The 258,153-nt window shown below is 43.1% G+C and overlaps 2 protein-coding genes across 3 annotated transcripts; one reads left to right on the plus strand and one right to left on the minus strand.

The window, feature by feature from the left end:
- Positions 1–18,039: 18,039 nt before the first annotated feature.
- LOC127047342 (collagen alpha-1(I) chain-like) lies at positions 18,040–19,041 on the minus strand. Its single transcript, XM_050945462.1, has one exon. It carries the CDS (start codon positions 19,039–19,041, stop codon positions 18,040–18,042), a length of 1,002 nt encoding a protein of 333 aa, XP_050801419.1.
- Positions 19,042–19,077: 36 nt separating this feature from the next.
- RNF38 (ring finger protein 38) lies at positions 19,078–238,302 on the plus strand. 2 transcript variants are annotated; one of them, XM_050943104.1, is made up of 12 exons: positions 19,078–19,172; positions 121,491–121,561; positions 178,596–178,789; positions 186,969–187,182; positions 191,921–192,088; positions 203,502–203,672; positions 207,231–207,392; positions 210,865–210,971; positions 212,926–213,010; positions 215,915–216,036; positions 217,231–217,330; positions 234,742–238,302. In XM_050943104.1, the coding sequence occupies exons 3-12, from the start codon at positions 178,683–178,685 to the stop codon at positions 234,802–234,804; spliced, it is 1,299 nt and encodes a 432-aa protein (XP_050799061.1). In that variant the 5' UTR covers positions 19,078–19,172; positions 121,491–121,561; positions 178,596–178,682; the 3' UTR covers positions 234,805–238,302. The 2 variants fall into 2 exon arrangements, with proteins under 2 accessions (XP_050799061.1, XP_050799062.1); XM_050943105.1 differs by lacking the exons at positions 19,078–19,172; positions 121,491–121,561 and adding an exon at positions 139,103–139,174.
- The last annotated feature ends 19,851 nt before the right edge of the window (positions 238,303–258,153 follow it).

Here is a 258,153-nt window from a genome sequence, read left to right on the forward strand (position 1 = left end):
AAAAAACAGTGATTTTTTTTTTTCCCCACAGCTTGCAGACGATCAGCTGATAAAGGACGGGCACAAACCTCCAAGAAATCTCTGGATGCTCCGGATCCTTTCCTCAGAACAGAGCTTGAGGTGAGCATAACATTGGGGATGTGGATTGGGGGGAAAACAGTTTACATCCAGGTTTGTCTATCTTCATGAGGAAAAACACTAGGGGTCTGACCCAACTCCTATTAAGGGTAGTGGACAGACTCCTATTGACTGCTGGAGGCATTGGATCAGGACGTAGAGAGAAGTGCTACAGAAATATGCTCCCTCTTTGTCTCCCAGCTCCTTTTTCCACCCACAGCAACTATTGTGAAAACACAGTTTGGAAGGGATGCAAAACAAGTAGAAAAGACTGAATTTGCCTTATTCAAAAGCAGTGAAGACTGGACATTTCCCTCTCACATATGTGGTTACTCCGTGAATGTATTTAGAAAATGTGTTTGCATGCATAGACACCAACTCTACAGGTGCTCCAGGGCTGGGGGTTGACAGCCCCACACATTAATGACTTTAATATAGTTGCAGCAAAATGTCTGGTTATCAAAAAAATTAGCAGGCATAACCTAGTAGTTGAGTGTTTATATTGTTCCAGCAATTTTTTCTTAAACAAGCAGGTCTTCTCTGGCTTTTCCAAGTTACCGCAATTAATAAAGGTCCATTATTACTTTTCTGCCATTTTCATGTCTTGTCCACAACGCAGCCACAATTATTTGATAATCATCCTGAGATTCAAGTAGAGCTTTATTCATGATATTCTTCACTTAACAAATGAGAGGAAGGCCAACTGGTAATACACCTACCCAGTTGTGTAATGCTATGATGTCACGAGGGAGGTATACTATGGTCTCTGAAATGATCTCTGATCAAATAACTTAGATTCTTACGTTCACGTGATCTTTGACATTTCCAGTACTTAAATGTCCTGTGACCCTGTTCTGTGTTTGATAACCAAAATTAAGCACCTTGAAAGAACCAAAATCCTTGGATTTGAACTCAGGCAGATAGCTGGCTACTGGTTAAAAACTAACCATGGGTCTGTGGTGGGGTGTCTACATGCATCTGACGAAGTGGGTATTCACCCACGAAAGCTCATGCTCCAATATGTCTGTTAGTCTATAAGGTGCCACAGGACTCTTTGCTGCTTTTACAGATCCAGGCCCACACTGCTTCCCACAGCTCCCGTTGGCCAGGAACGGCAAACCGCAGCCACTGGGAGCTGCAACTGGCTCAGGTAAACAAAGCGTCTCGTGACCCACCAAGGGCTTACCCTGAACAAGCCACGAACCAAGTTTGGGATCCCCTGAGCTAGAGTGAGACATGCACTTTGACTTAACCCAGCAAGGGGCTCGTTAACAAGGAAGGCCTCAGTTGGAGCCTTAATTGCCCTGAGTTTCACAGCATTTTCATGACTATCTGTCAAAGGGGCACAGAGCACGACTGTCTGGGCATAGATCCCAGTTCTGCTTCTGTTGAAGTCAATGGCAAAGAACCCCTAGACTCCAGTGGGAGCAGGATCAGACCCCTAGGGACCGCTGCATGTCACCCCAAATACACACACTGCTAGCTGCAGATGAGCAGGCTTCAACACAATTCCGGTGAATGGTAGTAGGTTGTTGTGAAGGATGTTTCAGTGAATAAGATCTTGGGAGACCCAGGTTTAATTCCCTGCTTTGTAACAGGTTTCCTATATGAGGATCTGGGTTTTAGGGCTTGTCTAAGCTTGAAATTCTGTGGCATTGTAGTGCTTCAATGTAGACCCTACCTATGCTGACAGGAGGAGTTCTCCAGCCAGTGTAGGGAATCCAATTCCCCGAGAGGTGGTAGCTAGGTCAGTGGAAGTCGTCTTCTATCGAACTAGCACTGTCTACCCTAGGGGTTAGGTTGGCTTCACTATGCTGCTATGGGGCATAGGTTTTTCACACCTCTATGCAACATACATAAGCCAACTTAATTTTCTAGTGTAGACCAGGTCTCTCAGTCAGAGGTGGATTAAGATATACCGGGGCCATGGGCACAAAGAACATTTAGGCTGCCCACATCCCCTCCCTGCCATGGGTCCCTGGTCTACCTCTTCCCCCCAAGGCCCCACTCCCCAGGCCTGGACAGAAGCCAGGCCATAAGAGCTTCCCAGGGAGCCTGGGCCACTGTGGGGAGCTCTGGACCCTCCATCTGCCTTGGGGGGGCAGGGATACGGACTGGGGGCTGCTCTCAGGTCCCCTGCCCAAGACAGATGCAGGGCTCCCCACAGCTGCCCAGGCTCCCTGTGTAGCTCTTACCACAGGCTAGGGCAGTAGTCCCCAAACTGTGGATGCCCCCCTAGGGGGCACAGACAAACATTTGGGGGGCACAGCAGAGCACAGCCTTCCCTCCAGCTCCGCTCTGGTCCTACCCCAGCCCTGCCCCTAGCCTCAGTTGGGGCTCTGTTCCTGGGCACACCCCCTCTCACAGCCCCCCGACTGTGGGCCCCAACCCCGCTCCTGCCCTGGCTCTTGGGGGGTGTGTGTGCAGACTAGGCAAAGCAGGGTGTGACTGAAAAAGTTTGGGGATCCCTGGCCTAGGGTGACCATGTGTCCCTGTTTGGCCCCAGACGTCCCCACTCTTTTGGCAAAACTGGGCCTTTGTCCCATTTTCTCTTGCTAACTGATCAGCAGTTGACAAGAGCAAATGGGACAAAGGCCTAGTTTTCCCAAAAAGGAGTTTAGGGTGAGGTGAGCAGTGGGGCTTGGGCCAGCCCTGCATGGGGGAGGGGAGAGGGCTTGGGGGAACCTCAGCACCACACAGGGGAGGAGGAAAGGGAGTGGGGCTCAGTGAGCTCTGTGCTGCATGGGTGGGGGACGGAGAGGGGCTCACTCCAGCACCAGGTGGCCTGAGGGGGGGGCCCTTGGTCAAAGGCTGCACTGTGCCGGGTGAGGGAGGGGCCATTATCCGGCATGGGAGGGGAGGGGGGCATCAGGCCAGCTGAGCATGAGGCTTGGGGCGAGCAGCGCTCAGCGTAGCCAGCTCTGTGAGGTGCTTGGATTCTATAGGCAAGGGGCCAGATAGAGAAGTTGTTTCCTATGCAGGGGCACGTTTTTGCTCATTGAACGCACTTTTGCATCATCGGGGATATTTTTGTGCCAGTTACTAGAGTCCTGAGTTACAAATACAGCTTTAGAATAGCCTTTTACTTCAGTTTGTAACCACGATACAAGCCATGACGACCCAAGAATACGCGCTGCTACGCGTACTAGCAACACGGCTTCTTATACAGCAGCTTCTCGTCTGCCCCAACCCAGAATATACCCAACTTAGAGCCATGATCTGCCCAGCAGGTACATGTGTGAGTAGCTCTTTTGGGGCATCTAATGACATGTAGAGTCAACTGAGTGTAAGTCTTTGCAGGAGCAGGCAAGCCCCAAAAGTACCCCATCCCACCCTCCTGTACCTATCCCCATTCGCCCCAAAAGGCTAGGAAAAGGGCGTTTCAGGAACTGATTTGAGCTGTTTCAGACCAAGAGTGTGGGGGAGGCAGTGAATTTCATAGAGGGGGAGCCCTTTGCAGAGAATTCCCTGTTTTCCCTCTTTTTTTTTTTTTCTTCAATCCAAGGGGCTGCAGCTCCAGCATCTTTCCTGATCTCAGATAGGCACCTCTCAGACCACTGAGTGCTTTACAGGTCAAAACCAACACCTTATAAGCCCCCAGAAGCCCCTGCAGATCCTGGAGCACTGGTTGCATATAGTCCGAATGAGCAACTGCACTTTGCTGTATTTTCCATGCACTTCTGTTTGAGTGGATTCAAGGGGTAGTGCAATGCAGAGTGCCCGGCACTAATCTGGGCTGTCTCACCATGATAAAGGCATGGATCACAGTAGCTATGTTTACATCCAAGAGAAAAGGTCACAGCCTTCTGGCTAGAGGCACATGGTAACCATTGTATAGGATCACTTCACAGGAACTGAGGATTCAATGGTGACCCCTGCCTGCTAACACAAGTCTTTGGGATGTGGGGTACTATCTATGCCTGAGGGAATTCTGTGACAAAAAATTAAAAATTCTGTGCACAATATTTTAAAAATCTGCAAATGTTATTTGTCAGATAAATGTGGAAGCTCCAGCATGGCAGTGGGGAGCACAGGCCACTGGCTGCACAGAGGTGGGAGATCAATGTGCAGGTTCCCCTGGGACATGGACTCAGCGATGAGGCTGCACCGAACCCTGACAGAGCGCAAGGACCAGGCCTAACTCAGAAACACCCCAGGGCCCTGCCCCTCCGTGCCAGGTGCACCAGGCATGGGCAGGCAGGTTCAGCAAGGCAGGATCCAAGTGTGGGGGAATCCAGGTGTGGGTTGAGAGGGTTCTGTGTGGGGCAATCTAGGGCAGGCAGCTCAGTGGGGGATCCAGGTGTCGGGGGATCTGGATGCACAGAGACTTGTTGGGGGAGGTGGTTTCTGAGTGCAATGGTAATGGGACTCTGCAGGTGAAGGTGGTTGGGGCTCAACAGGTGGGGTCTGGGTATGGGGGGGATAGAATTAGGCTGGGGATTCTGGGTGTGGGGGACTCCTGGGGGGTCCAGATGCTGTGGATGTGGGGCTTAGTAGAGTGGGGATCCAGTTGCAGCTGGTTGGGACTTGGTGGGGTGAAGTGGGGATCTGGGTACTGGTGGCTTGTCAGGGTGGTCCAGGTGCAGGGGGTGTGGGGTTTATCAGGAGAGGGGGTTCTGAGTGCAGGGGCCTGAGGCTTGGTGGGAGGGTCTGGGTATGAGGGGGTCTAGATGCATGGGAGTTGGGCAGATGGAGGAGCAACTCCCTATACAGGGATCCCTTCCCCTGCAGCTGAGGAGAAATGGGTGCAGGAAGGGGGGGAGGGGAGAATTTGCAGTGCTTCCTGCAGTTGGGGGAGAAATCTGGGGGTGGATATGACCTGGCCCTGGATGCCGTGCAGGGGAAGAGTAAGTCCTGTCCTGCCTTGCCCAGTGAAGCTGAGCCTGGCGCAGGGTAGGAGCCACCAGCTGGGTCTTCCCCAGTCCTGCTCCCTACCCAACAGTGATTTACTTCTCTGCTGGCTGCCCTGTGCACCTAAAACATACTGCTGAGAAGGGTCACATGACTGCTCTTGTGGCATCCCTTTGCTTACCCTTTAGAAATTCATTTTTCTGCAGGGAAACACAGAAATCTGCAGGGGACGTAAATTCTGAGCATGCGCAATGGCACAGAATTCCCTCAGAAGTAACTATCTCCAAAAGTCACATGCCAACAAAGAGCAGAGACACCGACGCTCAATGCTGCAAATGCTTTTACTTTATGTGAGTTGTTCCCCTGACATCACTGGGACTATTTGTGTGTATAGATGTACTCATGCATAAATGTTCGCAGGTTGAGGCTCAAATGTTAAAGGTTTCTTCCATTAGTGAGTAGTCATCACTTCCTCTCCTCCTCAATGTATTTCTGTTTGTTTGACCGTCTCTGTCCTTCAGACAGCATAGCAAATCTGTGTACATTCAAGGGCATTTTGCTGATGTAGAGCAAATAAAAAAATCCCTTTAAAAAAAGAGATTGGCACAAAATGTGGTATCACGCCTTGTTGAGCAATATGTTGTGTTACAGGATGTAATGTTTGCACCTTAAAAGGGACCTGCAAAGGAGAGAATTTAGTCTTGTGCCTTTTTTGATATATAAAGACCTGCAAGGCTTCTTTTTTCCTTCAGAAAGATCTTTCTGCTCATTTTATACGCTAGAGATTCAGGACTGTAGTAACCTGCAAGACTCTATGGTCTTATCCACACTTGTAAATTCTGTAATTGTATTTAGCCATATGTAGCCCAGGTGCAGCTGTCACAGTATTACTGATATTTTAAGCTGTAATGTAGGCTGGCTGCTAGGGATTTTAATACTGTGTCAGCTAGCCTAGGTCCTGATTAGAACTGACTAACACAGTATTAGTGACTTGCATATCCCACCTACACTGCAGCTTACAATGGTACTGGTGCCCCTGTACTTAATACACTAGTAAAATGTATTCCTGTCGGTGGAGCCCATGACAGTGAGTGAGATCGTGGAATCATGAGAGCCAAAAGAGTTAAAGTGAAGCAAGGGAGGGTCTGTCTCCACTGCAGAGTTAACTCAGGTATTGCCCAAGCCCCCTTCCGTCCAGACACACACCCCTCTCACCTGAGTGTGGTGGTGCTTTACACCCAGGCTAGCTGGCGCAGCAGGGGCGACAGACTAAAACCCGGGAGCTGCTTCCACTTGAGCTGGTAACCCACACTGCAGTGAGGACGCAGGCTAACCCACTCCAGTGCCAATAGTTCTCCAATGCTTTCCCACAATTCCCCTGTGCCCAGGACAGACAAGTTCTCCTGTACCACAATTCATTAGGAAAGCGACATAGCGTGGCTGGGGTTACTGTGGCACAAAGAACCATGGGCTGCGACCCCAGAAGTGCTAGCGAGGCACACAGGTTTGTGCAGCACCAGTGAGGACACAGTAACTTGGGTAGGGCTTTGTAGGGTGGCTACCCACACCAGGGCCAGGCCAATCATCTGAGTTAAATCTGCAGTACAGATGACCCCTCAGAGGGGAAGGAGGTTTTAGTTCAAATTTTTTCAATTCTTCATTTTGTTTTTCCTTTCTTTTTGTTAACAATTGGAGGAAGGAAGTCTTTTTTGGAAGGCTTAGCACCTGCACACCTATTACTGAGGTCTGAGCGCTAACAATATACATCCCCTGAGACTCCCAACAAGCATTCCCGTAAAATCTGGGAGGAGGAGTTGGCGCCAGTTTAACTTAACTTTCTCCCTCTGCATGTTGCATAGGTCACGTATGATAGACACGTTTTCCCTTTCACTGTCCCATTTTGCTACCTCTCTGCAAGCACTGTGGCCCTGCTCCAAAGCCTATTAAATTTTGACTCCAATGGAGTCTTTCCATTCACTTCAGTGGGCTTTGGCATAGACTCAGTCCTTTCTTCCCTCTACACCCTGGGGATGAAACTTAAACCAGGGGCCTATCCTCACTTCAGTCCTGAATGTGGTGTTTCAGAGCTCCATACGCTCTTCTCATTGCAATTTTTAAAATGTTTACAGTGTCCCACAGTGTGCTGGCTTCTCTATGGGACAAGACAAAGAGCTTCCGATCTAACTAAACATGACACAACAAGTTGTGATACCAAACAGCAGGTAGTGTATGGAGGAAGAAGGATGGGGCTTGCAGCAATAATTTCATGTGGTTCAGAGCTTGAATTGGGCTGGACTGTGCTGAGTTGGCAACCTGACGCTGGTGGCTAGTTCTGCAGAGGCTACATTTTCATTGAAAGGGGGGAGAGAAAGGAGTCTGTCTAGCCTGCCTGCATCTGCAGAAAGCCTGAAACAATAGCCCTGAGAGCTGTGAACTGCCCTGTTAATCAAAATGGGGTTAACTCAGATGCCCACTGATGAGGAATTTAATGACCTTAACTATTTCACTGCTGATCAGTGTGTAAGAGAGGAGAGGAAGTGTCAAAAATGTGCATAATCTACTGTGTGGGGCATCTGTTTGGTGCCCCAAGATTGGGCTGGGACTTCCCCCCTTTTCTTTCCAATCTGCATGTGACCCTAGGAGGGAGGAACAGAGCCTGGGGGTGACTGTGAGCACTACTAACGGAAGGCTAATCCCACAGTGCATAGGAGGACTCCCAACCAAGCCTGCCGGGAGCAGCAGGAGTCAGGTCTGCTCTGAACATGGGGATGGGATCAAATATCTCTTGTCCTGGTTCTAGTGACTGCTGTTCCTCCCTCTGCTGGCAGACATTGCTGCTTTGGTTATACTCAGTTCATGTTTTCAAGCTTTTCTTCTCAACCATGAGGACCAGAAACAGGTGGGCTTGGAGAGGGGGAGTTGAAATGATAGCTGTCATTCTGATGTGCTCACGTGACTCTGGGATCCAGGACCCTAGCCATGTGCATAGTGTGCCAGTGCCTTAGTCAGCCCTGCCCCCCTTCCCCCCCAGGGGTGTAGCCAAACCTCAGAGAGGACACATGATCAGATTTTGAATGTCTGCACGCCCTGGGTTTGAGTGACATTTTATTTTGGTGTCTCTGCTGGTGGAGATTGGGAGAGCAGCAGCATTGTTATCCCTGCCTCTCAATTTAAGCCATAATATAGTCATGCTGTTTAGGCAGGTGCACTTCTAGAGTGTTTGATTTTAAAAAAATAGTAAATACTGATATTAACAATCTGTTGTGGACTGTCTTTTCATAGGCATTGTGGAAGAAGAGCAGGGCCTCATGCTCATTCTCTGAATGGAGGTGAATTTCATCCTTGGGGAGGCAGCGTGGTGCAGCTGGATCTGGGCTCCACGCCTGGGTCTGCCACATGACCTGAGGCTAGTCACTTTACCTTCCTATGCCTCTGTTTCCCCTTCCACCGTACCTCTCGTCTATTTAGATCAGTGGTTCCTAACATGGTGCCCGCGGGTGCCATGGTGCCCGCGGGTGCCATGGCGCCCGCCGGGGCATTTATGTGTGCCTGCTTAGTGCCCAGCAGGGGAGAGAAGCCACAGCCCCACATGTGCTGGGGACAGAGAACTCCAGGGCTGCGGACTGTGGGCGCCGATGTTCTCTGTCCCTGGCAGGTGCAGGGCCGCAGCTTAAGTCGGAGAAAAGTTGCAGCCCCACGCTTGCCGGGGTCAGAGAACTCCTGGGCTTCAGACTGTGGGCGCCGATGTTCTCGGTCCCTGGTAGGCACGAGGATGCGGCTTCTCTCTGGTTTCTCCGGGGCTGCAGACTGCGGGCACTGGTGTTCTCAGTCCTCTTGGCTTCTCTCCAGCTTCTCTCTGCACTGCCCAGAACTGGCACCAAAAAAACAAAAACAAAAACAAAAGCTCCGACTCTGCAGAATGGACGAAATGCCGCCCCGTAGCATGTGCTGCTCCAGGCACATGCTTGCTCCACTGGTGCCTGGAGCCGGCCCTGTATGTGAGTAATTGTTGGCGCCTGCCACACTCTTCTGAAAACATGAATGTGCTACTGGCCACAAAAAGGTTGGGGACCACTGATTTAGATTGTAGGTACTTTCTTTGTACAGTACCTAGCACAATGGGGCCCTGATGTCAGTTGGGTCCTCTAGACCACTGGTTCTAGACCATGAGGGTACACAGAGGTCTTCCAGGGGTATGTCAACTCATCTAGATATTTGCCTAGTTTTACAACAGGCCACATAAAAAGCACTAGTGAAGTCAGAATAAACTAAAATTTCATACAGACAATGACTTGTTTATACTGCTCTGTATACACTGAAATGTAAGTACAATATTTATATTCAAATTGATTTATAATTACGGTAAACATGAAACAGTAAGCAGTTTTTCAGTAACAGTGTGCTGTGACACTTGTATTTTTGTCTGATTTTGTAAGCAAGCAGTTTTTACATGAGGTGAAACTTGGGATATGCAAGACAAATCGGACTCCCGACAGGGGTACAGTACATAAGCATCACGTCACACTATCACTAGAAAACTGCTTCATTTCTACCATAAAATTCTAAAATAAATCAATTGGAATATACTGTCATTACATTTCAGTGTATACAGAGCAGTATAAACAAGTTGTATGAAATTTTTGTTTGTACTGACTTAGCTAGTGCTTTTTATGTGGCCTGTTGTAAAACTAGGCAAATATCTAAATTAGTTGATGTACCCCTGGAAGACCTCTGTGTATTCTGATGGGTACACGTACTCCTGGCTGAGAACCACTGATCTCTGCTTCCTTGTAACTGAATAAAATTGCATCAAAGAAATAACTGACTCTCACCAATTGCTCCTCCTAACTGGAGCAGCTTATAAGGCTCTGAATTTTTGGCTAACCACTTGGATCAGAAGGGATAACCATATTAATTCTACACCCAAATGAATGATATTCTTCAATTGCATAATGAGAGGAGGTTCTTAGGACCCTGCAGGTGACAACAGATGGACTCTAAAGAGTAAATTATGTCACGTGCTGCCACCCATAAACTAGTTTTTTCCACATCCACAGGCAAAACATTTCTCATCACCTATGTTCCTTGCTTCTGTTTGTTTACTAATAAGCAAGTAATTGTACATGCTCTTCCACTGCGATGTTTGCTCAGCTTCGCTTTTCTTTTTCGTCTCCTTACTGAGCTTTGCATAGCATGAGATGTTGCCACTCAGTGAAAACTATTTCAGAGCTTTACATTTTTGTTGTTAAAGATGAGTGTAGCTATGTTAGATTGAAAATAATTAAGCTCAGCACCAGTACGTAAGCCTAGAGAAGGGAACTGTAGGGTAGGCTACATGTGACTGTTCTAAGACTTCGGTGATGCTGTTCAAAGTTAATTTGTATTAGGAAAATGTCGTCTCATTGGAGAGATAAGGACTCAAAAACTGTTACATGCAGTACAGCTGCCAATATTTGTTTCCTGGGAAATCTGTGTTTCCTTGAGTGACTCCTGAGGATCCCCCATTTTCTGGTCTCCACATTTCTAATTCTGCCCTGTGAGTAGCATTCTTCCAGCTAAGGCCTATATGGGATTTCCCCATTTGGAACTTGTGGGCCCAATCCTGATGTCTGCTGAGTGCTTCCATTTCCTTTCAACCTGGAGTTGAGAATCTTACACACTTGGCAAGACTGGGCCCTCATTAAATAATGACTAATCGCCGTCCCTCTACAGAAAGCATAAGGGGTCTCTGGGAATGGAATTGATATAACATAACCCTTTGTAGTAAGTTACATTAGACTAGTGCATTTAGCTCCACTGCCCATACTGGAAAGGACAATTCTATGTCTTGCACATGATGACAAATCAGAGGGCACCATTGCCAGACTTGTCAGTTGTTTAATTTCTCAGGTCTTCAACTATTTTAATGGTAAATTGGTGGTGGAGGGATTACAACACTGGTTGTGCATTTCCCCTGGGGAAATGGCCAGCCTTCTTTATTTGCCTATGGAGTTGAAAAATCTCTGTAGCGATGGGGTAGCTAATGAACACATTCACCATATCTTCTGGTTGCTTTCCCCAGCCTACCAGTGTCAGGGCAGGGTTGGAGTGAAACATTAACCAGGTAGCCTTCATCCATGCCCCCCTCTAGCTAAGCCCTTGGGAAGGCATTGAACAGCACTAGCTGGGTCAGAAGATACAGATAATTAAGGCATTCAGGATTAAAATCACTCAGTGCAGAGGTATCACTTAAGCAGCACTTGAGCCTTTATTATGGGGCTTAAGTGATACCTAGGATAGGTTCTTCTATGGGGTGAGTTTAATTCTCGGTGAAACAATATCTAATCTAATCATTTCCAATAGTGGATTATATTGAGAGCAGTGAAAAGCACATTACAGGTAAGGTTCTGATAGAAGACTGGGGATTTTTATTGATTTATAGGACATACTTCACTTTTCTTTTAAAAACAAAAACATAATTGAGCAATTTGTTAAAAATAGTTGCTGTGAAAAAAAATAACACACCAAATAATTACTCCAAATCTGTAGCAAAATTTTTTAAGATCACATTTTCATTCTTTATCAAACTAGTGAGCTTTGACTGGCTTGAAACTAAAGGAAATGTTTAATATTTAGCTTGCCATGGATTTCTGATTACTGCAGTATTGAAAATGAAAAGGCTGATTACATAGAAAAAGACAGACATGCTATCACATTCTGGGGTGCAATCCAGAACAATGAGGGATCGTCACTACCTGCCATAGGGTACCTCACAATGCTTTGTTGTTATAGATCCTCACCTGGGGTGCTCACAAATAGCCTAACAGCATGCATGTTGCGTCCTGAGTCTTTGTATAGCTACAGACCTGGTCCAGCAACTCTGACACTTGCAGCCTGTCAGCAACACACCAGCCATGCTCTGGCTTCCAGCAGCCTTGGTTACTACTGCAGTGTGACCCCAACATACTCCAAGTCCCAGATTTTCCCCACAAACACATTTTGCACTGTCCAGCTCCCTCCTGGATAGTTCAGATATAAAAGGTCCATTGTGCCCTGTAAGGGATCAATATCCAACAGTTTGCTATTTCAATTGGAGTTACCAAACAATTAAAGTTAAACACTATGTTGGATTAGTTTTGATTAAAAAAAAATAAAACAAACATTCAACCACAAACATAGATTTTAAGTGAGTACAAGTAATAGGCATTAAAGTCAGAAATGGTTACAAGAGGAAAAAGAGAATGCTTTCCAGTAACTAAAATTTAACAAACTAGACTTGGTTCTAGGTAAAATCCTTACCATGTGTTTGTGATGTTACACCCCAGTCTTTATGGAAATATGCTTATGATATGGCATAACTGATATTTTATGCAAGGTGGGTCTTGTAAGCTATCATTGGAAAGGTTACGATTTACTGAATGTGATTATCCATTTGTGTGCATGTATCATTTCTGTATCTGAAGCTGGGAATATTGACTTTGTTACAGTTACAACTGGGTGTATATTTGGAGGAACACCCTCCAGACAGTAAGCAATCAGCCTGGATGAACCATTTAAGAAGGATAGTAGAACTTTGGAGAGACTAATCTCCCACCATCCTGAGGAGTTTCCTGGGATGTTGCTTTGACACTGCAGGGTCATCTGATGATGTCACTTGGTACAGAGTCCCACCTTGGTCACTGCTGGTACTTTTCCACTGGAAACAAAGGCTTCCTGCCTTATGTAAATTATATTTAAGGCTGGGAAGGAAGGCTTGCCTGACTGCTCAAGAAGAGGGACTGCTAAAAACACCTGAAGGGAAGGCAAAGGGGGAGTCCAGACTCAGATAGGGGTCCAGTCTGTAAAGTGAAATAACTGGAACTCTTAGCTACAGAAACTCTGCAACCTGCCTAAAATAACCTTTAGTGTAAGAAATTACACTCAAGAAACAGGTTATAAAATGTATTAAGCTTAGCGCATGTATTTTGTTTTATTTGCTCAGTAATCTGCTTTGTTCTGTTTGCTATCCCTTATAATCACTTCAAATCTGCTTGTTATAGTTAATAAACATGTTTTTGTTTATTATTAAACCCCATTTATGCAATTTCTAACTGGGGGCGAGCAAGAAGCTGTGCAGATCTCTCTTCACATTGAGGGAGAGGGTGAATTCTTATGAGCTTGCACTGTATAAATCCCTGTACAACACAAGTCAATATACCTTTGGGTCTGCACTACAAGGGAGGTGGGCACCTGAGTGCTGGGGCAAGTCCCTTAAGTTGAGTCTTCCCAGAGCTGATCTCAGTGTCTGTGTCTTTCTGCAGCTGGGTGTGGCCCTGCCTGGGTGCGTGCTAGAGGAGGCTTAAGAGCCTGGCTCAGCAAGACAGGGTAAAAGGGGGCCCAGTCTGGCGGAACAGGCGGGCTCAGTGGTATCCCAGTACATCAGGTGGCACCTTTAAAGGGGAGCAACTCATCATAGTGTTCCCAACAACACTGCTAACCAAATTTTCATGTCAGGATCCTTCCTAAAGTCAAAGGACGGGATCCTTTGTCATCTTAAATGAAAGGGAGAGAAATAAAGAGAGAATATGTGGGGTGTTTTTTGTTCCTCAATTTTATAGTCCAGTCACCCTTTGAAATGCATTTCCTAAGGGTTACTCTTGCATAAAGTTCCTTCCCACTGTGAGGACGGATGCAGACTCTTGTAGTGAAAGAGGTTCCATGTTGTTAAAATACAGATCAATTTGTTCCTGCCACCCTCCTTCCCCTTTGCCAAAGAATGGTGACTTCACTGGTGAGTGCTCATCAACTTTGATGACAGCTGCCTTGAAGCATCAGCTCGTCCTTTGTCTCTGAGAAACAGGTTTACCCCTCCCTAGACTTGTCTGGTCAAATATTTCAGTCATGATTTCAGCTCATATTCATAACTTTGCACACAATGTCATTACACACATCTCACTATGTTACTGACCAGAGAGTCATTAATTTGCAAAGGATACCTCAAGGCACATTTTGTACAAAGATTATTACAATAGTGTATAGGGTGTGACTGTAGGGTGCATTTGGTCACATATTGCTTAGGTCAGGTTGCTGGAAACTATTGATAAATGACCCTGTTAGTAGCATTTTGTTAAATGGTGCATAGTACCAGTTGTCTTCATCTCAGAAGTGGGAAAACGATGTCTTTATGCAGCCATGCACTGAAAAAAGCCAGATCTAACCCAACAGTTACATTACCTTAAAAAGTCTTGGTTTAAATTTAAAACTAACTTTGTAAGGAAATACAACATAACTCCAGTAGTAAATAAACGCCAGAAACGTTGTGGTTTTACAGTTCCATAACCTAGACATGCATATTAAAAGTAGAGCTTGCCCTGAACTTCCAGATAGTCTGCAGCCTTCTCATTTCTACTGGAAAGACAAATCTTTGAGTGCACATTAGATAAATGGCCAAAGCAGCTTGATAAGGCAGGACTATCCTTTTATTACCTATTTGAGGAGGCAAATTAACGGAGTGAGCCCCTTTGGAAACTGTTCTGTAGGAAAGCAAATCCCCTAAGCTTTGACCCTACCAATTTTTGGAGGGCTTGTGAAAGGGTGAATCTGTGCTATGACTCAGTAATATGTGATATTGAAAGTGCAGGAACAATTTAAAGCAACTTCCCCAGAGGAATGGACTGGAGATGTGATCAACAGCTGCCCTCCAAAGCCGCCTCCTTCCTTCTATTGCCCTTCCTCCATAGTTTTCATGTGGTGGTGTGGACTGTGAAAGGGCCTGCTGTACACTGGTTCTCAGCATTAGGCTGCAGAAAGCAGTCATCCTGTCTGGCAGGTGTTGGCAAGGTGATGTCTCTTCAGATAGAGTAACAAAAAATAAATAAATAAAAGAAATTGGTGTGGGTGGCACAGGGCGTATATGTTGCCAGGTGGCCTCCATATTCAGGGAAATATAGTGGAAAGATGGCTCTTGGTGGGGCCTGGTGATGGGTTTTAACTGTTGCCATACTTTAAAAAGAAAAAATAGCAGAAGCCTCTTCCTACTCAATATTTTGTACCATGTGTCATGTAAAGATGGCATTGTTACAATGCAGTATGCAATGAATAAGATTTTAGTAAGTTTAGATAAAGAGCCAAAGTAAATGTCCTCATTAAAATACAACACAATGCATGTCTCCTTCCAGGTAGTAAATCTTATTGTTGGCTACCAAGACTTCCTTTTTTTTCAGTAAAATGTCACTTTTTCACATTATTTTCTTTACTATCCCTGAAAACTTTATCAATATGTTTTTGAACTGCATAACATTGCAGATGTGTGCATTTGCTTTAACATACACAACTACTGTAAGGATTTTCATTGTAAGGAAAAAAGTCATCTCTAACCGCTTGGTATCTTTTCATGTATAAGGATTAAGGTAAAGATGTTTGTCATTGATATGTTACCAACATCATATGCTGTATATTGCAGAATACAGTCACATATTATAACTAATTAAAGTTTACTGATTTATCAAACTCTCTATATAAAATGGGAATGTCAACTTAATCCCTAGCACCAAGAGATAGTAAAGTGCAGGTTTGGAGAATTTTACTCCTTCTACAACTAGAACAGTGTTTTTGGAAGCAAATCAATGTAATTTAAAAGTCTTGTTTTAGCCTGGCCAAACATTTCAGTTTTGTTCTTAAACAAAATTAACTGTTTGTCTTTCCAGACACTTTTCCTGATTGATTTTGACAGCAGAATTGGGCATCACTATGCTAATTAAACATCTGGGATTATTAAGTGAAAATTAATCTTCATGGCAGGAGCCTGCAATGGTTGAATGTAACCCCCATGAGAATTTGAAGTCCCTACTGCACTCTCTGCAGATGAGAGCCCTTTCTCTGAAGGTAACTAATTGACCTGACAGTTAGGCAAGAGGGGCTGAAACTACTAACCGATTAAGCACCCACTTCTTCACCCTTAGAGGGAAGGAAAATTAGAAGGGTGAGTTTTCAAGATTACTCTAGTACTGAAAACACATGCAGCCCTGCCTTGCACTATGAAATCACAGCAAGGTGCACATTTTTCTATAGGCACCACCACCCACACCCTCATTAAATCAACCTTATAGTTAATTTTCTGTAACAACCATGTGGGGGTAAATACACTTTTTCCTAAGGTTTACTCCCTGCGCCAGGTGCACTAGCAGCACTAGGGCCCCTGGGGGCAGGATCTCAGAGCAATGCACACCCCCCCGATGTAGGACTCTCGGTTTCTAGGCGCACCCACCAATGGAGCAGGTGCTGTTAATAAGTTGGTGGCAGCGCAGCAGAAGCCAAGCCAGCCCCTGCCCTGACCACAGGCAGCTCTCTCCCCTGCAACAGCTGCTGGGTATTTGTAAATCACTGCTTCCGTCCCCTCCCCCACCGCCTCCGGCCCCTGCTCGCTCAGCCCTGCCCGGCTGGCTGCCCCCCACTAGCGCTCGCGCGTGATGGATGGAGAGCCAGCCCCGGAGCGGAGCAACCAGCCCTGTGCAATCGCCCAGCCGCCCAATCGATCGCAGCAGCAGCCGCCCGCCTCTCCTGCAAAGCATGCCAGCTGCATGGGGGTGAAGCAAACCCGCGGAAAGCATGCAGCTTTCATGCACTCCACGCATCTCAGTGCAGGGATTGCAAACGCGATTCCCTTCAGCTGTGCTTCTAAGCCAGCCTGCTAACTCACTCCCCCAGAGCCGCTGGCGGGGGGGAGGGACTCCTTTATTTGCTGCGTGTGAGAAAGGGGAGAAGCGAGAGCGGGCTGAGCACACAAAGCTGCAGGCGGAATCACCAGTAGCTAGGGCACCCTGGGTGGCGTTTCCCTCCCCTGCACGGCTGGGAACAAAGAGGGGAAGGGAAGGAGGGGTGAGGATGATTCCGGGCTCTGTGTGTTTGGTCTGCTCAGGGCTTTCCAATGCTATTGATCTCTGCACATTTCTCCTCTCTCCCCGGGCAGTGTGGGCGCGCGAGTGCAACTTCTCCCAGGGGCCCGCGTGCCAGCGCGCACCTGGGCGTGCAAAAGGCACATGCATGGAAAGTCTATGAATACAGGTAGCCCTCTGCTGTCCCCACCCCCTTCACACCACTAGAGCAGATCGGATCATTGCGTGGCGGGGCTGGGTTTATTGCATGCACACACGTGCATGCCTGTACGACAGTAGCCGATATGTGTACACGCATTTAGAGCCACGCGTGTATAAACACGCAGCGGCCAGCACACTTCATTTCGTTTTGCCCTGGAGCTTTTTAAAAGGGCGAGGGGGAAGAAACATGACAAGCAGCTTCCCCCCGCCATCCTCCCCCGGCCGGGGCAGCGCTGTGTTAGTACTAGTGCCCCCCCCGGCCCGGGCAGCGCTGTTAGTACCAGTGGCCCCCCCCGGCCCAGGCAGCGCTGTGTTAGTACCAGTGCCCGCCCCACCCCGGCCCGGGCAGCGCTGTTAGTACCAGTGGCCCCCCGTCCGAGGCAGCGCTGTGTTAGTACCAGTGCCCCCCCGGCCCGTTTTGGGTTAGTACCAGTGCCCCGCGCTACCTCCCCCCGGCCCGGGCAGCGCTGTGTTAGTACTAGTGCCCCCCCCCCCGGCCCGGGCAGCGCTGTTAGTACCAGTGCCCCTCACCCAGCCAGTTCTGTGTTAGTACCAGTGCCCCCCCTCCCCCGCCCGGGCAGCGCTGTGTTAGTACCAGTGCCCCCCCCCGCCAGTTCTGTGTTAGTACCAGTGTCCCCCCACCCCCGGTCCAGGCAGCGCTGTTAGTACCAGTGGCCCCCACACCCAGCAGTGCTGGGTTAGTACCAGTGTCCCCTCCCGGCCCGTTCTGGGTTAGTACCAGTGCCCGCCCCCCCGGGTCCGGCCAGTGCTGTGTTAGTACGAGTGCCCCCTGCCCGTTCTGTATTAGTACCAGTGCCCCCCCCCGGCCCGTTCTGTATTAGTACCAGTGCCCCCTGCCCGTTCTGGGTTAGTACCAGTGCCCCCCACCGCCTCCCCCCGGCCTGGGGAGCTCTCTGCGAAGCAGGCGCTGGGAAGCCCCAGCCAGGCGATTGAAAAGGCGGCCGCCGCTCCCCACAGCAGCAATGGGGAGGGCCGGACGGGGCTGGATCCCGAGCTGCTAGCGCGGGGCGGGGGGGAGAAAAGTTTGTGGGTTTGCCGGGGCCGGCCGGAGGGGAGCCCCGGGGTGTTCCGGGGAAGCTCTGCCCCCTCGCTGGCTGGCTCCGAGCGGACGGGCTGGGCACGGAAGTGGGAAGGCGCAGGGCTGGCGGCGAGCGAGCGAGCTCCGCGCTGTAATTGATGCGGGGCGGCGAGGCCGCACAGCGCAGCGCCGGGGGACGGAGCCAGCCGAGAGTTCCTTGCCCAGGGCGGCTGAGGCGGCCGCCAGTTCTCCCCGCGCCCGGGCGCGGCGGCCCCCAGCAGGCCGAGGGGCGCGCACACAAAGGCGGCGGGGAGCCGGGTGAGGCGCTGCGGCCCCCGCTCCTCGGCTGCCCTTCGCTTTCCTTTCCCCGGCGCGGCGCGGCGGCTCGCAGGGAGGGGGCCCCGCGGGCTGGCAGCCGCCTTTGTTTTCTCTCTTCCGCGGCTGAGCCCCCGGCTCCAGGCGGCCCCCCTGCCCCGGGCCCCTCCCCGCCGCGCGGCTCCGCTCCAGCCCTTTCCCCGCCCCCCAGCAAAGTAAGTTTCCCCGGCGGGCTCCCCCTCGCGCCCCGGCCTCGCCGCCCGCCCTCCCGCTGGGGAGACCCCGGCCCCGCCGGCCGGGCGAGCCGATGCCGATCGCCGCCAGCTCGCAGCCCCGCGGCGCGCAGCCCGACGCCCGCCTCTTCCCCCCGGCCCGGCTGCGGGAGCGGGACCCCGCCAAGCAGGGGGCCGGCGCCGAGGAGCCGCGGGCCGCCGGGCGCCTGGATCCCCCCGGCCAGGCCGGCGAGGCGGCCCCGGCAGCCGGGCTGAGCGGCAGAGCGGTGGCTCCTCCCGCCGCCGCCTTCCTCCCCTCCCCGCCGCCGCCGCCGCCCGTCTTCCTCTCGCCGCCGCCGGCCCCCGCCGCCGCCTCCCCGCCGGCCCCCTTCCTGCTGCTGGAGCCGCCCCGCACCCGCTCCCGGTCCCGCTCCGGCTTCCTCAGCCTCGCCATGAGCGGGGCCGCCGCGCACTTCCAGCCGCCGCCGCCCCTCCACGGGCCGAGCCTCCCGGAGCAGGGAGCCCGCAGCCAGGGCAGAGGCAGCCCCGCCGGCCACGGGCACCCCCGGGCCGCCCCCGCGCCAGGTACCGGGGACGGGTAGTGTTAGGGGGCGCTGAGGGGAGTGGGGATGTGGGGTGGGGTGGAGAGGGGGGTGATTGGGATGCAGGAGGAGCGGGGTATGGGGGGGGAACGGGGGGCAGTGGAGTATGTGAGGGGATTGATGAGTGGGTGCTGGGTGGGGTGCAGGGGAACTAAAGAAAGGTCGGGGAGACATTGCTTGGGACATGCGGTGCTGGGGGCCTGGCTATGGGGGTACTAGGAGTGCTCCAGGGACAGGCTGCTGGGACTTGAGGTGACGGGGAGGGTTGTTAGGGGGACTGAAGAGTTGGGTGGTGCGGGGGCTGCCATAAGAGATCATAGGAGTAGCAGCCCACTTTGTTTTCCCGAAGTTGACACAATCTGTAACAGTTCTGCAGAGTTGTTCAGCCTTAGCTTTTCCAAGCAATCTCTCTGTATCAGTCCCCACACGGAAGATGACATGTGTCTGTCTGTACAGCCTGGTGGTGGGTGGGTATATATAATATCAGACATTAAACATGCTCTCTGCTTACTTGTGGGAAGTTTGGTGCAGAGAAATGGAGAGACTTCTGTGTGTGGAGGCATTTTTCTACCCCGCACTCATCATAAATTGGGTTTTTTTTTCTGTTTTTATCTGTCCCATTTCTGCTGGGGAAACTTTGATCTGATGAGGACTTCAGCTCTGAGCTCACAGTCATTTTCATGGACACTCACAGTGTTGTCACACAGACTGAAGCTGTGAGGTGATAATTCCCCGGGATGACATGGGAGGAGCACATACAGGGAGAAGAGAAGCTCAGGTCCCTAGGAAAATGACTTTAAAGGAAGTATCTTGAGAAAATACAACAAAGTAAATAAACTGGTTGTGATTTTATTCAAGTTTTGCCTCATGGTAACTTTCAGTACAACTGAAACTTTTATGCTAATCAAAGTGAGAAATAGATTGGCCTAGATCATTGTGGATCTATCGAATCTACAAGACCACATGGAGGAGATATTTCCTTTCCTTCTTTACATATTTACTCCCAATTTTTGGGCAGACAATTCAATCATTCGAGCATCACAAAGGATGGTGTTTAATTCTCTTGCTGCATATTGTCCATTGGGGTAATCTCTGCCACGTAGATTATATTCTAAAAGTTAGTATATAAGCATTTAAAATTATTCCATCATTTGAGATGTTTCAGGTTTTTTTTTCTTAATGTCAGATGCAGAATTATAAATTATAGTATTGTGGTAGAGAGACTGTAGTTGAAATTGAAATAGCACATCTGTTGTTAATATAATAATATATTATCTTCTTCATTTTTCCTAGCCTATAGCTATAGTAGGTCTGAATTTACTTGACATTACTTTCCCTTTACATTGGCTTCAGCTGTGGCTATGCCCTCATACAATATTTTGTTAAATATAGACTTTGAATCCTTGAACAGAACAACAGAACTTTGATAATACTCATAGGGTATCCACTGCATATGGTAGCCATGTGAGATGTGTGATTGTTCGTGGCTAGCACGGACTACTGTGGGCAAGAAACAACTAGTTAATAAAAGTTACTCTTAGTATTAATAACATATAGTTTTTAGCAACCATACATGTGAACTACTCCTATTTCATCTTAATGAGCATGTGTGATTGTTGGACAGCAAAAATTAAAGCAGCTTTTTGTCTTGGCATGAGAAATCAGTTTTCATAGGAATAGCATTCTAATTTTTATTCAATATTTAATTTGGGAAGAAAATGACAATCAGTTAGCAGTGATGCTTAGTTTTGAAAATATATGGGAGAGGAACTACTGTGTCTATGTGTAAATCCAAAACGGAGGCTAACTCTTTAAGCTATCTTTCCTTCTTTCCTTAATTTCTAATAAATATGCCAATTAAAAATAGGTGAGTTCTTAAATTCTTGTATATCTTGGTAATGTGGGGATTATTGGAAAACATCCTTATTCTTTTGGAAACACCATCTGCCTTCTTAATTACCACTTTGTATTGGGCATTTGACACCTGACCTTTTTTTTTTTTTAAACTATTATTGTTTAAAGAGTCGTGTCTGTTTCCTCTTTAAAGTGGCTACACAGTATTACCCCAGTGAGGAACATTTTTTGGCTGCTCACTGCAACTTTATTTTGGTGCTAAAATATTAAGGCCTTAAATCTGCAAACACTTAAATGCTTGTACTTAACATTAAAGCATGTGAGTGGTCTCATTGACTTCAGTGGGACCCCTCCATGTTTAAAGTTAAGCATGTGTAAGTGTTTACAGGATTGGGGCCTATGATGATGTCTCTTCTCAGAGTTGTGTATGGCAATAGGAATTTTACTGTATGTTTGTGAAGTTACTAGCTGTAAAGTAGTGCAGGAAAACAGCAAAGAATGACAGCATTTTGGGAGATTGGTGGGTGGGGTAAATGCTGTTTGTCCTCTCTTGGAACATATAATTTTTATTTATGCTGATATTTTGGGATTGGGTGTTTTTTTTTTTTTTGTTTTTTTTTTTTTTTTTTTGGAGGGGGGAATGAGTTACAGAACTGGTAGAAGTTTTACTTTAAAATGAGAGCTATATAAGTATTTTATAAATAGCTGGATTTATTTATGTTTACTGGAATTTGTACTAAAGAGACATCAACTTAAAATCATACTTCTGTTTGATTGTTTTACCTATTATTTCTAAAGGTAACTCTGAAGATTACGTAAAAATACTTGTTTGTGTTTTACTTTGTATATAGTCAGTTTTCCCCGTTGCTCTATGAAAGGCCCATACAAGCAGAGAGATGATATTTAATAGGAAAAACATATTTGTAAAAGTGCAAAAATTGGCAAGTCTTGGGAGCAGCTGTTTTACTTGAAACTATTTGTTTATTTTTTTAATTGATTATACTTTAAGTGGATTTGTTGACTTAAACCTGAAATTTTCTTTTCTTAGAGCTGCTCCTAACTTCCTGATACTTTCAACAACTTGTACAGTAATGCCGGCCATGAAAAACTTGAAATTGTAGATGTATATTTCCTGTGATTTGAAACCTGTTACAATTACAGAGAAGAAACTCGGTCCTTATAGTTGAAGTGTTTAATTCATCGTAGTCCTTGTAACATGTAACTACATAGCACTGTGCCAGCACTGAATTAGACTGAATGTATTTTCTTTACCTTTCTCTGAGAAGGGGAGGAGCTGGCTTTATTTATTAGCCCAAACCTTTTGCTTAGAAACTCACTTAAACTACAGTTGCAGAGTTGTTACAGTGAGGAACGCTTGTAGGGCCTGTGTATAAAAATAGTACTTAGAACTGTGTTAAGGCCAGATTCTTCAAAAGAGATTAGTTCCTATTTAGGGAGCTGCCTAATTGAAACTGGTTTTTTTGGGTTTTTTTGGTTTTTTGTTTTTTTTTTAAATCGGGCTATTTATGTTTACTGATCTAGACTTTGGTGGAAAACAGATTAGTCTTACAAAAAATACACTTTAAGCCCCCAATTCTGCAGACATTTATGCACCTGCTTAACTTAGCTACCATATGCTGAAGCATTTGCAGAATCAGTGCCAAAATATTTTGTTTTACAGTTGCTAAAGATTTTCTGTTAGTCACACTACTGAAAGTAAAGAGCAGACTAATTGAAAACTATTAATTGAGTCTCTGTTGTCAAAACATTGAAATAACAATATTATGAACTTTATTTATCTTTCAGTATTAAGGAAACTTAAGTACGTTTTACAGACAGTCAGAATCTGTCGCATCCCCATCCCCCGCCAGTGCTTAGTGAAGTATGGTTTTTTGTTTCTCATTTGTTTTCCCATTAAATATACATGTCAACAGATGCAAAGGGCTTTATTCAAGATTGTCAAATTAATAAACAGGTAGTGGAATGGAAAATATAGAGCTGAACTGCTGACTCTTCTTTTCATCCAGGAAATTGATCCTGATCTTAAGAGGCACTTTCAGGCAGAACTAGAGGAAAGTGCGTTACCTCTGTCACTGTAGGCATATCTTGTAAGTGAAAAAGATGAGAACAGTTAGAGACATGCTTGTCGGTTGGTAAGAGAGGTGTGGTTTTAATGGAAAATTTCAGTCCTTTTCACCTTCAGTTTTTTGTAAGCTCTGGATCTGTACAATTATTTTTGTTGTTGTGGTATTTGGGGAGGAAGGAACCTTAAAAATAATAACATATTAGAATAACGTACTTTCAGTGAGTGGTAGACTAGGCATTTTAAAGGTGGCTTTTCTCTAAACTGTTTCTACTTAAGAAAGCTACCTTTTGGCTGACTCCTGGTAGCTGCACTAAAATCAGTTAACGCTGCTTGCAATTTTCAGCCTTGTTATATTTCAATTTTAGATGGAATAGTTCTAACAACTACAAATTAATGATGTCAAAGCCTCACATCAGTCAAAGCCTTACCATAGAATGTTATTATGAGGGGTGGTGGGAGATACTTATTTAGGCAGATAAGTAAGCAGCTGCTAAGAGTTTTAATCTGGAGGAATTGAAACTGCTGATCAAAAGGATCAGTGCCTGTTTTCAAACATATGCAAAACTGCAGGGTGTGAGGGTGATGGACTTACTTGTAAGGGTGCTGCCGCTATTTGTATTGAAAGTGAGGTGGAAATCTCTTGCAATTCATAGCGATTTTACCTGATGCAGTATATGCTAAACGGTAGTTAAATTACTACTGAAAACTCCCAATAAATTTCAGATTGTCACATGTGATTTTTTTTATGCCCTTAGCAGTTATTGGTGTGTGGTACGTATGGTTCTATTTTTGAATTGAATAGCAGTTACAGTGGTTTTATGGGAAGTGTCATGCTTAAATCTTGCATGCTCAGAAATGTGGGCCTTCTTACTTAGGTTACACTGGTCCCTTCACAGCTTTATGACCCTCTTAAGCAGAGCAAGATGCAAGGGTATCTCCATAGTAATAATAAATGAAGCACATTCAATACTTGGATTTGGTGGATAAAAATCTGTTCTTGCACCTTTTTATATTCAAGGCTAGTGTATTTTAGGTGAAATGATTGTAGTTTGATAGCAATCCTTAGTGAGAACTTGCTCAGAATTGTGAACCCAGAGCATGTAATGCAGCCTAGTCTTTTGGTGGAAATTAACTAGCTTGGATAATAAATTACTATTTACCTTTTGGTTCTCTGAATTATTTAGTGAAAACCTTGGAAAGTAGGTTTTAAAAAACAAAACAAACTTTAATTTCTGGTTCTTATAAACGGCTTTTAAATAGAAATAAATTAACCACAGTATATGGAATGACCCATTTCAAGGGTTTAAGCATTTAGTATGTTTTTAAGAAAGTAAATGCCCTTAGCCAAAGGGAGAGAGATTTCGGGGTTGTTTTGGGAAAAGTACACATTCATTTGTATGCTTGTTTTTTATGATGATGATCGTTTTCAGATAATATGCATCTTCCTGTAGGATTCTCCTTTGGATCATCTTGATAAGTTTTTTACTTAGCTCCTAGTTTCTTGAGCAAATTAAATATTTATTAATATATGGTGAATATAAATATGTTCACTCAATCAGGAAAAGATTCTGTGAAGACATGGTATACTAGGCCAGAGATATGCTATGTTGCTTTGTTGGAACATGGTAAATTGATTAAAAGGTACAGTATGGAGGGGAGGGGATGGCAGTTGCTTGGGCTTGTTACTGCTGCTTTCCTATAGCAAACAGCAACTGCTGACAAATGTATGTTGTTCAGATTTATTGCTCATTATGTATTAGTCTGATAACATGATGGCTCTATTTTAGGGCACATTCTTTTCAAAACTGCAAGACAAATAACTGTAGAGAACCCTTCAGGTTTCAGACAAACATAATGACATAAACCACACTATTGCTACAGTTGCTGGAATATGATGAATACTCTGAAAATAATGCTTGCTGGGGTAGAGTAGGGAAATCTTTCATAATTAAGAAAAATCTGTCTTTTCTATCCCATAGGACATACTCCTATTTAATATTGGGAAGGGGAAGAGAGAAAGTATTTAATTTTAAAATTTATCTTTTGCTGTGCAGCATCAATTTAGATTGTGTAACTAGGGCCTTGCTGAATTAGGCCTTCACTGAGTGACCTCAGTTCTCATTGATTTAAGTAGGAGTTGAATGACATTGCAGAATCAGCCACTAAAACAGTAGAGGGGCAGGCTCCTTGGGTGCAATGCCACACTTGCCAAGGTACAGGACAGGGCAGTGGTGTGCTGATAGCCCATTTTGGATGGTACAAAAAAGCCTCTTCTGAATATTACTAGCTATTTTAGCTAAAACATGAAAACTGGTTAGCTGTAGAATACGCAAATACGTTTGGATTGCTGTACTTACCTCTGGTGTACAGCCCCATCCCCAGATCTTGGGTACACTTGCTAAAAGACTGGGTCAGGTGCTTCTGTCAGCAAGGGAACTATTGCAAAGCTACATGTGAAGGTAGTGGGCATGACTCTTCCCTTACTCTTGTTTTACACTAGTGTAACTAGATAGATGTCAATGGAGTTGTCTGCTTTGCCGCTGTGTAAGTGAAAGGAGAATCAGGCCTAGTGTCTTATAGTTAGCGTTTATTAAACGACTCTATCCTTTTTGATTTAAAAACTAGTACTTCCAATTAAGTTGAAAAATACAAAATTATCAGTTACAAGTCATTTAATGAAATACAGCACAGCCTCAATGAAACAAAAGTATCTGAAAGAGGCTCGGGCCCACCCAGTGTCTAATAGCAACACTGAAAAACTCCTTGATTATTGAATGACTAAATTCAGCTGTCCACACTTATTCAGTACCCCCTTGACGATTGGATAGTCATGGTTACAGTCTTTAGTTTAGTTTATATTATGAAACTTCCTTTTTTCCCTGTATGCAATTTAATACGTTTGAAATTCTGGTGCTCCCGTGTGTGTGTGTGGTTGCTGAGACATCATTTTATCTGAAGAGTGCAGGTGCTGCTTGAACTTCTAGCTAATTCTTTCCAGTTTAATGTTATTTTTAGAAAATAAACAAGCAGAAGGTTTTGTACTCCTTCTGTTTTATCTGTATGTTGTGCTTTGGGGCAGGCGTAGAGGCAGAAATATTTTGGATGATGCTCTGCTTGCACATAAGGTGAAAAATAGTCTTGTCACCAAGAGGAGCAGGAAGAAACACTTTAACAAGAGTACTAATAAGCCTATCTAAACATTATATAAATCCGGTGGGCGGAGGGGGAGACAGATGCAATTTTTAGAAAGATTTTTCTTACCTTTTTTTATTTTTAGCCTTGTTACTTCTCACCCACAAGATTATCTTGGCAGAATGAGGCCCTCATGCATACGAAATCTTTTTAATTCATGATTTGATATGAAAGATGGTGTTTTAAATCTTGTTCTACTAATACCATTCCAACCTCAGCTTCTTTCGTAAAATATCTGAAGCGTGAGAATTACAGGCGGTTTCTTGTTTGGTTTCTAATATGAATCAGAAGTTTAGGTGGAGAGAATTTTGACTAAAATGTCAGTTAAATATGAATGTGCCCAACCTGAAAGGTGTAGTACAGAAGGAGGAGGGGACTATATGGAACAGGTGAGAATACAAGATATTAAAGAGCTAGTCTTAAAAAGTTTGTGGTCTTTAACTTGTACAACTGATTAATTTGTAACTAAATTATACTTTCCTCCCTTCATGCTTGTGGCTTAATGTTGTGATATGTTGTTGATGCAGTTAGAGGTGATATGGAACGTCCATTCGGTGCATATTTTTCAGTTGCTTTTTATTTTCTCTATAGATGCCTTTTGGTTGAAATCTCTCATGCTTTTTCTGAAGTACTGTTTCTGTCTTGTGTGCACAAAGCATAATACATATCCATTTGGTTGTTTGAGCTATCTGAACATGGAAAAACATTTTTTTTTCATCTGGTGAGAAGTATTGGTTGGTCTTTTTGTGCTCTGATAGCTTAACAATACAGCTTTCTTTTAGCACTTATTTGACATGTAATGTGGAGTGAAAAATGCATGCTCTCTGTTCTGTTTGGAGGAAGGAGAGGGAAGTGGTTTTGAAATAGCAAAGTTATGGGTATTTTAAGAAGTATTTTGAGCATGCTGAATGTTTTGTTTTCTGAACTTCTGACACACACACATGCTCTGGTTGTTCACTTTCTTAAAATATACTCTGTCCCCACCTCCCCCATTGAAGGAATTGAGCTGCTACCAATATGCCACCTTCTTATTTGGGTTGATCTTGAGCCTGCTCACGCTCATCCTACATTCACTCATGGCTTCAGTTTTGGCCCAATGAAAAGGGATATGGTGTCATCAGCATACTTGTGGCATAACACTTCAAAACATCTTGCTAACTTCTCCTTCTGCATCCAAGCAAAGATAACCCATGTTCACCAAATTGTCGAGCACCTGCAACAATCTTGTTGGGAAATCTTTCTTTCATAGATGGACCAATAATGGAGGCTTTTATGTTTCAGATCTTGCTTAATAATAATGTTTGATTTGATTCTTGCTTAATAATCAACTTGCCGTTATTCTACTGAGGGTTGTAATCTTTCAGCTGTCGTAAATTAAGCCATTGGGCTGGCTCAGTACTGCATAATAATAATAAATAAAAATGCATAGGAGACTTCCAAGGGAAAAACAAACTAAAAGGAGCTTTTAATGCAACATTGCTTGATTCTAATTGCACATAAGTCAGGTACACTTATTTTAAGGTTTACGCTTAATCTTCATTCCTCCTCCTTGTATCTATGCATTACAATAGGGCAGGGGGAATGAATGGGTGGACTTTTTATTTTAAATCTTTTTATTTACTTACTATTATTGTTGGGATTTTTATTACTTCCTCTGGAGTTTGGACCTTGACTAAGAAATTTGGATCTTGACAAAAAATAGACTACCCCTGCATTAGGCTCTTCCCTTGCATGATTGCACAATAAGGAACAGAACAGTGTTACTTGTGTGTCAGCAAATAATAAATACCTTACAACCGTTCAAAGAAATTGCACTATAATAGTACATACACATGCACATACATAGTATTTTGTACTATGAGATATATCATATGATCATGTCTTAAAGTACACTATCTTTATGCAGATGTACAAGGGACAGAATTTAACTCTGAATTTCATGACTCTTATTAAATTTCAATTCTATCCCATGGTCTACGTTTTTCCCTGTGTAGGATTCTTTTTACATTTTTTTTTAAAGCAGTAGTTCTCAAACTCTTGTACTGGTGACCCCTTTCACATGGCAAGCCTCTGAGTGCGAACCTCCAGCCCCCCCATATAAATTAAAAACACTTCTAAATATATGTAACTCCATTATAAATGCTGGAGGCAAAGTCATGTTTGAGGTAGAGGCTGACAGCTCGCAACTCCCCATATAATAACCTCGTGACCCCCTGAGGGGTCCTGACCCCCAGTTTGAGAACTCCTGTTTTAAAGGAATCACCTAAGATTGTGTATGTCATGTACCATGCCATCCAGGTGTGGAGGGAGAATGGCTATGTAACCAGTAGGGGTTGTGTCTAGTAACACTCATTGAAAAGACAGAATTGCAGATTCTGGGCTGGGAAAGATATGGAGCACTTCATTACTACGTGTGGCAAAATTTGTAGTAAGTGACCGCGACAGGAAGCAAGGTGCAGCAAACTATTCCAGTGCTCTGGCAGTTCTTGGTGAGGTACCGCTCCCTCACCTCCCTTACAGCTTGCCCTATGTATATGAATGTCAACTGAGGTGTGTCTGTATTTTGCCAGTAGCAGGTTACTGCTGTTCAGAGCATCCATTTACTCAGTTTTCTGTAGCAGCTTAGGCCCTGATCCCATAAAGACATTTATTAATGTACTTTATGCATGGGAGTGGTCCCATTGATTTGGCTAAGAATCTGTGCAAATGTTTGCAAGATTAGAGCTATACTTTCTTTTCCCCTGAGATAGCATGTGTTGTACTTTTAGCTTCTTCCTTACATAATCAGACTATGTCGCCTCTTTGGAGTTTGCAGATATTCTGGTGGATCTCTTACGTGGGACCACTTTTTTTCTCTTATAAGTTGGTATGGCAGAAAGCCAAGCAGAAAGAAATGGCTTGTGCATGGAATTTGGAGGCAGGTTTTGTAGTAAAATGCTGAACTTTTTGGCTCACAAGCCATGGGAGCATACGGATTCTTCATGGTGCAGAAACTGCGTCTGTGTATTTTTAATACATGTATATTTATATTTCAAGCAAGGTTTTGATTTTATATTTAAAGAAGTGTTTACAAAATTGATAGGAAAACAAGTATGGCAGATACTATAATTCTCTTTAAACCGTGCCTATAGATTAGGGTATTTCAGGACTTTCGAAATTCTTAATGCTTTCTTTTTTTAGGGAGAGAAAAAGCTCTTAACCAATTAAGAGAATAGTGTGTCAAAACTATCAAGACTGTGTGACAGTAACGTTTATATTTGTGAAGAAGTTTGCTGAACAGTATGCTGTAAGATGAAGTATCAATTTACAAATAAACAGGAAAATATATATTGGATGTTCTTCATTGATGTCTATTACAGCTAGTAACAAAAATGGGGAAAATTCTTTCCTCTTTTATTGAAACTTCTAAATGTTTGTTGAAATTTCCAACCTGTTCTTGTCCGTTATGTCTTGCACGCTTTCACTACTCACTATGTAGTACAAATATAAGCTTCTAAATTGTATTACTGTACTTGGATATATATTCAGGAGGGTGTCCATTAGTTTGTTCATTTCTAATGGAAGAAAAGTGTTTTTACAAGTTGTTTTTAAGACATTTCATGTTCTGATGTATTTTTTAATATTCTTTATTAATTTGTAATAAAACAAACTGTTCTGGGTTTCCATCATAATACTCTTGTGATCCTTAATTCAAAGTATTGTGAACATATTGGTGTGTAAGCTGATGAAGCAATAAAGCACAAAAGTGCAGGGTCAGCCGGATAGATCCACTTTCCTAGGGAGAATTTTATATCTTGGTCTCAGAAATACAGATGACAAACATAAAAATGAAACACAGAGATGTTTCTTGGCTCACAGTTTTTTTTACTTGGTCCTGGGTTCAAAGAACGGCCTTCTATCAGGCAATCCCTTTGTTCCTGGAGCAGCTGCTTCTATGCAGCACCTGCATGAACCCAAGCTGCTATTAACTCTTCCTTTTCCAGGCACAGGATAGGGTCTCTGAACCTGGTAATACTATGCTTTGAATAGCAACCATATTTAGGAATCTGCTGCCAGCAAAGGAGTATGTTCTTTTTGTCCGTTGAGTAGCAAATCTGAGCTCATGATGTCCTAATCCACTGATGTCCCATCATTTGCAAAAATAAATCCTATGTGAATAAAGTCTGCTTCAGTGAGTGTAGATAATGTCAGTGGAGTAGAACAGTTTGTAAACCGGAAGCTCCTTTTTGTTGAATTTCAGGTGATAGGTTCCCCTCCCCCACTCCTCTGTTTTTCCAGTTGCAGAAATAACGAACTTTGGAAATCTAATCTGATGATACTTGTGGTGGTTTTTCCTATCATATTTTTAGTTTGTATTTGCATAAATGACCATCTGAAATTGTTTTAATACCTTTTGTGTCCCCTTTCCTTAAAGAACTTGTTTTCTGTGGCAGGCTGGGATTGAGGTAGTCCCACTCCTAGAAAGTGTCTGGGAGATGATGATTCTACCTCCAGTTCTTCCTGAGGCTATGGCACTTCTGTAACAGGGTGGTTGGAATAAGACTGAAGCTGGTAATAGTGAGTAGTTCTCTTGTAGCATGAGAGGATAGTGATCTTCATTTAGTAACATAGATTATATATACCATTTTGGCATACCATAGGCCAAACAACAAATAAATACACATCAGTCCCTAAAATAGACAGAAAAAAGTCAGATTGTCATTCTCTTATTCTTAAGGGTGTGGCATAGAGTCTCCAGTAGGGAGTGCTAAGACTCCTTTTTCCTGTGATAACTGTAGTTTAAGATTACTGACCTGCCAACTAAATAAATAAATCCACAGGAATTGCTTAATGATTTGTCTGGGTATTTTTGTAATTGGTTGGCTGGGCCAGGGGGAGGTTTTTAAAAAAAAAAAAAAAAAAGTGGTTAGCCTTTAAATCATAAAAGGGTACAATAATCTTGACTATTTGCTTTCTGTAGGTGGGTTCAACCTTTGAGAGCGAGAGAGATTTGCTAAACTGAGTTGTGTGCAAGTATGTGGAGTCTCTTCTCACATTTATTTTTTTAAAATTCTTGTAAAATGCAGTTTAGCTATTCAGAATAGATATTCCTATATTTGAAAATCATATCACCCATTTCAACTGAAATTCTGCTGATGGTGATTTATTTATTTTTTGCATGTGAGAGTCCATTTATTTTTTTTCTCTCTCTCTCGAGGTGGTCACTGATCTACATAAACTGATTTTGAATCCTCCTAGATGCTATTCCTGGTATTTCAGAAGTACTTGTAACAAGGATATGGTATCTTGGGGAGCATTCAGATAAGTAAGTCAATCTCTTGTCTGTGACTTCCTATCTGAATTCCTGATATTTTGTTTTAAACTGATGGCTATGGCTAGAAATTCAATTACAGTGGAGTGTTTTGAGCAGGAATGTGAGAAAGCACAAAGCATAGAACACAGACTGCTTACAAAAGCAGGTATTAGACAATACTACTTGTGCTGCAATTTTGCAAAAGTACTTCCTGGCTCCAAATGGAATGGTTGCGATATTCCAGCAGGGTCACATAACTGTTCAAAATGACTGATTACAGTCTAAAGAAGTGTGGTGAAAGGCAATCTGTTTGTTTTTTCTAAACTTAGAATGTTTCAGAGGAGAAAAAATTGCCAGTCCACTGAATTTTATTACTTTAATTGGAGATCTTTGTGTACTATTATTGAATTTTTGTAACTTTATCCTATGTTGGCTGTTTATGATTTGACAAAAGTACGACCAGTACTCCTGTTTTCGAAATGCTGTCAATGATTACTGCCACTGCCACTTGTGTTTTGTGATCCAGAACAATAATAGTGAGGGGTTTGTACATGAAGCAAAAGTGACCAAATGGATTGTCCTGTGTTTTGGCTGCTCCTATTGAATGAGGAGATTCAGAACAAATTAATCTACATAAGAGAGCAGCAGTTGCAGATGCTTATATTTCTAACCAGTGATTGGCATAGTGAACTCAAGGGATTAGAGAAGAAATTTAGGTAAATGCTAAAATAGCGGAAGAATAGGGCCTATTACTTTCAGCATCAGGGATCCTCCATCAGCCACACATAAGTGGAGATGAGCCAGTACTATGTAGCTGAAATACTCCAGCAATTGAAAGTAGTGGTGGAAGTTCTGACTTCTTCAGAAACCTGCCAAGTGTGATTCTATTTTAAAGTGGGGTTTCAGTTGGTATCAAAATTAATTATTTTGAAGAGAGGCCAAGAAAGACACATTTGTCTTTTAAACACAGTTTGTATTTAGAGGTGTGCTGAAGGTTGGGTGGGGGAGATAGGATAGACCTTTGTGGAGTTTCCATTAGATTTCCATGGTATTTCTGTGGGAGTAGGCAATTTGTCCCAGCAGGTTTGGGGTGAATCTAAATGATTTTGGATAAACCATCCTCCCCTTTCCTTTTCACTTCTGTTTTATGATGTATAAAGAGATCCTGAAAGGTTCCCTTCTCCCAAGGATGTCTGGATGGGGTAGGGGTGGGGGTGAGTTTTCTGGTTTTTTGTTAAATCTTAGCTGTGTCCGGAATGTCAAGTCTCATCTTCCTGGTTTTGCTGGGGGACTCCCTTGGAGGACTCGGAGGCAAATGCAGGGCACTTTTACCCCTTAACCAAAGTGGCAGGGATGTTGAGCCTAGCTGCCGCATTCCAAATTGCGGTCAGTTGTTCGAGTTAAATCTGTGCAAACAAAAAAAGAAAACTTCGAGAGAGGAAGCAATTTAATCAGTTAATCCTCACTCGAGCGATACCTGTGATACGATAAATCTACTAGTTATCAAGTCATCCATAGAGTATTCTAAGTAAAACAGGGTAGACAAGTCCTGAATTTGTGAAGTAAGAAATGACCAGCACAAAAAAATTAGGCATTCTGTTTGTCATAAACAAAAAATATACCCTTTTTTCCCCTTGCAAAAAAACCTCTCTGTGGTTTGATGACTTTTAAAAGAAAAGGGGTGTGCGTGGTGTGAATTATGCAATATGCCATATATAGCTTGATGTGTGGAAGGTGGCCTTTTTTGTTTCTGTGTGTGGAGGGGTAAGAAGAAGTGAAAACAAAGAAAGTAGCTGAATTTTCTGGAGAGTTTGAATCCCAGATTAATGTGGAGCAAATGTAATCTTAAAACATTTTGATACCAAGACACTTCCCATTGCTTCACTTTATCTTATTCCTCTACATTAAGAGAGATAATTTGAGGCTTTCCTGTCAGTTATGTCTTGGGGTTTTTTTTTTTGATGTAGCACTTCCTGTTTGGCACTAACAAGAGAAGTGTTTATAGGAGCATTTTCCTTCTCTTCATGACTCTACCTCTCCTGCTGTTTTCCTTCTCTTCTGGCTTTATTCAGTCTTCCTGACAATATAAGGAACTTGGGGATTCAAGTTTAATTGTAACATAAAGAGGAGACTACATTGTCCAGTTGCAGCAAAGAAATCTAATAGGATCCTGGGCTGCATCAAAAGGAGTATTATAAACAAGACCTGGGAAATCATTATACCATTGTACAAGGCTGTGGTGTAGCTGCATCTTCAGAGCACTGCATCCAGTTTTGGGGCATTTTACTTCCATAGGGATATACAAATTAAGGAGAATTGTCTGGAAAAGAGATACTAATGGGCAATTCAGAATGTTTTAACTACAATTCTCTGAAGAGCTTAAACCTATTCAGTTGGAGAAGAGGTGGCTAGGTGTGGTTTATTGCTTCTATAAAGAGGGATCAAAATAATTAAGGATTTAGCTATCGATTCAGGAAGCAATAGGAAAAAACACAACTTCTTAAACAATTAAAGTTTAGCAGGTACTGGCAGAACTGGTGTTGTGGAGGTTTTTAAGGCAGTTTGGTATTGTCAGCGTCTTGGGTTATAACTTGTGATTTGGGGTTTGACAGCACTAGAAAGGTTTGCTGTTTTAATTATACTGGGAAATTCTTTAAGTGGAATAAGCTATAGTGGTATAAGACACTTTCTATACCAATATGACTGCATCTATAGTAAGGTTTGTACTGTCATAACTGTCAGCTGGGGGATGATTATTTTTACTGATACCGTTATATCAGTCGAACTTTTCTAGTGCAGACTGTCCCGTCGATGCTTAATGTAGTTGATTCTTGCTCACGTTTGCTTTGTTTTGGATCAAGAAGGAACTTTCCTTCCAAGTATATTAGGGCACTTGAAGCTTTTCTCCCTTTCCCTGGAACATTGAGCATCCTCTCTTAGAATCAGGTGGGTGAATCCCAAAGATATTCTCCCCCACCCATTTTTACTCTTCTCCTGTGCCTCTTCTTCTTTTGTTGTTGACTGGCTTCTGATCTCCTATGCATATATGTTCCTCTCAACTTTTTCCCCTCTCCGCTGCTAGTGCACTCTGCTGGAGTGGTCCAGCTTGATGTGCATCATATGTGTTGAAGGACAAAGTGATATCTTGATTCAGCACAGCACTTTCTCGCTGATTGACAGGGAACCCTGCTGTCAGCCAAGATGTCAGTGCAGAAGTGGGATAGGGAGATGGCTTGGGGTTTCCTAGGCTATTGCCAATAACAAGGTTCTAAAAGGTATTCAAATTTTGCTTTAGTGAGTTGCAGCACAATTTTAACACAGATAATCTCATGCCCAAACGTTTTAGTTGGGATAGTTTAGTGGCTCTGTAGCTCAAACTGTAGCAGCTTTTATTTTTTGATGTTGTGAAGGCCAAGACTATAACAGGGTTGAGGATAGGTCCATCAATGGCTGTTAGCCAGGATGGACAGGGATGGTGTCCCTAACCTCTGTTTGTCAGAAGCTGGGAATGGGCGAGGGGATGGATCACTTGATGATTCCCTGTTCTGTTCATTCCCTCTGGAGCACCTGACATTGGTCACTGTTGGAAGACAGGATACTGGACTAGATGAACCTTTGGTCTGACCTGGTCTGGCCGTTATTATAGCAATATCCCTTGATGTTGTTGGTGCTCTAGATAAATGCTAGCTAGCTAGCTAACTGCAGCAGCACTAGCATGTTTCTTTGTGAAACTCACAAAAATAGTGGCTGTTTTAGTCTAACTTTCAGTGGTGGTAAATCTTTTTTTTGGACGAGGGGGGAAAGAGACAGAGATGACATTTGAGATGGCTTCCCCATCAGCTAATCATTTAAAGTTGCGTCAAGTTTTGAACACTTACATAAGAACATATGTGTGGTCTGTCTAGCCCAGTATCCTGTCTTCTGACAGTAGCCAGTGCCAGATGCTTCAGAGAGATGGATTAGAACAGGACAATTTTGAGTGATCCATCCCTTGTTGTACAGTCCCAGCTTCTGGCAGTTAGAAGTGTAGGGACACCCAGAGCACGGGTTGCGTCCCTGCCCATTTTGGCTAATAGGTCCGTCAATGGTTATCTCCCCTGAATTTATCTAGTTCTTTTTTGAACCCAGTTATACTTTTGGCATTTATAACATCCTCTTGCAGTGAGTTCCACAGGTTGACTGTGTGTTGTGTGAAGTAGTACTTTTTTTGTTTTAAAACTGCTGCCTATTAATTTCATTGAGTGACCCTTGGTTCTTGTGTTATGTGAAGGGGTAAATAACACTTCCTTATTTACTGTTGCCACGCCATTCATGATTTTGTAGACCTCGATCCTACCCTACCATAACCATCTCTTTTCTAAGTTTAGCAGTTCCAGCATTTCTGTCTCCTCATTTGGAAGCTATGCCAAACCCCTTATTATTTTTGTTGCCCTTCTTTGTACCTTTTCCATTTCTAATATGTCTATTTTGAGATGAGGTGGCCAGAACTGCATGCAATATTTAAGCTGTGGGCATACCATGGATTGATACTCTGGCATTTGTGATATTTTCTGTCTATTATCTATCCTTTTCCTAATGGTTCCTAACATTCTGTTATCTTATTTGACCGCCGATGCACATTGAGCAAATTTTTTCAGAGAACTTTTCACAATGACTCGAAGATCTTTAACTCATAACAGCTAACTTAGACCCCATCATTTTGTTTGTATGCAGTAATCCCAAGTATATACTCATTCATAAGCCAAATTTTTTTTAGTAAAAAAGAGAAACACCAGAGAAGGGGGTCGGCTTATGAATGGGTATAGAGAGGGAGAGGTGGAACACAGCCCCTCTCCCCAACAGAGGGAGCAGGCAGAGGCAGCAGGGCCAGACGGGAAGAGGCAGGGCCAGAGTCTCTCCACTTTTGGCCATGCTGCTCTCCCCCTAGCCTCTGAAGCAGCTGCAGCTCGGGGGCTGGCAGGCTGCAGATGTGCTGCCTGGCTCCGCCTCCCAGAGCAGGCTGTGGCCATGCCGCCCAGGCGCCAGAGCACTCTGCAGCTGTGCCGTCCGGCCCAACCTACTGGAACATGCTGTGGCCATGCTGTCCAGCCCAGCCCAGCCTGCCAGAGCAGGCTGTGGCCACAGTGCCCAGCCTGCTGGAGCAGCTCCAGCCAGACCAGAGACATCCTCCCCTGGCCCTCCCCAGATAAGTTGGGAAGGGATGGGATGGGGAGAGTGGGGGGGGGGTGCCAGGCTAAGGGCGGAGTCATGTGGGGGGTGGTCACAGGGGTTACTCCCCTGACCTCCAGTTTCTCCCCTGCAAAAAATTTCCCCACCAGTTGCTGTCACGGCCTGTCAGGGTAAGCAGCTGGCGCACTGGGACACTTTGTTTACTTAGGTTTACCTCCGTGCCTGCAGATGCTCGAGGTAAACAAACTGTCTCGGCCCGCCAGCAGCTTATCCTGATGGCCCGGGAGCCAAAGTTTGCTGACCCCTGAATTATAGGGTGGGCTTATGAATGGGTCATAAAAAATTTTCCATTTTTACTTATCCGTCTTCCAGGGGTCTGCTTATAAACTAACTGGCTTATGATCAAGTATATACGGTAGTATGTTTTTCAATGTGCATTATTTTGCACTTGTCAAGGTTCAGTTTCTTCTGCCTTTTTGTTGCCCAGTCACCCAGTTTAGTAATTAGAGGGGTAGCTGTGTTAGTCTGTATCCACAAAAACAACGAGGGGTCCGATGGCACCTTAAAGACTAAGAGATTTATTTGGGCATAAGCTTTCGTGGGTAAAAAACCCACTTCTTCAGATTGTCCGGTGGAAGATTATCTGAAGTGGGTTTTTTACCCACGAAAGCTTATGCCCAAATAAATCTCTTAGTCTTTAAGGTGCCACCAGACTCCTTGTTGTTTTTCCAGTTTAGTGAGATACCTTTGTAGCTCTTTGCAGTTGGCTTTGGACTTGACTATCTTGAATAATTTTGTATAGTCTGCCAACTTTGGCACCTCACTGTTTGCTCCCTTTTCCAGTTCATTTATGAATGTGTTGACCAGCACTGGTCCCAGTATCGAACCTTGGGGATCCCACTATTTACCTCTCTCCACTGTGGAAACTGACCATTTATTTCTACCCTTTGTTTCCTATCTTTTTAACCAGCTGTTGTTCTACAGAGGACTTTCCCTCTTATCCCATAATTGCTTGCTTTGCTTAAGAGCTTTTGGCATGGGACCTTGTCAAATGCTTTCTGAAAGTTCAGGTACGCTGTATCCCCTGGATCACCCATGTCTACATGCTTGTTGACACGCTCAAAGAACTCTTAATAGATAGATGAGGCTTTATTTCCCTTTACTAAAGCCGTTTTGACTCTTCCCCAACATATTGTGTTCATCTTCGTGTCTGATCATTCTGTCCTTTACTGTAGTTTCGGTCAATTTGCCTGATACTGAAGTTAGGCTTACTGGCCTGTAATTGCCAGGATCATCTCTAGAGCCTTTTTGAAAAATTGGCATGACATTAGCTATCTGCCAGTCATCTGGTACGAGTTTGTTTTAAGCGATAGGTTACATACCTCAGTTAGTAGTTGTGCAATTTAACATTTGAGTTTCTTCGGAACTCTTGAGGTGAATACCATCTGGTCTTGGTGATTTATTACTGTTCGATTTATCAGTTTGTTCCAAAACCACCTCAACCTGGTATAGTTCTTTAGGTTTGTCACATAAAACGAACGACTTAGTTGTGGGAATCTCTCTCTCATACTCTGCAGTGAAGACTGATGCAAAGAATTCATTTAGCTTTTCCACATTGGCCTTGTGCTCTTTTAGCACCTTGATCAGTGGCCCCACTGATTGTTTGGCAGGCTTTCAGATTGTGATGTACTGTTAAGTTTTGTGTCTTTTCCTATTCACTTTTCAAATTCCTTTTTGGCCTGCCTCATCATACTTTTTTCACTTGATTTGCCAGAGTTTATATGGCTTTCTATTTTCCTCAGTAAGATTTGATGTAGTTTTTAAAGGATTCCTTTTTGTCTCTAACTAACTACCTCTTTTATTCTGCCATTTAGCCATGGTAGCATTTTTGGGGTCATCTTACTATGTTTTTTTTTTTTTTGGGGTATACATTTGATTTGAGTCTCTATTACTGTATTTCTAAATCATTTCCATGTAGCTTGCAGGCATTTCACTCTTGTGATTTGTTCCTTTTAATTTCCATTTAACTAGCTTCCTCATTTTTCTGTCTTTCCTCTTTTTTGCAGTTAAATGTTACTGTAGTGGTTTCTTTATTTTCTCCCCTGCAAGTATGTTAACTGTAATTCCATTATGGTCACTATTCCCTAGAGGTTCATGTATGTTTACTACTTGCACTAGAGCCTACACGTCACTTAGGAATAAAGCAGGAATTGCCTCTCCCCTTGTGGGTTCCAAGACAAGCTGCTCCAAGAAGCAGCCATTTATGGTGTCTAGAAATTTTATCTCCACATCCCGTCCTGAGATGCTGTATTCCCAGTCAATATGGGGACAGTTGAAATCCCTCTCTATTGTTGTTTTTGTAGCCTCTCTAATCTCCCTGGGCATTTCACAATCACCACCATCCTGGTCAGGTGGTCACTAGGAGATTCCTACCACTACACTCTGTTCAAGCATGGAATTTCTATCCATAGAGATTCTGTAAATGAATCAAACTGTATTAAGATATTTTACTATATTTGGCTCTGTGCTTTCTTCCACATAGTGTGCCACTCCCCCGAGCATGATGTACTCTGTCAATCCTGTGTGTTTTTTGTAATATCATGTCCCATTGATTCTTATGCTTCCACCAAGTTTCTGTGATGCCTGTTTTATCATTATCTCTGTTAAATGCCAGGCACTCTGATCACCCATCTTAGTATTTAGAGTTCTTGCGTTTCCATACAAGTACTATAAAATTTGTTGATATTCAGTTGTCTGCCTTCCTGTGATGTAATTAAATAGAACTCTTTCTCTTCAGTTCCTTCCTGTACATTACCAGCTTCTGTCCTCTTCTCTTTACTAGGATATAGAGTATTGCCTTTAATAAATCCTCCCCTAAGAGATGTCTGCCTGAACTATGTACTCCTCTGTGCCTGTCGGCTTTCCCCATGCCCTTAATTTAACACTCCTCTCTGGCCTCTCTAATTTTACATTCCAGCTGTCTGGTTCTGTTTTGGTTTAGATGGAGCCCATCCTTCATGTATAGGCTCCTCTTTTCCCAAAAGCTTCCCCAGTTCCTAACCTAAATCCTTCCTCCTGACACCATCTCTCATCCCTGGGTTGAGACCCTGCGGTTCTGCCTTTCTTCCTGGCCCTGTGCGTGGAACTGGAAGAATTTTAGAGAATGCTACCATGGAGGTCCTGGACTTCAGTCTCTTACCTAGCAGCCTAAATTTGGTCTCCAGGACCTCTCTCCTATCTTTCCCTATGTCGTTGGTACCTCCATGTACTAAGATTGTCTGTTCTTCCCAAGCACTGCACATAAGTTGGTCTAGATGTCTTGAAGGCCACGACCTTTGCACCCAGCAGGCAATGCACCATGTGGTTTTCCTGGTCATCACAAGACCAACTATACATGCTTCTAATATTTGAATCCCCCATTACTATTACTCAGGGGTATCCTCGGTGTGAGAGGAAACTATGACCTCATCTGGAAGGAGGGTTCCAACTACAGGATCGTTTTTCTTCCTGTCCTGTGTCCCTGAAAGTCTCCTGGGTGTATCTCTGTCTTCTTTTGCTCCTCTGGTTCAGCCACTCTTGTCTCAAGAGCCCATACTCTGTCTCTGAGGCCATGCATTCCTTGCACTGAATGCACACACAAGTCCACCACCTGCCCACGGGGCAGGTAATCGTACATGCTGCATTCAGTGCAATAAACTGGTTAGCGCCCACTCTGCTACAGCACTTCTGCCAGCAGTATTTTTACTCTTGCACCTTTTTTGTTTCGTTTTGTTCTGTTCTTTGGGTTTTTTTAGGGGGCTGTTGGCCAAAGTTTAGAGTATTTGCCTCACATACTCCCTCGCAAAACTCCCATTTGCTAGCACCTCTGGTGCTAACTTCTAAACCTCTGTTCTCCCGGAGAACACGGTCCCCTCCGTGTTGAAGTGTTCCTACTTTGAAGCATTAGTTCACAGTCTGCCTTAGTTCTTTTAAATTAAAGGGGAAGGGTTTTGGTGGAGTCTGGGTTACCTTTCATGTATAGAGGATTGTTTAGTACAGTAAAATTATCTGCCCCAGACTGCACACAGCATTTTACTTTTTCCAGTACAGAATCTCAGACATTTAATGGATACCAAAGACATTTCTGGGTGTGTTTTTGTTTTTATTTTTATTTGACAAACTGCAATTCAATACAGCACCTGAGAGCATTTATTGAGACCTTTTGAGAAGGGTAACTCAAGTCCATAGATCTTTAAATGGTCATGTGTAACATTGTCATAACATATTCCCAGATTTGGACCTTAGCGTCCAAAATATGGGGGTTAGCATGAAAACCTCCAAGCTTAGTTACCAGCTTGGACCTGGTACGGCTGCCACCACCCAAAAAATTAGAGTGTTTTGGGGCACTCTGGTCCTCACAAAAACCTTCCCTGGGGACCCCAAGACCCAAATCCCTTGAGTCTCACAACAAAGGGAAATAATCCTTTTTCCCTTCCCCCCTCCAGGTGCTCCTGGAGAGATACACAGAAGCAACCTCCGTGAATCCAAGCAGAGGGAGTCCACTCTCTGTAATTCCAGTCCTGGAAACAAAAGCACTTTCCTCTTCACCCAGAGGGAATGCAAAATCAGGCTAGCAAATCCAACACACACAGATCTCCCCCTGATTTCTTCCTCCCACCAATTCCCTGGTGAGTACAGACTCAATTTCCCTGAAGTTCCCCACTAAAGAAAAACTCCAACAGGTCTTAAAAGAAAGCTTTATATAAAAAAGAAAGAAAAATACATAAAAAATGGTCTCTCTGTATTAAAGTGACAAATACAGGGTCAATTGCTTAAAAGAATATTGAATAAACAGCCTTATTCAAAAAGAATACAAATCAAAGCACTCCAGCCACTATAGACATGCAAATACAAAAACAACAAAACCATGTTTGGTACTCACAACTTGGAAACAGAAGATTAGAAAACAGAAATCACTTCTCAAAGCTGAGAGAAAAGCAGGCAGACAGACAAAGACTCAGACACAACCTTCCTTCCACCCAGAGTTGAAAAAAAATCCAGTTTCCTGATTGGTCCTCTGGTCAGGTGCTTCAGGTGAAAGAGACATTAACCCTTAGCTATCTGTTTATGACAAACATTGCCCCAGCTCGGTATAAAAAGTACAGTAGTTGGGTGGGGCTCAGGCACATGTGACTGGGCCCCCTCTTGCTGGCATTTGGAAACATTTTAGTAAAGTTCCGAAAACCAGAACCGGCCCAGGTGCAGGCAAGCATTTCAGACTGGGAACCAGTAGAACTGCATAAACCTATGTTTCCTCTGGGGTTGACAAGTTATGTCTAAGTACATCTGATTCTTGACAAAAGGAAGAAAAATGGGTTGCTTTATTTTTCATGTTTGAAAGAATGTGCAAAAGCAGTAAATTCATCTGTTTTAGTTTTAACACGTCTGAATTCCAGCAGTTTTCTGCCAGATGCTGCATGTATTATGTTGCAAGAGTTTGAGTTTTGAGAAATTAAATCCTTAATTTATTAACTTAAATTTGTGTAGCAGCTAGCCTGCAAATGCTTTTACAGGAAGTATTGTGGAAAAGGAGCAGATGAGGTCAGATTTTGGGGCTGGGAGGAAGAACAAGGCTGGTACCAAAACTTGCAGATGTATTTTTCTGCAAAAACTGTCCCTTCTTCACAATTGTCAGAGATGTTTGCCTTAGTGGTATCCATAGGGTCGGCTGTAGCGCCCTCTTGAGTGCTGCGCCCATGCACTGGTATATTAAGTGCTGCTGACCCTATACCCTCGCAGTTCCTTCTTACTGCCTGTGACGGTTGGTTGGAGGTCCTTGTCTCGCATCGCAAGAATGTTAGTGGTTCTTGCAGTCCATTGTTCTGTGTCCTTTGTTGTTAGTTGATAGGTACTTAGACCTTTAGGTTAATTGTTAGAGTAGTTGTTTAGAGAGTCCTGGCTGGGACTTTGCCATGGAGCGGGGCATGCCCCGTTCCCCAGGCTTTAAGTCGTGTTCATCATGCAGCCAGCCAATGCCCATTAGTGACACCGTATTTAAAGTGCTTGGGGGAGTCCCACGGAAAGGATAAGTGCAGGATCTTCAAAAACTTCCGCCCTCGAACTCAGAAGGAACGGGATATCCGCTTGAGGGCTCTCCTCATGGAGGCGGTGCTTCGTCTTACCTTGGAGCCCTCTTGATCAGATTCCATGCTCGGTGCATCGGCACGCAATGCACCACTGACACCAGAACCCTTCCAGCCCCGTTCCCCCTCCCTGGTGCCTGAGAAGTGGTTGAAGTTGATGGGTCTGCCAGCATCATAGAAAAGGGAGGATTTGGGGAAAGGAGCAATGTCAGGCCATGTGCCTGCCCTGGAGCTGCTTGGGGGTACTGTTGCAGGTTAGGCCCCCATGTCCAGCCAGGGACCTGTTTCCGACTTCTGGGAGAGGCAGGGGGTCCTGGCCCCTAGTAGGGTCATTATTGCTAGAAGCAGGCCCAGCATCCAAAGGGCAAGCAGGCTGACTGACACCGCAGATGCCAAGTCAGGCGATGGACCCGGCCAAGGCCCCGGCATCTACAGGCAAGGCGGTTATGGGACCATCCTGTAAAGCAGTGGAGTGTCCCTGATTCCGCAGACTGTAGGTGTCAGTCCCCATCACCGTGGCCTCATACCCTGGCATCGCAGCCTTGGTCCCCAGTTAGGGGGTCCCTGTTGCCAAGGTCTCCCCCTGCAAGGCACGGGACACCTGAGTCGCGATGCTGATCCCTGTACCCATGGTACCATCGGACCTCCCGCCAGAGTTCACCACGGTGCAGATCACCATCGCCTAGGCGATCTCCCAGGCAATGATTTTTCCCTCCCACTCCACCCGGTGCCATAGACTCAGGCATATATGGCTCCACTCTGGTCCATCTGTCGCGACTGGGACTGTTGATAAATGAGAAGAAGTTGACCTTAATGCTTGTACAATGCTTAGAGCGCATTGGAGCGGGCTTCGACTCTGCTCAAGCGAGAACTTTCCTCCCTGAAGCTCATTTCCAAGCCTTGGCAGACATGATCTTGTGCATGGAAGCCCATCCTCTCACCACCACTCTCACATGCCTGCAATTGTTGAGTCACATGGTAGCCTACACTTATATGGTTTGCACGCACAACTCGACCTCAGGCCCCTACAGGCCTGGCTCGCGCCGCTCTACGTCCCCAACAGACACAGCATGGACCATGTGGTCAGGATCCCAGGCCACGTACTGTCGTCACTCACGTGGTGGTGGAATCCTGCATTGGTGTTGGAGGGCTCCGTCCCTGTCAGTGATCCTTGTCTCTGATGTGTCAGACCTGTGGTGGAGAGCCCACCTGGGCAATCTCAGCATGCAAGGCTGTCGGTCGAGTCACGATCGCTCCCTGCACGTCAACGTCAGGGAGTTCAGAGCAGTTCACTTGGGCTGTCAAGCCTTCCTACCTCACATAGACAGCAGGATGGTCCGGGTCCTGACGGACAATACAGCGACTATGTTCTGTATCAACAAGCAAGGCAGGGCCAGGTCATCTGCCCTTTGCCAGGAAGCCTTCAGGCTCTGGAACTTCTGCGTACACCATGGCATCCATCTCGTAACTGCACACCTCCCTCGGGACAGGAACGCTTTGGCAGATCACCTCAGCAGCACCACCTCATCTTGCCACGCATGGTCCCTCTATCTGGAAGTGGCCAGCTTCATCTTCCAGAGGTGGGGAACTCCCCAAGTGGAACAGGTAATGCCACCTTTTCTCCTCGATTTGGGGGATCGACAGAGGCTCCCTGTCAGATGTTTTCTGTTCTCATGGTCGGGGGCTCTGTTGTACGCCTTCCCTCTGATGCTGCTGATTGACAGTCCTCATGAAAATCAAGCAGGACAGGGCGCAGATGATCCTCATTGTACTGTCTTGGCTGCACCAGCATCCGTTCAGCATTCTGCTGGACCTCGCTGAGGCTGCTCCATTACAACTGCTCCTCAGGCTGGACCTGCTATCCCAGAACCACTGCAGTCTTCTGTATCCGAACCTGGTAGCACTGCACCTGATAGCTTGGCTACCGCATGGTTAAATGCAGAGGAGCAGGCGTCCTCAGCCGCTCTCCAGCAGGTCTCATTGGGCAGCAGAAAACCCTCCCCCAGAGAGACGTACCTGGCCAAATGGAAGTGGTTCGCTGGTTGGACTAAGGATAAAGGTATCGGGCCCAAGCAGGCCGGTTGCAGTTGATCGTGCACTACCTTCTGCATCTAAAGCTCCAAGGCGTGTTCCTTTCATCTGTTATGGTCCACTTGGCTGCTATTTTGGCCTTCTGTCCGACACTCGAGGGTAGCTCTGTTTTCACCCAGCATGTGACTGCCAGGTTCCTCAAGGGCCTCGATCACCTCTACCTGCACGTCAGGGACCTTGTTCCACCATGGAACCTGAATCTTGCGCTTTCACGGCTCATGGGACCCCCCTTCAATCCTCTGGCTTCCTGCTCCCTGCTTCTCTTGTTCTGGAAGGTCACTTTCCTAGTTGCAGTAATATCCGCCCACCGGGTCTCAGAGATTAGAGTGCTTATCTCAGAACTACCCTATATGGTCTTGTACAGAGCCACACCCAGCTTTCCTGCCCAAGGTGGTCTCTCAGTTTCATACAGGCCAGGACATTGACTTCCCTGTCTTTTTTTCCAGAGCCGCATAAGTCAGAGAAGGAGCATACATTGCATTCCCTAGACATCAGGAGGGTGTTAGCCTTCTACATTGAAAGGACCAAGCCATTCTGCAAGTCGACGCAATGGTTTGTCGTGGTGGCCAGCAGGATGAAAAGTCGTCCAGTACTTGCCCAAAGATTTCATGTGCCTGCATTTTCTACTGCTGTGATCATAATTGCCCATTCAACTAGGGCACAAGCTTCCTCGGCAGCTTTTCTAGCCCAGGTGCCTATCCAGGACATCTGTCCACACGTTCACGTCCCATTACTCACTTACCCAGAAGGCCTGGGATGATACTGGCTTTGGCAGAGCAGTGTGACAAGCTGCTAGACTGAACTCCGAGCCCACTTCTGAAGATACTGCTTGTGAGTCACCTAGAATGAAATTGACATGAGCAAGCAATCGAAGGAAAACGTAAAACGTTTCGTAAGTGTTGTTCTTTGAGATGTATTGCTCATGTCCATTCCGTTATCCGCCCTCCTGCCCCTCTGGAGTTGCTGGCAAGAAGGAACTGAGAGGGTGTAGGGCTGGCAATGCCTGATATACATATATGCATATATATGAGCGTGGCACTCAAAGGGGTGCTGCAGCTGACCCTACGGATACCACTAAGGCAAAAATCTCAGATGACTGCGCACGTGGGTGCGCTCACACCTAAAATGGAATGAACTTGAGCAACACATCTCAAAGAACAACAGTTATGAAAAGGTAGGTAACTGTTTTTTCACAATTCTACATTGTGAATCAAATATGAGAACAGAGAGCTGGGGAGCTATTGATCTCAGTTTGCTGATTTCATGTGTTATGCATATGGGTAAAGCAGGCATATCTGTTTGTGACATGTGCGATCTGTATTTGGGGAGAAGGGAAGGAGTCACGGCTCATGTAGACCTCCAAGAGCCCAATTGCAGATCTCACTTACCACGGTTTTCCTTTGGCCTAGGGCTCACTAAGCAGAAGGTACCACAGGGAAAAAAGCGAAGGGTAGTGCGCTGAATGAAAGATTGATATCCACAGGTCACAAAGCCATTGTTCATTCAAAGCCTGCTTTCAATATGCATTTACATTTCTGTTGAATATTCAATGAGTATTTTTCCCTTGCCATTATTTAGTGTGCTGCTAGCATACTGATGCTCTCAAAGAAGGGTTAAGAGTTCAGAACATGCACAATGATGATAAAATACAGCTTCTTAGTGGTCTACATCTCTTTTCTTTGCATCTGTTTTTAGTTGTTCATTTGATGCTAGAAACAAACACCCCATGCATACGGAAACATTTGCAGGCATGCGCACACAGAGTATATATACAGATGCAGCCATCTCTGAATATTTTGGTTGGATCTTATAGTTTGGCAGTGGCAATGTTCCTTGATTTCTAATCACCTCAGTGCATTATTTAAGAGAAGAGCGATGAAAAGAGGTACCAGTGAGGAGGGAATTGGCTCTACAGCATCCTGGATTTATGTATCTGTTAAGTGCATTGTAGGATTCTTTGTGGAAATGTGTAGGTTATATAATGCTGTTTGCTGATGACTATTGCTGTTAGGGCTGACTGCTGAAGCTAGTTGCATTTCAGTTCTAAAGACTCCTTTTGCAAGGTCCTTGAGCTCTTTGCTGCAATTAAAAATTAAATAAAAAGTGCCGTGCAGCCATTTTTAAAGTGTGCGCGCGTAAGGGTTAGAATTACAGAGCTACGTGCCTGTTGTGTATTTTATCTAATCCAGAATACTTCTCGTGTACAACAAAAGCAAGATAACAACCCACTGTAGTCACACAGACACATCTGTGAAAGCAACCACTGATATGGCATGGTAGACCAGATATATTTTGAGATACCTTGTCCTCCTGGTCAGAGCTCCTGTGTGTCCCTAAAGGGTTCAATCTAATATGAATGTTTTTATCACTATTGCATTTTCTATAGTTAAACTACTATTGCATCTAAGTTGGCTTTTCTGGTACCTTCTGTGGAGGGGATATGACACTTACTCTTATGATGATGATGATCCAACTTCTAACTAATGGGGGTTAGAAGGAAACATTCCCTAGGGGCAGGTTATCGCACAGTTGCCTGCTGCCGTGTGTATGGCACCTTCCTCTGGGATGGTTATTGCTGTTGGAGGCAGGGTACTGGAATAGGTGGACCGTTGGTCTGGTCCAATGTGGTGTTTCCTCTGTTTGTGTGATACAATTATTTTAATATTTTAGATAGTAGTAAGACTCCACTCATCTTGTCAGGTCTTTGGGGGAGGGACAGTTTTGTTCTGTTTGTACTGCTCCTAGCACAGCGGGGCCCTGGCCCATGACTGCAGCTGGTAGATGCTACCGAAATGCACTGGGAGTGGTGGTGGGGTAGAGTGTGAGGGACACAGTGAAGCGTGTGGCAAGTGAGGGGGAAAATTTACATATATGTTAATGAAAATAATACAGAAATTTAGGAAAAACTTTCAGTGGGCTAATATTAGCCACTGAATGATGCATTCAGTTTCAACAATGCAGTGGGCACATTTTAACTGACACGAAATTGAAATCTGCTACTGAATTCCAACTGTTAATTTAAATCTTGTGATTTGGATGCACAAGCCCTTGTTAATAAACTTCTAGATAGAGACTACTCTTATGCAAAACTTATTAAAAATACTTAGCCCAGTGGATTTTTAATGGGACACTGTGGAGTGATGTATCTTCCCCACTGCATGCACACTGCGTTCTGAATAGCATTAATGTTTATAAGGCTTGGTCTACACTGGGCGGGGGGTCGATCTAAGATACACAACTTCAGCTACGAGAATAGCATAGCTGAAGTCGAAGTATCTTAGATCGACTTAGAATTACTTTGTCCTCGTGGTGCAGGATTGACGGCTGTGGCTCCCCTGTCGACTTTGCTTCCACCTCTTGCCGAGCTGGAGTTCAGCAGTTGATGGGAGAGCGATCGGGGATTGATTTATTGCGTCTGCATGTGATAAATCGATCCCTGGTAGATCAATCACTACCCGCCGATCTGGCGGGTAATGTAAACGTACCCTAAGGGACGGAGTGGAGCATTGGAAGGTTGGGAATTAGATGTTTAGGGGGAGAGCGTAGTGCGAGCCTGTGGAGGAGGCTAGAACAGGGGAATAGTCAATAAGGAAAGGTTAATATTAAGCAGGGTACAGTGTCAGTGAAGTGGTAGCCGAAGTTAAAAGGAGAAGAGTGAAAGAAGAAAGTAATAGAAGAAGGGAGACAACAAGCACAGAGAAAGAAAAGACTGAGAAATGAATAAGTTTCCTGGCATTACTCTGTAGCTCTTACTTAGTTGGGAGGGTTTATTAAAGGCTTGAACTGTCAGCTGGCATTTCCGTTTCTCCTCCCACAGTGGAACATACCATAGTCTGGGCTTGATCCTGCTCTGGCATAAGCAGGCCTGCACTCGGCGTATGTCCTGGAGCAGGCCATTTGTGCAATGCTGCTAGTGTACAAACTACTAATGTAGATGAGCAGAGTTTGTTCAACCTCCTAGATTGTACTGCATGTGCCTCCTGTGATGTATAGCTGGGCTATAGAGAATAAAACATGGATGTGGTCGGGCTCTGGAGCAGGCTGTCTGGGCGCTAGGTCTTATATCCCACATCCCAAATTGAAAATGAGCTGTGCAGCAGCCATATTGCCGATGAAAAGTAGCTACCAGCTGGAGCTGGAATTACTGTGTACGTGCAGAATTTGCTAACGCCAGGTTTTGGATCCTACAAAAGTTCTTTCAATTCTAGAAACTGTCAGAAGCCTAAGGTAGCCTAAGCCCTGCAGGTTTGGCCTGGAGTCTCCCGGAGTCGGTATTGCTCCCCCAATAACTATCGAAAGCAATCCAGGAGATTTGAATAGGCTATTTTAAGAAAATGACATTGTCGTGTTGGGGGAAAAAAATCTCTCGGAGTAGCTTCAGTCAGAGGTGGCAACCCTAGTCTAAGGGTCAATACTCCATATGACTGAAATATTTTATCATACAAAAAATCCTGTCGAATGAAAAATAGTGATCCATTTCAGAAGGAGTGGAAATATGAAAAACAAAAATGTGAAAAGCTTCATTTTAAAGATCCTCCGAAGACATCGTTTTTGGTTTATATCTATGGGAATTCAGGGTTATAATTTGCCCCCCCTGGGGGGCTCCCATATTCTTTCAGAACAAAAAAACTTTTCTCAACAGACTTACTCTGTTTATAGGCTTTTTAAGCACAGTGATCAGAGCGAGATTGTTCTGGTTTGTCCACTTGCATGCAGATTTTCATGAAAATCACAGCCCATCTACTGCTCTGCTTCTTGAGGGAAATGCTATATTTTACCTATTAAAGTTTTTGTAAGTATAGAATCTCATAAAATTGATGTTTTTTCGTATTTACAGGAGAATCCTCTAATAGGAATTGATTTGGGCAGTTCCTGCATTGATTTTAAATATCAATGATTGTTACATCCAAATCCATAAGAGTGACTTTCCCAAAGCTGTCGCATGCATGTAAGCAAGAGTTCCATCATGCAAGGACAGAAGGAGCTCTGCTGGGTGTGTTAATGCCAGGCCAGGTCAGTCAGGTTATAATTGGCTCTGTCAGTTGAGTAAAAGATAATATCCATCACCTATAGCTTGGTGACACTCAGAAATGTGTGGAATCCTTTTCTACCTCTGGAGTTGTGAAAGAAAATTACTTCCAGTCTCATCCCTCTGCTATAAACAGAGCAAATACATTTGCCCCAGTAGTAATTGATCCATAGAGCTGAATGAACTATGATTCGAAGTGAGGGACTACTGAGGTTTCATCTTCATTGTAAAAATAAAAACAACCATGTGCCATTTTGGGGGCACTGTGTTACAACGTAGTTGTCCCAAAGCATGGTTAAAACACTGTTCTCTCTTGTATTGTAGACGGACCATAACTGTGTTCCTGTGCCATGTTAACTTGAACACAGTTGGACAGATGTTTGAAATATGATTAAAGCCCATCGACATTACTGTGTTTCAATCATATTGTAGATAATTTGTGTTGTGACCAGGTCCGTAGATTTGGTACATGGTTGATTTCATAGCAAAGCTGGGCCCTAAAGACACATTCTGCTGTGATGCTTGAGAGAGGAGGTCTGCTCATGGGAGAAAAAAGGAAAAGACAACATGATTGATTAGTGATCTCTGAGGATATGCCTGATTCTCCCTTCCAGTTCAGTATTAGTTATGGATTTGGAACTTGTTCCAGCACACCAAGGGAAGAAGCTAGAATTTGGGCCTTCAGGATATGATGCAGGACCCCCTGTTTTCCTAAATTTTCCTTGGGGAGATTTTGACTGACATCAGTTTTGGCAATGGCATTGCTTTCGTCAAAGAATATGACAAGCTTTCCCCCTGCTCCTTTCCCCTTAGTTCTGACCATTTCAGAGTCCCCAGATCATTCGGGCTCCCTCGCCTATGTATTTCTGCACCATTTCAGATCCAGTCACTCTGACGCAGGCATCGGTCCTGTTAGTAACAGCACAGGTTTTGCCTATACCAAGTGGTCCAAAGAGAAATACGCATTTGGGGCTCGATCCCAAGGCTAGCACACCTCTCAGGATGAAACAGAAGGGGTTTCAAGCACCTCTGTTTTTCAGTCTGTTCTTTGCAGTCACCAGCATCATTGTAAGTGATATCAGTTTTGTTTTGTTTTTTTTCCCTCTGCTTGGGTAACAGTTGAGTCAGTCCTTCGAGGCATGGGAAATGGTGCTGGAAATTGAGAGATTAAGTATGAATATCTTTTATTGGTAAACTGGAAGTAATTTTACTGTGAGGAAGGAGTCTGTCAGCTTTGGGGAACTGTTGGGAAATGCATGTTTTGGACAGGCCTGAAGCATCAGATTACTGTGACTCTGTTGGGAGCAAATATATTGGTAAGACTGGAGGAGAAAGAGTCTGATTTCCTGTTGGTCTGCACCTCGTTTACACTAGTGCGAAGTAAGCCTAAGACTCTATATAGGTGTGAATTGGGCTGAAGGTATGAGTAGCATTTCCTCAGCCTGTCAGTTAAGAACAACATAAAACTATGGTGGTGTGGTTGGATTGCTGTTGACTTCTGCACATATTTAAGTTCTGCTTTGTGCTGGATGGTTTTATGGAACGCTTGCTCTTCAGGAGCTTGAAGCTATGGAGAACAGTGCCTCTGAGGTAACATTTTGTTACTAGATCACATTTTTTCATCATTGCTACCAAAACCACAGACTTGAGGCTGGTGTCTGCCAGCCCACAATTACTAGCTGTGATTGTTGTAGCGATCTGCTCTGACTTGTCAACACTTTCAATAGGCCCTCATGGGTATACTAGTATTTTTGTTGCTTCTATTCTCATGGGCGGTTATCAAGTAATGGAAATTGCATTTAAAGAAAATGTTATATGAATTTTAGATGGCATTTCCATCTTACCGAATAAAACACAAAAAATTTAATATTGTTGTTTTTGAGCCCCCCAAAGTGTGGTAGGCACTTGACAAATAAACTATCAATACAGGCCCTGTCCTAAGCTAAATATCTGTCTGGGAAATTTTTTTGGCTGAACTGTTAGTTAACATCATTCCACCATCACAGTTGTTTTCAGCTTAACACACGCTCTGACAAGCTCTGGCACAGTTGCCAAAATTGGGAGAACACAGTTTCCTGTTATAATTGGGAGAATTTCCCGTCATGAGAGAGTTGCTTCTGTTATGAAAATAAAATAGGATAAAACATTGGCAAATAGACAAGTCAGGATCTGTGTGTAGAAATCTAGAGTACAACTTAGTCATTTGACTTGAGAGGGACTAGCAGTGAAATGCTGTTTGAGTCAAGCTGCTTGTAGTGCTTGAGTCGTAAAGGCCAAGTCCTGCTTCTCATCCTCAAGAGATGGATTTCAAGAGAGGGAAAAGTGAGACCCAGGACAACTCAGGAAAATTAAGTAGGGCCACCCTTGTTTCTGGTGGCTTCTGAGAGAGTTCCTGCATTGAGTGTACTTATTTCCTTTTCATCTCTGCTCTGAGATAGCAGGACTGGTCCTATTGGAGTGCTCGTGTGTGCTGCTACTGCTAGCTCATTTCATGGTGGTGGCCGGAGGGGGGTGGGAGGGCTTTTAAATTCCTGTGCCTTTTTAAGGCTGAGGCACTTGCTCCAGTTCCTTCCTTCCCACATGCAGTCTTGCCACTGCTCCACAGGTAACTGTTTGTTTATTATCCCACATTACGTTTCCTTGTATTCCACCCCTCCACCCCCAGTCCTTTACCTGCAAGTGTTTCAGCCAGTGGGAACAGCAAAAGAATAAAAGGAAATTTGCAAATGACTTCTGCCCTTTTTTCTTTCCCTCCTCCCTAAAATATGACTGCAATAACCAGAGAGCGAGCCCTGAGCCCAGCAGGCTCTCATTAAGGACCCCCCCATCCTAAAATGGAAAACAAACTGAATCTCTCACCATGTACACCCGGTTTTGTCGTCCTGCCCCCCAGAAAAACCTCCAGCACTACACTACTCAGGCCCCATCTGTGTGTCAGTTGTGCCATTTTACTGGCTTTGGCTTTCCAAGTGTGTGAACTATGAAGCCAGGAAGATGGCACATAGCTGCCATACTCCAGGCATGAGCAATCCAAAGAAATGAAATGTCAAGCTTTCCCACCCCCCACTAGAGATCAAGACCAGCAACTTGGCCCTGTCCCAGGAAAATCATGGACTGTGTGGGCTTCTAAAATGGAAAAATATCTTTCCCCCTGTGACATTGCACTCCGTATGCTTTATGAAAATATACTTATGAATATGATATAACTGGAATACGCTGTATGCTAAATACCCCTTGTATGGTGCCATTGGAACGTTTGTAATCTACTACATTTGTTCATCCTATTTGTTTGCATGTATTTCTAAATCTGGAGTTAGGAGAGTAAGATATAAACTTGTATCACTGATGTAAACATATTAAGTGGAGGCCATTAAGGGTGCTCCAGAAACAATTAGTTGTAAATGGCCTTAGTTACTAGAAAGCCTTCCTGTGTATGTGTGGGCCTGCCCGTGGGGAATGGAGACTATGAGGTCTTACAGTGACATGTGACCATGTCACCTGACAATGAAATTCATCTAAATCTGGTACTTTTCCATTTAGAAGGAGGGGTGGGGACCCAGAGAGACAAAAGATTCCTGCCTTGTGCCATTGTTATAAAAGGGGGTGGAGCAGGACAAAGAGGGGAAGTCATGAGAAAACCCCTGCTTACCACCTGAAGTGTCTGCGGGATCTAACAAGGACTGTACCATGGGAAAGGATTGGGCTCAGACTAGGAAGGAGTCTAGTCTGTGAAAGAAGCTTATTGAAACATCTTTGAGGGCCAGATATTACCCGTAATCAGTTTCTTAATGCATTAGGCTTAGACTTGTGTGTTTTGTTTTATTTTGCTTTGTGACTTACTTTGTTCTGTCTGTTATTACTTGAAACCACTTCAATCCTACTTTTTATACTTATTAATAAACAAAAGTGATTTTATTAAACCCAGAGTGAGTAATTAATACCTGGGGGAGCAAACAGCTGTGCATCTCTCTCTATCAGTGTTATAGAGGGCAGACAATTTATGAGTTTACTCTTTATAAGCTTTATGCAGAGTAAAGCGGATTTATTTGGGGTTTGGATCCCATTGGGAACTGGGTGTCTGGGTGCTGGAGGTAACCTGCTGAGCAGTTTTCAGTTAAGTCTGCATGGACCAGACCCTGGTCTGTGTTGCAGCAAGCTAGCATGTCTGGAAGTCCCAAGCTGGCAGGGAAAACAGGCTCAGAGTTAACTTCAGCACATCAGGGGACAATCCCAAGGGGATTTTTGTGACCAAACCTGTGTCTCTCATGCTCTCTCTCTCACACTCTCGCCTCCCTCCCCCAGATTAGGAGGTGGCTGATGATGATTTGTATGTATCACATAGAGTGCTCTGTTGCACTAGGCACTGTGTGTGTGCACGCATGCACGCACCCCCCCTCCTCTCCAGTGAAGAACTTGCAATCTAAATAGATAAAAGAAAGGGAGCATTACTATTCCCATTTTACAGATGGGGAACTGAAGCACAGAGAGCAAGTGACTTACCCAAACTCTTGCAAGGAGCTGCTAGCAAGGCAGGAATTGAACCTAGGTCACCGGAGTCCCAGTCCGGGGCTTTAACCACAAGACCATCCTTCCTGTCCAGTAAATAGATGAGACTCTGGTCATTTCCTGCAGGAATTGGCATGATTGCCTCCACCAGTCACCTTTGATCCAAAGTGGGCCAGAGAGAGGAATTGGACACTCTGAAAGAAGTGCATACTAACACCAGTGACCAGGACCCACGCTCTTTCTGGAAAGTCAGAGGTGGCAGGGTAAGCCTTGTCCCCAGCTGATAGAAATAGCTGGGCCTCCCTGAAACATTCGATCTGACCCATACTCAGAGTAAAATGGTGTGCTGAGTCATCCTGGGTCAAAGCTTTCTCTCTCATGGCACAGGGCACATTGAACGGATTCCTTCATGAATATCTTAGTCTTCCCACTAGCTTCCGGTCACAGCACGGAAGTCGCGCAGGCTGCATGGTTGGGCAGACCCCTCACAGCAGTGGACAGAGGTGAAACAACATAGATTGAGTAGCAACAGCAATCAGCCACTGCTGGTACCATTAGTCTTGAGAGATGGCTGACCCGCCTATCAACCTCTGACAGACTCGCAATTGCATGAAGCTGTTTGAGTTTGTTCCTTTCCAGCAGGCCCCATGAAATAATGATGGGCAGCTGCTTCTCAAGAGCAATGGCTTGCATGTCCTGCGGGGTGCTTTTCTGTCACCACTTTTAATATCCAGGTGCAACTGCTAAGAGATTTCCTAAAACATCACACACTACAAAGCCAGCAAGATATTGAGGACATGCAGCTCCATGTTCTCCAGTTCCAGCACAGACACCCAGTATTTCAGTGCTTGATAGCTGTTAGAGCATGGCTTATACCGGACTTAGAAGAGACTAGAGCATGGGTGGGCAAACTTTTTGGCCCAAGGGCCACGTCTGGGAATAGAATCATAGAATCATAGACTATTAGGGTTGGAAGGGACCTCAGGAGGTCATCTAGTCCAACCCCCTGCTCCAAGCAGGACCAATCCCCAGATTTTTACCCCAGTTCCCTTAATGGCCCCCTCAGGGATTGAACTCACAACCCTGGGTTTAGTAGGCCAATGCTCAAACCCCTGAGCTATCCCTCCCCCCAATAGAATAGAATAGAAATTGTATGGTGGGCCATGAATGCTCAAAAAATTGGGGTTGGGGTGTGGGTTGAGGGGGAGGGCACAGGGGTGGGGCTGAGGAATTTGGGGTGCAGGAGGATTCTCTGAGCTGGGATCGAGGGGTTTGGAGGGTGGGAGAGCGATCAGGGCAGGGGCGCAGGGAGAGGCTCAGCAGTGCAGGCTCCAGGTGGCAATTACCTCAAGCGGCTTCCGGAAGCAGTAGTACGTCCCCTCTCCGGCTCCTGTGCGGAGGCATGACCAGGCAACTCTGTGCACTGCCCTGTCCGCAAGTACTGGCCCCACAGCTCCCACTGGCCGCGGTTCCCGGCCAATAGGATCTGTGGGGGCAGTGTGCAGAGCGGTGCCCCCTGGCTGCCCCTACACGTAGGAGCTGCTGCTTCTTGGAGGCTCCAAGTGGGGCAAGCCCCAGACCCTGCTCCCCAGTACGAGCTCGAGGGTCGGATTAAAATGGCTGATGGGCCGGGATCCATTTCTGGGCCATTGTTTGCCCACCACTGGACTACAGTAAGGCTGGTTGGAAGTGGGCTACTCTTCTAAGAACCAGTGAGCCATTGTTGTGAGTCGTGACCTTCCCTCTATCCTGTTTCTTGTAAGCTTGCCAGCTTCAGATCTCACTGGAAGAATTGCCTGTTTCCCAAAGCATTTTCTGACGGCCCGCAGCAGACAAGAGCCTGGCACTAATGTAGGAAGCATGGTTTAACTGAAGAGTAGGATGGAGAATTGAGGATCTTGTAACCCGTGGAATGATTCTAGATACTGCTGTGAAAGATGCTTTAGAAATACTTCTGATGAGATTCATTTGCTATGTTCCCATTTCAGCGTTTGTTGTAGTGCCTTGCTCTAGAATTGTTTTTTAAATGTTTTTTTTCTCTTTGCCCAAACCAGAATAACCCACCAGTTCCTCGAAAGAAGCAAACCCAAGAAATAGGACTTGAATCTCAATTCTGTTTTCCTTTAAATATAGACCAAAAGAATCGTCTCTGTACAGTAATGATCATTGGAGCAGTGTTACTGGTTTTTGTGTGTGTGTTTTGTTTTTTTTTTAAACTGGGTGGCTGTGAGATAAGGTTCACAGTGTACTACTGTGAAAACCTGCCGCCTCAGTATATAGGATCTGGCAGTAATCCATTATGGGCAGTTCTCTATGATCTGAAAGCTGTAGCTTTTGGAGGCAGAGTGACCTTTGTGCTGGTGATAGGTTAGCACAGGGGTCGGCAACCTTTCAGGAGTGCTGTGCCGAGTCTTCATTTATTCACTCTGATTTAAGATTTCACCTGCCAGTAACACATTTTAATGTTTTTAGAAGTTCTCATTTCTACAAGTCTATAATATAACTAAACTATTGATGTATGTAAAGCAAATAAGGTTTTTAAAATGCTTAAGAAGCTTCATTTAAAATTAAATTAAAATGCAGAGCACCCTGGACCGGTGGCCAGGGTCCGAGCAGTGTGAGTGCCGTGGAAAATCAGCTCGCGTGCCACAAGTTGCCTACCCCTGGGTTAGTATGTTCACAAACTTTCGAATGTGTTAACAGAAGAACTGACCAGTGATGGGAGCTCTTTTACCTCTGTCCTGCTGTGAAAGGCATAAGGCAGCTTTCGAATCTTAATTTGGAAGAAAAGGGGTAAGAAGGGAAGGCAGAAAGAGTTGCAACCAGTGAATTGCTGGACTTTCATAAACGTCCCTGCCACGGCAGTCTCAGCTGCCAAAGGAGCCTTCTCTGGAGATCAGAGCCTGCTGGCACATGTCAGCTAGAGTGAGCATTGGAAGAAAGGCCCTAAAGAGTATTGCAATTAGAGCAGCTGGCAGTGGGGCCTAATTCCGGATGACCTGAAGAAGAGTTCTGTGTACGCTCAAAAGCGTGTCTCTCTCATCAACAAAAGCTAGTCCAGTAAGAGATACCTCACCCACCTTGTCTTTCTAATATGCTGGGACCAACACGGCTACAACAACAATGCATACTTAGATGGGTTAGTAGCAGATTTGGTTATCAAGGCTGTGAATGCTCAGAGGATTTTGGCTGCCAAAAAAAATCATACAGCTAAAGCAAGATGCTGAGTAATAGACTAGTGCATGCTTCACTTTGGAAAATGCACAAGTTACCATTTAATGCTTTGGGAGTTAGTGCAGACTTTGCTGTAGCAGGTTCAGTATGTTTCAGTTTTATTTCTCTTTGGTTCTTGTTAAACCTGTCTCTGAAGAGTGTCCCTTATTGACTTATCATGAAGTGTCAGGCTGATTGAGTAACGGGAATGCTAGTTAGTGAAAGCTGGCTTACCTGGTGCCAAACTGCCAGTCATTTGGGAAAAGAAGCTATTTATGAAGTACTGCCAGTTTAACTCTTCAGTAGACGGGCTGCTTCCGTAATGGTATGAATTGCTGAAGCATGAAACAACATACTAGTGGAAAGACTAACTTTGATTTCGCTGGCTACTAAAAAGATTTTACAAGTATAAGAATTGTGATGCATAATACAAATCTATTCTTTTTCCCTTCATATGTTCTTGCTGGGTATAATCTTTTCAAAATTTCCCTCCTAAATCATAAAAATCATCCATTGACCTCCCCATCTTTGTACTCTCGTCTTTCTATTTGTCACTCCATTCCCAACACTTTTACAATAAGCTTCCTCTCCCTCCCACAACTATTATTTTCAGCTATTTTCAAATCCCATTTACCTTTTCAGGTATGTGACACTTAGATTTCTTGCTAATTCCCCCAGCAAAAAAAAAAATAAAAAATAGTTTAATGCAAAGGTGAAGTGTGTATGAAACTTTCTTAGTGTCTGAATGATGCCCCTGTACCTCTGCATAATTAAATTCAACACCTTGATCCCCTAAGTTTGCTTAGTTCTCTCTGAAATTTGGCCTTTATTCCTCTTCCCTCCACTCAATCCATGTTTTTACCATATGTCAAGATGCCACTTATGAGATAGTAAACTCAGTTTTTTTGGTATTTAACTGTACAGTAGAACCTCAGAGTTACAAACACCAGAGTTACGAACTGACCAGTCAACCACACACCTTATTTGGAACCGAAAGTGCGCAATTAGGCAGCAGCAGGGACAACAGAGAAAAGCAAATACAGTAGTCCTGTCTTTAAATGTAAACTTTTAAAATGCTGCTTTCTCTTTATTTTTTTTCTCTTCTGCATGGTAAAGTTTCAAAGCTGTATTAAGTCAATGTTCAGTTGTAAACTTTTGGAAAACAACCATAATGTTGTGTTCACCATTATGAACATTTGAGAGTTATGAACAGCCTCCATTCCCGAGGTGTTTGTAACTCTGAGGTTCTACTGTAGATTATAAATCTTTATGTGCTACTGAATTATTTGCACCATTTTTTATACTTTTAACATAAAAACTATTAAAATACTATGGAGCATGGTATAAAAAGTTTTAATTGCAGCTCGTTTTCAGTTTTGATGCAGGCACTTCAGAAAATGGCAACCTTTCCTTGGAAACTATGTGCTCAAAATCCTGATGCAATGTAGTTTAGACTGCCACAAGTTGCTGTGTTCTATTTCAGGGGTAGGCAGCACGCGAGTTGATTTTTCAGTGGCACTCTCACTGCCCAGGTCCTGGCCACCGGTCCAGGGGACTTTGCATTTTAATTTAATTTTCAATTAAGCTTCTTAAACATTTAAAAAACTGTATTTGCTTTACATACATCAATAATTTAGTTATATATTATAAACTTGTAGAAATGAGAACTTCTAAAAATGTTAAAATGTATTACTGGCAGGTGAAACCTTAAATTAGAGTGAATAAATGAAGACTCGGCACACCACTTCTGAAAGGTTGCTGACCCCTGTTAGTGATTTGCTCACAAGGTTACCTTGCACAGAATGCGAACGGCAATGACAACATACAGAGGTCAAGGGGAGAGTAGAGATGCAGTTTCATTAAATTAGCATCATTTTTTTTTAAGAAATAGAGTTAAACTATGATTCATAAAAGAAAAAGAAATCAATACTTTACTGCCTGATATGGGTATGTACATATAAATGTATCCAAACTTGTGACTGCACTGACTGTACCATGTTTTCAGCTTTTCTGAGAGCCTGAATCATGTTGACTGTCAATGCTAGCTTAGTGAAGACCAAAGTTCTGTGCTCTCCGCAGTAAGTAACCTGATACTGCCAACAGAGATGACAATTTGTATTGCAAGAGTGGAAATAGCTCGAGGTATATAAAATATGTCCTGACCATTTGTTTAGATTTAATTAATTTTTTTTTCCCCCAGGTACACTGTCGATCATCTGTAAATGTTAGGACACTTTTTATGTTCTTTTTCTGTATTTTATGGACTTAAAACTTGAATCAGGATGTTCATGAGAATTTGCTTCCTGGGTCAGGGTACAGGGATATGTACAAATGCTTAGAGGGCTTGTGTACTGAGCTCTGTTCTCAAAGTCTGTTTTAATTTCTATTACAGCTACTGCAGGGGTAGGCAACGTATGGCATGCGTGCCAAAGGCAGCATGCGAGCTGATTTTGCAGTGGCACTCTCACTGCCTGGGTCCTGGCCACTGGTCCGGGGGAGGAGGGGGCGCGCCCCTCTGCATTTTAATCTGATTTTAAATGAAGCTTCTTAAACCTTTTAGAAACCTAATTTACTTTACTTACAACAATAGTTTAGTTATCTTATATACTCATTCATAAGCCGAATATTTTTGGTAAAAAAGTGACTTATCAAAGAGCGGAGGTCGGCTTACAAATGGGTCTACACCAAAATTTGATGATTTTAAACTCTATGGAATCATTGAATTGAATTTCTAATACACTGTTGTTTTGTTGGAGCATCTGCAGACACAGAGCCCCTCAGCTCCCTGTGGCCGTGGTTTGCCGTTCCCAGCCAATGGGAGCTGCGGGAAGTGGTGCCACTTCCTGCAGCCCCTATTGACTGGGAGCGGCAAACTGCCACCATTGGTAGCTGAGGGGCTCCGTGCCTGTGAACGTTCCAGGTAAACAAAACGTCCCAACCTGCCAGCAGCTCACCCTGACGGGCCAGGAGCCAAAGTTTTCCAACCTCTGAAATATAGGGTTGGCTTATGAATGGGTCATGCAGTTTTTGCTATTTTTACTCATCCATTTTGGGGGGTTGGCTTCTAAACGAATGGACTAATGAACGAGTATATACAGTATATATTACAGACTTACAGAAAGAGAGTTCTAAAAACATTAAAATGTATTACTTGCACGCAGAACATTAGAGTGAATAAATGAAGACTTGGCACACCACTTCTGAAAGGTTGCCGGCCCCTGAGCTGATGGGTCAGAAGTTGCTGTTGGATGGGACACCAGTTTGCAAAGCATCCTGCAATGATAACGCTATTGTTCTTCAGGGTGACTACCAAGAAAATTCTTGGGAGAGGATTTTAGCCACTTCATGGTTGCTGAGTATAACCACTATTTTCCTGGGTTTTATGGAACCATCGTGTGGACAGAGGTGCCAGAAAAAGACTGTAAAAGCAAAAGTGAGAGTGATTTCAAAAGGGATTGTTAAGGAGAATGCTGTCATCTTGAAATCTAATCAATAAAAAGAATGAATGCATAAAGGAATGTCAACTACTTTCCCTGCCAAAAGATGTAATTTTTGCAGTCCTTCTTTACTACCTTTTAAAAAATAAATGTTTTGGTTCCCCTGTTCCGGTGTGAAAGACTCCAACAATGGAGGAAGCTGACTATCATTTTTTCCCTTTGTAATTGAAGCCCTGTCACAGGCTCACAATAAAATGGAGAAATACTTTCTCTAATTTCTTTCAATTATAGGCCTCTTAAGTGTTACAGGTAACAATTGGAGATTTAAAAAAAAAACAGGCAGAGATGTGATACTTCTTTTTAAGTGGATGATGCCCTTCCCTTCATAACATGTATCATATATACCCTATTATGAGTTCTGCTGGCTGGGAACTCTGCTTGCCTCCACCTTCCCTGCCTCTCCCCATGCGTTCCACTTTGTGTTGTTTTATCTGCCAGGTTGAGATCGCCATTGAAAGAGACTGAAATGAACAACAGCAGAACAGATAGCTACGTTCCCTGGAACAGAATTATGAGTTCTGAAAACCCACATGCAACCTATTGGGAAAAGCAGTTCGTCAGACCAATTTTCTTTTTTCCTGAAACTTGAAAAGTATGTCAATGAAAGCACAGAGTACAGCAGGTGAAAGCTACTTAATTTCATTTTAAATGCTTCAAGACATCCGAACACATATAACATCTGTTATCAAAATGTTCTTGAAATCTGTAACTATTATAGAGACGGGCCTTATAACAGGGCTAAATGCTGCTTCTGTTTTTTTATAATTGATTTAAGACAAACTAAAACTTTTGATGATTGTTTGTTTTTAAAATATTTCACAGTTTTGTTCTTTTTTTGTTCCTCCCAAGATTTATACGAGATGTAGCAGTAACGCCATAATTGAATTTGACATGCTTTAATACTGTAAATCTAACTTTAAAAAAAAACATATTTACAGTATACAGTTTACAGTACGTCATAAATGTGTTTTACCTCGTTCCATCCAGCTTTATCACTGAAGCTGTTCTGTGGCTGAAATGTTGCATGTTTAACCTTAGTTCAGAAGAGTTTATTGTTTAATTTTACGTTTACAATAGAATTCTCCTGTTCAGAGCTCTCTGAATATTTTTGAGGTGTGGCGGGGGAGGGGGAACCCAAAATGAAAATGTTTCAAATATTTTGGCAAAATGAAATGTCAAAATGATTTTTTTTTCATGTCAGCTCCCAAAACACAGTGTGTTTTGAGGTTTTTTTTAAATGTTTTTTCATAAATTTAAGTAGGGCTGTTGATTAATTGCAGTTAACTCATACGGTTAACTCAAAATATTAATTAAAAAAGTTAATCATGATTAATCACAGTCTTAATCGCACTGTTAAGCAATAGAATAATTGAAATTTATTAAATATTTTGGGTATTTTTCTACATTTTCAAATATATTGATTTCAATTACAACACAGAATACGAAGTGTACAGTGCTCGCTTTATATTATTTTTATTACAAATATTTGCAGTCTAAAAATGGTAAGAGATTTTTCAATCCACCTCATACAATGCTGTAGTGCAATCTTATGTGAAAGTGCAACTTACAAATGTAGATTTTTTTTTTCATAACTGCATTCAACAATAAAACAATGTAAAATTTCAGAGCCTACAAGTCCACTCAGTTCTACTTCTTGTTCAGCCAATCACTGACAGACAAGTTTGTTCACATTAACAGGACATAATGCTGCCTGCTTTTTTATTTACAGTGTCACCTGAAATTGAGAACAGCTGTTCACATGGCACTTTTGTAGCTGGCATTGCAAAGTATTTACATGCCAGATATGCTAAACATTCGTATGCCCTTTCATGCTTCGGCCACCATTTCAGAGGACATGCTTCCATGCTGATGACACTTGTTAAAAAAATGTGTTAATTAAATTTATGACTGAACTCTTTTGGGGAGAATTGTATGAGTCCTGCTCTGTTTTACCCACATTCTGCCATATTTTTCATGTTATAGAAATCTAGGATGATCAACCTTCTGCTGTAAAAGCAGCAAAGAATCCTGTGGCACCTTATAGACTAACAGACGTTTGGAGCATGAGCTTTCATGGGTATTTCGTACATCCGACGAAGTGGGTATTCACCCACGAAAGCTCATGTTCCAAAACATCTGTTAGTCTATACGGTGCCACAGGATTCTTTGCTGCTTTTACAGATCCAGACTAACACGGCTACCCCTCTGATACTTGACAACCTTCTGCTGCTGGCATCTGACTCAAATGATGAAAATGAACATGTCTCGATCAGCTCTGCTTTGGATCATTATCAAGCAGAACCCATCATCAGCATGGACGCATGTCCTCTGGAATGGTGGTTGAAACATGAAGGGACGTATGAATCTTTAGGGCATTTGGCACATAAATATCTTGTGACGCTGGCTACAAAAGTGCCATGTGAACGCCTGTTCTCACTTTCAGGTGACATAGTAAATAAAGTGGGCAGCATTATCTCCTGCAAATGTAAACAAACATGTTTGACTGAGCGATTGGCTGAACAAGAAGTAGGACTGTGTGGACTTGTAGGCTCTAAAATTTTTACGTTGTTTTATTTTTGAATACGGGTTTTTTAACAATTCTGCATTTGTAAATTCAACTTTCATGATAGAGATTGCTCTACAGTACTTGTAATGGGGGAATTGCAAAATACAATTTCTTTTGTTTTTTACAGTACAAATATTTGTAATTAAAAAATATATATAAAGTGAGCACTGTACACTTTGTATTCTGTGTAATTGAAATCAATATATTTGAAAATGTAGAAAACATCAAAAAATATTTAAATAAATGGTTTTCTATTATTGTTTAACAGCACGATTAATCTCGATTAACTCTTTTAATTGCTTGGCAGCCCTAAATTTAAGAGGAAATTCCTAAACCAAAAGTCAAAATGTTTCATTTTGGAAGTTCTGAGCAAACCATTTCAACACAAGCATCTTTTAATTCAAACCTTTCCTAATTCTTGAGTGCTTCACTTGGCAATGTTAGCATTGTTTTATAGTTTTTTTTATATAATGGGAAAATACTGCGGAGAAACTGGTGAAGCCATGTAAAGTATAAGGAAACTTATTAGAACTGGTTGAAACTACCAAAAAAACTCCAAAAACCTTTCACGGAAAACTCACTGGTTTTTTTCCAAACACTTCTACTTACTGCCTGTTTTGACACCCCTTGCACATAAACAAGCTGAAATAGGGTGCATGGGGTATGGTTGAAAATATTTAGCTCATATTTAAATATTATCCTTTTTTTCCCTTCTTTTAAGGGATAATGCTGAGGTTGATTAGACTTAAAAATGTCTTTTTTTTTTTTTTAAACACATGCATACATATGCCACCTCTCTGCAGTGTCTGTTTTTGATTTTCTGAAACAAGATTTCTTTTCTTGAAGGCTCTGTGTACTTGAGGCATATGATGTTCAGTGTGTGTCAACTCTGACAGTGTCTTTTTAGATGTAAACTTTTTCTCTCATTTTACTAGATCTATTGTTGTTTAGATTGTATCAGAACATAGGAGCTCAGGTTATGCACCAGGAGCTCCTTGTGCTATACGTTTGCACAAATGAGTAGCAAAGAGACGATCCCTGCCCACAGAGCTTACAATTGAAGTGTAAGGCTTAGTACTAACAGCTTCTTCTCCAGAAGTCGCTTCCTGTTTGTTATTCAAGGAAGTCATACTCTTGACTTTACATTCCCTTGGGAACAGATTTCCATTCTATAAACTGAGAAAATCAGCTTTTGATTCTTGCTAGAAAATCTGCTGGCTGTTGTGGTTTTCTTTTTAAATTCATATATATTATTATTATATATAATATTTTCTCACACATGCCTTTTTTACTGTAGTATGGAAGAGAAGATTGGACTCCAGTCTGTCAATAAGCCTTAACTCGCTTGGAAGGTGATCTGCTGTTAGGTTAGCAGTTGTGAAAACGTTTAGAAAACTGTTAAACAATTTCCCTGTGTCTTAAAGGCTACCCATGGAAATGCGTGACCTGCAGTGGTATGTAGGCTGTGCACCTGCAATCATTTCCTGATAGGTACAGAACAGAATTGTTAGGAAAATACTGCACCTTGCGCTAAGTTCTATTCTGTTAAAAATGTGTGTACATTAATATGGACAGGATCAGCTCAAAATGGAATTCGTTTTTCTCTCTTTACAAAGTTCTATATGTTCATGCTTCCAAAATAAATTAGTTCAATTTTTTTTTAAATTGGCATCAGTGGCTGAACATACATTAGTATCTGTGGTATAATTAACATAAGTGTGATTAAGGAAACGATCCATTAACTGATCTCATTTTCAGGCTTCTTGGTGGCAGAAGTAAATAAAGGAGAAAATCTTTGTTTGAATTATGGGATAGCTTGGAGATCCCTACTAAGATAGGGCTGTTTTTATGCATTTGCACACTGCCTAGCATACTAAGAGACAGCATTTACCTTCAACCAGACAAAAAGTAGGAGAAAAGATGAATTTTTATCCTTATTATAGAATGGGAGTTGAGGCATGCAGAGTGTTGTGACTTGCCCAGTCACTCAGGAAGACTGTCAGGGCCAGGAATGGATCTCAAGGTCTCAGTCCAGTCTTAACTATGACACCTTCTTTCTTTTCACCTCCATGTCTTTTTCTCTCTTTTCTAGAATGAAATATCAGGTTTTTTTTTTATTATTGGTATAAAGAGTTATTTGCAAGTTCCAGCTTCAGACACATTTTCAGCAATTAAAAAAAGAGATGTTCGGATGGCAAGAGACTTTCCTACAGGGTTTTATTTGCTAAAATGCCCTGGATATAGTTTCACTCTCTATCTTTGCTCCAAATTTATAATTGTTCCACCTGCCATGAAACAAGAACTGCAAGTTCTGTTCTTTGATAAATGGGGTGGAAGGCAGTCCAGTTTCTCTGTAGCATGGATATGTACTTCAGGAACCTCTGCTGAAATACTCAGATGTAACTTTTGTGATTCACAGAGTATTGGGCTGAAAACGCCGCCTTCCAGGGAAGGATTGTCCAGTGGCTAGGGCATTAGTCTGGATGGACTGCTAGCAACACTCTTTATGAGGTGGTAGATAATTGTCCTCTCCAGACTCTGCATCTTGATTCATAGGAACAAAATTTAATGCTTTGCAAAGGAGAGTAAATATCCCTATTTTTGGACTGGTAAACTGAGGCACAGGCAGGTTAGGTGATTTGCCCAAGGGGACACAACAGCTTGGTGGCAAAGGTGGGAATAGAACCTAAGACTTACAGGCAATTCCCTCTCTCTTCGGAGTGTGAGCTTAGTCTCCACGTTCCTTTCCTACAAAAGCCATCATGCACAGATTAGATGTGAAGAAGGTGCTGAAAAGTTTTTCCTGAACAGAACTTATAGTTAGTTTTGGTTTCTTCTTAACTTTTAGGACAGATCAAAGGAATGCTCATCTTCAGGCCACATCCTACTAAGTAGTTACATACGTTGTATAATGCAGGGACGATACATTGCCCTTTCTCGGACAGCGTTGGGCTCACTTCACCAGCTGTGTGGCAGCTGGCGAAATATGTTTGCACTGCCTTTCTCTAGCTGATATTTGTAAAGTAGCCAGCTGGGAGGGGTTTTGGTCACCACTACTATTCAGACTCAGAGTCTGGTCACATGCGTAGGTTGGTCAATTTCCCTAACAGGCTGCAGAGCCTTGGATGGCTTTTAGCTAGGTAGGCTCTGTGACTGAGATTCCATGAAGGCATTTGATAGAGAAAACAAGCTTACTCATCTGTAATTGGAGTCTTGCAAATATATGACTTCCACAGCATGACACCCCACCCTTGCTTTATCTTTGGAGTTCTGCTCGTGACTCCTGTTTATAGATGCAGTCTTAATACCTCCTAGTGAATGCAGTAAGGTGTGCAGTCCCTGAGAGGCTTTGTGTTTGTGCAGGTTGATATGCTATTCCAGGAGGCATACACTGTAAACACAATATAGTCAGTGATTTCCTGCTGTTTAGCCTCTACATGCACTGGCAGTACAGATGCTGTATACAAACGAATGTTTGCATGCCTTGATAATTTTGTCTCATTAATTGTACAAAGTTTTTCTGATGTGGGGAGGAATTTTGAAAACATACTGTGAAGAGTGATTCTGGAGAAGTGGCACAATTGGGTTCTGTGTTTGTGTTTCAGTGATTTCCTTATCAAATATACTCAGTTCAGGGATAAAGAGAGATTTTCCTGACTGCCAACCCTGCAAAGTCACCCTGAACTCTGACATCCAAGCTGGGTTCTTTCTGCATTTTAATAACCAATTATAAAGGTCCTGCAGGCCAAATATGACCTTGGTTACACATATGCAGCCTTGTTGCCTTCCCATGGGTTTGCACAGGTGTAACAAACTGGAATTTAGTAAACAATTCTGTTGAGGATGCACAAGAAGTGAGTCAGATCCCTCCCACTTCTCCCTCTCTCTGGGCTGTGTTGGCTGCATATTGCTTACATGAGTAAAAACTTATTTTTGTCACTGAAGTTAACAGTATTGACTCAGCACACAGGAAGCAGCTCTGTTGAGGTGAGAGTGTACCATTTTTATATAGGTACTCTTCAGGTAGAACGGTACTTCAAGAAAATGGTAGACCAATCCTTCAACATTCATTTCCGGTATGTTAGTCTTGAATTCAGAGCACCACATCTAATTACATGGATTCTGTACTTCAAAGTTTTTGGTTTTTGAAGGCAGAATGCCAGATAATTATTGGGCAGTGATCAAATGAATTCCTTAAAACAAGGCATAATTTGTTGATATGACTCTGCAGTAGAAAATGTGTGTGTGTGCTGTTCACATTGACTTGATCTGTGGTTGTATACCTTAATTTGTCTTGCGATCTCTTATAAGCTATTAAACAAGAAGGGCCAAATTAAAATGTGGTGATTTTGTTTCAAAATAAATGTTCCCCCCGCAGAACAAACACAAAAGAGAGCTTTTTGTTGGTGGGTGGGTGGTTGGTTGTTTTTAAAGGCTTTATAAGGTTTCCAAGTTCTTGTGAGTGAAGGCTGCCTTCAGCTCACAGTCCTTTCTAACTTTGTCTGCAGCTCAGCCAAAAATAATCGATTCTGCATACTTAAAATTGTGGGTCTAGAAGTCTTACCACAGCCCAGCAAGGTCAGCAAGTTTCTCACAAATGGTGCTCCCTTGAAGTCAAGACTTGAGAGTTCTGTATGAACTACAGCTATGGCTATCTGCTTGCGTTAGTCTCCACAGGAATATATAAATCCCTCTCTGTTGGTTTATGATGGCGGAATATCTGTAATTGACCTTCCTTCCATATATTCCTGCCCATTTTCTTCCTCCTTTTGAATTATGTTTTTCTGTATGCTCTTCAGTGTATATGGTTATATATTGATAATGTAATACCTTTTTTAACTTTTCTTTTCATGTGCTGTAATATATACACACACTGCTTACTGTAATTTTCACTTCATGCATCTGATGAAGTGGGTTTTAGCCCACGAAAGCTTGTGCCCAAATAAATTTGTTAGTCTCTCAGGTGCCACAAAGACTCCTCATTGTTTTTACCTTTCTCTCTAAAGCTGTGAATTCAAAGTGCGTTAATTGAAGTGTGTTTAAACCCTTGTATGGATGCCCTGATTCAGATATAAAGTTGCCTTGCTTTAGCGAATGTGCTTTATATTCACATCTTTCCCCAGTGACCCTGTATAGCCATGCCTCCAGTGATGTTCTCTCAGCTTTGACCACTTCCAAATCATGTTCATTCTCATCAGTGCCACTGTGTCTTGAAAAGGGATTAGGGTAAGGATTTGGGACTTTGAGTTCTTGGTATTTTCTAAAACTCTGTGCTGTGAGTTAAAGGCGCTATTGGAGGCCTTATAGGTTTTCTGTAGGTTATCATGCAGCTTTTTCCTGTTTCTTGATATCTGTAGCCAGGAATAGATATCATAATTAAGGTTATCACTTCTTGGAATTTTAACGTAGTTTTGAGAAGATTTATTTCTCTTCTCTCCCCTCCACCCCATGGCCCAGTTCCATACTTTTGTTCTTTTTACTCTCAAAGATGCATGGATTTGTGGTAATGGTAGAAGTATACAGATGGATAGCTATCACCATTCACCACCTGACTAGAGCTGTGTGGAGATAAGGTAACTTTATTTTGCAAAGGATTTGATATTTTGAAATTTGGTTTAGTTCCAATTTGGAACAAAACCCCCAAACTTCAGAATTCTACACAAGGAAGTGGTGCCCCAACTCTGGACCCCTCTGCCATATGGGCTTCCCCAGCGCCGTGGTCTCTGACTTTGGGGCAGTTTGGCAGGCAGACTGCTGAGGAATCGGTGGATGAGCTGGGAGGAGACAGAGTGGTTTCTGTCAGAAGCGTCCTTGAGTTCCCTCCAAACTTCATAGAAATCCAGCTGTCTCTGTGAAACACTTTGATTTTTGACAAATCGTCAAATTCCAAAGAGGTTGGGGGAAGGTTTCATGGGATTTCTGACCAGCTCTACTTGTAACTTTAAAAATTAGCCCTTTTGGTCTGTTCCTCAGTGCATCTCCTCCACCTGCCACTATATAGCCCATAATAGAACCTGGGAGCTTCTCCATTAATTTACCTGTGCTTTCCTGAGCCACAGTGTTGTGACTCCAGAAGGAACTTCTTAGTTGGAAGGCTAGTCTCATTGTGACTGTTTTTGAGAAGCTTCAGCTCTTAAAGTGCTTCTACATTTCTATGAATGTTCTCTTTTACATCAAAATTTATATTTCCATTCTTTTAAACTCTGGTTTAAATGATTAATAAGACTGGGACTTTTCAGTTTGGAGAAGAGATGACCAAGAGGGGATATGATAGAGGTCTATAAAATCATGACTGGTGTGGAGAAAGTAAATAAGGAAGTGTTATTTACTCCTTCTCACAACACACAAATTAGGGGTCACCAAATGAAATTATAGGCAGCATGTTTAAAGCAAACAAAAGGAAGTATTTCTTCACACAATGCACAGTCAACCTATGGAACTCTTTGCCGTGGGATGTTGTGAAGGCCAAGACTATAACGTAATTAAAAAAGAACTAGATAAGTTCATGGAGGATAGAGGTCCATCAATGCCTGTTAGCCAGGATGGGCAGAGATGGTGTCCCTAGCTTTTGTTTGCCAGAAGCTGGGAATGGGCGACTGGATGGATCACTTGCTGATTCCCTGTTCTGTTCATTCCCTCTGGGGCACCTGGCATTGACCACTGTTGGAAGACAGGATACTGGGCTAGATGGACCATTCGTCTGGCTCCATATGGCCGTTCTTATTTTCTTATGGTTAATTTCACTGTTTAAATAAAGTTGCTGATATCTTTAGTCACAATTTGAGTCTTCAATTTGTAATTTCTTTTTTTAATCTTCTTATGCTCTCTCCTGGTGTTTGTAACCTTCTTGTGAGTCGATGAGTTATTTTAAGCCCTGAGGTGATCAAGGGTTGTGTATTGCTCTTGCTAATTAGAGAAACACTCTTAAATTTCTATTAACTGAAGTTGTTCTGCAGATGGTAAAAGCTTTTAAAAAACATTTATCTATAGAGACTGAATAAGATGGGTCATGTCAAAATCTTTTTCAGAATTTCCTAAGTTAAATACCCATGAAAGTAATGATTCTTCACTATTGTGTAAAAACGTTGTTTTTCTTTTGAAATTGTGCCACAGAAAGCCATTGGAGATGAAATACAGGCTCATTAAAGCAATTTTTGCTGCACAGGGACCTCTCTCCAGTCAGAGGTGTCATGTTATTGTCCTGCCCACAGGGTTACTGAGTAAGCTGTAAACTGTGATGGTGGTAAGCTCTAATATTTCTGAATGGAAAGTGATAGATCCTCCCAAAGTGCTGGTAAACCAGCTTCTGCTGCTTTATGCATATTCTCCAGGTGCAAACAATGGAAGTGAAGATTGACTGACTCAGATTCTCCTGGGACTAATACACTTGTAAGCAGAGAACTAACCAAATGCAGACAGCAGAGTTTAAAAGGGCGCATTTCAAACTTTCTAAGCAGAGCTAGATCTGGTGCATTGATTAAAAAATAATAAATATTCTGTGGCACCATCAAATATAGGTTCTGAAAAATTGATAAATGTACTAACTTACCGTGTGTGAAGCAGCTGCCAGGGAGAAGTCTCCCCGGAGGAACTGATATTCTTAAGCATGGCTTTGCAAACTAATTTTCTGTATTTTGATTTGTATTTTGCTACCCTCTAAGCCTCTTAGAAATAGAAAGGGTTCAACTTCAGCTGTGATGGAAAAACATATTTTATCGTGAGGGGGAGGGTTCGCTCAGTGGTTTGGCCTGCTAAACCCAGGGTTATGAGTTCAGTCCTTGAGGGGGTCATTTAGGGTCCCAGGGCAAAAATCTGTCAGGGGACTGGTTCTGCTCTGAGGTCCTTCCAACCCTGATGTTCTATGATTCCATGCTCTTCTAAAAACAAACAGACAGACAGACAAAAATCTCTGAAAGGGAAAAGGACAGGACTATGTCACCTGTTCTGAGAAAAGTAGACTATGGTGTGTCAGACTCGATTCCAGATTTAACTAGAATCACACTAGATCTGTCCTGGATGTATGGACTTGGTGTTTGATGATCTATTTAAGTTATTCGATAGTGGCTCTCATGTAATATTTAAGCCCTTTCCATGTGCTGTTTTTCTTCCCAGCCATACTAAGGTTCCCATGAGAGCTGAGGGCTTTCAGCCCCTTGCATGGCTTTGATGTAAGAATGCTGTTTAATAATAAGAAATGTTAGTTTTTGTAGGATCCCCTGCAACTCTTAGCTGCTTCCCCGTACCTTGAAAACAAATGAATGTTGAGTTATGAGGGAGAATGACAGAGAAGTGGATAATTCTGAGCCATGTAGGGAAAAGTTGGAACCTCCTGAACATCCCAGAGTTTGGGTTCATCCCTGTTGTAATGTTAATTCTTCTCTTGCCTCCACACTTGATATCTGTCAGGTTGATTGTGTATGTTGCAATCTGAAGCCTTTTTTTTTTTTTTTTAACTTAAGCTATTAATGACCTACCTTGTTCGAAACAGTACTTCACTTACTGATCACTTAATTCAGTTTATTTTATAGATACGGTGAATTCTGTGTAAGAGAAACCTAAGGAAAAGTTTTCAGAAGCTAGATGGAACTGATATTTGTTCGCTAGATGTCTTGTCCTTTAGCGGTCATTGTCATTTTTTCCTCTCCTTTCTGTAATTCACAGATATTGTATGGATTTATAGAAGTCTGCAAAAGATAATATGGTACATTAGGTGCCGTGCTTAGATTCCCTCAACTTTACGTGAACAGAACTCAGGAAGAAGCATCATATGTATTCAGAATTCAGGTTCTATGTTGCAGCCTCTTAAATTCCACGTGCTAATTTTAAGATAATTGTAGCTAGTTCTTGTTTTGGAGAGAGAGAGAGAGCTGCATGCCCCATGCTGGGAACATATACCTTAGGATACGTCTTCACTACCCGCCATATCGGCGGGTAGCAATCGATTGCTCGGGGATCGATATATCGCATCTCATCTAGACGCGATATATCGATTCCCAAACGCACTTGTATTGATTCCGTAACTCCACCAACCCGAACGGAGTTGGGGAATCGACAGGGGGAGCCGCGGACATCGATCCCACGCTGTGAGGACGGTGAGTAATTCGATCTTAGATACTTCGACTTCAGCTACGTCATTCACGTAGCTGAAGTTGCGTATCTAAGATCGATTTTCCCCCGTAGCATAGACCAGCCCTTAGAAGTAAAGCTGTCTGTCAGTTTTGATATTTTGGGAATGGGGGCTGAGGGACATAACTTGGGGCCTGTTACCCTTGAAGGTGCTCTTCAGAGGATATTTAAAAAAAAAAAAAAAAAAGTCTTGTGTGCTTCTTTTACCAAAACATCCCGTAAACAGGCGTGGGCATCAGGTTTTGGATGGGTGGTGGTTGTTTAAGTATTTTTTTTCATGTTTTGTTTTTTATCTTTGTAAATATCAGGAATGTCAAGTCTGGTCTTCACTGGTTTTCTTGCATGTCTCAGAGCATATATGTTTTGTGCTATCCTACTTTAAGTGAGAGGATGGGGGGTTTGCATCTTTCTCCAACAGTCCAACTCTAAAATTCCCTCCTCTGTCAAATGCTTAGCTTTCATTCTCTTGACTCTTGTGATGTTACCATTTCACTTGTTCTTATATCACCATTTTGTTGATTTTTGTTTAATAGGTCATAAATCTCTAACATTTCAGGCCCTTTTGTATGTCATAAAGAAGCAAAAAAGGGGCACAAGCTAACTTCTTCTCTCTGTTGCTTATGATCTTTAACATGATATTTTAACAGTGCATGTGTAGAGGGAGACCTGTAAGTCTTTCAGTAGCTCTTGGGGTGAAGGCAATTTTTTTCTGTTCCTTGTCCAACTCAGAGTAAGCCAAATTAGTCCAATAATGTGAATTAGATAACTGGTGGTCTCTCAGGGAATACGGCGTTTAACTTGTCAGGCTTTCAGATTTAGGGAATGAAGTCAAAGCTTCCTGCTGTTGTGGCTTTCCAAATAAGAAAATGATCATTCACGCAATGTTTAATTGTTTGATCTCTGGGATTTAATAATAATAATTGCAGATATACCAATCTCCTAGAACTGGAAGGGACCTTGAAAGATCATTGAGTCCAGCCCCCTGCCTTCACTTGCAGGACCAGTTTCTGCCCCAGATCCCTAAGTGGCCCCCTCAAGGATTGAACTCACAACCCTGGGTTTAGCAGGCCAACGCTCAAACCACTGACCTATCTCTCCCTCCTTGCAACTAAATTAATTTTTAGGAGTGTGTCCACTAAATGTCGTAAATTAGCATTTTTATTAGAAAAGTTTAGCGTTAGAAGGATGTTTGTTAGCTTTAAAGAAAAAAATCATACTTCTGTCTGAATTTGTTAACTTACCGGTACAAGTAACACACACAATTTCTAGACCTGGAAAGAAGCTACGAGTGCTGGAAGAAGTCTTTGTCTTTTTCCATTTTGTTTACTTTGTGCATTTGAGGACACTTTGTGTACAGTCTTGTTTGGTTTTCCCCTCTATGGTCTGTCTGTTTCCTGTGATTTTTGTGGGGGTCTTTCACACAGCAACAATAGAGGGTGAGAAACATTTTCCTATTTAAGAAAAAAAAATAAAGATCGCAAAACCGTATTTGGCAGGGATGGGCTCAGGTGCATATGTTGGGAGTGAAAAATAGTTTCAGGTACGCATCTGAACCTGACTAGATTTAAAAATACATTTCCCATGTGACGGAGAGTCCTGTGGCACCGTATAGACTAACAGAAGTATTGGAGCATAAGCTTTCGTGGCCGAACAACCGCTTCCAGCAGCTCCCATTGGCCTGGAGCAGCGAACTGCGGCCACTGGGAGCCGTGATTGGCCGAACCTGCGGAGGTGGCAAATCGGCCCGGCCTGCCAGCGGCTTTCCCTGCACAAGCGGCGGAACAAGTCTGCAAATCACTGGTGTAGAGTATGAAGTAGTTTCCACATGGCTTGATAATGATTTTCCTAATATCATGGACAAGTTCAACCCTTGGCCCACACAGATCTTCCTATTGTCACTATATGCAGCACCTGCTGTGCAACTAAGGGCTAAGAGCCTTCGCCTTTCCTTGTCATACTTGAGAAGATTTGTTCAAGCAGGTACCACGCTGATGTATGGTATGAATGTCTAGATAGATGGCTCTGTGTAGGCTGTGAAACTCTTCTTGAACGTTGATGCAGAGCAAGATCAGTCCTGAAGAAAGAGCCTTGCTTAGAACAGCTTCAGGATAGTTTTAGAGGGAGATTTCCCTTTTCCAGAGGAAGTTTGTATTGAGTGCAGGTTGCAGACAAGTGGTGCCATTGGAGGCATTACTAGGAGATGCACAGTGGGCACATACGCATTATCATCTCGTCATGGGCCATATTGTTTTAATAAATATGCATTTCCAGTAGTACCCATAATACATAGTGGCTTTCCAAAATGAAAGGAGAGGACAGTCTCTGTCCCAAACAGCTCATACAGCTTTTCTCCAAAGCACAATTGTCACAGTTTCCCTGTGACAACTACTCTACATGGTTTAGTTACGTGGCAGGAGTAGTAATAGGGTAGTGTGAAGGAGTCAAGATAACTAAAAGCTAAGGCTGTCAAGTGTTTAATAAAATTTATTGTGATTAATCACATTGTTAATAATAGAATACCATTTATTTAAACACTTTTGGATGTTTTCTACATTTTCAAATACATTGATTTCAATTACAACACAGAACATGAAGTGTACAGTTCTCACTTTATAGTTTTGATTACAAATATTTGTACTGTGAAAAAGAAAAGAAATAGTATTTTTCAGTTCACCTAATACAAGTACTGTAGTGCAGTCTCTTTATCCTGAAAGTTGATTTTACAAATGTAGAATTATGTACCAAAAAAACCTGCATTCAAAAATAAAACAATGTAAAACTTCACAGCCTACAAGTCCACTCAATCCTACTTTAGCCAATCGCTAAGACAAACAAGTTTGGTTACAGTTTGCAGGAGATGCTGCTGCCTGCTTCTTATTTACAATGTCACCTGAAAGTGAGAATAGGTGTTCGCATGGCACTGTTGTAACTGACGTCACAAGGTATTTATGTGGCAGATGAGCTAAAGATTCATATGTCCCTTCATGCTTCAACCACCATTCCAAAGGACATGCATCCATGCTGATGATGGGTTCTGCTTGATAAAGATCCAAAACAGTGCAGACCAACGCATGTTCATTTTCATCATTTGAGTCAGATGCCGCCAGCAGAAGGTTGATTTTCTTTTTTGGTGGTTCAGGTTCTGTAGTTTCTGCATCTGACTATTGCTCTTTTAAGAATTCTGAAAGCATGCTCCACACCACATCCCTCTCAGATTTTGGACGGCTCTTCAGATTCTTAAACCTTGGGTTGAGTGCTCTAGCTATTTTTAGAAATCTCACATTGATACTTTCTTTGCATTTTGTCAAATCTGCTGTGAAAGCATTCTTAAAATTAACACTCTGAGATGATGTAAATAAGAAATAGGCAGCAATGTCTCCTATAAATGTAAACAAACTTGTTTGTCTTAGCGATTGGCTGAACAAGAAGTAGGACTGAATGGACTTGTAGGCTCTAATGCAGTGGTTCTCAAACTTTTTCCCCCCCCACGGACCACCTGAAAATTGCTGAGGGTCTCAGTGGATCACTTAATGATCTTTCCAAATGTCGTTTGTACCATTAGCTGACTATTGTAAAGTGCTTTGGCTAAAAGTACTATTAAAAAAAAAAACCTTAATAAACTTGTTTTGTTCTACAGATAAAAGCACACAACTCATATTTTAATATCAGGAGTCTTACCTTTCTAATAAGATGGATGTGCCGTCTCTCCTCTGCCACGGCAGCCCCCAAGCTGGGGCTGGGAAGGAGGGTCATCACCCCTCGGCAGCCACAGCCCTGGAGCTGTGGAAAGTCGCCTCTCTCTCTGACCACCACAGCCCTGCATGTCCCAAATTCCACCCACCCCCTCTTCTCACCCCACTGCCCCATATTCCCCCCCAAGGCCACCATCTCGCCTTACATGTGCGTCTTCTCCAGGGTCCAGGTACCTAATTAGTGGAGCCACACCTGCACAGCTTCACTAATTAGATAGGTGGCCCTTCATTCTCTTGTGTATGGCCACAAAGGCGTGCATCTTAGAGGGAACTATCTGTGGACCACATGAATGGGCAGACCACAGTTTAAGAACCTCTGCTCTAAAGTTTTACATTGTTTTGTTTTTGAGTGCAGTTATGTAACAAAAAATCTATATTTGTAAATTGCAATTTCATGATAGAGATTGCACTACAGCACTTGTATGAGCTGAATTGAAAAATACTTTATCATTTTTACAGTGCAAATATTTGTAATAAATAATCTAAAGTGAGCATTGTGCACTTTGTATTCTGTGTTGTAATAGAAATCAATATATTTGAAAATGCAGAAAAACATCCAAAAATATTTAATAAATTTCAATTGGTATTCTCTTGTTTAACAGTGCGATTAATTGTGATTAATTTTTTTTAGTTAATTGCGTGAGTTAACTGTGATTAATTAAACGCCATAGTAAAAACCTGTTTTGCTATGGATGTTAATTGCAGGGTGGGCTTCTCTGCTCTGTCCCTGCACTTTGCGCATCAACTGTTGGCTTCCTTTCCTGATGGGTATTGTCTGGCAGCTACCGCTTCTCTAACCCCTCTAGGTCAGTTAGGTTATGTCCTCCTGCATGTGTGCTGGCCTTCCAGGTTTGGTGTCCCTTACACACTGGATCAGGATTTCTTTACCAACAAAGAAACATCCAGCAAAGATGCGAAGCAGCTGTACTGGGCATAAAGAGGTGCCTGGAACTTGGAGTTGGGTGTTTAGATCGTTCCTTTCGCTGCTGTTAGCCGGAAATATTACGGTTTGAAAGCTGACAAAGTGTCTCTGGACTAAGGAGCACTGTAGACTGAAACCTCTGAAACCAAATGATCAAAGCAGTGACGATTCTCTGTTGTCATCCCCTCAAACAATTAGTTATCTCCTTATACTTCCTGACAGAAAATGGTGGTGGGCTTTTTCAGTGGTCACCATATTACCTCATTCTGTGGTAGAGCTAGTTTCTGCTTCTAGGAGACGTTTAATTTCCTCCCCAAATAGTAAAATTGTCTTGAAAACTCTCCTGGGTGCAAACTACACTCAGCTATTCATATTAGCCAGATATTTTTTGTCCTTCCTTCCTTTGTTAAACAGAGAAAAGCTCTGGCATTTTTCAGTTGTGGTCAGGGCACTTACTGTAGCGGAGAGGATTTCAGATTATGCTGCTTTAATGAGAGGAAGGAGTGCGCTAGTAGTTAAATTCAGCCTTTTATTAGGGGGGATTTAATATTGTTTACAACATATACTCTGTTAAAATCCAAAATATATCTTCAGTGACTGTTGCATCGACCTGGTTTAGAGAGGGAATAAGCATTGGTGGGACGACTTCATTACACTTACCAGTGCAAAATCCCTTTATTCTTTTCCCAAAAATTACAAAAGATGCTGTTTTTTTTGTTTTGTTTTTTCAAAGCATCTGAGCGTGTGGGTAGTAGCCTCATTCAGGGTCTGGCTGCCAGCTGATTGTTCCTTTCATGTACAGACTAGGAATTGAGTGTTCGAACGGTTCCCACTATCTAGACTAGTTCAACTGAAGTACCAGCAGGATTAATTTCTTGCCTGGAGATCCGGATTTATTGCTTTTGATCAGCAAACTGAAACATGGGTCTGGTAATGAACATCACAGGGTGGCTACTCCCTGTAAATGAAGCTGATCCAACTCCCCTGTGTCAGAACAGATGCTCGTAAATGGCTAGTTAAGAGGGCAGGACAGCATGTGGGATGGTAAAGAACCGGGGAAAGACCTGATGAGTTAGAGCACGGACTGAGTCAGTCAGGTAGAAGGACAGGTGAGAGTTGCCAGAGACCAGGGGCCTGCAGAAGGACCTGGGAGGAAATCATAGGATGTTCCTTGGGGAAGGCTGGAGAACAGCAAGAGGGGTTTGCTGGCTGACCCCCCTGAGCCAGAAGACTGAAGGGAGGGAGGAGCAGCAGAGGGAGTTGCCTGCTGGTGTCAGAGCTAGAGAGATGGCGCCAAGGGCTGGAGAGGGCAGGGGAGCACCAGAGGGGCTTACCTGCTGACATATCCATGCCAGAGAGCTGGACCTAGGGGCACAGTGAGAGGACGGGGTGGGGCGAGGGATGCTTGCCTGGTGAGAATGACCTCCCAGCGGAGAGGCTGTGGCTGTACTGGCTGAGAAGAGTGGGGTTGCACTGGAAGAGCTGTGTTGACTGGCATGGCAGAAGGACAGAAGAGGACTGACAGAGTCTGGATGTGGCAGAAGGTACTGGCATGTGGGGCATTGAGGGATGAGATGTCTTCAGATTCTAATGACTACTTGTGCTGGGGTGATGAGTGGGCTGTGTGTTGGATGGTGTGGTACAAGTATTAGCCAATCAGTTGATACCAAAGTGGTGTGGGTTCTGTATTTGGAATGGAATGAATGACAGAATTCTGTCTTTGTCTCTGTCTGGAACTCTGATTACAGTAGCAACAAATTGAGGTTATGTTTATTAGAAAAGCAATTCTTAATGTGCCCCCAAAAATCCCACGTAGAGCAATGCAGTGCATGAGACAGATTGCTGCATTTAATTTATATTTCTCCTCCATGTCCCTTCGTGGCCATTTCTTCAAGTACGTATGCTGCATTTTGAACATGTTGGCATGTGGCTGTTGCTGCAGAGTGGGCCTAATTTCTGGGGGAGGGGGCACCTAACATTATCTCTTTCTCTGCCTTGCGTTACTTTCCCACCCAAGAAGTCCAAAGCCAAGGAGGAGGCAATTCAAATTCTCCTGAATTGTTTTACATGAAGTCTTCCGCTTTTATGTTGTACTCTTGAATAGCTAGCTATAAATATTTTGTGCCCCTTTTTTATAGTTAATTGGCAAAGGGTAGCATCAGCCTCACCTCCAATCTTCCACACGACCAGCCCATGTGCCATCCTTTCTCAGATGAGCTCTCTGGCTGCCTTGCCCAAGGCCTCCCCCACTGATAAAAACAGAAATGGTGCTGTAGCAGAAACTGTTGCCTCTGCCAGTTAGTTCAGACACATTGGTACCACTTTGTGATGACACTGCCCTGCACAATCAATATTTATTTCTTGTAACTAGAGATTTGTACCCTTCAAATATGATTTAAATAGCCACTTTGAATGTACTGCCGAAGCTGTTTGCCCCCCTTTGGGTGTTACAGGGTGCAACCATGCCCTCTCAGATGCTTGGTAGTGTGTTGCATGCCCTGAGCTGCAGACGCTCCCAACAGTAGTGCTGAGTGGGGTCTGAAGAGTCTCATGGGTGCATTTAGTACTAAAAGGAGCCTTTGCCGTTACACAGCGAGAAGATAGGATAGCTTCTATCCAAGTCCTTAGCTGTGTATTCAGGTATTGAGCTGCCCCCCTACCATTGTGTCTGAGCACTTTCAGGTGTACTTTCTGGGAAGGAGATGGTGTTGGGCTCTTGGTCTTCCAGGCCTATGCTTGTCTCACCCTTTTGTATGCTAGACATCAGCTGTCGGTAATTTTGGGGTCCTCTGTGCAATCTCCCTGCTCTCCAGCTGCATGAGTGTCATGGAAGTCTGTTTGGTGGCTGCTGCTGTGGGTGACCACCCCTTCTCCTGATACACCATCAGATATCTTACAGCCTGCATGCCTGGGTGACACTCCTCCCAGAACCTTTTCCACCATAACTCTCTCACTGCTCACACTACTCTTCCCTCAGCTGCTGCCTGCATCCTGTGTCACAGTTCAGGGTGTTCACATTGTCCTCTTTTAGCTGTTATAACGAATTCCCCAGTGTGAACTCTGCTCGTTACAGCATTCATTTCACTGGCCCTTTCCATCATCCTCAGGTGGCTATAATTACTCACGTAAGTGAGTGCAGTCTGACAGCAGCATGGAAGAAAGACCCTGTAAAGAATTATACTGATCTGCCTCCTGATTTGTAGTTTTATTTGCTCTCTGTTGCCATTGTTTTGTGGGGTCTTTCCACTTGCTCCCTGCTCCATGTATACCACATGGCCCCCTCTGCCCAACCCGCTGAATGAGAGTCTGCTGCAGCATGAGGTTACACAGCCTGGCACAAGCTGTTGACTCATGGGTGTGGTTCTGAAGGTTCTTGGTTCATTCCCTGGTGAGTTGGCCAAAATGGCATCTGTCATGTGCACAGCACAGACTCGTGCCTGGTTTGGGATTGTGTATGTGTAATTAGAGACTGAGAGGCATGCTTTCATAAATCAGCAAAAGAATGCGATAAAAACAATGTAGTGGGAATCCCAATCTTTGAAGTGTCAGAGTACATCAGAAGTCATGGCTCTAGCAAATTCTGCCTTGCTGCCCTCTAATCAGCTGTCCAGATGTCAAAGACATAAGGAAGAGCAAAACAACCTGTCAATGCACCAAAGAGATGTTGCTACAGTAAATGCCTGTCTAGACCCATGCCCAGGCCATTGGTATGTGCTCTGGTCACACAAGACAGAGCAGAAATTCCTTACTTCTGAGTGTTTTAGACTCATGGTGATATTTTAACATTTAGTCTAAGCATAGTGTTTAGAGAAGAAAATGTTTCAGTCAATTTGTTCATTTTCCTACCAGTTCTGTACTACAGCTTTATCAGGTTAGTCTTATATATGAATATAGTTACAGCTATACTGTAGCTTTAATCTCAGTGGTTTTTTGTAATTTAGAATCATAGAATATCAGGGTTGGAAGGGACCTCAGGAGGTCATCTACTCCAACCCCCTGCTCAAAGCAGGACCAATTCCCAACTAAATGGTCCCAGCCAGGGCTTTGTCAAGCCTGACCTTAAAAACCTCTAAGGAAGGAGATTCCACCACCTCCCTAGGGAACCCATTCCAGTGCTTCACCACTCTCCTAGTGAAAAAGTTTTTTCTAAACCTCCCCCACTGAACTTGAGACCATTATTCCTTGTTCTGTCTTCTGGTACCACCGAGAACAGTCTAGATCCATCCTCTTTGGAACTCCCTTTCTGGTAGTTGAAAGCAGCTATCAAATCCCACCTCATTCTTCTCTTCTGCAGACTAAACAATCCCACTTCCCTCAGCCTCTCTTCATAAGTCATGTGCTCCAGCCCCCTAATCATTTTTGTTGCCCTCCGCTGAACTCTTTTTCCAATTTTCCCACATCCTTCTTGTAGTGTGGGGCCCAAGACTGGACACAGTACTCCAGATGAGGCCTCACTAATCTTGAATAGAGGGAATGATCATGTTCCTTGATCTGCTGGCAATGCCCCTACTTATACAGCCCAAAATGCCGTTAGCCTCCTTGGCAACAGGGCAGACTGTTAACTCATATCCAGCTTCTCGTCCACTGTAACCCCTAGGTCCTTTTTTGCAGAGCTGCTGCCTAGCCACTTGGTCTCTACATGGAGACACTGCCGTTTACATAATTTTGAATTTTGATACTTATATTAGTGTCAACTGAGCCATCTTAATTTCATTGCAGTATAGTATGTAATGGGAATCCTTCAGATTCAGAGTGGTCCAACCTTTTTTAGTGCTGTGGGCCAGATGCTAGTTTGGGTGCACTTCCACAGGTCACATACAGAAATATAACCTCAGATTTCAGAATCAGATCACTTTTTTAGGGTTTACCCTTTAAGGCATTAATGGGATTAAGAAGTAATACAATTAAATTAAGACGATAGCTTGGCTATTAATGAGAACTCTGAGGAAAAAGGCTTTTTTCTACACAAGTGTCCTAGTATTGACATCAATATTCATAGTGGCAAGTCAGCAGCTAAGAAACTCTTTAGTAGGGCCATAGGCTGACCAGCGTTGAGACTCCCTCTGTTCCTTCTGACAGAAACAGAAAATCAGAACGTCCATGACATATCAAGGGAGAGGCGCCCCCACCAATTTTTCATATGCCCCTCCCCCTCCTGGCTCAGGGAGGAGACTGGCAATGGACTCACTGTGATTAGGGTGTGTGCTGAGACCCTTTGGCCTGTGCAGCAGGAAGGAGTGCCATCTGCACTGACCATAGTGGAGTGAGGAACACGGGCCCAGCCACCCCAAACACTCCCTTTGGCCAGCTCGGGGGAAACTCAGCAGCCACTGCCTCCCCTCCTGGTTGTGTCCAAGACAGCAGCGCGGGCAGCCCTGCAGCCATGGATCCACTGCCCCCAAAGGAGGTAACGGCCTGCTGGTTCTGTGGGGAACTGAAGACCCCAGCACTTCCCCTGCCCCCGGTGGAATAGCTGTGGGGAGCTGCAGCCTGGATGCTGGGACACCAAGTTTATTTAAGCTGCGCTCACTGTATCTGCCTTTGGCCTTCTCTGCTTTATTTCTGTGAACTGGGAGGAGATTGAAATTGACAAGAATCCTGCTTCCTTGAGCTGTGTGATAAATATCTCTCCTTTTCCGGAGCTTGGGATTGTTAACCCCTTCTGTGCTATGCCCAGTATAGGTAAAACGTGTGTGTTCATTGGCATAGAAGTTAAGTGGGCTTGCTCTGTGTGTAATGCTGCCATAAATAAACGAGATGTGTTTGAATATCTGATACCAAAAAAATTCCAGCAGTGAAATTATATATTCTAATTTAATTATTCTTACATCACTTTCATGTGAGGATTAGTATTTGGATTTTGTACAGTTTGTGCCAGGTGGTACCTAAATACCTTGCTTCAACTGCAAAGTGCAGGTTACTCCTTTGTTTTTTATTTTAAATAGAATTCTGGTTGGAATGAAAATTCCTCTCTTCTGTAATCCTTGTAGTGCTTCATTATAGGCAGAACTCCAGTGTATACACCTCTGCCTCAATATAACACAACCCAATATAAGACGAATTTGGATATAACGCGGTAAAGCAGTGCCCCGGTGGTGGTGGTGGTGGGGGTGCTGTGCACTCCGGTGGATCAAAGCAAGTTCAATATAACACGGTTTCACCTATAACGCGGTAAGGTTTTTTGGCCCTTGAGGATAGAGGTAGAGGTGTATATAGCAATTGCAATCCTGGAGGCTATGGTGCATCAAAGGTTGCTTGCTAGCAAGTCTGTCACCCACTCTGAGAATCTCAAAATTAAACTGATGGCCCTGACTAGCAGTATGTTCACAGGCTTGCAGAGAAAATTTCTGGCTAGCAATGCTATAATGTGGGGAGCCACTGATAACTTTTCCCCTTCTGTCGGAGAGTTAGTTTATTAGTTCAGTACCCTGGTAACATTGGTTAAGTAACTGTTCTTTTTGACAGGGGCACTGGAGCAGTGTGTAGAGTGGGAGGGCTGAGAGCCTTTGGCCCAAACTGTGAACCCTACATATAATGGAAACCACTTTAAGCCAGAGGTGCGGCAGCCTCCTTTCCCCCTGAACCCCAATCCCAGCACCTATATTTGTTGAGGTCTAGAGGAATGGAAAACATTTGAATGTTTGTAAGGAGACTACTATATGGGTGCCTAAACTTGGCTACACAAAGACATATTAGCCACTTTAAAGAGCATCTGGACTGTACTTGTATGAATCAGAAATGCCAAAGTATTGCTGGCTCTTGTGTCATTCTTGGTTGTGGATATAAATTGCTCGTGTCTGTTTACCAGCAACAGAAAGCAGCAGTTGATCAGCTTTGTCTTCACCCTGCAATTATAGGGAGAGGGCAGCCAAGAACCAGCCATACATCAGGAATCTGTGGGTTGAATTTGGCCCTCAGGCTGCATGTTGTTCATTCTTGGTTTTATTGCTAACAGTCTTTCAGTGAGGTTCCATTTTATTGGGCGTTTTGAAACAGGCAGAATAGAGAGTTTGAGAATTGCTCTGTCTGTACTTCCTTCTGTAGGTTTTAAAATGTGAGAAAGTTGGGGAGGAGGTGAAATCTTAGGATTTAAACAGTATGTGGCAAGTAAAACAAACCTACTTAAGGCATTAGCATAAATGTGCTGATCCAGTTGTAACATGTAAGAGAGGCACACCTGGGGAGTTCTGAAAGGAGACCTTGCAGTGACTTGAAATATGCAGATGCAGGTTGTGTGCGTGTTTGTATAATGGGAGAAATTGTTTCTCCAGAGCATTACAAAATTAATAAACAGATACTTTTAGGTTACCTCTGCTTGCAAGGTGAAAATATACTTGTGGTATGTTGCATGTGTTTGCTTTTTTTTTTTTTTTTTTTTAAATTGGGCGACTGGAAGCTGAGTAAAGATAGGACTACAGGTAAAAGTGATTTTTAGTCTCCTGGGAATTTTCTTTCAAATGGGAGGATCCTCTGCCCTTTTTCACTAGATGCCCGATGTCATGCTCAGCTTCCTTCCAATAGAGGACCACCGGGAGTTCCTTCAGTTGGCTAGAGAAGAGGTGCCTCTGGACAATGTAAGGCCTTGAATTGTCTGCACATGGCAGCCCAGAGCAGGAGAGGCTAATTCTTACCTTTGTAAAGTCATGGTTTCTTTACAACAGTTGAGTAAAGACTTAGATTTAGAGAGATCCTCCTGCCACATTCAGCTTTTTAGTCTGTCACCAGTGGAGCTGATGGCAGGATGAAACTTTGTTAGAACTTTTGTCAAGAATGCATTTTTTTGGCACTTAAGAGCATTTTCTTAATATTTCAGATTGGTCTAAGCTGCCCTTGGAGATTTTTCTAGCCTTCTCGCTTCACAGCTCACAGTGGAACTTGCTGTTTAAAATGGTTTTTCTTCACTTTTGTCTTATTTTAGTGCAATTCAGTTTTGTTGCAAAAATGATGATTCCAATACTTGGCTGCAAGCGTGCTAAGTCTGGCTGTGTTCCTCCTTAGCTGTGACTCGGAAGGTACACAGTGAGAAGATGAGATTGTTTGCACCTATCCCTCCTGAACTCTCACCTATCTGCCATATGACAGTTGCCTAGTGCTTGTGTAGCAGAAAACAACTGGGGATGTCTGGCTAAGGTTGGCCTTCTGGCCTATCATTCTTGCTGCTTTTTGCCCCTCGTCTGGCAATATGCAGAGGACCATTACTGGAAGAAAATGGAGCAAATGCCATGATTGTAACTTGCCCCTGCAGGCCTCTGTTTTAATCGATTTTTCTCTCTTAATCGGTTTTAATGAGACCATTTGAGTCTTGGATTGTATTTGAGGGCGAGTTGAGGGAAAAGCTGGTTTATCATGGAGCACTCAGCTGATGCAAGTCGCTAAGGAAAGTGCCTGTTAGACCCTGGGTGTGGTCAGTAGGAGCTCAGAGGAAGCCAGCTGACCATGGTGAGTGGCAGGATTAGAGGACCTCAGGTTGCCTGCCATCTGAAATCAGATTCCTGGCTCTTCCCTTCAGTGGCGCCATACCCTTTTTAGAATAGTAATAAATTCTGCCCCAATGGAGAATGAACCTTGGAGGCTTGTTTGCAGCCATGTCCCAGAATAAACAAATGTCATCTGGTGAGTTGTTTTCTGGCACATAACTACAGCGCAGAGCAGAACCTACTCAGAATCCTCATCCGGCGTCAGTTGCTGGCACAGTGACTAGGAATAGGTGGGTTAGAATGGGCTAACTTTTGAGCTTTCAAATTTTGGAAGCTCTCAGCTGAGGAGCCAACATGGAGGGAAGAGGAAGTGGGTGTATAAATCTCATCAGATCACTTGCCTTCTGAATGGCAGCTAAGGAAGAACATTCTGAAAACTTAGTTTGTAAAGAGTAAAGTAGCTTGAATGCTTTAAAGGCAATGAGTATTGGGAATGGATCATTCAGAGAGATTATTGCCGTGGAAGCCAAAGAGACTTTTAACTATTTGGCAATATTGAGAGTACTTGATGTTTCAGGTAAATAGATTCCAACACGCTGATATGGAACAGTGACAGCCTGTTGTCCCATTTATTCTCTCATCAGTTTATGGAATGTTGTTGTATGACAAACGTAACTGTTACTGTGGTGTTTCAGTCAGTGGCTATTCATCCACATCTCTCTTCTCTAATATTATTTCCATTAAGAGGTTGTTTATGGGGCCAAATATTCCCTATGTGTCCAATAGTCTGTTTTGAGGGAGAGCATAGATACGGCTGAGTATGCCCAGGTCACAAGAAATCCTTTCAGCTCAGCACACTTGGGACCATGCTTTACTGCTGCTTTCAGAGTATGCCACTCACTGGCTGGTTGTGGTGTTCGCTGCTGATGGTAGCGTACGTGATTCTTGGCTTGGCAGAGAAGCGTGTCTCTGTTCCCCTTACATTCTGGTGTGTGTCCTGATGTATTTCTCAACACCCTTTTGTGTACTATAGGTGCATTCTGTCTAGCTGTATAAAAATGTACACAATCCACTAGTGTGGATTTGTGGGGGTGTGCTTCATTTCCTCCCTTGCACACTACACAACTAAGAGGAAGGATTTAGTCCATAGTTTGAGAAATGAAAAAGTATTTCAAAGTAACAATCAGACTTAAAGGGTCCTTTTGAAAAACGACCTGTATTTTGACATAGACTCAGTACAAGGTGAGTACTATAGTTTCAAATGATGCCATTCAGTGAAACATGGTAGATGGAAATAAATTCTCCTGGGTATCTTCTGTATTTCCTTTCTTGGTTCCTGTGTGAAAACGCAATGTGGAATCTTTAGTCGTCAAAATATTTTTCTAACTCCTCTTGCTGCTTCATTGCTACCTGTGTCATCTTTTTTTTAATTGTACAATGACAATGCATTGATGCTGTGACTTTGCAGGAGTGACATCTGGAAAGAGGCAGTGACTTGTGTGGGAGAAATTCTTCCTTCAAATTTGTATTACACTGGGGGGGGGAACATACTTGGTCATTAATCTCAGATCTCAAGATAGGGTTGTGCTTTATGATCCTTGTTTAAAAGCTGCACCCATGAGGAACACTACAGTTAGAAATTGTCTAGGTGTGTCCATTACAACCTCCTCTATGGCAGAATTAATAACTTTGTGATAAAAATATACTCCAGGCAGTAAGAACTTGGCATTCAAGGTCTGAATCCAAGGAAATGTTATTTTTTTAAATTTGGAAACGTGATCCTAGTTTGATTTATAGGTGTGTTAGGTAATAGCAGTATAATGGTTTTGGCCATTGTTTGTGGTTCCTATAGCAGTGTTTTGTTTGTGTAATAATTGCTGGGTCATTTATTTCCATAATGTGATCTAATTCGTTTTCATTATGTGGACACAGTGTCAAATTTAACTTGAATGTTTGCTATTAGTTATTTTATATCAAGTACAAGTAAAACATTTGGGGGACTCTGTTTTGATATCATATTATATAATTTTAACATTCTCTTGGGCTGGCTGATCTGCAGAGGTTGGAGGATCCTTTGCCTGCATAACTAAAATAGAGTGAGATGTGAAAATTTAGGGCCAAACCTGAAATCAGCAGCACTGTTTGTATGAGTAATGTTTCCAGGCTCAGGCTGCTATTCTGTGAACAGATACCTTGGTCAGGTGGTTTGCTGCTGAGTTCGTTTATGTTAGCCTGCATTATATTTTGCACGTTTTTTTGTTGTTGTTTTTGTTTGTTTTGTTTTGCAAGTTATTTTGCAATTGAAAGTTTTGATATGCTTCTGACTTGGCAGACGTTTAACCTAGATCATGTGAGTAGCCATATTGTTTGTGTCCTATACACTCTAGTACACTCTAGCTTGGTGTTCTGTTGTAAAAATGTCTGGGAATATGTGGCTAAAGGGTGTGGTGTCAGGGAGAGAGTCAAGAAAGAGGTAGTGGATGGAGACTAAGGGTATATCTACATAGCAAAGAAAAACCCACTGCTGGCCCGGGCTCCCGCTCAAGCCTGGAAGTCTACACAGTAATGAAACAGCCCCGCAGCCCAAACCCTGCAATCTCGAGTCAGCTGGCTCGGACCAGCTGCGGGGTTTTCTTTGCTGTATAGACATACCGTTACAATATGACTGTTACTGTAAAAACAAAATTATGCTTTCCCTGGACATAGAGGTTCTAGGAATAATTCTAACTAGCATTTTTTGAAGTGGTGAGAAATCAGCTTTTTTCTTTGCATTCAAATACTGTACTCTTCCTGTATGTGTCGTGCTTAGAAGCTCCCTATCCCACTAGAATCTGAATCATAGCTAGGGTCCTACCAAATTCAAGGCCCATTTTGGTCAATTTCACAACTCAAAAGTGAGTTGTAGGGGCAGGCGTGGCAATGTTATTTTAGTGGAGGGTTGTGGTACTGCTACCCATACTTCTGCGCTGCTGCTGGTGGCGGCCCTGAAGAGCAGTAGCTGTGGGCTGGGAGCCCAGCTCTGAAGGCAGAGCCGCCACAAGCAGCAGCGCAGCAGTAAGGATGGCCTGGTATGGTGTTGCCACCCTTACTTCTGCGCTGCTGCCTGCAGAGCTGGGCCCTCAGTCAGCAGCCACCACTCTCTGGCCCCCCAGGTCTGAAGGCCACAGCGCAGCAGTAAGAGTGGCATGGTATGGGTATGGTGTTGCCACCCTTACTTCTGCTCTGCTGCTGGCGAGGCACTGCCTTCAGAGCAGGGTGCCCGGCTAAGAGCTGCCACTCTCTGGCTGCCCAGCGCTGACGGCAGCACAGAAGTAAGGGTGGCAATACTGTGAGACTCCCTTCTCCCCCAAAATAACCTTGCAACCCCTTCCTCCCCCCCCCGCAACTCCCTTTTGGATCAGGACCCTCAATTTGAGAAATGCTGTTCTCCCCTGTGAAATCTGTATTGTGTAAGGTAAAAGCACACACAAGACCAGATTTCAGGGCGGGAGAAGGGAGGAGACCAGATTTCACGGTTCGTGACACGTTTTTCATGGCCATAAATTTGGTATGGCCCTAATCATACCACAAAGCCTGCTAAGCAGCTTAACAGATATTAAATCAATATGGCTGTATGTCAAGTACATTGGGACAGATTGTGGCCTAGAACCTGCAGTGTTCGTTCATTAGGATACCGGTTCAACTACCCAAGAAGTGAAGGTGTTATGCCTTTGACCTAATGCCTCACAACTTATCTAGTGCGTACCCCAGCTGCTCGCTAATGCAAATCGCTGTAGTGGCACAGCTGCACGCATGTAGCAGCACCACGGCTGCAAGTGCCAACGGGAGAGAATTCGCCTGTCAGCATAATTACTCCAGCTCCCCAATTAGTGCAGAGTTTCTTCCGCCGGCACAGGGCTGTCCACACCAGCGTGTAGGTCGGTGTAACTTGTGCGACTCAGAAGGGGGGCTTTTTCACACCCCTGAGCAACTTAAGTTATACCAAAGTAAGTGCTAGTATGTACAGGCCCTTAGTTCTTAGATGTGGTGCTGAGAAACATATCCTGGCAGAACCCGTGTTGTATGTGTTTTGTGGATAAATAGGATTTTGACCCTGAGCTGCCAAACTGGCACCTTTCTCAAGGGCTAAATCACTGACCATTTTTTAAAGGGATGATTTATCAAGTAATTGTAGGAGATGCTGAAGTAATGGAATTAGGAAAGCTGTATGGGAGATGAATAATGGAGTTGGGAGATAAGTTTATTAACAGGGTGGATTTATCTAAATTATAAATTCATCTAGATGTGTAAACTCTTCAGGCCAAGGTTCATGTTTTTTCCTGTGCCAACTACCCTGTTGGTGCTTAACAAACAATCATGTTGAGATTATTTGTTAAATTACTTTTTATGGTGCCAACAGGCATTTGACAGAGAGGCATGATGAAAAGGTCCCTACCTCACTCCACCCTACCGTAGGGAGTTTAGAGTCTTAACACCTGCTTGATTGAGAGGTTTTGCAAGGGAGCTTCCATTTACTATTGAACTGGATAATCTTAGGTAGGACATGCCCTCCAACCCTCTTCTTTGGAATAAAAGAAGGGTGAGTTTTTTAAGAATCTGGCGTGTTTTGCACAGCGACCCTCTGCCAGCTCTTTGGTGATCCCCTCTGACTCACAAGAGGTGGAGTGGAAGGGAGAAATGTTGAACTACGGGGGTTTATAACTGCTGAGGGGAGAGTTGGTCTGAGGGAGAAGGTGCTTGTGCCGCAGCTGCAGAGGGCAGCAGGGAAGGGAGATGCACCCAGAAGGAGAATACAAGCTGAGGAGTACGAAAATAGGGATGAGGCTCCAGGAGCTTGTGAGCAGGTGACAGCGCAAGACAACCAGGCTCCAGCCTAGGACAGCAGGGCATATGAGTGGAGCGACCCTGGAGTCTGCCAGACAGAGATACAGCCACTTAAATTGGAGTGGATGGGGGACTGGGATGTTGCAGGGCCGGACTACTGGAATTCAGAGCACAGAGTGTGATAACATCCAGTCAGAGGCTACTGATGGAGGAGAGTGTGACTGGGGGGTGGGGGAGTGGGTAGACGGCTACAGATAAACAAGAAGAGCAACAGAGTTCCTTTCTTTCATTAAATCTGGGTAACTTTGAATTAACTCCCCACCAGGAGCAGCACCATTCCTTGTTTCACAGTGGGGGCATGGGGATAGAGACACTGAGCCTGAGGGGTTAGCTGCTGAATCCAAGGGGAGCTGAGTACTTGGCATCTCTTGGGTTCAGACCCATGTAGCAAAAGGGTGCGATCGGTCTGGACTGGGGATAAGGCCATTGTAGCATGGTGCCATCGTGTGGTCTCTGCAGATACTGGACAGGAAGTGAGCTAGAGAGAAATACGCTTCCTTGAGAATTTTAGAGCTACGATTGCCTAGAAACACGTTTTAAGTGCCAAGATGAAAGAAGCTGGAACACCTTTTGTTAAATAAACCAGATACGAAGTAATAACATGAGTTTGGTCTGGTCAGCCTCTCTTCCCTCTTTGCTTGACCCTTCAGTACCTCTGCACTTACCCTCAACAGCGGGTCAAAGCTGATCAGATAGGAACCCTCCAGCAACTTGTGGAGCATCTTCATCTCTTATTGGCTTATATGGTAGTTCAGCCTGCTTACTTCTTCACGGGACTGGTTTTATATCATGGCAGTCCAAGTTGCTGCCAAAACTAAGCAGTTTGTACATGGTGAAATAATAATAATGACTGATACTTAGCATTGTATAGCGTTTTCATACGCACTTAGCACAGGCGGGTAAGCATGATCATCTCTATGCTATAGATGGGTAAATGAAGCACAGGGAAGTGAAGTGTCTTTCTCAAGATCACAACGGATGGAACAAGGAGCAATGGTCTCAAGTTGCAGTGGGGGAGGTCTAGGTTGGATATTAGGAAAAACTATTTCACTAGAAGGGTGGTGTAGCACTGGAATGAGTTACCTAGGGAGGTGGTGGAATCTCCATCCTTTGAGGTTTTTAAGGCCCAGCTTGACAAAGCCCTAGCTGGGATGATTTAGTTGGGAATTGGTCCTGCTTTGAGCAGAGGGTTAGATGACCTCCTGAGGTCCCTTCCAACCCTAATCTTCTATGATTCTATGAACAGACTAGTATCAGAGCTGGAAATAGACCCCAGCTTGCCTTCACCTAGGCCTTGTCTTAAACACTGACATATTTCCTACAGTATCCCCTGGTGGGAGTACTTATATACGGGCTCTTGGTGCCATAAGCATTTTTGCTGCTGTGTTGTCTAAACCCCCTGGGCCCAGTCCATGCTGATTTTCATTGCTAGCACAGGTTTTCACCCACAACACAACAGTGGGCAATTTTATGAAAATGTGTATGTTGGCAGGGCCTGGTCTGTTATCCTCTCAAGACCTTTACTGCCTCCCGTAGCCAATGAGAGAGGACTTTCATTGTGGAAGTGCTGCATAGGCTGTGCTCTTGTTGGTTTGTGGGGCTATCTTGGCTGAACAGCACCAATTTAGTATTTCCTGAGTGGGCTGGAGTGCCCTACTGCCTGCACCCATCTCTATAGTCAGAAAAGCAGCTCGCTGGCCCTGGCAGCTGGGGAAGGTGACATGCATCTGCCTGAGGATGTAGGATGCCATCATGCCTTTTTGGCACATACATAGATTCAGGCTCTGCCTTCTATCTGCCACTTGGCAGTTGCTATTAAGTATTTCTTGTATGAGTTTGAAAGGGGCAGGGAGGTGATTTGAAGGCTTTTGTGGCATAATTAAATGTTTGGATTGTTAAACTATTTAATATTTAAACTATGAGCTGCTAAAGGTAGTGAGTCTCTTAGGGTACGTCCACACTGTAGCGATCGATCTATCAGGGATCAATTTATCGCGTCTCGTCTAGACATGATAAATCAATCCCCGAATGCTCTGCCATTGACTCCGGAACTCCACCAGGGCAAGCGGCAGAAGCAGAGTCGACGGGGGAGCCGTGGCTGTCGATCCCGTGCCGTGAGGACGGGAGATACGTTGATCTAAGATACATCGACTTCAGCTATGCTATTCTCAAAGCTGAAGTTGTATATCTTAGATCGATTCCCCCCCCCCCAGCGTAGACCAGGCCTTAGGTAGGACTAGATTTTATAAATCCATCTATATTACCACTTAAACATAAGTGATTTGTATTTTTGTTTTTAGTTATAATTGCGCTGTTGCACTCTGTTGGGGGGTTGATGTCGTATGTTCTGTGCTATCAGCAATTTTCTTTTCCTCCTAGAGAGAGAATCTAAATTTAGCAATTCACACTTTTAGAATAAATGACATTTGATGTAATGTTGGTTGGTATATTTTCTATTTACTTATATTTGTGTGTCTTATCTCGCATCTTTACTTTTGGCTTTAGTAATATTACTGTAGGTAGGATTATGATGGACTAAACTGCATTGCCAGGTCAAAGGTTCTGAGATCGGGGCTGCTAAAAAGCTAACTGAGAATAAAACTGAACCATATATTGCATGATAGGTTGTAAAAGTTTGCACATAAATTAAATGTTTCTTGATTTTTTTGTTAAGTACTTCTGTGGAACTTCAGTGTGTTTGGTGAATGTGTTTTTGTATGGAATTTCCTGGGTGTGTGTGTCCTTTTGTTTCTTTTTTATAAGAAAAAAGATGGAGGGGAAGAAAAAGCTTAGAAAGGAACTTTCATCCAGGACTGAAAAACTCTTTTAAAGCTTGTAAATATTGCATGTCAGTTACAGAATGTGGAACTCTGTGGCCAGGTACCACTGTACATACCTTTGGATGCCCCGAGGAAGGAATCCCCATCCTGCAGACCTTGAATTAACAGGGGTCCTGCCTCCAGCTCTTCACCCCTTACAAAAGCAACAGTGACCCTTCACTTGGCCTCAGTTCTCCTGATCAAATTTGTAATATATAGTTGACTGTGAACATAACTTAGCTGCGCAGCTCAGCCTGCCTTAGTTATGCACTTCACAAACTTGATACTAAAAAAACCATCAATAAAACAAAAACCTGTCTGCTGTAGATGCTCAATATAGGGGTTTCAAACACTCAGAACTCCGACAACTCCAAAGGACTATCTAACAGATCATGGCTAGGGGGGGGGGGGGAAGGAATTTCATGTTCATCCACTTCTGGGAATGAGACTAGGGAAAAATTCTCTGCACTGAATGAGGTGATGTCCTGTGCAGGGAGATAGTCTCGTAATGCATATGCACTATGGGGATGAACGAAGATGTCACAGGCAACCTTTTTTACCTTCTCTCCCCAATATGTTGGGCGTAATTGTCTCAATTTGATTTTGCTTGTTCAGTGAATTAAAATATTTCTACAGGTTTGATGTTTAGTAGAACTATAGTGTCTAGTTGCTGATGGCCTTCGTTTGTGGGTATAATAAAAGGGAAGGGCAGAAGTAAAATGCTGAGTGTGAACATGCCCTTCTTGGAAACAAGACTGGGACAGATGCTCACTAATTGGAGCGAGACCAAGAAAGATAGGGAGAGAGAAAGTTAATTTATGTTTGACGGGCCATGAAATAACTTTCTCATTTTGTCCTAGCAAGTCAGTCCAACTGATTATTAATGTGAGTTGCAGTAGTAAGTACTTCATCTGCTGTAGGGAGATTGGGGAGGGGGAGAGCTCTCTACATGGTAACAAAATGCTACTTAATTTTGGTCCCTCTGGAGTAGGACCAATTTTGGGACACCAATTTTAATTGTATTTAGGAATGTGGCATTCATTTCCATTTTAGGAGGCTAGCCATATTGAGATAGAGGTTGAGAATTTCCTAAAGATCTGATCATGCAACGTGCATATTAGTAGTCCTGTTGTAACTCTTTGCAGGGCTGGTTCCAAACTAATCACTAGTTTCAAACTAATCACAAAGCAACAAAGATGCATTTAGTCTCAATTTTTGTCTCAAGAGTCTGCTGACATTTTTACTGTACAAATAGAAAACTGGGGTGGAGGAAATGGTCACAAATGCACATACAAACAAAATAGTTGTGTTTTTAACTGGTTTAAAAGCTGGGAGCGTCAGCTGGAGTATGATCTTAGACATTCTCTTTGTGTGGTAGCTTTTTATCGCTTTCATTTTCTAAATAGGTGCGTGCGCAAGTTCTAATAGACAACATGCAAAACACCCTGGACATTGGTGCAATGATAAAGGTAGCACTAAAAAGTTAGGAAGATGGTGAGTTAAGGTTGAAAACTCAAGTGTAACTCTGTCTCCTTGTGCTCTATCAATTAATATATGATCTCTTCGTTATAAATAACTTGTCAATGAATCCATCCTACAGTTTCTTGTACAGCTTTGTGTAAAATAAGTTGCAGTGCCGTACAGTACATCCAAGTCTTTCTTTGATGTTCAGATGTCAGTGAGATCTACAGAACAAGGTGAGGTTGAAGAAAAATTAGTCCAGTAGTTTATGAACATTTTAAAATTAAATGACCTGGCGTTCAAGGCAGCTTTTACATAATTACTCACTTCAGTCAACCCAGCGACTGTGACAGCCCAATATTCAAAGCCATTATATTTAATTTAGGCTAAAAAAAGTTTTAAATCCTATTTATTTAGACCTTTGTAACTTTAAAACTGTTGAACACTGTTTTTGTTTTCAAACTAAGTTTACAGAGACTGAAGTTAAGAGTAAAGAGTCCCGAGTTAAAATCCTCCTGTTGAGAATGACTGACTGTGTGACCATGAACAAGACATGCAAGCCTTTGTGTCTCCATTTTACAAACAGAATGATATTTACCCTCTTCCAGCAGAGATGTTCTGAGGTCTAGCTACTGTTCACAGAGTGCTGTGAACATATCAAAGCATCAGGGCCACTTGTGAGACTAAAGTTCTGTAGTTTCCTTGTTCTCAGTCCTGTAGCAATTCCTCTAGTTTAGATGAGTCATAGAAGTTGTCATTGCTACTGCTCTTCCAAGTTAGTAGTTTCCCTGCCGAATTCTGTAAGTATAAATTTTGGAAGACTTTAAAGTACTTATACACTGAGAGCAAAAGCACTTTGAGTTCAATCTGAAGAATTTCTCAGTGCCTTTGATTTTCTAAAGTTCTTAAGAACATAGCAAAAGATGCACCTGCAAGTATATGAAAAACTTGTAAACACTACTAAATCAATTTACTTCAAAGCTAGTTTGTGCCTTCCAAATTAGCTTTTCTTGATGAGAACTGTAAAATAAGCCAGGTTCGAACTGGATTGGTTTGATATATTAAGTTATGCATATGCAAATCTGTTTGCATCTTCTGAGAAGTCCCTCTTTTTAACTCTACACAGAAATGGTTTAAAAGATTATGCTCATAATTTATACACCATGACACACGCACAATTCACCTTTGGAATTTCTTTCAGAATGTTATGCGTAGTTGAAAAAGTAGGTTTTAATAGAAGCTGGAAATCAACTTTGCTTATATATTTTGATGCTTCAGAAGCTGTAATTAACTATATAGGCATCCAGGTAACAGGAAGATGTGCAAAGTGATAGAGGACAGGAGAATCACAGTGAAAGTTTTCTCATTTGGTTGCACCCAGGTTTTGTGGTGTGTATTCTAACAGTCATCACCCTCATGTTCTCTAAGTTAGCTTGATGATAATAAGAGAGTTCCATGATGAGACCAAAAGTAAAATGTTAGCCTGCCTGGCAATTTTTGTTTTAGTTCCTAGACTAGGATGATTTGGTTTAATTAAAACATAGCACAACCTCTGCTGAATTATCTGGTTTACAGTGTTTATGCATGAATATGAGGGGTTTTTATTTTTTTTTAAATATGTATGTCTGTCATCTAACTCTTTGGTCACAAAGACTTAATGGGTGTTTAGTGAGCTGCTATTTACCTCCTCAGCAGCTATTAAACGTTCCAGCAGAGGGCACTGTACATGCCTGATTTGAAAGCCCACTGCTGTATTTTGGTTGTTTGGTAACCTGTCCCCCCCCAGTGCTGCTTTCTGTTGTGGTCTGCCTGAACCAACTACTGCAAATTATTTATATGAAAATAATTATTGACCTTCACTCTGCTGCTGCACTGCATGTATGCTTGTGTGTGCTGCTTTGTGCTGGATGCATGTTTCACATGCTGCAGAGTGAAACTGCCAGTAAGTTTCACTGTGGTAGTTGGTGCAGAGAACACACAAAGGGCTGTGGTACCTGGGACACATCATGAAATGGGCTGCAGAGAAGGGCAGACAAGGAGGGGACTGACCTTGAGAGACAATAAGCAGCAGCAGAAGAAATCTTAGAGGAGAGGCCAGAAGTAAGCCCTTAGAAAATACGGCATCGAGACAGACGACTCCTCTGGCCCGCCCATCCCGGAGGAGAGTATTGCAGAATGTAGTACTTCTCTAACACAGACTGGTTCTGCAGCAAGTTATTACATTTACTTACTAATCTTCGTTTTCTATCCCTCCCTAGCTGCACGTGGCTGATGAAATCCCAATGTAGGAGCAGTGAACCTTGTGCAGTGGGGAAATGCGGGGGCGCAGAGAGAGAGAAAGGAAAATGTCCTTTAAGTATTAAGGCCCTCAGATCCAGCTCCCGGTGGGTTTGAAGAGGGGTTCATAGTTTGGTAGCTCAGAGGAAACACATGCTCATGCTTTATACTTCAAATGACAGTTGAAGTGGATGTAGGTGTCATAACCTTCATAACCTTGGTCCCAGATTTGGACCTTAGCGTCCAAAATATGGGGGTTAGCATGAAAACCTCCAAGCTTAGTTACCAGCTTGGACCTGGTACTTGCTGCCACCACCCAAAAAATTAGAGTGTTTTGGGGCACTCTGGTCCCCCTGAAAAACCTTCCCTGGGGACCCCAAGACCCAAATCCCTTGAGTCTCACAACAAAGGGAAATAATCCTTTTTCCCTTCCCCCCTCCAGGTGCTCCTGGAGAGATACACAGACACCAAGCTCTGTGAAACTACACAGAGTGACTCCTCCTCTCTGTTTCCAGTCCTGGAAACAAAAAGTACTTTCCTATTCCCCCAGAGGGAATGCAAAATCAGGCTAGCAAATCCAACACACGCAGATCTCCCCCCCTGATTTCTTCCTCCCACCAATTCCCTGGTGAGTACAGACTCAATTTCCCTGAAGTAAAGAAAAACTCCAACAGGTCTTAAAAGAAAGCTTTATATAAAAAGAAAGAAAAATACATACAAATGGTCTCTCTGTATTAAGATGATACAATACAGGGTCAATTGCTTAAAAGAATATTGAATAAACAGCCTTATTCAAAAGAATACAAATCAAAGCACTCCAGCACTTATATTCATGCAAATACCAAAGAAAAGAAACCATAGAACTTACTATCTGATCTCTTTGTCCTTACACTTAGAAACAGAAGACTAGAAAGTAGAAACTGCTTCTCCAAAGCTCAGAGAAAGCAGGCAGACAGACAAAAGCCTCAGACACACAATTCCCTCCACCCAAAGTTGAAAAAATCCGGTTTCCTGATTGGTCCTCTGGTCAGGTGCTTCAGGTGAAAGAGACATTAACCCTTAGCTATCTGTTTATGACAGTAGGTCAGTTGAATACAGTCACAGTGGGCTCCTAGCCATGGAGATGCTCTCAGTAGGTTAGCTCCTCAGGAGGACAGGCTCATTGCTGTGCCAGTGTGAGACAGATTTGGTTTTGGTCCCCAGAGCGCCAGTCAGATTGCAAGACCCTGTGTAGAACCCTCTTACGTGGAGAAAGGAAATCTTTGGTTAAGCACCGAAACATTTTCCTAAAATGTGCAATGTGGCAAGTTCATTATGCTGTAGGAGTCTTAACTCTTCCATTTTGTAAGTATTATATATTTTAATGTGATTAAATGATTCAGCAATGTTCCTTGACTGGGCCAACTTTTAGGTTGTTTTTGTTTTAAATGACAAGGTATATGTTAAGTCATTCAGCATGTGCAATAACTTGGTTTTCATGGGGTTTTTTACTGTGTACGCAGTTAGGTTTTCAAAAATTCAGTATGAACTCTGACTTTAACAGTTCTTTAAATGTAGGGTTTTGTATGTTCATTTTATTTGGAACCTTACGGTAGCTGACACTTTGCTCCAGGCAGGCTGGCTAGTACAGTTTGTACATATAAATCTTAAGTGGAAATAGTTGATAAAAATTTTTGTTGTTGAGTTATTACATGCTCATTGAAAGTCTTTGCTTATCCGGGAATGCTGAAGTCTCAGTTGAGGGGGGGAAAAATTCTTTTAATGTAATACTAGACATTTAACTTTAATAGCATACTAAAGATTTAATTTTGTATAAATCCCCAAACTCTATCTTTTAAAAAAGGGATGGGAGGAGGGTTGGAAGAACTAGAGTCATTTTGGTCTCAAGGCCAGAACCCTGCTAGATGGGTTTAATAAAGGGAAATGAAGTAGAAGTCTGAAGCCCCGCACCGCTAAGGTCTTCGTAAGCATTTCAGAATAATGTATTACATTAGTACATTGGAAAGCAGTCTAACAAAATAAGGCCCAATCATGCACACGCTTATGCATGTGAGAAACATTGACTTCAGTGGGATTGCTCGTATGCTTAAAGTTAAACACAGAGTAAGTGTTTGCAGGCTTGGGGCCAATGTAGTTACGTTCTTAGAGGGTAAAGGCATAAAACAGTAGCTTCTCCACAGAAAATAAAGAGAACTATACAAAGAATGAACCAATGCATCTGAAGTCATGGGTTAAAAATTGAGTTGATAGAACTCGATTTGTACCAACTAGCATACTAAGGAAGATAGAGCTGGTTTCCACTGCAGTTAGCTGGGAGCAGCAGTTGAGACAAAATGCCTCCTGTACATGGAAAACAAGTATGTGCTTGTCTACATGTAAATATAAACTGAAATAACTAAACTGGTTTAAATTCATACCTTTAGCTATTTCAGCGCAAGTCTGCGTGTGGATGCTCTTATTTTGGATTAAGGGTGTCTTGTTTTGAGTGAATTGAAATTGGTAAATAACTAAGTTCAGTTGAGATAAGATGCTCTTAATCGTCAATAAATGTCGGATTTGCACTGAATGACTAAAAGTGTGAAATAAAACCAATTTAGTTATTTGGGTTCTGGTTTGTGGGTGGACAAGCTCTGTGAAGGCTCAGCATTCAGCCTTCTTTCTCAGATAACTGCTCCCTTTTTAAAACTCTATTTTGTATATATTATTTTTATTACATGGTTAGTTTTAAAACCCTAAATATTTCTTTTGGTTTATTTTCTTGAGCTGCTGTGCTGAAGCCACTCAATGAGAAGGGGGTGGAGTTACTCCCCTCCCCCAATGTCTCGGGTTTACCTTACCATTAAATGCGGGGGCTGCTTTCCAACTCCCCAGGTCACTGGTCATCTCATTCCCCCTGCCCATGTCATTCCTCCTCACCCCCCTCACTTGTACTTTTTGGGCAAGCAGCCCAATTACCAAATTAATGGTGAGTCCCCAGTTTGGATGCTGGCATTCACACATCCCTGGTCCTGCTAGGTAAGGCCCAGTACTACTGTTGTGGCTTTGGAATGGCAGCAATAAATATTTGTTACTTTTGAAATACTCTTGTTGTTTAGAATGGTGCTGCCATAAATCGCTAAAAGACACTCGCAGTAAATAACAAATGGTACTTTATGGTGTGAGCAAAGTCGGTGGAGCTGTATCCGAATCCAAGAGTCTGGGACCAGCGATGGCATCACTTGAGAGAGGGCTGGAAAAACCCAGGAGGAGGAGCAGCATGCCCACATGTGCGTGATGAAGGGCAGTGCAGGGAGAAGAAAGGAGGCCTGGACTTCACAAGTGCCCCCCGAACTTAAACTACTTAGCACGGTCCAGCAAAGAACCTCTAGCTGCAGCGGAGAGTCAGCATCAGTTACTTGGTATCTGGGATGGGGAGGAATGCAGGGGGTTAAATGTACAGGTGGTGTTCTCCAGTAACCCCAGGTTGTCCCTGGCAAGGACATGGTGTTTTGATTGTTTGAGCTGAGTTCTGGACTGACGTGCTGGTGCCTGCTCTCTGGCTGTGCGCTGAGAGTGCCTGAAGGGGTGCTGCCGTCAGACCGTTTTTGGAAACGCTAGCTGTGTAACAAGCACATACCACTCTGTTGCCAGGGCTCCATCGGGGACTTCTTTTTTTTCTTTTTGGGCAAAAATTTGAAAACTGCTTTGTATCAGCCTCTGCGTCATCCCCTCGTGGCAATCTCCTCCAGGACGGGGGTGTTGAGGGCATCCTGGAGTGGGCTGCACTCTGTTCCTTGGCTGCGTAATGGCCCCTTGGGGTGCTGTCAGCCTGTGTAACTTAGAACAGCCCAGAGGCTGCTTGCTCAGTTGTGCTAGGGCCTGAGCTGACCCTCAGCTGCATCAGGATTTGCACCACAAAGGTGAGTTTAAATCCGATTTCCCCCTTTCTGGTCAGTCCAGACCTGAGGATCGAGCCCCCAGTTCTCAGTAAGCTTCTATCACCATCCAAAACTATTTAGTGATGTGGGAAGTGCGAAGCTGCTGAGGTCCTTCTTTGGGTTCCTTCCCTGCTGACCTCACTCCTGAGTGAGAGAAACCCCCACCGAGCTAGTTTCAGACTTGCCTCCCCCCCTCCTTTTGAGACATATTCTTGCAAATCAGCAATTGCAGAAAAGTAATAGTCAGAATATGCGTGTGTGTGTGTGTGTGTGTGTGTGTGTGTGTGTGGCTGGAAAAACATCTCTTCAGCCAAAACTAGGTTGGATTGCTTGGAGTCTCAGAGCCCAAGCTTTAGCCAGTGCACCTGTGCATCATGATCCATTATTTCCATCTCCTCTGCTCACCTCATCTAAGAGGTACATTTTCAGTGCATTGTGTTTGCAAACCTGTCCAGTGTCTGCAGTGGTGTGCTGGATGATACAGGCGAGCTTGCAGGGTAGCCAGTCCATCAGTTGGCACAGTGTAGATGGGGTACATGTGGACATCTTTGACCTTGCACTTCAGGATCATATTTTGTTACCTTTTTATTTTTTCTTTCCTTTTGCTATAGAATGTTAACAGGCACAATGGGAAGACAGTACAAGTATCTGGAAAAGGTCTGAGGTTTGCCATAGGCTTTGCTCTTGGTAGTTCCATTAAAGTGTGATCATGTATGTATTTTTATATGGACCAACATTTCTTGGTCTCACTCCAACCCTGGAGATTTCCAAAGAGCTGTACTTTTTTGGCAAACATTTGAAATTGGCTTTGCATCTGATATCTGATTTTCCTCTCTGATTTGTTCTCCTGCTATGGCTACTAGATAGTATTCTTGAAAAAAACACTTGTAGAGGGAGTGGTCTGTGCGCTCTTCCATTACTTTAAGATGGGCAGCACACTTATGAATTAATCATGGGATAGACTGTCAGGAGTGTTGCACAAGGGTTTTAGATGGGCAATGCATGCCCCACATACAAAAAACATGTCCTCCATGACCAGACATCTAAAAACTCAAAGCACCAGTATAAATTTAAAAAATGATTTAACCAATCTTTGTCTCATCATTTTTTGCTCTCTGTAGTTTTTATATAAAGGCCTCTCGGATTAATTCTGTCCCTAGTGTGAAGGCCAAAAAGCCTTAAGCCGTGGGGCAAGGAGTTAAAAAGCTTGGTTACATCTGATGAAATGGGCTGTAGCCCACGAAAGCTTATGCTCAAATAAATTTGTTAGTCTCTAAGATACCACAAGTACTCCTATTCCTTTTCTTGATAACTCTGTTCTTCATGTCAGCACCTTCTCTATAAACCGCACTTTCCCATGATTTTTAGCGTGACTATTAAAAGTGCCATGAAGATTAATTCAAAGTCCAAAGCTAAAAGAAAATTGTGTATCATATATAGTTATCTATATTAGAATTAAAGGTTTTGGAGTCTAAATGAACGAGAACAAGGGATTCAAGATATTTTGGACTTCTTTTAAAGTGAAAATGTTTTCATTCTGAAACTTTGACTATGCAACTTTTCTCTTAAAAAAAAAATAGTTGCAACAATACTAGTGCTTGGACCAACGTGTGCGCACAACAGCTGGATTGATCTGACTCAGGGAATGATGTCCTGACGAGCCAATGAGGATGGCACTTGATTCTTGCAGTGAAATGCTTCCTTTTCAACGGGATGAGTCAGAAAAAAATTCATTTCACACAATACAGTTGGGTTGGGGGAAATACACAACTTTCAGATATAAATATTCTTGTCAAAATAAGCATTTTGTTGACAAATCATAAATCCTTCCTCTACTGAAGTAAGTAAAATAGTTAACTGAGTAGAAAATTATGCTTTTAAGTCTCAATACGTGTTTACATGAGCCTAAACATAAGTTTACCCTGGGGACTGGAAAACCGATAGTTATGTAATTTAAGGAAAAAATTGTTTTTCAGTTGTTACTTGACTATAGCAAACAGGAAATTAGAGATTAGAATTGATGCTTCAATCTAAAGCGAACAATGAAATTATCTCTCCTCTCTCCTCCCCTACTTTCAGCAATAAGTTGAATTAGGAAGTGTGTGTTCCTGTTCACCTTGAGACACTGAATGTCTCGGATCTGGTGGTTTCTATCACAATCATAAAAAACCCTGCAGATAGCCTTTGGTGTGTTCCCCCCAAGGGTATTTTAGCCTTTCATCATCTCCCTCTACACTTCATCCCTGAGAAACTTGATTGGAATATGTAGATTTAAAGATGACTTGCTCAGGCAAAAATTTGTTGCTCCTTTTTGCTGCTTGAAGGCATGGGAGGAAAAAACAAAAGAGAAGCACTTGGTTCTACTAGTTTTTTTCTTTATAGTTATCATTAAGGATACGATTCTGTCACTGCGGTCCTGGATTCTGGGACTTTCCGGGACTACTTCTGGGGCAGGGCTGAGGCAGCAGCTGAGGTTGGGTCAGCACCCTTGGGGCTGGAGCAGCTGCTGGCAGTCAGCCCTGGTGTTGCTGGAGCAGCAGCAGCACCCCCTGGGGCCGCCTGAACAGCTGACCAGTAGCCAGCCCAGGGTCACTGGGGCTGCAGGGCTAGAGCAGCTGCAGGCCCCTGACAGTGCTCTGCTTGTCCCCTCTCCTGGTATTTTTAGTAAAAGTCAGGGACAGGTTGCGGGCTTCCGTGAATTTTTGTTTATTGCCTGCAACCTGTCCCTGATTTTTACTAAAAATACCTGTGACAGAATCTTAAACTTAGTTATGGATGTCAAGTGTGGGTTTTTTTGTTTTACGGGAGGACTTGGTAGAGATCTCCAAGATGTGGAACATGAGCTTTCTCCTCCCTTCATTGAAGGGATGTTTGAATATTTAACAGGCATCTTTTCTCCTAGGTGTTTCTCAAATACCCACTTCCATGTAGCTTATTAACAGTACCTGATATAACTGGAGGATACTCAAGTTGCATATATTTAGTCTTGCAAACAACTACAATGTTTTATTGCCCTTGCCCTATCCCCCTGCCTGCGAGGGGGGGTTGGCTTTGCCTACTCTCCATTTTACTGAAACTGTGAACTCATCTGGGCAGGGACTTGATCTATACTGTCAAGCAACATGCATATTTGTGCAGCTCTGTAAGTTAAAAAAACAGAAGTAAAAAAACCAGAGCTTTGGAAAGAATTCTGCTGGCAAGTCCAATTTTCTGTAGTCCCTTTTTTGTTACTAAGGACACTTGTATGAAAATATCTTGTTTTTCAGTCATTAATCTGCTCCTGCTGGCTGTTCCTTAACTGAATTCATGTTACTTTCCAGCAACTCGTTGTGATGTCATATTTAGAGAGTGGATTATGACTTCAGATGGGGGATAAACTGCAGGAGCAGATGAACTCTCAAGAAGCTAAGATTCTGCTTTCATGTAAATGTCTCCAGAACCATAAAACCATGAGATAATTATCTGTAAATAGATATTGTTTTTCACTTTTGATTTCATTTACAGGTTACATGCTGCAAATATTTCATCTGTGAGAAAATGTTTATTTGTAAATTGAAAGTAACAGCAAAGATTTCTTCACATAGCAAGCAGGAAGAAATGGATACAACTTTCTTCATACTGAATTTTAATCCCTTTCCAATAAGCAGGATTGTCAGTATTAAATGTCACGTTTCCCACTGAGAACATCCAGCAACAGACTCTCACAGCCAGCCTGTCACAAGTATTGATTTTTTTTTCCTTTTCCTCCAGTAACCAGCTTTGAGAGTATCTTTTTGCTGTCACTACATAATGATGTTGGGGAGCCCAGAGGAATGTACTACTGTTGAGGGGTTTCTTTTCCATCGTAGCTAAGAATTAAAGGAGCAGTACCAGCCACCTTTCCCCAGTAATGAAAAATCCAAAGCAGCTTTGCTAAGATTTAAATGTACAGATGTGGCCAAAAAAGCATCTCCTATTGTAACTTGAATTCGCAGCTTTGAACCTACTTGTATATCTGTTAGGCCAAATGTAGCCCTGGTATAAGCAGACACAACTTTGTTGACTTGAACAAATTTGTGTCTGTGAACACTAAGGGTATGTCCACACTACCCGCCAAATCGGCGTTTAGCGATCTATCGGGGATCGATTTATTGCGTCTCATCTAGACACAATAAATCAATCCCCGCCGCGCTCCCGTCAACTCCGGAACTCCTCCAGGGCGAGAGGCGGAAGCGGAGTCGACAGGGGAGCCACGCCCATTGATCCCGCGCCATGAGGACGGGAGGTAAGTCGAAATAAGATATGTCAACTTCAGCTACGTGAATAGCATAGCTGAAGTTACGTATCTTACATCGGCCCCTCCCCTCCCCTAGTGTAGACCAGCCTTAAGGCTAAGCTTTATCCGTATTTATAAGGTAATATTGGGAGCCATGTTATTTTTGCATTGCCCTAAGGGGATGTTAGTGTTTTTGCCATTAATTTAATATTATTTGTACCCAAGTTGAAATAGCCGCAAAACTGAGCCTGATGACAGAAGAGGTAAATAAAGGAATTCATTATACTATGGTAGTTTTAATTGCATGAATTTGTGATGGCCCTATAAGGCACTTGTGGTTTTGCTGAAAGTGAGTAATGCAGGTTATCTCAAATGGGTGCCAAGAAAATCTTTTATACCCACACTATACCCATGTGTTCTTTGTTTGCCACATACTTTACCAAACACATTTTAGAAATGTTAAAAGTGTAGAAACATTTTTGTTGCTATTTTTCATTTTCCATTTCCTATAAAGATTAGGGAGCCTTCACTATTATGAGTCTGATTATATTGGAGAACAGTTATAACTAATAAAATGTAGAAACCCCCTAAAATGACCTAAAGTAACTTTTTATATAATTACATTGTGATTTTCAGTACTGCCAGCCTAGAGTGCTGAAAAATGGAGTCAGCCCCCGCCCCCCAATCATGAAAATGGCTTAAAATAGTGAGATGTTTAAACAGTAATAAATGTTGGTTCCTTTCCTTTGCCTTCTTGTTTTGGAACCTTTTAGTATACGCTCACATCAGGTTTTCAAGCTTTTCTTTGCAAGCATAAGGGCCAGAAACTTATTTTATTTTTTTAATGACAGCTGTGATTCTGAGGTAATAAAATCACTTGCTAGGTCTTTAAGAAAAACACCAGATTTTGCAGGGTGAGACAGTAAAATTGTTAAAGTTGGCATCTCTGGACTCCTTGGGTGTGTTGACATAGCAGGTGAGCCTCCCAGCTTGGGTAGATGAACTCCCACTAGCTCCACTGAAGCTAGCGTGCTAAAAATAGCAGCGTGGGCGTTGTGGCTTGTGTGGCAACTTAGGTTCTCAGGCCCCCTCAACCTCCTGAGTCTGAGCTCGGATGGCTGTCCTGAGTCTGCCAGAGCCGCCATGTCCACACTGGTAATTGTTGTGTGCTATCTCGAGCCCTGCTAGCATGAGTCTTTCTGTCCAGGTTGGGAGGGTTGCTCCCAGCTGCAGTGTAGACATACCGCTGTGGGTATTTACTTGGGTAATCTAGCCTGTGCTGCTGCTCACTGCTGTCCGTATCACATTGTTGTTTTTTGACATGTTAGCTCAACAAGAGCTAGTGTGAATATGTCTATTCGAGGTGGGTATGTCTACTCCCAGAGCCGATGTAGCCAGAGGTTTGGAATGTGAGGAGTCGTCGCCCTGGGAAGATGAGTTGGTCAGAAGTAAATGGTAAATTGATGATGCAGTTTACCACATAACTTTGCAAATTATTACATGGATATGACTTTCACCTAAGTGAAACACCAACATACTGTAGCTTTTTATTCTTAATTCTGTGTGCAGACAATAAATATCAGACTGTGCTCTCCATCCTGTCAAGAATTACTGTTTTGTTAGTAAATTACATATGCATGAAACTGCAATTATTAAACTTTTACAACTGAAAGAAATTATCAGGTTGTTGATTTACTAGTGTACCAGTGCTTTCCAGCTGTTTCTCAACTGGTAGCATGTTCTTCTAGTGAAAGATGACATTTTTTCATGGGAGAAACTTTGACTACTTTGACTACTGCATGTGTTAGAAAATTTGCTGCTTGTCCTCTTAGTTTTCTTATTTCCTAGGACTCTGCATTTAATGTGCAATGTTTTCTCACTTGTCTGGGGTGGATATGCTCTGCCATCTAGGAGGGAAGATTAAGATAATTAAGGGCTACTGTGAATTATCACTTAAACTCTCTTCTGCATCCTCCCATGTTTTTATCACCAGTCGTAAAATAAATGGCATAGTAAGTTTAATGTATGATTAGCAGTAACATTCCTATTGTGCGTGTGTGTGTTTCTCATCTCTGCCAGACGAACTGCAACCACTGGACTGGTTTGCAGGAAGCAGAAGTTGCAAATACAATGTTGCTTAGGGGGGACGGAGGGGACCAAAGCAAACTTTCATGTAGCTTGGGAATGGCGTTTGTGGTTTGCCTCTTGGTTAGAAACAGATTTACCAATTTATGATGACTAGCTTGTTCTCTTCCTACTTTTCTCCTTCTCTACTTTTCCCCTACCTCCCCACCCCTTGGTGCTCTGAGCTATAAAAGCTGCTGTTAAATAGTCTTTCTCGCTGATATTAGGGATACTAGAATGTTGTTTTCAGTGCACCAGAGTTGTGTGGTTTATAGGAATTTTCCAATTGCATTTAATCTCATCTGTAACTAATATGAAGTGCTATATATGTTCTGAGAGTTACCAGGGCCAGTTTCTGAGGCACTAGGAAATGGAAAATAGGAAAACCTGTGGGTCTTTTGCAGCAGTGATAATTGCTTGTCTTCAGTAGAATTCTAGGGAGCTTGCTTTGGCTTTCATACATCCATGACTATAGTATTGCTCCCTGGCTTCAGAATTTATTTAACCCTTCAAGTGCATTTGGACGAATCCCTCAATCTCTGGATTCCTGTGATGCATGTGCAGCGAGCAGACAAGGATTTACGATGCCCCTTCTGCCCAGCCCTGGCTAGTGCATTTTTTATGTTGATCTTGCATATGAGATTTCTGAAGTGTTCCAGTAGTGTCACAGTCCTGTGTCTGGGAACTGTACCTGTGACTAACTGCTCTTCAATGAAATACACAGGTAGGCCTGGGTCTTAACTGAATCAGTTCACACTTGGAATTATATCAGCACAACACTGCAGACACTGGACAGGTTTGCAAACACAATGCACTGAAAATGTACCTCTTAGGCCTGGTCCACACTACAGCGTTAAATCGATTTAAACAGCGTTAAATCGATTTAACGCTGTACCCGTCCACACTACAAGGCACTGAAAATTGATTTTAAGGGGTCTTAAAATCGATTTCTGTACTGCAGCTGAACGAAAGGAGTAACCCTAAAATCGATATTACTAAATCGATTTAGGGTTAGTGTGGACGGAAATTGAAGTTAATGGCCTCTGGGAGGTATCCCACAGTGCACCAGTGGCCGCTCTGGACAGGTAAATGAACTCTACTGCACTGGCCAGGTATACAGGAAAAGCCCCGGGAACTTTTGAATTGCATTTCCTGTTTGGCCAGCGTGGAGCTCTCAGCAGCACAGGTAACAATGCAGTCTCCTGAGAATAGGAAAAGAGCTCCAGCGTGGAACGCACAGGAGTTATTGGATCTGATCGCTGTATGGGGAGAAGATTCTGTGCTATCAGAACTGCGTTCCAGTAGACGAAAAAACTTTTGAAAAGATTTCTAATGCCATGAGGCAGAGAGGCCATAGCAGGGACTCGGTGCAGTGCAGAGTTAAAGTGAAGGAGCTCAGACAAGCGTACCAGAAAACCAAAGCAGCAAATGGCAGATCTGGATCTGGGCCAAAAACATGCCGATTCTACGCGGAGCTGCATGCAATTTTAGGTGGCTGCGCCACGACAAGCCCCCCCTTGTCTGTGGATTCAGAGGTGGGGGTAATAATCTCACCCATGGCTGAGGATTCAGCGGAGGGGGACGATTACGAGGAGGAAGAGGAAGACGACCTTGCTGAAAGCACTCAGCATTCCATTCTCCCCAACAGCCAGGAGCTTTTCGTGACCCAGACAGAATTAAACTCCCAGCCCTCCCAAGCCACTAGCCCAGACAATGAAGCCATGGAAGCGACCTCTGGTGAGTGTACCTTCGTAAATATAAAACATAGTTTAAAAGCAAGCGTTTTTTAATGATTGATTTGCCATGAGGACTTGCATGCATTAGCTGGCATTAAAGTTACTGGAAAAGTCTGTTAACATGTCTGGGGATGGAGCGGAAATCCTCCAGGGACATCTCTATGAATCACTCCTGGAGGTACCCCAAAAGCCTTTTCAGAAGGTTTCTGGGCAGGGCAGCCTTATTCCGTCCACCATGGTACGAAACTTTACCACGCCATGCCTGGAGCACGTAATCGGGTATCATTGCATGACAAAGCCTAGCTGCGTATGGTCCCAGGGATTGCTGGCATTCAAGAAGCATAATTTCTTTTTCTCTGTCTGTAATCCTCAGGAGAGTGATATCGTTCATGGTCACCTGGTAAAAAGTAATGTATTTATTAAGGGGACGGAGATGACCATTCCTACGGTGATGCTTTCCTGCGGCTTAAAAGAAATCCTTCCCTTGCAGTTAGCCATGCTGGGGGAAGGGAAAAAGCTGCCCATTCCTATGGGGAGGTGTCTCTAATGGCGCTGAGCTTTTTAGCATTTGGGCAGCAGGAATTTTCGCTGCTAATTGCCAAGGGGGGGGGAAGGGGGAGGGGGTAAGGTTTCAGTGACCTGCCATTACAGCAGACATGCAGAGTGGGGGGGGAAACAATTCACAATTTCCTCTAGTGCTTAACCTTTCTGATGGCATAAGAAAAAAGCAAAAGATGTGCTTTTTAGCAGTTTGGCTGCCCAGCATGAATTTTACCTGCTAATAGCCAGGGGTGGGGGGAAAGAGGGAGGTTGTAGGGTGATCTGCCATTAGATGTATGCCTTACCATGTCCGCCTGCAAGCTGATTTGTAATCCCCGGACCTGCATCTGTGTTGATCTGTTACACCACAGCCGCAGGCACTAAATACTAAAAGAATCCAAAGGCGACCTTGTAGTGAAGTGACATGTGCTACGTACGGTGAATAGTGTAGTTCACTGTGAAAGAGTATAACCATTGTTCTGTGAAATGTATCTCTTATGATCCTTCTATCACTCTTTTCCCCCACTTATGCAGCTGCACATTTTTCAAGCTTCCCTACTCCAGTCCGAAGGATAGCTCAGATAAGGAGGAGGAAGAAGAGGACACGGGATGAGATGTTCACAGAAATCATGGCAGTAACCTCCAATGAAAGAGCTCATCTGGGGGAGTGGAAAGACATGGTAGCAAAGTACAGGAAAGATGCCAGTGAACGTGAGGACAGGAGGGACCAACGTGAGGACAGGAGGGACGCTCGAGATGAGATGTGGCGGCAGGAAGATCAGAGGTGTAGGCAGGAAGATCAGCGGTGGCAGGATGCAACGCTGGAGCTGCTGCGCGATCAAACTGACATCCTCCGAAGTCTGGTGGAAGAGCTGCGGGGTCACAGAGTGCCACTCCAGCCCATGTTTAACCTCCCTCAGTACTCACCATGTTCCATATCTTCCACACCCAGACGTGTAAGAATGCGTGGGGGAAGGCTTTCTGCACCTGCCCACTCCACGCCCGTGGACAGTCCAACCAAAAGGCTGTCATTACATTGAAATGTCCTTAATGGCCTTTTTCTTCCCTCCTATACTTCTCCCAAACCACTCCCAGGGTACCTTTTTATTTCTCTTATTCTTCTTATAATTATATGCTATTCAAAGCAAGTGGGAGGGTGGGTTGGTTACAGGGAATGACTTTTAATAAAGAATACAAGGTTTTTAAAAGATAGTAACTTTTTATTTCCATAAGCAAGCTGTTATGGAAGGGTGGAGGGTAGGTTGCTTGCAGCAGGAGTCAATACAGGGGAGGAGGTTCATGAAGGGGAAAGAAACACAGCAGTCACACCGTACCCTGGCCCATGATGAAACTCGTTTTCAAGGCTTCTCTGATGCGCACCGCTTCCTGGTGTGATCTTCTAATCGCCCTGGTGTCTGGCTGCGCGTAATCAGTGGCCAGGTGATTTGCCTCAGCCTCCCACCCCGCCATAAAGGTCTCCCCCTTACTCTCACAGAGATTGTCGAGCACACAGCAAGCAGCAATAACAAAGGGGACATTGGTTTGGCTGAGGTCTGAGCGAGTGAGTAAACTTCTCCAGCGACCTTTTAGACGGCCAAATGCACATTCTACCACCATTCTGCACTTGCTCAGCCTGTAGTTAAACAACTCCTGACCACTGTCCAGGCTGCCTGTGTATGGCTTCATGAGCCATGGCATCAAGGGGTAGGCTGGGTCCCCCAGGATAACTACAGGCATTTCAACATCCCCAACTGTTGTTTTCTGGTCTGGGAAGTAAGTCCCTTGCTGCAGCCGTTTAAACAGAGTAGTGCTTCTGAAGACACGAGCGTCATGAACCCTTCCTGACCATCCCACGTGGATGTTGGTGAAACGTCCCTTGTGATCCACCAGTGCTTGCAGCACCATTGAAAAGTACCCCTTGCGGTTTATGTACTGGGTGCCCTGGTGCTCCGGTGCCAAGATAGGGATATGGGTTCCATCTATGGCCCCCCCACAGTTAGGGAATCCCATTGCAGCAAAGCCATCCACTATGACCTGCACGTTTCCCAGAGTCACAACCTTTCGTAGCAGCAGCTTAATGATTGCTTTGGCTACTTGGAACACAGCAGCCCCCACAGTAGATTTTCCCACTCCAAATTGATTCCCGACTGACCGGTAGCTGTCTGGCGTTGCAAGCTTCCAGAGGGCTATTGCCACTCGCTTCTCCACTGTGAGGGCTGCTCTCATCCTGGTATTATGGTGTTTCAGGACAGGGGAAAGCAAGTCACAAAGTTCAAAGAAAGTGCTCTTACGCATGCGAAAGTTCCGCAGCCACTGCGAATCGTCCCACACCTGCAAAACTATGCGGTCCCACCAGTCTGTGCTTGTTTCCCGGGCCCAAAATCAGCGAGCAATGGGTAGAACCTCCCCCATTACCATCAGGAGCTCCAAAGCGCGGGGGCCCGCGGTTTCAGAGAACCCAGTCTCCAGGTCCTCATCACTCTCGTCGCCGCGCTGCCGTTGCTGCAGCCTCCTCTCCTGCATTTGCTGTTCATGGTTCAGCATAGACAGCACGAGAATGCGTGAACTGTTTACAACGTCCACGATCGCGGTACTGATCAGAGCAGGGTCCATGCTTGCTGTGCTGTGGCGTTTGCTCACTTCACCCAGTAAAAAACATGCGAAATGGCTGTCTGCTGCTTTCAGGAAGGGAAGGGGTGAGGCTGTACCCAGAACCACCCACGACAGTGATTTTTGCCCCATCAGGCACTGGGGTAGTAACCCATAATTCCAAGGGTCAGGGAACACTGGAGGAACTATGGGATAGGTACCCACAGTGCAACGCTCCAGAAATTGATGGATGCCTGGGACCATGGACGCACACCACCGACGTAATGTGCCCTAGTGTGGACGCGTAAAATCGATTTTATTAATTTCTATTTTACTCTGTAGTGTGGACGTGGCCATAGAATGAGGTGAGCAGAGGAGATAGAAATAATGGATCATGATGCACAGGTGCACTGGCTAAAGCTTGTGCTCTGAGATTCCAAGCATGAAATTGTTGATTTGCAAGAATATGCCTCAAAAGGAGGAGGAAAGGCAAGTCTCCAGACCACAAATTAAATCAATACATAATACATGGTAGTACAAAAGTGTATGTGTAAATGGAATATCAAGAAAGCCAGGCTACGTAGTGCCAAGTTTTCCACAGCACTCTTAGCTCTGTCCATTTGCACATATCCATTTATCAAAGAAAAAGGAGTAAACAGTGAAGTGGCAAAATTTGCAGGCAACTAGTAAAGTCCAAAGCTGACTGCGAAGAGTTACAAAGCGATCTCACAAAACTGGGTGACAGGGCAACAAAATGGCAGATGAAATTCAGTGTTGCTAAATACAAAGTAATGCACGTTGGAAAACATAATCCCAACTATACATATAAAATGATGAGTGGTAACAGCTAATTTAGATCCCAAGAAAGAGACCTTGCAGTCATTGTGGATAGTTCTCTGAAAGCATCCACTCAATGTGCAGCGGCAGTTAAAGCGAACAATGTTGGGAATCATTTAAGAAAGGGATAGATAATAAGACAGAAAATATTATATTGCCTCTATATAAATCCGTGGTACACCCACATCTTGAATACTGCTTGCAGTTTTGATCGCCCCATCTCACAAAAGATATATTGGAATTGGAAAAGATTCAGAAAGGGGCAAAAAAAATGATTAGGGGTATGGAATGAGGAGAGATTAATAAAACTGGGACTTTTCAGCTCGGAAAAGAGACAACAAAGGGGGGATATGATAGAGGTCTATAAAATCATGACTGGTGTGGAGAAAGTAAATAAGGAAGTGTTGTTATTTACTACTCATAACGTAAGAACTAGGAATCACCAAATGAAATTAATAGACAGCGGGTTTAAAACAAACAAAAGGAAGGACTTCACACAATGCACAGTCAGCCTGTGGAACTCTGCCAGAGGATGTTGTGAAAGCCAAGACTATAACAGAGTTTCAAAAAAGAACTAGATAAGTTCATGGAGGATAGGTCCATAAATGGCTACTAGCCAGGAGATGGGCAGGGATGGTGTCCCTAGTCTCTGTTTGCCAGAAGCTAGCAATGAGCAACGGGATGGATCACTTGATGATTCCCTGTTCTGTTCATTCCCTCTGGCCACTGTCGGAAAATAGGATACTGGGCTAGATGGACCTTTGGTCTGACCCAGTATGGCCATTCTTATGAGGGTCTTTTGTTACATGATGATTCCATACTGGGCAGCATGGCACGTATATATTTGGGCTGACTCTGTGATAGTACTTATATGTCAACTTAGGAAAATATTTGAGAGATTGGCTAGGAAGTTCTCGGGGGAAGGGTGTGGGGGAGAGTAGAGTTCAGCATGCCAAGTGATATTGTGTGTGGTAGTATATATGCATGCATATGAAATAGAAAATTTCTAAATAATTAAACATGTAAGCCTAGAGTAATCATACATACAATAAAAATTTCATTTTAATATTGAAAAATCTAATGGAAAAAGATATTCCATGTCTTAGACCTGGCCAGGTAGGAACTTCTGTCACGCAGCCTCTGAAAATAGTGGTTTGTGTAGTTATTTAAAAGAGTAAACATAAATATGCTCATTAAGCTAGATTCTCAGCTCTGGAAATTGAAGTCTCCTAGCTATGGAATTGGAATAGTACGAACAGCAGGAGTGCCAGCTTCACTGCCATTGCCACGTGATGTGTATTCACCCTGACCTGCTTAGTCCACATCTAACCGACCTCGCCAACAAAGAGGCCAGGTTTTCTCGGTGGGCTTTGCAGTGTGAACACACATCCTCTAAGAACTAGACTGAAACCACTAATTCACTTTACACCAGCTGCCAAATCACCCCCAGAGTGGTTGCCAGCATAGGCTCAACAAGAACTTTGAGTAGGGCCCTACCAAATTCACGGCCATGAAAAACATGTTACAGACCGTGAAATCTGGTCTCCACACCCTAAAATCTGATCTTTTGTGTGCTTTTATCCTATACATATTTCACAAGGGAAACCAGCTTTTCTCAAATTGGGGGTTTTGACCGCAGTAGGAGTTGCAGGGGTGTTGCAAGGTTATTTTTGAGAGGTCACAGTATTGAAACGCTTACTTCTGCGCTGTCTTCAGAGCAGGGCGACTGCAAAGCGGCAGCTGTTGGCGGGGTGCCCAGCTCTGAATGCACAGCAGTGCTGTCGTAAGGGTGGCAATACCATACCAGGCCATCCTTACTTCTGCATTGCTGCTGGCGACAGCTTTGCCTTCAGAGATGGGATCCCAGCCAGCTTCCATCTCTCTCCAGCAGCAGCATAGAAGTAAGTATAGCAGTACTGCAACCCCCTCTACAATAACCTTGTAACTCCCTCCCAACTTCTTTTTGGGGTCAGGACCCCTTTGATTACAACATACTGAAATTTTAGATTTAAATATCTGAAATCATTAAATTTATTATTTTTAAATCCTGCGACTGTGAAATGGACTGTGAATTTGGTAGGGCCCTAACTATGAGCCTAAAGCTGGAAGGCTCTTTATGCCATTGTCCGTTCCCTGAGCGACCGGTTCCCCTGTAAATAAGCACTAAAAACAATAAATATTACTTGATTTTGTGTGTCACGTTCAGCATATGTATGACACTTGAATATATGGAGGTGAATTTCTTGCCTTCTTAAATAAGGCTGTGCTCTTATTTCATCCATGTCATCTAGACAGGCCACAGTATTATCAACAAGGAGTGTGAATTTAGGGTCACGTCAGACCCTGCTTGTGAGCACAGATGCTAATAGTCTTAAATAGATTCTTGCAGCTGAGTCATGCTTTTAATTTGGATTCTGAGAACCAACTGCCCCTCCCCTCCCATCTCCAGAAGGTAACTGGTGCCAACTTTGTAAGCTCAAGCCAAAAAACAGTCCTGCTTTGACCCTTTTATCTGGGTTTAATGGGTATTCATTAAATTTATGTGCTGTTCAGTCTGTATCAAATAAATAATTTAGATATGATAGAACTACAATTTTTTGCAAAATAACAAGGATTCAGCAGATTTTTTTGCCCCTCTTTTTTTTTTCCAGTAAATTTTGGGAGAGAGAATTACAGGATTATTTAAAAACGTGACTACCATTCTACCTGTGAACAGTTCTCCCATCCTGGAACTAGTTTGTGTACACGTGTGTTTCAGTCTTGCAGGAAAATATTCCCTGGACCATGTGCACATTCCAACTTGTTGGAAGAGTGTGAGTGTGTGTGTAAAATGCTCAACAGGCATTGATACATTTTCTTTTAATTTGAAAATTAAGAGATGATGATATTTTCAGGTGAGATCTTTGTAACTCATTCGGATGCTCAAGAAACCTGAATAAAGTAACATTCATTAGCAAAGCAAAATTTCATACCAACAAACTCTCAGCCCTTGATCCTGCAACTGGATTTGCTGAGATATAAGAGGCTATCAGCTTGGATCAAGTAGGCAAATCAGGGTCTTAATTTTCACTTGAGTATAGGGCTGTCAAGCGATTAAAAAATAATAGCAACAAAGTCCTGTGGCACCTTATAGACTAACAGATGTATTGGAGCATAAGCTTTCGTGGGTGAATACCCACTTCGTCAGATGCATCTGACAAAGTGGATATTCACCCACGAAAACTTATGCTCCAATACATCTGTTAGTCTATAAGGTGCCACAGGACTCTTTGTTGCTTTTTACAGATCCAGACTCACATGGCTACCCTTCTGATACTTAAAAAATAATAGAATACCATTAATTTTAAATATTTTTGGATGTTTACTACATTTCGAAATATATTAATTTCAATTACAACACAGAATACAAAGTTTACTTTATATTTTATATATGCTCACTTTATTTTTATTACAAATATATATCCTATAAAAATGATAAACAAAAGGAATTCAATTTCAATTCACCTCAAACAAGTACTCTAGTGCAATGTCTTTGCAATGAAAGTTGATTTTACAAATGTAGAATTATGTACCAAAAAAACCCCAAAAACCTGCATTCAAAAATAAAACCATGTAAAACTTTAGAGCCTACGAGTCCATGCTGTCCTACTCTTTGTTCAGCCAATCACTCAAACAAACAAGGTTGGTTACAATTTTCAGGAGATAATGCTTCCTGCTGCTTGTTTATAATGTCACCTGAAAGTGAGAACAGGCGTTTGCGTGGCACTGTTGTAGCTGGTGTTGCAAGATAGTTAAGTGCCAGATGCGCTAAAGATTTGCATGTCCTTTCATGCTTCAGCCATTATTCCAGAGGACATGCTTCCATGCTGATGATGAGTTCTGCTTGATAACGATTCAAAGCAGTATGGATTGATGCATGTTCATTTTCATCATCTGAGTCAGATTCCACGAGCAGAAGGTTGATTTTCTTTTTTGGTGGTTTGGGTTCTGTAGTTTCCGCATCTGAGTGTTGCTCCTTTAAAACGTCTTAAAACATGCCCCACACCTCATCCCTCTCAAATTTTGGACGGCACTTCAGATTCTTAAACCTTGTGTCCAGTGCTGAGACTATTTTTAGTAATCTCACCTTCTTTGTGTTTTGTCAAATCTGCTGTGAAAGTGTTCTTAAAACGAACATGTGCTGGGTCATCATCCGAGACGGCTATAACATGAAATATATGCATAATGTGGGTAAAACAGTGCAGGAGGCATACAGTTCTCCCCCAAAGAATACAGTCAGAACCTTAATTGACGCATTATTTTTTTTAATGAGCATCATCAGCATGGAAGCATGTCCTCTGGAATGGTGGCCGAAGCATGAAGAGGCATATGAATGTTTAGCATATCTAGCATGTAAATACCTTGCAACGCTGGCTACAATGGTGCCGTGCGAATGCCTGTTCTCACTTTCAGGTGCCACTGTAAATAAGAAGCAGGCAGCAGTATCTCCCATCAATGTAAACAAACTTGTCTTAGCGATTGGCAGAATAAGAAGTAAGACTTAGTGGACTTGTAGGTTCTAAAGTTTTACACTGTTTTGTTTTTGAGTGCAGTTATGTCACCAAAAAAAAAATCTGCATTTGTAAATTACACTTTCATGTTAGTGATTGCGCTTCAGTATTTGTATGAGGTAAATTGAAAAATACTATTTCTTTTGTTTATCATTTTTACGGTACATATATTTTTAATCAAAAAAATATTAAGTGAGAACTGTGCACTTTGTATTCTGTGTTGTAATTGAAATAAATATTGAAAATGTAGAAAAACTTCCAAAAATATTTAATAAATTTCAATTTATTGTTACAAGTGTGATTCATTGCAAATAATTTTTTAATCATGATTATTTTTTTTGAGTTAGTCGTGTGACTTAACTGTGATTAATTGACAGGCCTACTTGAGTGTAAAAATGAAGCTAAGTAAATTGCCTTCTAGACTTAACTGAGTAAAAACCTGGAGCTTGCCTGCTTTACAGCACATTTTAAAAATATATTTGTGTACATAATGCATTAAAAGTAGTTCTGCTGTTCTACTGAGTGTATTTAAAGTGTTAACTTAAGAAATATGTCAATTTTAAAAGAGAACAAACACAAATGTGGAAAAGAGAAATTATAAGCATATGACGTTTTTGGACAAATGTTGAACAGTGCTTTTCAGAACACAGTCAGGCTACTTTATTTCTATAAATAAGGTGAGATTGGCATGTTAGCAGAATTTTCTTGTGGATGTAGTTTGGTTTGTTGCAAGAATGTTAGGTTTTGTTTTGTGTGGTGGTGGTGGTATAAGAACACTTGTTAGAAGAGAAGCGTGTTTTAGGTGGTGAGAAAGCATACTTTGAAGTTTGTCTAGATTAACTGAATTCAGCCAGCATGTGAAACTTTAATCTTCTGGACAGCAAAACTGAAAATTTTATGAAACTTGGAAATCCCCGGGCCAGTATTTATATGCAGCCATGACATGAACTGTTTCCCAGTAGCTGTGGTAAAGTTGGATAGTCTGAAAGTGGTGTGATTCAAGCCTAAAACGATGCGAATTGGCCGTGTTCCATCAATGAATGACATCCAGAGGCCAAGTATTGGGTAGGGCTCAACTGTTTTCACCCACAGTTAGGGTAGTGACTATATAATACCACACTGCTTTTTCCATACTCTTTGCTAGATCATAAGAAAAGGAGAATATGTAAAAACAGTATTTAAAAAAAAAAAAGGGAACCTTCCCCCCCCCCAAGTCATTAAAATTCCTGTGGCATAATAGCAGTAGCAATTGCTGTGGAAATACAGACCATTATATATTCTGGGTGCACAGCAGCATAAGTTACAAGAACATATTCTGCTTTGTTTAAGAGTGTGGGTGAAGGAGTGGGAGAGGGGACTAACTCTTCTTCTGTCTTCTTTTTTGTCTTCATGGAAATTTCTTGTTTTTCTTAATGTAATGTGAAGACTCTTGTGAACGCAATTAAATACTATATATGTTTAAGCAAAAGTAAATAAAATAGTTATGGTAATGAAGAGTGATGCACACAGAAATAAGATGGTTATTCTGAAAAAGTGATAAAAGGAGAGGTGTTTAGAGAGATCTTGCAGTAGCAGTTGCTTCTGGCTACCTTCCTGTATTTGTTAAGCTGGCTTACAAGCTTTCAGAGGGGTCGTCTTATGGCTGGAGCAGAGTGTAGACTTCAAACCTCTATTAAACATGATGGTTATGAAATGGCTTATACTTGGAGTAGTCTTTCAAAGTGGGAATCAGTGCACTGTCCTTCAAAACTACAGTGGAAGAAAAGAGGGGCTGAACGAAGTTCTGGGCAGAGGTTCTGCCCAGGAAGCAAAGACAGCGTAGCTTACAGATGAGATTTTTCTGTAATTTAATAACGTTTCTTGCTTCATGTTGGGGAAAAGCAGTTTTTGTCCATTGTTACATGACGTGCAGGCTCCGTACATGTATTCATTTGCATGATTGTTGATAACTGTTTCAGGCCTCTAATAATTCTGGTTACCAGTTTGGGTTTTTGCCTAATTTGTTTCTAACTTGACTCTGCAGTTCTTCAGACGGCAACTGCTAAAAAGTAAAAACCAATCATCTGTGCCATCCCAGTGTAGCTGAGAGTCCCAGTTTTCCAGTGGTATAAAGCATGTGTCTCTTAACACCAGCAGTGAAAACTGCTGCTAAAATCATTTTGGAATTGAAGATGACAGGAGGAAAAGTCAAGGCAGTAATCCGAATGGGCTGATGTGTCATGACCTATATGAGAAATAAAACACCTGCATCAGAACAAATCATTTTGGAGCTAGTAAACTTTACAAACGTTTCCCTAGGTCAGTGATCAGACAGAGGATATTTTGGCACTGTAATATGGTATGTTCTGATAGCATTAAATCCTTTTACCTTAAATAAATGTCTGGGTGAGGCACACTAGAATGATGTCACTCTAGGGATGGTAGAGAAGAGAATGGAAGGGACAAGATTACCCTTGGTTTGCTAAGAGGGTAATTGACAATCTTCATTTGTATTTGCAAAATGAATATGTGCTTGTGGGCTTGTAAGTTAGAGCAATGTTTAAAGTAAAACTGGGTTTGCGTGTTGTCAGCCACTGTGTTGCATATTTTAATTTGGCTTTGTTAAATTCCAAAAAATAAAAAGGGGAACATTGGCAGAGTCTCTTCTTTCAATGTGCTAGGCCAGACTGCTTTAGTGGGGATGTTAATGCCTCCCTTTCAGGGAGGAGACAAATGTACGATGTAAATAAGACTTTACAAAACGTAGCTTGTACTGTAAAAAGATTTAAGGTTGGTTTTCTAATGCACATAAAGGCGTATTAGGGTGAATCAGTAGCTGCCATCCTTCTCATAAACAAATCTTGTGGTCTTGCACTGTTAAGCCCTTGCCAGGGTTGATCTGCACCATAGCCTGCCACATACAAGAACATGGGTAGGAAAGACTTGCACAAAGCTTTTGGGGAGGAAAATTCCAACCTGAACAAGAATATTATCAACAAAATGAGGATTCTCTCTGTCTCTTGGTCATAGCTGTTCTAGGTTTTGTCTTAACAAAAGGAAGGAGTGTATCTCTTCTCCAAAGGGTTAACTACCCATTGTGTTAATAACTGGATTACCTAGTAGTGGAGGACACTACCTTAACACTATGTGTGTAGCTCTTCTTGACTTATGTTTGGTGTGTGTATTTTGCTGCTTTATGGCATATGTTTGTTTTGGATTAGTGAACAAGTACTAATTTTGTTCTGTTTAAATGTTTAAAAAAGTGTTGGAGAAGATATCTCTGGCACATAGTGAAAAATGTCTCTGCAGCTTATCCCATCATCAAAATTAAATACAAGAGCTGTCTGACATAGATGTTTGGCAGCTAAATCTCTCTGCTGTGTGAAAAAATTTCTGGCTCCTACGCTTGTCTGTATTTATTTTTAGTATTCCTAGGGATTGGGTTTCCAATTCTAATTATTTTTTTTCCTTTGTCCCCCCTCCCCTTTTCTCTTGTAGGTAGTACTGGAGCTTCCTTCCAATGCCAGTCAATCCATCAAGACCACATTTGTAATGATGACAGTGACAAGGTGAGATCTGTGTAAATTTCCCCTTTAGGGAAGGTGCATGTCATTCTTTTGCAGATTGCATTGCTTTTATAGACTAATGGTTGTTTTCCAGAGCCAAAAGCTAACTTTATATGAAATACATGTTACAATATGAAATATCTCTGGTCTTTTAAGAAAAATACATTTTTCACTCAAGATGATCTTTTAGTTGATTAAGGAGACACTAGTCTTGTAATCTTTTTTTTTTTTTTCTGCTTCCATTCCCTCATTGTTCTCAATTTTTCTGGCTTACCACACTGACACCCTCAGGTAATAATGGGTGGTGATTCCCCTATTGGCTTTGTTATATACAGCAGTAATGTCTTATTACTGTCATTTTGTGACTTGTGAAGGTTGAGCTGGCTTAGCATGCTGAGAAGAATATTCCATCTGTGCTGTAGGTTTTCTCAACCTATCTCGTGTGTATTGGAGACAGGAACTTATTTTTTCACATTGCAGCTTCAAAATATCAATCTATACCTGGTAGTGTGGAAGTGTTTTCCTAACCTTTTGGCAAGAGATCGTGTTCATGCACTGGCTTTAAGTTAATAAAGATGTTCACTGGTATTTTTGTTAGAAATGTTTTGTGGGGTGTTAGAAATGATACATGCTCAGAATACAAAAAGAAAAAACTTCAAACTGGATCATTCTCAAGTCAGATTGTTTGGAGGTGTTTTTCCTTAAAAATGTAATGTCCCTTTCAAAGTAAATTAGCTATGAGCCATTACATAGTGGTGCTTTGTCATACTTGTAAATACTGGATATAAGCTCCTGTTTGGATAGGAGTGGGATGGGAGACTATACTAAATTCAGAATTTAATTAGATACAGAACTTGGTAGGAACATCTCAAATCTAGATTGAGGCCTGGTTGCTCAGCTACATAGTTTAAAGGATATCAGCTAAAGTGGTGTTATGATGTACAAGTGTAGACTCATAGCCTTGCTAGCTAGGGCACTTGCATACAAAGTCCTGTCTGTCCTGCTAGTTAAATGGCCCTCAGTATAATCTGAGGGCCTGAGTATTAGGGATGTGATACAGGTGAGCCTCTTCAGATTTATGCAAATATGGGACAAAAATGCTCAGCAGAATATGCCAGATTATCTAAAGATTCCATTTGGTTCTGCAGTCATGCATTGAAGTCAAGTTAGCATGGTTATTTTCCCTGACTTCATTTTCAAAGTTTGTGAGCTCCCCTTAAAATAGTGGCTCTTGAATGTTTTTTACTGGTGACTCCTTTCACATAGCAAGCCTCTATATATTTAACACCATTATAAGTGCTGGAGACAAGCAGGGTTTGTGGTGGAGGTTGACAGCTTGCAACCCCCTGAGGGGTCCCGACCCCAGTTTGAGAACCCCTGCTTTAAAACTGAAAAGAGACATTTTAGTCTAATAGCTTTAAATTCTGTGGATATCTTGTCTCCTTCTCTTTGTTATAGATGGTTCTATCCTTCATGCTGCTGCTGGTCTATCTGTTCTCAATGGGAGTAGGAGAAGGAAGCATAGAGTGTCCCAGCTTAGCCTTCTACTGCTGGTACATTTATTTGTTCTGTATGGAATCTTTAATATCCTCTTTAGACCAAGTTCACCATTTGCACAACCGGAGAGGAAATGACAGGTCTGAAGGGCATTTATAATGATGGAATGACAAAAGAGTGGTACATAGAGGATTCATGTGAGGAGGGGGCAAAGGGAGGCTACTGGAGTTGGAGATGTCTTTCAGTGTCCGATATGCAGCCAGTAGTCACCAATGGGCCTACTGGTGCTGTTTCTGTGGGCAGACAACGTAACAGTGGTTGTTTTAAATCTAATGGATTTATATCTACTTCAGGTGCTCTTGGCACCAAGAGGGTCCGTGGATGGGGAACAGACAGTGGTAATGAAGTTCCCTTCCTGTGCACCAGTGTCTAGTGGCTAAGATACAGAACACTTCCTTTAGATTGCCTCATCCCTTCTGCTGCTGAAAGTAGCCCCCAGGAGTGACCACCTCATGGGAGATAACCTAATCTGTAACAAGGAAATGGAGACCAAACTGAAGGATGAAAACATCCAGAGGTAGTTAAAAATGTTAGACAGTTGTTTTAAGTGCAGTTAGGTGTTTTGCTTTGAAGGTGATTTGCCGCTGTTTAAATTGCAGCCAGGGAGGGTAGCTTGTTACACTCAGAAAGGTTCATAACCATTTCCAAGTCACAGGATGTGAGGCACCTCCACAGCATTCAGGGAAAACACAAAAATTTCCTGGCTCTGTTTGTCTGGGGTGTGGGGGAGAAAGTGGGAGACCATCCCTCCTCTATGTATTGTTCCTATGCAAGATTAGACCTCATACTTGTAAAAGTTGAGTGGAGTAGATCTGTTCCAGCAAGCGTGATGAAGAGTGCCATTTTGGAAGTGCCGTGGAGAAATGTTTTCCTTCAAATGACAGTCTTATGCAGTGCTGTCTTTGACTGTTCCTCCCATTTCTAAGCACTCACATGGAACCGTCTGCCTTGCACTTTGTGTTAGAAAATGGTAATCATGTAGAGAGATGGCTGCTTGTTCAGGAAAATTGTGAACATGCCTGAGAATGCACATCTGTGCTCTCTTTTCTGATGTGCCAATGTGTACTGCATCCTTCTTTTTATTTTTACAGGGAGGATGAAGAGAAAGCACTGGTTCTCAGTTAATGGCATTGAGGAGTATGTGTTAAATTTAGATCTTTCCTTTGTCTTATAATCCGTCATAGAATTTTTGTATGGATATAACCCCTATTTATGGTGCTTTTTTTTTTTTTGAAGTTGGTTACATTATTACTGTATCCTTTTTTCATACATCCTCTAGCACAGATGTATGTAAGTGACAACTCAGGGATTTTTGGTTTGGGGGGATTTTTTTTAATCTGTTAGATTCTGATCCAGATCCGACATGAATCAGTTTGAAAATGAGAGGCCTGATTGCACCATCATTACATGGGGGTAACTCCAGTTAATAGTGATGGGAATAACTCCTGAATAAGGAATGCAGGCCCTAGCCTTAATTTACAAGTAGAAATACTACTCATAGTAGACTGGATACAGAATGGTGATGTTTTTAAATAATATATAAAAAAGAATCCCCCAGGCTAGCCGGCCATGTCTTCAGCTTCTGCTAACTAATGCACAGAAATCTCAGTAAAATCCTACACTGCCCACTCTGTGTGTGATCACATCACCATTCAGTGCACTATATGAGAAACTTACAGTATAGCAACTGATTGCCAGTTTTGTATGTGAATTTTGCAGTAACTTCTCCACAAACCCTGGTATACATTTCCTGGAAAGCAGGTGATATAGGAAATGTTCTGTGCAACACACATTCAATGAATGTTACAAATTTAATGAAAACTATTCCCAGCCTTCCAACCCAATTATCTGATTTTTGTTGACTTGGCTACATAGGAATCTTGAATACATGTTCAGTCAGATCAGCAGGAAACCAAAGACTAGAATTTTTCAAGTGTGGCCTCACTGCATTAAAAATGAATAATTGGCTAGAGCATTATTGGTAATATTAAGAATCTGTTTAACTTTATAGGTTCAAAAAGAAGCATTTTTGCCACTTCTCTTCAAATCTTTACTTGAATCTGTGATATACTATAATTTCCTCTTTATATGCAGTTTTAAAATGACTGTTATGGAGACAAGTCTTAAAATAATTGCTGTTTTGGGGGTGAAGTGTAATGTATAAATCAAAGGCCCATTTTTTCATGTTAGTAATGTCTTTGATTCTTAGAATGACTAGTCATTCATATTTAAACTGTTAATGTGCTATTCATTTAAGAATGATTGGTGTGATTTTGGACTGAGACTGGAAATGTTGTTACTAAAGAAACAGAATTCTGTAGTCTAACCTGTTCTTCAATCAGCGCGTGTGGGGGAAAATATTGCAAAAAGGAACCTCTATTATGAGAAATGTTGCTGTTTTTGTGTTTAAAACCAAACAGTGATGTCCCCTTGAACATATAACAGAAGAACAATGTTCTTCACAGTGCATTTCAACCATATTCAACTTGCTTATGGCTGTGAAAGCTATTTGTTTTTTTCTTCTTGCCCTTTATTCAAAAGGATGCACCTCAAGGTAAGATGAAGTGTGTGGTCTCCCTACTTGGAGACAGCTTATATTAGTGAAAGAACAGGACCAACCTGACTTGAGGTTACCTTTTTTTGTTGTTGTTGTTGTTGTTGTTGTTGTTGTCTTTGCACGGGTTTGTACTTTACAGCATGAAGCATATCATAAAATGCAGCTTGTCATGATCATCCTCTGTTTACTTAAACAATGTAGCATCCAGTCTTCAGAAATACACTGGGGCGTGGCAAGTTGAGAGAGGTTTAATTTGTGTAATGATGTGAGCAATGATTGTTTGTTTGTTGGTTACATATGTGTTTAATTCCTTATTATTCTTATTTGTAAACAAACTGTCCTCAAACCTACAACTTGTAATGTACAAACTCTACTTCTGGGAAATCTCTTAAGAGACTTGACTCCTCTATCAATCCCCTACTCCACACCCAAATAAAAGCAAATACACTAACCAGGAACTGTGGGGGGAAAAAAGTAAAACTGTGAGAGTAATCTGATGCAGGGGTTCTCACAACAATTTTTTTGGTGGCCTGAGAGGGCGGCCACCAACTCTTGTTTTTATTTTTTACTGGACCTAAACAGAATAGAAACACATTTTGCATGTTCTTGTCTTTGTTTCTTATTGTTTCTTTTGCTTTTTTGGTTGCCTTTTTATTTACTTTTTTTTTTTTTTAAAGACTTGCTAGCTACTAAGTCTGCTGTGAAAAGTGATATTAACAAACACACAAATGTCACTTTTCACAGCAGACTTACTCAGCCCTGGCAATTATGGGGACAAATTGAGCCCTGGATGGGGAGGCGGGTACAGAGGCAGCGGGAACCAGGGGCAATGGGGCAGTAGGGAATGAAGTGGGGCCAGAAGATGATGAGAGGGGTGGTGAGCTTGGGGAATGGAGCCCAAAGTCCCATGGCTGGAGCCTGCCACCCCAGGCTGAAGCCTGACCCCACCGCTTCTGGGAAGGTGGGGAACTCATTGGCTGCCTGCTCTTCTAGCTTTTGCATCTCCAGAGAGGGGCCACTGAAGGCTGGAGAAATCTGGAAAGCAGCCTTCAGCGTTTTCCCTATATTATTTGTTGGTGGGAGGAAAAGAGGTGTTAGGATAAGTTTGCTTTCTGATAGAGACACACCCTCTTTCCGCACCTGCCACCCCCTGTAGAATCCAGAAAAGGCAGGGCATGCACACTCCTGGAGAATCCAGAAAAGGTGTAGGGCAGTCTGGGTACTAAGCCTGGCAGCTGCCTTCATACCTATTCTGGGACTTCTGTTATCCCTGAAGCATTAGCAGAAACGTGTTGCCTATGAGGTTTTTTCTCTGTCTAGAGCTGCTCTAGGACCTTCTCCCATCCCTCAACCCTTCCTTTAGGGTGCATCCACAGTACAGAGGAAAAACTGCACAAAAATTACTGCAACCTTGCACTATATTGCCATTTTTGTGGCATGACCCCTCTCATGTCAGTTTGGCAGCAAAGGACCAAGCAGGAGCAAGAGACATGGCACCAAGCCTTTCAGGCTCTGTGTGTCCATGCTCCCCAGAATCTTCCTACCTCTTGGTGAAGAGGACAGTAAGTGTTCCTTGTGGAGGAGTCGAAGGCCATCTCCATTCTCCTCAGTGGCATGCTAACTCTGAAGTCCAGGGAGGGCAATTTAAATGTTAGAAACATCCAACCACTTTGGGATTGTCAATAGTGTAGCTCTGCTCCCTCCTCAAATCTGACCCCTAATTGAGAGGATTTAAATGCTAACATCAGGTAAGAGCTATTCATATTTTTCTTTTTTAAGAAACGAAGATCTGAATAACAATGCTACTGAAAAACATTACTACAATATTGAAGTCCCAGAAAAGTGTGTAGCTGGACAGTATGCAATTTAAGATGTCATAAGTAGTAATTCATCTGTTTTGAGCATATGCAGTAGTTTCAATTCTTTTTTTCCAGTTAAATATTTACGTTAATATATTACTGTCTTGTTGTAAAATACATACCATGAAAAATGAAGAAAGTGCTACACAGTCGAGTTAGCTGTGGAACCTTAACTTTTGCCTTTCCTTACCATATGTGGCTTTGACTGTCCAATTTTAATGCTGTATTAGTGTAGTTTTGTGCATGTTACTATTTCCTAGTGCTTTATCTTATGTAGTTTTTAAGTGTCCTCAGGAGTAGTGCTTCTGACACTTTTTGGAAACCTTTCCTATAGTTATATACATCTTACTATTGGAATTGATTATCCTTCCGTCTGGTTAGTTACACTAATTTTTCCCTTCCTTGAGAACAGAATGAAATCCTGTTTTATACCCTTTCATACCACCCAATGAATTTCTCTCCCTCCTTGGTGCCTACATCCTTCAAATATCTAAGATCTTATGTCTCTCAAATTATACCTAATCTTTCAATCCCTCTTCGAGTGAGTTCTCCAGACCTTAAATACCTATTTTTGCTCTTCCCTGCACTTGCTTCAATTTGTCTGTCTTTTGGTACTGAGATGCCCAGAACAGATAGTTTTCTGGGAGCCATATCTTTGTCATTGTGCATTTTTAAAAAGTGTGGAAATGGAGATTTCACCAGAAAGTTCTAAAGCATCTAATCAAGAATATCCTCCATATTTTACCAGGGTGGAGCAGGCCGGGGTTAAGCTAATAGAGCTGTGCATAGCTCAGGCATTGAAGAGCAGTTCAGGAATCCATTTCAGAATCCTAATTTATTAGTGAACCTACTTATTTATCTGTAAAATAGGAATAATGACACTCACTTCCTGTGAGGTGCACAGTGATCTACTGATGAAAATCAATATATAAATTCTAAGTATTATTTTTATTTTCTGTCTAGTATTACCCTTCCCCCAATTATCATTGTAAAAGCTCTTCCTGTTCGTCTTAACTCAACTCATCCTCCAATTTTTTGCCCTCTTATCTTTTTCCTGCAAGTCTTAATTGACTCTCTGTTCTTGTTGGGTTTCCTCTTCCTTTTTCCATTTCCTGTGCAGGTCTGGCTGATAGTACTCTGCTCTTCATTTATTGATTTGACCCTCTTGCAGGCTGTAGTGAACTATTTACTACTGTTGTCATTTTAATTTTGGATATCCTCCTCAGTTTTTTGTTTTTACTGGTTGGATTTTGGAAATGTTACTAGAATGGAGTTTACACACAGATGTGAAGGCTCAGGAGTTTTAATGTTCACCTCTTATTTGTGACCTGGGTTGGTTGTTGTATCAGTTGCTGGATGCTAGCTTTGAACCCTCAACAGATGGGAACATAATGGCTTCAGTAGGTGCTTGCTGGCTGGCAGTGTATGCCTGAGAATCCTTCTCTGTTACCAGGTGATGATCCTGCTAGAAAACGTTGCATGTTTCATTGACTCTGTTACAAGTGCCCTTCACCCTGTTCGAATATAAGGGAGATGGGAGTCGCACAAGAGAAAGAGAAGACCTAGGTTGTGAGATGAGCAGGGCCGGCGTTCCATTAGGTGACCCTAGGCGGTGGCCTAGGGCGCCAGGATTCGGGGGCGGCATTTTGTGCGCTCCCCACGGGGCACACGGGAGCTTCTGGTTCCGCTTCCATTGCGCTGCCGAAGAAGGACCTTCTGCTGACGTGCCGCGGAAAACAGCGGCAGGCAATTGAGCAGCTCAATGACTGCCGCTGTTGCCTGCGGCATTTTGGCGGAGGGTCCTTCTTCGGTGGCCCGATGGGAGTGGAACCGGAAGCTCCTGCACGCCCCGTGGGGAGTGCACAAAATGCCGCCCCCCGAATTCTGCCTAGGGTGCCAGAAACCCTGGCGCCGCTCCTGGAGCTGAGAGTAGCCAAGAATAGAGAAAAGGTTTGGGTTGTATTTTGAGTTGTTTCATTTTGAGTTCCTTTTTCAATAAAACCAACCCCTAGGATGTTGCTATACACTGTGGGGAAGCATTAAGGTTGGGTGAAACGTTAACAGAATTTTCTGACTTCTGGGTGATTGAAATAGGGGTGCGTGTGTGTGTGTGTGTGTGTGTGTGTGTGTGTGTGTATGGAGATCCGCAGTATTGTATAGCTATAGCTGTTTGAGGGTTATTTTTAGTTTACTAATTAGTTTAGTTCCTAGTAACTACCAGGATATTTTCCCCTCCATCGCATCAATACTGATTTTTCGTGGAACTGCATGGGTAAGAACGTGGCAATCGAAGAGTAACATTTACCGATGTGAAAAGAGACCTTAAGGGAAGAAAAAACATTTGAGTGTCTTGAAAGAAATGATGGAAGACTTGGAAAATAAGATTGTCTATAACAGTAGCTTCTGGCACCTTATGTCTTCACTTGACTTATTAAGTGTTCTGACATTTCAGTACAGTGTAGAGCTGAACTATTTCTGTGCCATAAAATGACTTGGGTCTGTAAATGAAAAGGCTGTTTTGTACATTTTTCTAAATTAAATGACTTACCTGTGTCAAAGAGGCAGGTTTCATTGCCTTGTGCTGTGAAAGGTGAAGACATTTTTTTAAATATTGTTTAGTAATGTTTGCTGGGAGTAGGAGGATTAGGAAATATTGTATATAGCTAGTGAAAATTACTGGGCATTTTTTACATTAGACTGAAGCACATTCAGTGTTTGGAATGTATTCTGTGTGAGAGAGAGGACGTACATGTCTTGGTTTATTGATCAATATAAACATCTTTGTATTGTTGTACAGTGCTTTTCTGAATGGGAACGTAGGAAAAGTGATCTGTTAAATCAATGTTTCCCAAACTTTTGAAAGCTAAGCCACTTTTCAAGAAAACGAAACCATTCTCATCCCTCACATCTTAATTTATACATCATCTGTATCCTCTCAGCTAGTCCTTCAGGCTCCACAGTTTAGGGAGCACTGACTTAAATGCTCCCATCCATCTGAAGAAGGGCGTTTTCTACCCATGAAAGCTTATGCCCAAATAAATCTGTTTGTCAGTCTTTAAGGTGCTGCCGGACTCCTCGTTTTTTTGTGGACACAGACTAATACAGCTTACCCCTCTGATACGTAGATGCTCCCAGTTCTCATAGCTCATTGCTGTGTTCTTCATGCTGTGCATCAATGATGTGATGCCAATGGATTGGAGGGGATGTCCCAACAAACCATCATGTGGAATACTGCATTGTGAGAAAGGGGAACAAGTAAAGAATGTGCTGCTGTGGAAATTTGGAAGTCTAGACTATGGCCTGGACTACACTACGCGTTTATACTGATTTTAGCAGAGTTAAACCGATTTAACGCTGCACCCGTCCACACAACAAGGCCCTTTATATTGATATAAAGAGCTCCTTAAACCGGTTTCTGTACTCCTCCCCGATGAGAGGAGTACAGCTGAAATCGGTATTACCATATCGGATTAGGGTTAGTGTGGCCGCAAATAGATGGTATTGGCCTCCAGGCGGTATCCCACAGTACACCACTGTGACCGCTCTGGAAAGCAATCTGAACTCGGATGCACTGGCCAGGTAGACAGGAAAAGCCCCGCGAACTTTTGAATTGCATTTCCTGTTTGCCCAGCATGGAGCTCTGATCAGCACGAGTGGTGATGCAGTCCCAAATCCAAAAAGAGCTCCAGCATGGACTATACGGGAGATACTGGATGTGATCGCTGTGTGGGGAGTCAAATCTGTTCTATCAGAGCTCTGTTCCAGAAGACGAAATGCCAAAGCATTTGAAAAAAATCTCCAGGCTATGATACAGAGTCCACAGCGCAGTGCTGTGTGACAAGCATAATGGAAAGCCAAAGAATCAAATGGATGCTCATGGAGGAAGGGAGGGGGGACTGAGGACTCCAGCTATCCCACAATCCCCGCAGTCTCCGAAAAGTATTTGCATTCTTGGCTGAGCTCCCAATGTCTGTAGGGTCAAACACATGGTCTGGGGTGGTTCAGGGTATATCTCGTCAATTTACACCCCTCCCCCCCCATGAAAGAAAAGGGAAAAAATAGTTTCTTGACTTTTTTTCTCTGTCACCATATGTCTACTGCATGCTGCTGGTAGACGCGGAGCTGTGGCACTGAACAGCAGCATCCTATCCTCTCCCCTCCCTTCCCCGGCGGCAGACGGTACAGTGCAGTAGGACTGGTAGCCGTCCTTGTCGTCATCCCGTGAGTGCTCCTGGCTGGCCTCAGGTGAGGTTGGCTGGGGGCGCCTGGGTAAAAATAGGAATGACTCCTGGTTATTCCTGGCGGATGGTACAGAACGGCTGGTAACCGTCCTCACATAGCAACTGGGGGCTGAACTCCATCAGCCCCCTTCCCCCCCCCCTTCATGTCTAAAGAAAAGATTCTGTACTGCCTGGACTATCATAGCAGCGGGAGGCTGGGCTTCTCTCCCCCCCCCCCCACCGTTTAATGTCCTGCCTGGACTATCATAGCAGCTGGAGGCTGCCTCCCCCTCATTTTATCTCACTAAAAAGTCAATGTTTCTTATTCCTGCATTCTTTATTACTTCATCACACAAATGGGGGGACCCTGCAACAGCAGCCCAGAAGGGTTGGGGGAGGAGGATAGCAACGGGTGGGATTGTTGCAGGGGCAAGCACCCCCTAGAATGCATGCAGCTCATCATTTCTGTGGGATCTGACACAGAGCGGCTGTGCTCTCTGCTTCTCTGGTACACTGGTTCTCTAGTACACTTGCCCCATATTCTAGGCAGGACTGACTCTATTTTTAGATACAATATAAAGGAGGGAATGACCCAGTGGGGTCATTCCCATTTTTGTCTTTGCGCCCCCGGCCGACCTCAGCGAAGGTCAGCCAGGAGCACCCATGACAGCTGCAGACGGTACAGAACGACTGATAACCATCATCTCATCGCCAATTTACAATGGCACAGCAGACGGTACAGAACGACTGGTAACCATCTCTGCTACCTTGCAAAGGCAAATGAATGCTGCTGTGTAGCACTGCAGTACCGCCTCTGTCAGCGGCATCCAGTACATATACGGTGACAGTGACAAAAGGCAAAATGGGCTCCATGGTTGCCATGCTATGGCGTCTGCCAGGACAATCCAGGGAAAAAGGGCGCGAAATGATTGTCTACCGTTGCTTTCACGGAGGAAGGAATGAGTGATGACATTTACCCAGGATCACCCGCGACACTGTTTTTGCACCACCATGCACTGGGATCTCAACCCAGAATTCCAATGGGCGGGGGAGACTGCGGGAACTATGGGATAGCTACGGGATAGCTACCCACAGTGCAACGCTCCAGAAATCGATGCTAGCCTCAGTACATGGATGCACACCACCGAACTATTGTGCTTTGTGTGGCCGCTTGCACTCGACTTTATACAATCCGTTTTACAAAACCAGAATATTGTAAAATTGGAGTAATCATGTAGTGTAGAAGTACCCTGACTTAGTGAAATGAAACTATCCATACAATCAGAGCACAGTGAGATGTGCTTTTGATACGATCAGGTGCCTATTGATTCAGTTCAAAACCCCACTACTTTAGTCAGTAGAAGTTACCTCTTTTTAAGACAATATCCATTATCTTATGTAGCTCTCCTTCTTTCCTCAGGCAGCATTTTGAGATCTAATTATATCGGGGCTTTAATTTTGTTTTAGGAATGGTCTCTGGTACTTTATTCTCCCCTCCCCAAAAAGTCCCACAGATACAAGGGGAGGCGAAACAAGAATTTTAATGTTTACACGTTAGCTCCCTCTTTCCCTCACTTGTCCCTTTTGTCAGGGACGGTAGGGTAGGAGGTCAATATGCAAGATTGCTGTGGTTTGTAAATGTCAGAGAGCTATAGAAGTTCAAAAAATGAAAAACCCCAATAAACCCAGTAGGTTGGGACGGGTGGGGAGGACCATTAAATTGTCACAACCCTGCTTGGAGATGAATAAGCAGTTTCTCGCAGTTTCTCTGCAATGTCAGGTCAGCTCCTTGCCTTCCTGGTGTTCACTGCATAGTACAGCCCCCTTTCTCCTTGTCTAGCATAGGTACCACTGGTTCCCATTGAGACTGGCAGCAGTACCACATGGTGGCAGATGAGAGCATCTCCTCAAGGAGAAAGGGGGCTGTACTATGCAGTGGACACCAGGAAGGCAAGTGGGACTTTTTGAGGAGGGGAGAATAAAGTACGAGAGACCATTCCTAAAATAAAATTAAAGCCCCGATATTAGCAGTTGCCAGGAGAGTCAGGTCTTGCAGAGAGCTCCCTGCAAGGTTCTCCATCTCCAGTCACCAAAAAGGAGTTGAGGGAGAAGGCTGCCTGGCCAGCTGCCAGGCTGCCTTAGAGTGCTGGAAATGCAGGAGGAGTGAAGCATGAAGTTGAGCAGCATTCAGCTGGGGAGAATGATTGCAAGAACAGGCTTAAAAAGCACAATCACTGTGGCAGTAAGCTGGCTTTAAAGCCCTAGTGTTGATCGTCAGTGGCTGCTATCAGCACTCGTTACTTTTCATTACACCAATACTCAAGAGAGGAGTCCCTAACCAGAGGTCACCATCCGGCATCTTGGCAGTGACTTGGGAAAATGCCACAGAGCAAGCTGTGATGCTCTCTTGATGCACAGTGGTCAGCCTTTATGTGGCTGACCTGAAGAATAGGCTTTAGGAAGGCTTCAAAGAAGCAATGATCTCAAACATTTTGTTGATTTCTTTCCAAAAATAACCCTTCCTTTCTTAGGTCAAGTGAGGGGACGTGTGTCAGCCATTTTTTCACAGCTACCTCTTCTGTCAGTGTAAGAGTAGAGGTAAATAATAGCTCCGCCTAATATGTAAATCAGACAGGAGCAAGAAAATAGCTTTTTGCTGTGAGATTATTTTTGACTGCCCCCAGAAAATGGTCACAGAACAGGAATCCATCCAATGCATTCTCTCTCTCTCCAGAGTTTCTTTCTGTGCTTGTTAATTTTTACAAATGATATAGGTACCAGTTAGAGAAATCTGGAGTCAGACCTTCACTGAGAGTACTTGAAAAGAACCCTTTCCACTGTACCACAGATGTTGGGTATTATAAGGGCTATGACTATCAATGCCTTAACCAAATATTGTACTGCTATAATCCTTCAAATTTAGACAGTAGATTGTCATTACTTCAGAGATTTTTTCCCCATAATAGAATGGAAGTGAATGAACAAGTATTTTGAATATACATATGGACTTCTGCTCTAACTGAAGTTTCTTTTCCACCAAATCATCCCTAGTTCCTAGATTCTCCATCACTGACCATTATTAAATCAAGATTGGATGTCCTTCTAAAAGATCTGCTCTAGAAATTATTTTGGGGAAGTTCTCTGGCCTGTGCTATACAAGCATCAAACCTAATGGTCACAATGGTCCTGTGATGGATTGGATCACAGAAACCCTCTTGGGAGCTGCCACCTGATGTGCCAAGACTACTTGTACCCCTGCTTTCCCTGCCAGCTCAGGACTCCAGCACCCTGTCTTGCTGAGCCAGACACTCCCGTCTGCTCAGTCACAGACCCAGGGTCTGAATTACCTGCCCCAAAGCTGCAGGTTTACCTGAAAGCAGCTGACAGAAGTGTTCCTGTCTTTAACACTCAGATGCCCAACTCCTAATGGGGTCCAAACCCAAATAAATCCGTTTTACTGTGTATAAAGCTTATACAGAGTAAACTCATAAATTGTTCGCCCCGTACAACACTGATAGAGAGATATGCACAGTTGTTTGCTCCCCCAAGTATTAATACATACTCTGAGTTAATTAATAAGTAAAAAGTGATTTTATTAAATACAGAAAGTAAGATTTAAGTGGTTCCAAGTAGTAACAGACAGAACAAAGTAAGTCACCAAGCAAAATGAAATAAAATGTGCAAATCTATGGCTAATCAAACTGAATACAGATAAGATCCTTACCAGTTCCAGAATGTTCCCTTTTACAGACTAATCTCCTTTTAGCCTGGGTCCAGCAATCACTCTCACACCTTGCAGTCACTGCCCTTTGTTCCAGTTTCTTCCAAGTATCCTGAGGGGTGGAGATGCTCTCTCTTTAACCAGCTGAAGACAAAATGGAGGGGTTTCCCAGGGGTTTAAATCGACTTTCTCTTGTGGGTGGAGACCCCCTTCTCACTCCTATGCAAAGTCCAGCTCCAAGATGGAGTGTGAGAGTCGCCTGGGCAAGTCACATGTCCATGAATGACTTACAGTTTTACAAGTAGCATCCATTGTTTACATGCTACCTTGAACATCCTCAAGTAGACTTCCTGTGTGGATTGGAGCATTCCAAGATCCATTGTCCTTTAAGTGTTCCTTGATTAGGTACTTAATTTCAACATTCCTTTCTTCAAGAACTGGCCAAATGCTCTACTAAGGCCATGGCTACACTGGCGCTTTACAGCGCTGCAACTTTCGTGCTCAGGGGTGTGAAAAAACACCTCCCTGAGTGCTGCAAGATACAGCACTGTAAAGCCTCAGTGTAATCAGTGGCGCAGCGCTGGGAGCGCGGCTCCCAGCGCTGCAAGCTACACCCGTAAGGGATGTGGTTTACGTGCAGCGCTGGGAGAGCTCTCTCCCAGCGCTGGCGCTCCGACCACACTCACACTTCAAAGCGCTGCCGCGGCAGCGCTTTGAAATGTCAAGTGTAGCCATACCCTAAGGTTATTTAGAAATCAAGCCAGTACACAGCCAAAATTCATAATGTTGAATACAAAAATGATCCATTTATGCAAATAGGAGTAATACATTTAGTAGATCATAACCATGTTACATGGCATATGTAGCATGAAACACATTTCTAAGCATATTTCCATAGAGTCTTATGGGAAGTACCGTCACAGGTCCCTTTTGGCTTTAGAATCTGTGAATAACTAGACTGGTCCGTTGCTCAAGTCTAGTGAAGTAACTTACTGTACAGACACAAATGAGTTCAGGATTCTTTACTGTGGTGGGTTTGCTGCGGGATGCCAACTTCGTAATAGCAATCCTTCTGTTGACTTCAGTGGATATTAGATCAGGACCTCAATTTTCCAAACGGAGCAGGTCTACTTTTCTGAGGTATAAAACAAATGAGGAGTCCGGTGGCACCTTAAAGACTAACAGATTAATTTGGGCATAAGCTTTCGTGAGTGAAAAACCACTTCAGTCAGTCTCATGCAGAGCAAGAGATCTGGGTAACTAATGGTCTTGTATTATTAATCATTGCTGGAATTAGGTTGCTAGAATAAGGGAGGTCATGCTCATTGGTCCTGATTCAACATAAAAAATATCCATTTTCCACAGCATCCAAGCTAGTTTTTTCATTTTTGGAGGAATAGGGAGGAACTGACCTTCTGTAGCATAGCGTGGATGTTGACATATAGCAGGAATATGTTACTTGCCATAAAACAGAAGATAAAGATATGATACCAAGGAAAAAGCTTTAATTTGCTGAATCTTTTGGCTCCCAAATACCGGTCAAGGATGTGGGATCCACTTCTAGAAAATGTTTGGAAAAAACTAATCTGGATTGATTTAAATGTCAAGTATGCATGAAGGGTATCATGATTTTCTTCCTCTGTTACATTTACACACTTTCTACCTTATGGAAAGCCAGAGTAATCTAGTCTGATATTTCTTGAGCTCAAACAGCTTTTTTGGATATATTATTTCCTTTCTGTGATTGACAATAGGTTTTGGTCAAAGCACCAAAATGTTAAGTGGCTGTCCCACTTTCAAAAAAGACACACCAACCTTCCTCCCCATTCTTTACTTTATTCACCATGAAAGGGGGGAGAGGATGTTAAGTGTTTTGTTGTATTGCTTATGTTGTTGTATTCTGGCTAACCCTGGGTTGTGCTAGGAAGAATGGTTGGTTACCCATGAGTACATTCTGTGCCTCTACTCTGTCCCTATTGTTGTCATCTTCTGTGAATCATGACTGCCCATTCCACAGTTATCTTCTGCACCTGCATATGCTCTTGCACCAGTACAGTGCACTGAAGCAGATTGTAAAAGAGAAAATGCTTGCTGTGTTTGCTCTTCTTGGTGGGTAGGAATTGCATCTGGTACTTTCCTTCATCGTCATGAAGATTTAAGACTTTTTTTTTTCTTTTTTGAAAAAGGTACCAGAAATCAGCTCAAAGCCAAGGTCTCATTCTTTTGTCTCTTGAAAGAGAGTTGCTACTATTATGCCTTGCATGAGTGATTCCTAATAAACTCTGGATATTAATTTTTTGAATCAAGTTGAATATATGAAGTTGACATTCCTTTCTGTAAAAGTACATTTACTGAAGTGTGACATTTTTCAGTGCAGGTTAAAATACTTTTTTTTATTGTTTTTGAGGAAGCCTGGATAAACTTGGAGTTTTTTTATGTATGTACTATTCCTTCCAAAGTGTTACAGAAAAAAACAGCAGAAAAAGCTCTAAAACCTTCTTGTATACACCGTTTTGTACCAGTTATCTACCTGCATTGAATGCCTTAATTTGACAAAACCATAGTCCCTTTGGTAACTTTTTTTTTAAACATTTAAAAGGGTATGTTAAGTTCCATGTTCGTTTTTCAATGATTTCCATGTTGAATGTGTTTTCATTTAAAAGACATTACTAATAGGCAGTGTGGGCCACAGGCAGGGATCTGAGAGTCAAGCAGTGTAATTTCAGGGTGGTGTGTTGTCAGTGTCAGTTAGCAGAAATGTCTTTTTGCTTTTTAGGCAAGTCCTTACAGTCTCAGCGCTGGGGAAGCTGTTGCTGCTGTTGACACAGCACTGGTGTGCAGCTCCCAGGGGCTCAGGCAGTGATACCCAGAGCCAGGGGCAGCGACCCCAGTGTGGGTAGGTGGGTAGGGCTGGGTGAACAGTCCTTACCTATGGGGCCTGTGCTGTTGTTTCAGACAATGGCACAGCTGCTGGGGGACAGGGGTGATGTCTGTGTGCAGAAATGATCTGGGACGGTCCCTGGGAGAGGGGGATGGGGAGAGACCTGGGACTGTGCCCCCTAGGGTGGGCCTGGTCCCTGTAGGGGGATGGGAGGAGCCTAGGAGTGGGGCCTGGGTCAGGACCCCTGGCGCTGGGGGGCCGGACCATGGAGTATGCCCCGCCCCCCCATACTCCAGCTGGCCTAAGGCCCCCGTGGGAGGGCGGGGTCAGGGCGTGTCACTCAGGCTCCGCCCCCGTCTCCCAAGGCGGCAGGGCAGCTGCCTGAGGGACAAGAGCGCGGCCGCGGCCCGCCTTCGTGTGAGCGCGTGCCCGCTGCGCCCCTCAGCGGGCTGCTGCGGAACGCCTTGGCGCCAGCGGTGTTCGCGCGTCGCTGCGGCCCCCACCGCGCACGCCTCGAGCGAAAACAAAGGGCGCTCCGCGGCGCCTTGAGGACGGGGGCGGGGCCCGGACGGCCCCTCCCCGCGCGCTGATTGGCGGGCGGGGCAGCCAGGTGGGTGACGCGCCGCCGTTGCGGGCGGGGCGGGGGGGGAGCGCCCCGCGATGGCAGGAAGGAGACGGGCTGACACTCCCGGAAGCGATCGCGCGGCGGGGGCAGGCGGCGCAGGCCCGGCCCAGGCGGCGGGGGGGATCCGGCCGATACGCGAGGAGGCGGTGGCGCGTTGGCGGTAGCCGTGGGGCGGGCGGCGGCGGAGCGGCCGCAGGTACCGGGCTCCTGGCTGGCGGGGGGAGGGGGCGGCTCTACTGCGAGCCCGCCCGGAGCTCGGCGTGGCCCCTGCGGTGCGTGCTGCTGGCCGGGCCCGGGCCGCGGTCCCGGAGCGCGGGGTGGCTGTGAGGGAGTCAGCGGGGAGATGGAGGCGGCGCTCAGAGGGTCGCGGTCCGGTCCGGTCCGGTCGGTGCTGCTGGGTCTCCCGGGCCCTAGCTTGTAAACAGTATTACAGAGCTGGGGAGCCTAACGCCCTAGTCCCGTGCCCGGCGTGGGGTCCCCGTGCGCTGGGAAGCGGGCGAGGGACGGAGCCGGTCCGGGAAACGCCGCCCCCCGTCCCCGTGAGCTGTCAGCCCTGGGGTGGGGTTGGAGAAGCCTTGTTTTGACTGAACACTCCCCGCCTCTCACAGTGCACCCGCTTTTCGTGCCCTCCCGCCTCATCTCTACAATCCTCACTGAGCCTCCCAGCCTCCGCGCAACTCCGGGGGGTGGGATTTCACAAAGCAATGCGTGTTTAGTGGGGAGAGAGAAACAATGGAAAGGAGAAAGTATCCCGTGAGGAAATAGAGGAGAGGTCAGGGATACAAGTTGTTTGATAGTTTCTGTAAGGAATATGGATCGGCTAAACAATTTTTCTTGATTGCATACTGCTCGGTTTCCCTGAAAATGCTCTGTACTTGTAAAAATAATAATAATAATGTTAAATCTCTAACTTAGGGGATCTTGTTAATTTAGGAGATGGTCCAGGTGATCCCTAAGTGTCATCGAGCTGTAATAGGGTAAACACACACGTGCGGTTTACCTAACATCTCATTCTAACATGACTCAGAGTGGATTTTTAGAGAAGGAAGATCCTCATCTGAGAAATGTAGAGATTTTTTTGAATATTTTAAAAAATTTTCCATACTTGAGACGGGGATGCACGTGTTTTAGCTAATGGGTCTTGATAGCAAGAAAAGATTATCAAAAAAGTTTGCTTGTTAATTTCCTGCCTATGTATATGTTTGAACGTGCAGTTCCAGTATGAAAATTGACTATAAAAATGGCATTATCGGCTTACAGATTGGTTTCAGTGATGGCTAGATCAACTATGTGTAGGCGTGGCAGAAATCAATTTTTTAAAATAATTTTGACAGATATATTTGTGTTTAAGCTTTTTTCAATTTTTATTAATTCAGCTTTTATCACAGTTGCATAAAATTATGGTTGGTCAGATAATAACAGTAGATATTGAAATTGAAAAAGTTAAAGCTTTGTTTCCATTGAAGTAAAAATTGTCAACATATGTTAAAATATACAAAGAAAATGGCCTTAAAAATCAAACTCTTGAGTTCTTAAGTATTTTTTCTTTGTCTGTAAGTTTCAGTTATCATTGGTGGAAATATTTTTGTCAGTTGGTGTATGGTAAAATGAACAGTTATCGACATTTACTGATAAATCTAATCCTTCCAACCCTAAATATGTACTGTTTTACATACACAAATACTTTTGCTGCCTTCCAACCCAGCAAACTCACTCTGAGATCCAAGTCATGCTGTGGATTTTTTTCTGGCTCCTATATCTTCTGTAATAAGGATTCAGTGGGGCAGATTCTCTTCCCAGTTACACCTGTGCAACCTTATTCTCTTCATTAGTTTGCACAGGTGAAACTGAGGCAAGAATATGACCATTTGGTTAGAATTTAATTAACATTTCTGTTCATGTGGAAGACGGAATATAGTCAGTCTTTCTTTTCTCTTCTAATTGCTCTGCAGGGCTAATGAGTACAAATTAGTAAAGCTTTTTCATCATTAAAGGAAGCATTACTGCCACCATTAAGGACCACTGCTCCATAGGAGAGGAAACCACTGCTTTTAGGGCTACACCATGAGAGCTCAGGTTCTCCAGTGGAAGGGAAATATCGAAGAGGATGGGAATCAGGCCACAGGTGCAAGGGACAGAGGAAGAAGGGGAACAGTCTGCTGAACATGTGCAATTGGGGGAGAGAAACCAAATAGATGGAAAGGAAGGTGAGATGAAGAGCGAAAGCAGTGTGATAAATATCTTTTGCTTAGGAGAAAACATCTGTACTGCATTTAATAGTTAAAATGGAATACATAAATATTCCAAGCAGTATCTGGAAAATAGTATGATCAGTAGTAGTTACCACATAGGTGTAGCCTGATCATGAATGGGGATTGTGATTGGGCAAGGAGGTGGCCTGTGATAGATTATCTATCACTTGATGTCAAATCAAAACTGTATCTTTAAAAAAGATAATTTCTGCTTGAGCCAGAGTATATGGGGCAAGGTTATCTGGCCTATGTTATGCAGGAGATCAAACTAGGGGATCTAGATGGTCTGGCCTTAAAAATCTACAAGAACTCTTTAATAAGACTGGAGTCACAGGTTTGTTACAAAGTGTATTTTCTTCTTCGAGTGCTGTCCCTGTGGGTGCTCCACTGTGGGTGCTCCACTCTAGGTGACTGCGTCCCGGCGCTGTTGATCGGAGATTTTCGGTAGCAGTGCCTGGTTGGGGCGCACGCACCCAGATGGTATCTCCCGTCTAGTTGGAATCTTCCTGAGTGCGTGCGCCCCACACCCCCCTCAGTTCCGTCTCAACCGTCCTCCGCTGAAGACGGGACTCGGGGCAGTGCTACTTTCTCTTCCCTGATCTCTATAGGAAACAGTAACAAAGAACATAGAAATAATTATTAATTACTTCCCAGTTGTTTCCCTTCCTTTAGTATAGTTACATAGTTACTTTGTTTAAAAAAAAAAAAAAAAACACCTCAGGCTTGTCTCCCATTGAGACTCTCTTCTCTAACTCATAATGCCAGGACCTTCAGGTTTCAAAAGATGCATCTCCTGTCAGGACTCCATGCCACGCCCAGATGGCCACTCTCATTGTGTGAAGTGCCTCGGGGACACCCGCATCCCTGCGAAGTGCCTCCATTGTGCAAGCCTCAAGTCAAGAGCTCGTCGTGACAGGGATCTGCGCCTCAAGATCATCATGATGGAAAAATCCCTGCAGCTGCTGTCGTAGATGGGAAAGGTAGAACCCGCTCCCACACACGCTCCCCAGCCAGATTGGAACTGGTGGGGAGCGTTGCTTCACCCTCCCTGGAGCGGAGACAAGAAGCTCAGCAGTCTCTCAAACGAGATGCTAACAAGGGTAGGGGGTCTCCGGCGAGATCCCTACCCCCTGTGGTGACAGCCCGAAAGACAGCTGTTTCAGCCTTTCCTAATGCCTCAGGAACCGCTCTGACAGAGCTTAGAGGCCAGGACCAGACCTCCCGCACGGGGAAGACACCTACTGACTCGGTCCCCTCAGCGCCACAAACAACTGCAGCGCCGACACCTCACTCCTCTTCAGCACCGAGGAAGGCTACAGCACCAGCACCACGTTTCTCCTCGGCACCGGCCGCGGTGCCGGCAGTGCGTTTGGCTCCAACACCCAGAACGGCCGCGGCACTTACAGCCTGGTCAGTTTCAGCGCTAAAAGCAGCAAGCAGTGCCGCCAGCGCGCTCTGCCTCAGCGACGAAAATAGCTGCGGTGCTGACAGCGCGATCAGCCTCGGCACCGCGAAGAGGGTCGGCACCCAGCCACTCTTCTGCCCGTGCACCAGCAGCAGACTCCCTGCAGGGCACCTCTAGGTTCAACACAGCAGGACACTCTCTGCCACTCTCTCCTACTAAAGAACCAGAGCAGAGAGCAGGCTTAGATCAACCTAGAGAGCAGGAGCAACAGCTTCTCACTCAAAGTGACCTTCTAGTGCCACCTGAGCCTCACTCTCCGCCTCTAGACACAGAGGACTCCTTTCTTGACCTGCCACTTTCTTCAGCTGAACTGGCTTTCGCCGATGGTGACCTTGAGCTACAGCAGCAAGCGGAGTTCTCCCCTCCTGCTTCTCCTCCACAGGCACCTTTATCACCTCAGGTCACGTCTCAAGCTCAGCAGCCTCAGTTTTCCTACGTTTCCCCCCCCCCCGGGCGATGCCTGGGTTCTCCTACCCCATGCCTTGGCCTCAGTGGTACCCATGGCAGAATCCTCCTACCAATCATCTTCCTTCGGTGCCTCAGTCTCCTGCTCCGTCCACTTCCAGGGTGCCTGAGCCCCCTCCAGAGTCTGGGAGCTATGCACCATATCCTGACTCGCCTAACCCTAATTCTCCATTAGCCTCAGATGAAGCCATCCTCCCTCCACCTCCACAGTCCGTGGATGACTGCAAACAATTTCAAGAACTTTTCAGGAGAGTTGCAATCAGTCAGGATATCCCCTTAGAAGAGGTTCAGGAGAATCAGCACAAACTCCTCAAAATTCTTCAACCGTCTGCGCCCTCGAAAATCGCGCTCCCTATAAATGAAGCACTCATGGAGCCAGCTGACACCCTCTGGCAAATCCCAGCTTCTCTAGTACCAACTTGTAAGAAGATCGAACGTAAATACTACGTTCCTGCAAAGGACGCAGACTTCCTATTTTCTCATCCACCACCGAACTCTCTTGTCATTGATGCAGTTACACAGCGAACTAAACAGTCACAGTATCGACCAACCCCACAAGATAAGGACCTTAGACGCCTTGATGTCCCGGGCCGCAAGGTTTATACATCCTCTACACTACAGTTCAGGATTGCAAACTATTCTGCTCTCCTCGCCAGCTATGATTTTGATAATTATAATAAGCTTCTCGAATTTGCCTCATACATCCCAGAGGACAGAAGAGCAGACTTCAAATCAATCCTGTCTGAGGGACAACTGATCTCCAGAACGGCCCTACAAGCGTCCTTAGACACAGCAGACACAGCAGCCTGTACCACTGAAACTGTTGTGGTTATGCGCAGATTCTCATGGCTCTCTGCATCAGACATTCCTAAAGAGCTCCAGACCAAAGTGGAGGACCTCCCCTTTGATAAGGACAAACTCTTTTCGAAAAAAACTGATGAACTCCTCTACACCATGAAAGATTCGAGAGCGACGCTGCGTACCCTGGGCATTCACCCATCACTTCCCAGGAGACAACCATACCAAAGACCACGCACACATCAGTACTATCGCCCTCAATCCAGACTATATGACGCAACTAGGAATCGTACTAGACCTCCCAAATGCAGACAAAATCAAAATCAAGCCACCACCTTCCGTCCACCAGGCAATAAACAACAGTTTTGAAGCTTTGGTCGAGGGTCTGCACGACCACCCCTTGATTCCACCACTTACCTGTCCATTTGGCCACCGCCTCCAGTATTTCCAACATGCTTGGCAGCGGATTACACAGGACCGTTGGGTCCTCGAAATAGTTCGGACCGGTTACTCCATCCCGTTCATATCCTACCCTCCTACCCTTTCCACTTCCCCGTCACTCTTCAGGGACCCCTCTCACGAAGAGTTACTTCGCACAGAAGTGGCACACCTTCTGCAGCTAGGCGCAGTGGAACCTGTGCCGCTGCAACATCAAGGGACAGGGTTCTACTCCCATTACTTTCTAACGCAGAAGAAAACCGGGGGATGGAGGCCTATACTACACCTATGCCGACTGAACAAATTTGTGAGGACACAAAGATTCAAGATGGTCACATTGGGCACAATAATACCTGCGTTGGATCAAGGGGACTGGTTCACAGCCCTTGACCTACAAGATGCTTACTTCCATATATCAATACATCCAGCTCACAGACGCTTCCTATGATTCACAATCGGTCAGGATCACTTCCAGTACAGAGTTCTCCCTTTCGGACTCTCCACAGCTCCAAGAGTTTTTTCCAAGACCCTAGCTGTGGTTGTGGCTCACCTCCGCAAACACGGGATCACACTTTTCCCCTACCTGGACGATTGCCTCATCAGGGGCGACTCCTGTGGTGAGACGCTTCAAGCCACGTGCTTCACCGTCTCCATTTTTCACAACCTAGGCCTCCAAATAAACATTCAAAAATCTACCCTGATACCTACGCAACAGATCGAATTCATTGGAGCTCATCTTGACTCAACCCAGAGCAGGGCCTCGCTCCCATACAACAGATTCCTCAATATCACACGGCTCATACGTACGCTCTCTATTCGTCCCAGGACGCAAACAAGAATCTGCCTACAGCTCCTTGGTCACATGACAGCTACCACCTTTGTGGTTCAACACACCAGGCTACATATGCGATGCCTCCAGGGCTGGCTCAACTCCAGTTTCAAACCCAGCAGACATCCCTTAGGGATGCTGCTAACTCCTCCACCTCATGTTATAGCTTCCCTACAATGGTGGACAAGTCCAGAAAACCTCTGCACAGGGGTTTCCTTCCAGCAACGATCCCCAACGCTCATGCTCACCACGGACGCGTCCCTGATTGGTTGGGGAGCGCACCTAGGGGAACACAGGGCACAAGGCCGGTGGTCTGCCTCAGAGACACATTTACACATAAATCTCTTAGAGCTCAGAGCAGTGAGGAGAGCATGCCTTCACTTTCTTCCCCTTATAAAGAACAAATACCTGCGAGTCTTAACAGACAACATTGCGTTTATGTATTACATAAACAGACAAGGGGGAGCACGATCACATTCCCTCTGCATGGAAGCCATTCAACTATGGAATTGGTGCATACGACATCGAATACAGATCATCGCTTCCTATCTACCAGGCTGTCACAACACGACTGCCGACGCACTCAGCAGACACTTCTCGATGGAACACGAATGGGAACTGCACCCCGCATTACTCCAACAGCTCTTCTCCCACTGGGGCATGCTGTCCATAGATCTCTTTGCCACGACTCGAAACCAGAAATGCCCTCTGTTTTGCTCCAGGGCGGGACTTGGGGTTGCATCCTTAGGGGATGCATTCCTCATCCCATGGAACAACTGCCTCCTGTACGCCTTCCCACCTATCCCTCTACTACACAGGGTTCTTCGGAAGATCGCGGACGACAAGGCCCAGGTCATCCTTATTGTCCCGGCTTGGCCAAGATAGACGTGGTACCCCTACCTTCTCCACATGTCCTCCCGTCACCCATGGGCTCTCCCCAACAGAACAGACCTCTTCTACCAGGACAACGGACAAGTCCTTCACCCCAGCTCCAAAAGCTCCACCTCACAGCCTGGTTCCTTCATGGTTCCAAACCCATGAACTAGCCTGTTCCGAGCAGGTCCAACATGTCCTCTTGCACAGTAGGAGAGACTCAACTCGTAAAACCTACCTTCAGAAGCGGAGACGTTTCGCTCTTTGGTGCTCGCATAACCATTTAGCACCCAATAATGTGACCTTCCCTAACATTCTAGACTACCTCCTGAAACTAAAACAGGACTGACTCTCGATCAACTCCATCAAAGTGCACCTGGCGGCGCTTACCACCTTCCGTGACCTATTGGATGGGTACTCACTCTTTACACACCCCACCATTAAACGCTTTCTCGCTAGCCTGCAAAATCTTTACCCTGAGTTTCATCCAACAGTGGCTACATGGAATCTTCACCTCATACTTCATACCCGCATGAAACCTCCATTTGAGCAGTTGGCTACCTCCTCTCACCTCCATATGTCCATGAAGGTGGCTTTCCTAGTCGCCATAACATCAGCGAGGAGAGTTGGTGAAATGAGTGCCCTCATGGCCCACCCTCCCTACACAATCTTCTCCAAAGATAAAGTCACTTTGAGACCACATCCTAAATTTCTTCCTAAGGTGATGTCAACCTTCCACCTCAACCAACCTATATACTTACCTATTTTCTATCCCAAACCTCACAAAACTCCGCAGGACGCAGCCCTGCATACTCTCGACGTGAGGAGAGCAATTGCCTTTTATTTAGAACGGACTAAACCATTTCGCAAGTCTCCACGACTCTTGGTTTCCATTGCCGAAAGATCAAGGGGCGCAGCTATCTCTAAACAACGTCTATCCAAGTGGATTTCTGACTGCATCAGATCCTGTTACCGTGCGAAGAATCTTCAGCCGCCCGATAACATTAGAACTCATTCCACTAGAGCCATGTCGACATCCATTGCCTTCTTACACAATGTTCCCATTCCTGATATCTGCAAGGCGGCTACATGGTCATCTGAACACACATTTGCAAAACACTATGCTCTCACGCAAGACACCACAGCAGACGCAATAGTACGCCATACAGTACTATTTTCAGTACTCCCTGCCGCATCTCCAAAGTCCCACCAACCTTAGTGGGTACTGCTACACATTCACCTAGAGTGGAGCACTCTCAGGGACAGCACTTGAAGAAGAAGAGAAAGTTACTCACCTTGCAGTAACTGAAGTTCTTCGAAATGTGTGTCACTGTGGGTGCTCCACTCCCCGCCCTCCTCCCCTCTACTTTGGAGTACTAGTATGATGCTCCACGGTAGAGAAGGAACTGAGGAGGGTGGGGGGCGCACGCACTCAGGAAGATTCCAAGTAGACGGGAGATACCATCTGGGTGCGTGCGCCCCAACCAGGCACTGCTACCGAAAATCTCCGATCAACAGCGCCGGGACGCACTGTCACCTAGAGTGGAGCACCCAGAGTGGAGCACCCACAGGGACACACATCTTTAAGAACTTCAGTTACTGCAAGATGAGTAACTTTCTCTTCTCCTTCTCTAATTGTGGATGGGATTCCTATGATTTTTTGAGGCTCTATTTAAAACTGTAATAAATCAAAATCACCATCACTGCAGACCCCCACTGTTTACAATACAGTATATGGGTTTTCATTAAAAAATGCAGGCTGAACAGCTTTTCCTCTGCACCTGTGTTGATGCAGTGATAGTAGGAGCTGTTGCCTCTCTAAGGGTATGTCTACAGTACAGGATTATTCTGATTTTACATAAACCGGTTTTGTAAAACAGATTGTATAAAGTCGAGTGCACGTGGCCACACAGAGCACAATAATTCAGTGGTGTACATCCATATACCGAGTCTAACATTGATTTCTGGAGCGTAGCACTGTGGGTAGCTATCCCGTAGCTATCCCATAGTTCCCGCAGTCTCCCCCGCCCATTGGAATTCTGGGTTGAGATCCCAATGCATGATGGTGCAAAAATAGTGTCGGGGGTGATTCTGGGTAAATGTTGTCACTCATTCCTTCCTCTGTGAAAGCAGCAGCAGACAATCATTTCGTGCCCTTTTTCCCTGGATTTCTCTGGCAGACGCCATAGCATGGCAACCATGGAGCCTGTTTTGCCTTTTGTCATTGTCACCATCTGTGTACTGGATGCCGCTAACAGAGGCAGTACTGCAGTGCTACACAGCAGCATTCATTTGCCTTTGCAAGGTAGCAGAGATGGTTACCAGTCATTCTGTACTGTCTGCTGCTGTCATGGGTGCTCCTGGCTGGCCTCGCTGAGATCGGCCGGTGGCGCAAAGACAAAAATGAGATTGACTCCCCAGGTCATTCCCTTCTTTATGTTTTATCTAAAAATAGAGTCAGTCCTGCCTAGAATATGGGGCAAGTATACTAGAGAGCCAGTGCATCAGAGAACCAGAGAGCACAGCCGCTCCGTGTCAGATCCCACAGAAATGATGAGCTACATGCCATTCTAGGAGGTGCCCCTGCAACAACCCCACCTGTTGCTTCCCTTCTCCCCCAACCCTCCTGGGCTACCATGGCAGTGTCCCCCCATTTGTGTGATGAAGTAATAAAGAATGCAGGAATAAGAAACATTGACTTTTTAGTGAGATAAAATGAGGGGGAGGCAGCCTCCAGTTGCTATGATAGTCCAGGCAGTACAGAATCTTTTCTTTAGACATGAAACGGGGGGGAGGGGGCTGATGGAGCTCAGCCCCCAGTTGCTATGATGAGGACAGTTACCAGCCGTTCTGTACCATCTGCTGGGAATAACCGGGAGTCATTCCTATTTTTACCCAGGCGCCCCCGGCCGACCTCACCTGAGGCCAGCCAGGACTACTCACGGAATGATGGCGAGGACGGCTATCAGTCCTTTTATACGGTATCGTCTGCCACCGGGGAGGGGAAAGGAGAGGATGCTGCTGTTCAGTGCCGCAGCACCCCATCTACCAGCAGCATGCAGTAGACATAGAGTGACACTGAAAAAAGTCAAGAAACGATTTTTTTCCCTTTTCTTTCACGGGGGGGGGGAGCGGGGCGGTAAATTGACAAGCTATACCCTGAACCACCCCAGACAATGTGTTTGACCCTACAGGCATTGGGAGCTCAGCCAGCGATGCAAATACTTTTCGGAGACTGTGGGATAGCTGGAGCCCTGAGTCCCCCCTCCCTTCCTCCGTGAGCGTCCATTTGATTCTTTGGCTTTCCGTTACGCTTGTCACACAGCACTGTGCTGTGGACTCTGTATCATATCCTGGAGATTTTTTTCAAATGCTTTGGCATTTCGTCTTCTGTAACAGAGCTCTGATAGAACAGATTTGTCTCCCCACACAGTGATCAGATCCAGTATCTCCCATACAGTCCATGCTGGAGCTCTTTTTGGATTTGGGACTGCATCACCACCCGTGCTGATCAGAGCCCCACACTGGGCAAACAGGAAATGCAATTCAAAAGTTCGTGGGGCTTTTCCTGTCTACCTGGCCAGTGCATCCGAGTTCAGATTGCTTTCCAGAGCAGTCACAATGGTGCACTGTGGGATACCGCCCGGAGGCTAATACCGTCGATTTGCAGCCACACTAACCCTAATCCAACGTGGCAATACCGATTTCAGCGCTACTTCTCTCGTCAGGGAGGAGTACAGAAACCGGTTTAAAGAGCCCTTTATATCGATATTAAGGGCCTCGTTGTGTGGACGGGTGCAGCGTTAAATCGGTTAAACGCTGCTAAATTTGGTTTAAATGCATAGTGTAGACCAGGCCTAAGCCACACATTTTTGTTTCTCTCAGTGATATTGACCCAAGTGGGATAAGTGTCATTGGTATGTCAGTGGCCTTCGTGCTCGTTTTTAAAGTCATGGATGGTCTTATTAAAATTGTTTTCATATATTATGTTTTGCATATGCCCTCAAGACGACGTATCCAGTGACATCACTTTGAATTATAGACACTAAGTTACTATTAATTCTGCTGTAAGAAAACACTTCATGAATGATACGGATTCTACGCCAAAAAAACAGTATTAGTATTGTGTCAAAGTTGTAGTTAGGTGCACAGGTTGGGAAGTAACACCTGACTCTTACATCTTGCTTTTCATCCATAGATCTCAAATGAGGATTACAGTTGAATCTTACACAGTATGGTCTCGAATCACATGACAATATTACTTTTGCCCACATACAGCTAGTAGTATTAAAACTTAGTTTTTCTATAGTGCTTTTCATCAATAGATCTCAAAGTGCCTTATGAAAGAGGTTAGTATCGTTATCCTGTGTTGGTTAAGGGGCTAATGGATCTAGGATCTTTGTGTGTAACTATATGTGGGATTGATGGAGGCTTTGTCATTTAATCTGTCTCCTTCAAACATTTTTATGTTTCCAGATGCAGGAGGGTGAACCACAATTTTAAAGTAATCTATTCTCTCTGAAGGACCAATGTAGTGAATTAAGATTAAGGAAATAGTTGAGTTTTCTCATAATCACCAGTTTCTCACACAAGTGCAAACACACAGTTCCACTTTCCATTCAGTCAGTAGTTAACTCTGCAAAGTACATTCTGCTTTAATAGATTTTCCAGTTCCTAAATTTTCCTTCTGGAATTTGTTTTTCATCTCTCTTGGATGCTCTTCTGGGGGTTTACAAGTTATATAATTTGCATATATAATTACAGTTTTCTTGTGTCTGCAGACAAGGCCAGTATCCTACCACTAACTGTATCTGTGATGGCTTTATAGGTTTGGTTCTAAGAGTCTTTAAAGCATGATATTTTGCTTGCAGACAAAGGAGACAAATGTAACGCAAAAACAAAATTATTTTCAGAGCATCCCTAGTGGATGGTGGTAAGCTATGGCCCAGACTTCCTTTGGCTGGCTTCCCGATAGAGAGTACCTTCAGGGTCAGGGTCCTATTCTCTAGACCGCAGTTTGCAATGGCATAGTAATGGTCCTATTCTGGTTACTCCCTTCTTCCTTTTGTAATGGGACATACTTAGGACTCCAGTAGATACAAATATGTATGCTGTGGCTGTGATAATGCTTAGCTTTCTAAGACATAGCTTTCTTTTGGTAGCTTATTCAAGTTTTGCCAGAAGCTGGGAATTGGTGACAGAAGATGGATCGCCTAATGATTCCCTGTTCTGTTCTCTCCCTTTGGGGCACCTGGCATTGACCACTGTTGAAAGACAGGATACTGGGCTACATGGACTTTTGGTCTGACCCAGTAGGGCAGTTCTTATGTTAAGTGACATGGCTGTACTCCTCATTTGTTTTCTTGGGTTTTCTGGGATTTTTTGGAAATTACTTTTGATGGGCAGATGTCCCCTAATTTTAGATCTTTTTGATCTCATCTACTGTTTGCAAGACTGCTGTTGAAATAATATGTTTACACCTCTACCTCATTATAATGCGACCCGATATAACACGAATTCGGATATAATGCGGTAAAGCCGTGCTCTGGTGTGGGCGGGGCTGCGCACTCTGGTGAATCAAAGCAAGTTTGATATAACGTGGTTTCACCTACAACACGGTAAGATTTTTTGGCTCCCGAGGACAGTGTTATATCAAGGTAGAGGTATATATGCAAAACTAACATTGGTTAATTGCTGAAGTAAAGTTTATGGTGGTGTTTGTGTCAGGCGAATTTCAAGTTTTACTGCAGGAAAAGGTTCCAAAGAGAGAGATTTGCTCAATACAGTTTATTTAGTTATCTTCATCTTTTTTTTTTATGAAAAGGAAAACATTGACACTTCTTCTGTGAGGAATTGCTCGCAGTCTCTCAGAAATGTCTTTTGAGAGTGCATGTAAGACAATTCTGGTGTTTGGTAACTTTTACTGAAATATTATTGCTATACATAGGGTCAAAATATGCAAACAACTTCAAGCAGAGTCTCAGATTAATACCCTTGTAATTTTCTGATGTTTCATTGCTTCTAAAATACCATTACAACCTAATCTACTTTTTCCATAGTTTATAGCTTAACTTTTATTCACCTTGTCAAGAGGGAGTTTGATACAGAAGGGAGTAGATGAGTTAGGATTGTGGAAATTCCTGTGCTTGGGACATTTCTGCTACAAAGGACTCCTAAAACTGATCATGTGGTTGTGTTTTTCACAGCAAGTGTACCGACATGCATTAATCTCATGCTGTGGTCTACTAAAAAATAAACATTTTGAAGCATAAATACAAATGGTTTTTGGAACTAACCTCTACAGGAGGGCCATCTTAAAAGTTTATACTGGTGTACAAACATAACAGTTTCCAGCAGGTAAGACAACATGATTTTGACCACTAATTTAGGGGGGAAATGGTTGCTCACTTATCTATATTTATTTATTTGGATTTATACAAGATGTTAAAACAAGGGCAAGATGTTCTCATTATTTAAAAGTACAAGAAAAACTGATACCCAAATATAACAATGCCATTATAATTCCATCTCCAGCAGTTCAAATGCCTAGGGAAGTTTAGTTTTGCAGTTTGCTGTCAAGGTCCCCGAGTTTTGAAGTATTATGGACAAGATTGTAGGGATTAAATGCGAAAGTCCAGAGGCTCTCACGGAGAACACCTAGTCAACAACTCCTTCCTAATGGGGCTTCAGCTTGAACATCTCTTCTGACCTTCATTGGGGTGGGGAAGTGCAGAGAGAGATAGGTGGTCTCAGGTAGGTAGATTCAAAACTGTTTGAGTTTTGTGTCAAACCAACACCTTGAACTTATCAGCACTAATGCTTATGGGATTCCCAGTTGGGCAGAAGTTTGTAGATTCTAAGGCCAAAGGGGACCATTGTGATCAAGTCTAACCTCCTGTGTAACACAGGCCAGGGAACTGCCCCAAAATAATTCCTAGAGCAGATCTTTTAGAAAAATATCTAGCCTTCATTTAAAAATTGTCAGTGATGGAGCGTCCACCATGACCCTTGGTAAATTGTTCTAATGATTAATTACCCTCACAGTTAAAATTTATACATCATTTATGGTCTGAATTTGTCTAGCTTCAGCTTCCAGCCACTTCATCATTATACCTTTCTCTGCTAGGTTGAAGAGCCCATTATTAAATATTTGTTCCCTATGTAGATACTTATGACTATAATCAAGTCACTCCTTACCCTATTTGTTAAACTAAATAGGTTGAAGTCTTTGAGTGTCTCTCTGTAAAGTATGTTTTAGAATCCTTTAATTATTCTTGTGGCTCTTCTCTGAACTATTTCCAATTTATCAACATCCTTCCTGAATTGTGGGCACCCAAAGTATTGCCGTAGTGACTGCACCAGTACCAACCAAGGGTAAAATAACCTCTTACATCAGGTTCCACCATTTATGCAAAAAGTTTGAATATACTTGTAGCTAGGTACTGTGCTTACCAATTTGACTGTTGCATTCTGCACCAGTTTCAGTTTCCTGATAGTTTTAAGATCTATCCTTACATAGAGTGCATCATAATGTCTTAACTTGAGGCAACAAAGATATGGATCAGTAAACAATGGTCATAATCTCCTGGCAGTACACGAGTGATAACCTAACCTGATTGCATAGCAATTGGGTGTCCAACCAGACCTCTGAATTGTGAATGTGACCAATAAATGGCAGACTTGACTCCCTTTCAAAGAGACAGGTCATATTCTTGCCTTATTTGTTGACTGATTTCCCCAGATAATAGCTTCATTGTAGTTTACTCTAGATCAGTGGTTCCCAAACTGGGGTTCGCGAAATGTTGCAGGGGATTCTTGAGGAAAAAATTCCCTAATGGCGGACAGAGCTGTCCCTAGGGACTCCAGGCAAGCGTATCTGTCACACTGAGGAGATTTAAACTTCAAGACGCCTTATAAGAAATGGAAAGGGAGGTGAATATTTTTTGCTGTTTTTAAAATTAAATAGGCGGCTAATGTTGTTAAAATTATTGTGAAGAACAAGTTTAAGCTTTGTTCTAACGTGTGGTGTTTGCCTGGACTGCTCAAGACCTGAATGCTTGTGTAGGAGGAACTCTTTGAGTTGACTTCTTAAACACCTTCATGCTGTTTCACATCTGATACTCCTTGATGAAACATAGGAGCCTTGTCTTATTACAGGCTTATTCAAAGTGATACAAGCTATGAAAGTGAGATCTTGGAAGAGTGTTGCCATTTCAATAATGTAATAAAAATACTGTAATGATAAATAAAAATTAATAGTGTGTAATAAGCATGTCATAAAAACAAATTTTATATTTCTAGGATCACTGTTTTTATCATTTATACTCAGGTAAAGGAGAAAAACCCTGGAAATAATCATTTTTAAGAGGAGGTACGCAAGACTTGATGTGTTAGTAAAAGGGGTTCACAGGCTGTTAAAGTTTGGGAACCACTGCTCTAGATTAAGCTAGCTACTTCCCATCCATTCCTCAGTCTTACCCAAAGACTGAATAAAGCCATTCAGTGATTTGCCCAGGTCAGATGAAATGGAGACATAAAGCAGTGTGTCATAAGCATTCTGAAGACACCGCAGCCTCTGCCCTCTTTAATTCTCCCAGTGCCCTGGCCTTGCCAATACATAAAAAAAAAAAAAAAAAGTGACCAAATCAGATCCTGCAAAACTCCACATGAGCTTTCCACATATATGGCATTATACTTTGGGCAGGTTATGCCACACCAAGCAAAGCTGTGCCCAAAGGAGCTTTGTCTGAAACCAGTGTTTAATGCATATCTGCGTGAACGCATTATAGTACTTCCATTAATTTTTTTTAACTGTTACAATTTGGGAATTTGATAGTGCCAGTAATATACAAGGGAAAAGGCTCAATTTTATTTTAATCACAGTTTTTGTGAAGTGTAAGCTTTTTGGTTTATTTTATACGTTGTTTATAGTTATTAATCGAGTTGTGCAATCCATTATTATCTCGCTGGGATTAATTTCAGGATTGTTTCCTCCCTTCCTCAGACTTTCAAGTGTGTGTCAGTTTGATTTTGTTACCTCCTATATCCAGTTAAAAAATTAAAGTTAAAACCGGAAAATTGTTGTAAATCATCTTCTTCCCCTCCACCCCGCCCAAAAAAAGGTACCCATATTCTGCCTCTATTTCTCTTAGGCTTCCATTTTCCATTGCAGGTTGGGTCTTTTTCTTTCTTATAGTCCCATATTTGTGGTTTAGTTCCTTTGCATTCTCTTGCTTTTTTTTTATTTTTTTTATTTTTTTGAGCGTACTTGTTGTTTCAGGAGTATTGTGGTTCTGCCTGATGCATGAGTTTTCCCAGCTAAATGTTGTGAGATTAGTCTCAGTAATTAGTGTTGTGTCCTTTTATGCTGCTTTATGATGTATAGAGAGAGGCCTGAAAGCGTGTGTTGAGTGGTTGAATGTCGAATATGGTCTTACCTTGATTTTGGAAGATTTATTATGAATCTGAGGTGTGCACAGTGGGCTTTCTTGCTCCTTAATTGAAGATTGTTGAGTATAAGCCTAGGGAAGAAAGTAAGCTTTAACTTGACTAATTTAGCACATGCTTAAGTGGCTTGCCTTGTTTTGACTGGCATTTTAGAAGCTGTTATGTCAAGCTAATGTGACCTTACGTTATGCATTTAAATCCTATTCTGGACAAAGCCTGAGTGAACAAAGGACTGAGTAGGGTCCACATGCTACCATGAAAGCCTTGCGTGCACTCGCTCTCTCCCCATTCCACTCTTCTCTCCACAGAAGGATAATGCCTATGCTTCCTGCATAAATGCTTCTGTACCTTTGAACTCCAGTTGGAATGGATGGGTTTCTGCTTTCCTCAGATGCCAGTAGATCATTCTAAGCAGGTCGCTTTGCCTCATTTCTTGGTGCCCTCTGCTCAGTCCTATCAAGAAGTGCTAGAACCAGTTGTTTTTCTTCTTCTCAGCAGTGAAGCTCCAGTTGCAGCAGCTCTTTAAAGACAGTCACTGAAAACAAAGGGTGGGAAAGGGAATGGAGCTGAAAACTCTCAGTACCTCCATCCTGTTGGTAACTGCTTCAGGATCAGTAGACTGGGGCTGCTGGGACTGCCTTTTACTTTGAATGGAAGAAGCAGAGTTGTGGGGCAACTTCTAGCCACCTCACTTAGGCCTCACATCTAGAGGCTTGGCTTTACAGCAGCGAAATGGCCAAGAAGGCAGCTTTTCTCTCAGCTTGACTTGCAGGACTACAGAATTCAGCATCATCAGCCAGAGCCTTTGTGTCTGCTGTTCTTCCTAAAGTGATTCTTGCTTTGCCTAGAGCTTTGGCGGGGGCCAGGTGTTAGTTCAAAAGGCCTACCTCAATCTGCTGCTTTCCGAACTCCCTCTACTGCTAGCAGTACTTCCTAGCTCTCACCGCCTCCAGTGTCCTCGCTTCGGATAGCTACCTTGTTTTTTCCCTATTGGCTTCTCTCATCCACTCAGTGATTATGGCCACACATGTCTGTCTCAGCTGCAGCACCATATCCAGCCCTCACTCCTGAAATCACTGTATTCTCCTTTGTCCTAACTTTCTCATGGACATACTCAGCAGACCCCAGAACTGCAGCCCCTTCCCTTTCCCAGAGCCTTTCACTTCAGTCTTGTGTCTGGCCCCTTCAGCTCCTTCAATTTCTGGTAGTCCCCTCCATGATCTGGAAGGTGGAAGAAGTGAGAGCAGGTTATTCAGAAGGGGACAGTAAGCATGGAGAGCGCAAATCCTGGTGTTAGTTCTTTGTCGAGGAGGTGGAAGATCTGGGAATCTTCAGCAAGGTTCTGAGGAAAATGCACTCTTTGAAGTGAATGCAGAAAATAAGAGAGAACATCCTCCTCTCCCCTCTTCCCAGTTATTTTCTTAGATGTCATGGATCTGAATAGTTTGCTCTTGGTTAGATCTGATATGTGCTAAGCACTTAACAATTTGGCCCCCAGTGTTTGAAATCTGGCCCATAAAGTCTAACAGAGCTGCAAGTGCAGATCGAAATTTTGATTTGGGTATTGAGATGTTTCTTGATTCAGTGCGGTGTGCATGAATTTATGGTAAGGTTAGTATTAGAGTTGTTTAAGTAGCCTTAGTTTATGATTTTCTTCATTTTTATTGTTTCGTCATGTGCTTAATGGTATGTCTTATCTTCACCTGCCCTTGGTGTCCTTAACTCTTCAGTTACTATAGATTTTTGTGGGGTAGACATCTTTTTTTTTTCTCAAAAAGGAACTTTGAAATTTAAAAATGAAGCAGGCATAAAAATGTGTGCATGGTTGTCATAACTTTAATCCCAGATTTGGACCTTAGCGTCCAAAATATGGGGGTTAGCATGAAAACCTCCAAGCTTAGTTACCAGCTTGGACCTGGTACTTTCTGCCACCACCCAAAAAATTAGAGTGTTTTGGGGCACTCTGGTCCCCCTGAAAAACCTTCCTTGGGGACCCCCAAGACCCAAATCCCTTGAGTCTCACAACAAAGGGAAATAATCCTTTTTCCCTTCCCCCCTCCAGGTGCTCCTGGAGAGATACACAGACACAAGCTCTGTGAATCCAAACAGAGTGACTCCCCCTCTCCGTTCCCAGTCCTGGAAACAAAAGCACTTTCCTCTTCACCCAGAGGGAATGCAAAATCAGGCTAGCAAATCCAACACACACAGATCTCCCCCTGATTTCTTCCTCCCACCAATTCCCTGGTGAGTACAGACTCAATTTCCCTGAAATTTCCCAGTAAAGAAAACTTTAACAGGTTTTAAAAAGAAAGCTTTATATAAAAAAGAGAGAAAAATACATACAAATGGTCTCTCTGTATTAAGGTGACAAAATACAGGGTTAATTGCTTAAAAGAAATATGAATAAACAGCCTTATTCAAAAAGAATACAAATCAAAGCACTCCAGCACTTATATTCATGCAAATACCAAAGAAAAGAAACCATATAACTTACTATCTGATCTCTTTGTCCTTACACTTAGAAACAGAAGATTAGAAAGCAGAAACTACTTCTCCAAAGCTCAGAGAAAGCAGGCAGACAGACAAAGACCTCAGACACACAATTCCCTCCACCCAAAGTTGAAAAAATCCGGTTTCCTGATTGGTCCTCTGGTCAGGTGCTTCAGGTGAAAGAGACATTAACCCTTAGCTATCTGTTTATGACAATGGTGCATAAAGTTTTTTATGTAGTGCTAAGCGCCAAGAATTTTTTTTATAGAAAAATTTGTTAGATCTGGGATTTTCTATGATGGCAGGCTTTTCTTGAGTTTTGCAGCACAAGAGTAGACTTTTTACTGTTTCTGCCTTGGAGTTTGAGATAAACGTCTAGTGGGATGTACCTTTGCTGTACAGAAGAGGGGAAGCTGCAGTGGTGAAAGGGCAGTTAGGACCATAAAATGTAAATGACCCTCCGGGGCATGCTCTTCAAGACAAGCAGTAAAGTTCTATAGGGATGAAATTCTGTAGGGATGAGCATTGGCGTAAGAAATGTGTGAGAGGATGGGAGCCCAGACAAGATTATGTTTTGCACCAGAATGTCTGTCTAGCAGAGCATTTTAGGTCGTCTGGAAAGGCATGTTTTAGTGCAAGGTTTCTCCATATTTGGCCATGGAACCCTTTTCAATCTGATGTGTTTTCTCCTTCTCTCTCCCCCTTCTCTTGCACCCCCACCTCCCCCTCCAGGACGACACAGGACTGGGGGCATTGAGGTCTAGAGTCTAGTTATGGGAGGCTTGCGCCAAAGGGTTCTTGTCTACTGGAGATTAAACTCCTCTTGATCACTTCCCCCCTCCCCCTTCTCTGGTTTCCAGCATATTGCTTCCATTCCAGCTACGGCAACACAGGGCCCTAAACCCTTACAGGAAACAAAATCTCAACTAGTATCTCTTGTGCACTTTGCACTTTTACATGTTTTTCAGTTATGAAAAGTACAAGTCAGTGTGTGAGAATGTGAGTGAAGAGGATTCAGGGGGCCATGAGGGCTTGAGTGAGGCTGGGATTCTAAAACTACCTAGTTTAGAGCTCTCTTCTCCCCTCTTTCCCCCCCTCCCCACTAATGCTACAGAGGGAGAGGCTTTCTCTTTCTGTCCATGTCACGCCATACATCTGTTAGGTTTGTAATATAAACTTTGTTAGAGGTTGAAAAATTTACTTGACTTCCCATAGCCTGAGAATGGATCATAAGCACCAGAGTGTGTGGTGTTTTAAAAAAAAAAAAAAAAAAAAAAAAAAAAAATCTGTTCAGTCACACCCCTGCACAATGCACACCCCTTCTTGATAGTTAGAGGACCTGCAGGTGATCCATTTTTCTGGGTATGACCCTTGTATTCAGTGCTGATGCACCTCTGCTTTATTTAGTCTTGTCAAACGCCAGGTTTTTTACTTTAGTTTTAAAACATGACTCGGATACTTTTCTCCAGCTTCCTATCACACTTTTTACTTAAGCATTGCTGTAGTGTCTTGGTTAAAGTTATCACATTGCTTAGGTTAAAGCTGTTATATTGTTTCCTCCCAGCACAGGTTATGTGGAAACAGTAAAACCAGTTCAAGCTGCAGCCAATGATTAGCATGTTCATAGTGATTATTTTCCTTATTCACAGAAAAAGTCGCAGGAGCTACTGAGGGCAAAGGGTGTGTCCAAAAAGCAAACTGGAAGGAAGAATAGGACAGGTTTAAAAAAAAAAAAGAGAGAGAGATTCAGGCTAATATACTAAGTCTTTAACATTTAGGCTGTTAACTACATCTGATGAACTCCAAAAAGAGTGAAACCATTTAATATAGGTCCTGTAGTACTGGCCTGATGGCCTGCTTTCCAGATAGGCTTTGTGTACATGAGGAACATTACCATGTTTAAATGTTGTTTTTTTAACAATACAGTTGGGTAACAGGATGCCGACTGTGACTGTGCAGTCAGTGCAGGCAGGAACGGGGCTTGTTCAACATAGTGTAAAGTCTAACCCTGCTTACTGGGCTTTCTGAGCATTACTTGTGCTCATCTGCACTGACTGCAAAGTTGTCAGTATCACATTAGCCTACTTGATTATGAAAAATTGTTTAAAAATTTGTCTTTGTGTAGACAAAGCCGTGGTGTGATATGGATTGGGAGAGAAACAAAAGAAAAGAATGAGAGAGGGTAGGATGAAAGGAAAGAGGAGTATGAAAACAGGATTGAGAGACAGACAGCTACCTAACTACTGATCTTGACCCCTTATGCCAGTCAGCTCCCCAGTCTGCTTTGTCAGTCTAAATGTGAATGCAGTCTGTCAAAATAGATGTGTTGGTAGCAGTATACCGGTAGAAGTCTTGCTGGTAAAACTTTCTAGCGTAGACAAGCTCTTATTCCACATGGGAAGGGGAGTAAGCTGTACTGGTTGTAAGCACCTTTATGCGGCTGTAACTTGCCCATCCTAGGGGTTGTATTGGTATACTTGCATAGATTATTTCAATTAGGCTTTGCAATAATATAACTAAAAAAACAGACCTATGTGTAGACCAGGCCTTAGAATGCAAGTAACTGTCAGGCCACTAATGAGTGTATATGCCCATCCTGCCATTCCACAGTTTGGAAATTTGTGGAGTCTAAAAAGAATTAGAACAGTTCTCAAAATTGAATGTTCCCTTATTCTTTTGAAACCCACTATCTATAAAACACTTTGTTCTCTTTGCACCAGATTTCCCTCCTTCCCTTCTCCGTTAGTTTTTAATATTGGCAAAGGAAACGGCATCAGTAATGCTTAATTTCAGCTTTAACAGAGAAATGACCACACTCTCCATAATAAATTACAGATTTTATTTTAAATTGTTTAAATTTAACTTCGTCCTGACATACCAGAATTGGAGTTCAGGATTCTGTATATATTCAAGAACTACTGTTAGCATCATCTCCTCTGTATTGATTTAAGGTGGTGATATCAAAAACATGGACACTTGAATTCCGATCTTGGTAGGTAACTTGAAGATGAGCTGTTATGAAACTGTAAATATTCTTATAATTACACAAAAACACATTTTGGTAGCTTTTTCTGTATAGCTTTTAAAACTGCAGTTCCTTCAGAGGGATAAATAGTTTAAGTATTTAGTGATGAGATGTCAAGTACTGCTTTCTAGCATAGTGTGTTTAATTTTAATTTTTCAGGAAATTCTTGCAAAAGGTGCAGTTTTTATTTTCAGACTATTTAGTTTACATCATACCATCCATATCTTACTGAAATTGATTTAAATGTTTCAAGAATGAGACTATAAATAGAGATTTAAAGTACCAAATTTAGCCAGTCTTCATAAAAACAGATTGCATGCCTTTCTTTACTTTTAATCTTGGGGTTTTTATTATTATTATTATGAAGCAGTGTTTTTAACAAATGTTTTTAAGGAGGTATGGTTGATTATCCAAATCAAAGTAATAAAAAGTATAATTTATGGAAAATACTAGGTAACCGTCTCTAATTGGAAAAATCCACCTTGATATAACATTAAAATAAACACACTTTACCTTTTGTTTCTATTTAGCAGTATTGACATTGGTTTAATTCATTTCTTTGAAAAAATAAGGAATGCAAAATGTTTTTATATTTCAAAAGATTTGAATTGCTGTTTGCATGCAGCAATTTGTATTTAAAAGGAATCCATTCAATGTTCTGCTTTTGACATGCAAATACCGTTGAAATTCAATTTGAAGAACTTTGATGAGATTGCCATGCTTTTCTTTAAATCGTATAAGTTGCTTTAGCATTACAAAAATAGTTGCTTCAGATGTAATGCATGTGTTCCATCTTTATATGTAGTGCCCTTTTTGTTTGAGTATATACATAGAAAATTATTAAATACATAACCTTGGTGATTACAATTTGCTGATTCTTTTTTGTTTAAGGATATTTATGCATTATAGTGCGCTGAATGGGAAACACTTTTTTTTAATCTAAAAATTGTAACAGTTCCTATGTTGTCTCATCTTTTTTCACATGCAGCAATTAAATATTTTAGTTTTTAAATGTAAAATAACTGACAACCAGAAAACAGTTTTTTAAAATGTTAATGTAATGGACCAGTGCCCTAAATGGTGATTATTTTTTAATTTTATTGTTAACTTTTTAAAAAGTTTATTTGGTTTTGAATTATAGTTAAGTCTTGAACATGCAGTTCAGTATAACTTGCAACGTATGAGAAGAATTGGCATTGCTAAAGCAGCAGCAGTGCCAACAGAAATCCAGATAATATTCAAGGTTTAATAAGTGACACAATTTGTATGCAAGGTACCAGTGTGTTCTGATGGTGGGTGAGATGAGGGGACACATCTCATTTTACCTTTTTGGAATGCTTATTTGCTGTAGGAGAATGAGTTTTGGTGCTGAATGTCTTATTTTGTTAAACATTTTTGAAAGAATAACTGTATGTTCCAGAATATTAAAATGCTATGTTGCCATTTTTATGGGCATTTGAAAATGCAGTTTTAGGACCAGCCAGCAGAGGACATAAGTCCTTATGCTCATGACCTGAAGTGTCAGTAAATCTCAGTTAAATATATAAACTAAAAATGATCTATTGATGAGACACAAAAAAGTAGATACTGTTGAGCTTTCTTGATATAACTATTCAAAATGTGAACAATGAATAGTTCAAATTTGAAATGTAAGTGATGCTACAGTATGCATCAAACAGAAAATATTCTATTTTTAAACCACGTTTTCTTTTATTATATGTACATTTTCACCTATTCTAATATCAAAAGAAGATTTTAATTCATAGCGATTAATAAGCAAATTGGCATATGTAAAGTGCTAATCTGGCACAATGAATTTTATATTTAGACTGTAGTTAATGCTGTATCTTGATTTCCATTCTAAGTCTGATTTTTAACTTCATCATAACATTCTTTAAGCAAGACTTCTTTCTAATTACTGTCTGTTGCATGTATTCCAGCTGGGGCAGATCTCTCGACCTGCACATATTTTTATGCTTTTTCTGTGCAAGTCCTGCATTGCTGCATGGGAGTTGCCATTCTCCTGCTGCCTAAGAATAAGCCCCAGCATGGATGGAGAAGCCATTGATTGGGACTTGATTGCTTCTGCACTGTTATTAATCGACCTGATTTGTGCAGCTTTTCCTTTGGTAGCACTGCAGAGTGCTATTCCCAGTGATGGGTAGTCTCATTGTGTGGTAATGGCCAACAGAAGTGCTGAATAAGTGGCCTGGGAAAGGAAAACAGTTCAGAGTTGACAGAAGCCACAAGCATGCTTTGCAGGGGAAGATCCAACATTGCTAAATCATATGAAACCTATGTCTACCCTACAAGTCATGCAGCTGCGCTGCTGTGTAGACCAGGGATCGGCAACCTTTAGCATGCAGCCTGCCAGGGTAAGCCCCTTGGTGGGCCATGCCAGTCTGTTTACCTGCCGTGTCCGCAGATTTGGCTGATTGCGGCTCCCACTGGCTGTGGTTTGCTGTTCCAGGCGAATGGGGGCTGCAGGAAGGCTGTCAGCACATCCCTTGGCTTTAAGTTCACTTAACTTGTTAAATTAGGTGTTAGTTTGCATTTTACCTTTTATTTCTTTGTAACCAATTCTGACTTTTATACCTCATTGCATGAATCACTTAAAATCTATCTGTAGTTGATATATTCGTTTTATTATTTTTATCTAATCCAATGTGTGTTTGGATGGGAGTGTTTGAGAAGCTTCATTTGAAGTAACAGGATTTATGCATATCATTTTCTGTTAATGACATGGTGGACTTTTTATGAGCTTGTATTGTCCAGAAGGAAGGAGCTGGGCAGTTCAAGATGCACATTTTTGGGAACAAGTCTGGGACTGGGAATATGCTGATGTAACTCTGCAAAATAATTCAAGACTGGCTAGCTAAGAGCATTCAGATGACTGTGCTGGGAATAGTTTACATGCTAGAGGCTATGTGAGTGCAGACCAGGAGTGGTTGGTTGCACAATGAAGCAGTGTAAAATGCTCCCCAGGTTGGAGAACTGAGGCAACACAGTCCAGATTGTACCCTGGGGAATGTGTCACAATGTTTTAGGTATAGACCAGGCCTGAGTTGTGGAGGAGGAAGGGTTCGTTGGGGGATGGGAACCTGAGGGGGGGAGTTGTGTGAGGGGTGACTGGGGAGTAAGATGTAAGATAAAAGAAAATAAGCAACCACGTAAAGAAGTAGAGCTAAAGTATGTTCCTTTATCAGACAATCCTATACCAGAAACAAGCCCAACCAGACAAAATTCCAGCAATGCTCCTGTTATAAATAAGAATCTAATATTACTGCTGCTACTCCCCAACAGCCAAAGTCCTGTTAGGATCCAGGGGTGAAGTTCCTGTCCCTTTTAGCTGAAACAGGATTACCTTTTGTATTTAGGTTCTCTTAGTGGTTTTGGAGGAGTACATTAGAATTTCTTTTTTTCTTCAGTGTGCCCCCTGTTCCCCTGGATCCCTCAACTTTACCTGTCTCCATCTTCAGCTCAGGAAACTCAACAATTTGACACTCGCTGTCAGTCAGCACTCAGAAAATGGGAGCCATCTCCCACTTCCCTCTAGTATGAACTGAGTGTTTGTTCCAGATGTCTTATTCCTGGGACCCAGTAGGCTGTGGTGGAGTGAGTATGTATGTTGCCAGTTTGACCCGAGGTGGCTGAATCTCTTCGTAAAATACCAGAAGTTGAGCATGCAGTCTGTTTCACTTAGCAGCCATAAATCCAGTTGGACTATCTTGTATCTGTCGTCCTGAAGGAAGCATACTGTGTAATATTACTAGCCTAGGAACAGTCACTTTATTCACAAACTCCTAAACTTGCAATTTTGTTCACTACCACAAGAACCTTGCTTTTAAATTTAAGTTTATTGCCTATATTTGCCTTTCTTAGTAGCTCTGTTTAAGGCTTATTTAGGGCTAGAATTTTGAGAGCATATTAAAAGGAAATGTCTTGTTTTATTTATAGATCAAGAGCTTTTCACCTGTCACGCTGAGATTTAATGATTGCACTTTTTTTCCTTTCACACCCACAATAAAGAAAAAATAAATAGTAATGTTAATAAGTACATTGTTCTACCACAAAAAAAAACCTTTATCTAATTTGGTTTGTAGAAAAGGTGTATATATTTAAGGACACTGGCAGTGCACTCTGGCATTATGTTAGATATGTGATGGATAGAAAACGGATGGACTTCCTTCTTTATGGTGGGTCCGAGGGGACTGACAGCTTATATACAGTAAAGGGGGAACATTAAAGACATGTAAAAATAAGAACATTGAGTTACATTATGCAGAATAAAAATAAATAAATTTAGGAATATAGACCTTTATGCTTCATGATATAAACTCCTAGCTTCTTGCTAACCTTATTAGCAGTTGGTTTATATCATAATTGTCCATGACATGATTTCATATTCCAGCTGTGTCTATACTGGCAATAGAACGATACATTTTTTTTCTTTCAGAGGTGTTCCCTTGCATCCCCCTCGAAGCAAAACTTTTAATGTGACAAATGCCAGTGTGAACAGCACGTTGTTGGCAGGAGTGCTCTTCTGTTGACAAGGCAAACTCCGCTCATTGAGGGTAGAAGTTTTTTGTTGGCAGGAGACCTGACAAACAGTGGGTTCACTGTGTGACTTTAAGCATCATGGCTGTGGTGGCACAGTCATGTCTCTAAAAGCTGTGTAGTGTAAACATAGCCACCGCTGCCTTCTAGGACACCTGGCACTGTCAGGGACAGAATAGACCTCTGGACTGGTGTGACCCAGTATGACACTATTTATTGCTGATTAATGGATACTGATCCATAGTAAATGGCCTTATTCTGCAGATTTTTTTCTTGAGCTAATCTTCACAAATATTTTGCTGTTTGCAATGATGTTGTATCCATGTTGGTCCCAGGATATTAGAGACACAAGGTGGGTAAGGTAATATCTTTTATTGGACGAAATTCTGTGGGTGTGAGACAAGCTTTCAAGCAGTAGGCTGTAGAGGTGTTAACCTCCCACTTCACCTTGTATTTAGGTGTGACATTCTGAATACCTTTCCCAGACCTGAAAAGCGCTGTGCAAATTTGAAATATTTTGCTAGCAGACCATTGTTTTCCTACAATATTGTTTTCAAAGACTAGTTTGAACAATGTTTTCCATGTATCAAAACTGTCTCACTTCTCAGTGAATATTTTACCTCCTGGAGAGAGAAGTACCTGTCTCCATCTTTCTTCTCCTGTTGCCTCTATGTTCTAATAGTGAGATCACAAGATCAAAAAGCTTTGCAGGGACATGTTACTGGCATTAATATCAATAGTTTGTTTTTTTGTAGACTAGTTTTTTCCTGAGCCTTGTGAGCGTGGCTCATCTTGTTGCGGAATTATGCACATTGACCAATACCAGTCAGCTGCCAAAACAGGACTCTTTTGCCAAGAGGTAAAAATGCACTCAGGCGTGAATCCTAGAAAGTAGGTGAAAAAGACCTGCTTGGAGGGGGTCTGAATACTCTTCTGAGCATGTGATCGTGGAGGCCAGTGTGCCAGAGATTAAGGGATTTAAGCAGTTGGATTTCTTGTTGAACCCGTGTTGTACTCCATCTTTCCCCACTTCCTCCATCCTCAAACTCAGGAGTACATTGGCAGAAAAGGGGTACTCAACTAGTGGTAATACAGGCCTCACTGGGCCATCATGGCAGGTTCATAGGAAGTGGCCAAGAAAAGCCAGGATGTCATAATTTTAAAAAATATCTGGATTTATCAAAACGGAACTTTGTTCCCCACTGTGGTTTTGGGTGACCCCCACAGAACCACTTTTGCTATGGCTAATGAAGCCAAATACACAGATGTTGTCTTTTCAGTTGTACACCTTGCAGATGAGGGTGATGATGCTGTTTGCTTCTTGAGACATAGGCACCTGCTCCATGAGGCCTGTTAGGTGGATAGTTTTCCTTGTTTCTATGTCACAGAGACCCCTTTTGAGTGTTTAAGATTTGTCCCACTCTCACCACTGGCACATTTAAGTTGGTGAACAGACATACAGATTCTCATTTTCTGCTTCTGTATAGAGGAGAAGCTAGGGTCTCCACTTGTGATTCTCCCTCACTCACCTAAAGGAGGACTTTTAGCATGAGTACCAGTAGGGGAAAAGGTTTGTAAAGGGTTTCGGAGAGAAAGCTGATGTTCCATGAAGCACTCAGTGCTGAAGTGGAACCTAGTGCTAAAACCAAAAGGGGTGGAGGGGACTCCTGATTTGGCATGGTACACAGTGACACACCCCTTTTTTAATCTCTAACATCTATGAAATCAGTAGCAACAAAACAAAGATGACTTTCAGGTTCCAGGAGTGATCTTTTTGTGGCAGAACCTTGCTTTCTCGGTGGAAATGTCTTGACGTGTGATGATGGGTCAGAGAGGAATGTGTAATGATTGAAATATTTGCCAGTTGCAGTTTTGCATAACATATGTAGAAGCAAAAATGTTGTTCTGCAGTGGAGTTAGGGGCAGCAGGACTTGACACCACTGAAGTGCAGTAGACCAGACAAACTGTTTTCACAAGAGCTGTTGCTTCTGTTAGCACATCTTTGTTGTTAGTGTGCGGTATACCTTAAAAATGCTGGGCACATAATTTCAAACTGATAGGGGCAAATTGAGGATGGATCGTGTAGATCTGCAAACTAAATATTACAGTTGTGTTTTTGTGAAGGCATTTCTTGTTACCTTGTTGCTGCTTTCTCTGTCTTGTATGTTAAGTTTTATCAGTTATCCCACTGACTTGATTTGTATGGTGTGGTAATTACATATATTGATGGGGAAATAATTAGTAATTGCAGCTTTATGAAGGATCTGTGCTTTGGTGGTGGACTTCAGCTGTCTGTGCTAGTTTCTCATGATTTATTAACTTGTATTAATTAGGTTGAAGGAGTTTAAGGTCAATATAGCAAATCATATCCTTATAAAGAGAACATAAATCATGCCGTATTTTAGTCTTTCAGAATTCACTTGTATAATAAGCATGGAAGCCAGCTACAATGTCCAGTTAGGATAACAGATTTGGCCACAGTAGCAATAGGGGTTGTATAATAAGAGGACTTAATGCATGGCTTGGAGATTCCAGTTTTCTTTGCCTCATTCATGTGATGGGTTGGAATGTCTTTGGAATGGGCATAAGGGAGCTGGAAGTTTGGGGCAGTCCAATATGTGGTGGGGGTCTGAGTCAGTGGTATAGATTAGACAAGTGGTGGAAGAACAGGTGCAGGGCTTAGGTATATGATAGCACAACTATCTCTTTAGCCTTTACATTAAATATTCCTCTCTGGAATTCAGGCCTCAAGTCTGATTTCCCTCTTGTTTGTGAAATAGTCCAGCATATGTTATCTTCCTATCTGAACCTAGCCTGTTTACATAAAATAAGTAGTTCTGGTCTAGTCCTCCCTGACCTGTAGTATTCTGTCGGACTTTTTTCATCTCCCCTTGGATGTCCAGGAAAAGTTCTTGTTTGCTTTTTAGTTTCTCTTGCTCTCTGGTCAGTGTTCCACCACTTGGCATCTTGTGCCCAAGGCCCCCACCCTCTTCCCTTCTCCAGGAATTCCTTGGTGTGATACTGGTCACTACAGTGAAAAATAGAGAGGACGAGGTGTTAATTTATAGCACTTACTTGTCGATGCTTTGAAATACCAAGGAATGCAATAAAAGTAACCATTTTAGTTCATTCTCAGTTCACATACCATCCTACAAGATGTTAAATGAGAGATTGATAAAATTAGATTTCTCACATACAGGTAATAAGTGTGGGCTATAAAGGCAGATGAGGGGGAAGGATCGCTGTGAGTGTAGCCTATGGAAGGGGACATTTTTCAGACCCAGGAAGGGACGCCGACTTTCTTTGAAAGTGCAGAGGGGAAGGCTGTTAAGTTTACATTCATGGGCTTATATCAGAGGCCCAGGTCTGGGAATGACTTGGTTATGAGAGCTTCTGTGGGAGTGTACTGAAATATGCATTGCCCCAGATTTGATGGGCAGGCTACAACTGGCTTTTGTAAATGATTTGCAGACACAGCTTCAAGGCCTGGGGGGAAATATGGGCTAAGATTAATTGATCTCTGAAGAAATCTAGCATGTCTTTGGTGTCTGGCAGCAGGTAGGAAGGGGAGAGCAATTATACCTTCAACCCTCATGAGCTGTGTTGTACTGTAGTTTGCTATCAAATTATACCTGACTGTTTTTCATGCATTAAATAGAAAGGTAAGGATGAAATATGATTGTAGGTAGATAAGAACAGCATGCTAACTAGCTGCCCCAGTCAGACATGGGGGATGATGGATAAAATATAATGCAAATGCTTTGTTCATAGTGGTTTTGTGAAATAAAATGATCTTGTTTTCAGTTTGCATATTATGTATACAGCTTTTTATTGTGGGGTGATTCTGCTGGGATGGACACTGGGGAAAATGTTTGGGGTTCTAGTGAAAACTTTTGCCTACATGCAAAATGACATCCACCCATTTAACACTGATAATGTCAAGCATCAGTCTTCAGCATTGTTGTTTCCCAGATTTCTCCCTGACTCTGCATGTATATATTTAGGATTATGGTCACACCAATCTTTCCTCTCACATTTTTCCAAACTAAATCTCACTTTATTTTATACCCACATTTTGTGTTGGTCCTCTTGTATTTCCATTGTGATCGATGTTAACAACTTTCTAATTTAGTAACATATGCAAATCTTGTCATATGTTTACTTTTCTCTCCAGATTAATAGAGATTTTATCAAAGCAGTGCTAACATCAGTCCCACTGGTACTCCACTGTACACTCCCTAGCACTATAGGATTTTTTACACTGCCAATCAAATGTAAGCTTAGTAGAAAGTTTGAGGGGCTCAGTTACTATAGTGGTGGTGGGCATACTACAAGTATCTACACAGATACTAGATATTGTCATTTATCATTTTTTGTCTTTAAGTCAGTTTTCATTGTACGCAAGTGATCCTACCCAAACCATTGTGAATTTATATTTTAATTAGGATTGAGACCATATCAAATGCTTTATTAAAAACCAAATGTAGGACATCTGTTTGTCACTTCCTCCACTAATTTCATAATTCTGTTTTTAAAAATCAGTCTCATCCTCTCACTTATTAATTTTATTTGTTTACTTATTTGGCTAGCACTTGGCTTGTATGTTTTTTGCTGTCTGTATCTGCTTCGTACAGGTCTGAGTGCGGTTTGACTCATTTTTATCCTTAACGACACTTTAAAAATGTAGAATGTTCCTTACCAGTGAATTCCCCCTTACTCACCCTTCCCTTCCCCAAAAAGAAAGTTTCCTGACTTTTTTCCAGGTTCTGGATCCTCCAGGCTGACAGATGGTTTCACCTGGTCAGCTGCTCAGTATAGTAGGATGTGACAGAATTGAATGCCTACGTTACTGTTTGCTTGGCCCTGTGTCCAATGAGAAAATGCAAGCAGGTATTGCAGAGAAAATGGTTGTTCTTACTCTAGCGTGCCTTTCAATGGCATGCTTTTTAAAATCTTATCCTTCGACTAAGCTCTAAGTTATCCTCCCGAGGGACACTATATTCAGAGGGTGGAAATGGTGCAGTGTTGAGTTCTTTATGTAATGCAGCTTATTTGTTTAAATTAGTTTATATGTCTGCGAGGGATATTATAGCATTTGAGACTAAACTAAAGGTGGATGGAGATTTTCAGGGAAGGGAACATTTTAACACCACTGGAAAGAGCAGAAGCATTCCCAGGGATACATCGATCCCAGAACTCGCTCCCGTCGACTCCGGAACTCCACCAGGGCAAGAGGCAGAAGTGGAGTTGACAGGGGAGTGGCAGCCGTCGATCCCTCACCACGAGGATGTGAAGTAAGTCAATGTAAGTTGATCTAAGATACATCAACTTCAGCTACGCTATTCTCATAGCTGAAATTGCGTATCTTAGATCGATTTCCCCCACCCCCGTGTAGACGAGCCTAAGGGAGTTGGAGAGGAGCAGACACCCTGTAAAGTTGTCACCTGTTGAAAGTCTTGCTGGATCACCTTGATTTGTCTGGGGTGGATCTCAAGCTGAAAATACTTTCAGGTTGACAGAACATCTTTGTGTCAGGACTTGTCCTTGCAGGAAAAACTTCTAAAGATTGCAGTTTGAGGAAGCAGAGTGACTAGAGTGAAGGAGGAGTAATGCAGTAACAGATGCAAATAGAAGAGGAATCTGATCTTGTTCTTTGATTTGAACCACTTTTTGAATTCAAGACCAAACTTGGGTGGTCTTGTGACAACAGGAATTAGGAATCCTGCTGAAACAGCACCCTTAACCTGTGTGGAAAAGGATGTACATTCCATTGTTCTGTAGTGACCACCTCAGACCAACTAAATATCAGGATTAATAGGCTCTGAAGCAGCCTCATATAGCCTTTTCTAGACGGCATAAAGGTTTACACACTGCATGATCTTTATGTAGAATGGGCTATCCAAGAGGAACTCCCTGATTGCAGCCTTCAACTACCTGAAGGGGGGTTCCAAAGAGGGTGGTGGAGCTCAGCTGTTCTCACTGATGGCAGATTACAGAACAAAGAGCAATGGTCTCAAGTTGCAGTGGGGGAGGTCTAGGTTGGATATTAGGAAAAAACTTTTTCACTAGGAGGGTGGTGAAGCACTGGAATGGGTTCCCTAGGGGAGGTGGTGGAATCTCCATCTTTAGAGGTTTTTAAGGCCCTTCTTGACAAAGCCCTGGCTGGGAGGATTTAGTTGGGGTGGGCCTGCTTTGAGCAGAGGGTTGGACTAAAGCCCTCCTGAGGTCCCCTCCAACCCTAATCTTCTGATTTTTCTGTGATTAAAATCTACCTTTTATGTTAAACTTGTTACTCGTTTATAATATAACCCAGTTTGTGCAATTCATATGGGGGGTTGAGGGGAGGGTAAGAGGCTGTACATACCATCCTCCACATTGAGGGAGGAGGAAGATTTCATAATATACCTTTGGGTCTGCACTCCAAGGGAGGTGGGCACCTGAGTGCTGGGGCAAGTCCCTTAAGTGGAGTGTTCCCAGAGTTGATCTCAGTGTTTGTGGTGTTCTATAGTTGACAGTGGCCCTGAGTGTTAGAGGAGGTTTTAATAGCCTGGCTCAGCAAGACAGGTTAAAGGGGGCCCAGGCTGGCAGAACAGGCGGGCTCAGTGGTATCTCAGCACATCAGGTGGCATCCTGAAGGGGGGCAACCCGTCACACCTTCCTTAAAAAAAAAAAAAAAACGATAAAAAGAAAACTTGGGTAAAATGGAAGGAAAAAGGGACAGAAGGAGGACAGGAAAGAGGGTAGCTTTAATATTCTGCTGTCTAGTAAGTCAGCTACCTGGTCATTGGTTAATTCAGTAGTTTGATAAAATCAGCTTTTCCTCACTGCTGTACCACAAACACCCAGATAATGTTAAAACTTCTTAAAGGAGCTCTTTTTACAGTGCTGCCACGTGATGTTGAATATCTGCAAACACAAGACTCTTGCCGTGTTATCAGTACTCCAGGAAGATAACTTTATCGCTTTTAAATTCAGATTTAGTGCTTCTAATTTGGTTCAGAAAAATCTGAATTTGGAATATTTGGCTGTTAATTTCTTACAAAGCATATGGCTGCCTATAAATCTTCATAAACTTTATTTTTTAGTCTCTGATGCAGATTGCAATTTAATTACCAAGCCCTGCTAGGTTATGTATTCTGATAATGTAGTGCAGACTATGGCTGAGCTGTAAAACTGCTAAGTGCAGGTATCTTCATCTGTGCAAAAACTGACATGAATCAGATTTATTTTGTAAAACTCCATCTTTCCACTGAATAATTAATTCATAGTGGAGAATAAAATAAATATATTACACTATATTTTTTTGTGATTATGTTGAGGTCTAATGTAGAAGTAGTAGTTTTATATAGCTTGATAGCCCTGAATTTGCAGGACGGGGAAGATTCAGGATCTGTTTTAATCTAAGATCTGGGATGCATTTCTTTTAAAATTAAAAACCTGAAAATTTTGTGAAATACAAAACCTTATATTAAAGAGACACTTGCTAAAACCAGTGAAAAGCCGGCTCATAATTGACAAAGAGGTCAGCATCCGTGTTGGTGTCCTGTCAGTAGCATTTTTGGCTCCTGTTGGTCTGTGAGATGAGCAATACTCCATGAGCAGCGACGATAGATATCTGCTCAAGTAGAAAATTTAGGGTTTCCCTGCAGGTTTCTCACAGTTTCTGCTATGTTCTGTATGAGCTAAGCCAGGGGTGGCCAAACTTACTGACCCTCTGAACCACATACGACAATCTTCAGAAGTTTGAGAGCCAGGGTGTGCCTGCTGGGGTTCAGGGCTTCTGCCCCACAGGAGGCATCTGTGGGTCTCGGGGCTTCAGTCCCACTCCTGCTGAAGCCCCAAGATCTGTCAGGCGCAACCCACAGGGCTGAAGCCCTGAGATCCACCACTCTGCTGAGTAGAAACCCATACCCCACCACCCTGCTGCAAGGCAGAAGTCTCGAGCTCTATCTCTTCCCCTCCTCTCCCTTTCCCCCGGTCTAGTAGGTGGAGAATGCGGGGGGAGTAGAGGGGATTCCGGTAGCTGCACTTTAACTGTAAAAGAGTCACATGTGGCTCACGAGCCGCAGTTTGGCCGCCCCTGAGCTAAGCATTCATTTTAAAAATTACTAATTTCTGATTGTAACGCCAGAATACAAATCAATGCAATATTGTCTTGAGTCTTGCAAGTTGAAAATGAGGTACAAATGTCTCGGTGTAATTCAGTTTAACTGGTTGTCAGGAGATCATAATCGGATTCAAAGTTCAACATAGTTAACTTCTTCATGTACTTTTTCATGTCATGTTTTCCTGTAGGAGAAACACCTACCTCTAATGGTCTTTATCCATTAAGCCTGGACATACCTGTAACATCTTTGATTCCTTTTATTTGAAAGATCTTTCTTTAGGAAGAGGCTTCACATTTTTAATGTATAAATATTTATTTATTTATTTGGAGGCGTTACAGTGCTTAAAGTAAAGTGATATTCTGATGTATGTCATCAGTTTCTTTAAAAAACTCTCATGGGACTATGCAAATTTGTGTACAGAATTGTATAAACTATATTCAGAAACATTTTTTCCGTCTCTAGTCTGTCTGCATGCCAGTGCAAGCCAAAAACAAGTACGCTCAGTGGACTCAAGTGGGCTTTGACCCCTGACATCTTGCAGCCTAATCAAGGATTGTGGCCCTAAACCTACAAACTGGATAAGTGTAGTCCAAAAGCAGCAATCAGGCCTTGCTTACACTGGCGCTTTACAGCGCTGCAACTTTCTTGCTCAGGGATGTGAAAAAACACCCCCCTGAGCGCAGCAAGTTACAGTGCTGTAAAGCACCAGTGTAAACGGTGCCCCAGTGCTGTAAGCTAATCCCCACGGGGAAGTGGAGTACCTGCAGCGCTGGGAGAGCTCTCTCCCAGTGCTGGTGCCGTGACCACACTCGCACTTCAAAGCGCTGCCGCGGGAGCGCTCCCACAGCAGCGCTGTACAGCTGCAAGTGTAGCCATACCTTTAGTCTCTTCTGTCGGGTATTGCTGCCCTGCTTTACTGCTGTCAGGAATTCACTCTCAGCTCTTCAGCCTCCTTTAGCCACATGGCCTGGGGAAGAGCCTATGTTGATCTCCTTCCCTCCAAGTGGAGTCCCTTAGCTGTCTTACTCTGTGGGTATTTGGAGGTGGCTCCCTTCTGCCTCCTAGCAGCATCTACCATCATTTACCCTAAATCTGCAGGACCCAGCTGTGCGAGTATGTGCAGGGGATCAGGGAGGCAGAGGCATCTTAGGCCTTGTCTTAAGTTTTGTAACATTTTCAAGCTGTCAGCTGGCGCACACAGCTACTGAGATACAGAAAGCTCCATGTAACCTTTACAATTTAAGGGGGAAAGGAGACCACATCAAATGTTATGACAATATTATTGTCTTGGTAAAAACATCTGCTTTTGTAAAAAGTCTAAACTAGCAACTTACCCTTTCTCATAAGAGCACAAAGATGAGCGGCATTAACATAAATCATATAGAATGGCTGTAAAAAGTATTCAAAAGCATAACGAATGGTCGCGTCAACAACGTATCGGGATTCCACTCCAATTCATACTAAATAGTATAAGAGAAGGATGCATTTTACAAATGGGTTTAATTCTTTGCTAGATAATGTCATGGCTCACTACTGGTGTGTCTACATGATAAGGTATCATAGTGCACATTTACAAGGGAAGGGATATAGATTTGCTCGGGGAACGTTAATTGTGATTTTCCTGACTCTTGTGGATTTAATTTCAATCCTAATTCTGCCTTGGCATAAACTTCATCTTTCAGTGGTAACATGGGATTCCTGTCATGAAGTCTTTCTGACATTGGTGCTTTGATGTATGAAATGTGCTGTGTTTTGTGCAGATGTTGTTTGCACTCCTAGAAATTCATGTTTGAATCAGTGCAATCTTTTAGTTTCTGGCTTTTGTCGTATCAATTTTTAATTTATGTAACTAATAAAAATAAACTGCATCTTCCACAGCTATCGGGCCAGTGTCATTCTGTTCTTGCTGCTTGTTTGGCCGCAGCAAAATCAGACAACGCAGAATGGCCTGTCAGCAAAGGAGGTAGTCCAGGGACTCTGAGCTGGCCTGTTAAATATTGGCATGAAATTTGAGGAGATGTAAATGTTGCAACAAATGACATACTGTACAAATATAGCACTGCATTTGCCAACTTAAGGTATTATAGACTGCAATATTATACTGTTTGTAGCTAGCTCTGCCATGAGTTCAGTGTAGTTGAAATGTAAATAGATCTTAATTTGTATGGGATGTTTCTGCCACTAATTCCATGTTACTCTTTGCAATATGTTCTTGTAACCCTGTTACAATCATCTCATGAGAATTGGTTTCTTAATTAAAGCCAAGAAAAAGCACCAATGTTTTTTTCTTAATGACACTAATTTATGAAGAAGTTAGGACTTAGCTTTAGGTTATTTTTTTTCCAGCTCAGAAAAACATAATTAGGTTTTAAAAGCATGCTTTTATATGTAGTTCAGAAAACGATTTTATCATTATTTTCTTTCTAATGGACAAGTTGGGATGGAAATACTGTTGATTAACATAGAAGGCAATTAGCACATATTATGGAGTTTGGAGTAGATATACTAAATAATAATTTGGAATGATGAAGGGTAACCGCCTAGCAGCTTGATAGTTTGGTACATCTCTGTCATCTCCTATAAACTCATGAGCTGTCTTTTGTGTTTGGAGTGCATCTCTTCAGAGACAAAATAATCAAAAGAACCAGTATTCCAGGATAAATATGCTTTTTTGGACATTTGGAGAGGTAGGGGGTGGGGGAAGGGGTATTTAAGCATAAATTTAGTGCTAAGGAAAGGTGCCAGATACATGGCATTACCAATCAAAGTTTATTAGCCAAACAGTAGTTTGAAAACTCCCCACTGTCACCAACAGAGGTGAATACAATGAATACCTGTTACCATTCACTAAGCTTTGCCCCCTCTGCCAGCTTACTGAATCCTTTCATCTCATCCTCCCATCTGCACCTGTTTGTTTTCGTATGGTTCTCTATAGCCTCCAAGCGTGCCTGGCCTTTTTGCCCTATTGACCTATCGGTACATATACCTCTCTGGATCTGACCCACTCACCTTAAGCATACAAGTTCCTGTTTCCAAAACTGTCTTTGAAAACTCTCATTTTGGCCACGAACCATAGAACCCTGCCTTCATGACTTGCCTCATTCTTCACAACACTAACTTTAAACATAAATTTAAAAACAAAGTAGGAACTTGAAGCATGTCAAAGGTACTGCTCAGGTACTGCTTACTGTGCTTTTATGCTGCACCCTTTTCTCCTTCCTTATCTCTAGTAAAGTCAGGCAGTTGGTGGTCTGATCTGGAAGAGGTTTTGAATGTATAGTGTTGAGGGAGGCCAAAGAAGCAACTAAATCAGTGAAATGATGATAATGGGAAATGTCAATTACCAGCATCCAAACATCACAACAGGGCAAGGTTTAGGGAAATGGTTGCTTGATTTACTAGAGGACTTCTTGGAATACCTAGTCCTAAAGCACACAAGAGGAAAGGTGGTTTTTTTTACTTACTCTTAACTTTTGACCAACTCCTGTATCTCAAAGTAACTGTAGCCTTACAGCTATTAGTGATTATAAATGAAGTACTGCATCCTCAGGGAGGAATTTCATATAAAAAATAAACCTGTCACTATGCACTTAGCTTTAGAAAGGGAGATTGAGGAGGGAAGGGAGCTGATCAAAAAGGCCCTGAGGTCAAAACTTAGGAAAGTAAAATCTTTAGCCTATAATAGATATGAAGACTGTGCATATCCCTAAACTGAAAAGGAAATGGGAAGGTAAAAGAGATGTGGTTAGTTGTCAGAGATGAAGAGAGTATTCAAGCTAAACCAAGTATTCTTCTGAAAATGTAAATGCAAAATTAGTGAAACTAATAAAAATAACATAAACCATGGCAGATGAAATATATACATATGTTTATTTTATGAAGGCAGGGATTTTTGAAGAGTTAAATAGCCACAGAGAGATGCAGTTTTAAAATATATGTGAAGCAGAAAGCTTGCAAAGAATGAGTAGGTCAACTGGACTATCAGAGAGTAAAAAATGAAATTGAGACAGACAAGGCTGTAGCAGAGAAGCTGAATTTTCTCGGCATCAGTTGCCTTTCCACAGAAGATGTTGGGAGATAGTTACCCAATACCTATTCTGTCAGGTAATAAAATTTGAGGTGTTGTCAACACAGGAGGTGTTGGAGCAATTTGGCCTCCTGTAGTCAATTAGAATTCTTTGTGTCAGCAAAATAGGTGGTCAGATAGGAAAAAGGTATCCAATCAGATAACTTTTTAAAGTAAAAATTACATTGACATAGCTGACACTTTTGTCAAATTCTTTTTACACTTGTTAATTGCCAGTCTTGTGCTAACAAGTTAAAGGACAAGCTGAGCTGAGTTAGCAGAACTAAAATTGCCTGCAGTACAAATCACATATCTAATAAGCTGTATCGTGATCATCCTCCTGGTGGATATGAGGTGCGCATGCTGAGCTAGAACTCCATATGGCAGACTATTTAATGATTGACAAATGTGGATCCCATTGGCATGAAATTGGTGATTAGCCAGCAACATTTTTGGAAGAGCCCATATATCCAAAAAAAGCCCTCACTCTCTTGAAACAGACATTTTTTAGCTTTGTGTCTCTGGTAACTTTGTTTCTACCTCAACATTAGAATTTTTTTAAATACTGCACTGAATTCTGTAATAAAAATGTATTTGGGGTGGGAAAGCTGTAAAATAATTGTAGAATCCATTGCCTTCATGATGTGACAACTAGATATTTAACTTCAAGTGGTATTTTGTTTTGAATGTATAGAGTCTGCTTCTGTTTTATTTCCCCACAGATGTAAACTGAAGTAGTAATACAGAACAGTGTGTCTGTGGTATGAATCACTCAGGTGCGTTTATTTTTTACATTTGCATAGAGTGAAGATAGTCCGAGTCCTAAGAGACAACGCCTTTCTCATTCAGTCTTTGACTATACAGCAGCATCACCAGCCCCATCACCGCCAATGCGACCATGGGAGATGACATCAAATAGGCAGCCTCCTTCAGCTCGACCCAACCAACATCACTTCTCAGGGGAACGATGCAACACACCTGCACGCAACAGGAGGAGGTAAATGGATTAGTCAGATTGTGGAGTGCTTTCTTGCTAGCTTGTCTGCTGATTCAGGCGAGACCTTTTTCAAGGTAGCAGTGATTCATTAGCATTAGAAGTGAAGTATTCGTAGCAGAAGACTCCTAGTTATACAAGACTATGTGATAAATACTAATTTTGAAAGCTGTGTTAATAGATATTTGCTGTTATCACTGCTGAAAACTGGTATTGGAAGTAATTCATGAGGTCAGTGTACTGTCTTCCTATAATTTCGTGTGGACATGTACAGTTGTAGAGGGGGAATTTCAGTAAGGACTTGGCTACACTGGAGAGTTGCAGCGCTGGTGGTGGTTTTACAGCGCTGCAACTTAGTTACTGTCCAGACCTGGAAGGCACATCCAGCGCTGCAACTCCCTGGCTGCAGCGCTGGCTGTACACCTGGTCTGTAACAATTGCAGCGCTGGTGATGCAGCTATGCTTATCAAGCGTGGCCACCAAAAGCGCTGTTATTGGCCTCCAGGGTATTAGGAGGTATCCCAAAATGCCTGCTCACAACAAACCAGAAGAATGGCTGAACTCCGAGCTCCCCCGAGCTGCTTATCTAAAAAACAAACACAGCTCCTGTTTGCTGGAGCGAGTGGAGGCAGGCAGGGGAATTGCTTTGGAAGGTTCACAGCTGTTTGCTTGAAGAGAGAAGTCACAGGTGGGGGGGGGAGTCCGTGTTGAGTAGCTGCTTATGTGGTCTGAAGGCTATTTAGGAGTGCATAATTTGCATTTAGTGAATAAGAGAGGGGTGGGGGAAGATCTCAAAACTTTTAAATTGATTTCAGGTTGGTGATGTGTATGTTCCAGTCCTTAGAACTTGCAAGGCAGGGAGCTGACGGATCCAAAAATCCACTCTCTCTCTCTCCCCCACGTTCCCCCTCACTCCCCTCTTTTGAAAAGCACGTTGCAGCCACTTGAATGCTGGGATAGCTGCCCACAATGCACCACTCCCAACAGCTCTGCAAATGTGGCCACACTGCAGCGCTGGTAGCTGTCAGTGTGGCCACACTGCAGTGCTTTCCCTACACAGCTGTACGAAGACAGCTGTAACTCCCAGCACTGTACAACTGTAAGTGTAGCCATATCCTAAGAATCTGTTTATTGCTCTAATACTGTACATTACATTAGTGTGTTGTACACACACACACTGTGTCAGAAAGTCAACCAAAAACTAAAGATTCCTATTTCTGGACAGGCTAGTACCCAGGGCCAGCTTTAGGCCGATTCTCTTGAATTGGGCCCCGTGCCCTAAAGAAAAGCGCTTAACTTAGGCGCCTTTTTAATTTTTACTCACCCAGCGGCACTCTGGGACTTCGGTGACGTGTCCTTCAGTCGCTCCGGGTCTTCAGCAGCATTTTGGCGGCGGGTCCTTCATTGCTGCGGAAGACCCGGAGCGAAAACCCGGAGTGCTGCCAGGTGAGTCATCCCTGCCGGGGCCCAATTGAAACTATTCGAATCGGGCCCTGCACTTCCTAAAACCGGCTCTGCTACTACCAGTAGTATAGACTCAGGCCTGGTCTACACTACGCGTTTAAACCGATTTTAGCAGCGTTAAACCGATATAACGCTGTACCTGTGCACACTACGAGTCCCTTTATATCGATATAAAGGGCTCTTTAAATCGGTTTTTGTACTCCTCCCCGGCGAGAGGAGTAGCGCTAAAATTGGTATTACCATATCGGATTAGGGTTAGTGTGACCGCAAATTGACGGTATTGGCCTCCGGGTGGTATCCCACAGTGCACCGCTCTGGACAGCAATCTCAGCTCGGATGCAATGGCCAGGTAAACAGGAAAAGCCCTGCGAAATTTTGATTTTCATTTCCTGTTTGCCCAGCGTGGCGCTCTGATCAGCACGAGTGGCAATACAGTCCCAAATCCAAGAAGAGCTCCAGCAAGGACCGTATGGGAGATACTGGATCTGACCGCTGTATGGGGAGACAAATCTGTTCTATCAGAGCTCCGTTACAGAAAACGAAATGCCAAAGCGTTTGAAAAAAAAAAAGTTACAGGCTACACAGTGCTGCGTGACAAGCGTAACGGGAAGCCAGAGACTCAAACGGACGCTCATGGAGGGAGGGATGGGGGACTGAGGGACTCCAGCTATCCCACAGTCCACAGCAGTCTCCGAAAACTATTTGCATTCTTGGCTGAGCTCCCAATGCCTGTATGTTCAAACACGTTGTCCAGCGTGGTTCAGGGAATAGCTCATCAATATCGTAGCAGTGGGATGCTGGGCTCCTCTTCCCCACACTGCTTAATGTCCTGCCTGGACTATCATAGCACCGGGAGGCTGCCTCCCCCTCATTTTATGTCACTAAAAACTCGGTGTTTCTTATTCCTGCATTCTTTATTACTTCATGACACAAATGGGGGGGACACTGCCACGGTAGCCCGGGAAGGTTGGGGGAGGAGGGAAGCAACGGGTGGGGTTGTTGCAGGGGCACCCCCTGTGAATGTCATGTAGCTCATCATTTCTGCGGGATCTGACACAGAGCAGCTGTGCTCTCTGATACACTGGTTCTCTAGTACACTTGCCCCATATTCTAGGCAGGACTGACTCTATTTTTAGAAACCATAAAGGAGGGATTGACTCGGAGAGTCATTCCCAGTTTTGCTTTTGCGCCCCCGGCCGATCTCAGCCAGGGGCACCCATGTTAGCAGCAGACAGCACAGAAGGACAGATAACCGTCATCTCATTGCCAAATTACACTGGCAGCAGACGGTACAGAACGACTGGTAACCATCTCTGCTATCATGCAAAAGCAAATGAATGCTGCTGTGTAGCGCTGGAGTATCGCCTCTGTCCGTGGCATCCAGTACACATACGGTGACTGTAAAAAAAAAAAAAAAAAAAAAAAAAAAAAAAAAAAAAAGGCTGAACTGGCTCCATGGTTGCCGTGCTATCGCGTCTGCCAGGGCAATCCAGGGAAAAAGGGCGCAAAATGATTGTCTGCCGTTGCTTTCCCGGAGAAAGGAATGACTGATGACATTTACCCAGAACCACCTGCAACAATGATTTTTGCCCCATCAGCCACTGGGCTCTCAACCCAGAATTCCAATGGGCAGAGGAGACTGCGGGAACTATGGGATAGCTATGGAATAGCTACCCACAGTGCAACGCTCCGGAAATCGACGCTAGCCTCGGACCATGGGTGCACACCGCCGAATTAATGTGCTTAGTGTGGCCGCGTGCACTCGACTTTATACAATCTGTTTTATAAAACCCGGTTTATGTAAAGTCGGAATAATCCTATAGTGTAGACATACCCTAATTATTTTTATAGTGCAATAAATGTACATGACACTTACAACTTTGTCCGTCTCTAATAAACGTATAATCTAATTTCAAATGAGAATGAATAAAACAGGCAAGGTTGATGCAAGTTGTATCATGTGATTGCTTAGATGTGTGGTGCATGTATTGCAAGAGTTTACATTTTTATCTTAGTTTAGTTTTGGGCTATGGTTCATAAGCCTCTTTGAAGCAGAGTTTTTGGAATAAGCTCAAGTAGTCATGGAAGAATAGAGTTTTGAGTGGCCATGTTGAACTGGTGCCTGCACCAGTGCGTTGTAAAGCTTAAAAATAAAGACCTTTTCACTATTCTAGTTAATTATCGCAAACACAAGCGTTTGTTCTCTCACAATAGGATTTGGAACTGTTTTTGTCACCTAACATGAGCTTAAAACATATTTCCCTATGTTCATTTCAGAAAAAGTGATTCTTTACGTTCTCCAACTTTAGGAGAAGCCATACATTTTTATGAATGCAAAAGCAGGCTTTAGAGACCAGAAACAGACTCTTCTATCCCCAAAGTTAAAAATTGTCAATTGGCATTCTGTTAGTTTATTGAAGCTGTAGCACATTGTTACGTATTGTTAAATAAGTCTTTAGGGTCACAAGTCCTGGAAGATTTGGGTCACAACTTGCAAAATTATATTTGTTTTCATACAGCCAGCAGTCAGAACTAATAATGCGAGTCAATGAGTTGATTTCTTGGATTATTGCATAGAGAGAGGCAACGTGGTCCAGTGGATAGGCAGTTGTCTTGTGACTCAGGAGACCTGTATTTTATTCTCAGTTCTTCAACTGCCCTTGAACTGTGAATCTCTGTTTTGCCCCCTTGTCCTCTATCTTGTCTGTTTAGACTAACCTCCTCAGAACAGGAACTCTCTGTACAGTGCCTAGCACAGTGGGCCTCAAACTTGCATGGGGTTTCCAGGCACCATCGTAATACAAATAAAAAGTAGATTACTAATAAAATAAGCTCAATAGGCTTTTACATAATTCTATTGTATCTTGATTTGTCGTGTGTTAGTAATGTTGCTTTATTTTATTTACTTAATTGTATTTTATTTAATTTTAATTAATAATATTAGTTATGGATATTAGTATGGGTTTTGGCTTGCCAATTAGTTTGATCAGAAGACAGTTTGTTCTGAATTAGGCTTTACAAAGTTTATAAAAGGACCTTTGGGGGTATGGCAGGAAGCTTACACTGAGACAGATATAGTTATAAAGATCTTTTATTAAAATTAATGAAATAGTAAGCAAATGGTAAAATGGTTCGAATTAGAGTTACAATTGTATTACTGTTATTTTAGAGATACATATGATGATGCAATACTATGTGCTGCAAACTTTAATACTTACACTTTTGTTGTTAATAATCTGGAGTTGGAAAATACAGGGCCATGCCTGTGGCAGTTCCGTTTTTACACCTCTAGCGGAGGAAGCTAAATGCGGAGTTATTAAAGCTGTTTAATCTTTAACTTAATAAATTTTAAACTGAAATAGGGTATAGGGAAACCAAGCTTAGTCTAGTCCCTTAAACTTACAGTCTGAAAAGAAATAAAGTACGGCCTGTTAATAGCTGTAGTAGATGGGTAGCATTGATACGCTGTTGAAGGTGGAAGCAAATTAAGAGTAGACAGGAGTAGATAAGTGGGTAGATTGCTTCTCTAATGATGAGATGCATTGCCTTTTTATAGAGCATTGGTTGGAAATCCTTCCTCTTATGCCCAAATTTTATTCTTTCCCCACAAAAATGTTAGGGTACACTTACCCCATAGGCTAATATGTATGTGCATATAAATAACAGGTATGTATGCATTTGTGGTGTACTTGTTAGGTCAGTAAAAAAATTCCCTTTGCCATTTTTCATTGTTTATTGGTTTATGCAAAAAGATTCTAAACATTTGTGTAGGTGTTTTGTTTATTTTTACTTTTTTGGGTAAGGGCCCCAAAATGTGCTAACTTTGCCTTAGCTTAACATACAGGGTTTTGGCCTGTGGGTCTCTTGCATTACAGCCAAACTATATGCATTTATAAGCCTATTACATCAAATACTTAAATTTGTGTATAAAAAAAATGGAAACAAGCGAATTAATTCTTAGGGCTACACTGTTTAAAAGTGAAGTTAATTTGCCCTTCTTCTGATGAACTTCCTTCAAGTTTTATCAGGTTTAGACTCAGTCACTGTGTATTTCCATCAGTCTGTTGCCCATGTAACAAAACCTGTGCATGCTCTGACTGGAGACTGTTTTGAAGCTGTCGGTCACCAAGTGGCTAGCAAATAAATCAGTTCTGCCAACACCAAGCATTTTAAAAAAAAGCAGGACCCCAGAAAATCTTGATTCAAAATTAGTTTTTGTTTATTAGTCTGCCTTCTTCCCTCTGCAACTCAAAAATCAGCTGTCATCCCAATTTGTGATTTATTTAGGTTTGACATTCACCCTTGTGGATCCAAGGGTGGAATTCTCTCAGCTGCAGGGAAAGGGTCTCCATGGTTTGCCCTCTACTATTTGGGAAGATGGAGCTACCATTTTTTCCCCTTTCGTCCTTTCCCTGCCACACTTCAGCTTCCATCCCCATTCTTCCTGCCTCCCCTGATGTATAACACACCACTTTCCCTCTGCCTTCTCCTCAGTCTTGTACCCTCATGTTCCTCCATATCAGCTCCATGGCAGTAGCTTTGATACTCTGCTCCCTGACTAAGAACAATAAAAAAGTTACGGGGGGATGGGGGGAGAGAAGAGTACTTATACTGAACAGCTCAATACAGTGAATTGGAATCTCCAGTTACAGACCTCTGTGATTGTTGTTACTAGCTAAGAATTGCATGCATCTGGTTATAGTTATTTGTTGCTCCGTTTCCTCAATCTTGTTTCATTTGTTTGGTCCACAAGTTATGCCTTGTCTTGTAAGGTTTTAGAGACAAAGACTGTCATTTACTATTTTTATGTGTTACCCAGCACAATGGGGCCCAAACTGGTTGAGGCCTATGAGCCCTACTGCAATATGAATGTTAAGTGCAGGTTGTGAGTACTTTGCATGAAGCATTCCCAATAATTCCAAGTTAGTCATCTGCTAGAGCTACACATCTGGACGTTATGTCAGAGTTTCACCTAAGGAAAGGGACATTTCTTTGCAATTCTGACCTGTATCTGATCACCTAGGAGAAGTCTGTTTGCACCAAGTTCTGTTTTTTTCAGAGTACTATGTTCTGTACTGCCCATAAATCAGTATGTAGAAAAGTGCCCAAAAAGTGTTGAAAGTTTTTGTTATGCCTTGTTTCCTTCTGGATAATTAACAGAAGTAAAGCTTGACCATTGGGACTACTTATGGAAAGGTAAAGGCAGAAATGAAGCTAAAAAAGCTACTGTGTCTAAAAATAAATAGCAGGGGAAACTAGGGCATCTCTATTTGTTTAGTTTTTTCAAAATGTTGAAACTGCCATCAGTGTTATAAGTAATTATAAGCAGAGTTGGTAACAACACGTTGTTAAGGTTGCTTGACAGTTCCTATTATAAGACACTGGCAAAGTTATAAGCAACTGAAAACAAACTTAAATAATTTGAGCTGAAATTTTCTATTCTGGGTGTGTGTGTCTCAGGATGATTTTTTTGTGTGGGGGGGGAGGGAGAGGGGAGAGATTTCAACCAAAACAATTTTTTTTCTTTTTTTGGAGAATGAGGTGAGAGGAAAATAATGTTGTTTTTGTCCATGTTAAAACAGTCTGGTGTCTTTTTATTTGAGGAAAAAGTGCCCCCATGCTTTGCAGCGGAGACTTGAAATTTGGCCAGGGGATGGCCTATGTCAAATTTGCCTTTTCCTGTTCTTGTGAAAATCTGCCCAAATTTGGCCAAATTATAAGACTTGGAAAAGTGCAGTTTGCATATGCTCTTGCTAGAACAAAACCGCTTCCCAAAGATTTTGTTTGCAATGGGCATGCTCCAGAGACCAGGCAAGTCACTTAAACTAAACTTCTTACAGGTAGTCATTAATTGCTCATTTTCTGAGCGCTGACTTCAGACCCTGGCATCTGATTAGCAGAAGGCCTGAGCACTCTCAGTTGCAAATAAAGTCAATAGGATCTGTGCTTTGATCACCAAAAGAGCTATGTTATGCTCCATAATCCAGTTTTAGGTGTCTCAAATTGGGCATCCAAAATGAGTGGATAATTTTTATATTAATCTGTCTGAGTTCCCCCTCTGTAAAATGGAGATACCACCACCTTAGCTCACAAGGGTGGTGTGAAAATAATCAAAAGTTTGTGAAGCATTCAGCTACTACATTAAGTGCCATAGAAAAAGCCCATGAAGAAATTAATAATTCTGTCTTCAGAGCAGAGTTTGAATAGTGTGCACTAAATAAGGCCTGAGGCCACACACTGAATAATGAAGAGAAAATATTGAATAGTTGTGTGCTGAATGAGTCAGGGATCCTTTGGGGGAAAAAGGGTGTGATCATATCCTTGTAGACTGTATCATGCATACAAGATTGCACAAGCAACCTTAATCCTGGCATTTTCTAACTTTTGAGTGCTTGACTTGGCAACCTGCATGTTCTTTTAATGTATCTTGTGTATACAATATCTGTATAAAAGTGCTTAATTTAGCTTGTGGTGGTTCTCCTGACTGGCATATTTTGGTATAATCACTTGTGTTGTGAAATAATTGCATCTATACTAAGGCTTTTATCAGTATACCACTGTCTTTTTAAAAAATAAAATCACACCCCTAGCTGACATAACAATGTTGACGGAACTGTCTAGTATAGACTTGTCCTCAGTATTGGATTATGTATGATATTGTTTAAGAAAGAGGCCTGTGGCAATTTGTGTGACGTCTTCCCTTTTAATGTGTTCCCAGTCCTCCTGTTAGACGTCAGAGAGCAAGAAGGGATCGCCTGTCTCGACATAACTCCATTAGTCAAGACGAAAACTATCACCATCTCCCCTACGGACAGCAACAAGCAATAGAAGAGCCCCGAGCCTTCCACCCACCGAATGTATCCCCCCGTATGTTGCACCCAGCCGCTCATCCGCCACAGCAGAACGCAGTGATGGTCGACATTCATGAACAGGTATGAGAATGTTGGGCTGAATGTGCTAAGGACACTGCATTTCTCTAAGACTTTCAAAAACTCCAAGTAGTTGGCACTGAAAATAGAACACTGTGGTAACTACTGCTGGCAGTCTGTTGTGGCAGTTTCTTTCAAGAGTCATAATGGTGCACTAGTAACATACAGCAGTGAAAATACCATAAAATATTGGTGATTTAAAAAAAAAAAATCAAATAAAGCCTAACAGAGTGAAAGTTACTGATTTGGCCAAGGCAGCCATCAGCACAGTTCCAAAGGCCTTCAGATCACACTTTTGAAACACAATTTTTCTGCTTCTAAAGTGAATTTAGTTTGAGAGTGGGTGTGGTAGTTGTGATGTAGGCATTCATAAACCCTGAAATAAAATAAATATCTTTTAGCTCTAGGTGCTTTTACAGGATTAAAGTAGACAATATAAACATATAATTCACAATGCCTTCATGTGGATAGAATGTAATAAACTCCTGTTTTCAGCCCCAAATCTGTTGTTCTAACCCTCAGGCAACTCCCTCCCCAAATGCCCCAGAAAGAAATTAATCTTTGCAGCATATCCTAAAAGTTAAGTTTTGGATTGAGACACCAAGAGGTGGAGCCGTTTCCAGAATCAGGGACAGTTTGGAGATGATGTCCCACTAGCATAGCCCCACCCTGTCCATATCAGAGGGCTTATAGGCCAAGTGCATTTGTTGACTGCAACTACCTAGCATCACATGGGGAGGGAGTTAGCCTGTCAGATAGCCAGGTCACAAACTGTTCAGAGCTTTACGTTAAAATTAAGCTTTAAAACCCTGCCTGTAAACTCATGTGGTCAGTGCGGATAAGGGATCACTGTGCAAAGTTCTCAATAAGCAGACATCTACATTGTGCACCTGTGAACTTCAAGTGTACAGGTTTAAGCTAACAGTCCTTCTGGCCTTCTCTGAATTTTCCCTTATGTCTGATAATTGATCAACTTGCTGGAGCACCTCAAAATGAACACCAAATTTGTCCTCCCACTCTGGATGATGAGATTACATCAGGGCATGTCTGGGGGAAAACAGGTCCCGCAGCACTGCTTCTATGCCCTCTTGTCATCTTCTATGACCGGTATGTCAGTGTTGCCAAGGTCTTGTCGCCATGGTTACTTGAGGGTCCTTCATGCTGGTCCTTGACACTGACTCTACATCAGGGAAGGGATCACTTCCTCCTGGATGCCATGGTTGGTCTGAGAGAAGTAGTCCTCTTCTGACTCCCATCTGGCACTGCCGTCAGTGCCTAGCAGTCATTGCCTAGAAACCTCTGCCATCCCTGCTACAAAAAGTCTGCAGTGTTGCCTGAGCCAAGTCACAGACCACTTGGACTATCTTCCCACAATGTTTTTTGTCATGGAGGTATGCAAGACTGTCATCTGTATAGTGATACTTGTTTGGTTCTGTAGCAGATCAGGAGAGCTGTTGTCTTTAATTTTTTTAAATTGAGTTAATTTGTTTTGAGTTAATCACTTGAATTAACTGCAATTAATTGACAGCCCTCACATAAATTAATTGCAATTAATCTCATCTTTAATTGCATTGTTAAACAATAATAGAATACCCATTTAAATTTATTGTACATATTTTTGGTTCGTTTTTCTACATTTTCAGATATATTAATTTTCAATTATGCTAACAAAGCATGAAAAGGCATACAAAGGTTTAGCATATCTGGCATGTAAATACCTTAAAACACTGGCTATAACAGTGCCATGCAAACGCCTGTTCTCACTTTTAGGTGATGTAAATAAGAAGTAGGCAGCAGTATCTCCCGTAAATATAAACAGACTTGTTTGTCTTAGCGATTAGCTGAACAAGAAGTAGGACTGAGTGCACTTGTAGGCTCTGAAGTTTTACATTGATTTATTTTTGAGTTCAATTATATATATAAAAATCTACATTTGTGAATTGCACTTTCACAATAGAGATTGCACTACTCATAGAATCATAGGGTTGGAAGGGACCTCAGGAGGTCATCTAGTCCAACCCCCTGCTAAAAGCAGGACCAATCCCCAGACAGATTTTTACCCCGGTTTCCTAAATGACCCCCTTAAGGATGAACTCACAACCCTTGGTTTAGCAGGCCAATGCTCAAACCACTGAGCTGTTCCCTGCCCCTCCCCCTCCCCTTTTGGAAGGGACCTCAGGAGGTCATCTAGTTCAGGGGGACTCAACCTATGGCACTATCATAAACTAGTCCCAGATTTGGACCTTAGCGTCCAAAATATGGGGGTTAGTATGAAAACCTCCAAGCTTAGTTACCAGCTTGGACCTGGTAAAGCTGCCACCTCCCAAAAAATTAGAGTGTTTTGGGGCACTCTGGTCCCCCCAAAAACCTTCCCCGGGGACCCAAGACCCAAATCCCTTGAGTCTCACAACAAAGGGAAATAAACCTTTTCCCTTCCCCCCTCCAGGTGTTCCTGGAGAGAGACACAGAAGCAAACTCCGTGAATCTAAACAGAGGGATTCCACCCTCTTCGTTTCCAGTCCTGGAAACACAAGCACTTCCCTCTTCACCCAGAGGGAATGCAAAGTCAGGATAGTAAATCTAACACACACAGATTTCCCCCTGACTTCTTCCTCCCACCAACTCCCTGGTGAGCTGCAGACTCAATTCCCTGGAGTTCCCCACTAAAGAAAAACTCCAACAGGTCTTAAAAGAAAGAAAAATACATAAAAATGGTCTCTCTGTATTAAGGTGACAAATATAGGGTCAATTGCTTAAAAGAAATATGAATAAACTGCCTTATTCAAAAAGAATACAATTCAAAGCACTCCAGCAACTATAGACATGTAAATACAAAAAGAAAAACAATAGAAACCTTACTGCCTTACTATATTGTACTTACAACTTAGAAACAGAAGATTAGAAAGCAGGAAACAGAAATCACTTCTCATAGCCGAGAGTGCAGGCAGAAGACCCCAGAACAAAGGACTCTCACACAAAAAACCCTCCACCCAGATTTGAAAAAGTCTTGTTTCCTGATTGGTCCTCTGGTCAGGTGTTTCAGATTACTTCTTTCCAGGTGTAAGAGACATTAACCCTTAGCTATCTGTTTATGACAGGCACCTGTACCTAAGGCAGCACACAAGCTGATTTTCAGTGGCACTCACACTGCCTGGGTTCTGGCCACTGGTCTGGGGGGTTCTGCATTTTAATTTAATTTTTAAATGAAGCTTCTTAAACACTTTAAAAAACTTATTTACTTTACATACAACAATAGTTTAGTTATATATTATAGACTTATAGAAAGAGACCTCCTAAAAATGTTAATATGTATTACTGCATGTGAAACCTTAAATTAGAGTGAATAAATGAAGACTTGGCACACCACTTCTGAAATTTTGCCGACCCCTGATCTAGTCCAACCTGTTGCTCGAAGCAGGACCAATCCCCAACTAAATCTCCAAATGGCCCCCTCAAGGATTGAACTCACAATCCTGGGTTTAGCAGGCCAGTGCTCAAACCACTGAGCTATCCCTCCCCCCGTACTGTACTTGTGTGAGATGAACTGAAAAATACTATTTCTTGGTTCTTTTTACAGTGCAAATATTTGTAATAAAATAAAGTGAGCACTGCACACTTTGTATTTTATGTTGTGATTGAAATCAATAGATTTGGAAAATGTAGAAAACATCCAAAAATATTTAAATGGTATTCTATTCTTGTTTAACATTGTGATTAAAACTGGGATTAATTGCGATTATTTTTTTAATTTTGCAATTAATCGAGATCCATTTTTTAAATAATTTGACAGCCCTAATTTGTATTTATTTCCATCTGTGTACTAGTTTGTTCCTGCTTGTTAATTCCCCAAGAGCGGGATCTAGGCAAGCAATTCATGAAGGAAGAAGAGGGGTTTTTCCAGATAATTGCCTTTTATGGATCCACACTCCTTGTCTCTAATTCTTTCGAGTCTTTACTGGAGATTTCTGATATAGTGTAAGAAAGCAAGCAGTGGTTGGGGTCCTCTGTCTTTTAGAGCCTCGGGTTTGAATGTTGAGTTGTAGTAGATGTTGCTAATTCCCAGCCCTGGGCATTTTCAGACCAGGAGTTGTGGGTCCTTAGTGTCAGTTACCTGTAATTGTGGTGCTTTGAGGAATGTAACCTTTCCCTTTCTAGTTTTTAAATTAGCCTTTGGTTTTATCCACTATTCTATTATGTTTATTTTAGAGACATCCCTTGAGCTTTCTCCTTAGAGTGAGAATGTGCAAAGATGGTTATCTTGGGAGAAAAAAATGATCTGAATTTTTTTCTTCGATATCTCTGTGGAAAATCGTTTAGCCACTCTTCCCATCAGAGTTTGGAAGACTGTTTAGCTACTTGTACATTCTTCCTTCTGATTTTAATTGCCTTTTATGTGGGAGTTACTGCCTCCTTTTTGAAAGAAACTCATCTGGACACACGAGGGCGACCCTACAGAATCTGAGACGTACTGTTTGTGTCTTGAGGGGTTTCAGTGTTTTGAGTTGAGTTCCCTTCCTGGCATTGTTCAGGAAGCGCTGATGTAAGAGCAGTAATCTATTGAGGAGGATATTTTTTAAGAACAGGAATTACAGGTTTGTAATTTTTTTATACTGTCAGTGTAAAATGTGATTTTTCTGGTATTTAGATGAAAGTTTGCTATTTTTAAATATCAAACCATAACTATTCAGAACCCTCTGAATTGTGTAAATTAACAAAATTACTGAAAACTGTTTCAATGCAGATCCACCAGGGCACAGTCCCTGTCTCGTACACAGTAACAACAGTGGCACCACATGGGATTCCGCTCTGCACAGGCCAGCACATACCAGCTTGTAACACACAGCAGGTCCCAGGATGTTCGGTGGTTTTCAGTGGACAGCACCTTCCCGTCTGCAGTGTGCCTCCTCCAGTAAGTAGGTTTATCTAATGACACAGGCTTTCATCTCCAGTGTGTGGGGTGGGCAGCCTGGAGCTTCACAGCTAATGTGGTTTTGCCGTTTACATCAGAGAAATCCACTCTTCACTGGGCCAAAGTGCGGGTGTATAAGCAGACCTTTTAGCTTGATGTAGGGTTGTGTGTTTTATGTATTTTTTTCCATAGTGATGCAGTATTTTCTTAACATGTTTTAACTAAAGTCAGAACTAGCTTAGGCTCCAGTCTCTGGACACACATCCATAGCTTCACAAAACAAGTTCAGAAATTTGGAGGAAAGGGTTTTTAAAGTTAATCAAATAGTAGGAAGCCCACTAAAATAATTCACTAGGTGTAAGAGACCCCTTCCCCTCAGAGGGTGTGTGCACATATATAAAACCAGCCCTTCCAGCTGCATCTCTAAAATCAATAATTTGTGTAAATACTAGTAAGATTTTAAAAAAAAAAAAAAAAAAGACTAACACAGGCCAAAAGAGAGCTCAACTATTTGGAAACACATTAACAAAGAAACTGTCAATCCAGAAAACTGCCTTTTCATGTGTGTTTTAAATAAGGCCATAATGGAAAGTAACATATGTTGAGTCTACACCCTCGTAATGATTTGGAACATAAAGACTGGAAAAAATCTTTGTGCAGGGCTGCGTTTATAGGGCTGCATTTCTCTCAGTACCAGTTCTTCTGTACCAGTCACACTACTGAGCGGTTCTCTAGCCCCTGCTTCTGTACTGATTCCTTTTTTTTCTATGTCGTTAACTTGGCTTAGTTTTGCAGTTCTAGAAGTTATGAAAACGGGGTGACTTAACATTGTGGTTTAGGTGTGAACTAATATTGTGTTAAGAACCTTAATTTCCTGAGTAAAGCACTTTTCTGACTTCAGAGTTAATTTCTCAACTTTAACAATGCATAAATAAACCTTTTTATATGTAATATTTATATGACGTGTATATGCAGAAGCATATCAGTCCATTTTGCAACATTTAGTTAGCATGTGAACATTGACTGCCCCAATTCACACCAGCATAACTTTTTTTTTCTTCTTTTTCAAGCAGAATATTCATTCCCTTTCCAGCTCCTGTTTACTTCAGGGGCTTTTTGAGCAATGAAAATTGCTCATATATTTTGTGGGGGGGGGGGAAGGCTTGTAGCTCATTTACACTAAAGATACTCTGCATTGTAATTACAGTAATAACTATTTCAAGACCCTTTACACTGCTAGAGCAGTCTATTTCAGAAGCTGCTGTTGCATCTAAGTTGATGGACCAGGGACAGCAGTTTTAATTCACTCTGTCCAGACCCCATTCACTCCCTATTGGATATCTTCTTCAGCTTTCTGGCATTCTGCAGTCTAAGATGCCTGTTGGTAGCACTTCCTCTTCATAGTTGTTTCTTTGCTGCAGCACCTCAATCCTGTGCTGGGAGTGGGAGCTGTCAAAATTGAGGTGATCTGTTACATGGTCAGAGTTCCAGGGAAGCAGAGAGGAGAACTCCCCTGTCTATATAGATTAAGTCACAGTTTTAAGAGCTGTAGATCTTTACTGCTCAGTATCCTTCAGTGGAGTCACATCTAGCTCACAGAAGTGAGTGACTGTGACAATGAAACAGTGGTTTGAACAGTGAACTCCTGCGAAAGGGACAGTCTCACATGGCTCCGAAAGTGCTAAGGAGCAACAGATGAAATCAGAAAAGGAGTATCTGTGCAGAGCAACCCCAAGAACTGATTGGGTGGGTAGATAGGTAGGTGCACCTCCAATGAAGCATTTCTGGGCTTTATGCAGTCTCGTAAAATCTGTGAAACAGCAGAGGACAAAGGGGGAAAAGTCCAGCTTGAAAGCAACTACTACAGTTAAAACTGCAGAGGAATTAATGTTAAAGGAACCCTCCAGAATGTTTCAAAATCTGACCTGGGAGAGCACAGAGAATATCTTTCATTGAATAATGCTCAGAGTGGAGTAATCTGATTGGAGAAGCAGCTCTATAGTTTCAGTGCACACATGGGTAGAAGATAATTATATGGGTTTGGAACCCTCTTCACTTAAACTGATTTCTGCCTTATCCATGACATTTAGTTATGATACTATTTTATATTCAAAACATAACAAGTTTGCCCATAAAACAGTCATAAAATACAGTTTAATCTACTCATGCAAGGAGATAACACATCAATTTAATCGTGTATATTCAGTTCAGTGAAATCACTATATTCAAAGAATGTTAAATTCACAGGGAAAAATGAATGTGAGGAAATAGTCTGCCCATCTTCACCCTGCCCTCTTGTGCTCATACATTACAGTAATTTTTAATCACATGACAGCATGATATTTCCACAAGACCTCTCTTACTCAGTGCATACATGTGACCAATCAAAACTGATTTTTCACCTGATCATCAGAATGTGTTGTCTGTCTCAAATTTCAGCTTTTTAGGTCCACCTATAGATATTAGAACTGTTCCCAAAAAAGGTTGTTGGGTTTTTTTTGTTTTTTAATGTTAAGTTGGCTTTTCATTGCCTTAAATGACAGAACCATGTTTGCATACATTTTTTTAAAAAATCACCTTTGGGCAAAGATAAGATCTGGAAAATTTTCAGCCTGTAAAATGAAACCTTGACAGCTTACGCAAGGCATTTGACTTGGTATCACATGACATTTTGCTTCAAAAAAGAAAAGAAAATGATGCAAAATTAACATAGCACACATTAAATGGATTAAAAACTGGCTAACTGAAAGATCTCAAAATACAGTGCAAACAGAGAATCCTCATAGAGAGCGTGTGGTGTTTCTAGTGAGGACCTGCAGGGATCTGTTCATCGGCCTATGTTATTTAATACTTTTATCAATGACCTAGAAGAAAACATAAAATCATTATTGAAAGTGTGTGGATGTCAGGAAACTTGAGTGGTAAATAATGAAGAGGACAGGTCACTGATACAAAGCGATGTGGATCACTTGGTAAGCTGGGCGCAAGCAAACAATGTGCCTTTTCATATGGCCAAATTAAATGTATACATCAAGGAACAAAGAATTCAGGCCTGTACTTACAGAGCTGAAGATTTTATCCTGGGAAGCAGGTGGCTCTGACAAAGACATGGGGGATCACGGTGGATAATCTGCTGAACATGAGTTAAAGTGCAATGCAATGGCCAAAGGGGCTTGTGTGATCCTGTTTTATACATGCAGGGGGATCTCAGGTAAGAGTAGGGAGGTTATATATTACTTCTGAGTTTGGTACTGGTGTGACCACTACTGCAATACTGTGTTCTGTTCTGCTGTCCACAGTTCAAAGAGGATGTTGATAAACTGGAGAGTGTTCAGAGAAGAGCCATGAGAATGATTAGAGGATTAGAAAACATGCCTTACAGTGATAGACTGAAGAAGATCAATTTATTTAGGTTAACAAAAAAGGTTAAGGGGTGTCATGGTCATTCTGTAAGTACCTACATAGGGAACAGAACTTTGATAGTGGTCTCCTCAGTCTAGCAGGCAAAAGTTATAGTACAATCCAATGGCTGGAATTTGAAGCTAGACAAATTCAGACTGGAAATAAGGTGCATTTCTTCTTCAAATTGTGTCCCTGTGGTCCTCCACTTTAAGTATTGTTGCATCCTTGCACTCATAGTCGGAGATTTATGGTAGCAGTGTCCAATTGGGCATGCACAGTCCCCCTCTCGTGCTGCTTCAGGCAGTTAACTGATGCTGTGCAACCAACCCCCACCCCAGTTCCTTCTCTTCTGCTGTTAGCTCAAATTGGAGCACCCAGCAGTGCCTCACAGCTAGAAATAATCCTTTTCCTTTAGCTGTAGTTCTTAATTAGTATACAATAGACTCATTTTCCTTCATATCTTATCCCTGTCCTTTTAAAAAAAAGAAAAAAAAAATTCCTCGTAGGACTGTAAATTTCCATCTCCCCGATTGCAGCAGCATCGCAGAAGTTTTCTCTCTCCACATTACTGAGAGAATACGCTCCTTCGGGGCATTCCTGGCTCCCCAAGCTTCAAACTTTGCACTATCTGCCAGCTTTCAATATTCCTCTCAGTGCATCCGTGTCTTGGTGAGTGACATATAGCAAAAGTGCTCGCACTGTCACAACTTGAAAGGCCAGAGATCTACAGTTAAAGCTTCTCCTCATGGAGAAATCTCTTCACCCGGCGTCTGAGCCTGAGGTACGAACCCCTCCCAGCCAGAAATCACCGCCTGCCGCCTGGGACAAAGGCCCCTCTTCTCGGGGAAAAGATCCTGGATAACCTGCCAAGAAGGCAGCAAAGGAATGGAGCACCATGTCCCCAACTCCAGTGTCGGCTAAGAAAAGACACCCCAGTATCAACCGCACTGGCCATATCAACGGCCAACAGACCAGGTACTGATGGTACTAAGAAACCCAGACTCCTACGCAGTTGAGCTCCACCAGAGGCATTAAGGGGAAAATGAAACCCCATGCTACAGCACCAGCAAGCAAACCATTGGTACTGAGCATTCCAGCGCTAATGCTGCCACCTGCTGCTGGTACTACGCACCCCAGCTCCACAGCTGCGCCAGTAAGCACACTCCAGCACACAGTACTGAGCGTCACCATCCCACCAATACTGAGACTGGGCACATGACAGCAGTTCCTGTGTCACATAGAGTTATCTGTCTCGGTACCGCAGTCTCCTCTCCTTGGCACTAACAGTACATGCGGTACTTAGCCAACCCAGCTCTTCACAGCTTTCACCGCAGTTCTCTAGTGGGGAGGACAATGGAGAGAAGGATATAGGACACTTGCCACAGCATTCCTCTCCTGTGGTGGCTACTCCCACACAGGCCCCACCAAGCATAGGATTCCCTGTAGATTTTACAAACCAACCCTGGTACAGCCAGCCCCGGATGCCCACAGTGTCCGTCCAACCGCAATGGCCATTCTGGCAGCCATGGGCTCCATATCCACAATAACAACAACAAGGAGTACCCACCACTCTGCTCACAACTGATGCACCTCAATCCTCATATTGCTATCAAAGGCACCTCCTGCTGTTTCCCAACAAGGGACCGAAGAATGGGAGGAATTCTCTGACCCACACGACCAGGCTGACATTCAGGTTTCATCTTTCTCACCGGATGACACAGTTATGCCTCCGCCTCCCACCACAGCAGACAATTTCAGGCAATTTCAGAATTCCTACAAGACAGTGGCCACTTCGCTAGTCATCTCTCTGGAAGAGGTCCAGGAGTCTCACCATAAGCTAGTGGGCATACTACACACATCCACTTCATCCAATATTGCCCTTCCCATGAACGATGCGATTATGGACCCTGTGAAGTTGCTTTGGCAAACACCAGCAATGATTGCACTTACCTGTAAAAGGTCTGATAAGAAGTATTACGTGCCGGCCAAGGGCACTGAATTCCTTTCCTCACATTCAAAACCGAATTCACTGATTATCAATGCGGTGAACGAATGGGGTAAGCTATCATACGGGATGTTTCTATAGTTTTTTTAAGACTGGAAACAGCTCGATCTTTTGGGCTGCAAACCATACTTGGCTGCGACCTTACAATTGAGAATTGCCAACTGTGAGGCCCTACTGGCAAAGTGTGATCACAATAATTACGCAAGTCTCTCGGAATTTATAAACTTTATTCCAGAAGACTAAAAGGATCTGTACAAAACAGGCATCACAGAGGCCCACCTTATCACCAGAACAGGGCTACAAGCTGCCCTTGACTCCGCTGATTCCACAGTGAGATCCATAGCAACAGGAGAGCCTCCTAATTTCATCTATCTGGTTTCCCAAAGCCAGTGTAGACCACTATAGAATACTTACTGTTCAAAGGCGGCTAATTCTTCACAGACAAAATGGACAAGTTATTGCATACCCTGAAGTTTTCCGAAACTACATACAGACAGTAGACAATCCAGACTACGCTCCTTGGGCATCTGCAGGGTTCTTTCCTTTTATATCGATAGAACAAAATATTTTTGTAAGTCTCCGAAATTATTCATTTTCCATCACCAAGCAATCCAAGGGGCATGCCATTTCCAAACAATGCCTATCCAAATGGATATCAGCCTGTATCAAACTCTGTTATCTCTAATATGAACAACAACCCCCCATGGGGCTCCGTACGCACTCTACTAGGAGTCTCAGCCTCCATAGCATTTCTCAATAACATCCCTATTGCAGAAATCTGTAGGATTGCAACCTGGACCTCACCGCACACTTTTATACAACACTGTTGCAACAACACGCATCTTCTGATACCCTGTTTGGTCACACTGTGCTTTCATGTACTATGATTTCAACTCCAGAGGCACTGCTCTGAAGTCATTTAAAGTAGAGCACCCACAGGGACACCACTTGAAGAAGAGAAAGTTACTCACCTTGTGCACTAACAGAGGTTCTTTGAGATGCGTGTCCGTGTGGGTGCTTCATTACCCACCCTCCTCCCCTCTGCTTTGGAATTCTGTCAAATACAGACTCTGCAGTAGAGAAGGACGGGGGGGTGGGGGTTGATCGCACAGCACCAGTTAACTGCCTGAAATGGCGCTAGACGAGGACTGTGTGTGTGCGGCCCAGTGGGGGCACTGCTACCTTAAATCTCCAGCTACGAGCAGAGGGGCGCAAGAACACCTAAAGTGGAGCACACACAGGGACACGCATCTCGAAGAACCTCCATTACTGCATCCGCATGGCAGAGTCGATGCATGGGTGGGGCATGCAGGGTCAGCCCTCTTCTCGCTCCTTCCCCGATTTCTGCCCAGCAGGATTGGTGGAGCCAGGCCCCAGCTCCTTACCCTGGGGAGGGGGGAGAGCCCTTCAGGGAGGCACTGACTGACAGGCTGGCTCTGCATCCTGGGCCTGCACCAGTCGCCCTGCCACTGTGGCAAGGAGCAGAGGGGCGCAAGAACACCTAAAGTGGAGCACACACAGGGACACGCATCTTGAAGAACCTCCATTACTGCATCCACATGGCAGAGTCGATGCATGGGTGGGGCATGCAGGGTCAGCCCTCTTCTCGCTCCCCACCTAGAGTGTGAGCCCACAGGTACCCCCTCCAGACCAGCCAACATACCCCTCCTAATACATACATGCACACCCCTCCAGCACTCTTCCCACTTTGTTTCAATAAATAGATTGGGATGCTTTGGGGCTAGTTTTTAAATACTTTGGGCTATTAATGCAGTATAAATCTGGCAACCCTGGTGCTAGCCCCTGAGACACCTGACTCCACAAAGTGCAGGACAGAGGCTGAGGGTTGGCTACTGCGGAGATTCGCTGCCCACTTCTCCCCTCCTCACACGGGCATGGGCTCAGCAAAACTGCCACAGAGCTTTCCGTGGGTGGGCAGGGCACAGAAGCAGAATGTAGGGCTCCCTGGTCATGCTGCAGAGCAGACAGCACTTGCACCTGCTCTCCGCAGTATCCACAGTGCCTCTCCCCTGCTCCTCTCTTGCACACAGCTGGCTCCTGCCCCCTTCCTCCCAGTACACAGCTGACACTAGCCCTCAGTTCCCCATATCTGTCCCCCACCTCCACTGTGGAGCTGGCTCTAGCCCTCGGTATTACAGTACAATACAATATTTTTGTATTAATGCATATCTGAAATTTCTGAAATAAACAGCTTTGAAAATCCAAAATTACCATTTTCTCATTGCTGGAAAACATTGGCCCTAGATATAAGCAACTGGAAAAGGTCTATTAGAATGGAAATGGCCAAACATCTTTACCTGTAGTGATCACTACACACTCCAGCTTTAATACATAGATATAATAAACACACAGAATGAAATAAAATAGGCTGAATTGACATGTTTTCTCAGTGTATTGTGAGGTAAGCAATAAAGATATTTTTCTCAATATTGAATAATAGTGATTGTGTGAATAAGATCAATATTCATAGGTTTTAAGGCCGGAAGGGACCATTATGATGATTTGTTACACAGGAGGTTAGACTAGGCTATAGAACTTTACCCAGTAATTCCTGCATCAAGGCTGTAACTTCTGCTTGAGCTATTGCAAGCTTTTAGAAAAGCTATCTAATATTTATTTAAAGACGTCGTCATTGAAGTCTGTTTTAATATGCTTCAGGAATCTCCACCAAACTGCTGTACCATAGTACTTAATGTTCTAGTATATAAATTAATCTTCAGTTAATTCAGAGAACCAATCCTCAGTTTATGGTACACAATAAAAATTCATTTGCACTACAATAACCTCTTACCACAAGATAAGGCTGTGGGCTGCCACTTAAAGTGCGTTGCAGTCGATGATGGTGAATGGTCAAGGACAGTTAATAGTGCATTTCAAGGGAAATCAAAATTCAGATCAAATTAATCTTATGTAAACATTGATTTTTGGAGGGTCGTGACCTCAGTGATGCCAACACGAAACTTAACAATGGTTAGGCTCCTAGAGTACAAAGACTACTGCCCATCATGCTGACCACTATTATCTCAAGTTCACTTGTACTTCCCGTCCCTATCCATCTGTTTCTTGTTTTATACATAGATTGTAAGCGACTTGGGGCAGGGACTTCAGTGTTTGTACAGCATCTAACACAGAGGGGTCCTGGTCATTGATGAGGCCTTCTGAGCACTATAGCAATACAAATAACGAGTGGTAGTACTAGAGTGAGGTTGATTACATCTCAGGTACTGGCATTTGCTCATAAGGGACATCTCTTCACCATCTGCAGAGTCAGTATTATCAGTATATACAGTGTGTTGGGTGTTGACATCACTCCTGGGCCTACAGAGGTGGAAGTGTGCTGGAGGCAACATACTGAGCCACTGGGAACTGATTCATGGCACCTTCTAGCAGCCCTCCTCCAATCAGTAAAGGCAGTGCTGATTGTTTTGCGCACATTTGTGTTGAGGCAGAACTGTCAGTCACACAGCACTTATTCACTGCTGTACTGAAAACCTGTTTTTCCCCATTCTTAGGTTCTCCTTCATGATCTTGCCTGCACAGAGCCATACTGCAGGAGTTGTGTGCCTCACCATGGCACCTTTTTAGAAAGTAGTTGGCAGTTCAGAGTGTATATGTGATCCTTTAGCCTTGTATTCTATTGTGCAGGGGTATGAATACTGCATCCCTTGCAAGCAGTCCCTCGGTTCCTCTCATTGCCATCTAGAGCATTCATAAAATGTAGTAAAAATTGTATGTAAAAGTAGAAGGGGGGGTTTTGGTAGTTTTAAAAACTTTATAGTTTTGATTTTATTGCAATTTTCTTTTTCTGACTATGGCCCCTATTAACATAACAGCAGAGCACCTCAAATCTTGAATGTATTTATCCTCACAATACCTCTGTGAAGTAGGGTAGTACGATCATCCCCATTGTACAGATGGGGAACTGAGGCACAGAGAAGCTAAATGCCATGCCCAAGGTCATGCAGGAAGTCTGCTTCCTGTACATTTCCGAAGTCCCAGACTAGTGCCCCGGTCCCTAACTACCAATCATCTTTCTCTGGGACAACACTTCTTCCAGCAGAAAGATTGGATTTTGTACCCAGCGCCCAGACTGCTTCACCTGACAACATGATGGGTTTCTAGGGCAAGGTTACTTTCTTCTGTTGGAGTGTGAAGAGTCCAGACCCTTTTCACTAGGAAGTGTTACACTCTTAAGTGTAATTGGTGTTGAAGAGACTTCCTCTTATTTGATGTCTTCGCAACAGTTATGGCTATTTCTGCATACGGTGTTTCTAAGAAAGGGATGGCTTTTTCCATTCCCTGGCGTAACAAGTTAAAGGATCTTACAATTATGATGCTTCCCATCTGGAAGCCTGCTGATCCCTGTGATGTGAATTTGGTTTCCACTAAAATTACCAAGAGTCTTTCTGAGTCCATAGGATCTTGCTCTTTGTACCCCTTTTCCCCTTGTCTTAGGACTGTCTGCTCAGCCAGGAGAGTCTTGGAGCTGGATTTTGATGGTAGTCCTACCCTGTATAATCTTCAGATCTGTCTCAAGGCCCGCATTTTTCCAGAGCCCCATAACCATGCTGAGGGAAGTGAAGTCACTTCCTGTGGATATCAAAATTTCTGTCCCTCCTTAGGAAGCCTAGCAGTCCGTGGCCTCTGGAAGGCTAAAGATCAGGCCATCTCAACTGAAGGACTGTCTTAGGTGCATAAAACTGTGCATGTGCTCCTGTTAGAAGCTGGCCTACATTTTGTATCTGACTTCCCAGGGCTCATTCACTAGGGAGTATGGATGCTTCAGTGGCAAGTATCCACAGTATGCCCTTAACAGAAACTTTATGGGATTCCTCTCCGAAATTCTTTCCACGCCTTCACAAATGAAGATTCTCTCAATCCTGTGTTCAGAGCAGATGCTTGTTTTGGGAGGGGGGACAGTGCTTTGATTGTCATTCAGTTTGCAGTGCTCCTTGGCCCACCTCCTTAGAACTATCTGAAAAATTCAGGGAAAAGGGAACACTTTGGACTATTTTTTTTTCCATTTTAAGATAAACTGTAGAGCTGGTTAAACTTTTTCAAGTTTTGAAATTTCCATTTTAAAAAAATTAAAATTTCCATGAAATGTTTTCCTTTCCTCAACCTGCTGCCCTTCTCCGGAGGACATACTACCTAGTGTCCTGTAGCGTGTCCTAGGCAGGCAATTTCAAAGGAGAGAAGAGGGACTACCTTCTGCAGAGCTTAGGGTGTGTTTCCTCCACAGAGCCATAATGACCTCTCCTGTGCTTCAGAAGTTAAGGGTTCTGGAGGTAGAGAAGAACTGAGCGATGCTTGGGGTTGGAATATTTATACCTAAACTTGTTACAGCTGTGTTGATCGCAGGATATTTGAGTGTAGTAATACTTTCTATGGGACCAACTTCTGTTGGTGAGAAAAACAAGCTTTCGAGCCTCCACAGAGCACTTCCTTGGGTGACCTGATAAGCTCTCTGTAAGTTTGAAAGTTTGTCTCTTTCACCAACAGAAGTTGGTCTAATAAAAAAAATTACCTCACCCATCTTGTCTGTCCAAGTAACTGCTTAAAATGGTTGTGTAACCATGTAGTTAGGCATGTGGTTCTGAGGTGGCAATACGTTATGGAAAATAGAAAGTACTGGGGTAAGTAACCCCTACCCCTTCTTGTATTTCAGTCAGAAGTCCTGCCTGATCCTGCCAGATGCGGAGCACCTTCAACTCCCCTTATCTTCATCTGAAGTGAAGGGTACTCAGCACCTTTCAGGTTTTGCCTGTGATATCCAAGCTCTGAAATAAATCTCAGTTCTTGACTGGAAGCACCTCTTTTACCACATTAGGGTTATATAAAAAATCAATGCATTCTGAGGCAAGTGGTACATTTCCTTTGAATGCCACTTCTAGTGAACAACAAAACTATTCTAAATTAAAGGAATATTGAGGTTAGAAGCAGAATTGTAAAATTGTAAATGTGGTCTCTTCTTTTCTTTTACAGATGCTTCAGGCATGCTCAGTCCAACACTTACCAGTACCATACGCAGCATTCCCACCCCTTATTTCTAGTGATCCATTTCTTTTGCATCCTCCTCACCTCTCTCCGCACCATCCTCCTCACCTGCCACCGCCAGGCCAGTTCGTTCCCTTCCAAACACAACAGTCACGGTCGGTATGTATCATATTTTACTAACTAACTTTCCTAGAATATTTGTGGTGGTCATTCAGCTGGCTTTATGGTAGGGGAAAGTGGGTGCACCTGACACTCAGTAACTCTTACAGGTTTTTGATGCAGAAGTCCATGGCCCATAAGAATCTGATACAAGAAATTACAATCACCTTAGTCTTATTAGTATTTTTCAGTCCACATACTCTTGTTCCTCTTGCTCCTGTCAGTAGAGCCTAAAGTAATGATCACCTTTTTCATATATTTCCTGCTTCTTCTGCAGTTGTGTTTTCTCTCCTGGGAGCAGAAGAGAAAGTCTAGTGGTTTTGGTGGAACAAAATCACAGATTGCTTCCTAGAAAGAAATAGAATGTGAGGAGTAAATTGCCCTTTCTCCTCGCCTCCATCCAGTTACATCAGACAGATATTTTTTAAATTGCAAATTTTGACTGACAAAGGAAAAAAGCATAGTGCCTTGTGTCCTGGAAAATGCATTCCAGAGAACCTAGATATTTTTTGGAGAAGGTTATGGGGCCCTTCCACTCAGGGAAAGCTTAGTGGAGGGGGTAACAGCTCCATGATAGGAATCCATACAGAAGTGGAGCTTAGGTGACCTTACTTTACATATTTCATCTAACAAAAAGTGAGACTTCATAATCCCCATTTACTATCTCTTCGGAGATGGCGGACAGTCATCTGTATCCTCCTAAATGTTTGTTTGGCTGGCACTTGAGAAGATGCCAGTAGCTGATTAATACATACATACAAAAGAGCAGTTTCAATATGATTAAGTGCTCAGGCCTATGCATGCACCTTACGGCTGAACCCCTGAGTCAGGTGTGGTTTTACACTAAGATCAGGTGACTCCAGCATGGTGGGGGTTGACACCTCCTGTGCCAGGCCCTTAGGGTTACAATGATGAGTGCTGTAGAAATATCTACAGTTTAAAATTTTGTTCAGTAGAACAGGGGACAGAAATTCCCATTCCCTTTGTTTCTACCCAGTGGTTTCCTCTGCTGTGTTTTGTGAAGTGGGTGGCGCTATTTACCTGCAACCAGGAAGTAAAGGGGCAGTTATTGAGACAGTAGGGGGTTAAGGATTTTAAAAATTTTGACACCAAGATTAATCTGATCCTTGGGCTGACCTTTCTTAATAATAGACGTAATATATAATATAGCAGTGCTTAAGATTAGCATATCTAGTCTCACCTGCTGTTATATGCTATTTATGAATTCCTCTTAAAATTGTTTTGAGCTGGAACTTATGCTGCTGCATCTCTGCCCAGAAATAATTTAAAACAGAACTGAAAATCTGTTGAATTTAGTACCAGAGTGTTTGTGGGGGGATGGATAAAGTGAGGGGTGCTTCCTACTCTCTACTGTTTCACTTACGGTCCTTTACTTTGCTGTTGGTGCCAGAGAGAGATCCACCTAAGCAGATTTATTGCCCTTTTATAGACAAATGATTGAGTGGCTTCTGAAGTTAAATGCAGCGAAGTATCATTGCAGAGCTGATATTAGTGTTTTTCTAATGAAATAGTGTCACAAACAAAGCTCACTATTGTGAGGATTATTGACTCTTGTGATAGAACTTATACAGTCATTGGGTGTAATGACCTGGGCACCCCAAGGGAGGATTGTGGTGCCCAAGTGCAAGAGGGGAACGGAAGCTTCTTATTTAACAGGTGATCTCTCTGCCACTAGGTAAAGAGAGTGTTTGTTTTTAAAACGCCTGTGTAAAAGCGATACACGATTGACATGGCTATGAAAGCAACCAAGACAAGGCAGAAGCTCAGTACAGTGTATCCATACCCTGCGTTTTAGTGGCATGGGGAGCAGGCTTCGGTGGAGGAGGGTGGAGGGAGAATAACAGTTCTAACTTCACGTGCAAACAATGAGCATTCCCATAGGAAACATTTTTAACGTGCTCAGGCTTGTAGCGGAAGCTGAAGGCACCTGGAAATATGTAGATAATGGATTCTATAAGGAAATAGTAGAGAACTGGAACCATTTTTGAGATAATCTGTGGATTAGGCACTTCTTTGTATTAAAGGAGTAGGCAGTTAAGATACCGCCCACCAATATGTAGTCTACTGATTCAGAGGATCAGTATTAAAGTACTCCTGGATTCCAGTAGTGATTTTACTTAAGATCTGTTTATTTTAGATACTTATCTGGCCCCCATAGCGCCTCCCATTCTTCAGTATATTCATTGTCACAGGCTCCCCATGAGGTAGGGGGAAGTGCAGTTATTCCCATTTTATAGCTAGGGAGCCAAAGCACATGGACACAAAGTGACTTTCTCCCAGGTCACATAAGGTCTCTGTTGGAGTAAAGAGTTGACCATGGTTCTCGTGAGTCCCAAACTCGCATCCTGACCATCTACCCACTCTTAAGTCCTCTTACTGTCCTGGAATATTTTATTGAAGAACTTGCACTGACTGAAATGTTTGTGTATTTCTGTGTACCCTTGTGATTTTCTGTGTACCCTCGTGATCATCTATGGTTGCTGATTTCAAGGGGTTATTTTTACTATAGACTAGGGGTTCCCACCTATTTATCATTGTGGGCTACATATGCAGCTCTCCGTGTTGTATGCCGCATCCACCCAATATATATACTACTTGTATGGCCCTGAGGATGTCACATGGGCCGCAGCTGTGTGCTGATTGTGCCGCAGTTGAGAACCATTGATATAGACTGTAGCCAGAAGGACAAAAGAACTTTGAGCCTCTTGCTAAAAGTCTTTCATTTGACGTTTCACAGCTAGTTTCATGAGGAGAGCAGGCTGCTGCTTACGTTCTTAGGGAATTACAGTAACTTCCATGTTTAATTTCCAGTTTGCAAATGTCCTGGCCTCTGAGTGTGCCTAGCTGGAAAATGTTGCTATATACTAGATAAGGGGTTCCCAAACTGTGGGCACGAGAGACATATCAGAGAAGGCGGTACATGGGAGAAATTGCGTAATGGCGGGTTTTATTAATTTTATTTTTTTGCATTTTCATAATAGGCTACTCAGATAAAGCTTAAAACTCTTGGAATTTGTTATATAAAATATGGTAGTTAATTGACTTCAAGATGTATGTACGAGAACACAGATACAGAGATGGTAACAGACTCCTCACCTCCAGTCACCGTACATTTGCCCAGCAACTGTCCATCTAACTGAGCTCAGAACTTAGTTTTTTTTCAGTTGTATACATTGTACTATATCTGTACGTAACAGTGAGATAAGGACAGATGATTAAAGACAGGGAGCGTTAAGAAGAATGCACAAAGTATCAGTGATGAGAAGGGTAGAGGCACATGGGCGTTTGGTAGATCTGAAAGGTGGTACATCATAAGAAAAGTTTGGGAACCTCGGTACTAGATCCTTATTTAACCCCTTGGGGGATAGAGAAATGGTTGTTCTTCCACTAGCATTGATGACAGAAGCCATGGATCCAATCAGTTATATTTCTTCTGTAAAAAGATGACAGCAACAAGGGAACACAAAGCTGTAAGTTTGTCTCATCTGTGGGGAAAAATTAACTATCCTAAATACAGCAAACGCTATTTCTTCCTAGCCACTTCAAAGGATAGAGAACGAAGTAGAACTTCTTGGAGAACACCTTCCGGTAGGAGGTTTTACCTACCCTCCCTCAGCTCATCCACCAACATTGACTCCCTCAGCCCCTCTCCAGTTCTTAACGCACGACCCTTTACACCAGGAGGTGTCCTTTGGAGTAGTAAGTATTGCTTTCAGCATTTCCCTCTTCCTCGTGCTGTGCTTTTCAATTCATCAGTACCCTCGCATGGGTTACTATTGTACATCACAACTGTTTTATTAAAAAAATAAAACCAAAAAACAGATTACTGAATAAAATTTTTTTTGAGACTGTCACTGCATAATGAAATTTGTTTAATCTCTATGTCTGAACAAGTCAAAGGTAATTTATTAGTGACATCATTAAATGGTTTCTGATAAACATTACCTGTAGAGAGCCTGTCATTCCAGTTGCTTAGAAAACGTTTTCTGTTCCAGCACAATCTGCTGCTTCTACAACAGAAACTATACAACCATAGTGTTGAAATGCTGCACTTGTTTTGTAATGAATTTCTATGACACTTAGAGTATGTCTGCACTGCAGCTGGGAGTGTGCTTCACAGCTCAGAGAGACAGACACATGCTAACATGCTTAAAACAGCAGTGCAGTTGGAGTAGTCTGGGCAACAGCTCAAGCTTGCTTCCCAAATACGTACCCAGGTGCTCCAGATGGATATGTACCTGAGCTGTTGCGTATGCTGCCGTGGTTACACTGCTATTTTTAGCATGTTAGCTCAAGTAGAACTATCATGTGTCTATCTGCCTGAGCTGGGAAGCGCACTCTGAGTTGCAGTGAAGACATGCCCTGATTAGTTCAGTTGGGTATGGACATGTTCTACAGTAGGGTGCACAAAAAAACATTTTTCAAAGTAAATCATGTTGCTAGTTCATTACTTCCCATTTTATCCTCTTGAATTGCTGCTGTCAGTCACCTTATGCTTGTTTCTTTAGTTTTCTGGTTGTGAGGTAAAATTTGAAATTTGTTAAAGATTTTTTTTTTCCTGCTAAGAAGTTTCACACTTACAATGCTTACCTGTACTGAAAAAGGCAAGTCCATGGCCTCGCTAATATCTTTATTCTGAGACCAAGTCAAACATAAATTGATAAGCAAATAGTCCATGCTACATTCACAACCACTCCCATCTTTTAATATGTCAAACATCCAGTAGTTAAGAATGCTGAAATGCTTTGGCCAAGTTATACTCCTCTGTCAGGGTTTAAAGTCTGAAGTCAATTGGAGTTGTGTTCTTAAGTCACATAAATGCTTTTGAAAACCCTGCTCTTGGATGCCTAAAATGGGCTTAGTAGCCTAATTTTGAAAGTGTGAACTTTTTATACACAAGGGCCAAAATCACTTTGTTAATGTATTGAAAGTGTAAATAATTTTTCACTGTTAGCACTGAGCAGTTTTGTTTTGAAATAACATTTTAATAAAAACACAATTTTAACGTCCTGATCCTGCAACCACATCTGCACATATTTCACATAAGTCGTTTCATTGAAGTCAAAGGACTATTTGTTAAAGTTACATATTTTTGTAAGTTTGCGGCATCAGGGCCTTCGTTTTCAGTGTCTATTTACCTGTAGTGCCTTGATTTAATTTGCTCCACCCTGTTGCCCATCCTACTTCATTTGTGTGTGTTGGGGGGAAATAGGGTTTTCTCAAGTACAAAGTTCAGCTTTTAAAAGTTGAGTAGGAGGGATGGGAACAGGGTGAGTGTTTCCGGTTTAGCAAATTATAGAAGTATCAGTTCTCCATGAGACTTTAGATTTGTTGATTTGTACTATTTTGGGACAGGGAAGAGTAATCTTTGAAGCTTTGTGAAAAATGATAAATGACTCCTAAACGTTAAAATATATCCAGGATTTTTCATCCTGATTTATTGAAAAGTTAGTTTGATGCTGCTTATGTGAAATAGAAAAGAGAATGAAGTATTAAAAAGTAATTAGTCAGTGGTGAGTGGCTCCATTTCTGTTTTTCTTGTATGCATAACTTAGAAATAAGAATAAATAAAGACACACACAACCCATTTTGATAGTGTTGGTACCTGTACTTGGTACTAGGGAGTAAAATTAAAGCTTATTGTCTTGGAGTAGAAGTTTTTTTGAGGTGAAGTGTTTGTGGGAAAGAATGAGAGAGTGCTATTATGTGTCAGTGTGTCAATTTATTGTCATAAATTCTGGGTTTTATATATGCATATATATTTATATAATTTGTTTGAAATAATTTCTCAGTTAAAAAAAGGAGGATCAGGTATTTTAGGGGCCTTCTACTAATTGTAGTTCATTTGCATGGATGGCACAAACATGAAGGATGACTGACAAGGTGCCACCAAAATCCTTTAGTGATCTTTCCTTTCAATGAATGAATTATTTGATACTCTTTTAAATGTCACTTCAAAATAGGTGGCAAATTTTTAACGTTTGCTCCATTTTCATAGCAGAGTAAGAAATGTTAGCACAAGGATATCGAGGACTAGCTTACTCCCATTCGGGAATAAACTGTATTGTAAGTAGTGGTCTACTAAATTCACGGCCGTGAAAAACACGTCACCACTGACTGTGAAATCTGATCTCCCTGTGAAATCTGGCTATTGTAGGGGAAGGGCAGGGCTCCAGCTGCTAATCCTGGCCTGGCTGGGGAGGGACAGGACTTCCTCTTCCCCTGCAGAGGCTGGTTTAAGAGTTGGGTCAGACTCTCCTTTGGGAAACTGCTTTCAGGAAACTGCAGCTACTGGCTGGAACAGCCCCTGACCCAGGCAGGAGGCCACAGATCCAGCTGTCAGCCCCTGACCTGGGCAGGAGGCCACAGATCCAGCTGTCATTCCCCTTGTGGAGAGGCTGCAGCTCCAGCTGTCAGTCCCCAACTGGTAACCTGTCCCTCACTTCTGCGCTGCTGCTGGCAGTGGCACTGGCTTTAGAGCTTGGCACCCAGCAGGCTGCCCGCTATGAAGGCAGTGCCACCCCCCAGCAGCAGCGCAGAAGTAGAGTTGAGAATCCCACGACCCCCCTGCAGTAGCACTGCAACTGCCCACCCCACCTTCTTTTGGGTAGGGACGCCCATGGTTATGACACTGAAGTTGACTATTTTTAAAATGCTATGACTGAAATTTATCGAAATGGACTGAATTTGATTGCGCCCTAACTGTACAGACCCTCTACACTAGTATAGCTGTGTACATACTAAGGCTTTTGCCAGGGTAACCATATCAGTAGGTCATAAGATCACAACTCTAACCAAGTTTCAGAGGGCTAGCCATGTTAGTCTGTATCAGCAAAAACAGCGAGGAGTCCTTGTGGCATCTTAGAGACTAATCAAAATAGTTATACTAGTAGTAACCCGGTTTTTAGACCAGGCCTTAGAAGGATTTTAAGGACTACCGTATTTTGCATGGGTTTCCTGTGTATGTTGTATATCTCAGCCATTTCACACAGAATGCTGGAAGCTGCATAATTTGGAATCCTTGATTTAACAAAATTGTGTTTGAATAAACATTTTAATTTTATTTGTTAATGCATTTTAAAAATCAGTTCTAATAGTCCAAATATCAGTTAATTTAAATATACTAGTAAACTGTACAAGAAAATACTGAAGCTTTTCTTCCTCCTCACAGCCTTATCCACCATTTATGCCTCGAAGACTCACAGGGCGCAGTAGATACCGATCCCAGCAGCCAATACCACCACCCCCTTATCATCCCAGCCTGTTACCATATGTGCTGTAAGTTTTGTGCAGCTTTTTGTAGCTTGTTAAATAATGTTTTTAATGAACTTTCATTTTTAAATGATCCATTTAACATAGGCCTCATCCTGTCCTCAGCCCAACACTGTTAATCCTGTTCCCTTTCAGGCATAGCACGTAGCAACATCTGTCATTAGTTTGCCTCAGCATTCGCATGGGAAGGGGCTTTTTTCAGCTGCCTTTCTTACATGTTTACCTTTCATATCCAAATTGCCCACATTTGGGCTTTACCCATAAGCAAAAACAGTTGAGCCACTTTCAAGGATGAACAGAGTCAAACACTTGCTATTATTATTATTATTATTCTTTTAAGTGTTTGCTTCCTGTTGTGAACAGCGCTAGCGCTTCAACAAGCAAATGGTAGAAATGTGAAATTGGGCAGGGACATAGTGGGCCTCTTCCTGATCCTGTGGAAGGCTGTTTAGTCCACGTGTAGCAGTATATAAAATATACTTGCATGCTAGGCTTTGTACTTATTTTTTGTTATGTGGGTACAGGTTACGTTCTGATATGTCCTTACAATGGGAGAAAAACTGAAGTGTTTATACTCGGTTCAAATCCAACAGTCTTTATTCAGGGATAAGTTGCTTTACTTAGTTTGAAACAGTTTTATTGAAAAATAAAGGAATACTATGTGCTGTTACTTTTCTTATTGACTGAACTGTGAATCTGTTGTAGATGCTGAATTTCTGTCCTGCTTCCAATCAGCCATTTCTTTGAGAGTGAGGAAGAAACAAAATTCAGGGATTATAATGGGCTTAGAAAACTGAGTAGGGCCCCTTTCTGCTGAATGAAAAGATTCCACATGCTTTGTTTGTTCTGTGGATGCTGCATCTATCTTTGAGCTGAACATAAAATGCTTGGAAAGAGAAGATGAATATTTGTATTCCTCCCTGTATCTGAAAGACAGCACTGAAAAAGAGCTCATGGAGTTTCAAGTCTTTTGTTGGATTCCCAAACCTCCAGTTTCTTTCACTGTGTGCACTCTGCAGTTTCAGACTCTGCTAAATTACATTTAAATAAACGATCCAGTGAACTTGCCAAGCTTTAGATCACACGTTCTTGTCAGAACTTCCCCATATGCCCTGCCCTTACTTAGCAAAGTTGAGAGAGTTTTGTAGTATGAGTCCAGTGAGACCAAATTTACAGTGCTCTAGAAATCTTAACTTGTGAATTTTCCTACTCTGCTGTAAATTTTTAACTATGATGATGAATTTTCTTAATTTTTGGCATATATATTGCTTGTTTTTAATGAAAGAAAAAATTAAGAACAGAAAAATTAGCACCCCATGCTTGATCTCATTTCCCAGATGTAGAAACACCTCTGTTTTCTCCCTGGGCTAAGTTCCTGTAATATACACACGTATATGAGAAAGTGCAGTGGGATCTACTCAAAATGTTCAATTGGACCAACTTGCGCACTTAATTACATGTATTTGTGTGTTGGAGAACTTAGCCTTTTTGCATTGCAGAGCCACATCAAGTTGGGGTTACTTGCCTTTGGTAATTTTTTTGTTCAATCTGTTCGGCTTTTAAAATAGAAGCCAGAAGTTCTGTTCTGAATTTTAGTTATCATTGCAATGATGCTAGTTTCTATGGGAACATTGACTTGTAGGTATCTGAGACATAATCTCATAAATAGCAATTGAAAATATTCTACTGTATGTCTCATGTGCCATGTCTTGGAGTTAACTTTCCTGTGAGTACCTTAACTGTTGAATTGCCTGGATTCTGAATTTTAATCTTTTACTTTAATGCATTAATTTAGCATTTCCATTTAATTTCTAAAGCATATTCATTTTAATAAGTGAACAAAATTGCAGGTGGAGAACATTGGGCATAACTTTGCTGAAAGTAAGCAAAAGCGTATTGTTTTGGCTAACTGTTTAATTTTATGAATAGTAAATCCTATCCCTGATTGTTCTTCCTGCAGATCAATGCTTCCGGTGCCACCTGCAGTTGGACCAGCTTTCAGCTTTGAGTTGGATGTGGAAGATGGAGAGGTGGAAAACTATGAGGTTGGTTTATGAAGTGCAGATATGTTTGGGAGACAGTAGTTAACTTAAATGATGAATTTATACTGACTACCATCTTCCCCTAAATCCTTTTTTGGCCTTCTAAATAAATGTAATGTCTGTATGTCTGAAAATAGAATCTAGAAACAATATGTTATGCCTGTTGTATTGGATGTTAAAAACTAATAAAAACTCTTTTATTTTGTTCCTATTTCTTTTCAGAACCCTCCCAGACTACTAATCAATTGCTCCATTTTTCATTCTAGATTTCACTTTTTTCTTGCATTTTAATTGATTTTCAAATATTTTACAGAAGTAAGTTTTGTGCAAATAATGTCATGCAGTGCATTTTACATGACTTGCTAATTGATGTTAGCTTTACGCACTAATGCTACTATTATAAGATGAATTCAGCTGAATGTGAAACATAATGCTTGCAAAATTCCATCATGCACTTCGTTGCCTTAATGTTAAGGGTACTGTCATTAGTAACAAGAATTGGAAAAAACACATACCAAGAAAGTTACAGGTTAAAAATCCTAACCTTTGAAATATGGAAATAAGGTATAAAAGTTGTGAACTGGAAGAGTATATAAATATGCAAATACCATTTCAGTTGATGCATTCTCCAATACAAATATTGGTGTGAAAATAAAGCAGTAAACCATCATAGGGTGTGCACTTAGATGGCTTATTGGTTCAGGATGTGCATTGGTAACAACCTAATGTACAACTTGAAGTAGCTTATTGCTATTAGAGTACAGCTTTGTTCTTTTTAAAACCATTCTTCTATCTCAGTCCTGGCACTTGGGTTATATAGTTCCTCCCAGCTAGCAGATGGACAGTGATATGTATTAAGCTTTTCTTTTCTCTTTCCTCTCCTTCCTCCCACTTCTCCCTTTTTCTGTTCCCCAGGAACCTCGCTGCCTTATTAGTAACAGATAGTGGCAAGACAGTTGCTTTAAGTTTTCAGTTACTGACTGAAACAATCAAACTGCAACTCTAGTGAGGGTTTTTGTTTGCTGCTGTTTGTTTTTTTTCCAACAGAAAAAGGGCAGCTGTACTGAGAGGGAGAAATGAAAGGGCAGTTAAAAGTTGTTTTCATAGATTCACAGACTTAAGTTCAGAAGAAACCATTATGGTCTAGTCTGACCTCCTGCACAGTGCAGGCCACAGAATCTCACCCACCCACTCCTGGAACAAACCCCTGACCTATGTCTGAGTTATTAAAGTTCTCAAATCATAGTTTAAAGACCTCAAGGTGCAGAGAATCCTCCAGCAAGTGACCCGTGCCCCATGCTGCAGAGGAAGGCGAAAAAACTCTAGGGCCTCTGCCAGTCTGCCCTGAAGGAAAATTCCTTTCCCGACCCCAAATACGGCGATCAGTTATACCCTGAGCATGTGGGCAAGACTCACCAGCCAGCACCCAGGATAGAATTCTCTGTAGTAACTCAGATCCCACCCCATCTAACATCCCATCACAGACCACTGGGCATATTTACCTGCTAATTGTCACAGATGGGATAGCCTAATTTTGGCAATTAATTCATCATACCATCCCCTCCATAAACTTATCAAACTTAGTCTTGAAGTCAGCTATGTCTTTTACTCCCACTACACCCCTTGGAAGGCTGTTCCAGAACTTTATTCCTCTAATGATTAGAAACCTTCATCTAATTTCAAGTCTAAACTTCCTAGTGTCCAGTTTATACCCATTTGTTCTTGTGTCCACATTGGTACTAAGCTTAAAAAATTCCTCTCCCTCCCTGATATTTATCCCTCTGATATATTTATAAAGAGCAAGCATATCCCCCCTCAACCTTCTTTTGGTTAGGCTAAACAAGCCAAGCTCTTTCAGTCTCCTTTCGTAAGATAGGTTTTCTATTCCTCGGATCATCCTAGTAGCCCGTCTCTGTACCTGTTCCAGTTTGAATTCATCCTTCTTAAACATGGGAGACCAGAACTGCACAATTATTCCAGATGAGGTCTCACCAGTGCCTTGTATAACGGTACTAACACCTCCTTTTCCCTTCCTCTCCTTTCCCTTGATTTATCGCCTCGGTTCTGCGTCCTTGCAGTGGTGCAGTATTTCTAGTGTGATGTGTGCAAGCTCCTCTGAAGCCGTTGCCCTGCCAGTTAAGACAGTAGGCTGGGTTCAGGAGATCCAGATTCAGCTTTGACTTCTGCCACATATTCCCTTTGTGCATTTGAGCAACTCACCTAATTTCTCTGTGCCTCAGTTACCCTGTTTCTGAAGCTGTTTGCTGCTTCCTCAGCTCACAAGGGTATTGAGGATAAATTATTTACATGGGAGAAGTGAAGTGTTTTGATATCGTGCTTCATATCGAAGCCTGTACACGAATAAAAATATTCTACTGAAAGAGTCTGCCCAGTCCAGTGTGACTTCGTCATTCCTTGGGAGCTCTCAGCACATAATCTCCATAGCTGAACTCAGCTAGGCAAGAAGTAGGAGCCAGAGTTGGTGTCCCTTTAAACTATAGCTCAACCAGGCAGCAATATGCAGTCAGGTTAGGCAGTTGTTTCCTCTGATTATTCATACTATTATTTCAGCTTTTTTCTATCTAAAAGAAAATATGTATCATGCTGTGAATGCAGCTGCAGGACAGATTAAGAACTGGGTCATGAAGATTTAGATAACCTGAACAAAGCTCTCTTATGCAGTTCAAAAAGTACTTACCTGGGATCAAACTCTGAAAGGAATGTTTTCCAAGAGCCTGTAATTGTGAGGGAAGGGGCGATCAAGATTCTCAGTCCCTCTTGCTAGCACTATATTGTGGAATAGTGATAACATTTTATGTCAAAAAAATAAATACATTGCAGTTGTAGGGGAGCCAGAGCTCCTGTGAACAATGAGATTTTAAAAAGCACAAACTCCGCTTTCTGCAGGCGCTGCTGAATTTGGCAGAACGATTGGGAGAAGCCAAACCACGAGGACTGACAAAAGCAGACATTGAACAGCTTCCATCTTACAGGTTCAATCCAAACAACCACCAGTCAGAACAGACTTTGTAAGTGTATTGCTTTTGGCTCTCAGTTTAAGTTGCTTTCTAGGTCATTTTGATCGTTCTAGGTTGGAGGAGTCCATAGCAGCCAGTATTGTAACACAAGTGTTCAAAATGCACATCAAATGGTATGTGCCTTTTTAAATTTTCCAGCCCAGATAATAATTACCTTGACTTTGAAAGCTCATACATTCCTACTTGAAATATGGAGTGTTTTAAGGTTTAACATGATGAGTAGGTACACTTGGAACATGTTTTAAAAGTTGCCCAGTTATTTATTCAGTTTGCTACATTAAAGGGACATTGTCAACTTGAAATTTACCCTATATCAAAAGTGGTTTCAGGCACTGTTCCTACCTCTGAAAGCCCTTGCCAGTTTTTCTGGTTTACACATTTTCCTATTTAATCTGTTTATCTGTTCTATTTGGAAAACCACATAAACAAAAGGAGAAAATGGTTATACATGGGAGGCAGTGAAAGTGACCATACACAAAGTGCTGTCAAATATATAAAGTAAACAAACTGGAAGGAAAAAAAAAAGGCCTTTTTTCAGTCTTCTAGTTACAACAGTCTTAGGTATTACTTGTAACAAGAAGTAGGGAATAGATTTTCAGGTGGAAATGTGATTGTTTTTTGCTTAAAGTTGATGTTTCAACCATGATGAATCTGTTTTAAGAAAACACATGACTGAACAGAAATATAAATTAAAGGGGGAATTTCTAAAAAGAAGTAATCTGATCCAAAGTTCACACTTTTTTGAGGCGGGGAAGTGGCAACTCATGATTAGCCTTTTTATATATATTCATATTAAAAAAAACCAAAAACCTAATATTAAAACTGAATGAAAAGTACTTGAGGGGTTTACACTGACTAATCTTTAGCAGCTCATTGCAAACTTTAATATTCGCATGAATTACTGTAACAAAATCTTGCGTGTGCTCTTGATTGGGGTGGTGAAGATCCTGTGTGTTGGGAGCGTTAGACCTTCCCTATGCTAAGGTTTGAAGCCAAGGTAAGCGGCATTGGAGCAGCTCTGTTTACACTGGCACAGCTGGTCTACACGAGAGGTTTGTACTCATGCCGCTCCACCAGGGTAGCTACTCCTACTAAAAACCCCATTGCAAGCACAACCTATAAGTTGTCTATAGAATGCCAATTTGTTGTTGCTGAATAACTTCAAACTCTGCAATCTTTTTTTAGGTGCGTAGTATGCATGTGTGATTTTGAATCAAGGCAGCTACTTAGAGTCTTACCTTGTAACCACGAGTTCCATGCCAAGTGTGTCGATAAATGGCTTAAGGTAAAAAAAAAAAAAAAAAAAAAAAAATTTGTGAGAATTTATAATGGCCTCATTTGTAGTTGTATTTATTTTCACTTGCGTTTCATCTCTTGTTTCATCTCATTTTTCGTTTCTGATATTTAGGCTACAAAAGCCAACAGACTAAAAGTGCTGCCTCCTTTTGCAATAACATTATTTTCTAGTTGTTGATGAAGGGAGATTATGTGAAATCTATATCAAAACTCGTATTATTAAAAAACTGACATGAAGAGAATTATCTTGACCAACAAATTTAGTTCATTTTCAGTTGGACACAACCATGCCTGTATTAATATAATTATATGATAAAGTAGGAAAGTTCAAAGTAGAGTGAGATTTGTGAATGGTCTGAATACTGCTTATGTTTCTTGATTAAGCAGGAATTGATATTAACTGAAAGTGAAACTACCAGAGATCTTTCTAGCTCTTCATATAAATGTAAAGTCTGGAGGCAGGGAGAAAAATATATAACTGGTCAAATTTCTCACAAAATTAAGGCTTTACACATGAAATAAGATGTATATCTTTCAAAACAAGTTATTTTAAAAAATATGAAGAATCTAAAATCAGGACACCAACATAAGATCAGAAATTAGGACAACGCCATACAGAAGGTGAAAAGTGCAGGGTACAATTAGGTAGAAGATGATATGCAGAGCCAGATCTCTGCAAACTGCATTATCCAGACCTACTGCCAGCAAGTATTGTTTCCCGTCTTGTCTCACATTTTTAGTACTTTGTTCTATTCTGATTCATTTATTCTCTATTTTAATCTTTGCCATAATAGACCTTTGGTTACAGCAACCGAATGAGAGAGAGAGATGAAATAATCATTAGAGAATAATACAGCCACTGTTTTACATTGTATCTGTTTTAAGATGCATTTTCTTAAAAAACATGGCACAAGTGTCTAAGCTGTCTTGTTGCATTGCTGACAGGTGTATTTTTATAGATCATACACAGTCTAACATAGAGTGCCGAGCGTCAAGAAAATAGCTGCTTTATCATGCTTACTGCAGAATATCTTTAATCTGGTAGTCAGTAATAGTCTGATGAATATACCTTCTCTTGCGTAATGAGTTCAATACTAAACAAATGTGCATGAATAAAAGAGATGGGGATTTAGAGGCTACTAGATCAGATACTCACTCATGCTCTGAGATTGTGGAATGGATACCCTAAATTAAATTTAGGGCCAAACGTAACGTCAGGTAGTCTAAAGCTTGTACAAAACCAAAGACCAGTAAAAATGTTTCCATACATTTATTTAAATTTCCAATGGAAACTATTTGTATGCAAAAGATATTCTGCAATATTCTGAACCCAAACATTGCAGCATTATGATAGTGTCAGAGAACTAGAAACTGAAGTATAAATGACTAATGTTTTTAGTAGCAAACTGAGAAAAATGTAAAGAATAAGGGTTATGCCTACACTAGATGTTAGGTCTACACTTGCAGATGTAGAGCGCCGGGAGTTAAACCAGCCATCATAGACAGCAGCAGGGAAAGCCGTGCTGTGTGTTCACACTGTCAACTGCGTGGCCACATTAGCAGCTCTTGCAGCGCCACAGAGAGCAGTGAGTTGTGGTAGCTATCCCAGTGGGCAAGTGGCTGCAACGTGCTTTGGAATGGGGTTGCAATGCCTAATGGGGAAGGCACAGTATCACATGATGCAGGTTTCCCAATCCCAGTGTTCCAGGGCATCCTACTAGATTGCCAGCTGCTTTTCAAATGAGGGGTGGAGTGTGACAGGGAGTGTGTTGCGTGTATGTGGGAGGAGAGACTGTGTGTTTTGGGGGCAGAGTCTGTCAACATGCTGTCTTGTAAGTTCAAACAGCGGCAGGGGGAAGGGGAAAACCTTCACATCAGCCCCCACCCTCCGCCCCTCTCTCTCTCTTTCTCTCTCGCGCACACACTTGTCCCTGCAGCAGGAGCATTCTACAGTAATGGTTTGCTTTGTGTCCCGAAGCAGATAAGCATGTGGGCTGTCAGAAATGGAGCTTTGAAAGGGGATATCCGCATGCCTGCAGCTGAGTTCAAAATAATGATGTGAGTGGCCACTTGACTTCAAGGGATTATGGGACATTTCCAGAGGCCAGTCACAGCGCAATAATTCAACACGTCATCCACACTGACACCCCAGTGCTTCAGCTAGGACGCAGCAAGCTCTAAGCTTCTCGTGGAGGTAGATTACCAGGGGCGCTCTAAATGCCTTGCCAGTGTGGAAACCTCAGGAGTTAGGGCGCCCGGGGCTGATTCAACGCACTCTGACTTGTAAGTGTAGACAAGGCCTCAGTGATTGACGATTAACTGGAGATACTTAAAATGTTTGTAAGGACACTCGCCCTACAATCCATCCCACTCTTACCAGTCTCCATGCATTTGTAGCCTGGGCCAAATGTGTGGGAGGTGTCCACGCTAGCCTTTGCAAATCTGTTAAGTACTTCAAGTTAGTTGGCAATTCAAAAGTCTAGTGAAGACAAAGCCCTAAGAAAACAGTATAGTGAAAAATCAGATTTTGAAAATGTTTCCAGTAGCACTGATCTGAGGTGATTTATTTACTATAGATAGGGCCCTACCAAATTCACAGCCATGAAAAACATGTCTCAGACCGTGAAATCTGGTCTCCCCCTGTGAAATCTGATCTTTTTTTGGGCTCAAACCCTATACTATACAGATTTCACGTGGGAGACCAGCTTTTCTCGAATTGGGGGTCCTGATGCAAAAGGGAGTCACAGGGTGGATTACAAGGTTATTGGAGGGAGGGGTGTGGTACTGCTACTCTTACTTCTGCGCTACTGCTGCTGGTGGAGCTGTTTTCAGTGCTGAGTGACTGGAGAGTCCAATATAGTTAAAGCAGCAAATCGTTCTAGGGTAGAGAAGCCCCAGGTGGTTATAACTGGAAGAAATCAAAAATTAAATATTTTCCTTTTGTCCATTTTATATTCTGTGTGCATTTGACAGCTTTCTTTGTATGTTGTCAGTTTCACTGTATTCTTTAGTGATGGTCCCTATTGTATTCCACTGAGGGTTGTACGCATGCTCTTGGAGCCAGAGATTTTGAAACTAGTAGTGTCCGTTGATCCGCACATGCACCCTTGCTCTGCCTCATGGTTTCATCCAGGGTGATAAAGGGCGGAGCGGACTGACCATGCCCTGCGTTTCTTCTCATCACCACATGGTTTGAGCCGGAGCCTCTACTGGTCTCTTGTCTTTTGTGACACACTTTGTGCAAAAAAAAAAAACCCCAAAAATGGTTTATTCCTGTGTATAGTTAGTATTTTGTTGTTTTTTTTGTAGTAATTTTAGTGTCAGTAGTAGTAGTTTTTAGGATTTTAAGGACTTTGGGACACTGTTTTACCAGTTGCCCCCCTGCCTCCATGCCTGGGTACTGGATTGTGCCGAAGACACTGAGGTTCAAGAGCTGCACCTCCTGCCCTTACTCACTTTCAACCAGTGACGAGCACCAGTGCTGCCTTTTCTGCTTGGAAGAAGCTCCCATTGCATACAGGTGCAGTATCTGCTTCTCCTTCCCAAGCCATACCCAGGAAGGCTGGGCTCTCTGCCTCAAGAAGCACCTCATGGAGGTTGTCATCAGGCTGCAGTCTGATACAGGCCAGGGAACACGACCTCCCCCTCCATACACTGAGCAATCTAGAAGTGCACCTTCTACCGCGGAGCACAATTCCATGCTGAGGCCTAGCCGTGAGGCAAGGAAGCTTGCGCATAAAAATGGCAGCCTTTCTCCAGGCCCAAGAAGGGTATTGCTCTGTCCAGCACCTCCAGCCATGTAGAACTGGCATGTTCCAAGGCTCAGAAGCACAATAAGAAGCCGTACAAAACGTCTGATCTGCCCACCAAGCTGCAAACTCCTTAGTCAGCACTACCAAAGTCAAGGGAGCCTTCGGTTCCTAGGCAGTTCTCCTTTTCAGTGCCCGTTCTTGCTCTGGGTCCGACTGCAGAGAGCGTGTCACTGACGCAGGGAAGATTCAAGTCTGCCCCCGCGTCTTATGAACTCTTGCCTTGGCAGAGGTGAGATCTCCATTCCCTTCTAGCAGAGAATGCTTCCCCACATTAGACTTGCCTCTTTCGGGCCATGTTCCCACCTGCTCCCCAACGACTCCCATGGTTCCAACAGCGCCATCGTTTGAACCGGGCTCTGACTTCTCTGCATCAGAGAACTCAGACAGAAAGCAGAGTCTGCTCCTCCTCTATCATCAGTATGCCTACCCTAAGGTCCCGTTGACTCAATGGCAATACCTTCCCTTTGCTGAGCCTTGGCATCGCTGGTATCCCACTCCTAGGGACTGTGCACAGCAACCACCGGGTCCGCCTGTTGGCCGTACTGGGGGTTGTGACCTCAGAATCTGCCATTGGAATCTTCCCGCTCTGCTTGTGAGAAGTCTCCAATCTCACTCCTTTGACCATCATTGAGCAGGTGTTTAGAACCACTGTTGGAGGATGCAGCACTTAGTCCGACTCCAGTGGTACTGCCAGAACTGGAGAAATTCCCCTCGTCATCCCTGGATACCATGATGTCTTCAACTCCCTCTTTGCACCCAATTGACTAGCGCCAATTTCAAGAACTGCTGCGTAGGGTGGTGATTGCCCTCCACATCCCACTGGAGGAAGTACAAGACAAGCATCACCAACTTCTTGACATCGTACACACCTCAGTACTGGCCATGGTAGCTCTACTGATCAATGATGCCGTTTTTCAACCAGAACAGACCATATGGCACACTCCAGCTAGCTGCAAACCCACTCCCAAGGGGCGGAAAAGGGGTACTATGTGCCTCTGAAGGGGTCTCAGTTTTTCTTCTCTCGACCCTTAGTCAAATTCCCTTGTTATTCAGGCAGCAATGAACAGGCTCAGCAGCAACACCCGTGCTCCACCCTAGCAGACAAGAAGGGCATGTAACTGGACTTTCTAGGTTGTAAGGTCTTCTCTTCTGTCAGCATACAATTTCACATTTCCAATTCCTTGGCTCTGTTCACCAAGTACTACTACCTTACCTGCAGCAAGCTGGCAGATTTCACAGACAAACTGCCCCAGCAGGATCTAACTCGCTTCCAGTCTATCCTACAGGAGGGGAAATTGGTTGCAAGAACAACACTCCAGACTGCAGTGGATGTGGTGGATACATCTTCGTGCACAATGGCTACAGGGATGTCACACATAGGGAGTCATGGCTACGTTTGTCCAGTTTCCCGAGGGAAGTCTAGACCACCATGGAGAGCTCCCTTTCGTTGAATTTCATCTCTTCATCAGAAGACTGACTCCTTCAAAGACTCCAGTGCCACTCTGCGATCGCTGGGTATCTAGACACCAGCACCCAAACACAAATTTTACCGCCCACCTCTGACGCAGCAATTTAGAGCTCCCCAGTTCTTCCACCAGCAGCCTTATGAGTCTCCTTGCAAATGTTAGAAGACCCAGTGAGCTGTCGGCCAGGTTCATCTTCACAACCTTCAGCGTCTCATACTCAGTCTTTGCAGAAGCATTATTTCGGAGTGCAACCAGAGAGCCATCAACTACCCTGTCTCAGATTGTGCAACTGACCCACCCCCTTCCGGGGGACACCCAGCACTCTTTTTACGAGCTTGGAGTGTGATAACAGACAAGTGGGTCCTGGATGTCATTCAACATGGCTATACAATTGAGTTCACAAGACTACCTCACCCAGGTCCTCTGCCCGGCCCTGCCTCAGGAGCCATTTTCACAACAGTATCCTTGCCCAGGAAGTGAACTCCCTACTGCAAAGAGGAGCAACAGAACCTACAATGTATCAGGGCGGTGGTTCCCAAGACTTCGACCATCTCAACCATTTCATATGCAAGCCAAAGATTTTCGTATGGTCACCCTAGCAGCCAGCATGCCTTCCTAAGGAGGAGGCATGTGGTATATGGCTCTCAGTATGCGAAATGCTTTCATATGGATATCCATCCTGCCCACAATTGTTTCCTGAGATTCACAGACGGCCTTCGTCACTTCCAATACATCTACCGTTTGGACTCGCCACTGCTGCACAGATTTTCGCCAAGATTTTCTTGGTAGTGGCGGCCAATGTCTGGTGCTAAGAGGTCCTTACGTTCCCTTATCTTGACGATTGGCTTCTGGCAGCGAGATCAAAAAAGAGAAGCTTGAGCCTTGACCTCCATGCTGCTCACACACCTCCTCCTCCCTGGGGATGAGTGTACATGTCAATAAATCAACTTTGGATTCCACACATTTCCTAGACTTCATTGGGCCCACATCAGTGTGTTCTCAGCACGTGCCTACCTGCCGTAGGACAGGTTCCAGACCCTACAAGAGCTGATTTCCATGGTGCTCTCCAGTCTTTCTGTTCTGGCCAGGACTTGCCTTTTTGTTCTGAGCCACATGGTGTCTTGCACATATGTGACTGTGTTGGCCCGTCTTGTAATAACCTTAGTCCCAGATTTGGACCTTAGCGTCCAAAATATGGGGGTTAGCATGAAAACCTCCAAGCTTAGTTACCAGCTTGGACCTGGTACCTGCTGCCACCACCCAAAAAATTAGAGTGTTTTGGGGCACTCTGGTCCCCCTGAAAAACCTTCCCTGGGGACCCCAAGACCCAAATCCCTTGAGTCTCACAACAAAGGGAAATAATCCTTTTTCCCTTCCCCCCTCCAGGTGCTCCTGGAGAGATACACAGACACAAGCTCTGTGAATCCAAACAGAGTGAATCTCCCTCTCTGTTCCCAATCCTGGAAACAAAAAGTACTTTCCTCTTCACCCAGAGGGAATGCAAAATCAGGCTAGCCACTTCAACACACAAATCTCCCCTTGATTTCTTCCTCCCACCAATTCCCTGGTGAGTACAGACTCAATTTCCCTGAAGTAAAGAAAAACTCCAACAGGTCTTAAAAGAAAGCTTTATATAAAAAGAAAGAAAAATACATCCAAATGTTCTCTCTGTATTAGATAATACAACACAGGGTCAATTGCTTAAAAGAATATTGAATAAACAGCCTTATTTAAAAAGAATACAAATCAAAGCACTCCAGCACTTATATTCATGCAAATACCAAAGAAAAGAAACCATAGAACTTACTATCTGATCTCTTTGTCCTTACACTTAGAAACAGAAGACTAGAAAGTAGAGCTACTTCTCCAAAGCTCAGAGAAAGCAGGCAGGCAGACAAAGACAAAGACACTCAATTCCCTCCACCCAAAGTTGAAAAAATCCGGTTTCCTGATTGGTCCTCTGGTCAGGTGCTTCAGCTGAAAGAGACATTAACCCTTAGCTATCTGTTTATGACACGCCCCCCAAATTGCAGACAGTGGGGAAGCTCACTGGCGGCGATTTCCTTCTAGAACTTGAAAATAAACAGATTAATACAACACATACACCTTTACATATACTCCTAAGTATATAACTAACAGACTTCTACATTTTAAGAACACTTTTTAACGACTGAATCCTGGGAAACTCTCACGGGAGAGTGCATCAGCTACTTTGTTAGAAGCTCCTGTGATGTGTTGAATTTCAAAATCAAAATCTTGGAGAGCTAAACTCCAACGAAGAAGTTTCTTGTTGTTCCCCTTGGCAGTATGAAGCCACTTTAGTGCAGCATGGTCAGTTTGTAGTTGGAACCGCCGTCCCCAAACATATGGGCGTAGCTTTTCCAGGGCGTACACAATGGCATAGCATTCCTTTTCACTGACTGACCAGTGACTTTCCCTCTCAGACAGTTTCTTGCTGAGAAACACGACAGGATGGAAGTTGTGATCTGTTGCTTCCTGCATGAGCACTGCTCCTATACCACGCTCAGATGCATCTGTGGTTACTAGGAATGGCTTGTCAAAGTCCGGGGCCCTGAGCACAGGGTCAGACATGAGCGTTGCCTTAAGTTGGGTAAAGGCCTTTTGACACTCATCAGTCCACTTAACGGCATTTGGCTGGGTCTTTTTGGTCAGGTCGGTCAATGGGGCAGCGATTTGGCTGTAGTGTGGTACAAATCGCCTGTAGTATCCGGCCAAGCCTAAGAAGGATTGGACCTGCTTCTTTGACTTTGGGACAGGCCACTTTTGGATAGCATCCACCTTGGCCTGTAGGGGGTTTATGGTTCCTCGACCCACCTGGTGCCCCAGGTAAGTCACTCTGTTTTGGCCTATTTGACACTTTTTGGCCTTAACAGTTAGTCCGGCCTGCCTGATGCGCTCAAAGACCTTTTCCAGGTGTAGTAGGTGTTCGGGCCAGGAGTCTGAAAAAATGGCCACATCATCGAGGTAGGCAACTGCAAATTCTCCCAGTCCCGCTAGTAGACCATCTACCAGCCTCTGGAAGGTGGCGGGTGCATTTCGAAGGCCGAAAGGAAGGACATTGAATTCATACACCCCCGCATGGGTGACAAATGCTGACCTCTCCTTGGCAGGTTCATCTAGTGGTACTTGCCAGTACCCCTTGGTTAAGTCTATTGTAGAGATGAACTGGGCACGTCCCAACTTTTCCAATAGCTCATCGGTACGTGGCATTGGATAGTTGTCCGGACGAGTTACAGCATTTAGCTTACGGTAATCCACGCAAAAGCGTATTTCCCCATCTGGTTTGGGTACCAGAACCACTGGAGATGCCCATGCACTGGTAGATGGGCGGATTATACCCATCTGTAGCATGTTCTGGATCTCCCGTTCTATAGCAGCTTGGGCATGAGGAGACACCCGGTAGGGTGGGGTTCTGATTGGGTGAGCATTACCTGTATCAATGGAGTGGTATGCCCGTTCAGTCCGTCCTGGGGTGGCTGAGAACAATGGGGCGAAGCTAGTGCACAGCTCCTTGATTTGTTGCCGCTGCAGACGTTCCAGGGTGGTTGAGAGGTTCACCTCTTCCACGCCACCGTCTTTTTTCCCGTCGTAGTAGACACCGTCAGGCCACTCAGCATCCTCTCCCTGGACTGTAAACTGACAAACCTGTAAGTCTCTGGAATAGAAAGGCTTGAGAGAATTAACATGGTACACTTTAGGCTTTAGTGAGGAATTGGGAAATGCTATGAGGTAGTTTACAGCTCCCAGGCGCTCTTGGACCGTGAATGGCCCTTCCCATGATGCTTCCATCTTATGGGCCTGTTGCGCCTTCAAGACCATAACCTGGTCTCCTACCTTGAAGGACCGATCTCTGGCATGTCTGTCATACCAGGCCTTTTGCGCTTCTTGAGCATCCTTTAGGTTCTCTCTAGCAAGGGCTAAAGAGTGTCGGAGGGTGCTTTGTAGGTTGCTTACAAAGTCCAGAATGTTAGTTCCTGGAGAAGGCGTAAACCCCTCCCATTGCTGCTTCACCAACTGTAATGGCCCCTTAACCTCGTGACCATACACAAGTTCAAATGGTGAAAACCCTAAACTGGGATGTGGTACAGCCCTGTAGGCAAACAGCAACTGCTGCAACACTAGGTCCCAATTATTGGAGAATTCGTTGATGAATTTTCGTATCATGGCCCCCAAAGTTCCATTGAACCTTTCCACCAGGCCATTGGTTTGATGGTGGTATGGGGTGGCAACCAAGTGATTCACCCCATGAGTTTCCCACAGTTTTTCCATGGTCCCTGCCAGGAAATTAGACCCTGAATCTGTAAGGATGTCAGAGGGCCAACCTACCCTGGCAAAGATGTCTGTTAGGGCCAGGCACACAGTGTTAGCCCTGGTGTTGCCTAGAGCGACTGCTTCTGGCCATCGGGTAGCAAAGTCCACTAAAGTCAGTACGTACTGCTTTCCTCTGGGCGTCTTTTTTGGGAAAGGGCCCAGAATATCCACAGCTACTCGCTGAAATGGGACCTCAATTATGGGGAGTGGCTGGAGAGGGGCCTTGACCTGGTCTTGAGGCTTTCCCACTCTTTGGCATACCTCACAAGACCGGACATACTTGGCAATGTCCTTGCCCATCCCCTCCCAGTGGAAGGACTTCCCCAACCGGTCCTTGGTTCTGTTCACCCCAGCATGGCCACTGGGATGATCATGGGCTAAGCTTAAGAGCTTCCCCCGGTACTTAGTTGGAACCACCAACTGTTTTTGCGGCTGCCATTCTTCCCGGTGTCCACCAGAAAGAATTTCCTTGTATAAAAGTCCTTGGTCTATAACAAACCGGGATCGATTAGAAGAGCTGAGAGGCGGTGGGGTGCTCCGTGCCGCCGCCCAAGCTTTCTGAAGGCTGTCATCTGCTTCCTGCTCAGTCTGGAACTGTTCCCTTGAGGCTGGGGTCACCAGTTCTTCCTCAGACTGTGGACTTGGGCTTGGTCCCTCTGGAAGCGATGTAGGTGATGGGGTTGTTTCCGTTGCTGGTGAACCGCTCTCCGCTGGTGCACCTGAGGGTATTTCAGGCTCTGGCTGAGCCTTTTGGGTATGGCTGTCTTTTGCTTCTGCCAGTTCTGGCTCGCTGGCGCCCTCTGGCGTTGAGTTTGAAGATGGGGTTGCACTTGCTGGTGCTGGTTGCTGTTCCAGTTCCGGGCCTGGGACTGGAGATGCTGTGGCTGTTTCAGTGGTAGGCATGGAATCCGGGTCCACTACCTCTGTCTGGGTCTCTGGTAACACAGACGGGGCCTCTGTGGACGGTTCAGGAACAGGAATGGGTCTGGAAGCTTGCCTGGTTTGGCTACGTGTAACCATTCCCACTCTCTTGGCCCGCCTCACCTGGTTGGCCAAGTCTTCCCCCAGTAGCATGGGGATAGGATAATTGTCATAGACTGCAAAAGTCCACATTCCTGACCAGCCTTTGTACTGGACAGGCAGTTGAGCTGTAGGCAAGTCTACAGCTTGTGACATGAAGGGGTAAATTGTAACTTTGGCCTTTGGGTTGATGAATTTGGGGTCAACGAAGGATTGGTGGATAGCTGACACTTGTGCCCCCGTGTCTCTCCACGCAGTAACCTTCTTTCCGCCCACTCTCAAATTTTCCCTTCGCTCCAAGGGTATTTGAGAGGCATCCGGGCCTGGGGATCTTTGGTGTGATGGTGGTGTAATGAATTGCACTCGCATGGTGTTCTTGGGACACTTGGCCTTGATATGTCCCAGTTCATTACACTTAAAGCATCTTCCATCTGATGGGTCACTGGGCCGAGGTGAGTTACTGGAGACTGGTGAGGTTGAAGGGTAGGGTATCTGTGGCTTTACTTGGGTGGTATGTGGGGTCTTTGGCTGTCCTCGGTGGTAGGGTTTATGGTCTGTGTGCCCCCTGGGGTAATCGTTCCCCTTGACAGTAGCTTTTTTGCTTTCTGCCAGTTCCATCCATTTGGCTCCAATCTCCCCCGCCTCAGCGATATTCTTGGGGTTTCCATCTTGTATGTACCGCGTGATGTCTTCAGGAACACCATCCAAGAACTGCTCCATTTGTATGAGGAGGTTCAGTTCTTCCAAGGTTTGAATGTTGTTTCCTGTTAGCCAGGCCTCATAGTTTTTTGCAATGTAGTAGGCGTGTTTGGGAAATGACTCCTCTGGTTTCCACTTTTGGTTTCTGAAACGCCGACGGGCATGATCTGGGGTTATCCCCATCCTGTATCTGGCCTTGGTTTGAAAAAGTTTATAGTCATTCATTTGGTGCTTAGGCATTTCAGCTGCCACCTCTGCTAAAGGTCCACTGAGCTGTGACCTCAATTCTACCATGTACTGGTCTTCGGGAATGCTGTACCCAAGACAGACTCTTTCAAAATTTTCCAAGAAGGCCTCGGTGTCATCACCTGCCTTGTAGGTGGGAAATTTCCTGTGCTGTGGAGCAATATTTGGCGCCAGGTTGTTAGGGTTGGCTGGCACATGCAGCCCAGCTTTTGCCAACTCCAGTTCATGTTTTCTCTGTTTTTCCTTCTCTTCATTCTCTTTTTGTTGTTTTTCCATTTCTTTTTGGTGCTTTTCCATTTCTCGGCGGTGGGCCGCCTCTCTTTCTCTTTCTCTTATTTCCATCTCTGTTTGTTTTATTTCCAGTTGTCGCCTGTGTTCAGCTTCTCTGACTTGCTCTTGGGCCTCAATTTTTGCCTTAGAAGTCATGATTCCTGTTTTCTTGTGTTGGGGTGCCCTCCGGTGTTTATCTTCTGCACTGCAGGTTCTCTGTTGCCTCCTGAAGTCTGCCTAGCAACAGTGCCTTTAGCTAATTTTCCTTTTCTCTCTCTAGCTAATGTTCAATGAAGGGAAACCAGAAAAACCACTTTATTTGCATGCCTATAAGTGCTGGTACTTGACTCCTAATGGGAGGGCTATTGCATGACAAAAGACCCTTAACATGCAAGCCACAAACTGCCAGAGGCCATGTCTACATCTAAAGTTTTGCAGCGCTGGTTGTTACAGCTGTATTAGTACAGCTGTATAGGGCCAGCGCTGCAGAGTGGCCACACTTACAGCAACCAGCGCTGCAAGTGGTGTTAGATGTGGCCACACTGCAGCGCTGTTGGGCGGCTTCAAGGGGGGTTCCGGGAACGCGAGAGCAAACCGGGAAAGGAGACCCGCTTCGCCGCGGTTTGCTCTCTCGTTCCCGGAGCCACCCAGCAAACCGCAGGGAAGGAGACCTGCTTGCTCTGGGCTCCGGGAACGCGAGAGCAAACCGGGAAAGGAGACCCGCTTCGCCGCGGTTTGCTCTCTCGTTCCCGGAGCCACCCAGCAAACCGCAGGGAAGGAGACCTGCTTGCTCTGGGCTCTGGGAACGCGAGAGCAAACCGGGAAAGGAGACCCGCTTCGCCGCGGTTTGCTCTCTCGTTCCCGGAGCCACCCAGCAAACCGCAGGGAAGGAGACCTGCTTGCTCTGGGCTCTGGGAACGAGAGAGCAAACCGGGAAAGGAGACCCGCTTCGCCGCGGTTTGCTCTCTCGTTCCCGGAGCCACCCAGCAAACCGCAGGGAAGGAGACCTGCTTGCTCTGGGCTCCGGGAACGCGAGAGCAAACCGGGAAAGGAGACCCGCTTCGCCGCGGTTTGCTCTCTCGTTCCCGGAGCCACCCAGCAAACCGCAGGGAAGGTGACCTGCTTGCTCTGGGCTCCGGGAACGCGAGAGCAAACCGGGAAAGGAGACCCGCTTCGCCGCGGTTTGCTCTCTCGTTCCCGGAGCCACCCAGCAAACCGCAGGGAAGGAGACCTGCTTGCTCTGGGCTCCGGGAACGCGAGAGCAAACCGGGAAAGGAGACCCGCTTCGCCGCGGTTTGCTCTCTCGTTCCCGGAGCCACCCAGCAAACCGCAGGGAAGGAGACCTGCTTGCTCGGGGCTCCGGGAACGAGAGAGCAAACCGGGAAAGGAGACCAGCTTGATTACCAGAGGCTTCCTCCTTCCACGGAGGTCAAGAAAAGCGCTGGTAAGTGTCTACATTGGATTACCAGCGCTGGATCACCAGCGCTGGATCCTCTACACCCGAGACAAAACGGGAGTACGGCCAGCGCTGCAAACAGGGAGTTGCAGCGCTGGTGGTGCCCTGCAGATGTGTACACCTTCAAAGTTGCAGCGCTGTAACTCCCTCACCAGCGCTGCAACTTTCTGATGTAGACAAGCCCAGAGAGAGCAGAAAAAAAAATTCTCTCTGGTTCCCTTAAAAAACCAACTGCTTCTCTCTGCTAAAAAGCCCTTAGCAGAGAAAAGAAAAATATAATATTCCTACTGGCTTCTGGATTCTGTCTATATCATCCCACCGGCTGCCACCATGACATAACCTTAGTCCCAGATTTGGACCTTAGCGTCCAAAATATGGGGGTTAGCATGAAAACCTCCAAGCTTAGTTACCAGCTTGGACCTGGTACCTGCTGCCACCACCCAAAAAATTAGAGTGTTTTGGGGCACTCTGGTCCCCCTGAAAAACCTTCCCTGGGGACCCCAAGACCCAAATCCCTTGAGTCTCACAACAAAGGGAAATAATCCTTTTTCCCTTCCCCCCTCCAGGTGCTCCTGGAGAGATACACAGACACAAGCTCTGTGAATCCAAACAGAGTGAATCTCCCTCTCTGTTCCCAATCCTGGAAACAAAAAGTACTTTCCTCTTCACCCAGAGGGAATGCAAAATCAGGCTAGCCACTTCAACACACAAATCTCCCCTTGATTTCTTCCTCCCACCAATTCCCTGGTGAGTACAGACTCAATTTCCCTGAAGTAAAGAAAAACTCCAACAGGTCTTAAAAGAAAGCTTTATATAAAAAGAAAGAAAAATACATCCAAATGTTCTCTCTGTATTAGATAATACAACACAGGGTCAATTGCTTAAAAGAATATTGAATAAACAGCCTTATTTAAAAAGAATACAAATCAAAGCACTCCAGCACTTATATTCATGCAAATACCAAAGAAAAGAAACCATAGAACTTACTATCTGATCTCTTTGTCCTTACACTTAGAAACAGAAGACTAGAAAGTAGAGCTACTTCTCCAAAGCTCAGAGAAAGCAGGCAGGCAGACAAAGACAAAGACACTCAATTCCCTCCACCCAAAGTTGAAAAAATCCGGTTTCCTGATTGGTCCTCTGGTCAGGTGCTTCAGCTGAAAGAGACATTAACCCTTAGCTATCTGTTTATGACAATGTGACTGTGTTGGCCCGTCTCTGCTTTGGCTGTTTACAACCCTGGCTTCAGAGAGTCTATTCCCCCATGTGCCACACCATGGACTTTCTGCTGTCGGTTCCCAATGATATTTCTTTCCTCCAGTGATGGACAGACTCAGATCAGGTCTACACCAGGATGCCATTCTTTCTGCCCTCCCCATCAGTAACAATCATCCTGGATGCGTTTCTCGTCGGATGGGGCGCCCACATGGATGAGCACATTGATTCAGGGGACCTGGACTGCTCAGGAATTTCAGATTCACATCAACATCCTGGAATTTCGGGCAGCATTCCTCTGATCCATCTATTCCAATCACATTCTCAGCATGTTGGACAACACTACCACAGTTACTACATTACCAAGCAAGGCAGCATGAGGTTGCCCGCTCTTTGCATGGAGGTTGTTTTGTCTTTGGGATTGAAAAACCCAACCTGAGTGCACCTGGATGGCTCAGAAATCAGAAGACAATGAAAAGGAACTCAAATTATTTTTTTCCAAATCTCATGGTTTTTAAGCCACTCATAGAGTTTTTTTAGGCCTGTTTCCTGATTGTTGAACAATTGGGTTCGACAATAGTGTGTGTTATATTTTTAAAAATCCCAAATCATAAGTAAATAGTTATAATCCATCTTGGTTCTGGTGACATTATCAAAACCTCTCCATTTTTGCTATAAGGCTTTCACAAAAAGCCCCTAGGTAGAACTACACAGTTTTAAATAAATGGTATTTAGAAGATCTCATTAGAAAGTTTATTTAGAATACTTTTGAGGAAGGCTACGGTATATCATTTAATGGCATATGTATGCTTATGTTTGAGAAAATTAATTTGTCTCAAGTAACTGCACATTAAGGGAAGTTTCTGTTCATGACCTGCACTTCAGTGTGCACCTCCAGTTCCTCCTTAAGCCATTGAGAGTGATGTTCAGATAAGGAGGAGGGGACTAAATTCCATGAAATGTACCAGAATGCAATGCATGTAACTGATTCATTATAGTAGAGAATCCTAAAACATGGGAAAATGCTCTACTGCTAAAATTTGTAGAACTGTTACTATAGCATTACATAAATCAAGGTATTCATGTTCATGTTAAGATTTTAGTTGTTTGTTTAGTCTGGTTTTGCGGATTAGTTTTCTGTCATTTGCTTTCAGTAAACGACAATATATTGATACTAGCACTAGATGTCATATTTAATACTACAGATAGCAAATCTTGAAATATAATCCTGATGAGTATATCTGAGTTGCTCAGCTCTCAAGCAGTATAATCTAGGAAAAGATGACAGTTTTATTCTAAATTAGATGGATTAGTTGCATTATATCTAGAATAGAAAGGTGCAGAACAGATACTTGCTCTACTGCGCTTAAAACCTATATTGACATAGCTGTGTCAGTCATGGTTGTGAAAAAAAACACCTCCCCAGTGACAGCAATGCCAGTAAAGCCCCCAGTATAGAGACAGATGCCAGCACAAAACTTAAAAGGGGAGGTAGTGTTCCCACACTGACAGGAAAAACTCTGTTGGTATAGGCTGCATCTGTACTAGGGTACTGGGCTGACATTGGCTCTGCAGTGTGTGCGTAGCCAAAGATAAGGTGATTGAATTCCCTCAAATGGTTATGAAACCATAATGATACAGGAAGAAATGCACTTGGGTTTTGTGTCTTCAGTTTGCAGCACTGTGTTTCTCATTTCCCCCTAAAATGTCAATGACACTTTGATGCAAGCAGCTGTAGGACAATAATGGTTACTTAAAAATGTGATGGAGAGGAAAAAAAAAAAACACATTCATTTTTGGTTGCACTAAGAAACGGGAACATTTTTCTATTAATTGTGAAAATACTCAAAACTTGGCCACTTTAGACATTATTGAAAGTCCAACAGTTCACTAATCATCAGCGCTGTTGCTTTGATTAAAACCTTAGTTCACGTATCTAAATAGTTCAAATTGCAAATATCAAATTGGAGGAGAGTCTGGGAATCTAATTTCCTTTTTAGGGAAGATTTTATTGTAAATGTTATCTGCAGAGTATTTTTTCAATATTGGCTTACCTCTTTGTGTAAAAAGCTTGAAAGTGTTTATCCCTTCATTGTAAAAATTTCTTTAGTAGTATCAGGAATGCGAGTCTGATCTTCCCTGATTTTGCTGGGGGTGGGTGTTGCAGGAAATGTGCAGTTAGGGTATGTCTGCACAGCACACACCCACCCCCCCCCACCGACCCCCGTGGCAGCAATTTTCAGACTCCTGGTCTACAGATTCAGGTACTCTCCGCAGTGCTAAAAACAGCTGTGTAGGGTTTCGGGCTCTGAAATGCATCCCTCTCCCCCAGGCTTCAGAGTCCAAGCTCCAGCCTGAGCCCAAATGTATACACAGCTGTTTTTAGTACTGTAGACCAGGGTTCTAAGACTCTCTGCCCCATAGGGTTTTGCTTTGCCATGTAGATATACCCTGTGAACACTCTCTCGTTAACTGAAAGGTGGCAGCACTCATTCTTGAACGGACATATTTTTACGTATAGTTCTCCATACTGTGTTCAATAGGCGTTGTTAAAAACAGTTTAACTACAACTTCCTTCTCTTCAGCTGCTCAGTTTTCAGTGTCTTGTGATGGCATAATGTCGTCATTCTCCATAATTCTTTTAGAAAATTCTCCTCTCTCCCAGTTTGTGGGTGTTTTAAAAAAAGGCAGAATTTTAATTTGGCAGACCTCTCAGGCCACCTTCACACACAATAAAGAAGCCAAAAGGCACAGACCTAATTTATCTTCCTGTTGTGATTCCATTTTGGATTAGTACATGCCTGTTGTATAATGTGATATACGTTGTTATATAAATAAGCATCCTTGTCAATGCACTAAACCTTGTTTTACTTTTGTTTTATAGGCAAATCGTACCTGCCCAATTTGTAGAGCTGATGCTTCAGAAGTGCATCGTGATTCAGAATGACCAATCTAAGAGCACAATTCTAGTTTGGGTGTTCCTAGTCACATGAATAGACGAACTATCCATTGAACTTACCCGTGTGGCTGCCAGCCTTCCCTTTACACAAAAGGGTCAATGGACCTTTTTTTGCACTGTGTGATTTAATCAATTATAAAGCTTATAATTAGTCTTCACAATTATGGGATTGTTATACTAACCGTGTGATTGGAACTCCAAAGATTTTATTTTCTTTAGCTTAATTTTGTGTGTGCACTAACATTCCCTGGTTTTTGTGTGATCATTCCGAGTGTTGCTGCGAGATTACAGTGGACGTGATCTTTTAGCATGTGCTTTTATAAAAAGTGGTAGCTCCAAACAATATAGCAATCTACCTTATATAGAGCCTTCAGATACTGTGAGTGGGAACGAATGGTGTAGGCGGGAGTATGTATGTTCACACGAGAGTTTGTGTAGGGTGTGCTAGCGAGTGTGTATGCGTATGTCTGAGAACCTATATACCAGCATGTACTGAGAACGTATGTGAGTAGTATTAATTATGCTGCAATGTATAATCTTGTGTGTTATTTAAACAGTACTAGTACTGTACACTGGTTTCTTTCCTTGTGTTTGCAGTTGCACACTGAATGCTAAGGGTGCAGCAATTATAGGCATTTAATATTTCCTCCCCATGTACTTAATGGTATAAAAAGACCTTTTAACTTTTATTCAGACAACTGTTATTGCTTCCCCTTCACTGGCGGTTGTAAGTGTACCACTAAAGAGTGCAGTGATTGCGCAATACATGATTAATCTTGTTTTTAGCTCATGTCATAAAATCCAGATTTTACATTTGCTGATTTACTGCTAATTTATCAATAGTTGCAGTATCGCACAAAATCAGTTAGCAACATTAACATTGTCAGTTGATCGTTGGAATGTTGATGCTTTTCCGTTTTCCTTTTTAATTCCTCTAGCCAGTTTGAATTATGTTCAGTTGACTTCAGAACAGAGATCAGTTCTGAAGATGCTGAAGTAACATATTCCTCCCCATACACAGAAGCTGAAAGGACATTCAGAGTCTTGTGCAACAGCTCCTCACATTGTTGGCCATTGTACTTGCTAAGTACATAATCATTTAGCTTATAAACGTTGGCTTTAACTCATTTATGTTCTTTTTCATGTATAAGGGAGTTTGTGTAAGTGGAAGAGAGGCTACCTTTTTAGTCCTGCAACTTTATGAACAAAATAGAATTCTTAGCATTTTCTCAGAGTGGAAGAACTCCTAACTTTGTCCTTGTATCACAGTAAGTTTTTGTGGTCATTCGCTGCCTGGTTCAGATGGCATAGGATACTTCTTCTACCCTTCCCTACTAGGTAGTGAGCTTTTGCATGAATAAAAAACTAGCTTGGTTTTTCGGTTAGTAGGCAGAATATTCACATTTAGAGAAGAGTGTGTTAGTACACAATCAGGAACAAAGAATGCTATGAAACAGGAGTTAACCTCCATTCAGCTGCCCTGTGAATGTTAGAGCTGGATTGTTGAAAAATTGGCTTTGTTTAACATTTCAGACTGTTAAAGGTTTTAAAATTTGTTCTTCAGTCAAATATTTAGGTCTACTGTGTGTACCATAGTTATTGAAGAGATGCACTGTTTTGCATCACTGTGCTTTCTCCTAAATGTAGTGTCATTACTTTGGTTGCAATAGCACAAGTGGCACAACTAGCAATATTGCTAGAATTTGCTGCCAGTCTCAGCTTTAAGTTTCTGTGTCATTTCTGATGCTTTTGTGTGCTGCTGTGCTTTAGTATCAGTTATATTTTCAGACAGTGTTACATGTTCTCCATGCTGCTTGCCCTTCTTTGAAGGCTCTACAGACCAATCACAGCTTGTGGTTCAGTAAAATAAAATGAAAGCACAATTTTGCCCATGTTTCAGATGCTATTGCCTCTGTTTAGTTACACAAGTAGAACGAAAAACTTGCTTGTCTGTCCATGTCAGTACCTAACACTAAGTCTATCAAAATTATTACAAAATATACAATGTACAACAACTTTAAAATGTTCATTTTCCCCTGAATGTGCTAAGGAATGGAACTGTCACAACATGTCACCAAACAAGTTAAATCACATATAGTAAACTTTATTTTTTTAACGAATGAAATCATGTGTTTAAAAAGAAGTGTATGTGACACATCTTATAATACTTAGGGTCTTTTATATAGCTGCAAAAAAATTTCTACCTGTACAGATGTAACCATAACAAACACTACTACACTCAGTCTTCACTTTGTTGACGCATGGAAATAAGGCACTTTTCTAAGTTAGATTGAAATGCATAATTAACAAGGCATATTTTACTAATATTGAGGTAAAGTAGTCCTCTTTCCTGAACTGGAGAAATCTTGATACGTAATGGCCCTCTTTCCCAGTAAAATTCTGTGACGCAGGTGAAGATTTAGGAGGCAGTAGGATTTCATTTGGTAAAATACTGAATTTCATTGTTGCACTCTTGTGGCTGATCTCTTCTGGAATGTTTCTTTCGTTTGCATGGGACTCTTGCAGATGTGTGCAGACTTGCTTCCTGTGGTTAGTGTGTATAAAAAGCACACATGCATGTGTTCTGAACCAGCTCAGACTGGCAACAACAGACTTCATTGTTGTGGCTGCCCTGTCAAAAGAGGAGGGGAAGGGGATTCATGCTCAGCCTTTACTGCCATGTGTTATGCACATTTGTGTCTAATTCCACAGACCTGCAGTGGTGCCTGGCAGCACCAGAATCCAGTAAAAATGTTTATGTTGGTTGCCTCCCCCCCATTTCCCACCTCCCTTCTAAAAACAACAAACTGTTGGCTTTACCATGTTGGCACTGCTGTGTTTTTTGCATGAATTGTCAACTTAATTTGACTGTGTTCTGGTTTTTAATGGATACCAAGGCCTACAGATCTCTCCAAGGTCTCATTTTGTGGGTTTTCTTTACAGAAACGTTTTTGTGCAAAGTAATTTTTTTGGTTGTATACAGTTTTTGTAGTCTCTTGAATGTGATTTTCTCAGCTGTTAACATTTACACTTTTTGTAATACTTGGAACGGTGGGATCTACCAATGTGTTGGTTTTTTTAAACTTACTGAAAATGCATTTTTGATTGAGTTATCTTTAGGCCTTAATAAAAGAGCTGTGTTTTTCCCTCCCTTTGGTACATTCGGTTACCTCATTTTGCTATTTGTGTTTCAGATTTGCTAATGATTACAAAAGCTTATGGGTTTTGTTGGAATCATATTTTGTCGAGTGTTTTCTTTAAATCATACTCTCTTGTATCAGTTAACATGTAGTTTTAAATGTATTATAAATATCTGTAACCAAATCATTTGAAGGCTTGATAAATTTTTAACAAAATTTGTACATTTTTTATGAGAGTTACTAGTAATGCTTTACTAAGTAGTGCAATGAATTTTTATTTTTAATCCCTGTGCCCAATTTTGGAGTTGAGAGAGTTGTTCAGTAATAAATGTATGATGTACACTTAGTTTTGTCATGCCTCTTGTTCTCCTGTTGGGGTTCATTGTTTGTTCTTCTTAGTCTGCGTATTTCTATTTTATTGTAAAACTTTAGAGCTATACCACTCTGCAACTGGAATTAGGTTTTTTGTTTCTGACTAATGCTGTTCATATGTAAAACAAGAATTTATTTTCTTTTAGACAAAAATATCAATATTTGGTTAACTTGTCTGCTTTTAGAAATCTCAGGAAGAGAATCGCAGGAAGAGCTGCACTATCTCCTTTTGAAAAATAGTAAAGCTATTTTCAGCAGCATTGTCCTACATTAAATGAATATGCAAATATGTATAATTGCCAGCTCTTTCTACCTTGATTGAGATCATCTTTCTGAAAGTTTTCCTTAACAGTAAATGGTGTCATAAGGAAAATGTGGGAGGAGTGATTGAAAAATATTGGGCACTTGAGCACTCCTCTGGCATGTTTTAGGTGAGTGTCTGAGTGTTTTACAAATTAGGTAAGCTTTGCAACACTCCTGGGAGGTAACATTATCTCCATGTTAGAGGTGAGGCTGAAGTATAGAGGGTTTGATTTGTTCAGGCTCACAGAAAAAGCTGGTGGAAGGATCAAAACAATTTCTGGATCTTAAGGATCCTAATCCTATAGTTTAGTGACAGGACCATGTATGGTGAAGCTTAAAATGCAAACTACCTTTTAAAATGTTTTTAAGTAAGTAGCAGTTAGTCCTTCAAGTTCTAAGGACATATCTTTAAACATGCAGTTGTCAGGCCCTAAAAGTAATTTTAATAAAAGTACCTATATAAATATCCTTTTGGTTTTGCAGCACCAGTGATAACAAAAGTTCACCAGTAAATGGGAATACTCCTTTTATGCAGCATATGGAGTTGCAACAGTTAGCTACTGATTAGATTTAAAAAATGGGATAATATCACCAATAGTATTTGCACTTATACAATCTAAGAGGCTAATTAAATCTATTTCAGGGAAGATGATAGAGGGTCTGAGGAAGGAAAGCCTCGCCTCAATGCATAGCAACTTACACATTTTGGGGGTGCAGTATAGCCCAGGCTCCTTGTACTGTGTATACTAGGCCTACACTGAGTGGCATTCTGCAACAGAGCTGCACTGAATTATGCAGCACTCTTAATTACAGAATAATTAACCTTCAGTTTTATGGAAAAAATTATAAAATTCACCACAGGATGAAAATGACAAATCCATATTTACATTGCAGTAGAGGGATATTGCTCATCACTTTTTGGTGTTTCCACAGTGGGCAAAACCTTTGACAAAAGTGAAGAGCTGGTTCACAGGCTGCTTCCCTCTACACCCCTAAAGGTGAAGCAAATGGAATTGTTCAGGTGCTCAGCTCAGCATGGGGAGAGAGAGAGCACCCTTCAGAAAACCTCCCTGACTAAGCCTACACCAGTGCCTGCCTGTTGTGACCTTCCTGTCTGGTCTCTTGGGGGATATCTGCGCTCTTCCTGGGAGCCCAGGTAGACAGACTCAAGCTAGCACACTAAAAATAACAGTGCAGATGTTTGCAGGTTGGGCTCTCAAGCCCACTCAGCACACGTGGCTAGCTGGAGCTGCACCGTCTGAACTGCTACGTTTTGTGCGCTAGCTCAAGCAGAACGAGCACAAGTCTGTTCAGCCAGGCTGGCAGGCTTGCCCCCAGATGCAGTGTATGCATACTCCTGTTGGTTGGGTGCCCCAGCTGCTTGGGTCCCAGGACTCCAGTCTCTCAGTGGCTGAACACTGTGCCCCAATTAACAGGCTCCCCTACATACACACTCCAAGCTCAACAAAAGTCAATCCTGCCCCAGTAAATCCGTGTTGGGACACCACTCCAGTTTATACACAGATTTATACATGAATGTCCCTAGTATACTCCTCTCAGCCTGTAACTCCGTTGTTCTGCTCCTGGTTTCATCCCTCTCTCCACCGCAGCACGTTTAGTCATGTATGTTAGCCCCACCATAGCCCTTATTGATCTGCATTGCTCAGATTTGCACAGGGGTTCACCACCATTGTCTGAGTTTTCTGCGTCTTCTTCTATTGGCATTTCCTTTTACTCTCCAAATAAACCAGCAATTCCATACACTTCTAATGAAAGCCCACTGCACAAATGGACTGCTCCCTGCAGAAAAGAAGCCCTTAGTGGCTGTTCTTAAATGTACCTATACCATGTTCTCCTTTTTCAGTGTGATAAATGGTTTACCAATAGGAACCAATGTCCCCAGCCGAAGACCCTGCTGATACTCCACAGCTCATAACACTCAAGATAATTGTTCCATATCATTGCCGTAACACCCAGCAGCTCTACCTGTGGACCAGGACTCCATTGTGCCAGGTATTGTAGAAACAGAACAAAGATTGGCCCTGCCCCAAAGAGCTTACACTTTAAGTATAGGACAAGAGATGAAAAACTCCTGTCCCAGAGGAGCCCTGGTTGGATCTGCGCTCCTAGCATGGCCAGAAAGGAACTCAGCTCAAACTTCCAAGCCAATGAGGCACCCATAAGGCTGCTGTGCCTCCACCTCAATGCCTTAGAATGCCCTGGATTCTGAGGCCAGCTTCTCTCTGACCACGGTCAGCAAAGCAGCAAGCACACACACCTAATACGGAATGGACATGAGCAACACACCCCGAACACCAGTTGTGGAAAACGTAACTTGTTTTTTCTAGTCCTTTAATCATTCTCAGGGCTTTTCTCTGAACGCTTTCCAATTTATCAACATCCTTGAATTGTTGACACCAGAACTGGAGGCAGTATTTCAGTGCCAAATACAGCAGTACAAGAACCTCTCTACTTCTGTGCAAAATTCACATTTATGCATTCAAGGATCGCATTAACCCTTTTTGGTCACAGCATCTCCTTGGGAGTTCATGTTCAATTGATTATTTACCATGACCCCCAGATCTTTTTCAGAGTCACTGCTTCCCAGGACAAAGTCCCCCATCCTGTAAGTATGGCCTACATTCTTTGTTCCTAGGTGTATATGTAACACCAACAGACCCCGGTAGTCGGCAGGCAGGATCGAACTTGGGGCTTCTGGAGCTTAGTGCATGAGCCTCTACTTCATGAGCTAAAAGCCACCTGGCTCTTAGCTAAGGCTGTAGAGCAGACTCATTAATCTCTATCTAAGTGGTCTCAGTGCCACTAGCTGGGACAGAACACCACACCCAAGAGGTGTGGGTTACATATACTTTTAGCCTTATTAAAATTGATATTATTTGTTTCTAATTTGCCAAGTGATTAATAGATTCTAGGACTGGAAGGGACCTCGGGAGGTCATTGAGTCCAGTCCCCTGCCCTCATGGCAGGACCAAATACTGTCTAATCATCCCTGATAAGACATTGATCTAACCTACTCTTAAATATCTCCAGAGGTGGAGATTCCACAACCTCCCTAGGCAATTTATTCCAGTGTTTAACCACCCTGACAGGAAGTTTTTCCTAATGTCCGACCTAAACCTCCCTTGCTGCAGTTGAAGCCCATTGCTTCTTGTTCTATCCTTAGAGGCTAAGGTAAACAAGTTTTCTCCCACCTCCTGCTGACACCCTTTTAGATACCTGAAAACTGCTATCATGTCCCCTCTCAGTCTTCTCTTCTCCAAACTAAATAAACTCAATTCTTTCAGCCTTCCTTCATAGATCATGTTCTCAAGACCTTTAATCATTCTTGTTGCTCTTCTCTGGACCCGCTCCAGATTATTCTGAGTCAGTGACCTGTCTTCTTCACTATTACTGCTGTCTTAATTTTTGCATCATCTGCAAACTATATCAGTGTTGATTTTATGCCTTTTTCCAGGTCATTGATAAAAATGTTCAATAATATAGGGCAAAGAACCGATCCCTGTGGAACCCCATTAGAAACACTCCCGTTGGAGTTCCCCATTTACAGTTACATTTTGAGATCTGTCACTTAGCCAGCTTTTAATTCATTTAAGGTGTGCCGTGTGAATGTTCTGGTTTTTTATTCAAAATGTCATGTGATACCAAGTCAAAAGCCGTGCAGAAATCTACGTATATTACATCAATCAAACTTGTAATCTCATCAGAAAAATTATAGCAAGTTAGTTTAACAGGATCTATTTTCCATAACCCATGCTGACTGGTATTACTTTTTATTAAGAGTTCCGACCCATATCAGATACTCCCTTCTTCTTTGAGTGATGGGCCCTATGTGTAGTCCACTGACGTGCAGTAGCTTCCCGCATACTTCTGATTGAGGGTATAAGCGGCACTGCAGGTCCACACCTCTCCAGTTCCTTCTTACTGAAGGATGACCTGAGACAGAATTGTGTCCTCCTTCATTCTGTGCATAGCCTGTAAAGTAAACTCTTTGTAAATAGTTTTAATATCTTAGCTTAGTAGTTATAGTTAGTATAAGAGAGTCAGTTTCCCCTCCCCCCACCCGTCCCTATACTGCCTTTGGGGAAAATCCTCCCTGATCCCAGGAATCTGAGTCTCCTGCCCTTGCTCCTTCTCCATCAGTGATGAGCATCAACAGTCCCTGTATTACCTGGGTGAGGCACATATCTCTGTGAAGTGCAGGATCTGCTGATCCTTCGCACCCACAGCTAGAGAGGCCCAAAAGCTATGACTAAAATGGTTCCTGATGGAGGATGCTATGAGGCTGCACTCTGACCAGGCCTGGGCCCTCATGAGCCTGGCGGTCACCCCATCGTGGTCGTCGTCCGATCCAGACCTGCTCTTCTAGGACCAGGCCGCCACCTCCACCCCAACCTAGCGGCACTCCACCTCATGGCATGGCTTCTCAATGGTTAGGCTGGGAGGAAAGGACATGCTCGGAAGGGGTTCAGTGCATCCTCTTGGAAAGTAGCCGGCCCTCCATGTGCAGAGCCTACTTAGCAAAGTGGTCTCGGTTTTCCTGATGGGCGGATGAGTGGGACGTTTCCCCCATGGCTGCCCCGATCCAGCTAATTTCGGACTACCTCCTTCACCTTAGGGCCCAGGGCCTGGCGCCCTCATCTGTCAAGATGCACGTGGTGGCCATATTGGCCTTCCATCCACCAATGCAGGGACACACGGTATTCTCCCATGCTATGACTGCTGATTTCCTTAAGGGATTGGATCGTCTCTTCCCCTACGTTCAACCCCCAGCAGGATCTGAACCTGGTGCTGGCCCGCCTCATGGAACCCGTTTGAGCCGCTGACTACATGCTCCTGGCTGCACCTCTCATGGAAGGTGGCCTTCCTGGTGGCGATCATGCTGGCTAGGTGGGTCTTGGAACTCAGGGCCCTGACCTCCGAGCCCCCATACACAGTGTTCCATAAGGATAAGGTCCAGCTCCGCCCACACCCCTTGTTCCTCCTGAAGGTGGTCTCTGCCTACCCTGTGGGTCAGGACATTTTCCTGCTGGTCCTCTGCCTCAAGCCCCATGCATCCAGTGAGGAGCGCTGCCTCCACATACTGGATGTGAGACGGGCTCTGGCCTTTTACCTGGAGCGGACTAAGCCGATCAGGAAGTCTTTGCAGCTGTTCATGGCCTTGGCTGAGCACATGAAAGGTCGGCAGATCGCCACTCAGCGGCTCTCCAACTGGATCACCTTGTGCATCCGTACCTGCTATGACCTGGCGGGAATCCCTCCGCCGCCAATTGTGAGGGCACTCGACTAGGGTGCAGGCCTCGTCGGGTGCCTTTTTGGTCCATGTCCCCAATCAGGACATTTTTAGGGCTGCCACATGGTCTTCAGTTCACACATTCACCTCGCACTATGCGATCGTCTCCCAGACCAGGGAGGATGCCGGGTTTGGCAGGGCTATGCTCCGTTCTGACAGTTTGTGAACTCCTTCCCACCTCCAACAGATATCGCTTGGAATCATCTACTGTGGAATCCACATGAGCAATCACTCGAAGAAGAAAGGACAGTTACCTGTTCCGTAACTGGTGTTCTTCGAGATGTGTTGCTCATGTCTATTCTACATCCCGCCCTCCTTCCCCTCTGTCGGAGTTGTCTGGCAAGAAGGAACTGAGGGTGGGGAGAGTGCGCAGCGCCCCTTATACCGCACCATGAAGGTGCCACTCCAGGGGTCGCTGGGGAGCTCCCCTATGGGTACTTCTAGGGGAAAACCTTCCGGTGCACGTGGCGAGCACACACCTGCTGTGGAATGGACAAGAGCAACACATCTTGAAGAACCCCAGTTACGGAAAAGATAACTGTCTTTTTTTGTCTGGTGAAAAAAATTTCCCTGGAACCTAATCCCCCCTCCCCATTTACATTAATTCTTATGGGGACATTGGATTTGCTTAACATCATTTTGCTTAAAGTCGCATTTTTCAGGAACATAACTACAACGTTAAGCGAGGAGTTATGGTACCTACATCATCCCATTTACCCTTTTTAAAAACTGGCAAAATATTAGCTTTCTTTCTATTGTCTGAAACTTCCACAGTGTCTAAGACTTATTGAAAGTCAGCATTAACAGTCCAGCAAGTTCCTCAGCCAGCTCTTTTTAAACTCTTTTATGCAAGTTATCTGGACTTGCTGATTTTAAAATGTCTAATTTTAGTACCTGCTGTTTAACACCTTCCCTAGGTGCTAGTGGAATGGAGAGTGTGTTTATATGACATGACTATGTATTTACTTCTGCCTTTTCTGCATTTTTTATACTGGTCCATGGTAGAATTGTTAAAATTGTTTTTTTTTTTCCCTGTATACTTTAAAAACTCCTTATTGTCCTTAGCTCTGCAGGTCATAGATTTCTCCTTGTGTCCTTTTGCTTCTCTGATCAAGTTTTTACAATTCCAAGCTTCTGATTTATATTCATTACTATTAACTTCCTCCTTTCTTCCATTTGCTATATATATTTTTTTCATAGCTTCCTTCACTTCCGTTCTAAATCAGGTTGTTTTCTTAACCAGTGCAGCTTTCATCCTCGATTTGTGGATTTGGGGCTATCTGGTAAAATGTTCTTAAACAATTCTCAAGTATCATTCACATTTTTGGGATTAAATTCTTCCTCCCAGCTGATTTGGCCCATAATTGCTTTCAGTTTTGTGAAACTGGCCCTTTTAAAGCACCAAGTATTTACATCATTGGTCTGGACTTTATACTGTATGCGCATTATAAACGTGATCAAGCCACGATCAATTGCACCTAAGTTACCATTAATTTTTAGTTCTGTGATCAGTTCCTCTTTATCTGTCAAGATGAGGTCTAACACAGAATTCCCCCTGTGTTGATGTAACACTGAATTAGGAAGTTGTTGCCTATAATATTTAGAAATTCTGAGACTGTCTTAATACTAACACAACATGCCAGGGGAACTCTGAGAGCAATTCTCTCTTCCTGTGGCAACCTCTCAGTTCCTCCAGGACTGGCATGATTCCATGCAGGCCTGAACACTGGGATGGACAATGGTGCCACAAGCTAATATTCACACGTCGGATGTTTTTAATTTGCATTCATCTGTGTATTTGGTTGCTGCTTACGTTGCATTGCATCGCACTGCACTGGGGGCCAAGTTAATCAGTGTTACTTCCAACCTGTCAGTGTTGTAACAGTGCCATTTGTTTATCTTACCAGTCTTGGAAGGATGCACTCAACATGCAGTCTGGTAAGCCAGGTTGATACTATTAAGGCACATTCCCAGTTACTGCCTTTTCTGACCTGGAGTAAGAACCAGAGGCCACGTTTCCAGTGAAAAACCTCAGGATGTCCCATAATAGGCTCCACCACTGTGGTGTGCTGTCCGCTGCCTTCTGTCATAGGCCTGGTCCACACTCTGTGTGTGTGGGGGGGATCGATCTAAGTTATGCAACTTTAGCTGTGTGAATAGAGTAGCTGAAGTCGACATACTTAAATCGACTTACCGTGGTGACTTCACTGTAGTGAGTCGACTGCTGCTGCTCCCCCATCGACTCCGCCTGCGCCTCTTGGGAGTTGACGGGAGAGCGCTCGAGAGTCAATTTATCAAGTCTAGACTAGATCCAGTGAATCACAGAATATCAGGGTTGGAAAGGACCTCAGGAGGTCATCTAGTCCAACCCCCTGCTCAAAGCAGGACCAATCCCCAGACAGATTTTTGCCCCAGATCCCTAAATGGCCCTCTCAAGGATTGAACTCACAATCCTGGGTTTAGCAGGCCAAACCATTGAGCTATCCCTCCCCGCTGGATCGATTGCCACCTACCGATCCGGCAGGTAGTGTAGACATACCCATAGTGTTGTGTCTATGGGACCAAGAGGAAGGTAAATGTAACATACACCACTCTCCCATACGCTATACTTAGCCTACCACTATAACAGTGCTGAGTATCCCGACGCCACCGTGCTTATACAGCAGCGTTAATGCTGATTGTTTAATACAAGGAGCTTTTCCTTTCAAAACTAATTAATCCATTAAACTTTTTTAAATTAAGGGGTTATAGTACAGGGATGTTGTGAAGTAGCTGAAGCACTTTAGGGAATACACTGCCTTTTACAGCGACCCTGACTAGCCTTAGCAAAGAGAGCTGATTCCTCAGAAACGTCCCCATATCTGGTATTCTGGTTTCTTTTCCTAAATTGTTTTTGTATGAATCTCCCTGGGTCTCCCTCTGATTTTTCCAGAACAAATTAATGCACTAATTGGGACAAGAAATGCTCCTGTGAAGCTATCAGCAATAAAGTTGCCATACAAATATGGTGGCATTGGGATGCCCATAACCAGGGATGTGGATTTTTATCATTTATTTTTCTTCTTGTGGTAGCGAGCCCAACTCAGATCAGGGCCTCACTGCGCGACGGGTTTGCTATGTACAAACACATAGTAAGGGGCAGTACCTACCCCAAAGAACTCTCATCTCAGTAGACGAGGGGGAGAGGGGAGTATTCCTGCTTTCTAGAGAGAACATTGAGGCATGGAGAGATGAAGTGACTGGCCCAGGGTCACACACAATGTCCATGCCAAAGCTGGCAACTGAACCCAGCTCTCTGGAGTTCCCAGTCTGATGCCCTACCCAAAAGTCCCCCCTCTTACGCCATGGGGTGTTCCCAGGCAGGAAAAGCAGCTGAGGTTCTATATCACTTTTTATAGACTCAATGCTGAGCGCTGGCAAAGGGATGCCATGCCACGGCTCTAACCGGGTGTCACTCAGAGCGGGAACTGCGTGTGCAGAAGTCAGATGGGCTGTCGATGATTGTTGGGGGTGGAGGGGAAGAGTTGGATGGAGGGCTGCTTAGAGGAGGAGGAGTGAGAAGCGGGAGGGGCTGGAAATAGCAGGGGAGAAGCAGCTCAGACTCTTCCCCACCCCATGGTTCTTTGGAGACAGCATGGGGCAAGGTGTGAGAGAGGAGGGAACGGCCTCCGGGAGAAGGAAGCCTGGTTTCTGAGAGCAGGGGAGGTCACTGATGGCAGCGATAAAGCAAGAGAAGGTGGGCCTGGGTGTCAGGCCAGAGGCACAAGGTGGGGAGGGTAAAGATGGAAGTGTGGGTGCCACGGCGGGGGTGGGAGGGTAGTGGCAGATGGTTGGAACATCGCTCAGAGGGAAGTTGGCTGGGAAAGTGAACTCCATGGCAAACCAGAAAGGCCGCATACGCTGGATAGCAACCAAATCGATACAGCAGCAAATGGTTTGCAGGTGGGTCGATAGGGTGAGGTGAGGACAGCTGGCTGGGTTAATGATTGAGCAGGGCAGGTAGCGCTGGGCTGGTGGAAAGGCTGCCAACAACCACTGCTGGGGCAGTGAGCCAGCGATGTCGGCAGGGGGCAGGTCTCAAGCTGCAGAGGCGCTAAGCGGCTATGGACGAGGTAGGGCAGCTGCCCTGCTCCCAACCTTGCATGTTATGCTGAGTAAACAAGACACGTCTTAGTCCTGTTTATCTTCAGGGCAGGGGCAAGGGGAGTGTTGGCATTTGGCCAGGACAGAGGGCCAGTGTTTACAGAGTGGTTTCTGGCCTGGCAATGCAGAGATCCAGCCCTCTGCCTCGCGACTAACCTGAGCAGAGGGCATGTGGAATGCCACTCCTCAGCTGCTCGAGTGGAGGGAGGAGGATGGGGGCTTGCGTGTTTGTTCCAGAGCACATTACCAGCACGCTGTAATAAGTATCAATGGCTCCAAGGTGCTTCCTTCCCAACAGCCAAATTCAAACAGGGCTCACCACGGAGCCGGGACTGAAAACTAACCCTTAGGAGGGGGAAGGGCCACGACTGTCCCTCCTGTGGCAGCACTGGGCTGGTCAGAGACTGATGCACAGCTGAGGGCCCTTCCCGTTTTGCTGATGTGGGGTGTGGAACTAGCAACAGGAGTCATCTTGGGGGGTGCAGAGAGGGAGGATCTCTCAGAGTCTGGCCTGAGTTTGGAGCCTCTGACTGGGGAGAGGAGGAGCTCTGTGCAGGGACAGGCTTGAGGGGCCAAGCGTTCTAGCTGGGAAGGACTCTGCCTCTGAGTGCTTGCCCCAGAGATGCACAGATGCCAAGCGGATTGAGGTACCCACAGGGCCTTACTGCCCCCTTCTCTTGGTGTCTGTGTGTGGGCCTGACTCGTGTCTGGTTGTGTTTGTTGTTGCATGGTTGAATTCCCAGGATCCCCCACAGGCTGGGAGAGAAGGTCCCCGTGTATGAGTGCCATGCCTGTGGGGACCCAGCAAGGGCTAGGAGCTACCTGCAGGACTTGTGGGGTCATGATCCCAGCAAACCAATTGCTTTGCCCTGCTCTTTACACAGGCTCTGAGCCTGGGCCTGTCTGAGGGCAAAGGCGGGCTCAGTGACCGTCTCCTACAAATCCCATATAAATTCCCAGGATGGCTCTTACCCTGGCCCTGTAACTCGGGGGTAGGCAACCTATGGCACGTGTGCTGAAGGCAGCACGTGAACTGAATTTCAGTGGCACTCACACTGCTCGGGTCCTGTCCACTGGTCCGGGGGGGCTCTGCATTTTAATTTAATTTTAAAGGAGGCTTCTTAAACATTTTTAAAACCTTATTTACTTTACATACAACAATAGTTTAGTTATATATTATAGACTTATCGAAAGAGACCTTCTAAAAACATTAAAATGTATTACCGGCACGCGAAACCTTAAATCAGAGTGAATAAATGAAGACTCGGCACAGCACTTCTGAAAGGTTGCCAACCCCTGCCTAACTCCTGCCACTGCCTGTCAGCCCCGGGGGACAATGGGACGCTGATCTCAGCCGCTTGGTGCTAAGGGAATATCAATACTCTCTCCCACCTTAATACTTTCTAGGTCTGGGATATTGAGCATGTTCATCATCTCGAAAATCCTGAAATAAACTTGCTTGCAAGAGAAATCCTTTTTGAGGCTGTCAGTTTTTGAAGAAGCTGTGATGATGCTGTCTCGATGTTACTCTGGCACTACGGCACACAGTACATGTGCAAACAGGGCTCTGAAAATAGTCTGGCATTTCTGTGTGAAAGATTATCACTTTGCAGTTGTGTGTTTTGTGGGTGTGTCAACAGGACTTTCACCTTTGTGCTTTGGATGGCTAAACACTAGCCTGCCTTTGTCACTTGATCTTGTTCAAACTTTTCCAAATTATAAACATTTGCAGTGGGATAATTCTGTTGTTTGATGTTGAATTATAACCCAAGCTAAAGGCCCAAACTCTTCCATGTTTGAGTAACTTTACATGCATGAGTAGTCCTGTTGCTTTCTCAAGTTAGAAGTGGGTCAGGTAAGACTACACTGAAGGGATAATAATTTGTGGCATGCATAATTGTTTTGGATATTTTATATTCTGTTGAGAAGCCAAACTACCTAGGTATTAGACCTTGTGGAATTATGAGCAGCAATAATACATTCTAATGCTGTGTAAAGCCAGTGAAAAAGCTTTTCCATGAAAATTCACATTACATTTTTCACCATTTCAATCAGTGTAGGTGTGACTGAAAGCACCCCTGTATTCACACCTTACACACTATTAAAATCTTTGCACAAAATATGCTTTCTTGATGTATTATTGATAACTAATAACTCTGGTCAATAATATCATGGTGAACTGTATGTAGCAACATTATATGTAAGGCTACAATTGGAAGCCTCCAGATTATGGTTATAGCACATGTTCAAAACCACACAAAAAGAAGTATTCTGAAGGAAGAAGTGTGTTTCTTTTGAGAGAATATTTTGAGGTATGTAAAGTCTGGGATATACACATTAACACTCTCAAAACTGCCTTCACCAAACAAGGACACTCCACCAGAGAAGCAGATTGCATCATGAAGTGAGCTACCCCAATACCCTGAGAGAACCTGCTTCAATACAGAAATAAAACTCCCTCCAACTGCACATCCCCAGTTGTCACCAACCACCCCACACCGGAACAACTACAACCCACATATGATGGGGACCCCACCCTGAAAGAAATCTTTCCTGAATTCCCTTTTGGCCTTCCAACAATCCCCCAACGTCTCCAAACGCTTCGGATGTGGCTCCCCACAGACAAGGACACACCAACTCAAAGCGGCAGCAGACCCTGCCAGAACAACACATGCAAAACCTGCAGACATCTCTCCATTGCTACAATGATCAAAAAACCCTCAACACATCTTTCAAGATCCAGAGGTCCTACACATGCCTATAACGTGGTGTACCTCAGTCAGTGCACTAAATGCCCCAATAGCAACTATGTGGGGCAAACCAATCACCCCACTCTCGAACTCACACAGGAAAATAAGATGACTCCTTATCACCTGTGGGTGAACACTTTTCAAAAAGTGATCACTCTATATCTGACCTATCAGTCCTCATCTCCAATGGAAATCTGCACACCACTTAAAAAAGGTGAGCCTGGGAGCTTAAATTCATAACTTTGCTAGACATGGACTGAATAGAGACACTGGATTTATGGGTTATTACAACAATCTGTAACCCACTAGCAACTCCCACCCCTGGCTGCTTTTTCTCCCCCCACCTCCTCCTTTCCTCCCTGTGATTGGAGCAGTCACTTTGAATGGTCCTTTAAAATGTGTAAACTACTTACGCTAAACAATCTTTTTCACCTTGTATTTAGCTGTGACACTGTGAGTACCTTTCCCAGACCTGGAGAAAAGCTCGTGTAAGCTTGAAAGCTTGTCTCTCACCAGCAGAAGCTGGCCCAATAAAAGATATTCCTTCACCCACCTTGTCTAAGATCCTGGGATTGAGATAGCTACAACAACATTCCATATAACAGCAGAAATGTCAAAAAAGTGGGAAGCTGAAGAGGATTTGACTCCTCATTTTTCTCTCTGCTCTGTACCTTCTCTGCCTTGCACATGGTGGCTCTGGGCAGTAGCTGGTGGCCCCTTTTCCTCCTAGAGAAAAGTGAGCTGTTCAATTTCTTTAAGTCTAGAACACTGGATACAGTTCCATTAACTCATGTTTCCAGTGAGAATCTGTAGCTTTGGCCTTCACTTCTCTCTCCAACAGTTCTTACGCGCAAAGCCCTCCGCTCTCCACAACATGTCACACACATCAAGGAATTCCAGCTGTCTTGGTTGCAGCACTTAATTTGGAAGGGATATATCTCGACCTAGTCCTCGGGGAGTGTGGGACTTTCTGGAGAGCAGCTGTGATTTTTCTAGTCAGCCAGAGCATCTATCAAGGTCTTTTGCCAGGAAAGCTGCTTTCATTTGGGGAACTGATATGAGCTATACCAGCTAAAGCATCTGCACTAGGAGGGTTTGCCGCTCTAGTTACATCAATATCGCTGCACTGGCAAAGCTTTTCTAGTGTAGACCTGGACTAGCTCTTGGTTTTGGGACAATTACAACACCTGGGAAGGCATTTTACCTTTAAGCTGCTCTGAACCTTAAATTGATCTTAATATCGTTTTTTCTTTCAGAATTATTTACCGAGATTGCAGTCAGACCGCATGCTGTAAAAATGCTACAGGAAAAGACAGACCCATGCTCCAAGGATCTTACAATCCAGGCTGGACAGAGAACTCCTTTCAGATACGCAGTGCTCCATTTGATCAGGTGACATTCAGAACTCTGTGTAATGAACTTATTTGTTTTAATCATATACTTCTGAAGGGCAGGGCCTGGATGGTCTGTCCTTAGTGTGCTCTTAAATCTTCTGTGTGTTGAGCTGGTGTTTGTGTGGAGCCTGCCATTTTAACAAGTGGATTATTTTAATAAGGAACTGAATATAATATGTGAGGAATGTGAAAAAAATCTGAACTGCAGAACCTCTGCTTAAGTGTATTTTTAAACCATCCTGTTTGCATTTTACAGTAATCATCCCAAAACCCTTTCTTGAGAGAGGGAGAGAAACTTGCTCTATTTCACTAACCAATGGCCATATAATTTAGAAACGTGCTTAAAAATTCAAGTGCACAGAAATAATTCCAACGCTGCATTGAAAATGCCACATCCTGTAAAAAAAGTGTTTCCTAGTAACTTTGTAAAAAAAAAAAATAGCAAGGCGTATATACGCCTTGCGTAACTGGAATTTTGCATAAGTTGGAAATATATACCCAACCATTACGCCAAAAAAAACAAACCACCACTATTTCTAGCTTACGGAACTTTTTCCGTAAGTATGGATTTCCGTAAGTCAGGTTTGCGTAACCCAGGGGGCATCTGCAAACTAATATGTTTCTTATGCCTCCTTCCCCCCCCCCCCCAAAAAAACACACAACTTTCCACTTGTTTAATTACGAAAAATAGAAGTAATTAACTCAGGAAAATAATTCTTGCCTTCATTTATTTTCCTCATGAAAATGTTTGGGGGAAAAAAGTACAAACAACATGTAATCAATGTAAGTCAAAATTGGACCTTCAAAGCTTTTTTTATGTTTGAAGAAAATAAAAATTGAACACTAAGCTTTTGCAGCACTATTGAAGGAACTTTAAAGGCCTTCTAATCTTTTGTAAAATTAAATTACTTAAAATACGCAGACTCACAAAAGAGATCCCTACAGGTTAGCCTGACCCACAATGAATCTGCAGTAATTAAAATAAACATTCTGTTCCTCGCCCCACCACTTCTCAGCACTTCCAAAGTGGTTAACCTTGAAAAATAAACTAATTCTCCAAAAAGAGTCAGGATTTTGCTTGAGTGACGTTTCAATCATTGAATTCACACTGGTCTAGGGTGACCAGATGTCCCGATTTTATAGGGACAGTCCCGATATTTGGGACTTGTTTTTTATATGAGGTCCTATTACCCCCCACCCCATCCTGATTTTTCACACTTGATATCTGGTCACCCTACACTGGTCTCACACAAGGGTATGAAGCCGGGTGAAAAATGCCGTTGACACACATTAGGGCTGCAAACCAACTCCTCAGTCCTGCACACACTTATGCATCTGCTTGATTGTGCAAATGTGATTTTGCAAAATAATTAATCACATGATTAAACAATAATAGAATTAACATGTCTTTAAATATTTTCGATGTTTTCTACATTTTCAAATGTGATTTCAATTACAACACAGAATGCAAAGTATATAGTGCTCACTTTGTATTTATTTTTATTACAAATATTTGCACTGTAAAAAACAAAAGAAATAGTATTTTTCAGTTCACCTAATACAAGTACGGTAGTGCAATCTCTTTATCATTAACTTTGAACTTACAAATGTAAAATTATGTACAAAAAATAACTACATTGTTTTATTTTTGAATGTAAAACTTTAAAGCCTACAAGTCCACTCAGTTCTACTTCAGCCGATCGCTCAGACAAACAAGTTTGGTTTCAATTTGCAGGGAATAATGCTGCCCACTTCTTGTTTACAATGTCACCTGAAAGTGAGAACAGGCTTTTGCATGGCATTGTTGTAACTGGTGTCGCAAGATATTTACATGCCAGATGCACTAAAGACTCCTATGTCCCTTCATGCTTCAACCACCATTCTAGGGGACACCCATCCATGCCAATGACTGGTTCTGTCTGATAACGATCCAAAGCAGAGCGGACCAACACATGTTCATTTTTCATCATGTGAGTCAGATGCCACCAGCAGAAGGTTGATTTTCTTTTTTGGGGGTTCAAGTTCTATAGTTTCCGCATCTGCGTGTTGCTCTTTTAAGACTTCTGAAAGCATGCTCCACACCTCATCCCTCTGAGATTTTGGATGGCACTTTAGATTCTTAAACCTTGGGTTGAATGCTGTATTTTTAGAAATCTCACATTGGTACCTTCTTTGCATTTTGTCAAATCTGCAGTGAAAGTCTTATTACCTATCATTTCTGTGTTCTTGGGAAACCAGGGCACAGTACACAGCCTGTCTGACTCACAGAAGAACACCCCCCCACCAGCCTCTGCTTGAAACAAAGCCAATCAGGTGGAAGACTTATGAAAATCAATGAAAAGGCAGTGGGAGACGCACCTAAACCCCTGGGACAAGGATGACAGGACTAAGAAAACTCGCCAGCCTCATTTGCATCAGAGATAGGACAGAGAGGCATCTCCATTAGCATACAGAATGGAGAACAGAAATTCCAAGGCAAGAACCGCAGGGAACTCTGGGACCAGAAAAGCAGGGAAGCACTGCATGCTGGGGGATCTCTGCTCCACATGTTAATGAGCCCACGCCTGCACACACCCAGCTCAGTAGTTATCAGACCAATTCTAGTAATGAATCCTTTATTAGTATCCAAAATAATGAAGCTCCCTAATTGCATTGTGAGCTCCCTCCAAGAAAGACCACCCATAGCCAGGAATGATCAGTTCCTATTGTCTAGCTTGAACAAAACAACTCTGGTGTACTCCCTTGAGCTATCAGTTTACCCATAAACAAATCTAGTGTTCTCCCTTGAACCATTGTTGTTTCCCTACAAAAATCCCTACCCACGCTCAAGTAAGTGTTCTGATGCCTGGATCCAAAATCTGCATCAGTTCCATTGGGACTTCATCTTCTCCTGACTGATCATGCTGGGGGCTCTTCCTATCTCCAGCATTCTGGACCCACAGCTACCACCACCACCTGAGACCCTCAATCAATTCAAGCTTCAAGGAGTGGTGAGAACCCAGCTCGCGCTCTCTCTCAGGACAGCCTTCTGACTCTGACTTGTGCGATCAGTTATAGTTTTCTAAACCTGACTTTTATAATCAAATTTAAATTAGATTTAATATAACTGTTTTGTTTGGCTCCTCTATGGTTATTACTTGGCAATAAATAACTTCCATGGTTAAGCTTCCTGAGGCACGATGGAATGCAACACAGCGAACCACTGGCAAGGCGGTCCAGGCGAAACGCCTTCACGGGAGGTACAAGCTTGTGAGTGCACGGCTGAGCACATGGGCCCCTTCCTCTTTTAAGGACCTGCTCCTCATGGCCTGCAGCTAGAGATGACTTGGCCACATCTGGTTGGTCACACTCCATCTCGGGCAGTGTCCATGCATTGGGCAGGTGATCGCTGCCTAATCAGAGTGCCAGATACCTTGTTTACCTGGGAGCTCTTCTGATCTTCCAGCTGTTCAAGCAGCCCATTCATCCCACAAGCATTCCAGGAGGGAGGAGGAGGGGGAAAGCCACTTCACAGGTATTTAAAGAGGGAGAGGAGACAAAGGGGGAGGGGAAGTGTAACAGACCTTTTGAACATACAGGTTATACAGACCATACAGATCACTGCTGCTCCTACAACAAAAGTGAGCATTGTACACTTTGTATTCTGTGTTGTAATAGAAATCGATATATTTGAAAATATAGAAAAACATCCAAAATATTGTTTAACGGTGTGACTTTTTTGGAGTGAATTGCGTTAGTTAACTGCAATTAATCAACAGTCAGAGGATGAACAAAATAACTGCACTGCACTTTAAAAACTACATCTTGCTCAGACCAGACTTATACAAGCAATTTACTACACAAAGAAACAGACAGGCTTTAAGAAAAATTCCTGTTAGTGAAACAAAACCTGCAAGCTGCTGGCCTACACTGAAAAGCCCTGTGTGTATGTACTTAATATTGTGTTTACTTTGAGGCTGGAAATGAAAAGTGGCCTCCTGCCTCAGTTTCCTTCAGCCTGACTGTCCTCCTGCTTACTCTAGTCATTTCTGCCTGTTGGGTGGAATGCACATTGCTAGTCATATATGCATTCTCCCTGATGGGATCCTCTGAAGTGCCCAATGTTAGTGTTCACAAGGAAACTGAGACAGGAAGCCATTTTTTTTCTAGTGTATAGTTCTGATGGACCGCTAGGTCAGTGCATGCAGGATTTATAAGGATGGATTAGAAGTCTTTGCAGGAGGGAAGTGGTATATTTGCATAGGAGACTTCCCTTATTAATGTTTAACATTCTGTCCTTCCTGTGCCATTAGATCACATGTCCTCTGTGTTAAGTTCCAATGTTTGACACTGATGGCATTAATGCTTTTTCTTTCTTTTTGCAAAGCACTTTCACCAACTTCCTTTGCCGTTGAGTATCATCCCCATTTTTCGAACAAGCATAGTGAAATACAGAGAGGTCCTGGGGCTTGCCTTAGTTAGGCCATACAAGAGGTCACTCTCAAGAGCTGGGATTAGCACTAGCCAAAGGGCTGGCAGTGGCTTCCTAGCCCCATTCCCACTGCACCGTGCTACATTTCCTTCACAGCCTGATGGCCAGGCAGATGTAAAGGTACCCAGAGGGTGAGAAGCCAGGACAGTCCCCATCCACCTCACTCCTCAGCACGGACAGCTCTGCTGCTTTCACCTGCCTTTTGCTTTGACCTTGCCCTCTCCCCTAATTGTTCCCTCTGGGTGAAATTCACCACAGTGACAAGTCGCCATGAGGCTGGCTATGGGGCATTTACACCCTATGCTGAAGGCTTTGCTGGCCCTCTGCGCAAGGGTTAAACCTCACTGATCAGAAGCTTCCCAATACACATTGCAACCATATCTGGTTAGAGATAACAAGACAGCTGCATGACGATACCAGCCAGAGGACTTTGTTAAGGTTGAAAGTACATATCTGTGACTTAAGCATTAGAGACCTGACAAGCACACTGGAATTACATAAAAACAGGATCTAAAACTAGGACATTCAGAATCCAGGTGACAAGAAACTTACAAGAACTTTGTAGTTTTTTTAAATAAGCATTCCTCCCTGTCCCCTAAACCCTTAAATAAGCCAGGAAGTCTAACATCCCCAAGCCCATCACTATTTAAAAGAGGAAATTCAGCATTCAGGCTGTCAAACTGCCTGAGAAGTGAGACCCTGAAAACATCAGAAACTCCAAGACTATCTTATTCTTAAACAATTTCATATCGAATAAGTGATTATAAACTTTAGAACATCATACTCTGAGGTTCAGAAGCTGTGCTGACTAGCCATATGCACTTCACAGAAAAGAGTGTGCTTTACCAATCTCTGATTAGCCAAGTAGCTTCTGACTTCACTGGGAGTTCCACCCACTTTCACTCCATATCCTCATTAGTTTACAGTATCCTTTCTGCTCTTGTGTGTGTCCTTATCTTCCTGCAGGCACTGACTACCTATACCATATACCAATTTGGTGTCTAAGGCCCCAGTCCTTTAAACACTTATGAACAAGCATACTGTCCTAACTGTCAAGGTGGTTAAACACTGGAATAGATTGCCTAGGGAAGCTGTGGAATCTCCATCTCTGGAGATATTTAAGAGTAGGTTAGATAAATGTCTATTAGGGATGGTCTAGACAGTATTTGGTCCTGCCATGAGGGCAGGGGACTGGACTTGATGACCTCTCGAGGTCCCTTCCAGTCCTAGAGTCTATGAGTCTATAACTTTACTCATGTGAGTAATGCACAAGTGTTTGCTGAACCAGGGCCTAATTTTCTATTTTCAGCATAAGATTTTGGTTCAACCTTCAGGTGTCTGTGTAAGTCCCTTGTGAAGTCATTTTGGCTACTACTTGTTCCTTCCTCTTGCTCCCTTGGAGGAACTGAATTATTTTTTTCCTTAGTGATCAGGTGTTTTAGGGTTCTCCCAC

The sequence above is a fragment of the Gopherus flavomarginatus genome, chromosome 3 (genome assembly GCF_025201925.1).
Source record: "Gopherus flavomarginatus isolate rGopFla2 chromosome 3, rGopFla2.mat.asm, whole genome shotgun sequence".
Taxonomy (NCBI): domain Eukaryota; kingdom Metazoa; phylum Chordata; order Testudines; family Testudinidae; genus Gopherus; species Gopherus flavomarginatus.

Bases quoted from the DNA above. Each gene is read 5' to 3' on its own strand.
- LOC127047342 (XM_050945462.1), bottom strand. From the start codon at position 19,041: ATGGCGAGGCTGAGGAAGCCGGAGCGGGACCGGGAGCGGGTGCGGGGC.
- RNF38 (XM_050943104.1), top strand. From the start codon at position 178,683: ATGCGACCATGGGAGATGACATCAAATAGGCAGCCTCCTTCAGCTCGA. The intron at 187,183-191,920 runs GTATGAGAATGT...GTTTCAATGCAG, and splicing joins TGGTCGACATTCATGAACAG to ATCCACCAGGGCACAGTCCC. The intron at 203,673-207,230 runs GTATGTATCATA...ATTTCTTCCTAG, and splicing joins AAACACAACAGTCACGGTCG to CCACTTCAAAGGATAGAGAA.